We start from the raw sequence: 288,358 nt of genomic DNA on the forward strand, positions 1-288,358 counted from the left end.
TGCAGGTCAAAGGAAATTTACATTGTATACATTTTGAAGTTCATAAACAGATCTAAAAATACTAGAGAAGCTCGGTTTATATACTATATGGTTATTAAATACTTAAATTTATTCAGAAATCTTAAGGATATCAGTTGTCAGAATGTCTGGGCCAGGCTATGGGCTTTCAGTTTTTGTTCCCTGTAATAGCTTAGAAAAGAAGATACGAACTATAAGAATTGTTAAAGCAACAAAAAAGTCTCTCTGTGTTTTCTTTTGAGGGGAAAGGTAATTTGTTAAGAAACCTCCTTGACAGGATGATGGAACATACTTCCTTTGTTTTTTTCCCACTGCGAAGAGCCATGAGAATCAAACGAAAGCTAGGCTTACTGTAACACCTTGACTGACAATTAGATTTTAAAACCCCAGGAAATAGGATCTCATAATGGTACCTAATGGGATTCTGAAATAAAGTCTACTGCTCTCAGGTATCATCAGGTAGTGAAATTAAAAGAAAAGCACAGAAACTCAATTATTGCTAGAATTGGCTCGTTAAGTCAGTTGCTGTCACCACTAGAAGAGTCTTTAATTCCATGGCAATATTGTATATTTCCAGTTTCTTGTACCATTAGAGATTATTATGCCTCATAAAATTAATAAATTTGAATCAAGTTTTGGCATTCTTTACACATGAAAATCTTTGGAGGTTTATTTTCTATACACCCTTCTCACAAAGCAGGGTAATTTTATTAAAATAGAAGACAATGGAATTTGATACAGTAGTAAATATCTTGAATGTGATAACTTAATAATTAAAGTACTATTGTTAAAACTTCACAATTTTAAGTATTTTTACAATGCTTCATTTATTGAATCATAACAAGGTGCATCATATGAGACAATAATCAGATATTGATGAAACAATACTGAAAGCAATCACTGTAGGTGACACTTAGACATTCAATAAAAATCTAAATGCAAATAATAAAAAGTGGTTTATTTTATCATAAAAACTGAATGCTGTGATAGCAAACGATATTGTTTAACATTTGTTGTTTGACTAAAATTTTTCCATTGCATTTCATTTCAGAATTTTCCCATTGTTCATGATTAACAATGGTCCAAAATTAATTAGAAGAATAAAAACTTTATTTGGAATAGGAATCAGTCACTATAGATTAATAATATTAGGAGTTCATTATTCTAGTCTTCAAATTCTTTTTTAAATAAAAGTAACTTTATGAATTACAATATCTGAATAATTTACACTGTTTTTCTTTTGAAACTAACAAAATATAAGGCTGAAAGAAAAGGTAATTCTTCTGATAAAGAAAGTAAACTGGCCATTGATAAGTACAAAGAAATGTGTGCCTTGAGATTCTAGACTTTCATCCCTTATAACTGTCTGTGCTTGGTTTGTTTCTCAGTATGAGCTGAATTTCCTTCAGTAGCAGAAAGAGCTACTTGGGGCAAATGCCTTCAAAAGATGTCCTCATTCTCTTTCATAGAAGCAAGTGGATGTAAATAGAGAGGAAGAAGAAAAACTCAGTGGATTTAGGAAAATCAAGTTGCACCCATGACACATGCCCTAACTTTAAAATATAGATCATTTGAGCCTATTTAATTTCAAGTTATTATTAATTCTTTATTCAAGAGACCAAAAAATTAATGAGCTTTTGCTGAATTCTGGGAGGCAGAGATTTCAAAAAGATCTGTTTTTTCCAGACATGAGAATAGAAAATCTAAAGAATTAATTGACAATTTGGTTTTATTTTATAAAGTCAGAGATGCTGACAGAGAATAGCGTTGGTAAAATTCACCATAAAATTAAGAATATTAGAATTTATATGACAAAGAATTTTGTAATTTTCAAAATGCTAGATGGTTATAGCACAATGAATGAAAGTACAAAAAATATTAAGCTTGCTAAATTTCCAGCAGAATAAACATAAAAAAAAAAAAACAGCATAAAACAAAGTAATTAAAACTAAAACTCTGATGTTTGGTTTCTACCATCATCATATTGAAAACAAAAAGGAGACCTACTTGATGAGTTTTAATCAAAGAGAAACTTGCAACTGGGAGAAAAAGGGATAAAATAAATTAATGAAAAAGTGATAGCCTGGCTATTGCAGCTCTTCCATTTGGGTTGAAAGATGAAGACACTATCAGCAGTAGGTGTGACAGTCAGTTATGAGCTACATCTGTGGGGCCAGCAGACCTGCGTTTGAGCCATCTATGCTTCTTATAGTCTAAGTGGTCCTTCTAAAGTTCTTTTTCTTCATTTTTACAATGTTTCAAACAGTTGTTTTGAGGATGAAATTTAATAGTGTATATAAAATGTTTAGCATAATGTCTGGTACATACTATACATTAATAATAATATAACGATGATTATTAAGTCGCAGGCATACATAAGTAAAAGAATCCATGACTGCTGCCTGGTATTATCAAAGTTCTATGATCTTTCTTAAGATGTGCATTTGAGACAGAGCAAAGACTGGAATCACCAGGATCTGCTCACATAGCTATCACAGCCCAAGTGTTAGAGTGGGGTTGTGTCACAGCACAAAAACACCTTTGGCTCCCTAAGCAGGTCATATGCCCAGAGAGATAGTATTGTTCTAATTGATACAAAAGATTCATACTGTCTCAATTCTGATCATCAGATATTCTTCCAACTGTACTGTTGATTGCAATACTTGCTTAGCCTTATAAACAGATGTGCTAAGACAGAGGCATCATCCTATTTCTGACTTGTGAATTAGTATGGGTCCATGCATGTACTACTGTTTTTGTTTGGGTTTTTTGCTTGTTTGTTTGTTTGTTTGTCTCTTTTGTGTATGTGTGTGGGGGTGGGGGGAATATTAGAGATTGAAATCAGAGCCTTACATAAACTAGATTGCCCTTCTCCAATGAGTCACATCACAGGCCCACCACATACAGTTTTTATTTTACCAGAGTCACACAGCTGAGATTTTCATTTTCCCTAAATTATTTATTTTTATAGTTCTTAATCCAGCATTTATTTTATCATTTTGCTCTCTAATAGAAACAACTGACTGTAATTGCTTTTTAATACTTCTATTTTTTCATTCTTTATGATTAAAATCAAATCTGGATTAATCACAGAACAGCAACAGCATGATCAGAATTAGGTGGTTTCAGGCAGTTTGGAAATTCTTATACAAAAAATCCAAGTTGACACTCTGGAAAGCAGTATGGAGAGTCCTTAGAAAACTTGGGATGGAACCATCATGTGACTCTGTTATCCCACTCCTCAGTTTATATCCAAAAGACTTAAAATCAGTATACTACAGGGATGCAGCCACTTTAATGTTTATAGAAGCTCAATTCACAATGGTCAAGCTATGGAAAAAAAATCTAGATGCCCTACAACAGATGAGTAGATAAAAAAAAATGTATATATACACAATGGAATATCACTCAGAAGAATGAAATTAAGGATTTTGCTAGTAAATGGATGGAACTGGAGACTATCATGCTAAATGAAATAAGCCAGTCCCCCAAAATCAAAGGCTGAATGTTCTCTTTGATATATGGATGCTAACCCACAAGGGAAGGGAAGATTAGAAGTTCACTAGGAGTAGACAAAGGGGAATGAAAGGAAGGGAGTGGGGCGGTAATAGGAAAGAGAATAGAATGAATCAGACATATCTTCCCTATCCTCATATATTAATATATGACCAATGTAATTCTACATTATGTACAACCACAATAATGGGATCCTATGTAGAACAACTTGTACTTATTCTATGTATGCATACTACTTCAAAATATACTCTACCATCATAAAAAAATAAAATGGTAAAAATAAATAAATAAAAATGAAATAAATTGTGAATAATTTTTTAAAATTCAGTCTGAATTTTAAGCTAAAATGATATTACTTTTGTTAAGAATCAAAGGACATATTTACCATGCCTACAAGTTATAAAGTTAAGCTGTTATAGATATATGGATGCTGACCAAAACACAAAAATTCTGCATCAGAGATAAAAGATGTTTTGTTGTTCACCATAATATGTTTAAAAAGAATTGTTTTTTTTTTTAAACATTTTTGTTAGTTTCCAGTTCCCCAGTTCTCATGGAAAATTGGAAAAAGTGTCCATATATTATTGCAAAAAAAAAAAAGTATTAAAGAAAAATGACCTCAAGATGAAAAGTGAAAATCCTGAAATTCTAAGCAAGATCAACTTTCTTCTCGTCCTCCTTTTATCCTCTCTTTCTTTCTAACAAAAGAGGTGAAAGACCTCTATATTGAAAACTACAGAATACTGAAGAAAGACATTGAAGGAAACCTTAGAAGATGGAAAGATCATCCATGATCTTGGATAGGTAGAATTAATATTGTCAAAATGGCCATGCTACCAAAGGTGCTATACAGATTCAATGAAATTCCAATTAAAATCCCAAAAACATTCATCATAGAAATAGAGGAAGCAATCATTGACTGCATCTGGAAGAATAAGAGACTTCGAATAAGTAAAGCAATCCTGAGCAGAAAGAGTGAAGCAGGAAGTATCACAATACCAGACCTTAAACTGTACTACAGAGCAATATAAACAAAAATGGCGTGGTATTGGCACTGAAATAGACAAGCAGACCAATGGTACAGAATAGAAGACACAGAGACAAACCCATAAAAATACAGTTACCTCATACTAGACAAAGAAGCCACAAACATACAATGGAGAAAAGATAGCCTGTTCAACAAATGGTGCTGGCAAAACTAGAAATTCATATGCAGTAAAATGAAACGAAACCTCTATCTCTCACTCTGCACAAAACTCAACACAGAATGGATCAAGGATTTAGGAATTAGACGAGAGACCCTGCACCAAATAGAAGACAAAGTAGTTCCCAATCTTCATCATGTCGGTCGGGTTAAGACCAGACTTCCTTTCCAAGACTCCCAAAGCACAAGAACTCAAAGAAAGAATCAATAAATCGAATGGATTCAAACTATAAAGCTTTTTCTCAGCAAAGGATACAATCAATAATGTGAAAAGAGAGCCTACAGAGTGGGAGAAAATCTTTTCTGCACGCATTTCACATACAGCTCTAATCTCCAAAATTTATAAAGGACTTACAAAACTTTACACCAAAAATACAAAGAACCCAATCAATAAATAGGCCAAGGAACTGGACAGACACTTTACAGAAGAAGATATACAGGTGATTAATAAATATATGAAAAAGTTTTGAACATCTCTAGTAATTAGAGAATTGCAAATAAAAACAACTCTAAGATTTCATCTAACTCCAATTAGAATGGCTATTATCAAGAGCACAAACCATAATAGATGTTGGCATGGATGTGGGGGAAAAGGCACATTTTTACGTTGCTGGTAGAGTTGCAAATTGGTGCAGCCATGCTGGAAAGCAGTATGGAGATTCCTCAGAAAACTCAGAATGGAACCACCTTGTGACCCAGTTATCCCATTCCTCAGTGTATACCCAAAGGACTTAAAATCAGCATACTACAGTAATGCAGCCACATCAATGTTTATAGCAGCTCAATTCATAATAACTAGATTGTGGAACCAACCTAGATGTCCTTCAATAGATGAATGGATAAAGAAACTGTGGTATATATACACAATGGAATATTATTCATCCATAAAGAAGAATAATATTAGGGTATTCACAGATAAATGGATGAAATTGTAGAATATCATGCCAAGTGAAATAAGTCATCTCAAAAACCAAAGGCCGGATGTTGTTCCTAATAAGTGGATGATGATACATAATGGGGGTGAGAGAAGAATGGAAGAACTTTAGATTATGTAGAGGGAAATGAGAGGGAGGAGGGGGCAGGGGTATGAATGATGGTGGAATGATACAGACATTATTACCCTAAGTACATGCATGATTACATGAATGTTATGAATCTACATCATGCACAACCATAGAAATGAAAAGTTGTGCCCATTTGTGTAAAATGAATCAAAATGCAGTCTGTAAAAATAATAAAAATAAAAAATACACATAAAAAAGAATAATAAGAAAATATTTTAGATGAAACTTTTGTCACAGACATAAAACTATTTTAGATGAAACTTTTGTCACAGATTTATTTCTCTTTGGTTATTCATCTTTGAAAGAAACACTTTCAAAGTGATTTTAACATAGCCATCAAGATTGCTTTTAAGAACTCAGTAAGAAGATTATGTTTTTTAATGAAGAAAAAGCAAAATTATTTTTCAGTTAATCTTCAGAGTGAAAACATAAAAAACTAAGATAAATGATTAATTAAAACTAAAGAAGTCAATTAAAAATTAAACTTTTTCACAAATATAGAGCATAAAAGGCAAATGACAAAGAGAAAAATTGATCCTTAATAATAAGCAAAGGTATAAATTAATGATGCTATAATATACTTGACATTGGATTTTTTTTTCTCTTATCAGACTTCAGTAGAAAAAAATGAAGAAGATAAACAATTAGGAGATAAGAAAGAACAAAAAAATTCTATCTTTTTTTCCCAACTGATATGGTATGGGAAAATCATTTATAAATAAGCAAACTTACAGTACTTGAATCCAGGAGTGCTAAGAAATGATAAGCATATTTAATTGATCATGAGAAAGTTAACAGGCATCAATTATTAGGAGGGATGAGTATATACAGAAGAAAATGGCAATGGATAATTGACAGGTTAAGTAGAACTTTTCTTTGGTTTGTAAATGACCAAAAGTTAAATGTGATGGTTTCATACCCACCATAAAGAACTGCTTTATGACAAAGAAATAACCTAGAGAAAGTGACCACTTAACTTAGAGTTTGAAATAGACAAAATTAAAAATAAATTGTATTTTAATAAAACAAATTAAATGGGAAGAATCTAGCTTAAATTGCAGGTTGAGTTTTATTTTAATTATTTATTTATTTTTCATTTTTTACAGGCTGCATTTTGATTCATTGTACACAAATGGGATACATCATTTAGTTTCCATGCTTGTACATGATGTAGATTCATACCATTCGTGTAATCATGCATGTACATAGGGTAATGATGTCTGTCTCATTCCACCATTTTTCATACACCCCTCCTTCTCATTTCCTTCTACATAATCTAAAGTTCCTCCATTCTTCTCTCTTAGAATGGCTTTTATCAAGAACACACACAATAATAGATGCTGGTGTGGATGTGGGGAAGAAGGCACACTTTTACATTGCTGGCAGATTGATTTTTTTTAATTTATAAAATGATTAAGCATGATCCCATAACTATCAATTTTAAAAGGAGAAAAGAATATGATATGCTATTAAAAATTGGATTTAATTATACATTCATAAACAAACCTGTGGAAAAAATAAAGATGAATTAGTTTGAAGAATCAAACTCATATGGGTGAAAAGTATATATACAAAAGACTGAAGAAAAGGCACATAGTGAAAGATGAATTTTAAAAAATGATACAACACAACATAATACTGATAGTATAAAGAGATTTGCATTCACCAAGAAAAAGACAGACACAAAATCTCACATATTTAGGTCAATAAACTTGACTGAACATCTGTTAGTGAAGCATTGTAGCTGGCCTACACTGCCTGAGAAGGGCCACTTTTTAAATATCAGATTAATTTTCAAGTTAAATGTGTTGGTTTCATACCCACCATAGAGAGAACATTTACAACATGTAAAATAGCAAATGATGCAAATTGGAATATTTCTCTTTCTAATCAACCACCATAGCACTACTACACAATTGCTCACATTATTACTTTGGGTAGATTCTGCAATTTTAAAAATTGACAAAGTTAAGTTTAAATTTATTGAATTCTTTTGCTTGAACTTCTCCATTAAAAATGTTTTAAAATTGGAAAAGATAAACTATAGTTTGTCAAGCACGGAATTATAGTCTAAGATAATAAAGCCTAAATCAATTAAAATTTTAAAATGGTATTGTTTTCTTGAAAATATAAACATTGCCTTCCCATCATAGTAAATGTGAAACATAAAAAAAGTTTAAAATTTAAGAACATCTATAGTCAAGGGATAAACATTGTCAATATTGTGATGCCTTATATGCTAGTCTTGAAAAATAAGCATGTGCCAGGGAAAGACAGAGACAGGTCTCAGAATATATATATGTATATATACATACATATGTGTGTATTTAAATATATATAGTATATATTTGGTTTAGGATCTGATTTTTATAAACACTAAATTTTAGCTCCATAGTATTATGTTGTATTTTAATCATTCTTTTATTCTTCACTATTTGTAATTATTTGTAATATTTCTCATATTCAGCTATAATTATAAGCAAAATCTCAATGAGCACCTTTGAATATTCATCATTGCATTCTTGCTTATTTCTATAAGATAGATTTCCAGAGGAGGAATACTGAGACTAAAAGGATGAGGTTTACTATTAAGACTATTCCATAGGTATCATATAGTGTTTTCAGAAACTTAGTTTAAATTTTTCTTTCCTTCCTCAGTGCATGGTGATCACCACCCCGCATGTGCCTAGCATGGATCATTATCATTTTTAGGAAATGGGGGTCAAAGAGTCAGAGACTGTAAGTTTCCTGAGTCTGAGGCCAGGGATACTCTATCATTGAAAGTTGTTTGTCCCTGGGAGTAACATATCATGTATCCAGGTCCCCAACTGTCTGAAGTCAAGTAGGAGATTACAAATTTGAAATTTCCCCTAATGCTCCACATGAGGAAATGTTATTTCTCTTCAATGGCATTTATACTTTCAGTCCAATTTGCCTCTAGATGAGGTAGGTTGTCCAGCCACAGCATTGCAGTTAATCTCAATCTCAGCCTATATTGAATAAATCTTTGGCAGTAGGTATAGCAGTGTTATCCATCTTTCAGGTAATTAACGAGGTTATGTTTACTGATCAGCAAAAGCATTTGTCACATCTTACCTTATACCCTAATGTGCAAGTTGAAATCTGGCCAGAATCTAGTGCTTGCTTAACTCTTCCAACTGACAAAATTCATACTTTGTTTTCATTTGAATTATTATTACTAGAAGTAAGGTTAGACATAGTAAGACAGTTTAAGTAATAGTCATTTGTATTTACTATTCTGGGAACTGCCCATTCAGTTTTTTTCCTGCTTTTCTTCTGGGGGGACTATACATTAATTTTCACTTGATGTATAGTCACCAAATCTGTAGATGTTGCTGTTATTACTTTCAGATTTGTCTCCTCTTTCTCTTCTCACTTGCCCCATCATCCCTCTCAGACAGCACACTTTATTTCCTGCTTGCATGTTTACTGCACTGCTTCAAAAGGAATTGTTCTAAAATTGATCTGGCTTATATTTCCCCCTAGTACCACCCATGCATTTTATGTTAAAAAGTTGCTCAATTCTGTTCATTTCTGCAATGGCCCAGGATTCCTCCCCAATACCAGGCTCTGGCTCCTTTCTTTTTGAAGTCCAAAGGACCAAATAAAATAGTACAGTGAAATTTAATTGAAAAAAAAAAAAAAAACAAATTGAAATACTTATCTCCTTCTAATTTCTTTTGTTTCTTTTGATAATTCCTATAGACTCATATAGATTTATATCACTCTTATTATAAGCTAAAACACAGTTTTACAGAATTTGCTATATTTCTTTCATCATATAATTTTATAATTGGCTTTAGGTTTCCTATGCAAGGTATTTGATGTATTCCTCTAGGGTCCTTTTGCAGGATATTTGATTTCATCTTATAAAACACAGGAAAAAGCAAAAAGGACTTGGTACTATATAAAATAATCCTCCTAAAACCCATAGTGTGCTATATTCTTCAAAGAAAATAGAAAAAGGAATATAATCTCTGAAACAATGCTGATCCATGAACCATGTATTACTAGGCCACAATAAGACAAATACTGATAAAGAGCAATTGCTTAAGTTATCAAGAATACGAATAAAAATGAATTCTGCAATGGATGTGGGGAAAAAGGTAAACTTATATTGCTGGACAAACTGCAAATTAGTACAACCACTCTGAAAAGCTGTGTGGAGATTCCTCAAAAAAATTAATGGAACCACTACATAAACCAGCTATCCCACCCCTCTGTATTTTTTATTGCAGAGAACTAAAATCAGCATGCTTTAGAGATACATCAATGTTTATCGCAACACAACTCAATAACCAAGAATGAAAATAGTCAGGTGCCAGTTAATAGATGAATGGATTTAGAAAATGTGGCATATATACACAATCGAGCTTTACTCAGTCATAAAATTATGTCATGAAATTATGGCATTTGTCAGTAAATGGATGGAACTGGAGAGCATCATGCCAAGCAAAATAAGCCAGACTCAGAAAAATCAAGGGTTGAATGTTTCTTTCAAATCCAGAAGCTAGAGAAAAGTAAAGGGAAGGGGGTGTTGAATATCAGGATAGAGAGAAGATCAGTGGAGTAGAAGAAGATGGAGGGGAAGGGAGAAGAGATGGGAAAGGGGAAGAAATATGAAATTACAAAGAAATTACACTATGATCATGTGAATTCAGTGTCATGCATATTTATAAAAGACCAATTAAAATAAATAAGTAGAAGAAACACCCATTTGGTAGAGGAAGGGGAATAGAAGGAAGGAGGAGAGGGAAAGAGGAGAGGAGGGACTGAGGACTGAAATGGAGCAAAATTAAATTTCAAGCATGTTTGATTATGTCCATTATGTATAATTGTAATGCACTAAAAAATGAATTTTTTAAAAGAACAGATGCTTAGAAACTTTTCCAATAATTTGTCAATCATAGGCATATTTCAATAAATAATTTTATTAATCAATATAGCAAAAAGTTGGCACTTTTAAACACATACAATCTTCTCTGATTTGGTTTTCCATCTAGGCTATGATATCCTTTTGTTCTGTTACCACTTTGATGGGATTGCTTTGAATATTGGTTAACTTGATAAATGAAAAACAGTGCCCCAGGAAGTCAAAATAAATCACTAGAAATCTGAACTAACATTCATTATCAGCACCTACACTATTTTCTGTAGCTAGTTACCATGTCTAAGCTTGTGTGTGAGGCGTTAAAGAAAGCTTAGAGGTGAAATGATTGAATTATGAATCTTAACCTAATCGTTGTCTTATCCTCTGGTAGGGATTAACTGAGTGGTAACTATAGGCCTGCAGGGTATGGCTGGAGGAGGTGTGTCTTTGGGGGCTTGTCTTTGGGGTCTATGTTTTGTCCATGGTGAGTACAGTCTCTGTCTCTGTGTCTCTGTCTCTGTCTCTCTCTCTGTCTCTCTCTCTCTTTCCTAGTGTGCCATATTCTGAGCTATTTTCCTCCAGTACGTCCTTACAACATGATGTCCTGCCTCACTTCAGGGACCCAAGAAATACAATCAGCAATCTATGGACTGAGACTTCTGAAACCACAAAATCCTAAAGTAACCTTTCCTTATATAATTGTTCTTTTCAGGTCACTTGGTGAAAATGCTGACTAAAATAACTAGGAATATATAGCAAACCCAAATTTGCTGTTTGATTAAACAGATGTGTTTATCATTATTAAAAAGAATATATTTTTATTTCTGCTGGACTCCAGGGGATTATGACCCTAATATGTTTCTGGACTCTCTATTGGCAAGATCTTACTGTGGAACCTGTGCTACCGACAGTCCTGGTAGCTATCCTGTGTATACTATGTCCATTTTTTCAAGAAGTGAGGAACATTCATTTTTAGTATCTTTAATAAAGAGGGAGAAAGATAAAGCAACCCGTTTGAACATTGATAGAAAAGAGGATGTGATGCAAAAGAAAACTCAAAATTGGACTTAGTTTTCAAGTGAAATAATGGTTATCAGTGGTTGAAAAGGGACGAAAATCAATTGGAATTTGATTTTCCAAAAATTATTAAAGGTTAACGTATTGCATTGGCTTCAAAACACCAAAAGGTTTATTTAATAATTTAGTAGTCTACTTTAAGTAAATTAGTAAGGCTTCTTCTGGAATTTGGAAGCACTAACATCTTTAGCTTCAATGGTTGAAACAATATGAGACTTGATAGACCTTAAAGAAACTCAGTATTTATATCTACAAGTTTGTGTCCCACCTAATGCCTGCAATTGGCATTATGGATAAAACAGAGAGCATAACAATTACAGTAGAAGTTCCTAAAATATATATTGGAGAGTTATAGTGTAATATATTAATTATGGAAGCTATTTTGCTAAAAAAATCAAATGTTTAGAGTGCTTTATTACCTTAAAATATTGTGTTTATCAAAATTTGACCCTGGGTAATCTATTAAACTGGAAAACTGACTAGCTCTAGCCTTTTTATAATATTAATAATATCTAGAATTATTATTCCAATATGCAAGAAAAATTGGTTTAATTTATAAAAAGAAATTAAGTGTTATGATGCTATGAATACACTCAGAACTAGTATTAAGGAAGCATACCATAATCCAAGAATATTATGTTTTTAGAGATGGCTGCTTAATTTTTTTAAATGTTTTAATAAAGGATATGATTTATTAAAAAATGGTATACCAGAAAATATCTATAAGATGATGCATAAACATTTAGAGGATGATTGACACCTTTATCAGAATTGTTTGTTATGCTTGCATTTTACTATTTTGCATTACAATATTTGAAATTATTTTCAGTTGTTTTCTCAAGAAATCTTGACTGACAATTACCCTCATCACTGCTCCTTCCCCATTAATCATTCTTTATCCCTGTTTACATCATAGATGCCAGGTTGACCTTTCTAAATTGCAAGTTTGATCATCTTGCTCCTTTCCTTGAAAGCTCCCATAACCACCCATTGCCACCCACAGTCAAGTCTAATTTCAAAGCATTACAGCATTCATTGGCTGTTACCCTTTTTATGTCTTGAACAAGGACTACTTCTCCCTCATGCAATATATTCAATAGAGACAAGATGCACTACTCTGGAGTCTTCATTGTGCTTGATACTTATGTATCCACATGCTCTCCTCCATGCTCTTGCTATCTCTGCTCTAAATGCCCTTTTCCAATCCAACCCTGTAAAAAGTTGAATTTCTTCTTCAAAGCACAAGAGATAACTTTAAAAATGAAACTTCCCTTGATTTCTCCCATTTTAAATTAGAATAATAACTTACTCCTCATCACTATGAGCTACCACCACAAATCTATCTCTATAATTTGTCTATTACTTGATTGAGATCAATTATATGTACAATTTACACAATGAGAGCAATATAGGAATTATGTCTTCCCGGGCCCTCAAATTATTCAAAATAATTCATTTATTTTACTGTATACCTTCTGCCTCGGTCTGTTTTGTGCTACTATGTCAGAATGACTGAGACTAGCTCATTTATCAAGAATAGAAATCTTCTGTTCCCCAAGGTTGAGAAATTCAAGTTCAAGAACTGGCAGGTTTGGTTTTCTCCTGAGGGCTGCTCTTGACTTCCAAGCTTGCACCGTGAAGATGCATCCTCCACTGGGACAAGTGCTAAGTCCTGATGTGGTGGAAGACGGAAGGGTTGAAGGGACAAGCTCCCTCTCTCAAGTCCTTTTATAAAGGTAGCTAATTCCTTTTGTGATCTAATCATCTCAAGGCCTCCCTCTTAATTCTGTCACATTGGCAACACCTGGATCTCTGAGATGACACATTGAAACCATAGCCCTAATCTCTTTGAGAAATGCTCTCACAGACACACCCTAAAATAATTTTACCAGTTATCTTGGTAACTTTTAGCTCAATCAAGTTGCTACATAAAATTAACCAAAAATTCAATCACAAATCCAATCTTAATAACCAAACTTTACCTCGTGTCTGTGGGTGGCCTGGGATACTAGGGTGTTTCCTGCTCCTCTTTTAGTAGAAGCAAGCATGCACTGTGTATCAATAATACGTCCTGTGTCCAAGTGGGATTCTGGTCCCATCCCTTACACAAATGTCTTTTATGTCCACCTCTCCCTCAGCAGCCCAGTCCCTTCACCTGGGACCAGTGGCAGGTGGGTTTCCGACTCACTCACAGTAGTTGAGTATGATTGATGTTGTTGGTGCAACAATTGAGGCAAGAACAGGGGAGTTTTGCTCCTAGTCAGAAGCAAATAGTTTTGCCTCATATGAGGAAGGGTCTGGGGAAATAAATGAGTAGGCTTTTGCATCTGTATGCCACTGGGTTTTCTCACCTTTCAAGTTCTTTCCCCCATCTTTTCCAAGATTACTGGACTAAGGCCCATAGAAAAGAGTCTCTGAATCACAGAAAACTTTTCTCATACCTGAGGCTCCCAGGAAATTCTAAGTTTTTATGGTAGAGTTCATCAGTTTTAATTATTTTTTTAACATTTTAGCCATCTTTTTATTATGCATTTTTATTATGGCCACTTATTGCTCCCATATTCTGCTGAAGAGAAAATAATTCATGTGCTGTTTCCTCGGAGGGGTTGGAAATTCAGATTGCCTGATTATCTTGTGAATGCAAAATTCTGATGTTCTCAATGAAACGTAAGATTTTATAGAATATGTGGCTTTTGTATACTTAAGGTAGGAGTAATGTATTCCTGAGGTTTTTATACCCTAAGTGAAAGTGGTGGAAGCAGAAGTCTATAACCTACATGGAATATTGCCACTAATTTTTTGTTTACTCTATAAAATATTGTGAAAATATTTCAGGTATTATAACTAGGTTTATTACATTTTTCAATGATTGCATAGTAGTCCATAAATCACAGATAGGCTAATATTTATATACTAGCATACTCATCTTATAAAAAATAAATTAGAGAAATTATCACAATATCAAAGATACTATAGAAAAGTTTATGTGACTAGAAGAGGTAGAAAGTAAGGTCGACTCATTTTTAAAAAGCAAATCCAGTTATCAAAGGAAAAGCTATTAGAATTATATTGACATTACAGAACCAAGTTCCCCAAGGCAAAGGATCCTCATTATAGCTGTTAATTAAGAGGAACTGATAATGGGAATATTCGTGTTTCTTTCACTTGCTTCAATAGAATTGAGAATCATAGAATATTACAAATAAAACATGTTTGGAAAACAATGTCAAATTTAATGAGTACATATTTTATACTACACTCTTTGCTAAGATTTAGGAGCATAATTTTTAAAAAATATCTTTATTTCTGCATCTCGAGTAATGCAGAATGATATACATTGGAAACTGGATCAAGCCAGGGTTTATTGAGGTAAAGAATTTGAGTTTAGTTTTAAAAAATGAGTAGACATTTTTCCTACAGAGAAGAAGAAATCACATGCTGAATAGTAGAGTCTGTATAAAAGCGTGCAAGTATGAAAAAATTTCCTGATTTGAAGAAAGCATCTTGTAGCTGCAGCATCTATTTTCTGGTGGTTTTGTTTCTATTTTTGCCATTAATATAAAATCTGGAAGTCCACAATTTCCAATGTTAGTGGATAAACAACCATCCAAAGAATCACAAAATCACAGCTTTTAACAGATTTAAAGGGACCTACATAAAATAATCTGCACACATAAAAGCAGCGATATCTGACATACTTATATTTTACACTACTTACCATCTATTTCTGACTTCTACTATTAAGAAAACTAGCAAAGGATTTGTATTGCACTAACATAGCTGATAGTTGCTAAACTATGCAGGTAAAGTAAACAAAATGAAAATCTCAGTAATTATAAGGATATTGTTATGGATGACATGGCCCACCTATTTAGCTCTTATCCAAATGGTAGGCAAGATGCAGGGTGATCTACCAGCTAGGAGCTTTCACTTCCACTGCAGAAGATGAAGGATCTGGAACTTGGAAAAAGCGCACCCATACATAGTCTTGAGTTGGAACTGACACCTCTTTTCTGTCCAGTTGCCATGGATGAGAACCAGAAACATGGTCCCTACCTGATGCATGGGAACTGGGCAATGTCATTTCATTCTGTGTCCAAAAATGAAACAGTTGGATAAACACAGTGTATTTCTTTCCTACAGCCACCAATTCTAAATGAGTCTTTATAAATGGAATTTATACATACATGAACCATACAAAATAGTAAATATATAAGTAAATAAATTAGGATCATGAATGAAAGAAATTATTAATATTTCAATGTGTGTAATTCTTGATGCAGAAATAAAGATTAAAAATATGCTCTCAAATCTTAGCAGAGTCTAGCATAAAATATGTACTCATTATTAACATTTCAATTAAAATGAACATTTAAATATTTTTGCTAAATATATATTTTTATATTAAAATCACATTGTCTGAAAAGTGTTGGGCAGTTTTTTTTTTTTTTAATTTAACATTGTGGCATGCATTCCCCATCATTCAATATATTATTGAGAGTACTACATACAAATAATTTAATAGTTTTGTATTGTCATAGCATATGTCTATATCATAATTAACTGTTCTTATCATTGAGTATTTGTCACCAATGTTTATTTATTTAACAGTGAATTTCTCCATAGAAATATTTATTGATTTTCAAATTTTTTTTCCTTGGGATCAGTTAAGAAAAGTGAAATTACTCTGTCAAAGTATATGGGCAATTTTAAGGCAGTATAGAACTATTTCAATATTGCCTTCCAAACAATTTCCAATTTATAATCCCACCAGTAGTGTAGGAGAAAGTGCATCTTTCAAACATCCAGTTAGTTCTGATTCAGCAACTTGATATTTAAAACTAAAAACATCCCAGCCCGTACCACAGAGCACATAAAAATCCAAGCCAGAGGAAAATGAAAATATGAACCCCTTTGCCTGTGTAATGAACATGAATTTGATTTTCCTAATATAGATGTTCTCCTATGATCTGATTGCTCTTCACCAGACTTCCTGAGTGATTGGATTTGTGAACCATCACTTCCAATAATGTAATACAACTATAAAACATTCTGAGATTTACAGTTAAGACCAAAGTTATGTGTCATCATTACATTCTCTCCCTCCCACTCTGTATATATGTACATAATTTGTAGGGGTTGGAAAGAGAAAATAACAATTCTGACTCCTCCATCAAATATCCAGCTTTACAGATTCCTCTGGTTTGAATCACTTGGTTATGGTAAACATTTTGCCTTGCAAAGCTTTCTTCATAAATATTGCTAGACATGTCGGGAGCTACTATTTCACTCAATATAGACATCTTAAAGATCTGCCCATGTTTTCAAGTAATCATAATGTTTGTATGTTTTCCTGATGGAGGTATAGTTTTTCTGCCCTTGATGATGATTGCAAGTTAGTCAACAATTAATAATGTATGTGCATCTGTTTTAGTGAGCTCAGAGTTAGAGTAGGTTTAGGCACATACTAAATGAATTCAGCTGTGGTGCATAGACGTCTTTTCTGAGTTTCAAGGAAAACATCCAGAAAGATGGCATTTATCAAACAACTGTTAACGATTCATGAGATACAAGTTTCGTTAAGAGAAATCTATACCCATAAAAATTATTTCACCAACTTTTTGATTTTTTTCTTTCAAAAAACCCAATTTCATGCCCCGAAGTCATCATTACTTAGTTCTTCTATGTGCCATTGATGATTAACATATGAAACAGAACAAATTGGCTCCAGGACATACATAGAAATATTCATTTGACTATACATTTTTCTAGAAAGTCCAGGCATTAATAAGCAGCTGTTTTGGGAAGTGCTTTTACAGTCTTATATCTGCAGCTTGTGCTGGATTTCTTTGTCAAGCATGTGCTTCCAAACAGGCAGTAGCATACAAGGCTGCATTGTTATGTGTTTGGAGGGCAAAGTGGAGGAAAATCCCCGGTGTGACGCTGCTGGGGTATGCTCACAAATGGTTCAAGTCGGCCAAAAGGAAAGGTTGTAAATCATGATCCGAAGGAGATTGATGATGTTTGTGGAATATTCTCTCAGGGTGCCTAAGAGGTGTTGTTCCTCAGGCTTAAGAATTATTTTTGTGGAAGGTTTTTATCATTAAGGTTGATGATGTGCCTACAATGAAGAGAGAGACCGAGAGAGAGAGGGAGATGCTTAAAACAGCACAGTGATTTGTATTCTTTGCATGACAAAAATTTTCCTCATCTATCATAGGGACAGTTATGATTTGTTAAACTTTCCTTCAGGGTGTTTGTTATAGACCTGGAATTTATTGTTTTGTGATTTACATCTCTATTTTCAAGGTGTGTGCAATCTGTAGCTTTAAGAGGTTTATAAAAACCTCTAAGCATTAGACCTATTTTACATACAATAGGAGGCCTTTTTCAGCATAGATCCTTGTGAACAACTAATTAGTCATTATGTAAGAGATTGGATTTTCTTTTAGTAAGGTGCTAAATAAGGATGACCTCATCAAGTTAGTAACATTGACTACATTGGATTATAGTAAATATAGTACTAAAACTGAGGGTTTCATTTTGCAGTGTATCACTCGTGTTCATGGACTATATGTGGGATAAGAGAGAAAAAGAATTTTGGAAGAACATATGAAATGTTTAAATTTATGACTCTAAGTTCTTATAAAAATCTCTTATTGAAAGAAAAAGATGATAAAACTTTAAGTTATAATGAATCCATCAGGATTTTATATTTATTTTCTTACTGATTTGTTGGAAGAATTCCCATTAAGAAATTTGTTGCATAAAATTGAAACTTATATTTAACATGTTCTACTTTAACTCCATTTTCAATGATTTCCTCAAGCCCTGAATGGTAAAACATTAAAACAGGCTGTGGAATTAGATCTCATAGAATTTAGGAGTTCTATTGTGCTTTTTTAACTATTAAGCATATACATGTTCCACAAAGGGTAAGCCATATATATATAACTACTCACTTTTAGAGTGTTTAAAACAGGATCTTTATCAAAGGTTGTTTTGAGGATTCAAATCTTGTTTAGGTGGCAATTTGAGCAAGAAGTAGATAATTTACACAAAAAGAAAAAGTATGGACTGCTTGGGGATTATCAACAAAAGTGCTCCTAGTTTTTGAAGCTCTTGTTCCACACTGTATAATAGAAAGTCACCTACATCTAACCTTTGTTGGAGTATTTTATGATCAAGGAAGCTTTTTTCAAACTAGCAAAATGTGGTGAAATAAAAGGAACTTGACGATTTTATTCACTGTTCTTCGTGGGTTTCCCAAATAATAAATGTTGAATTTATATAAACTGCTATGTAAGAAGGATAAATCCACAGGGGATTTTCAACTTAACCCAAAGATATAAGACAAGGGTCATAGAGAAAAGGGCTTGACTCTGAAGTAGAAGACTGTAGTTCCTCATTTTAACTCTGTATGTCTTAGAGTATAATTTAATATCTTTCTGTGTCATATTTTCCTTATAAGAAAAGGGATTCAACTACATGAATATGCAGAACTAAAAGTCTATAAGGAGTATTTAAAATCTTTATATATACATAAATATATATATATATGTATATATATGTCACCATAATATGAGAGCCACTTATATAGATAATTATAGTCCAATAGATTTAAAAAAAAAAGATTTTACTTCACGGTAAAGCTACCTGCTTAGGCATCGGTGCTGACTAATACTTAAATAAAATGGCTTAAGTAAAAACACAGTTGGGATATTCATAAATAATACTTTTAAATGCAAAACTTCTAGAGGATAACAAAATATGAGTGGTATGAATTTATTCAAGCTACAATAATATTTAAAGTCCACTTGAGGTAATTGATGCATCTTCACAAATTTTAAGAAAACTTTCACACAGTTTTTATTTTTGTGTACTTTTATTGCAAATTCTATTTTAATTGCAACACTACATTATTAAAATGATACATACATTATACATATGTTTGACAAACCTTGTTTGTTCTAAAATATTATGTATTTGGGCTCTATTTGGTATTTTTACAACTGTTCACCTAAAAAAGGTTGAGTATTAATGTATACCAAAGCTGTATTATAAATCAATTAGAATATTTTTTAGATATAAACTTATGATATAAAATTATGAACACATTTTTCCCAAGAGTTATATGTCTGAAGAACAATTTATCTAAATTTGGGAGCCTTATCATTTAGTTTAAAAAAATGGTGTTGAAGCCACCAAAACTAAGTCCAATAAATGTGAGCATATGTAAAAATTCTGAGAAAGGAAAAAGCAGCCAATGGCATTTGGGAGCCAGCCCCACCCTAGAAGCCAGTCCGTACTGCTGCTGGGAGTTGGCTTACTCAGTACTCAGAGTTTGGTCATGGTTTTCTGTTGAACATAAGCAATCTCACAGGTGACCAACATGAGAAGAGGTCACTCTATGACCATAATGAAGTAAGATAGAAACAAAGTCCCTCAGGAATCATATTTGAGCACAAAATAACAACAAAATCATTATGCAATTCCTACATACATAAATTACCAAATATCTCCATCCTCTACCAACACAAATGATGGCTGCGGCTTTTTCAATTACAAGTGAGCTCCACTTCTTTCTTCACACCCTCTAGAATAGTCACAGAATTGTCTCTGCTCCCTACAGTACCCTAAGCAGAGTGTAGTAATTTTTTGAATGCTCCCCTAAAATTACCTAACACAATTCAAACTCTTCTAAAACCCCCTTACTGAGACATCCATGGTTCCACATGGCGTCTAGTCCTGTCTATCTCATTACAATGCACCAAAAATCCAATTCTATCTGACTCCAGGTGTGCTCCTTGTAATCTCTGGGCAGGAGGCAATGTTGAAAAAATAGCCTTGCATTGTCTAAAGATATATTCTATGAGTGAAAAATAGAAATCACCTAAATCTGTATGAATAAATTCAGGAACAAAAGCATACTTAGGTAAGAATATAGGTTCACAAAGTTTCCCACCAAAATTAATCTGTATAATGTCCTTTTTCTAAACACAAAATCAGGACTCAAATAAATGGATTTCAATTTGCATATTATCTTCTTCATTCAGATGCAAGCTATGTTAGTATTAATTTAATCTTTTATCTGTCAAGGAGTATCCTAAGTACTTTCATGTAAATGCTCTGTTGAACCAAAGTAGCCCATAAGTAGATATGTTTTCCTTGTTTAATTGCTACAAAACCTAGAGAAGTTGGAGTTTTTAGTCTCATGTTATCTGTAAAGTGACATTAAGTATCTTGCCTTAGAGTTTCTGAAGACAACAACCAGAACCTGCATTCCTACTCATCATAATAAAAAATAAAGTTACAATTTATTAATTGATTAACTCACTTTAAAATATCTGTCTTTTCTATTTTAGGTCAGAATAGAGATGAAAACTTCCTGTCATAGATTTTACATTCTAATGAGTCATGACAAACAATAAGTAAAACAAATAATTAAAATATATAAATGACAATTATTCCTATAGAGGAAGATAATAAATTAAGAAAGGGTGATAGAGACGTGGGGATGAAGGTTCCAGAAGATGTTTAAGGAAACTCTCCTGAAGGAAGACCCAAAGGAAATGAGGGAAAAAGTCATGACAGTATCTGAGAGATGACTTTTCCAGACAGAGGGAGCAGCAAATGGGAAGAACTTGAGACTGAGGCACACCACATGCATTCAAGGGCAGCACAGAGGCAGTTAGTGTGTAGAGAAACAAGAGTGGGGGCAGGGCAGGGGGAGTATACATAAAGGGGTCCAAGGCAGAGGCGGTGAGGATAGGGGAACTGAACACATATGAAACCCTAAACACTAGAAGTCTGAGGGTTTGAACACAAAAGTATCACCATCAGATTTAAGGACATCTCTGGGACTGATACTTGTGGGAATTGCCTGAAAGGAGCAAGGTTCTAAGCAGGAAAACAAAGTTATTTCAATAATCTAGATTAAGAGGTGATGGCAATATGGACAGGATTGGAGTTATGGAGGTAGGTAGAAGTGATTGGATCCCAGGTGTAGTACTCTAAACACAGGAAGGTAATGAGGAGGTTAAGGCATTTTCAAAAATTAAGGGTCCCAGGATTTGAACTCAGACAATTTGATGTAGAGTTTAGTCTACTTTAGAACTGCATTGTTCTACATCACCACGTACCATTATGAGTTATTTTCAAATAAAACTTGCTTTTCAGTGTACTTCCTCTGATATATGGCCATTTTATGAACTTAACATGATTTTTCCAAATAATTATGAGTCAAAAAAAAAAGGTTAAAAATTGATCTCATTTATTAGGAGCTATGAAATTTTACCTCCAAGAAAAGTAAGCACTATCAATTTTGTGCTCTACCTTCATTAACTGCCAATTCAATTAACTATTTTCCTTAGCAAACAGACATTTTCATGAAACAATTATGGTTTTACAGAAGTCAGAATATTTACCCGTTTGTACACTGTGCATCATTCTGGAATAATTTTTTATAGATCTTTTTTTTCCAATTTGGTATAAATTGAAAGTTTTCTCCATTAGGACACAGTTTTAATTTATATATGTAAAAAGTCACTGGGCAATTCTTGATTTTTTTTGCCTGCTTTAAAGATAATTATTATTACCAATCAGTTTCCTGGGAAGAAACATTCTCTCTGTCAATTCATCTTCTCCATCTGCTTTCACATACTGCAAAATTATAATCATCCATAATTTGTGATAGATTCTTGCCAAACGTTGCTAAAACAATTTGGAAAGTGCCAGACAAGGATTCTTGCCAACTTACACACATTGCAGATGCTTTTGTTCTTTATACTTTTCTCCAGAAAAAGTTGAATGTGAAAGTTATTTTTGATAGACTTTTTTAATTTTAATTCCAAAGTAACTGTGACAGTGAGTTCATTTTTATCTATCTAGTACCACTGACATTTTTCCCTAAAAGAGGTAACACAATTGGTAAGGCACTAAATTTTACAACCCAAAACAAAAATTTAGAATTTATTGAGGAATAAATAATGAGCTTAATGTGAGCTTAATGATCAGGCTACTTTTTATTTCATAGTTTTCAAATCACAGTGGAGTTCTTGGTATACAGTAGGCACTCTGTGCTTGACTAGAGGTTTTCTAATGTCTTCGAGTGAAGAAAGGATAGACTCATCTGAGTAGACCACTGCTTTCTCAAAGCTTTTAATGTCAACAAGTCTAGGGAATAAAACATAAAGAAAATTATGTTTACCTACTCGTATGGGCTACCTGGACCAATCCTGAGAGTAAACACTAGGACACTATGAAGATCTGCTGCACCACATCTTAATTTTCAGTATTTCCTAACTGTTTCCACTGAGCTGCTCCCCAAGGCTTTGACTGTGGTCACTACAGGTCTGTGTCATATGCAGCCAATCTACCTCAACCTCTCCCACTTGACATGGCTTATCATCTGTTCCTTCTCCAAATATTTTCTTTTATAGATTTAGTCCTTCACATTCCTAGTTTACCCCTTATTTCTCTAGTCTCTGCCTCAAATCTTTCTTTGGTAGTTCTTCCTTTCTCCTAGATTACTGAAGTCTGGATGCCTGAGGCCTTCATTTTTAACTTTCTTTTCCTGTCTAGCACCACCTTCTCACTAAGTGATGGTATGTCCTACCATGACTTTATGCATGTTCCATGTGCCTACTGCTCCTCCATGTCCCTCTGTAGATTTGCCTCTTCCTATTTAAGTTCCTTCTTGATATAGGTAGTGTGGAATCTATAGGTATTTCAAATTGAATGTGGCACAAATACAAACATTTATTTTATCTTGGCTGGATATCTGTTTTTCTTATTTCTAAACCTTCCACATCTTAGCAAACAGCAGCCAAATCATCTCTGTTCCTCAGTGAAAACAAACAAACAAAATCTAACATATGCTTGCCTCCTCTATTTAACATACCCTGTCTCATCCTCAGGAAGGTTTGTATCCTAAATATGACTGCCTCTTTTTTTTTTTTTTTTTTTTTTCTTTTGTACTGGGTATTGAACCAGGGGCACTTAACCACTGAGCCACATCCCCAGCCCCTTTTTATGTGTTTTTATTTTGTTGTTGTATTGTTTTGCTTTTTGGAGGGGGAACAGAGTCTTGCTAAGTTGCTCAGGGCCCAGCTAAGTTGCTAAGGCTGGTTTCCAACTTGTGATCCTCCTGCCTCAGCCTCCCAAGTTGCTGGACTGACTGCCTCTTAACAACTACAACTTTACTCAAATTCATCGAAAATATGCCCCAATTTACATTGACCTCCAGAATCTTTTCACCCCTTTGCTTCTCATTCTTGCTTTCCTACCACCCGCCCCAAACCAGAATTTGGTGGCTTTTATTTCTTAGATTTTAAATGCAATCAAATTACTGCCAATAGGTTCCCACTTCATGAAAATAAAGTCCAACTTCTGAGAAAGGCCCTAAGATCTTAGGTTTTCTGCTGTCTGCACAATTTCGTCTCTTCCACTTTCTTCCTGCTTATCCATCCAAGTCATATTGCCTTTTGATCTCTTGAACACACCTGTATATGCCTTTCTCAAAGCATTTGCACCCATGGTTTTTCTTGAAATACCTTTCACAAATAATTTCAAAAAGCTGCAAAACCAAGGAAACTTCCTGATGCCTACTGTAAAGAATCCTTCCACAGACTTCCATGTACTTCTCAAGTACATGATACCATTTCACTGTCTTTATGTTCTTCATTAGTATCTGGCATCATTTATTTGACTCAGATATCTCAATGTGTGGATGCATGGTCTATCAATCCACTCCAAGGACACTAGTGCTCTGGGGGCAGCAACGTGACTTTTTACAACCCCAAAACTTAGAATAGTGCTTGAAATACATTTGGCATTCTGAAAACAACTGTTGGCCATCTTAAAAGCAATGATGGAACAAAGAGGACATGAATTCAATGTCTTGAACATAATATCTGATAAGTAAATACTTTTGGTATTTTATCTTGGTTACTTTCTTTGCAAGCCCACCTTCAGAAACTAGCCATGATATTTTTAATATTTAAAAAATATGCATATTCCTATTTATGTTTGTGAGCAAAGAGGGGAATATGTCTTACTTATCTATTTGCTTTTATTAATCACAAAAAAGTAAAGTTTTCTGACTTAGGACACACTGTGTGTATCACATGGTTAAAACTGAGGTTATATTCAGGCTGCAGAGACGTTTTTAATTTTTATTTAAGAAGTTCCTGACAGATTATAACCCTTTTATTATTTAATAAATATTGACTGAGAGTAGATTGAAACAAAATTTATTTTTGTACTTAGAGGTGTTATTGTCTTTTAGTTAAAGCTAACTATTTCTTTATTTGAGAAGTGGAAAAAGAAACACTACTGTAATTGCAAAATTTCTAATATCTCTTTGGACATTAATTATAGTTGAACTCGGGCTACAGCTTTAAAATGAGCTAGAATTAATCTCTATGGCAGCAAAGAAAAATTAGAAATGACATGAGAAAGAATCTGGTTTGCATGTCCACAGTAATTGCTACTCAGGGTTCATGTTCATTAAATTAGTTAGAAAATGAAGATTAAAGTATTTAGTACACATAGATTTCCTAACCTTTTTTTCCCCTTCTGACAATCACACTCATCAAATTTTTATTCTAATTAGATATATAGATATTCACACAATTCTATTTTGTACCATAAGAATATTTCAAATACAAATAAAATAGCATCCTAATTCATGAGCTTAATCATTATAGTCACATTCAGGCACTAGTTGCCTTTTGATTGTAAGTTTATATTTATGAGATAATATTTTCGAAATAAAGGGTCATATAGAATATATATGCAAGAATAAAAGATGTTTATGTAAGATCTTCCTGGTAGATTATTCATTAGCAAGACTTACTAAGATTATTTATATCAGCTATATATATAGCAATGGTTGAGTTTCTGAGCAATAAAAATAATTGATATGGGTTGGTAGTCAGTGGGTTTACAATGCAATGGGAAAACAAAATAGCCACAAACACCTTCATTAGTGAAATATATAAGTATACATAATTCACCTTGTATAATGAAAAACAATAGTATTTCACTCATAGTGCTTACACTGTGAACACTGTTCTTATTGCTTTATACATATCAAGCAATCCAATCTCTCTCCTCCTTAAAACAGGCATTCCTATCATTTCAATGCCCTTCATACAGATAAAATAACTAAGTTCAGAAATATTATGTAATTTGTACAAGGTAACAGCTCATAGTTTGTGAATATTTTCTTGGATCTTATGATATTGAGTCTAGATTTGCTGTTCCCCACAGCAATACACTAATTATCGGGATCAATCTCATTGTATAAATATGTATACTGAGAAGAAAATGAGAAAAGGTTCACAGGAGACATAATAGCAAGAAACCCTATAAATGAACGAATCCCAAAATAACTTACTGGATTTGTTACGAAGAGCAAGTGTATACACGTTGCATAGAAAACGCTTATTGTTAATCTGGGTTTACTTTGCACAACACACGGTTTCAACTATTTGCACATATTAACTGACTTAATTCTTACCAAAACTCTTAACTATATAGTAGTGGTGCCAAAAATCAGTGTATAAACGATATTTAAAACAAACGATAGAAATAATAACACCCAAGACCTCAAGAAAGAGTGTATACAAGGAAACAACTGTACTGAGTACTAAACTGATTCACTTCCAAAGTTGAGGAGTTTGATAGATGAAATAGAAGCAAAACTACTGTGAGGTAGTGAGTGGTGGTGAAAAGGAGAAAACCAGGGGAATTTGCTTGCCAAGGAAGTCAAAGGAAAAAAGCGATTCCAAGAAGACCAAGCAAAGTAAATTATGTCAAATGTTTCTGAGAATTTATAGTAAGAAAAAGAATGTAAACAGATTTTAAGCTGGTAGTTGTTATTCTAGGGATCAGAACTGGTTAGAGAGCTATAACAACAAAAATGGAAGTGAAGTAGTAAACAAAGTGTATAAGGACAATACTTTCTAAAGTTTTGCAGAAGCAGAGAAATAGTTTGTCAGCATAAAAGATACATGAGGTCAAGGTGGGGCTTTGGGAAGATAGTAAACATTAAAATATGTTTGTCTATGGAAAAGGTCAAAGGGGAATACATAATAGACCCTGGAAGAGATAAGGGGAAATATCGGGAGTAAATTCTATACTCATACAAGAAAACAATGTGATGGTTAATTTTATGTCAACTTGACTGCACTAAAGATGCCCAAATATTTATTCAAATATTATTCTGGATGTTTCCATGACAGTGTTTTAGTGTACTATTCCACTTAAATCATTGGACTGACTGAATAATGTAGATTGCCCTTCTCAAAGTAACAGGAACTCATCCAACACAAAGGCCAAACCTACCCTGAGTGAAAGAGAATTTTTCCCACCTGATGGTCTTCATACTTGAACTGAAATATCAACTATTCTGTCCTGAGTTCCAAACCTGCCAACATTCAGACAGGAGCTACACAACCCTTTCTAGTTCTCAAACCTTCACAATTGGACTTGAACTACACCATCACCTCTTTTGGGTCTACAGTTTGTCCACTCACCCAACAGATCTTAGGATCTTGAGATTCCTCTGCCTCCTAGTCATGTAAGGCAATTATTATAAATATAAACATATTCATATATAAATATATATCTACCTATGTATGTATATGTGCACATCCAATTGACTCTGTTTCTCTAATAAAATCTGTATCCTGAACACTGTTTTCCAATTTTACCTAAGCTAGGAGTAGAATTTTGGGTCCTTGGGTTCAATTGATCATCAAAAACTTCCAGGAATAAAGACTCAGATTCTGGAATTTGATCTCACTTGCATCTTTTCCGAACTAGAAGACAAAGTATCCAAAGAACATACTGAAGACCAAGGGAGTGAACATGGCCCTCAGTGCCTCCCTTGGTCCCTCAATTAACTGATGGTCTGAGCAGGTAAGGGGAGTGAAGAGCAAGGGTGAAATCAGAACCCAGGGGTCCCCCAAAGACCCCTAGGCAAGCTCCTGCTGGTCAGCAATGCATGCTCCATGTTCCTTATGTTCCTTCCACTGTTCTACTGACTCTGCCACAGGTCTCAGGGCAATAAGGTGGAAAATGGCTAATGCTTATTATTTTTTTTTTTAAATTTCCTTCTTGCTTTGCATTCCTTTTTCTCTTTCTAGATTTTTCTAAAATGTTTGTAGTAGATATTAATTATTTCTGGACTATGAACAAATATACAGCCATTTAAAAGTAACTGAAATACTAATTTTATACCATCATTCTTTTGCCTATAATACTTGTTTTTTTCAAAAAAAAGGTCCAAACTCTTTTAATATTAAATATCATGGCTGTCAATAAGGTAGAAATAAATATTTTTCATCTTTAGTTATTCAAATAGCTTACTTTTCTTCTGAACAAATTATCCTCATAATGTTATTATTTTAAATGTTAGGCAACAATAGAACATTTATTTGTTCTTTGTTTAGGGTTTTCTTCAGTGAATGGCTCATCATCAGAGTTGTTTTACGAGTATGTTTTTGGTTTTGGTTTTGTTTCAATTAGTGGAAGAAGAGAGATTGACCAAGGGCAGCTACCACGGGGTGATGAATAGGTCTCTAGGGAGGTGGATGAATGAAAGCAGACATTTTAGGACTTTTTCGGTGTATGTTGCATTTTAATTAAACTTTATAAAAGTTTGTTCATTTGTCTTTAATCTCCATGAATCATATTATTTATCTAATTTTGCATTTTTCATGTTCAGCTAAAAACTAAGTTTTCAACCATGATAGCTGTTGCCATTTTATATGTAATTATCTGCTACCAAGAATAGCAGAATATTCAAATGAAAATATCCTATAGATAGGGTGACATTTAGAACTGGAAAAAGAAATTACATTATAAGATTTATTATTTATACTGTTGAATAATTTCCTCTATTTATATTTTAAAAGTGAATGTAGGAACCAGGACTATATAGGAATACCTATAATCAGCAAAATGAGATAGAATAGTTAGCTCTAGAAACTATTTGATTTAATAATGTTCACTTAAGTTTAAAAATAAGATTAATTGACCTACATTAATAATATTTAAACAAGTTCAGTTACCTCTTTTAAAAGATGAATCATCTTGAACCATTTCTATAAAAAGTGTAAATATGCTGCCATGGATAGTTTTCTCCATGCACTATGAAATATTGCCAAAAGTTTTAACCTCCTACTAACCATAAATAATACTAAAATGATGCTGTAATCTTTGCAATCTGGGGCTATTCACAGATGAATTATTCAGCTAAAAATGATATCTCTACTACAGTAGTCTTGCCTCATTATCTCATTCCAAGATGAATGAAGGGGAGGAGAATTGTTAAGCTGATTCATATTGTTGCCATAGTTAAACTATTCTCTAATCAATCGTAATATTGTTTGGTAAACTAAAAGTGAGACATTTATAACAATCCCAAATTTGTTTTAAATGTATATATTTCTCATAAATAATAGGATAAAGTTTTCATTTGAAAGATGTTCTATTGCATTGTTAAATAATCTTCTAGAAGAAACCGTATTGCTATATTCAATAATTAAAATTAAAGTGAAAGCATATTTTCCATTACATATGCTTTCTGAAGAAAGATAAAAGATGTGGGCTTTTAAAAAAGTATATCAACACATGCACATTCTAGATTTCTAATGTTAGAAAGATAAAAGGAATACATAATTTAATTTCGAATGCATTGAAAGATAATTCTTACTGCAAAAGTTCGTAAGTCACAGTGATATGTTAATAACAGCTCCTTCCTTAGGGCTGTTATCTTCTCCTTGGGAGTCCATCCTTGAGATCATTTGGCACCACCTGGACCATTATAAAAACATAGAACTTTGTGATCCATTTCACAATTGATATACCTGGCTATATATTTCACAAATACCTGAACTTCCTATCTAGATCTTTCCAGGAAACTGCAATTGGTACTAAACAGGTATATTTTACCTTATTTTAGAAACTTATACTGAGAATATGAAGGAAAGATACTATTCCAGGGACCATATCACAAGGAACCCTAATACAAGTTATCATCATCTTTCTTTACTACTAAAATAGTCTTTACTACTGAAATATGTCCTCCAACATACATTCTTTGTCACCTCTAGTTCATTCCCAAATAGCAGCTAGAGCAGTCTTTTCAAAAACTGGAATCTGATCATCTCTGTCTTAAAATCTTTTACTTGCTCCCTGCTGTCCTTTGAATAGACTAAAGAACACATCACTCTTACTAAGGCCTTACATGCTCTGGCACCTTATCTGCTTCACCAGTCTCTTTACCTTCTCTTCTCCTCCAGGATAATGGCACCCCTATCCCTTGGGTCTTCTTTCTACTCTTACAAAGTACAGTGCTTCTAATCTCCCCAAATTCAACCTGATTTTCATCATTCTGGTCTCGGTCTGAAAGTGGCAGTCTCTAGGAAGTCTTCTATAATGTTCCACACTATTTTAAATGTCCTTGTCATACACACTCACAACACCCTCTATATCACCACTAGAATTACTGGGAACTTTTAAAATATCCACCTCCCTAGCTTCTGAAAACCACATACGCTTTAAGAGCAGCTGCACACCTGCCATTTCTTCTAATATCCTGGAATGGGATCTGATACATAATAAGCACTGAAATGAATATTTTTGTACAACTGAGACAATTTTAAATAGGCATTAATTAGTAACTTTTACTTACATAATTTTTCTCCTTTAAATGCCTTATTTATGCATTTGTTTGTATTTTTCAGTCTGTATTGAATAATCTTAGAGACCTCCTCAATTATATTTGCTTTACGATTTATTTCCTGGATTCTCCCTACAGGATGTGACTGAAGCTCCAACTTGTTTAGCATGATACTTTCAACCTGGTATCCTACATGCCAAAGCTTTAGGTTCTCTGGGAGCAGGAACTATGTCCTATTTATTTTTATATTCTCCTGCCATAGCTCACATAACAGGCAAACAGGAATCACAGATTAAATTAGGGAATGCTGTGATAGGAAAGTAAAACATATTCTAAGTTAATAAGTTTGTAAAACTTTTATGGAATCCAGATATTTATACCAAACAATCCATTGTTTAAGAAGTGTAAGTGGCTCACCAAAAAGTTGACCTGCTGTTTAGTACAGTCTGCTTATGAGGCTCTGACTCATTTTAGCTCTATGAATATTCTGGAAAGGAATATGAGGAAAAAATATCCTGTCAGGGACTATGGGATATTGATTTTGAATGTCTCCAAACAAAATATAAAAAATTTACAAGAGTCCCCTGGCCCTTTGAGTGTTCAACATTGACACCAACAAGCTATATGCTAAACATATGTTTAACACAGCATAAGATATTATTTAGATTTTATATGCTAATTGCTCCCAGAAAATTGTCTTGTACTTTTAAAAGTACATTTTCTACATTTAATAAAATATATTGTATGAAACAATGTATTAATCTTACAAACATAACAATACTATACAGCTAAAACATATGAATTAATGACAATGTTCCAAAAAGCCATTTTCATGTAAGGAAGTCAATGTAAAACATTTCCGAAATTTATATGGTTGATGAATGTGTGTGTGTGTGTGTGTGTGTGTGTGTGTGTGTGTGTGTCTAATATCCTACTGAGAAATCCACATATAGTTTTTGAAACCTTTTGTCATTATGTCCTTCTAAGGGAAATGTTCACTGTAAAGCCCTTAATTCTACTCCTAAATGGAATCAGCAAAAAAAAAAAAAAAAAAAGGCTACCTGTTTTTCCTCCCCTTTCAGCAGCAGCAGAGAAGTTCATTGTTTGTTTGTTTATGTATTTTAAAAAAACATTTTTACATTTAATTTCAAGTTTTTAAATAGGAAAAGGAATGGTTGCCCCTTTATTCACTGACAGGCCAATTCTTCTTTAAATGAAGCAGATTATTAAAAAAAAAAAAAAAACTGATAAAAGGTGAGAGGAACAAAAAAGATCTTATTTTTTCCAACTATCATATAGTTGAAAAAATAGTCAAACTCATTACAAATCAGGCAGTTCAACCTTGCCCTTCCCCAGCAATTCTTTTTTATTATTCATTATGAAGCAGAGATAGAGCTGTAAGAAATGCATGCCTCTGGTTAGCCCTTAAAGACAAATATGTCTATCTAATAAATATGAGGACCAGCTTTGGATCAATGAACTAGGAGCCAGGATTCCTACAATTAATTCATGAATCTTCGACTGATTTTTCCATAGATCTGGGAAGAGCCACTTAAGCTTTTATATCTTCACTTTGCGATGTGAATAACAACACAGCATATGCATTACTGAACCCTGTACAGTTTAATTCTTGCAAAAGCACTTTAAGATACTTTGATGAGAAGTACTATATTAAAGCAAATTTTTACTGTTATTCATTTAGCTGCTTGTAAAACACTGTGAACAAAGGAAAGTATGAGCTCATTTCATGCTAGATAAGGGATGTTAGAAATCATTAATTTAGTAAGATTTTTCAGTAAACAATTTCAGCTCCACAAGTAGTTGTCCTGATGGAGGCATGACGTTAGATGATGTGTTTGCATACTCATCACTATGTTGAATCGAACAGGAAATTTGGCTTTCTAGGTGAAATAGAATTTTTAAAAATATATTTGTTTTTGTTTCTTTTTCTTTTGGGTACCAGGGACTGAACCCAGAGGTGCTTAACCATTGAGTCACAACCTCAGTCCTTTTTATTTTTTATTTTGAGACAGGGTCTTGTCAAGTTGCTGAGGGCCTTGCTAAGTTGCTAATGATATTTTTCAAATATAACTTTAAGTCTCACTTCCTCTCTCCTTGTGATTAACTTAAATATGGGCATTTTTATACTCTGCAAATGAGGTCCTTATGCAAAATCAAGCTAACTTTCTCATGTCTTATTGAGAACATGTATCCCCATTTCCAAAGGCTACAAGCCATCAAGGATGTGTTGGCATTTTTTTTCTCTTAAAGGAAACCAGAAACCTCTTGCCTTCGCCAAGCACACTCATTGATCAGAAGGTTCTCTTAAATTGACTTGTCATCAGAGAAAACCTCATTTTCTTTCTTCCTTCCTCCCTCTCTCCTCAATGAAGAGGTCACTGATGGGAACAAGAATATATCACAAAAATGAGTTTAGAATTTCTCCTTGGCCTTTTCAAAAAGCTACATCGAAAGCAAGTTCAAAAAACTTCACATTTCACAAAGTTCCAGTGCCTTAAAATAGAAAAACCAAGAAACTGCAGAGCTCACGTCTTATACTTTTTTCAAAAAAAATCATTGTCTTCAAATGTGAGAAAATTATAAGAATTTATGATTCGTGAATAATTGCAAGTTATAAAACCACTATTCAGTAGTTTTATTTTCCTTCCAGAATGACCATTTGTTCTGATCTACAGGGTTTGGGTCAGGTATTATGGATGTGATCTGATTACAGTGGGTAGAATAAATAAATGCACATATTTATAAATGTAAAAAGAAAGAGAGAAGAAAGAAAGAAAAGAAAGAAAGAAAGAAAGAAAGAAAGAAAGAAAGAAAGAAAGAAAGAAAGAAAGAAAGAAAGAAAGAAAGAAGGAAGGAAGGAAAAGAAAAAAGAAAGACAAGAAAAGAAAAGAGAAAAAAAATAAAGTAACTGCCTAAATATGGCCTATACAGTGGTTGGGGATTTTCATGCAGAATTAATGTTGAAAGTTGTCTTCTAATTTTTATTTTTCTTTAGGTTATGTCCTTTGTTAATATTTTTCTGGAGGAAATAGTAACTCAATTTCCATATTAAGGATGCAGAACAATTAAGATGAGAAGAATTGATTACAGAAGAAAGGATTTAAGGATTAAGGATCCATTTTATTTTATGGACCCAAGAAGTAAGAAATGATTCAACCAGTATATCTTGAGAGAACTTCCCCATATCTTATGTGCTTCAGACATTAGTGTAGCTCTTTCTTCAAAAGGGTCAAGATTTTCATACGTTTTGTTCACTGGTGTGTCACCAGCACCTAGAACAATTCCTGGCAAAGGCCTACTAAAATATTGCCAGGTGAGTGAATAAGTCAGTCGATCCTGCTGCTCTTCAATTTCTTAGGCAGTAAAATGTCTCTTTAACCTAATCAAAGTTTCTTACTACTCCAATGCACCTTGCATTTGAGTAACAATACACATTGTTTTTTATTTCTTTTATGACTATTCATGTAACTATTTATTCCTAATGAGTTTTGTCCATTACACTATAAATTACTGTTTTGAAATCCTACATCAAGAACTTTCCGCCGTCTAACTTTTCTATCTCTCTTTTTTTTTTTTTCTTTTTAACCTTCACTTTTGTCTGGAAAACTGTTTACTATATAGATCTTCAAATCATCCTGGGCATTTTATTTTCATATGGAATCTCATTCTTGTACATATTTTATGATATTACTATTTCATATAACTACTGAAATCCACATACTTACCAGAAGACTAATTTTTAAATGTTTTTTTCTAAGTCTACATTTTCTAGCACAAGAAATCTCTAAATTGAATATACACATTTAATTACATGTTCATCTATTTAATCAATGAAAGCTTATAGATAGGAAGAAATGAAAACATCACAGTACAGAGAATGAATTGAAAAAAATGACAATGTATGAAACAGATGTTATAGTTTTATAATGTAAAAGACTTCTGAAGTTTCAATAGAAACTTTTTTCTTATGTGTCTCATCAACCTAACAGCTCAGAATAAATTTCCCACTTACTTAAAAAGACAGAAGGAATATAAAGATGACATCTAACACTTCCTTACCAACCAAAATAAGTAGCATAGCAAAAGTATCTAGCATTGTTCTTTTTAAAAAAAGTTGTTGTTGAAACCCTAGATTACAGATGAGTGATGAGAACTTTCTGAGCCCAGTTTTCTCATCCTTAAATTAGGAATAATATCATCATACAATCATAACACAGAAGACTGGCGTACATGAGTCCTTGAATTTTATCCTTCTATTTACTATTTTATAAGCATAAGAGACACTTGCTGGAAGACGTAACATTGTTTTATTTGGACTTTATTTTTAATTCCTATTTGGATTCATGGGAAGACTGCCTTTTTCATTTAAATTAAATACTAGGTTAGAAATTTCATTTAAAATAGAGTTAGCATAGACACCAAGAGTACAGCTTGGGAAGCAAAGTTTCAAGGACGGACTTCCAGGATCTGAGACTCTTCAGCTAGTTATCCTCAAACCCATGGAGAACCTATTTACTAGAAACTATATTCTAATAAAATAAGGATATATTTCACTGGAATGTTGAAAGATTAAATGCAATAAGCATTATAAAGTAATTATCAAAGTAATGAAATGCACTAAATGCACAATAAATGGGAAGTTAGTATATTAATTGACTAATGCCTTCCTTGATCTTTTCGCTAAGAACACAGGAGAAAATTCAGTGAAGTGAATAAACAAGAACACAGTAGCCCCCTCTTATTCATGAGGGATACAGTTCATGACTCCCACCAGATGCCTGGAACCATTGAGGTGGTAACAAACCTGTATAATACTCTGTCTTTTCCCTATGCATACATACCTATGATAAAGTCTAACATGTAAATTCAGCATAGTAGGAGATTAACAACCATAACTAATAATAAAATAAAACAATTATAACAATGTACTTGGTAAAAGTTATGTGAATGTAATATTTCTTAAAATATCTTACTGTACATTTGCTCTTATTGTGAAGGTTTGAAATGACTTCATGTCTGTGTGATAAGACCAAGTGAAGTGAATGATGTAAGCATTATAACATAGTGTTAGGCCACTATTTAAGGGTTTCTGGAACACAGCACTCTGATACTGAGACACTGGATCTGAAAACTGAGATGACTATTAAGCAAATACTGAGTGGGTAGCATATATAGCATAGATACAGTAGACAAAGGGACAATTCACATCCTAGGTGGGATTGGTCAGTTTGGCACACATTTCATCATACTACTTTGGACAACCAAATATTTAAAACTTATATTTATTTCTAGAATTTTCCATTTAATCTTTTCGGACTTTCGGTAAGAGCAAGTAACTGAAATCTTGGAAAGCGAAACCATGGCTAAAGAAGGATGGCTGTGTTTCATGTGAAAGTGATTTCCAAGTAGATTTAGTCAATCCAGTTTTATACGTATTTCTTTACTGAAAACCTCCACCTAACTAAAGATTAGCCTGGTGGTGTGTCAATGAAGTCTTCACCTTTCATTCCATCTTAAAGGTAGAGTAGGATGAACATACACATACGGTCTGCATTTGGCTATTTTATTTTTACATCTTGAGAACTAGTTTATTTTTATCGGTGCTCTATGTTCTTGACATAGATGTAAATATTTTGGGGGTTTATTATTATTTCTTTTCTCATTCCCTTCTACTTTTTCTAATATATTGCAAAGAAACAAGCAGGTCTAACACAAAGATTGAGCATCCACCTAAATCTGGAAAAACTACATACAATTTGGGTCAAATTTATCTATCACTGTCAAGCTGAAATTAAATCACTCCTAGTTTTCAACAGGCTAATCAGCAAACATATGGAAGTGAGTTCCGTGTGCTGAAAAAAAAAATATGCAGAACACCTACCCTCCACAATTTCTTCAGCTACTATCAATGTAATAACTTCCAGAAGACACACGTGTGGTAACTACTGTGAAAAAAACATTAAGGTTGATCACCCTGGCAAGAAGTAGAGTGTAAGGGAAACAGCATTAGATTTGGGGCCACACAGTCCTGGGTTTGAATTCTGTCTTCTTATTACTGTGTAATCTTAAGCAAGTTACTCAGACTCTAAGACACTGTTTTTCCCTGTTATAAATAGTAGAAATGTCCTCCCCAAATGATTGGTATGGGTGATGTTCAATGTTATTCCTTTTATTTTAATTTTATTTTGTTTTTACTTTCTACCTTCATCTTAAACTATGATCATTACTATTTAGGACTACCTATTCAAATTCTTTCAAAGACAAGGCACCAAATTTAACAATTTAAGGACCTTAGGAATAAAAATTCTGCAATCCTGCAATAGCCAAGTGACCTACACTGTTTGGAATCAAACTGACCTTTGTGAATTCAGAACAGGAATTAATTTTCCTAAAGTTAGATTTCCCAAATATAGTCACGTAGCTTCTTCTGAGTGGTGTTAAAAGAAGAAAACAGACTACAACATAAGTTATCTTTTATATTCAGTCTTGTTCTACCTCTTGTTAATTTTGGCAAGAAAAAACAATTTCCATAAAAAATCTGGTAACAAAACACAGTCTCTGCATAAGGCTCACTAAGGATGGATTCTGCCAAGACCTTGTAATCACCATTTTCATCTATGTTCTCAAGCTTTCTGAGGCCCATTCAATGCTGTGTTTGATGTTCCAGGGCTAGATATTGACTCCATTGATACTTGAGCCAACCTAGACTTTTTTATTTCAGCATTTCATCTCTAAATGTTTTTTAGTAAATATTTGTTACATGTCTGATGGGTATAATAAAGTTTAAAATTATATGTAATCAAACATCAGTTGAATGGACAGAAAATAAGAATTATCTTTGCAATCAGTATTTAATGAAAACAAACCAATAATTTCCTTTGATTTGAAATAAATATCTCTAATGTTATTAGTTACCTTGAGAATTTGTGGGATCATTATTAGAAATATGAATAGTTCTTGAACTCTTTTGAATACTCATAAAGAAATATATATTTGTACTATCAAGGATTGGCAAGCATATTTATATTAGGTTTATGAAATACATCAAACCATGTTGAAAGTATTTCCAATTCATAAAACCTGAAGCAGTGTTGGCCAAGAGTTTCATTGCTTAATTCCTTTCTTGTGTTTACATAAATTTGATGCATATGGGTTTGATTAATTTATACTTAAACTATTCAAATGTTGCTTTTAAAGTATTTATTTTGTTCTTAGGTAATATGTTTCTTTTGAGGAGCTCAAAGCACTATAAATGTTAATGGACACTTTCACAACACCCCTATGAGGTAGATGGCAAACAGTTCTATGAATTTCACTGATGTCATTTTTCAAGGGACCAGGAGAATATTAACATATAAAAGTTCAAAGTCTTAGTAGGGCTATGTCATAAGAGGTGTGTGTAATATAATGAAGTAAGCAAATTTAACTGGCTTTATTTTTGCTTATAATTGAACTTATTTTCTAAAATAATGCAAAGTTCATTAGAGAAGTTTTCATGTGTTTACATGGGAGTAAGCCAATATATTTTCTCTCTTTGCTTTCTTGTTGTTAGTAACAACTACTAATTTTTCTCCTCTCCCAACTTTCCAGAGATTAAGAAATACCTCATAATATCTTTCTGTTAAAAGTATCTCCAGAAGGGTGCTCTTCCTTTTATAATTCATAAGTAAATATTAAACTGAGTAGACAAGTTAGTGACAAAATCACTGAAAGTAATTTAAAATCCACATTAGTGAAGATGACAAGAATAACCAAATGTTTTATATGTTTGATACATACAATATACTAGGAATATTAAAAAAGTATTTATGAATTATACAGCATTCAGTAGGTCATACAACACTCCAGATTCTCAAACATACCTTTAACTAAAGTAATTTGACTTGATAGTTAACGTTTCTTGTACTTAACAGAATTCAAAATTTTAATTTCATTCTGAATGTTTAAATATAAATTAACATAGTTCACAATGATGTTCACTTTCAAAGAAATTAAGATTAGTTCCTAAGTGAAACATTGGCTTTTGTGGAAAGGATAGAATATATAGGATTTCTATTTCATAAATTTGACTGAAGGAAAATGCATTCTTGAGATTAAAAGGAAAGTGAATCACATGAGTTACAGATGTGATGTGATTGTCAAGTGAAAAAGAGGATGAGCAATCATTAGACTAGTGCCCAGAAATGTTTCACACTTCACAGGAGAGAAGTGTGACTCAAACGGCCATTCCTAAAACCTAGGATGCTGTTACATTGTGAAGTAATCATCGCACATGAAATAATGCTCTGGAATTAATGGCAATATATGACACAAAACTAAATTTTCTGGGTATCACCAATTAGATTATCAACAAATTGGCTGAGGAATATTGGATGACAGTGAATCATCTCCATACTCTGCTGTGATTTTCAACTGTCTCAAATCATCCTTTGTTACAATGTTGAAATGTATCCTACAATGATGATTTATTATTATTTTTTTGTACCCCTGTTGTGTAGCTCATGATCCTTAGTTGCTTCAAAAGTACTTTGACCAGATTTCTTCTGGATTGTTTTTATCAATAATTTTTCTTTTAGGAGATCTACATGATGTACATTTTTATATGTAAAATAGGAAAGAACAGAAAAATCACTAGTTGAACATTAAGGTCACTTAATTTTCACTAAATTTCCTGTAACACCAATTTTTTTAATAATAACTTTTTTAAATAAAGGAGGAAAATGAGGCTTAGTACACTGACTTGACTACACTCACAGATCTCGAAATTTATGAATTTGGATTCAGATCCGAACTAATCATACTATATTAGAATGTATGACATTAAGTGCATATAAATGAAACCCAATTTATCATTGCTGAAATTTAAGTTTAATGAATGGGTAAGAGAGAAAAATTTACTTTTATTTTCACTATACAAGTCAATATAAATAAATAATAAACTTTTTACTAAGTTTAAACAAATTATGTCAGAAAAAAAGAGAAGATGAATTATAACATTAAACTAAGAAAGATTGGAGACTTTTTTCCAATGAAAATTTTCCTTTAAAAAATTATTTTTTTCTGTTCTAAAAAGTATAATTGGGCACACATCAAATATCACCAAAGTTATTAGAAGCCACTGTTATGATGAAATAAGATAAAAACTAATTTTGCTAAATGGAATCAACAAGGTCTTTAAATGCAATTATATTTAAGCCATAATAGGAGCACCGAGCTGTTTTATGAGGCAATAATCTGGTTCCCGGGTGGATAAACTATAAGGCTGAAGGCTGGTTAGAGTTTTGCAATAAGAGAACTGGATTATTGCCTCGTAAAATCATTTGGCACTTTTCTCATTGTGATTATTCTAAAAGTCTTTGAGAATTCACTTTTAAATAAATGTCACTACACAAGTAAGTACTTCTATGGCAAGAAAACTATAACAAAGAAAGAAAGTGATGGAGGTAGATTGTGCCTTTTCTAATAATAACGACTCATCTTTAGCCCTAAAGAAAGAGGTTTTTAACGATGAAATAATGTAATGATTCTCAATCTTTAAGTTCTCTTAGATTTAAAAAAAAGAATCTTTACACTTTTCAGCTATTTTTTTGATCATCAGTCTCCAAAATGAGTTAACAAAGTGGCCTTCTTCATTGTTTATCTTGGGATCATCTTCAGAGAGAGGACCCAACATTCTTAAAATTCCCATTAGAAAAGACTACACTCTCCCACTTCTATTTTCTGTTCATATTATTGCTCTTCTAGGAACCATACTGGTTAATCCCTTTTTGTTATTTTATTCTATTACTGTTCATCATTTAATAATCATCTTCAATTAACATGTCTGAAAATTAAATCATCCCAGAGAGATGAGGCCTAAAGCAGAAACGAATATACATTATTCGTGTTAGCTCAATTGCTTTTTCTATATTTCACTGTCAAACAAATTTTCTATGTCTATAGAGAGAAAAGTAGCATAAAACTATGGATCTCTTCCATGGAGTATACATTTAACTAAAACTATTTCAAATATTTAAAAGATTTCCTCTTATATATTTATAATATGAATTTGTAATATCCTTTTTTATTTTCATCTTCCCAACATTAAAAACAACAGAATATAATAGTATTTATTGAAATCTAGTTGTGTCAAGAAATTTGTGTGTCTTTGTGTGTGCATGTGTGTGTGTTTATTTAATCTTCAAGGCAACCCTTTGAAGAGTTAGTAATCTTCCCTGTTTTAAACAATGAAAATGTGTCACAAAGGTGAAGTAATCTTTCCACCTCAGAACTAGAGGAAAATAGGGGTGTGTTCAGATATCAAATGAGAAAGTTGAGCACACACAGAGAAATCTTGCTGAAGAAACAAATTTAGATTCCATTAATACACAAATGTATACATATATATGGCAAAACAAATCAAATAAACTAATGTTTCATAATTAAATTTAATGGAATATATTTTAGGGAGAGGAGGATATAATTTCTGGTTTACACTAATTTACACTAATTAAGACCAATGGAGCTAATTCCAGAAGTGCCAGAGTTTGTTTAATAGGAATTAAAGAAAGAAATAATATAAAAATTAGAGGAAATGATTAATCCTCAATTCATATGGAACATTTTTTAATTAAAAAAGGCATGAAGTTTAAGATTTAAATTGTCAAGTGCTATGAGGTAAAATCAAAAGATTTTTAAAGATACTTTGTCAGACACATTATGACAAAGTTTCTGTACTCTTAAGAGTATAAGAAAAATCCTCAAACTTCATAAAGAAAATAAACCTATCTGGTTGTTATCACATATATAACTGGAAAAATTAGATTTTAGAAAACAATAATTGCATCTCCAAAGTTTGGGGTAAAATAATTTTAAACTTAGAAGTCTTTATTGGGTCCATTACAGCCTAAATAGGGGTGTGTTCAGATATCACATGATAGAAAGTTGAGCACACACAGAGAAGTCTTGCTGAAGAAACAAATTTAGATTCCATTAATACACAAACGTATACATATATATGGCAAAACAAATCAAATAAACTAATGTTTCATAATTAAATTTAATGGAATATATTTTAGGGAGAGGAGGATATAATTTCTGGTTTACACTAATTTACACTACTTTTTATATTAATTTATACTAATTTTTGCTATAAAAATAAGTCAACTTTTAGTATACCTAAAGGAACTATAATATAGGATTATAACCTAAAACACAAAAATCAAGCAGCAAAAAAAACCAAAAGTCTCTAATTACAGCAAAAGTACATTCTATAAAAATATTAAATAAAATTCCATATATAAGACCAAGACAAAGTTGAATGACAGATCATAGGTTCTGTTAAATAGATTTAATTCTCAGAAAATTCTAAGAATACCGAGAATCACAAAGTGGACTTTAAAATACAATACTCTTATCTCAATTACCCAGGGTTGGGGCATAGCTCAGTGGTAGAGTAATTGCCTAAAATGTGTAAAACTCTGACTCTGGGTTCACTCCCAACTATGGAAAAAAAAATAGAAAGTAAATGGCAAAGAGTATGAATTCATATATTTAAACTAAGGATGGTGTCAAAAAATGGGATCAAGAATCCACCCTACCATAGTTTACCTTCTTTGTCACAATTATTCAATTCTCACAAAACGCACCCTCTTCTCCCTGAGACTCCCTAAATCAGTCTGCACAATCGTGATAACTGGCTTAAAATCCAAAACATCATGATCTAAATCAGGTCTAAATCTGTCTTAATTAATCCAGAGAACCAGGAACTGCAATAGACAAGTAACCTGCTCTTTCTCTCTCTCTCTATTCAACATGCAGTGCTGGAAAAAAAAACAGGTTAACAAATTTAAAAAGGAAAAACTTAAAAAAGAAGGAAGAATGGAAAATATATAAAAGTAGCTGCTGCAAAACACTTTCAATATCTTTCTGGGAAATATTGCCAACTCCTCCCACTATGGCCTAGGCCCACTTCTGCTTTCTGGGTTTAAGTGCCTACTCTGAAGTTCTCTTTGCAACATCCTTTATCATTCCCCTTAGCTGGCTTGAAAGGGATAAGGGAGAATATATTCTCCCTGGCAACAGAAGAGGTTTTTTTTTTAGTCTGTTTTCTGCCTGGCCAAAGTTGAGGGCCGGTTGTCTTTTTCAGTCTTCACCAGTCACAGTCTCTTTTTAATCCAGAATGGTAATAGAGTTCTGTCAAAATTTTATTTTAGTTTTTGGGAAAAAAAAAATTGACTCCAATCAACTTCATATGTCAAAATCATATCCACAGTTCTTTTTAAGACACTTCTCCAAATGCAGCTCCTAACAGCTAGCTCATGCTATCAATATTCTGCCATGAAACCTTTGTCTAAGACTACAAATTCTTAAGGTTCATTTTCTGACTTCCAGCTTATCAGAGATGATAGATTTACCAGATCTTTTACCGTCTCACAACAAAACTCACCATTTCTCTATTCTTCCATTACTGACTCACTGCTCTCACATTTGCTCAGTTAATACCATGTGATTTTAGTTTTTACTATCTAAGAACCCAATTCTGCAACTAGCTTCTGATTTAAGCATATCTGCTGCAATAATGCCAAGTGAAAAAAGATTCCTGCAAATAACAGGATCTTTCAGTTATCTTTTGTGTTTCTTCAAAAGGAATTCAATTGTCAAACAGAGCAGGTACACTAAATATCAAACCAAACCATACCAATCCTTTTACTTCTTCTATTTGTGCCCATCATCAAATTTAAGTGCATAGGAAAAGCAAGACACATGACCAGGGGTGTGTATGCCATATAATTGACTAAGCGCAAAGCCCCATGGCAGGACTGTAAATGCATAAAACTTTTCAAAGACATAGTCAAAATCAGAATAAAAATACAAATTTTAGAAAGAACTGACAAACCCATAACCATGCTGGAAGACTCTAAAAACATCTGGGCAGAATAAAATATTATGTTGAAAGTTGGAAGAGCACTAAGAATTTTTAAAATATAGTGAACTTGGCTTTTGTCACGTAGCTAAGGGAGTAAACAGATTTTTTTCCAAACACAAATTATAACACTAAATTTAACCATATTGCAGGGAGAGAAAAATCCTCAGTAAGTTTTAAAATATTTAAATCGTGGAGGCTACATTTTTGGGGTAACACGACTATAATAGATGTTGGCAAAAAGAGAAATCAAGTAAATAGACAATTTATTTAGTATATTTGGAAACCAAAAATTAATGACCTAAATAACTCTCGGATCAAAGCAAAATGAAATGTAAAGCCAGGTGCGTTGGAGCACACCTGTAATTCCAGTGGCTGAGGCAGAAAGAGCTCGGTTAAAAGCCAGACTCAGAAAAAGGGAGACGCTAAGCAACTTATTTAGACCCTGTCTCTAAATAAAATAATAAGGCTGGGGATGTGGCTCAATGGTCCAGTGTCCCTGAGTTTAATCCCTAGTACCAAAAAAAAAAATTGTATATATATATATATATATATATATGCATATATAGAGAGAGTATAATTAGAGTATTAATATAAATGTATATATAATTTATATATAAAATTATATATATTACATGTAAATTTTATATATACTATATAAAATTATATAATATATAAAATTATATAATATATAATATTTTATATTATAAATTATATATAAGTACATATATAAATTTTATATATATAAGTATATATAAATATATAAAGTGTATATATAAATATAAAGTATATACATAAATATAAAGTTTCTAAATTTAGAAATACCAACAGTGAGAAGATATATTAAAACCCATCATGGCAACCAGAACATTTCTCAGAGGCATCTGGGTAATGATGAATACATTGTTTGGAAAACAAGACTGAAAAAATCAAAATAAGCTTCTTACTCAAGAAGCTATACTAGCAATAACTAAATTATCCCAAACAAAATAGGAGGAAGGAATTAATGAAGACATAAGGTAGATTTTAATAAAGTAGGAAAAAGGTGAAATTGATTAAAAATTTGAAGCTACATTATATACTATATTATATACTATTTAATACATACAAATTTGAAAAATTCAAATTAAATGAAAATAAATAGGAAAGTAAAAATTTTACAATGTTATCAACACTGATAATGAATTTAAAATTTATTAAACACAAACACAAAAAAGTACAAATCAACCTCACATATGATTTTATATGATTTTATTTATGAAAATTTCAATTAATAGAAAACTAATACCATGGACATATACGTAAGGAACAATAGACCATGATCAAGTAAAATCTACCTCAGAACCGACAAGGAAGATTCAACGTTCAAAGCTGTAATTCAAAGTTTAAGTGTGTGACATGTATGAATATTTAAATAAATGTCAAAAAACTATTAATTAAAAGTCACAAATCTTGCCTTTTCCATTTACTGAGAAGCATGTGATGTGTGTGTGTGAGCGCATGCACACACATACACACAGGGATAATGAGAAACGTTTATGGAGTATTACATAAGATCAGTTATTAAGAATGAAATATTAGAAGTATTCTCACAAATTAGTGAATGAGATAGATGTTTCTTGTGATATATAGTAAACTCATAAAACATGATAGTTTTTGAAAATAAAAAATCTATAAAATACCTAGAACTTAACCTAATAAAAATGTAAAAGACTAAATAAAGAAATCTATAAAATCTTGATAGAGAAACATTTTTGGAAGCAAAACCACACTTTTTAAAAATAAGATTATTGAAATTATATAATAATTCAGTGCAATCCTGACCAAAACTCTAAAAGAATAGCACCTACATTTGACAAGCTGATGATAAAACTATCTGGGATACAAAATGATGATAAAACCAAGAGATTTTGGAAGAATAATCATGAAGACAATTTTAGAAGAATAATTAAGAATGTCTCATTATGTCTTTTAAAAAACAACATAAAATCATGTTAATCTTAATAAGCAGAATAGATCAGATTCAGATTTTCAAACAGACTACAATATGGTCTATCTGAATAGTTGATATAAGTCTATTTGAATTTATAAAACAATAAAGTTGGCAATTCAAAAATCATTTCTTTCTGGGAAATCATCTTTTTCTGTGAAAATGACTATCCATTTGTGAAATACATACAAATTATATACAAAAATTTCCTCAGATGTATTTGAGCTAAACATATAAGATTAAGCTCTTAATAATTAATAGAAAATTCCTATTTTTTAGTATTGAAGTTCTTAAAAGGGTTATAATATGAAAAGATGCAAAAATATAAAGGAAAATATTCATAGGTGAATATTTAGTACTGTCATATCACCAAGACATACTTTTTAAAAATTAAAAAAAAATAAGTAGGAGAATATAAGCAATATTTTCAATATATGTGAATCAAAACATTAAGGAGACAAATTCAAACAGTTTCTTTTTCAGACATGCAAACTTATAAAATTTTGATAATATCCAGTGTTGGCAAAGGTATGAGAAATAAGTTAGAGCCATGCAGTTGTGGTTAAAATGGTTTTTCCCCTGAGGATCATTTGGTTACAATGGATAAATCCACAATTTGTCTTCTAGTTTCTATTGCAGAAAAAATATTTTATTTTATGCAATGAGACACTTAGAAAAATGTTCATTGTAACATCAATAGTCTTGACAAAAAATGCAAAACAAGACTAATGCTTATCATTTGGGGACTGGTTAAATAAATAAAGGTACATCAATAAATAAATAGCATGTAGTCATTAAAATTAATGAGAAAGATATAAATACTGTCCTTGAAATATGTCTGATATACTACAAACTTGTAAAAACCACATTGTAGATAAATATGTATAGAATGACCTAGTTCTTAAAGATGAAATACATGGAGATACATACATATTATGTGTGTATGTTTCTGAGGCTATGTATATCCTTTCTACAGTGACAACAGAGTAGTAGAGGAAGATTTATTTCTCATTTCATATTTCTTATTAAAGCTTATTTTCATTTTTGGTATTTCTTAATTGTAAAATAAGGGATTAGTTAAAAGCCTGAATCTATATCAGATCTAGTTTATAATGCAAATTGGAGAGATTAGTTTTTGAACAAGCACAAAGTTTATTATGTACAGTATGCACTTAACTATTATTAAAAATAAATTTATATCTGAAGTTCTAAACCAAATTTCAATGCTTTAGGTATTGTTAAATTTTATTCCCTTTCAGAATATACTTTTTACTGTGGTAAAAGAAGGAGGTTAAAGTTTCTTTCCAATGTATTTGGAGTACTTCAAATTCATTATAATAAAATTATAGCATTTTGTTGATATCAAATAAACATAGTTAGCAAAGCTGAGTCTCATGATAGCCAATGAGACAGACACTAATTAAGTAAATATGCTCATTTAGACTCCTCTTAAGAAATGGTCATGGCAGTGTATTTACTAGGTCATTCAATTAATAGGAAAATATGTGAAATTATTTTAGGGATTTTTTCCTATAATATTCCTAGTATCAAAGCCAGAACCTCAAAATTTAGCTATTAAAACATTTATCCTTATGTATTTTTTTAATTTTAAAAATTACTTTTCTATATATAGCTTTCTGTTTTGTTTCTTAAGATATTATTCCTTGAAGTAGATTCTTGTTTCTACAAATAAAAAGGCCTTGGAATGTTTTGGTGTAAATTCAGTGTTCCTTCTCACATCAAAAATCATCCTTAGAACCTGAAAGGTCTTTGAAAAAGGAGATCTATAAACTATATTTAAAACCACTGCATATTTCAATAATAAAGTGTATAGTAAGCTTAGAAGAATAAATGAAATTTGACTCAATAGTTTTACCAAAATTCTATTATCCCATGCAGAACTAATAGAATTGAGGAGTCCAGTTTGAGGTTTTCTCAGAGTCACTCTGTTTAGCACTTTTTGTGGAGGGAACCTGACAATTTGCCGTACACAGAACCAAACACAACGTGTAAGTGGGCTGTGTGATCCTCGCTTTGGCCACTGCCCTCAGCCTGGAATTCAGCTCCTGTCCCCATGACAGGTATCTATCTTTTGGAAATCACAATTTTCTTTCCTTCTGAGCCTGAATTCCAATCTCAGAAATCTTACCACATCTCAGGGAGTTGTCACTGACTGTTTGCAGTAACATATAAAGGTAAACGTCTGTCGAATTTTTATGTAGCATTTGTATTTTACTATTTTTCTGCTTCCTTTTCCCTAAACAAAATGGTACATATTCCTACTAATATGTTTTGGCTCTCCCTTTTTACCTTCAATATATTCTGTTTCAACATGACTCCATTCAAATTCTTGATGTCTTTCAAGATCAAATTCCTTTCTCTCCTCCTCCACTAACCCTCTCAGACAATGGCACTATGATCTCCTTCTCTGCTGAAGGTTTCTTTTAGCACTTCTCACATATATTGGGAGTTGACATCATCCATAATTTAGTTAATTCCCTGACTTCGTATTATGTTTTAGTATGGGATATCCCTCAATAGCTCCTGTATCAAAACAGGAAGTGAAATGATTAGGTTGTGAGAGTTCTGACCTACTCATCGGATGCATGCATTTAATGGATTAATAACATGAAAGAACTACTGCCCTGGGTGGTACTCGCAGGTGAGTGGGATATGGCTGGAAGAAATGGGTCACTGGGGACTTACCCGTAGGAATTATTTCTTGTCCCCATTGGCTGTTCCTTCTCTCTCTCTCTCTTCTTTCTGGATGCCATGAGCTAAACTGTTTTCTCTCTACACCTTGTCCTACAATGTTCCAACCTCATCTCAGGCTCAGAGCATGCATAACTTCTGAAACTGTGAGACAAAATAAACCTTTTTTTTCTCTAAGTTATTCTTGTAAAGTATTTTGGAGATAGCAACAAAAACTTGATAAGAGAGAAATTGGAACTGAGAGGTGAGGTTTTTACTGTGATATACCTGATTATTTGGTTCAAAAGTCTTTGAAAGTGTTTTGCAGGAAGAGTTTGGAAAAGATTGGAGAGGCAGACTGGAGAAGTCTTAGGATATTGTAAGCAGAGTGTAATGGATGATTTTGGTTGAAGCTCAAAAGACAAAAACGCCAGTAGTAATATGAACAGTAAAGATCATGCTTAGAGGTTTCAGAAGGAAATTAGAATTTAATTAGCAATTGGACTAGAGGTCATTCATGTTACTCTGGCAAAGAACTTGTTTACATTTTGCCCACAACCTGATACTTAGTGTGAGATTGAATTAAAAAGTGATGGACTAGCTTCTCTGATAGAGAAAATTTCAAGGCAGCACAGTATTTAGGTAGTAGCATGGGTACTGCTGGCAGCTTTGATCTAGGTTTGCTATAGTAATCAGGAGCAGAAAGCAGAAAGAAAACATATGAAAATTTTGCAGATTGTTCAGAAAAGCACATATAAAACTGGGACCAAGGAAGATGTGGTTATTGATGAGATTATTACCCCCAAAGAGAACCTAAGTACTTTGTACAGAGACGAAAACGAAATATGCCTTGAAGGCATTGCAGGTTCAAAGGTATAAAAGTGAAATCTCATTTGAAAGATCTTGGAGTCACCCTGCTTGCATGGAGGGGTGGCAGGAACTTGTTTCCTCATAATTGGTTTCTCCATGATCAGCTACCCTAGTACTCAGAGACCAGTACAATCATGATCCAATGGGGACCAGCTACTACTGGAGTAACTAGCCAATTTTTGAATTGTCCACATAGTGGTAATTATTCAGGAATACAGGATGCTGAACTAAGGGGATCATGGAGGATTCCACTAATATTTCAAAAGAAGGCCTGAGAGAGCAGGAAAAGTATAGCAATGTCAGAATCCCCGGGGTAACTCCCAGAGGATGATACAAGAAGTAGTGAGAAGGAAGCTGAAGCTACAGTGGAGAGTCCCTGGATTAAGAGATACAAGTTACAGGGAATGCATACCAAGGAACATTCCTGGTTGCAGACTGAGCCAGCCTAAGTACTCGCATTGCTGCAACTGGCAAGGCCATAACAATATGACTGCTCAAGCCTAATGCTTACATCCCAGCAAAGAATTTGTTTACGTTTTGCCCATGGCCTAATACTTTCTGTGACACCTAATGTTTTCCCAGCTGAATATCAGTCTTGCTGTGGTCCCATTCCTTCTTTCTATACCTCTATTTCTCTCTTATGGAATGGGAATATTTACTCTGATCCACTGGATATTGGATATATGAAGTCAACTTTTCATGTGTATAGAGGTTCACAGCTAAGAGGTTGCCTTCATTCAGAGAGAAGACTTTGGACTTGTTTTTCTGGGCAATGCTGAAACTGTTAAGAATATGGGGACTCTTGGAGATAGGTCAAATGCATTTTTCATTGTGAGATGCACATGGTGTTGGGGGGCCAGGGGCAAATGTTATGGTTGGATTATTAGGTGTCTTCTAAATGCCCCTGTGTTAATGTAATAGGTGTAATAAGTTGAGTAGGAAAGCTGTAACCTAATAAATGGCTTAATTCATTTGATGGATTAATGAGTTGAAAGAATTGCTGTGTTGGATGGTAACTATACGCAGGTGGGACATTACTGAAGAAGGTAATTGGTGGAATGCCCTTGGAGATTATTTCTTGTCCCTTGGCTTCTCATTCTCTTTTTCTACTTCCTAGCTACCATGAGCTAAATAGCTTTTCTCCACCATGTTCTTCTTTCATGATGGTCCATCTCCTCTTGGGTCCAGAGAAGTGAAGTCATCCAACCATGATCTGGACTCCTGAAATCATGAACCAAATTAAAATTTTCCTCTTCTAAATTGTTCTTGTCAGGTATTTTGGTCAGAGCAAAAGAAAAAAGAATTGACTAACACACTTGTGAATTCTCTTTCACAAAATTTGCTCCATACAACAAAGAGAAGAGTCACCAGTTTTTAGGTTTGGTTTAAATTCCACAATGCAAGACATTTTTTGCAGTTTTTATTTATTCTTATAGTCAGGTTAAAGATGTTACTGAAGTTGATTATCTTTTGTAGCTAAGAATAAGGGCCTTTTAATTTTTGTGACAGGAAGAATACACAGGAACTGGATTTTAAAAACTATTCCTCAGAATTATAAAGTGTAGATGACATTTTAGAACTTCGTCTTTAAAAAATATCACTTATAGAAAAGCAAGATACATGCTATGTATTCCAATGTGATTTAACATTCAAATCAAAGTATAAAATGTTACTTTATAAATTTTATAACAAAATTACTTCAGCTGCTTGCCAGTGAGCAATATCTTCTTAATTCTCCTGATCTGGAAAATGAAGGCTAAAACTAGTATCAACTGGTGAAGATCTGTTCAGTCTAAACAGTCCTCCCTAGAAAATTAATTATTATGCATATTGTAGGGGCACCATTTTGTCATCTAGTCCAATAGAGAAGAGAAGTAAACTTTATTTCAAGAAATCTGTCAAAATTTGGAAGGGAAGGGGAACTTAAATGTTAAGAATGTGCATAGGTCACATACTTTGAAATGTTATTAATGTTTAAGTGACATTTAATAAAATATTAGTAATTTATTATTTTAAAATAAAGCATTGATATTGTAATGTATTAAATTTTGTGTTATGAGGTTTAAAAATACCAGAGTCAAGCACTATGGAGAAAAGAAGTGTTCTTTTATTTATGTATTTTTTCCACAAAGAACATTGTCAATGTGAAAGCACAATTTTCACATAGTTTAAAAAACATGACTGTCATACAACTAGAAATAAACACATGCCAAAGATATTCAACTCATTGATGAAGAAATGTAAAACAGCAAAGCCATTTCTCTTTTTTCATTTGAAAAAAGAGATTACACAGTGTTCAGTCTCACCTTGGGACCAGAGGAATGGAGTCAGCCATCTATAAACTGAGACCTTTGAAACTGTGAGTTAAATTAAATGTTTGTTCCTCTAAGTTGTTCTTATTAGGTATTTTGTTCAAAGTCATGAAAAAGATGATTAAAGAGAAATTGGTACCAGGATTGAAGTCATTGTTGTGTCAAATCTGACCATGTTATTCAGAAGCCTTTGGAGGTGGTTTGGTAGGGGAGAATTTTTGAAAAGTTTAGAGATTAAAAACTAGAATGTTTTAGATTGCTGTAAGTAGAGCTTAATGGGTAATTCAAGTGTGAACTCAGAAGTCCAGAATGCATGCAAGATTGCACACTATAAAGTCTGGCTCATGAGGGTTCAGAGAAGAAAGAGGTCTATATTAGAAAATGGACTAGAGGCCATTTGTGTGACATTCTGGTAAATAAGTTGTATAATTTTGCCCATGTCCTTGGACTTTGTATGTGGCTGAATTTAAAGGTGATGGATTAATTTATCTGATGGAGTAAATTTCAATGCAGCATAGAATTTTGGGTATGGCATGAATATTTCTGGCATCTGTTAACCAACTTTACTCTGATAATCAAGAGCAGAAAGCAGAGTAGAAATATTTGAAAAAATTTGAAGATTGGCAAGAAAAGTGCAAGTAAACCAAGAAAATTGTGGTTATTAAAAATATTACAGCCACCAAAGAGGTGCTAAGAACTTTGTACAGAGACAATAAGAAAGAAGGCTTGAGGGTATATCAGGAATTAGCAAAAACACACCCATCTCAGACTCAAGGATATAAAAGAAAAAATTTCTTTGAGAAGAAATCATGGGTGCACTCTGCTTGAACCCAGGGTCCTTGGAAGTTTTTTCATAATGCTCAGCTGCTCAGGTATTCAGAGGCTGCTGCAGTCATGGTCATAGGAGGCTTGGCTACTGCTCAATATGATGGCAGAACTTGGTGCTGGTTCTGCAGGAATGCAGGATGTTGAAATTAGGAGATTGTGGAGACTTCCACCAACATTTCAAAGGAAGGCCTGGGAGAACAGAGACAGTGAAGCAGGGCCAAAGTCACCGTAGGCAGCCCATGACTGCCTATAGGCTGTGGAAAGAAACTGAAGCTTCAGCAGGGATCCCCAAGATTAAGCGATGCCAGTAATGAATATCTGCTGAGAAAAGCTGCATGACTTGAGTAGAAACTAGCCAACAGAGAGGCTCTGTGGGCTACTACCACAAAGCTATAGCAGCAGAACTATATGAGCCTCTTTGGAGAGAACATGATGACATGTGCCCTGGAAACTGGATGTGGAGCTACAGTCCCTCTTTGCCCAGCTTGATTTTGGTCTTGTTTTGTTTCCTTCCTTTATTTTTATGACCCTATTTCTCCACCATGGAATGGAAAAGTTTACTCTGTGTCTTTATATATTGGATATATGTAGCTCGTTTTTAATTGATACAGGGGCTCATGCTGAAGCCCACAACTCTTGCCTTGTGTGTCAAGACACTTTGTAATTGAACTTTTGAGCAATGGTGTAATGTTGAGACTGTGGGGACATTTAAAAATTGACTAAAAGTATTTTTTTTATGAGATGGGACATGAGTTTTGGGAGGCATAGGCAAAATGTTATGGTTAAAATAGGAGGAGTCCCCAAAGTGTTTATGTAATTCAATAAATGAACTATCAAAGGTGAAATCATTTGATTATGAGATATATAAACTAGTAAGTGGATTAATCTATTATATGATCAGTGCAATAACTATAGACAGGTAGGCTATGGCTAGAGGAATTAGGTTACTGAGGGTAGTCTTTGGGTTATATATTTTGTCTTTGGTGAATGGAACTCCCTCTCTGCTTCCTGGCCATCATGTCCTGAGCTGCTTCCCTCCACCACAACTTTCTTCTGTGATGTTCTCCCTGACCTCCACAATGGAGCTCAGCTGTTTATGGACTGAGACCTCTGAAACCATGAGGCAAAATAAGCTCTTCTTCCTCTATGTTGTTCTTGTCAGGTCTTTTGGTTCTAACAAAGAAAAAGCTGACTAAACACATACATTGTTTTAAAAAAAAAAAAAAAAAAAAAAAAAAAAGGTGCCAAGCACCAAGGTGTACACCTGTAATCCCAGTGGCTCAGAGGCTGAGGCAGGATGATCACAAGTTCAGAGTCATCCTCAACAACTTAGTCAGGCCCTAAGCAATTTAGCAAGACCTTGTCTCGAAATAAATAATTAAAAAAATAAGAAGGGTTGGGGATATGACTCAGTATTTCAGTGCCCCTGGTTCAACCCCTTGTACAAAAAGAAAAAAAAAATAGTGATGCTGAAATAAATAACTGTCTAAGTTAAAGACAAAATTGGCTAATAACCTATAGAATAATATTGTATTCAAAATTAGCATGGTTTCTATAGAAGACAGAAATGACTTGTATTTCTATTGGACAAAATTTATAAGTTAGCATAAAATTTCACAAAATTTGGCTCCTAATCAATAGAATATCAAGTTAGGGTATAGCCTTCTAAGGAATACATTGTCCTGTAGCATGACATGGAATGATATGCAATAATGCTTATGTCTTCTTTCCAGAATCGAGTCTCTTTCCCAACACTAAGAAGCATCACTTTTATAGATTTCTTAACTTTTTCACTTCTTGTATACTTATATCACTTTCCTCTTCATTTTGTGTTTTATTTTCAATGATCTCAAATTCTCTTTCATACACACATGCACACACACACACACTCACACACACAAATACACACACACTCATTCACTGATGCTCTCAATTATAGTTCATTTGTGTTCATAATCTTATGGGAATTATTCCAAAGGTGAAACAGTGATATTCAAAAAAAATAATAATAATAAGTGAACATGAGGATGTTTGACTGGTCTTGGCTCCTATCACTAGTTATGAAGTGTCTCAGTGAGATTTCAATTTATTACATCGTTTGAATTGTTAGGATCACTTGTAAATTGACAAACAATAGGTTTCTTATAAACTAAAGGTTTAGTGATACTGTTTTGTGAGGAATCTGGTTCTTTTCTTTCTCATCTTTAAAATAATTTTGAGTTTTAGTGAAGATGTTCTAATGAAGATACTATGGTAGAAAATGAAGACAAGTTTCCTTCCAGGATACGTACCTAAAGTTGCATGCCTTCATAATTAGTATATCCATCTAAATAAATCAGTCAAACTGTTCAATTCTCCATTGATCTGGCACTTCTAATCCCCATGGCTTCTACTATGAATGAATAAATTTGACTATGAGAAATTTACCACTGGCTTTAGTTTTCCACATTTTTTTTTTCTTCAGGAAGGTAACATTTCAAAAATGAGTAGCATCAAGTAAGGAATATAGGTGGAGGCTTCCACAAGGCTGTCAGCCAGGAGTAGGAGGGAATGTTAAAATCCAGTCCAAACTCTCCTCTGTGCATAGGACTCACAGGGACTTCATGCCCATGCAGTAGAAACTCTATTAAAAATTCACAAAAATCAACTTTTGAGTGAACTGTAGCTGTATTTAATCTGTGATCCACCTTACCAAAGCAAACGAAGCCTCATTCTACCTCTCAACCAGAAGGCAAATTCTGACTGGAGGTTTCATGATTTCTTATGTGCATTTATATCCATACATACAGCACACAGATGTAAGTAGAAAAGATAAATTAAGTAACTATGTTGGGACAAGGGAAAAGAGGGGAACTCAAGCTAGAAATTCACAATATTCAAGCATAATGAAATTAATTGTTAATGTTTGTTAAGAGCATACCATGTGTCAGAAGCTAAAATGTTTTTATATGAGTCATCTCAATATTTTGTTGAATACTAGACACCACAAATACCATAACTGCCTTTTGCTTTGCATGACTGAATTTATTGATCAGAAATATAAAAAATCATACCATATAATAATGTGGAAAGAAACAGCAGAACCTAGGCTAAATTTTCATTCCTCATGACATATTACAAAAGGGTTTTATTTTTAATTTCAACTGAAGAATCTCTGTATGGAACTTGTTAAGATTATATCCCAGCTGTTGCTCTTTCTTTTCAGTGTGACCCCAAACAAGGAATGTTTCACATGGTTTTAGGTTTCTGAGTGGAAGTTTAGCACAGCTGTGATATGAAATGAGGTACCACCTGGCCTAATCACCGTAACAATATGTCCTCTGTCCTGCAAGGCTAACAGATGGATTGGGTATCAGCCTGATGTCATAATCTGTTAAGTTTGTAATATCCAGCATTGCCTGCCCATTTAGGATTCACCTCATCTCCTCTGATGGCATGCTGTACCCTAAATGGAGAGATGACACTATCATTATATGCCACTATCACTAGTCATATGGGATCTTAGTTTGCATTACTTAAGGATAATTATAGGGTGCTCTAATTCATTTGATGAACTGTCACTCTACTACTGAAATACGTGGAATTTTAGCAAACACTATGACATTCATAAAGCAGATTATTATTCTAAACATTTACTTCATTTCTTTTTTAAAAATTCATATTCTAAATATCAACATTCTTAAATGTGTGCTGTAGAGCTTTCTCTTGGGAGCATTAAACTGTGTTGTAATAATTGTATAGTTGAAATATTTTATACTTGCATCTAGTCTCTCATACTATGTATAAAAGTTACCAGTCACATATGTTCCTGTAATGTCCATAATCAATATTTAATAGGATTACATTAGTTATAATTAACTCATCAAGCATTTATTAAGTGTCTCTTCAATGTAAAGCACAGTGATGAACAATAGGAATGCAGAGATAGATGCTAAGAAAAATGCTACTCCTCTGTCTGTCTCCAATGCCTCTAGGGTCAACCAGTGAGAGGTTACAGAAATCTTGGAGAAGTTATGGTTGAAGAGTGCTAGCAAGATTTGGGAAGGATGTGACTGCTTGATAAATGGAGAAACAAATTCATTACTACCCTTGTATCTCCTTTTCTATTCTTAATAGCACCTGGGAATATGATAATATTGTTGAGCTTCTCTATACCCCTGATGTGCCTTCCACATGACTTCTTACTGAGTAAAATAAACATTTATTTTTTTTAATTCATTGTGATCTAACTTCAAAATTAATCAGAAAGTAGAAGTGTGGAATCTGGTAGAGTTCTGTTATGTTTAACCTTTATAGTCTTTATGGTGAAGACCACGGGAAACAGATGGGAATGGCAGTTGCCTAAGCCAACCTATGTTGCCCACACAGCTACTAAAATATCAAAAGTTGGCAAGTGACAGTGTAGAAATAGTAGGGAAATTTTTTTTCTAAATGGAGTAGTATGGAATAAAGAATCATTCTAATGGTATTCATAGGAATGAGAAAAAATGAAAGAAAGCAAGACATGTGGACTAACATGCTCAGAATTAGGATCAATATGATTCTTTTGCTAACAGACACCTAGGCTTTACCTATGTAACTTCATGTGTTTCATTAGTTTGCATGTGCACCCTCATTTGCATACAACTGAACTGAAACAGGTATTCTTATTCCCCATTTAGAGATTTAGAAACTGATGTTGACAGCAAATAATTGATTTATTTAAAAATCCCATTAGATGGTGATTTTCAGAACAGGGGCTAAATTTGAGTCTTCTGATGATTAAGTTAATCACACTTGCTCCCTAAAATGTGGAAATGTATTAAAGTTTTAACAAATAATTTTTTGTTCTCTAATTTCTAGACACTAGAATTAGTCAGTAAATGTATATATGATTATACAAACTTTGTAAATCTCATACATTTCCATGAATATAAATAGGTGCTTACAGATAACAGTTATAAGTAGGAAGAGAGAGAGAGAGAGAGAGAGAGAGAAGGAACAAGAGAAAAGAAAGAGTAAAATAAATGGGATGATTTTAACAATTCAACTATTATTATACTTTATCACATTGATTTCATAACCAGTATCCTAATATTTATGTTTCATTTATTCATTTGTTAATAAATATTAACCTTCTAATATACGCCAGGAAATATTATAGATAATGGGTTTAAAAATTAGTATCCAACTTCTTAGTATATATCTAAGGTATTCTAAATCAGCTTCATTGATGTTTATAGCAGCACAATTCACAATTACCAAATTGTGTACCAGTGCAGGTATCATTTAATAGATGAATGGAAGGAAAATGTGGTATATATACAATGGACTATTACTCAGCCATAAAGACAAATGACATTATGGCATTTGCTGAGAAATGGGTAGAACTGGAGACTCTCTTGCTAACTGAAATAAATCAGTTCCCCAAACACCAAAGTTCTCTCTGACATGCAGAAGCTAATCCAAAATAAGGAGGGGTGGGTATTTTTAAGAGAGAAAAAGAGTAGAAGAAAGATCAGTGGAGTAGTCAAAGAGGAATGAAGGGAAGGGAGAAGAGATGGGATAGGGAAAGACAGTGGAATGAAACTGACCTAACTTTCCTATGGACATATACGTATATACTACAGTGAACCTTATCATCATGAGATCACATACTTTCATGTACATACAAAAGACACTCATTTTTTTAAAAATCTGTAAGTAAATAGCAGACAGATTAAGAGGACAGAAGAAAGGGAACAGGGGGAGGGAGAATGGGAGGGGAAAAGGAACATATCAAGGACTGAATTAGAACATATTATACTGCATGCTTTTATAATTATGTTCAAATGAATCCTATTGTCATCTATAATGAAAAGAATCAATACCAAAAAAGACAGAAAAATTACTATGACACAACTCTAGAAAATGACAATTCAGTTGTACAAAAGCCCTATTTGGGCTTATTTTTTTAATTCCATAATATTCCCTGAAATAATTGTAATTTCTAAAATGAGATGAGATGTTCTGGGGGGAAACGAGGAACCAAAAATTTATTTTTAAGCACATGAATTATATAGTTCATTAATGAAGAAGAAAATGATACTATGTATTTAAGATTGAATTACCAGAACATTTGCTGAAAATCTCCTTTCCAAAGAGGGTACATTAGAGCTTCTATTGTTTTGTTTTTCCTGAGATTGGACATTATGGGAAAGGAAAAAATAAATCTGCCACATCCACTGAGATATGTACAGTCAAATTTGAGAAACAATATGTTCTTAATAGTCAATGAATCCACATCTAGGCAAAAATAATTGTAGCAAATAAGGTCAAACCATTTTTAAATATATTGCTTTACGTGTAGGGAGCAACGGAAAGGATAATTAAAGGTAAAATGATTGCTAAATTTACCATTTGCTCTAACATAGTATGAATGTGCTAACATATACTTGAATTCCCCCATAGAAGAAAGTCATAGAGCATAGAAAGTTGTTGAGAAGAAGGGAGAGAATAACAATGAGATGCATGATGCTTAGCAAGGGGGATGCAAGCAGATCAAGGATTCCAGTGAAATTATTGGATTTTAGTTTTAAAAAGGAATACATTAAATCTTTGTAAATATCTATACACATTATATTTGATTATAAAGCTTTATCAGTGTTTACTTTTTCATTTGACATTTGCTTTTTCTGACTCAACAGGGAGAAATACAAATATCTTATTTATCAACTCAATAAAAATCTAAAAATATTTTAATATTTTCCTCAACAAATTTGAGGACATATGTAATGGATTCATAAGTATCTCCTTCTCTATGGTCAGACCTTTTAATACTGTTGAGATCTGCTTTGCTCTATTTTCAGGCATTTCAGTTTCAGCTTATTATATTACTGTCTCTATAAAGCAATTTCTACAGAATTTATTTTATAGAAATATTAAATATCAATGACTCAAAAATTATTTATTGGCTAAGGAGATTTGCTATTTACCTAACATTTAAATTTTAACCATCTCTCATTATGTTACTAACTGTAGAGGAAGTGGATCTTTTAAAATGAATTTTGATTCATATACAGAGCAAATACTTTTAAATTAACTTTTCGAGAGCTTAACACTTGATAGAATTTTAACAAGCTAATAAGATCTTATTTCTCAGGTGTAATTCTGGAATGATTTATTTTAGTATTGAATTCAGCTTTTTGTTGGTGAGAAAAAGGACAGAATATTATCTTGTAAAAATATTTTATGATGCCCCACTGGAAAACAGTAAAGATCTACAAAACTGTAATCATATATATTTTAACACTGATATCAATTATTGGAAAATAAACTAGAAACATTTTATAGACAAAAAGGTCATAAGTTGTAATTTCAAAGTAGTTTAACTTAAAAGAAACATCCTACAACACAGACATTATACTGCATCTTTTCAGATAGTTTCAGTATATATTGTATACTTACTATTTCATAGTTAGCTAATATCAAGAAATTAACTAAAACTGAACATTTTTGAATTTTTATGGCATTTGTAATTTGCATGCTTTTTTCCCAACAAAGATAAAAACAAATTTCTTCATTCCCATAGTTTCTTTCCATCTATACTGTGTCTCGTCCTCACGCAAGTAATTACTATTTCTTGAACATTTCCTGAACACATAGTGCTTATCTTTTGCAAGCTTTTTCCTCTTTCTTGGATATTTTTCCTCATTTTACCCTCTTTTCATAGGGAACTCTTGTTTTTCAACTCTGTTTAAGCATAATTTTTTTTTTATAAAAAGCCTTCTGTTTCTCATTTATCCTAAAAAAATTAGCTCTTCATTCTCTATTCATTTTTATATCATGAAGCTAAAATATGAAGTACTTCCATAAAACAGTATCTAGAGGTATCTTCACTGGTTCAAGACTTCTTTTTTATGTACTCAGCAAAGTATCAAATATTTTATCATACAGTTTTTATATTTCTGAATAGGTAAATCCTAGGCTTATGGTAATTGCTATTTCTATGGAAAGCATTTTTTTTTATTATTAGGTCTACTTAATAATAATTGTCTCTATTTGGAATAATTATTGATTTTTCACATTTGACTTTAAACTAGATAACTATTGAATTATCTTTACATGACATACTTTCATTTGATTCACATGTGATTTCTCAGGAAAGTAATCCTATTATCTGTTAAGAATAAATAGCAAATATGTTGCCACCATTGTTTCTTTTTTTTTTTTTTTTTTTGATTTCTAATAAGGGTAATTTTTTTAAAATTTTAATTAAAAATCATAAATTTACATAGGGCAATGTTTTTTGATTCATTGTGTTATTTTTTTCCCTTCCCCCCTCCCCTCCCACCCCTCTTTTCCCTCTATACAGTCCTTTCTTCCTCATTCTTACCACCCTCCTTATCCCTAACCCTAAACCTAACCCTAACAATAACACTAACCCCTCTTACCCCCCCCCCCCCCCCAGTATGTCCTCATCCGCTTATCAGCGAGATCATTCGTCCTTTAGTTTTTTGAGATTGGCTTACCTCACTTAGCATGATATCCTCCAATTTCATCCATTTGCCTGCAAATGCCATAATTTTGTCATTCCTCATGGCGGAGTAATATTCCATTGTATATATATGCCACAGTTTCTTTATCCATTCATCAACTGAAGGGCATCTGGGTTGGTTCCACAATCTGGCTATAGTGAATTGAGCAGCTATGAACATTGATGTGGCTGTATCTCTGTAGTATGCTGATTTTAAGTCCTTTGGGTATAGGCCAAGGAGTGGGATAGCTGGGTCAAATGGTGGTTCCATTCCAAGTTTTCTGAGGAATCTCCATACTGCTTTCCAGAGTGGCTGCACTAGTTTGCAACCCCACCAGCAATATATGAGTGTACCTTTTTCCCCACATCCTCGCCAACACCTATTGTTGCTTATGTTCTTGATAATCGCCATTCTAATTGGGGTGAGATGAAATCTTAGGGTAGTTTTGATTTCCATTTCTCTTATTACTAGAGATGTTGAACATTTTTTCGTATATCTGCTGATTGCTTGTACATCTTCTTCTGTGAAGTGTCTGTTCATTTCCTTAGCCCATTTGTTGATTGGATTATTTGTATTCTTGGTGTAGAGTTTTTTGAGTTCTTTATAGATTCGGGATATTAGCGCTCTATCTGAAGTATGATTGGCAAAGATATTCTCCCACTCTGTAGGCTCTCTCTTCACATTACTGATAGTTTCCTTTGCTGAGAGAAAGCTTTTTAGTTTGAATCTATCCCAGTTGTTGATTCTTGCTTTTATTTCTTGGGCTATGGGAGTCCTGTTAAGGAAGTCTGCTACTAAGCCAACAAGTTGAAGGTTTGGGCCTACTTTTTCTTCTATAAGATGCAGGGTCTCTGGTCTGATTCCGAGGTCCTTGATCCATTGTGAGTTGAGTTTTGTGCAGGGTGAGAGATAGGGGTTTAATTTCATTCTGTTGCATATGGTTTTCCAGTTTTCCGAGCACCATTTGTTGAAGAGGCTATCTTTTCTCCATTGCATATTTTTGGCCCCTTTGTCTAGTATGAGAAAGTTGTATTTATTTGGGTTTGTGTCCGTGTCCTCTATTCTGTACCATTGATCTACCTGTCTATTTTGGTATCAATACCATGCCGTTTTTGTTACTATTGCTTTGTAATAGAGTTGAAGATCTGGTATTGCGATACCCCCTGCTTCACTCTTTCTACTGAGGATTGCTTTAGCTATTCTGGGTTTCTTATTCTTCCAGATGAATTTCATAATTGCTTGCTCTATTTCTGTAAGGTACATCATTGGGATTTTAATTGGAATTGCATTGAATCTGTATAGCACTTTAGGTAGTATGGCCATTTTGACAATATTAATTCTTCCTATCCAAGAACACTGAAGATCTTTCCATCTTCTAAGGTGTTCTTTAATTTCTTTCTTTAGTGTTCTGTAGTTCTCATTGTAGAGGTCTTTCACCTCTTTTGTGAGATTGATTCCCAAGTATTTTATTTTTTTCGATGCTATTGTGAATGGGGTAGTTTTCCTAATTTCTCTTTCTGAAGATTCATCACTTATGTATAAAAATGCATTGGATTTATGAACATTGATCTTGTAACCTGCTACTTTACTGAATTCACTTATGAGTTCTAAGAGTTTTCTGGTGGAATTTCCAGGTTCCTCTAAATATCTAATCATGTCATCAGTGAACAGGGATAGTTTGAGTTCCTCTTTTCCAATTCGTATCCCTTTAATTTCTTTGGTTTGTCTAATTGCTCTGGCTAGAGTCTCAAGAACAATGTTGAATAGAAGTGGTGAAAGAGGGCATCCCTGCCTTGTTCCAGTTTTTAGGGGGAATGCTTTCAGTTTTTCACCATTTAGAATGATATTGGCCATGGGCTTAGCATAGATGGCCTTCACAATATTAAGGAATGATTCCACTACCCCATTTTTTTCTAGTGTTTTGAGCATGAAGGGATGCTGTATTTTATTGAATGCTTTTTCTGCATCTATTGAAATAATCATGTGATTCTTAACTTTTAGTATGTTGGTATGGTGAATGACATTTATTGATTTCCGGATGTTGAACCAACCTTGCATCCCTGGGATAAAACCCACTTGATCGTGGTGCACTATCTTTTTAATATATTTTTGTAAGCGATTTGCTAAAATTTTGTTGAAAATTTTTGCGTCAATGTTCATTAAGGATATTGGTCTGAATTTTTCTTTCCTCGTTGTATCTCTGTCTGGTTTAGGTATCAGGGTGATATTGGCTTCATAGAATGAGTTTGGGAGGGTTCCCTCCTCTTCTATTTTATGGAATACCTTGAGAAGTATTGGAATGAGCTCTTCTTTAAAGGTTTTGTAGAACTCGGCTGAGAACCCATCTGGCCCTGGACTTTTCTTTGTTGGTAGGCTTTTGATGACCTCTTCTATTTCATTGCTTGAAATTGATTTATTTAAGTTGTGTATGTCTTCCTAGTTCAGTTTAGGTAATTCATATGTCTCTAGAAACTTGTTGATGTCTTGGAGGTTTTCTGTTTTGTTGGAGTATAGATTTTCAAAATAGCTTCAAATTATGTTTTGTATTTCACTCGTGTCTGTTGTGATATTTCCTTGTTCATTCAGAATTTTAGTAATTTGAGTTTTCTCCCTTTTTCTCTTTGTTAGCGTGGCTAAGGGTTTATCAATTTTGTTTATTTTTTCAAAGAACCAACTATTTATTTTGTTAATTTTTCCAATTGTTTCTTTTGTTTCAATTTCGTTGATTTCGGCTCTAATTTTAACTATTTCCTGTCTTCTACTACTTTTGGTGTTGGTCTGCTCTTCTTTTTCTAGGGCTTTGAGCTGTAGTGTTAAGTCGTTTATTTGTTGATTTCTACTTCTTTTGTTGAATGCGCCCCATGAAATAAATCTTCCTCTCAGTACTGCTTTCATAGTGTCCCAGAGATTTTGATATGATGTGTCTTTGTTCTCATTTACTTCTAAGAATTTTTAAATTTCCCTCCTGATGTCTTCTGTTATCCATTCATCATATAATAGTGTATTATTTAATCTCCAAGTATTGGAGAAGTTTCTGTTTTTTATTCTGTCATTTATTTCTAATTTCAGTCCATTATGATCTGATAGAGTACAAGGTAGTATCTCTATCTTCTTGTATTTGCTAACTGTAGCTTTGTGGCATAAAACATGGTCTATTTTAGAGAAGGATCCATGTGCTGCTGAGAAGAAAGTGTATTCATTCTTTGTTGGATGGTATATTCTATATAAGTCGGTTAAGTCTAAATTGTTGATTGTGTTGTTGAGATCTATGGTTTCTTTATTCAATTTTTGTTTGGACAATCTATTCAGCAGTGAGAGAGGTGTGTTAAAATTACCTAGTATTATTGTGTTGTGGTCTATTTGATTTCTGAAATTGAGAAGGATTTGTTTGACGTACATGGATGAGCCAATGTTCGGGGCATAGATATTTATGATTGTTATGTCTTGCTGATTTATGCTTCCCTTAAGCAGTATGTAATGTCCTTCTTTATCCCTTCTGACTAGTTTTGGCTTAAAGTCCACATTATCTGAAATGAGGATGGATACTCCAGCTTTTTTGCTCTGTCCGTGTGCATGGTATGTTTTTTCCCGTCCTTTCACCTTTAGTCTATGGGTATTTCTTTCTATGAGATGGGTCTCTTGCAGGCAGCATATTGTTGGATTTTTCTTTTTAATCCAATCTGCCAGTCTATGTCTTTTGATTGATGAGTTCAGGCCATTAACATTCACAGTTATTATTGTGATATGATTTGTATTCCTAGTCATTGGACTCATTTTTGTTTTTTGACCTGATTTGGTTTCTCCTTTATTTGGCTATTCCTTTAGGCTAGTTCCTCCCGTTGCTGATTTACATCATTGTTTTTCATCTCCTCCTCATGGAATATTTTGCTGAGAATGTTCTGTAATGCCGGCTTTCTTTTAGTAAATCCCTTTAGCTTTTGTTTATCGTGGAAGGATTTTATCTCATCGTCAAATCTGAAAGTAAGTTTTGCTGGGTATAAAATTCTTGGTTGGCATCCATTTTCTTTCAGGGCTTGGTAAATGTTGTTCCAGGCCCTTCTAGCTTTTAGGGTCTGGACTGAAAAATCTGCTGATATTCTTATTGGTTTCCCCCTGAATGTAATCTGATTCTTTTCTCTTGCGGCCTTTAAAATTCTGTCTTTATTTTGAATGTTAGGTATTTTCATAATAATGTGCCTTGTTGTAATTTTGCATATTTGGAGTCCTATAAGCCTCTTGTACTTGGTTTTCCATTTCATTCTTGAGATTTGGGAAATTTTCTGATATTATTTCATTGAATAGATTGTTCATTCCTTTGGTTTGTTTCTCTAAGCCTTCCTCAATCCCAATTATTCTTAAATTTGGCCTCTTCATGATATCCCATAATTCTTGTAGATTCTGTTCATGATTTCTTACCATCTTCTCTGTTTGGTCAACCTTGTTCTCAAGATTAAATATTTTGTCTTCAATATCAGAGGTTCTGTCTTCCAGGTGATCTATCCTATTGTTTATGCTTTCTATGGCGTTTTTAACTTGGTTTATTGTTTCCTTCATTTCAAGGATTTCTGTTTGTTTTTTTTTTTTCAGTATCTCTAACTCTTTATTGAAATGCTCTTTTGCTTCTGTTATTTGCTCTTTTAACTGTTGATTAGTGCGTTCATTTGATGCCTGCATTTGTTCTTTCATCTCCTCGTTTGCTTCCCTGATTGTTTTAATTATGTACATTCTGAACTCCCTTTCGGACATTTCTTCTGCTGTGCTGTCATTGGGTTTTATTGATATAGTATCTAGGTTTGTTTCGGACATTATCTTCCCTTGTTTTCTCATATTGGTCGGATGTCAATGGGACTCTGTGATATTGTAGATTTCCTCTATTGGCTTATAGTGACCCTGTAGATTTCCAGTGTATCACCTACCAGCCTTCAGTAGCCAGAAGTCTTGGATTAATTTGATAATGCAGTGCTTCCGAAGAACGCTGCCCCTAGCCCACTACTGGTTCCAGGGAGAGAGACCTGGAGAGGTCTCTTGTTGCACAGCCCTGGTTCCAGAGGCTGGTTGTAGGTCGGAGGTCTCCACTGGCTTGGGGACTTGTGGCTGGCTCTGTGTAGACAGGCTCTCACTGGGCGATTTGCCCCGAGAAGCTAGCCTAGAGAGGCGCTTCCTGCCGAAGGGGGGCTGGGCTGCTTGGGGAAGTCCCTGACGCCCTGTGCTGGTCACTGAAGCAACCTGCGGGCGGGCTGGAGCTGGCAGCGGGGCGGGCCGGAGCTGGCCGGGGCGGGCCGGAGCTGGCCGCGCTGCTTCTGTGCAGAAGGGCTCTCACAGGGGGGCCTGTTCCAAGAGGCTGGAGGATCTGTCCCTGTGGGCGGAGCCCACCGCCAGAGTGCACAGAGCTGCCTGGGGGAGATGCTATCTGCCCTGTCCCACTCTAATTAGCCACTCGAATCCTGGCCTGCCGCCCAGCTGAGCTTCGCTGGGTGGGGGAGACTCACCCCGTGGTTCCATTTTAGTCTGAGACTCTCAATGCCTCCTCTTCTTGAATCCTGGGTTCTGGGGCAACTGGAGATGCAGTCACCCTGTAGTCCACCATCTTGGATCTCACCATTGTTTCAATATTTTATCTCCTTCATAAATTTTCTTTTTGAATAGCATTGGTGAGCACTTTTTTTTAGCATATTTAAAGTTATTTTTATGGTAGTTTTTTATAATTCTTATTTTAATGGCATTATTATTACTTTACTAGTAGACTTACTATTGATTAAAATACGTAGTATTATATGTTGAACACTTGCATAATCTATCTAATAGATCATGGGGCTTTCTACTTAGACCACTTATTAAAGAACATATTGTGTTATCTTTTTTATTTATAGTGGTGATGTTAAAATGATTTTGGAGAAATTACTTTATTTACATCCTTGTGAAAATTTTGAATAGTATAATAAAATCAATATTTTAAAATCATTGGGAACATTATTTTTTCCTCCAGAGAACTTCTTATGTAGCTCTTATTAATCCACTAAGTTTAATTGCCCAAGAGAAGGACAGTTTCAAAGTGAAAGAAAGAAAAGTTTCCAACATAAAGGAAAAGGAACAAGTAACCTTTCAATTTCAGGGGGAGTACTAAAGGTAAGGGAGGGAGAAGAGAAAAAAGGCAGGCACAGGACACCTATCAGGTAGGATGCTGTAGTCTCCTCATCTCCACTCTTCCCCTTGAAAAAGAGAAAGATGAGATAGTTCATATCGGGATATATTTACAATAAATTCTCAGTGTTCTTTGCTTCTCTATGTACACCCTAGAAAATCTGTGTAGTCAACATGGTGTCCCAAAGAGGTAGTTAAAAAATGAATGAATTAACTCTTGTGGAGTAAAATAAATGACAGTCTGATAGTCTTATTTTCCTTCTTGATTTTAATAACACAACTAAAAGGTTATAAAATTGCTGAGTAAATCTGTGGACCTGAGAACCCTGGGGCTGGGCCTAGAGTGTAGAGACTTTGTGACCAAAATCTATGCCAGTAATAGGGGTTATTAGAGTCTTCAAAAAGGTAATAAACATTAGCAATATTTTCTAAGTATCATGTGCCAAACATCCAAGGACAGGTACTGTTCTACCAATTGTAAAATTAAAACCACATTTACGATATGTATGTATGTGTAGACACACATGCACAGAACAAGTTATAGAAGATGAGTTATCTTTTAAAAAATTTAAACTCCATTTTCTAACTAGTCTACATCTTGCAGATTTTCTTTGGATTTATGTAAAATATTATTATTATCAGTTCTTTTTTTTCTTTTGATAGTTTCAAAATTTGTATTTGATTTCCTAATTTTTCTGACAACATTTATTAGGTTATCATGAGCGTGTGACTTTTATTCAGTTTCCACACAATAGGGCGGTGAGTCAGATAAGAAATATTAAAAGTATGGGAAATTTACAAAACAAAACAAGTCACAGAACTAAGTGAAAAGCAGGGGAATGGTGGGGTGATCCAGCTTTGATAGAGACTGGATCTAACAACAAAATGGAGCCCCTGTGCTTTGTTTAAATGGGTAAGAACACCAATGGGTTTCAGAGCAAAGAACTTGAGGAAAACAGGAAGATGGCAAAGACAACTTGGTTGGGGCTTAGCAGGTTATACCCAACTCCTCTACTTCCAGGCCGCCTGCTGTGTTTGAACCTAGGGTTGTCTGAGCCAATGGGCAGGGTGTGAGCATAATCTAAGCAGTCTCAAATAGAATTTTACCCAGAGTTCTCAGAAAAGCAACCCTCTGCCTTGAGATGGCTCAAACAAACCCATAATTCATTCAAAGTCCTCAACATTAAGTAACAAATCTAAATATTCTTGGATCCATCACTCAAAGACATTTATTTAAAGTACATCCTTCTTTAAGATAACTGACCTTTCTCTGCAAAGTTTTATCACAGAATAAAAAATTGTAGAGTATAAAATCCCTGAGTCCTTACATCTCTTACAATGTCTTTATGTTGCCTTTTTACATAAAGTATAGTTGGATCCAGAGAAGAAAATTTTTATAATCATGATTTTCCCCTAAATTGAAGGCACGTTTCTTTGTTATTTTGCACTTGATTGTGTAAAATAAGTCTGTTGCCACTACACATTTCACATTTGTAAGCTGTCTGTTTTTAAAAATACCTTGTTTGTATATTTTTTTCTGTGATGAATGCTTATTGGATTTTGTAATTTAAATTTAAAGTATTAAAATTTCATCAGAATATCTTTTTACTTATTTTTCATGGTTCTTGTAAAAATCACACACTATAAGAAAGATATTTGTTACTATATTGATTAGTATTTTTTGTCATACATTGGACTATAATGGACTATTGTCTCCTAGAAACTTAATTATGTGTTCTTGGGATTCCTGAATTGAATTTTCATGTATTCAATTTTATTTTGTCATCAAGGTCATTTTTTATTTGTCATTTTTCTTGAGTTCAGAAAAAGTATTGAGCTAATCTAATTCATTGAGTTGTCTGAAGTGTTCAGTTTGGTTCATTGCTTCTATTAAATTATTATTATTTTTTCTAATTTTATTATTATTATTTAATAATAATTATTATTTAATTGTCACATAATAATTATGTATATTTATAGTATAATATGAACATTCAAAATATATATATATTATGTAATCATCAATCCAGGCTAATTAGCATATCCATTGCTCTTTTTATTTATTATTTTCCTGTGGTGAAAGAAAGAACAAAACCTCTCATCTGGCTATTTTGGAATATGCAATCTATTCTTGTTTACTATTGTCACCTTACTGTGAAATAGAACACTAGCCCAAATTTCTCTTATCTACTTGAAACTATAGCTGCTGACCCATCTTTCCCATCACCACTATCTCCGTTCCCTCCCCAGTCTCCAGTAACTGCTATTCTACTCTACCTTATATGGTCAGGGCTTTTCAGATTACATGTGTAAGTGAGATGATATGACATATGTCTTTCTGTGTCTGCTTATTTCTCTTTGCATGATGTCTTCTAGGTTGATCTTTGTTGTATCAACCATTAATAACTGTCCCAGGTCCTACCCTACTTCACCGTGGGTTTTAAAGTGATTTCCTGATCTATGTAAATCACAATCCTTTCATCTGTAAAATGGACATAAGAATACCTATCATTTACTTGCATTAAATTCTGTACTATCCAGAATGACAGAGATGAACTGGTCAGTATAAAAATACTTATAAACTTTCTATACTGAATTTATATAAGAATGAAGAAAAAACAAAGGAAAACTCACAGTACTTGGGTGTTAATAATATTTGATTACAACCACACAACACATAACATGTTACTTTCTTAAAAAACACAATGGTTTTCCTTGACTGTTTCAAAGCAAAGTCAGTCTGGACAGTCACAAAGCAACTGACTCATTTCTGTCTTTTCCTCTATGGGTCTGAAGACAGAGAGCCTGGAAAAGCCTGGAAGTTAAGCCCCAAGTTCACACACTGGAGAGAAGATAATACTTTTTAACATCTTATTAGGAGAATATATTAGAAGTTTTCTCTGTTCTTGGAAATCTTCTTTCTAAAAGTTTATGGGAGATGAACAATGAAAAAGCACATATACAATTTCCCGAAAATCTCTTCTTTTATTCCAGATTATTCTTTCTCTCTGCCTTATTTGAAAATAGCACATTGATTGACTGTGAAATTCTAACACATTAGATTATGTGTAAACCCATCCTTTTCTTTTGCAAATAAAAATTGTTGTTGGTAATTCCTTCAGTCCATTTCCATCTATCTCTCTAGCCTACATAGATTTCTCAAATTATCTGGTTAGTTCATTATGCCTTCTACCATTTTTCATCAGTGTTGTGAAATTTTTCCTTGTTTATATGTTCTTTCGGTTGTTCTAGAATGTCTATTAGGTTCAGAAAGAGATGAAATTAAAATATACAATCTGGCCAGGCACTGTGGTACACACCCATAATTCCAGTGACTCAGGAGGCTGAAGTAGGAAGATTGCAAATTTAAAACCAGCCTCAGCATTTTAGCAAGGCCCTAAGCAAATTAGTGAGAAACTGTCTCAAAAAAGGGGTGGAGAAGTAGCTCTGTGGTAAAACCCCAGTACCAAAAAAATAAAACATACTATCTGAAGCTAAATCATCAGATTTTGAGGGAGGGTATCATGGATTGAATTCAAAGGTGTTTAACCACTGAGCCCCAGCCTTAACCCTTTTTGTTTTTAAATTTGAGACAGGGTCTTGCTAAGTTGCTTAGGGCCTTGCTAAAATGCTGAGGCTGGCCTTAAACTTGTGATCCTCCTGCCTCAGTCTCCCAAATTGCTGGGATTACAAGCATGCTTCACCACCCCTGGTTTAATAATCAACTTAAAAACAATAGTTCTTTATACATTTTGAGAACACTTGTTATAAATGGTTGAACAGAGCTCAGTGATGTTCAGGAACATGTCCAAACCTACTCAGCTAATTTAATTTTCTTAAAACCCTTTTACATGTTCCACATTATACTCTGCTATAACAAAATGTCACAAACTGGATAATTTGCAAAGGGTAGAAGTTTATTTTCCCATAGTTCTAGAGACTAAAAAGTCTAAGAACAAAGCATTGCGGCAGTTTCATTGTAAGGTGCAGGCCTGATCTCTGCTTTCAAAATGATACCCTGAACATATCATTGTTCTCCAGAGGGAAAGAATCTCTGTGTCCTCAAATAGTAGAAATGAAAGGGCAAAAGGAATGAACTCTTTTTGTGAACGCTTTTATAAGATTACTCATCCACCAGGGAAGGAGCCTCTTGAACTAATCGCCTCTTAAAACCAATACATTTGGTCTTTTAGTTTCAAAACCTGAAGTTTGGAAGGGATACATTGGAACCATTGAATTCCAAGAGAAAAAAAAATTTTTTAATGAGATGTTCATTTTTGAATGCTGTTCTCAATTCCTCATTCCCCACCTTAGAAAGCCTCAATATCAACACTATGAAAACCTTTTGACCGTATGTTAAATCAAAACTTTAATAAAATTATGATTATTATTTAACTTATTTTTAATTTTTATTAGTTCATTATAATTATACATAATATTAGGGCATAAATACACATGCGTATAATGTAATTGACTCCAATTCATTCCCTAGTACTTCCACATTTCCTCCCCTCCTACCTCTCTCTATTCCCTCTCCCTACTCCACCAATCTTCTTTCTACTTATTTATAGGTTTTTTTTACTAGTGCATTATGAATGTACATAAAGGTGAAATCCACTATGGTTTGTTTATATGTGTACATAGGAAAGTGGTCAGATTAATTCAATCTTTCCTCCCTTTTCTGGTCCCTCTGCTCTTCCCTTTATCCCCTTCCTCTACTCAACTGATCTCCCTTTATTTTCATGGGATTCCCCATTCCTTTTCTTTTCCTTCTTTCTTTCTTTCTTTTTTTCCCCCTTAATTTGGTCTAACTTCTGTATATGAGAGAAAACATTTGACTCCCTGACTTTCTGGGTCTATCTTATTTAACTTGACATGTTCTCCAGTTCCATCCATTTACCAGCAACTGTCATAATCTCATTTTTCTTTATGGCAAAGTAAAACTACATTGTGTATATATACCACATTTTCTTCATCATTTATCTGTTGACAGGTACCTTTCTCTGAGTCCTTTGGTCAACTGGGCTTCAAACACTTTCTAAAAGAACTACAGCTCTCAGCATTAATGGTTGTATCTACTCCCCACACTAAGGAACTGAAACAAACACAGTATAAATGTAATCAGTTCAAGTTCATTGCCCTAGTATGATCCCAGCACCTCTCAAAATATTGCCTAAGACAGATCCATATTGTCAAAAAATTTACTGTTTGTTTCAGCCAAAACTTGACAATAGATTCCTTAACCCCATCTTAGAACAGGTTCTATAGGAAGTTGCAATTATAAATCTTTTTCTATCCTTTGGAATACACTTTCTACCATCCAGAACTGTCTTCTCAAGGACCTGGAGCCATTTCCTGGACGTGAAAACGTCTAAGAAAATGACTCCCAACCCTCTTAGTCCCTATGAGAGGGAAAGGTCCATCTTTCTTGTTTGCCTTACTTTAATATACATAACTTTCTTCTACCATGAAGATAAGCTTCTCTGGGTAAGCACCAATTAACAAATGCAGATGGCCTAATCATATTGACCAAATCCCTTACCACTTTTACAATTTTTCACTTGCATCCTTATCTCTCTTCTCCCTCTTCAACACCTAGTCATCTCTTCGTGAATTGGAGTTGAATTCAAGTGACACCAGTGTTGGTTTTCTCTTATTGTAGCCACAGGGAATAAAATCTGTCTTTCTACCATAGCAAGTACTCTACCACCATCAATCAAATATTCTCACATTTTAGTGTGCAGAAGTATTATCTCAGAGATGATTAAATACAGAGTCCTTGTTCTGACTCACCAGAGATTCTGATTAGAAATTTAAGTTTGAGACCCAGAGTTTTGCATTTCTAACAATTCCCCAGCTAGTACTGATGCTGTCCAGAGGCCACACTTTGAATAGCACTGGTCTTGACCAGTCATTCCACCTTAGTCTATGAAAAGAAGAAAAATAATTCTGAGACTAAAGGAAAGAAAGATAATATACAACAACAAATATTATGTGCACATACACACCCAACTCTTAAATATGTGTGTCTTCTTATTTAGGAACTTTGAAGTGTGTCCTCTATGATAGACAAGCATTTGATCTAGTTCTAATTTATTGAGGAGGAAAGAGAGAGATGTAGGGAGATCTTGGAAGACATAATTCTCTGTTATGGTTAAAATTGTTTTACTCATAAAAACGTTATATGGTTAGGAAAAACTTTTCTGATAATAGTGAAATTAGGTGGAGTCTGAGCAAATCACTAACATGAAATCATTTATTCTTTTTGTGAATAGGATGAGAATGAAGTGTATTCCATGCAGTAGAGAAGAGCATCTCCATGGATCCTAACAGGAAGATGCATACAGAAAATGCAAAGCAGAGAGAAGAATAGTATTACAAGAAAGCAGAAAACAAGTGGTAAGTGGAACCTTAGGCAAAGGATGAGTCAGAGCCATGTTAACCTTTTGGAAGAAGAAAGAGAAATGGACCAGAAGGTAAGCGGTATCAGATATTTACTTCTACTTCAATCATGTCATAGATAAATGTTCTTGAATGAGTCACTTTAAAATTATTGAGACCTCAGTTTCTACACCTAGAAAATGAAGAGGATTATTAGACCCAGGGTTCTTAGCCACAATTAGGCATGGAGAAAAATTCAGAAATACACATGGCCAGGATTTCCCTGAAAGACTGGACCAGGAGCTCTGGATAATGATCTGTATGTTAGAAAACTCTCAGTTCTCACCTACCCTCTGGTTTGAGAAACAGTGCACTCAAATGATCATTAAGTCTCTCAAAAATAATACTATATGCATTCATAGATGAAATTATGGCAGTTACTATTCACATGTGGGCCAAAAATATTCTTAAATACTAGTATCATTTATTCATTTATTTTTCTTTTATGAAAATTGTTCTTCTCAATAGTAATTCAGTAAATATGTATGATTACATTAAATTTAATATTTTAAATCCTGACTCCCCTGATGCTCATAACTTAGACTAGGTTACTATCACAGTTATACAAAATAAATTTCTCAAAAGCAAAAATTCCTATTATTGACTATTTTATAAATTAGTGTACTTTTACAGGACATCTGTTGCTTTTACCTTCACAGAAGATATACCATCTTAGGATGAAAGGGAACCCCACTCTTCCCCTGTTGTAACCACCTATGTAAGTCTTGGTACTCTGAAAAGGAGATGCTGAAACAACATTAAATGTGCAAAGATCTTATTAGGAAAAATGCCCATATGAAAAGAAATATGAAGGGTGCTGAGCCATTCAACAGTTTGCTATGAAGTCTGATCACAGAGAAAAGAAAAGATGGAGAGAACAATAGGTGAAGTGTCATATTTGGCCTTGTAGTAAGCGATTCAACAAAGCTGTTGGGGAATCCGGGAGTCATTATGGGTCAATACAGGAACCACAACTCTCTTGGAAATGGGTTTGTCTTGGTACCTCCACCACATTCAGTCAGGAGTTGGAAACAGACCAGGAGAGTTACTTTATAGTCTTGATGCAAATTCAACAATGGGCTCAAAGCCTGCCACTTAAGGTTTTGGATTATTCTACATTTCCTATAGCAAAATGCATTCTTGTTACCAATAGAACACCTCCATTCATTTTTAGCACTGGGTTTAAGCTTTTCAACCAATTATATGAGTCAGTCAGTACTTGGTACCTGGCTTCAGGTCATCCCTGTGAGTTGGCTAAAGGAAACTGTTGAAATTATTATTGTGGAAAAGAACTTTTTTTCTCTTTCATTGGGATTGTTCACTATAAAATATACTATAAGCACAGAGCTCATTGTGCATATTCCTTTGCTACCTCATGGAGTAAGAATTAGAATTAAGACATAAAAAAATAGATAAAAATGAGATTAAGGACAGATTCTTCATTATATTGATTGAACACTGATTCTACCACCTGAATCATTTTACTTTCTTACATTTTCTAGTTTTTTGAAATTATAAAATTTATTTAATTTTTAATTCAGCTTGGGTAGGCTTTCTGTTCACTGCAATAAGAATTTTGGATAATGAGTATTTTTTTGTAAATTAAGTTACAGAAAATTAAAAATCTGTAATTAAAATCTTTACAAAAAACTTTAGTGATAGACATAGCTGTCTTCATTTTACAGATGGAATTGAGACCCAGAAAGACAGTGATTTCACTCAAGTTATTTAAGTCAGTAAGAGAGTGAACTAGGACTCGAAAACCATACTTTCTTAATTAAAACTCCACAGCCATTCCATTATTTATATAGGTTTTTTTTTTTTCTTTTTAGTTTTTCCTTTTTAGTTTTTCTTTTTAGTTTTTCCTGGTGAATGTCTAATTATTGTTTTCTTTTTTAATGTAAAGTATAAGACATAACCTCTTTATGTTTATAGACATAATACATATGTTTGCATCTATTTGGACCCTATGCTTATGGACATGGACCTAGGACAAAGATTTCAGAATTTAAGAACAAATAAAATTACCTAAATGCAGTACTGTTTTATTATATTATTTATTTCCCCTTCATAAAATTATGTAATGGGTCATATATAGTTATACTATTTATACCACTTAATAAGTACATTTTTTCATCTTCATTTTGTTGTCATTTGACATATGCTTCTAATTTATATAGGCCTCATGTGCCTATGTCTGCTAATATTTAAAGTCAAGAATGGAAAAAAAATTATACTTAAAATTAAGTGCTTCCAATTACTTTGTAAAATGTTCTAAATCAATGCTGAAGAATGGACAGGCCAATGTGTACTGAAAGGCTGTTCTGTAGCACAGGTTCAATTATGAAAATCGTGTTTTTTACTAGGTTATGTTCATTTTATATATGATTACATGTAATATTTTTGATATAATGTTGACTTTTATACTTGGTAAGACCAGAAAATCTTGAACCTCTTCTAGTATTTAGGGTGATGGTGGCACCACTAAATTTCATTGCTCAGGAAATGCTTTGAGAACTTTTAAAACAGGAGTTAGCCTTAATAACTATCAAGTGTAATCTCATTATTTTAGGATGGAGGATATGTGTTCTGTGATCTCTTGAGAACACCTTAACTTTGCACAGATTGTCTTTAGCAAAGCTATGACTTGATCTACCCCTCTTTACTCCCTATTCATTCCATTGAACCTGTTCTACACAGGATCATCTAAATGATGTTTCCTAATACTTTTCATGGGTGTATTTTTTTGGTTTTTAATATTCTAACTTTTGCATTTTTTTAATTCTTGAAAATTTTAAAGGTATCATTGAAAATAAAATTAGATTCAGATTCTAAATTGTAAGTCCCCTTCCCAAATGTCTACCACAACACACACATTCACTACTTTCAGATCTATTAAGACAGTAAGGATACAGATAAGTTCATAGGTATTGCCAGATGATGGTGGATATGGGTGTAGAAAACTGAAGAGATTCAAGTTTTCATATGAAGACAATTTAAATGTAAAACTCAGTGGAATAAATTATTTAATTTTATCATCCTAAAGCTTTGCTTAAATGCTTTGTCTTCTCTCACTCCCTAATATTCCATGTATCTGTTATATGTATGCAGTTATCTCCAAAATTAATCACTTTTGCAGTTCCACCACCACTTCTTGAGACCCAGTCCCAATCATTTTTTGTCAAAGCCACTAGAAATATTCAGAAATCAAACTTTTCTGAAATCTTTTCACTCTTCAATCTGTCCTACTCAGCAATGGTGATCTTTATAAAAGTCAGACCTGATCAAGTCACTTTGATAAATCCCCAGAGACATTAAGTTTAAAGTCCTTAGCATGAAAGGCTTTCTAAGTTCTCCTCTGTCTTATCTCTTATCCACTCACTCCCTCCTGCTCCATCATTGACTTTCAGTTCCCCAAACATGCTACTTTGTTCATACCTATAAACCTACTTGCAGGATCATTGCACAGTCTAAAATTTATTTACTTATTTTATGAACTGTAATATACTTACTTCAAGATAAAGTTCAGTTATTACTGCCATTTCTTTACTAATCTCACAATCTAGGTCAAGTTTTCATTCTCTGCTCAAATAGCACCAGACTAGCACTTCAACAGTATTTACCATATCATAGAATAATCATCCATTTATGTCTTTGCCTTTCTCACTAAACTATACATAATTGGAGGGATATCTAATTCATTTCTTTATTCTCAACCTTTAGCATATTCTGAGTCCTATGCATATTAAAAAATGTTGACTATTTTAACGGTGCTCTTTCTCTAGTGATATCCCACTCTTAAGATCTTCGATTTCTACTCAGATTCTGCAAGTACATACACCAGATTCTGAAAATTCACAGATACCACAAATTATTCTTAAGAGGTTTCATGAATGCTTTAAACAAGAAAAGATCTAGCTTCTGCCCAAATGAAACTACAGTACTGTTGCAGGTTTGGCCTCTCATGTGAAAGTGGAGACAGTCATTGAACTTGAGCTATTGGCAGAACTGCTCCAAGGGGCTCAGTCTCTCTGTTCTACCTTCAGCACCAGGTTGTATTCTTTGGGCTACCCAGTAAGATAGGGTTAAAATAATTTACTATAATGTTTCTAAGTCTTGGAGTTTTTGTGAATAAAATGACCAAGGTGATTTGGTGAAATCACTTACCAAAGCACTTAATTTCCTTTTTCAAATTATATTTCAGTAGGTTAGGCAGTCAAATTTTCCTAATCATTTTTAAATTTGTCAAATATTTAAAATATATTATTAGATGGCACTGGAGACTGACTAGAAGTGTTTAGAATCTGGAAGGAATTCTGCTATTGTTAAGCTAACCAGGAAATGGTAAGATATGAGAGTTTGCTGTCTTTCTCTGAGACCACCCTTAATCTTAATTTCGCTCCAGGGCAGATTCCCACAGCCCTGGTGATGTAAAGTATCTGCTGAGAGTTTGGGATTCATCTAGAAAGTTATGGGAAGTCCAGGAAGGAAAGGAACTGTAGAAGAAAGTTTTAAATCTGCGCATAAACCTCCATGGGCAAGCAAACTATTCATTCATGACAAAGACTTTAGGGAAAAAATTAAAAAAAAAAAAAAAAAAAGAAAAAGACAGCAGTAGAAAACTGCAATAATGAACATGAGCATTACAGGGAGCCTGCAGCTGTCAGTCATCAGGGAAAAAGGAACATGGAGTTCAAATCCAGTAAAGTTAACTACAAGTCACTCTTCAAAGAAATATAACAGAATCAAGAGATTCTAAGATCATTTACTCAGGATATTCAGAGTACAATGAAAACATCATACATGCAAATTTAAAAAAGGAAAATGTTTTACAAATCTCCTTGGAAAAGGAGTCAATGAAATGTCTTCTGGAAAAATCCAAATATTCAATTAGCAAAGATTTTAAGGCAGCTACAATAAATATGTTCACAAACTCAAATGTTAATTACAAATAAGAAATGCTGAAGATTTGCAGCAGAAAAAAGAGAAATAAACAAAAAATTTAAAATAGAAATTCTACAACTAAAATGTACAATACATAAAAATTCTAAAAATTAACTGTATGAGCTTAATAGATTAAAAATGGAAGTAAGAAGAGTTAGTGAATTTGAAAATATGTTACAATTATACAATCTGAAAAATAGAGATTAAAAAGATTATTGAAGAATGAGCATAATATGATTAATGATTGTCCACTGAGGTCATTTTGCAAAATAATTGACAAAAGCACTTAATATTACTTCCTTCTTCAAGTTTTGTTTAACTTGTGGGACAGTAACTAGTCAAGTAACATCAGTGTAAATAGAGTATTAGAAAAAGGGGAAAATTGGAATAAAAACAAAAAAGAAAAAGATCTTCCCAAGTATGATAAAGTATAAGCTACGATATTTGAATGCACAACAAGATCGATGCAGGATAAATGAAAAGCAAATCATAGTAAATAGGAGTCCATCAGCTAAATTTCAAAGTTCACAATTCTTAAAGCAGCATTAGTAAAACTGTACATTGAATATAGGGAAATAATGCTACAAAAGCAAATACTTCTCAAAAGAAGCAATCAGTTCAGAAAGTGCAGTAGTAGGAAAGATGTATTTTTAGACTGAAAGTAAATGACAATAGTATGATATTTGTAGTAAAATGGAATGAAAGAAAAGAACTATTAATGTTGCAAGTTTTCTATATTTTACATGAAAAAGTACAATACCAGCTCTGGGTTGACTGTGATAAAAATATTTGCATATTTTAATTCCTCAAAAAGTATTTTGAAATAGTACAAAAATATAAAGGTGATTAAAAATAAAAAGTCAATAAAAATTGGATTAACCTTAAAAAAGTAAGTATGACAAGAATCCATAACATTAAAGAAAAAATAACAAAATTTCAGCTCTAAATGTAATCATACTGATCATATTGTATTAAATATAAATAATTTATTATAAAACAATTTAATTAAAAACACAAATTTTTAATCTTGATAAGAAAGCAAGATTTTCAGAGTGGATAAAAATATAAGATCCACTTATTTGTTTCTAAAAGTAAAGAACTGTAAAGATGAAGACACAAATAAGTTAAAATATTAAAAGAAAAGAAAAAGTTAAACCTAAAAGAAGGAAGTATAATAGCAAAATGTATAGTACAATGTTATGAGGACAATCTTCAAGTAAAGGAATATTATCAGAAAAAAAAAAGGACAACTATTAAGGTAAATCTTACTATAGCAGGAAGACATGATCTTTATATATGTGTATATATATAAAAGTGCTTTGATGTAAACAATAAATTAATATAAATAAAAGAAGAATTGACAAAGTAACATTCAGAATTGAATATTTTCATACTCCCTCATTAGGAATTCATTTTAAAAATGAAATAAATAAGCCAATAGATCAATCAAATAATAAAGAGAGGAAATAAATCACCAATATCAACAATGAAAATATCATTAGAGATCCTACAGATAGAAACAAGATCAAAAGGAAGTGGGATGAACAACCTATGCCAATAAATTTGGTATTTAATTGAAGTGGATAAATTCCTTGAAAAACACAGCTTATAGAAAATGACACAAGTTTAAATTAGGCTCTGAAAACCCTATGTCAACCAAAGAAAAAGTAGAGCTAGAGGTAGAGAGAATATTTGAAAAGGTAATGGTTGAAACTTCCCAAATTTAACGAAATATATATAGGCACCCAAGAAGCTCAGTGACCTCCAAATAATATGAACTCAAGATATCCATATTGAAATACATTATAATTGAACTTTCAAAATCCAAAAAGAGTTAATCTTAAAAGTGCCAAGAAGAAAGGGACTTGGTACATATGAGGGATCCTTATTAAGATTATCAGAAGATTTCTCATTAGCAACTTTGAAGGTCAGAAAGCAGTGGAACTGTTTTAGTCAGCTTTTTCACTGCTGTAACTAGGGGACCCAAACAGAACAACTGTAGCAGAGGAAAAGTTTAAGGGCTCACAGTTTCAGAGGTCTCAATCATACACAGCAGACACCAGGTGAGGCAGAACATCATGGTGGAAGAGCTTAGCCCAAGGAAGAGAGAGAGACAGACTCCACTCACCAGATACAAATATATACCCCAAAGCCATCTCCCAATGCCCCACCTCCTCCAACTGCCTTCAGTTACCACTCAAGTAATCAGGTGATTAATTTACTGATTGGGTTCAGGCTCTCACAATTCAATCATTTGCCCTCTGAACCCTCTTGCATTGTCTCACACATAAGCTTTTGGGGTACACCTCACATCCAAAGCATACCATTCTGCCCCTCGTCCCCCAAAAGCTCACACTGATCTGGAACAATATATTAACAGTGCTAAAAGATTGAAAAAAAGAGACTCAACCAAGAATATTGTATGGAACAAAACAGTCCCTCAAAAGTAAGAGAGAAATTAAGATGTACTTAAAAAAACAAAAGTTAAGGGAATTTGTTTTCACTGGGCCTACCCTACAAAAAAGTATTTAGGGAGTCCTATCAGGTAAAATGAAAGTACAGTGTACAGTAATGTGAAGACATGAAAATAATAAATTTAATTAAACTATGAGAACAAATGCAGAAGTTATTATTATTACAATACTGATTTGTAACTCCACTTTTGGTTTTCTACATAATTTAAGAAAAGACTACATTTAAAATAATTATTGGTTTATGTTTTGGCACAGAATATATACATGTAACTTTTTAACATGAACAACTGAAACAGATGGGGATGGAATTGTTAAAATTAGAATGTTATAATTAAGATATTAATTATAATCTCCATGGTAAGCATAAAGAGGATAGCTATATTTTCTTCATAATAGAATATACATAAAAGGAAATGATAAAATAATTTCATCATATCACCACATACAAAAAAATTCAACTGAACACAAAATAAGAGAGTAATGTAAATTTAAGGCAAAAAGCTATACAACATATAGAAAACAAATAGATAAATTTCATAAATTATTGCTTCTATCTCAGTAGTTACTTTAAATGTAAGTTGATTAAATTTTCCAATCAAAAGTTAGAGATTGGTAGAATGGATTTTTGAAAATCCAAAGTTATACTGTCTATAAGATACTTACTGTAGTTCCAAAGATACAAATAAATTGAATGTGAAAAGATTGAAAAAGATATTACATACCAATAGTAACCAAAACAAAATAGGGGTGACTCTACTAATAACAGAGAAAATAGACAAAAACAGTTTCAAGTTTCAATAGAGATGAAAGATACAATGATTAAATTCTTACACAGTAAAAAAATGAATAAAACTTGAGATCATTATGCCAAGTGAAACAAATAAGTCCCACACATATAAAGAGGAGGAGCAAGAGGAGGAGGAGGGGGAAGGAGGAGAAGAAGAAAAGAAAAAGATAAAACCCTACCATGTGATTACACATATATGACACATTCAGAGTAATCAAAATCATGAAAAAGAAAACAGAATTTCAGTTTTACAAAATGAAAAGGGTTGTGCGAGCAGATGGTGGATATGATTGAACATTATGAATCTACTTAAAACCACTGGATTAAACACTTAAAAATTGCAAAGATAGTAATGTTTTTGTTGTGTATTTTTCCACAATAGAAAAATTTAAAAATAGGCAAAGAATTAAAAAAAAAAAAAAAAAAAAAAACACTCCACAATAAAAGACACTGTCATGTATTGCATAATGACATTTTGGTCAATGATAGACTACAAATATGATGGTGTTCCCGTAGAATTCTTTCACCTAAGCTGTAGCCATCTTAGTTTGTGTCTGTATGTATGCTTTATGATTTTCTCACATTGGTTTTTTCCCCATCATCTAACAATGCAATTCTCAGAACATATTTTCATTAAGTGATATGTTACTATAATAAATGACCAATTTCTACCAAAAATAGTTCTAAAGACTAGCCACCAGGTTATTCAGAACAAGTTAGATACCATACAATGCTCTTCACGATGTCTAAAATTGAAATGCCTGAAAGCATAAAATTATGGCAAGATATAGAACAAGCATTAACTCTCATACCTTCCTCCTGGAAACATAAAACTCTACACCCACTTTGAAAACTGGTTTAGCAGTAGTTTCTTATTGTTACATATTCATTTATGCTATAACTGAACATTTTACTCTGAGATTCTTAATTAAGAAAAAAGTCATATGTCCTCAAAATAACCTGTGCATGAACATTCAAATAAGAATGGGAAAACTAGGAAAGAGAGAAAAACAACACTGTGGTTACCAAGTTGACAGAGTGGTAAGTAAGGAGTGGGATTGATTAGGAATAGAAAGGAAGCTCTGGGAAATATTCTGTCTTATAATAAAAGTGTGGCTCATGTGTTTATTCACTGATCAAAATTGTACAGCTAAGATTTGTGTATTTCAATGCATATAAATTTTAGCTAAATCACTATTATCATCATTGTCTTCAATGATTTGAGGAAAATGATGGGAGGTAAACAAAAAACAAAATGGAAGATTGTTAGAAAGTATTGAGGCTATGTGACGGAAACAGGGTTTCATTATGTTGCCTCATTTACTTTGTAAATGTATGAAATTTTCACAATAAAAAACTGAAAATGTTGTGTCCAGGATAGAAAATATCCTTTTGTATAACTTTTCATATCACAACCTTTTTTGTAGAAGATAAAAATTTAAAATCTTTAAGTATCTACATAATGTTAGAAAATGGGCCAATCTGAAACATCCTTCAAAGGTCCATGTTTGAAATCATGAGCCAAAATAAACTTTTCCTCTTCTTAAAAAAAAAAAAAAAAATAAGTGGTTTCTAGCTTGGTGCTGTTGGAGACTTTAAGGAATGGAGTCTAGTTGACTCCTTTCCCTTCCCCTTTCCCTGCCCCTCCCTCTCCTTTTCCTTCCCTTCCCTCTCCTCTCTCTCTCTCTCTCTTTCTCATCCAATCCATGAGTTGAGCAGCTTTTTCTCCCACGTACTCCTTGCCATGGTCTGTTCTTCCACCACAGGCCCCAAAACAAGGAGATTAACAACCATGGACTGAGAGCTCCAAAACCGTGGGCCAAAATGATGTTTTCTCTTTCTCTTCATAAGTTGATTTACCTCCTCTATTTGCTACAGTAATGGAAAGCCACCCAACACAGAACATTTGTGCTAAGAAGTGAAGTCACTGCTGTAATCTTATTTGAGATAATATGAAAGAAGTCTTAGAATTGGTTTACAGAAGGTGTTTAGGAAACTTTGGAGAAGCAAGCTAGAGAAAACCCATAATATTGTTGGTGGAATTTAGCAGAAAATTATGATGGGGACTCAGAAAACCAGAATGCTGACAGGAATACAGGTTACAAAGACCAAACTGACCAGGCATGGTGGTGCATGCTTGTAATCCCATTGATTTGAGAGGCTGAAGCAAAAGAATCCTCAGTTCTAGGCCAGCCTCAGCAAACTAGTGAGGCCCTAAACCACTTAGTAAGACCCTGTCTCAAAATAAAAAATGAAAAGGGCTGAGGATGTGGCTCGGAGATTAAGCTCCCCTGGGTTCAATCCCTGGTATAAATGAATAAATAAATAAACAAACAAACAAACAAACAAACAAATAAGTAAATAAATGAAGTTGAGGATTCTATTAGAAATTAGACTAGAGGCCAACCTTATTATGCCAGGGCAAAGAATTTGGATGCCTTTTGTCTATGTTCTAAGATATTTGGAGAGAAGGAACCTAAAGGCAAAAAACTACTTTCTCTTAAGATGTAATTTCAAAGTAGCACAGCATTCAGGCCACACATGTGTATATTACTGGCTCTTTCTAGCCAGAGTTAGAGTGCGAATCAGAAACAAAAAGGAGGAGAGTGGAAAGATTTGGAACATTTGCAGTTTGACTAGAAAAGGAATGCTGATAAAGATGCTGCCAAGGAAGATGTAGTTGCTAAAAAGTTAGTGGTACACCACTAAAAAGAAGCTAAGCCCTTTGCACCAGAAAAAAAATGGGAAGGATGCCTTGATGGCATCTCAGAAATAAGCAAGATCCCACATTTGCAGACTCAAGGTATAAAAATGTAAATCTGTTTCAAAGACTTTTCATGGCAGAAACTTTTGTGAAAAGAAACCCAGGGCATCCTGCTCATCCAGAACTACCTACATCAGTAAGCACTAAGAGGCCACTACAGCTGTGGTTCAAGACAACCCAGATACAAATCACACAGGTGGCAGATCTTGGCATTGTTTACATGCTAATTTTGCTGGCCTGCAGAAAGCAAAAGTTAAAGGGTCATGGAGACTTTCACCAAGATTTCAAAAGAAAGACAGGAGGCCAGGCATTGTGTTGTGGCTTCAGAATTTCTGCAAGCAAACCCTGATAGAATCATGCGGAATGATACCGTGAGAGTAAAGTCGAAGCTGCAATGGAGACTTCTCCAGGAAGAAAGAGATGCCAGCAATGAGGAATGCCTGGTGAGGGAAGCTACAGGCAGTGTGCAACAATCCTGCAGAGAGAGAGAGAGAGAGAGAGGGACAGCACTCACGTGGGCAATGTGGGCAGCAACCAGCAAAGCCACAGGTGCAGGATGCCCAAGTCCATGGGAGCCTACACCTTGTGACAGTGTGACCAGGATGCTGGATATGGAGTTTAAGATTTATTTGTCTCGCTGAATATCAGTCTGCTTTGATCTGATAACTAGTTATTATTTTCTTATTCTTCTATTTTGGAATAGGAATGTTTATGCTGTGCCTGTTCCATCATTGTATCTTGGAAGTATGTAACTTTTTAAAAAATATATTACTAGGGCCTTCAGCTAACAGCTTACCTTTAGTCTCAAAGGACTTTGAACTTGGAACTTTGAGCAATGCTGGAACAGTTAAGACTTTGAAGATCCATGGCGATGGACTACATGCAATTTGCATGGTAGATGGATATAAACTTCTGTAGGCCAGGACAGAATGCTATAGTCTGGATCTGGAACAGCCTCCAAAGGTTCACATGTTAAACACTTGTTCCCCAGCTTGGCAATATTAGAAGGTTGTGGAAACTTTAAAGGCTGGGTTTAATGAGAGGTCTTCAGGTCATTGGAGGCATGCCCTGAGCGGATTGTGGGTTCCAAGTCTCTTCCTCTCTTTTTTCTTTTTTGTATCCTACCCATGAATTTAGCCGATTTACTCTACAATGTACCCCTTGCCATGGTGTGCTATTTCACTATAGGTTCAAAAACAAAGTGTCCAAAGAATCATGTACTGAAACATTGAGCTACAATAAACCTTTACTCTTTATAAAATTATTTATCTCAGATATATTTGTTATAGTGATAGAAAGTAGACTAACACTTGTTACATTTTCTTAACAGTCCTAAAAATTCTGTAAATCCAGCATTATCATTCCCTTTTGGCATATGAAGTAGAACACACACAAAGAGATTAAGTAATTTTATGAAGTTTGCAAATAATAAAATTATAATTTAACTCCAATCTACTCAACTTCAAAATCTTTGCCCTTTTTTGCTGTGTATCAACAAACTTTTCTAGGTTATAACAAATCTTAATTTTGAAAAGTGAGAAATCGAGAATCAAGACTGGCTTAGGATGTGGTACTAGGTTGTTATTTTATAAATATTTGTATGTAGGAAGCTATTTAGGTATGGAGTAGTGGTAAAAACATTTAAAATCAAAGTTGGATGTTAATACATTCACCTTTTGAGAGAGGTGACATAATTCCAGTCACGGAGGACAGAGGAATAAGCTCCCTATAGAGGTTGGCAAGGCACGAAGAGATAGATGGTATATTAAAGTCTTTTTCAGTTAATCTAGGTCACTAAACTATTTGGGTACTGGAGTTAATGGTCAATTGGAAAAAGGAAATTAATAATGAGGTTTTGGATTTGCAAAAGTAGACAAAGAGCAAGGTAAAAATTAGAAAGCTATTTTATACTGAGTGAAAAATAAATAAAACTGTGTCATGGAGAAAGAGTTGCTCAAAAAAGAGTGTATTGGTCATGGTTCCAGAGAACTGAAAAAAATAAGATATACATATATACATAGAGATTTATTTTAAGAATTGGGTACATGTGATTGTGGGCACAAACATTATCTGTAGGCAGGCTGGAAGCCTGGAAACTGAGGCAGGATTTCTAGTTATACTCTTGAGACAGAATTCATTCTACCTCCAGAATGCCTGAATTTTTCTCTTAAGACCTTCAATTAATTGGATTAGATTGACTCACAGTATCCAGGGCAATATATTTTACTTAAACCAACTAATTATAAATATTAATCTCATTTAAAAGATAGTTTCACAATAACATCTATACTATGTTTTGACCAATCAACTGGGCACCATAACCTTGTCAATGGACACAAAAAGTTAACCACCACAGATGAATTGTGAGAAAAAGAGAAACAGAGATAAACAGAGGCTCACTGGCAACAAGTCTAAAGGAGCTTTTGTCAGGAAGAACATTTAATTTTCATTGTTGATTATTGTGCTAAATGATACTATGCCGTAAATACTATCACCTCAAACTTTTATGTACATAATACACACTTTTTTTCTGCATATTTGTGGGAGAAATTAAGTGACTACACTCATTTTTTAGCCCTATAAATGAAACAAGTGACATAAAACATAATCAATGACTGGTTGAGCTATAGTGGCAATATTTAGCATACAGAGGAAATCAGAGCCAGAGGACACCTGGGAAGAATATTAGTCAATCCCTCACCAAAATGCCCAGAGGCATTAGGAATGATACAAGATTCCCACACACATAGAATGAGTTTCAAGCTATTTTATTTTTTTTTTTTTTTAAATTTCAAAAATCAGTGTACAGAAACTGATATAATGTCTGAAAAAGGTCAAGCTGCATATTATGGGCCTGAAGCTAAGAGTTAAAGATATTTTTGTGAGCTTTCTGGAGAGTCAACAGGATCCTTCAAAACATCCAGAAATTTTGAACACTGAAAGAAGGAATCAGATTCTTTTCTGCTGAAGAAAGACTTTATTACCTAGAAATTTATCATTTCCCATCACAGTGTGAATAGAGTACTTAGAAAAGTTTTATGCCCAGGCTTCTGTTTTGTATACATCCCAGGGATGGATAAAATCTGTCCCATCATGAGAGGGTTTAATAGATCCCCTGCTGAAGGTGAGGTCTAAAATAACTTCAGTGAGGGATTAAACCCAGTTATAGAAACTCTTGACTGTAACTCACAGTTCCATTTGGGAGTAAAACTCAGCAGAGTGTCAGGAAAAATTTTCTTGCACTGATTTTAGCAAAGTAGTAATTTGACATTTCTCTGTAAAGTTTCTTAGGGTCAGGCCAAAGTAAATCTTACTCTTTCCTCCAAATTTACTAAGATGTGTCTTCTGTGGTTCTTGTAAATCTATAATCCAACAGAGTGTTTTTGAGTAGAGCTATGGGTAAACATTTGAAGATATGTTGCTGACTATTCATTTCTATTTAGAACTGAAATATTAAATGAGTAAATAAAATTACCCTGAAAATGCTATTGCAGTAAGTGATTACTAGAAGGGCTTTGAGCACGCAGGCCCAGCTGCCTGGTAGGCTTCTGGACAAAACAGAAGAAAGAGTGAGGGTAATGGAGAATAGCTCACGTGTATGAAGCCTAGATATATTTCAGATAAAATTTCAAAATTAATGTAATGCTGCTGCTTTTCTCCTTACTTTCTCTGTCCACAGTTTTAAATCACTTTATTTCAACATACTAGGAATGGGGGTATAGTTCAGTGGTATAACACTTGCCTAACATGTGTGAGTCCCTGTGTTCAATTCCTAATACCACACACACACACAGACACATACACACACACACACACACACACACACACACACACACACACACACAAATAGGTTTTGGGGTGAGACTTACATAAGGTAATGTAAATAAGTATTTAGCACATCTTTTTGGAAGGTGTGTTGGTGACTTCAATCTAAACTATTAGGGAGGTTGAGGCATGAGGATCTCAAATTTGAGGTCTACCTGGCAACCTAATGAGAACACACCTCTCTAAATGAAAATTTTGAAAAGGGGGTAGGGATGTAACTGAGTAGTAGAGCTGCCCTTGGGTTCAAACTCCAATACTCCCCTGAAAAAAAAAAAAAGAATCTTCAACATACTAGTTCTCTCAGCCTCAACATACCTTGATAAAATTGGGATATATCTATTCCACAAATATTCGCTAAGCATGTATTGTGAATCAGGGACTGCCCTAGATGTGGGGGTATAAAAGTAAATCAGATATGATATCTGTCTTTCAGAAAATGGAATAACTGTAAACATTATAGGGTAATAGAAAAATACTATCAACATTATTTTTCAGTTAAAGAGATAGAAAATAGAGAAAGGGTTGAGTTTTAGCAGGGAAGTAATCTGCTCTATTTGAGAAGGGTTGAAGATAAGTAGAATATGGAATTTATAGGAAGAAATGTCCACAAGTAGTCAGAAATATTTGTGCAGCTCAATAGAGATTTAAGTAAAGATTGTTGAGGATCAAATACAATTACAAATTTGAGAGTATTTTGAGAAGTATAAATCAGCCCCATGCAAATGTGAGTTCTATGTATGTGCTGCCAGACAAGCAATACAAATGTGAATCATTATTATGTATATGTGGTTGGCACTAAATTAACTTGCAATTGTTTTATGTTGATCTTAAAATGTTCACTCTTTTATGTAAGGAGAATATTTTGACTTATCAAGTCAAATATAAGCTTCTCTAGACAAAACATTAAGCACTTTCTGTGAGTATACTTTGAACATAACATAGATGCTCCTTAAATGTTGTTAACTCATTAACAAATGGGAAACAGTTTTACACAGTGATGGAAGAAAAAAACTAAATCTAAAGTTATTGCCAAATGCTGTCAAATATTTACTCTTGAGATCACTAGGTTTATTTTATAAGTCACACTATACAAAAATGGAATTCATAAGACTTTACAAACTCTAATCATCACATCATTATCATAATCTTAAAAGTGAATGTTTATTGAGCATTTATTATAGAAGAGTCTTTTCCTGGTGGAGTTACTGGTGATAACCTAATTGATTCATTCTGAAACTCCTTGAGATTAATGCACCGAGATAGTAGATTAAGAGTGGTTAAAACAGGAGCTCTGGACTCAAGGCTAGATGAGAAACTGTACTACACCACTTACTGGTTTGGCTGATTTAAGCAATTTTTATTTCTGCAGCACAACATCCTCATCATTATCAAGTATAATATCTTCCTCCACATATGTTCTAAGGGTGAAATTCATTCATTTATTTGAAAAGCTTAAACCAGTGTTGGAATGTTGTTTTTATAAATATTAGCTGTTGTCAACTAGTAAGCTACCTTATTTTTCCATTAATTGTTGCCATAAATGAAATTTGTATATCACTATCATATGTGTACAAGTTGAGAGAATTAGCTTGTAGAGTGAAGGAGTTTTCTTTTTGATTTTGTTTTTATTTTCATCCTCTTGGTGATACTATTTTCCTTCTCTTTGAATCACTTTTATATAGACAGTGATTATTAAAAATGAATATATTCAGTTTTTAAACTGGGCAACATTTAGAGTAAGCATGATTTGAAATAAGTAGTTTTCTGTAGCCACAGGAATGGCAAATCAATGAATCGGATGCTTCCTTGAGTTTTTATTCCAAAAGAAATAGAGAAGTGCCAACTATCTGGCCCTTAAGACAAGCAGGATACTAGATTAACCTGTCCCTTGTGGCAATTCCTTGCTCTGAGATTTAAATAGTTCAGAATTAACACAACATTCCCATACCTAGATCTGTGGGTTTGTATAAATGCAGCACATATTTACATGAAAAAGTATGACTTTTTCTATTTTACACCTACATCTGATCACATATTTAATCAACCTTTGTTGGGGTTTGGTTAAATTTCTTACCTCCCATTTAAAGTTACTTCTTTTTACCATATATTGTCATCTGGCAATGACTCAAGTCACTGCTGCAGATGTAGTTGAAATATTATGCTCCTCCTAAATTAGCTACTTTAAATGGAATTTTTAAAAGTCAAAACACTGGGCAAAAATCCTAGTTGTATAGGTATTGCTATTTGCAAATTTGTTGTACTACATACAAAAATGTAGTACAAGCTTCTCTCTGAAATGACCTACGGCACACCACATAAAGTATTCAAAACCTCTGTTCTTATTTTTATAGCCTATCAGTGAAGTTTGCACGCCACTAATGACTTTACATGTTAAAATTAAGCCATATTCAAATTCCCCCAAATCTGCTTTAGTTCTTATCACCTTTGGCAGCCAGTCCCAAATCCTCACTCCTACACTCCCAGAATCCTCTTGTGTATTGTCTGTTTGACAGATGAGATGAGTTTATGGTGATCCCTTTCTCTTGGGCTCAAAATATTAAGTTTAAATCTAAACATGGTTTGCAAATAACCAGGGGGCCTTTTCCAAACATTATTTAATACACAGTGCTACAGTTTGAAGAGTTGCATATCCACTCAGGAAGCAGATTGGTTTGCTCATATAAACCACAGCAATGTATTTGTTTTATAGTCTCCTGAATTTCTAACCCAAAAGTTAGCCTAAAGACAAATTTTTATTTTATTTAAAACACATATCACTTTACTTTTCTCTTCAGGATTAAAAAAAAAATTCTATAATAAATCTGAGAAAGAATATAATTTATAAGTTATAAATGTGTGTGGTTTTGTAAAGGAGAGTGCAGACTAATGCTTTTGGGAGGAAGGTAAGGATAAATTTCAAAATAACCCTCATAACTTCTTGTTAAATTTAAAATAAAATAGCTCTCCCAATCATATAATTAAAATAGCTAACCTGGTCTTCCTTTTAGGCCATTCTGTTTCTTTCATACCACCTCTCTATTCTCCCCCTTACTCTCTGCTTCATTCAAAACATAAAATATGCTGAGGCACTTAGTAAATTTTCACTTGTACAACTTGTGTCAAGGAATGATGGTACCTCCATAATCCAATATTAAAAAGAATGTGACTAAATTAAAAATATATTTAATATCATTTTTCTAGGAATCTGATTATAAGAAATATACATATAATGTGTATTATATTAATATAATAGCCTTTCCCTGTTTTTATGATTCAGTTGACATTTCAGGCAATTTTTGTTCTGTTTTGTTTTGTTTTATTCCCATCATAAACTTCATTCTCAGCCAAGGGAATTGATCCACATATATCTGCTAAAAGTTTGATTTCCTACATAAATCTCTGACATAAATTTATTTAATTATCCTTTTCTTAATCTTTCTCATACAAGCAGGGGAAAGGATATGTAAGATAAAGATGATCACATTGCTTTTGCAATTATTTGGAACTCTAGAACCAACAAAGGAAAATTAGCAACCCATACATAAAATCCTACTTTTTGTTGTTAACATTTACTCCAAGACCTTCATTAACATATTCCTATTTATGTGTGCAGTGGGAGCACTCTATGTAACTTACTAATTCATGTAAATATTGAAGCATTAGTCAATACTTTAAAAGCTCTTTATAAGGCCATGCTAATGTGTAGTATAATGAGTTCTTTAAAGCCTCCTATTGATTCACTTGAGAAAAGAATAATTTATTATGATACGGTGTGGATTGTGAATACAATTAAATTTATGGGAATTATTTTAAAACAAAGCAATGTCGCTTCCTTTCAATGTTTCTATTTGAACATTGAAACATCATCGTATGTCATGAACTGCTTTCCCACAAGGTGCGAAGTTTTGTCCTTAGATATTGGTCCTTAATTGAAGTTGAATTTCTCCGTCAATCAACTTGTATGTATTGTGTGTCTAATATGTGTCAGACATTCTTCATCTATCTGGGATGTAATTGGTCATGTCCGACAAAATTCCTGACCGTAAGCTCATCATTCTGGACAAGAATCTGAAGCTACTGTAAATGATTAAGTCTCTTCTGTCTTGCCTTTCCCACTGTGATCAGTGTTGGATTCTGGCACTCAGTATCCTGCTTCTCCTACGAATTCTACGACTCCTCTCAGCATGGCTTGTGTTCATACCATAACTTTGCAATTTTAGTGTTTTACCCCTTCCTTGAGTGCCACTTTCAAACTTGCACCAGATGAATAAATGACTCTCATCTAATTTACACTTCACTATTTCTGTAAACTCCACTGTGACTTCTCTTACGATATGTAACATTCTTTGTGCCTACCAAAGATGTATATTTCCCAGTTGTAATTTCTATTACATTGCATTTTAAATAGCTATCACTAGTCCTTGGACCACAAGCTTCTTGAAAGTAGACTGTATTTCATTCACTTTAATGTTCTCAAAAATTACCTCAATTCCTGGCATATAGAAGACACTCAAAAAATATTTCCCATAAGTGAATTAATGAATTAATTAATTATTTAATTGGATTTTCTGTTTAAGAACTGCTATTAAAATTCGCAGAAAAAAGTATAGAAAAGCAATCCTAATGTTTATCCTTTCCAATGATATTAATTGTAGAATAGAATTTGATTCTCTTCCCCTGAAGGATGGGATAAATGAGTTGAGACCTCTAAACACAGTCATACTGTTTTCCTCTTAGTGAAGGACCTTGGTGATAATTCTCATCATAAATAGCTTTGTGATAACTACCATCAGTCACACTAACTTGCCCTCTGCTACCGTGAAGAGGTAACTGTCCCCACTGGCCTCTGGCAGTCAATTATTGCACTATACATTTGTCCATATAAACTAGAAATCTGAAACACAAACACACACACACAAACACACAAATTGCTATAGGAATTAAATAACTCGATTTTTTTTTCTTTTGACTTCAGTATAACAAATAGCTCTTTGCCAAACATAATGAAGAAATAAATTACTAAAGCTAAAAAACAGTAAGTAAAGGACCAAACATAGAGCATTTTGAAAAATGCAGAATTTTGCAAAGTTGTTGGAGCTAATGGCTTTAGATAAAATAAGTATTCTTTCAAAAGTGACCCATGAACAAACAGTCCAAACAATGTGAAAACAATTTATTAGTTAATTAAAGAGAAAAACTTCTGATGGGAAGAGCTAGAATCCAACCTGTTAAGTAAATTTGTTTTTCAATATTTTAAAGAACAAGTAATAATCCCATGCAATTCAAAGCATTTCTTACCATAAAAAGAACAGTTTAACTTTGAAATACATATCTATATTTATGAATCCAGATATAATTATATAATTTATTATCTTATTTATCACAGGAAAAAGTGATGACAAAAAGAGGGGTTAAAAAATTATAGCATTAAGATGAAGGCCATGCAAACACTAAAACTTATGTTGCAAAATATTTAATAACATGAAAATACATTTACAAGGTATTCAAAATTTGAAAAGTTCAAAACAACATGGAAAGATGATACCAATTGTGTTAAAATAAAATTTGAATGTACTTATGTATGTGTATAAATTTATGTGCACTGCAAACAAACTGTGAAGACTTATTTCAAAATGTTAACAGCTTTATCTCTTGGGAATAGCAGTATCAGTTTAAAGACATCCCTAAGAAATACAAACACCACTTTTAAGGTATGAAGCTCTCATAATACCTCACACAAAATGAACTAAGTTCAAATTTATTTTTATTATAAACAATAAAATACTATTATTGTGCAATTTATTTTCCTGTTTATACTTTCCTCCCTTCTAAATTGACTAGAATGAACATATTTCTTTGGTTGCCAGAATAATATATAAAATGTTATTTCAATAATTACGAAATAATTATACAAAGTATTTAACCAAAAACTTTACACATATGACAAAGGAAATATAAGAAGTAATTGTTTTATAGTCTACTATATCACCTTCCTCTGAAAAACCCTCTCTAAATCCTCTATTTTTCTTTTCTCCTTTTAGGATACGTATGAAGGAAAACAGACCATGTAAAGAGAAATAGTCCCACTAAGAAAAATTAAAACATTTCTTTACACCAAGGAAATTTTACTGGACATTCTAAATATTGGATTGGGTAATTTGAAGTTAGTCATCAGTATGAGGAAAATAAGAGCAAAGGTTGAACCTATGCTTTTTTCTTGTTCCTAGAACTCTAAGGTAGTCCTGGAGGTACTCTTTATGATGGGAATTTCTTCAAATAATGTATATCCTCTGCCTACTGTGATGGATGCTCTTTTATAAATACCTGTCATTCCAATGCAACAACAATCTAATATTAGTTAGGTGCAAAACTGAGTAAATTTCAAGGAGTGTCCACTCATTAAGCCCATATATATTTGTAAATGTGAACACCTGCCTCTTTTCAGTAACTAAACATAGTTGTACTAACCTGGAAGGCAAAAGAATCTGTCTCTCCTCCTAGAAAACACTTTTGAAATTACGTAGTTCCCCAAATGGCACTCTTTGGAAATATATATAACTGAAGGGGAAAAAAAAGTCTACCGAACATTATTTTTCTATTTTATTTTGCTTTTCCATTTTGTTTCCAAATTGAGTTTCAGTGCTAAGATATTTCTTTCTGGTGTAACATGAAGATGGAAAGAGTAGACATTTTCTTGTAAATCAATTGTGAATGTTGTGGATATTTTTCAACCTAATTATTTTATGGAATTGCAACAATTCATGTATTTCTGTCATGAAACACAACATTAAGTATCAGTTGGAAGCACCGTAGAAAAGTAGTTTTAGGAGTACCATTATGAGGGAAATTATAATTTTTCATCATAGTTGTTTTTCTGAAAAAGAAAAGGATAATTATCTTGGACTTAGTAGAATTTAGATACTTTCTCAGTAAACTGTGAAAACTGAAATACTTCTTGTTAGAAGGGAAATCAGAGTATATATGTGATATAATTGGAAAATCAGGATTCATTTTCAATATGTTGCAACCAGTCTGTAAATTTCCATTAACAGGATGTGGAAAGAGAGATCTAAATAGAAAGATTTGGTAAACTAAGGAATGAGGCTCAAGTAAATCATAGACCAACACTTACTACAAAAGAGTACATTGAGCTTTTAAAATCATGATATCTGCAGATCTTAACTGCTCTCAGACAAATGCTCATTAAACCAGAGTCTGTTTTTTTTAACCTCCACTGCCTTTTGCCACCATTTTCTCCTTCTAGAAACTTGAGAAAACAAAAATATATGATAGTTTCTTTTTTACTTGAGAATTGTAAAAGTATTTTTAATTTACAAATATCTGAGCAATGTGGGTGTTATGGTTTAGATGTGAGGTATCCCCCAAAAGCTTAAGTATGAGACAATGCAAGGAATATTAGAGGTAAAATGATTGGGTTTAAGAGTTTTAACCTAATCTGCATCAATCCCTGATAGGGGTTAACTGGGTGGTAACTGAAGGAAGGTAGAGTGTCGCTAGAGGAGGTAGGCCCCAGGGGGCTTGCCTTTAGGACAGTTTTTTTGTTCTTGTTGAGTGGTGTGATCTCTCTCTCTCCTTTCTGCTGTAATGTCCTAAATCCCTTTCCTTCACCATACTACTCCCTCATGATGTTCTGTCCAAAGCAATGAAATTATGGAATTGGCTGTCTATGAACTGAAACCCCTGAAAACATGAACCCCAAATAAACTTTTTCTCCTCTAAAATTGTTTTTGTCAGGTCTTTGGGTCACAGTGGTGAAAAAACTGACAAAAACAGTGGGCATGTTAGCGATGTTTAGGCACCTGTGGTCCTGGGTGGTCTCCCAATGGAAACAGTCTACTAAAGGGCCATTCCACAAGGGGCTGCCCACCATCTCCAGTCTTTTCTTGGGTTTTAGTTTAGTGGAACTGAGTAGGCTCACAGATGCATGCTGTAGCTCTCAAAATGCAGAAGGATCTCTGGTGGCAATGCAGTGACCACCAGTCAGTGGTAGAAGATAAACAGCAAAGAGATTATGACATGCTCAGCAGGCCAAATTCAGAAAGGAGCTCAGTGCTCCCTTGCTTCATCAGTCAACCTTCTTTCATCCAAGGGAATGAACATGTTCGTTTGTTACTAACTAGAATTTCTCAACACCTTAGTTATTTTTCTTTTTATTCAATATTTTAAAATGTCACAATTTTTCAATTTTTTTGAAACAACTGACAAAAATCTTATATATTCAACTCTATGGCACTATCTTTGATGTACATATACTTGTGAAATGATTACTACAATCAAGTTACTTAACACATCTCCTCACATATGTATTATGTGTTGGTGTGTGTGTGTGTGTGAGGAAAGCACTTAAGGACAACTCTCTCAGAAAAATCTTAAGTATACATTATCATGGATTGTAGTCACCATGTTCTAGGTCTCCAGAACACTTCATGGTATAACTGAAAGTTTTTACATTTGGACAACTTTTCTCCATTTCCCCACCTGCCAGTCATGAGCAACAACCACTCTACTCTTAGTTTGATGTATTTAGAGTTCACACATAAGTGAGATCCGTCAATACTTGTCTTTCTGTCTGTCTTATTTCATTCTTGTGGTCAGAACTGGAAGGGGTTTTTTTTTTTTTTTTTTTTTAAGATTGAATGATATTCCATTGTGTGTACATATGTGTGCATAAATGTATATATTATATAAATAATGTCTGTATGCAAATATCTAAAATCATCAGTTGATTGCCTTTGCTTCAATATTAATGGTTTTCTTCAGTTTATTGGTGTATAATAGAGAAATGAAATAGTACAAATTTAAGGCATACAATTGTGATGATTTAGTATATGGATACATCATAAATGTTTAAAATCAAGTGAGTTAACACTTTTGTCACCTGACTAGTCTCCATTGTTTTATGTTTTCTTTTGTTTTGTAGTGGAATAAATGTCTCCTTTTTAACTTTTTTTTTCTTCCAGTAACTAACACTTCACTTAAATAGTATCTGAGAACTGGGAATCAAATGGGAGCTCCATCCCATAACTGTTGCCTTCATCCGTCCCCCCATGTTAATTTTGGAGCAATGTGGTATCTTTATCACATGTGCAAAAACACTTGTCCTTTTACATTCAGATCATGGAGAAAAGTAAGGAAAAAATTGGTGAGAGAAAATTGTGACTGGCAATATCATTCTCTCTGTAGCACTCAGGCTCATTTGAAACATTTGAAAAATTATAATTCATGGTGACATTATCATATGACCCCAACAAAACCAAGTAGCATTAGGTGCTTTAGATATCGAAGAATTTTATGACTAATGCCTATTTCTGTATGTTTACATACCAAATATGGAACCCATATATTTCTTTCTAACCAAATTCTCTCTGCTCAAAGTTTGCACCTGTCTCTACCATATTTCAATGATTTAATTTCAATACACTATATTTCCCAGTATTTTTATAAGAGTACAATTCTTTAAACACATCTGGCCTTATTTTTAATTTACCAATTATAATAAATTATGAGGTGAAAACTCTTCTATTTTCTTGTTTCTTAATTTAATGTTCAGACGCTATTGCTTAGATTTAGACTCAGGTGAAAGAGAGATTTTTCACTTGCAGAAAGAAACAGTTTTGTTGGGACTGGGAGACAGGGAGTATATAAGATGATTTCAAGAGCTAGAAAATTTCTAAATGTTGAGATTTTTAGTCTTTAACAGGCTAAGATGTTCAGCCAAAACTCTGTTCATCTGCCTTCTGCAGAGAAAAGCAAAAATTGGGCTAGAAAGATCTTGTAGTATTTTTTCATGGCAAATCTGTTTTATAGGAGCACAACACATATGTCTCAATGCTTCCATTGCCATTGTTTCCTCTGTTTTTCCCCTTTTCCAACTGGGCACACAATATGCACCCAACATACCTATAAAAGGTCGACTGAAAAATCACATTTTATAGTCTGCCAAAGGAATGTTTGTATTAAATTGCTTCAGACGGAGAAAGTTTCATTGTGATCAGAACCCAGGAGATATAAAAGGATCATAAAGTTTGGGTCATAATGTGAGTTTATAAGCCTGGTTTCTACTTAATTTAAATTATAGTGGCAGTGCAAGAAATTGTGGTTTACCAATAGCACTCGGCCTCAGGCCAAATACTTTCTTTCCACTAGCTGCCTTGATAACCTGCCTCTGATGCAAAGAGTTAACTGCCTTGCACAGATATTTCTTTTAACTTGTCTTTTGAGAAAAATAAAACTTACTAATCACATAGAGGCACACACATTACTCTGTTTTATAATTATGGAGCAGAAAGTGTAGAGCATTTTAGACTCCACTTCATGAACTTTTTCTTCTTGTTTTGTTTGTCTTACTTTGCTTTTTTGTTTCTGGATTAGTGCCAACACTCAAATATATGCCCAGAGCTGAGCTCCTGAGAGAGGATGAATTTAACATCTCTATTTAAAATTAAAATTTACCTTATAATTTGGTCCAATTTGACTGAATATATCTGTGATTTATAGTTTATCATATTGTATACTATACAACAAAATTACATTTACACTAAGATGAATCATATTCTCATTTGTTACTGTAACTATTTGACTTTTAAAACCTAAAACTCTGTCAAAAGAAACTGGGACATAACACATAAACTCAGATGCTTAATCTTTGACCATGTCTGCTTGGCAAGATTTTTAAAAGGTAGAAATGATGAAAGAACTTTGATCAAATCCAGTCAGCTTTAATATTTATACCATAGTCTAATATCACAGCACACTGGCAAAGCATCAAGGAAAAGAAATGAAGTGGTAAAAAGCATTTATTTTGTTATTATTTTCACAATTAATCATGACATTATATTTTTGACTTCTTGAATATGAATATAAAGGCATTTTAAGGTGGAAAATGATGTTGCAACCACAAATAAAGAGAAATGATAGCTCTGATGTCTGGAAAGGAAACAAGGTTAAATGTCTCCATGTCAAGTACATTCAGGCTTCAATTATTCTATGTATTGAGGAATTTTATTGTGAGTGTGGGCTAGTGAAATGTTTTCCAAATTACTTTTACATAGCTAAATACATGATAGACAATGAGTGATAGTCTATAGATGCCTCAAAAAATAAAATAAAATATTCCAGTAGTATATTTAGGTAACAAATCTTGCAATGTGGCAAAGATATTGCTTTATTAGCAGTGTATTCATCATTCACATGGTGTCTAATTTCCCAGGCTTAATTTGATTATTTAAATACATTGCAACTTGGAAGGAAACTAACAGATTCTCTAGTTCACCTGTCATTCAGTAGAGGAATCTTTTACAATGATAACTTGAATTTCCGGTATCTTATACACTTTCAGGGCAAGAGAATTCACTGCCTGGAAAACAATTCAGTCTGCTTTCAAGCACTCCAATTTACTTGTTTCTTCTATTGGATCAAAAGTGTCCTCTCTATGTCTTCCTTTCAAAAGTCATGCATCTACCTGAATTATAGATTTTATCCTGTCTTCCATATATGACAATTTAAAAAGCTAAGGCAGCTATCATATACCCCCAATATCTTTCTTTCTTTCCCACTTTCTTCAAATGCATATTGATGGGATTTTAATATAATGTAATAGATGTAAAATGACTAGTGTACTCAATCTTATGGTTCTCTTATCCCCTGGGATAACTCCCTCTCTCATTTGAGGATCTTGCTTCTACTAATGTAGCCTATTACTTGATTGTATTTTCTGGGATAACAACTCACTATTGAAAAATATTAAACTCACTAAGTGAAACCCACTTAGTAAAACGACAGTATGGAACATGGCTCTTCTATGCTACACTTATACAATAAATATTTTGAACCAAGTCACCATACTTTACAATTTTTCCTATGAGATTATGGCCAATTGGTTTCAATCATTCTTTCATCCTGTTAAGATCTATTCCAGTCCTGGCTCTCAAGTTCAATCCTTGGCAGCTTCTCATCAATGTCTGAAAGCAGTGGCCTTAGTATGCCACTAATGTCCTAACAATTAAGATCTGCTTGTTATTAACCCCTTGAGAGCACTGTTTTAGCAGTTATTAATTCAACCTTTTGTCTTATCAACAAGCTCTTTTCTAATTGATCAATCTGATAAACCTATCAAAATAAACACCTTTAAAAAACAGTTTGATGGGGGATGCTTTGTAATTCCGTTATTAAATCAATCAGAAATGTTTCCATTATTCTAGAGGCATAATAATGTTATATGAAATTCTATTTTCAATTCTAATTATATATATATTTCTTTTCATTTTGTACCTGTGTGATTGATTATGAGGTATTTTTGAAAATGTGAAAATAACCCACTATGTCTTGAGTATTTCAAGATCCACATTATGTATATTATGAAGTTATTAAAACTGATAGAGTGTGAAATTTGGACTTATAAAAAGTATCACCTAGTGTCTGGAAATTGTGCAACAATCAATGTATTCTTATAGTTGGGTTAGTATCTATGTGCGTTTGTGGTTTTAAAAAACATGAATTCACTTGGAGAGAATAAAGAAAAACATTGTGATTATTTAAAACAAACACCGCACACACTCACATGCAAGATGTAAACTCTGTATTCTGATTTATTTCCACTTCAGTAAACTATCTGCCACTAACTAATTTTCCTTCAAGGCATGTTTGAAATAGCAGTTTTAATTTCTTCTTTGATCTTACATGAAATTTCTAGGTTCTGTATTTTGTGTTCAATCCATAACATTGTGTTCATGCTTTCTCTATGTCTATTTTATTTATGCCACATTAGGGATGTGGTACTGGTGCAACTTTTCTGTTACTGTTATAGATCAAAGAATAGACATGAGTCCAAGTCAATCTTATATTGGCAAATCAAGTTGAATAGACTGTGAAAGAGATAAAATTCACAAAGTATCCTCGGTTAATATTTATTTATTACTAAAAGCAAGAATCAACAACTGGGATAGATTCAAACTAAAAAGCTATCTCTCAGCAAAGGAAACTATCAGTAATGTGAAGAGAGAGCCTACAGAGTGGGAGAATATCTTTGCCACTCATACTTCAGATAGAGCGCTAATATCCCGAATCTATAAAGAACTCAAAAAATTCTACACCAAGAATACAAATAATCCAATCAACAAAGGCTAAGGAAATGAACAGACACTTCACAGAAGAAGATGTACAAGCAATCAACAAACATATGGAAAAATGTTCAACATCTCTAGTAATAAGAGAAATGCAAATCAAAACTACCCTAAGATTCCATCTCACCCCAATTAGAATGGCGATTATCAAGAATACAAGCAACAAAGGTGTTGGTGAGGATGTGGGGAGAAAGGTCCACTCATACATTGCTGGTGGGGTTGCAAATTAGTGCAGCCACTCTGGAAAGCAGTATGGAGATTCCTCAGAAAGCTTGGAATGGAACCACCATTTGACCCAGCTATCCCACTCCTTGGTCTATACCCAAAGGACTTAAAATCAGCATACTACAGAGATACAGCCACATCAATGTTCATAGCTGCTCAATTCACTATAGCCAGATTGTGGAACCAACCCAGATGCCCTTCAGTTGATGAATGGATAAAGAAACTGTGGCATATATTTACAATGGAATATTACACCTCCATGAGGAATGACAAAATTATGGCATTCGCAGGCAAATGGATGAAATTGGAGGATATCATGCTAAGTGAGATAAGCCAATCTCAAAAAACTAAAGGACGAATGATCTCGCTAATAAGCGGATGAGGACATATGGGGGGGGTAGGAGGGGTTAGTGTTAGGGTTAGGGTTAGGTTTAGGGTTAGGGATAAGGAGGGTGGTAAGAATGGAGGAAGAAAGGAATTTATAGAGGGAAAAGAGGGGTGGGAGGGGGGAAGAGAAAAAATAACAGAATGAATCAAACAACAAAAAATATATATATATTTATTTATTTCTATATATTTACAATATTTATGTAAACACAATAAGGGAATTGCTAACAGATGGATCAATCCAGACTATAAACCCCGATCATCTTTCAAAACCAGATTTATTTGTAAGTACAAGAAGACAATGTCCTGTCTGATATAGCTTGGGAAAATATAAATTGTTTTATACCCAAAATCTCCCTCCTGCCATTACACTAGTCACAGTAGTCACATGAAAAGTGATGAGAGTGAATAACCAGATTTCCTAATGCCAGTTTTCTAGTGTGAGCTTTGTGCCCATGTTTTCAAGAGGAAGAGAAACAGCATCCTGATCTCTAAACTATGACCCATTTTCTCCTTACTTCTCCTTCTGGCGTGTCTTCCTCTTGATCACACAAGCATGCCTAAGCTTTTGTACAATGTATCATAGTGGTTAAAAGCACTGAAGTGAGCCAGATCTGAACCTGATAATCAGGTCTGCTCCCTCTGGCTGAATCTCATCATGAAAATCTGAATGCTATACACCCGTATCCAGATCCATTTACATAATTTAGAGAACACAGAAAAAAATGAAAATGTGTGTCCCTGGTTCAAAAATCAGGAAATTATGGCCTCTAAATGTATTAAAATAGAAGAAGTCTGTTACTTTTTTCCCACCATCTCTAGACTTGTCATGATGCTTAGTATATGTTATTTTTAAAAATACAAAGATATTTAAATTATGAACATGAATTTTTTTGGGGGGGAGGTACTAAGAAATGAACCCAGGGCAAGTACTCTACCAATGAGCTATATCCCAAGACTATGAGTATGAATTTTACCATCTTTTTGTGTTTTTAAATGTAACTTTCAAGTAAAGATATAGGAACATGTAATTTATATGCAGAATCACTAGAATTACACATTTCATATTTCATGGCAAATACATGCAAATGTATTTTGTTCTTAAGAGAATGGTGGAAACACTACCCAATACTATCCCAAGTGTTTTTATAACACTTTAAAAATTTTATTTCTATTGGTACATTATACTTGTGCAGAAATGTGGGTTTTTTAAACAATTTTTGACAAATACCACTTATTTTCTCTACTTCCATCTAATCAATAAGTAAGAAAAGAAAGACAGACACGAGAAGAAACTATGGGTGGTCCCATCTTTCCTGTTACTTCTATGTCCCCACATTCAAGTGTTTATGTAGTACAGGGAAGTAACATGAAAAGAGAATTTTATAGGGTTCCTACCCCAATGGTTTTTTGGAAGTATTATTGCCTTCTATGATTGAACAAAAACTGTGACTTTACAGGATCCTCATTGCCCTTATTTATTTATTTATTTATTTATTTATCATAGATATAGCAGTTACCTTTGACTCTCTTTTTGTCTTATTGAATTTTCATGTTTAATGAACCAACTGGAATTCTGTACTCCTGGGGCATCCCAAATGCTGTATGCCAAAGGGGAGCCAAGGAACCATAGCAGACATTCATATTGTGCATACCTCCTATATTCACATGCATTGTCACTCCTTACAATGCGTTTCACATACAAAGCACAAATTGAAAGATAAAAATATCAAGAACTTCTAGACAGTAACATCAGAGCATTAGACCAAGTATGGACTCTTTGGAGCACCGTGCCTTCTGCTCACACCCAGGCTGCACAACGAGGAAGCTGACTCTGTCTCTGTCATGAAATTTAATGATCAACTTCCTTTTCTATTCCTTCCTCACCCTTTAAACTAAAAATTTTGCTCAGAATTATCATCCCAATGCCTACACAATGCCTAACTTAGTAAGCACTCATAAATGAAAGAAAATTAAACCATTGTCAAATAGGATTTTAAAAAAGTTAATAGGAAGTTAAAATTATTGAATATGGGGAAAATTCCAGACTACGAAGCATGCTCAATATAGTATAGCATATATAATATCAGTTGATGGATATGATATATGCAATTAGTACAGTGTAAAATGCTGCTGACTTCCTTGGGTCTGAATACAGATGTCACATGATATATACTGAGAGATATAGTTTGATAACTATTTCAGTAGAAAGCAAGTTCCATGAGAATAGGGATTTTCAGCATTTTGTTCTTTATTACCAGTACTTTTTGCTAAATAGCAATTGACAAATATGTGTTGAATAAAATACAATATTTTATTCAGTCTTTTTTCTGCTGTGACCAAAAGGCCTAAGGAGAACAATCAGAGGAGGAAAAATTTACTTGGTGGTTCATAATTTCAGAAGTCTCAGTCCATAGATGGCCAACTCCATTCCTTGGGGTCTGAGATGACTCAGAGCATCAGGCAGAGGAAAGAAACTGGGAACATGACACCAGTAAGTACAAAGAGACTAAGCTCAGATCACCAAATACATACCCCAAAGGCACACCTCCAATGACCCACCTCCTTCAGCCATACCCTACAAGCCAGGCTGATGGTCTACACTCAGTTAATCCTTATCAGAGAATTAACATACTGATGGTTTTGTCTTTCATAATCCAGTCATTTCATCTATAAACTTTGCATTGTCTCACATGTGAACTTTTGTGGAATATCTAATATCTAAAATATGACACATATATGTAAGTGAAACGTTCTAACAGGGTCATCATGCAAAATTGATATCACTGAATTCATATCATCCAGACATTCTAAGGAAGTCTTCTGATGTACATGTTCAGTCAATTAGGAAATGTAATGAAGAAAATGAGAATTGTTCAGCACTAAGTAGCTCCGTCTTTTCTGTGCCTAAATCACAATTCCACATTTGCAAGTCTCTTGCTTTTCTGATTTTCCAGAAAATCTTCTCAGAAAATCTACCTCTGGAAAAGAGATGGTAAAAGAGGACTAAAAGGGAAGAGTAAAATAACCCCTTGAAACTCTGAATGCAAAATATAAAGTTATTTCTTTTTCAGTAGGCATCAATTATTCTGAAGAGAATGATGCTGTTAATATTTACTTATGTCATTACAAATAAAGTAATCGACTGCCCATGACCCGTTGCCCTGCTTATGTTTTTAGAGGAAAGCTTTGTCCAGATAGTGATAGATTCCTTCCCTGTGACTCATACATTACCCAGAGCTTTCTGGCTTCCTGGAATTTCTGCTCAAAATTTCAAATCTCTTGGCAATAATCCAATTCTTTATAAAAGCTTTAAATCTAAAGACAAACAAATATTATAATAAATTAATAAGTAATGTATTTCTAGTGTGTGGCATCATAAATATTGTTCATGGAAAAATATTAACTATCAGCTTTTTATATGTAAGAGTAAGCATTAATTTTGCTAGGTGGAACTTCTGTACCAAATGTCTCTCTTGAACTCTGTTGTCAGTCACTTCTGCCTTCCTTACCAGAATTCATACTCTAAGCTATATTTTGTTGTACTCTGTATATTTTTATATTAATTTTAACAATATACAGTCACTTAGAAATACAAAGATTACACAAACTCTCAATCTTACCATTCTTATGTAGTAGACAGAATGGGAGTCTGGTAGGTATCACTCCAAACTTTGTTTATCCCAAAGGTCATAACCTTCTATGTCCAGAACACTGCAACTTGCTCTTTTCACTTAATAATATATCATAGACATTTCTTCAGGTCAATACATATAGATCCAATTCATTCTTTTAATAATAAGTAATATTTCTTCTTGGACATGCACAGTAAAATTTTAACTCTTATACTACCAATAGACCCCCAGGAGTTTCTAGTATAGGGACCTCTAGAAACTATGAATTGAATGTCTTTTTTCATATAATCTTTCATATCAATGATTCTCTTTTAGCAAGCTCTAAAATTAGGAACACCATTTCATAGATATATCCATATTTGAATCTTAAAAGATGCTAAGAAATTACTTTTCAAAATGATTGCAAGAGTCTACATTTCTTCTATCTGTAAGCATTTTATATGCTACGTTTTAACACCATTGAACATTCATCACTACTGCTCACCTCTGCCTCTCTGATGAAGTTTTTCTTTTTGTTTTTATAAAATGGTATGCTAATATTTTGGTTGATCCTTCCAAAACTATGAAGGTTAGTAATTTTTAATATGTTTAGCCAGCCATTGTGGTCTCTGGTGGTAACTGCTGGAAACTTTTACAGAAGATTGGCAGAATTCCTACCCTCTTTTTCCTTGACAAAGAACAATTCTAGACCTCCTTTTTCCATTTTTTCTTACACCACATGTAATAAGTTGTTTCATGTAGTTAACCTATGAAAAAGCATTTTATAATCATTTATCTTTGTTAAAATTTACTATGATTCTTTAATGTAGCATACCATTTACAGATATATCAGCAATGATAGAGAGAGTGGTCCGCTCAGATGAAATGTTCGGGAAAGCATTGCTTTTTGGGGAAGCCCCAGTAAGGGGAATATAAACCCTCCTTAAGAGAAATAAGGGGGCTGGGGAGATAGCTCAATTGGTAGAATGGTAAAGAAGAAATATAAGTGATAAGTAAGTTAAGAAACATACAAATAAGAGAGAAGGTTTAACCGTGAGGAATTCAACTTCTATTTGCCTTCAATATGCCTGTGAAAGTTAGAAGATAACAGATCATTTGATATGATGATTATGGTTCCTCTCTAGGGATAGTAATTCATGCTACTTTTAAAGTAAGACCTTTCTTTTATTAGTGGAACAAATGAGATAATTGATAATTTAGAGGACCATAAATAAATGGAAAGATGGATGAATGGACAGTCGACAGATGGAAGACTAGGAACAGAGTTCTACCTGTTTTGAGAATGGTAATTTGATAGGAAAAAGTTATTCTCAAGTAGGAATTATTCCTCACTAACATGCCACTAAATTTTCTTATCTTCTAAATCTTATGAAATCGAATAAAACTTTATCTCTGTGCAGTCTGATTTTTCTCTCACTGTGACAAGCTAATAAAGTCCTAATTTGACTCTTGACTCAAATGATTCCCATCTATACTTTATATTTTATTAAGTTCTTACATTTAAAAGAACAACTTGGGTGTTTATTTATTTATTTTTTTTTAAATTAGATCTTAGGCTATGTCACATGTATAAAAAAGGTCATGATTCCCTGAAGAGATGTCCACAATATTGCATTCTTAAGAAATTTCTAGGTAATCTTCAAGTAAAATAAATTTTGAAAGAGAACAGTCTAGAATTTGCTAGGCTATATTAAATGACTTGCTGTTCCCTATACTTGCTATTCATTGTCTTACTGCCTTTCAAAATGCATTTTCATTGCGGAAAATATTTTTTCTGCTTTCTATTCATGAAACTACCATTATTTTCTACCCAATTTGTAAGTTCCTAACTCTATTGACTAGAATTGTAGAACTTTCTCTACATAGATATGTAAGTATAGTCTGTCATGTGTTCAATTTTGCTTTGATTATCTTTAATGAAATAATATCTTTAATTACTGTAGGGAAACTTACATTTTATTTATCTTTGTTGCAATATTACACTTCCATATTTAACCAGTTAGCATCACTATTACTTTGAAGACATCTATTACATATTGAGTATTTAAGTTTTGCATTCCAATTTATATGTGCAATACATTTTTAATTCCCAATAGGCATTTTATTTCACTGTGTGTACAAGAAAAATGCAACTCAAAGGTAAAATAACATTTTCAATTTTACACAAATAGAAAATATCAGAGCCAGGATTCAAACCTAGTCCAATCTGGCTCTAAAATCTATGGATTTTCCATAGTGTTTCAGTAGGTTCAATACATGTTGGTTAAAAGATGGATAGCATTATATGTTAGCTAGTTCTCTAAGATTTGGCAATTAAACAACCATCAGTCATTTTTGTAAACCAAAAGGATCTATAAAAATCAATGTTTTTTTTCTTTCCTCAGCACATAATCTTAGCAATGTTTCCCACAGAGATTAGTAAAAGAATAAAGTAGTTACTGTATATTTTAAAGAGCTATATAATCTTATCCTGGCTTTAAGAGGGTCTAGAAGTTCACTTGAAAATTGCCTCCTCCTCATAATCAGGGAAGGAGGATTGGATTGTTACCAGGTTTATTCAATGAAGAAAAAACTTAAAAATAAACTATTTTTTAAAAAATAGGAAATCAGTAATAGGTAAATTGTAATTACCATTTTGAGCATCTACTTGATGTTTTACTTCCCCACATATAATTCTTATCCTGAAAGCAACCCTGGAAATTAAATATTTGACACTAGGGAACAGACTTTCAAAAGAACAAGTTGCCCTGATTCACATAGCTGGAGATTGTTGCAGCCCAGTTTTGAACCCAGTTCTTCCTGACCTCTTCTGCTTTACATTTTTTTCCTGAAAATTGAAAGTAATTTACTCTGCTACACTGTCAGTGAGAAATCTCCTATACCACCTAGCTCTACTAAAGACCAAGCATACAGCTCACACATTAATATCATACGTAGATGAAAAAGACAACCAAGATCATTTGAATCATCTTTAGGGATATCTGAAATCAATATTCTGCTACATGATTATTAAATGTGTGTTGAACAGGGCATGTAAATGACTGTAGTCAAGTTTATTTTATCTAGTCAATTGAAGGATTCTTGGACTTATCTGAAAGAAAAACAGGAAAAGTTGAACAGAACAGACAGGCTTTCAAATTTCAAGGATGACACAGATGCCTGTCCTCTTTGGTGAGCAGGAGCCATAGTCAAAGCTTTCTTCCTGGTTGAGATTATCAAATGCTCCTTTCTTCTCCCCACATGGAGGAAGTGAGCTGAGTTCTCAGCTCCATGAAAGTAGAATTCTCCAAACTCCAAATAAATCTCCTAACCCAAAGATGTAAATTAATTTAAATAGACTTTCTTCAGATTTGGCTTTTGGAAGTAAGTAAGCAAAGACCTGGTTACTTGAGGATTTTGGTTACTTGGGGATTTTCTTTTTAACGCTAATCAATTTTAAATTATCAGAATTCCAGTACTGTGGGGGAGATAAACATAGATTGGGGGAAGATAAATACAGTTAATTTGGCCTCAGGAAGAAGAAATTATAGAACTGGGGGCCAACAGTTTCCCTATTGTAAGTCTCATTCTGCCAAAGAGACCAATTTCTACTGCATACATCTGTTCTTGCCTCCAACATTTAATTGCCCCTGTGCTGCCATCTGGCTATATAAACCAGACTCTACCCTTTCTCCACAGACACACTTCACTTTCTCTGAAATGTGCCTATTTCCAGCACATCTTTGTTTTCAACTCTTTGCAAATTGAAAAATCTTCTGTACTTACTATAGATTATATCTGGGTACCCATGAAGGCTAATAGAGCTTAGGGAAGAAGAATATTATAAGCAGGGTTCTATAATATTTAAAGAAGAAGAGGAAAAAAAGTTTAGACAAGACAAATTCAAATGAAATGTTGGTTTTCCCAAGAAGTTAAAATGTAATGTCAACAGCAGAAATCGTGGTCACTAGTTAAGAAGCAAGGACAATTCACACAGTGGGATAAGATATTCATAAAACATAAACTAGATTATACTGTATATTAAAACTACAGTAAATCAATAAAAAAAAAAAAAAAAAGCTAGAATAGACAAAGATATGGCAGTCATTTCACCGAGAATGGGACTCAAATGGCAAGTAAATGTATGGGAAAATATTCAACTCCTTTAGTAATCAGAAAAATCCAAACCAAGAATTTAACAAGATGTCACTTAACACCTCCTAGACTTGCAAAGTGTTTGAAATGCCAAGTGTGGAAGACGATGCACATCAACACAGACTCTTAGATATTTGTTGTGGGAGTATAAATTGGAAAAATCCTTGTGGAAAGCAGGCTGGCAACATTCATAGAGAGGTACATTCTCATACCCTGTGACTCAGCAGTACCACTTCTAGATTCTGCCCTACACACTAAAAAACATATCTGGTACATATTTCCTGAAACAAGAAACTTGTACACAAATATTCATAGCAACATTTGCCATTATTATAAAAAAGTGAAAAGAACATAATTATCTAGTAATGGGGAAAATGGTTAATAAATAATGGTATATTCACAGGATAGTATATTGTAGAGACATAAACATGAATGATCTTCAGCTACACGCCAAAACAAAAATTACTTATAAGAACACAATATTGAGTTTCCTTATTTGTGAACTCTTTAAAAATGGTATGCTGTATGTCATTTTCTAATATTTGCTTGGGAATGGGAGCTTTGTTTGGGCCGAATGAATTTCACTTAAAGGAAGTTGGTGATTCAACTTATCTCATCCATGTGTTTGAATGGCTTTTGCTCAATGTTCCTAGCTGGTTTTGATTATATGTTCACACATCCAATATGTGTGTGTGTGTGTGTGTGTGCGTTCATAAATTTTTAAAAGACAAAGTAATGACAAACATTAAATTTAAGATAATGATTATCTCTAGAACGAGGGAGGGTTTCAGGAAGAGGGACAATCACAGAAGGACCTTCAATTATCTTGACAATGTCCTAATTATTAAGATCAACAATGTGGTATTTGGGAATTTATTTAATGATTACATTTTACATATATACATAATTTTAATTTCTCAAATATTACTTTAAAATAGACAGTCAAGGAAATAATAAAAGGAGGAGGAGGAAGAGATAAAAAAAAAGAGAAGGAGAAAAAGGAGGAGGAAGGAGAAAAGGAGGAAGCAGAGAAAGAACAAGAGAGGAAATGAGAGGCAGGAGGCAAGAAGAAAATTTCAGATTCTGAGTCTAAAGATTAATGAATGATTAAAGTTAGACAAGTTCCTGATCCCCAGAACTCTCAAGTATAAAATAAAATTTTTGCTTCAGGGTTTGAGATAAGAAATAAAGGAAATTGATTTATATAACTACACCCTCCTGTTTTTCCCTGACATCATCGTTCTCTATTTAGAAGGGATGCAAAACTGGGGGTGGTACAAGGGAAGGGGAAGGAGAGCTGGTGATAAAGATAGAGTCACTTTATCTTCTTGTCTGTCCTCTCTTTAGGCAGAACACTACCCATCTGAGAACTGTGGACCAGGTGATGCCTACCTCAGGGGCCTTCCAGATCCCAACTCCTCAAATATCCAATGGCTCTAGATTGTAGAAAACAACCCTCCTATCTTTTTTCTTCATGATGTGAATAAAAACCCAGAGTTTTGAAATACATTTTCTCAGCCAGGCCTACTTAGGAAACTCACAAAATTAGATGCAAATATGGCTGAGTCTTCCTTTGGAGAAAAATTGGTTAACTCCATTGGATCCTTGTTTGAGAAATTTGAGTTGAAATATTTGTGAGCAGAGTTGCACACCCAACTCCCCACTCATCCAACCTAGTCTGCCACTGGGGAGAAAATCAAAACCAAAAAGAATGGCAGTTTCCAGGAACCACACCTCACCCTGACAAGCCAAGCTTTAAATGCTCAATAAATATATATCCATTAATCCTGAAATCTCCAATATTAATGGTGGGGGACTTGTGTTGAGGCATACTGCCTCAGTACCATTTGAGTTGGGCTTAGTGGTTTTCAGATGGGGGTAATTTTGCCCCAGGGGACTTTGGGTAATTCTGAAGTCATTTGTAGTCTCCCAAATGAAGAGTAGGGAGGCAGTAATTGCTGGCACCTAGTGGATAGAGAGGACAAGCGTGCTTGCTGTTAACATCCTACAATGCACAGAACAGACTCAACAGCAAAGAATTATATGGCCTTAAAATGTCAACAGATCTCCTAATGAAAATTCTTGATTTGCTTTACATGAGTCACATGGAGCTGGCTTTCATCTCACCTGGGAGTCCCAAGCTAGCTGTGTACAGTAAAGGAATTTTATGTCATGGGACTCATAATACCTTACTGCAGGGGTTATTAAGCCAAAGATCCATAAATTGGGTTGACAGTTCATAAAGTCCATGAAATCATATGCAAATTTTGTTCATATGTGCAGTTTTTAAACATGAGTCTAAAGCTGAACACTTTTAGAAAGGTCGAAGACTCACATCTCTTTTTAATATGTTCCCTATAAGTCTGTTGAAGTATCGAAAAATTTCAACAAATCAATGAATTCATTTTAAAAAGAAATTTCACTTTGGATAAAGAATTAAGAAGATTATGATTTTTCTCAGAACTGAGTTTAAAATGCAGTCAAATAACCTTTAATTCTCAGTTTCCAAATTTATAAAAGAAATAAATATTTAAATTTAATTACTAGTATTTAGATCACCTAGCCACAACAGACACTCAGTCCCTTTGATTGGTTGTTGTTTTATAAATAATTTTTATAAAGCTGTAATATATAAAAATGTAGATGGCAGAAAACATAGCTATTATATATTTTAGGGCATAATTATTTTTCAAGTGAATTGAGAGAAGGGGAAAGTAGATTTAGATATAAATTTATAGTGTTTTGATATCAAATCCTTCAAAAAATATGAAGTAGATGGTGGGGGGATTCATATGAGAAAAGGGAAGCATGGGCAGAGAAGGAACTGACCACAAAATCAGGGACTCAAGTCTGCATGCTCAGATTCTAGAGTCTGAGGTTTGTCCACTATGCCCATTTAGAAAGAGCAGACCCTCCAATTTTCTCACAGACACAGACACAGACACAGAAGGGACATTCTAAAGCAGGGAACAGCAACCCGGATGACAGATTGCTTTTTAAAGAGGCAATCTTTGGACCTGAAGGTTTAAAGAGAGAGTCCTTCAGAAAAAATTTAAAAATGTTAACAATTTTTAAAGTCTCATGAAGGGGCTGGGGTTGTGGCTCAATGGTAATATACTCACCTTGCACCTGTGAGATACTGGTTCAAGCCTCAGTAGCACATAAAAATAAATAAAATAAAATTGTGTCCATCTACAATTAAAAAGAATATCATGCTAAGTGAAATAAACCAATCCCAAAAAACCAAAGACCAAATGTTTTCCCTGATAAGCTGAGAATGATATATAATGGGGGTTGGGGGGTGGGGAGTGAGAGAAGAATGGGGGAACTTTGGATTATGTAGAAGGAAATGAGAAGGAGGGGGGTATGAAAAATGTGGAATGAGACAGACATCATTACCCTATGTACATGCATGATTACACGAATGGTATGAATCTACATCGTGTACAACCATAGAAACGAAATGATGTACCCCATTTGTGTACAATGAATCAAAATGCAGTCTGTAAAAAATTTTAAAAAAAAATAAATAATTTTTTAAAAAAAGGAAAAAGAAAGAAAGTCTCATGAAGAGTAGACTGTTTTTGAAACTGGGCAAATTTAAAGGTCCACTACAACCAATCCCAACTTCTTCCAGGTCAAGTTCAGCTCTTCAACCTAAAAAGTCACCTTACTTTCCATTCTGTTCTAGCCCTGAGGCTCATCTCCTAATTGTCACTGCCATCTCCTTGTGTTTTTCCTTTTTTCTGCTCACTCAGAAGTCCCAAAGTAACTGACACAAAGCCAGGTCACAGTGAGTATGACATGCTCGTGAATTTGGAGGAGCAAGATCTGATGTCTCTTGATCCCATTTTTGGACTGATCAAACTACTTCAATATGTATAGGAGGTGTACTGAATTTTCAAGAAAATCAGTTTAAACATGCCTTGTCACAAACTAGAAGGTCAAGGAAAAGGTAAGAGAGGTTTTTAGTCATACATTCATGTGTAGTCATCTTTTTTATTGAACAAGTATTTGTTGAAGGCCTCCATCAGGGCCAGGAACTCTGCTAAGAATCAACACAAGAAACAAAATTGAGACCCTTCCAGCCCACTTAGAATTGGCCACATTCAGGAGATGAACATTAAGAAAAATAAGGAAAAACTTCTGTTTAATCATTACACATGCTTAATGATTAATTATAATAATATACAGTTAAAATGAATTCTAATTGTAATAGAATCTATGTATTTAAAATACTTGGGTTCTATGAGAGCCTATAAAAGGGACACAGTCATGTGTTGATAGGTTTTCTGGAGAAATTTAGCAAAAGAAGGATTGAAAGAATGTTTCTGGTAGAGAAAACTATCTTCAAAGAGGAAGTGAGGAAAAAAAGGAGGGATAAAGAAAGAAAACTTGTTATTCAGTTACACTATGTGGAAACATTTGGGCTAACCCAGATGTTTTAAAGACTTCAAAGAGTTTCTTAGCTTTTCCCTTTAATAGAATGCAAAATAATAAATGAGCCTTGCACTCTCCATTATCAATGATTTTTTGATTATATAAACCAATGGCAGAGTGAAAAGGAAAACCACAAGTTAAAAAAAAAAAAAAAAAAATGTCCGAGGAGGAAATAAAAACCTTCACTGGTGAATTAAACATATGAGTTGATTTAAAAATATGTTTCTGTTTGTACTAATGGGTCATTTTCACCTGCTTCTGGGAGCCCACCTGGCCTCAGCTGGGCTGCTGCAGCCTCTGAACATTGAATGAGCTATCATTGCAGCTTGATCCCCAGGATGCAGAGGTGACCAAAGGGTCAAAGGAACAGAAGCTGAGCCATTACAGAAATGGGTAATCCTCAAAGAGGAAAATCCACTCCCAGATCATTTGGAGCCAAATGGAGACCTGCTAGGCTCAGGGAAGCACCAGCTGGGTTTCTATTTGAAATGTGTAATCATCAGATTCACTCAAAGCCAAACCCTGCACGGAAACCTTGCGGTTAGCCATATGTTTGGGACACCTTTGGTGTTTACTAATGCCCCAGGACTGTGAAGCAGAAGATCCACAAGAGAAAACCAGAGCGCTCTGAACAGAGGACTGGAGGAGATTGGAAGAGAGCCCCTTTTGTTTGTGTATTCATGATCAAAGCTGGAAGCCTTTCAACAGGGAGCCACTGTGCTGAACACGGAAAAACTAAACCCTTTCAAGTAACCCCGTTCAGGTTTCAAGCATATCTTTAGGAGTCAGTCTGTTCTTAAGAAATCTGTGGCATTGTTTCATATTTTACTTTTCCTAGCTAGCTTCGTTTAAAAAAAAAAAAAAATTGAAAAGACCTTTATGTAATCATGACAAAAACTGACACAATCACTTTGGATTTCAGAGGATTGATTACAAACACTTCTGAAAACAGAGATATTCCCTCTTTTTTTCTCCCTAAAAAGACACTGAAGGAAACCGAAGACTAAATATGTTTCCTGGACATAAGAAAAGTCTGATGAAAGCCATTTTTCATTTTATTTCCATACTGTGAATGCATATTCAGGCTACTCAAACTGTGGCAGTCTGGTTTCTCAAGTTAAACCACCAACCACCAGTCCATAGGGGTGAAAAAAAAACTATTTTTATGCACTGTGACATTTTTAACTTGTAAAACATTGCAAATGTAGGTGGTAGTTCTCAGAGTCTGGGGTATTTTTGGAGTTTCATAATCCTGCTAGTCAGAGTTCAAGGGCTGCTTTTTTTCAACATTTTGGCATGTCATGGCCTTTTCTCTGTAACTGTACATGTTTAAAAAATAAATCTTTTTTCTCACTGCTCTTCCAGTCACCCTGTTGAAAGGCATTGGAATGGGAAATAGAACACACACGTATTCACACTTGATCCTGCCCTGTACTCTTCCCTCACCCCCCACCTTTTTTTTTTTTTTTACTTTCTTGCATTTCATTATCTCATACTTTTTCTCTCTTTTCATCTTCACATGTTTCTAAAAATAAACTTGATCTTCAATATTCTGAAATAATATTTCCAGTAAGATTTTTTGCTCTTCCCTTTTATTTGTAAGAGGCACTGGTAAATCACAGCATATCTCATCTACATTTGGTTGTTCATTATATTTTCAAAATATGTAAGAAATGACTTAAACTTTGGAAATTTGTGATTATATAAATGATGATAATTTAACTGTGTAAAATGTGAGAATCTGTTTTTTCCCTTTATGTTGAGTAATATGTGAATTGATCAAATCCACTATTGGTTGAAGGGGTAAACAAAGCTATAATTATAGGATTTAATCTCCACTAACTAGAGAGGGTGCATGGTCCAGAGAGATCTAATAGAACAATCAGAACACACACAATCAATGTTTGCTTGAAATGTCCCAGCTGCCTCCGAAAGTAATGTTTTTCTGTTGTTGAGGATAGCTAGTTGCAGAAAGTTCTTTCTTATATTACTTCCTGTCACTAACTTGTATTGGTTCCATTCAGTCTTTTACAGCATTATAAGATAACATAGGGCCAACATGAACTCTGTCCTTTCCCTGAGTACACACACATCTAATTCTTACTATCAGAGCTGGTGTGTTTTACTTCAATATTCCCTTATTGATCTTGATTTAAAAACCCTCTACTATTGGGTAGCCCACTTTTGAAAGCAAATAGTTTATCAATATTCTACTTGTGTTGATGTGATGGTCACCACCAGTACAGGTTGCTCCAGGCACACGTGTGATTTGGCATCTGATTGATTTTTTTTTTTCCCTTAAAGTATTGGTCAACATTTAATGTTGATCAAATAATGTGATTTGTGTATCTCTTTCTTAATAATTGGAATACATGATGTCAATTATCCTTTTGTTTTCTTCTTTGGGATCTCCCTAAAATAACCTTTGTTCACCGAAGTGGAGTGTGGAATTTTCCAAAGTCGTGTTTGTTACAATGAAAGAATGAAGATTGAATGTACCACTGCATTTCCTTTCCAAAATCCCAATTAGAAAAGTCTTCTCTCTTCTTTGCTGACACCAGTTCTCCTCTCTTTGTCCACATTATTCAGCTTTCTTAGCTATTGCCTGTTCTTTTCCAATCCTCTGATTTGTCATTCCCATCCCCTACCCCCTAAGTCCCTCTCCCTTTTTTAATCAAAGCAATGGAGTTCTGTCTTGCTTCAATCTCCAAGAGCCTATACCTCCACCCACTACTGTTTTCAAGCATGCCAGAGACCATTAGGATAAAGATGACAATTTTCTGTGTGAATGGCCAGCAGACAAAAGACCCTGTAGTTAGTACAACTCACCAGCCCTAGAAAGCAATGGAAGGTTATAAATAACGTTTTCTTTTTTCTGTCACATGTTCAGATTGAAAATAAGAGATTTCTTACATGCTCTGGAGCTGGATCATTTTCCCTTTTGACAGTTATGTTAGCAGTTGCTGGTGTAAACCCAGAGTTAACTAGAACCACATTTCCAACTACTTCCACAGAGTGGATTTTTAACACCTCTCATAGACTGGCTGTCCAGGAAGTTGCCAGTCTGGTGTATCTTGGTGTCAGCAATATCAACATAAAAGGTGATGTAATCTGATCAGTGAAGAAAACAGTGGAATTTTTATATTCTACAATTGACCTTGGTATTCCAATAAGTAAATAATTGCCAGATTAGTTTTATCACTTTTTAGCTCACTCAATATTTTATGTTCATTGATAACCAACACTATACACTCCAAAACTGGATTTTTAAAACTCAATTACATGATTATTTACATCTATACTTATCCAGTTTCCTCTTGATTTGGACCTTAAAATCTAAGCTAGAGAAATTACATTTAATCTCAGTTTAGAAACATTAAATGCAATTATCCTCTTCCCTAGATATGAGTCATTGCAACTATAACAAGCCAATTTCAATGGCCTCATATGAGAGACTGATATGACTTTAAAGCTCACCAGGACAGAACAGTCTCATTGACCACAACAGTTAGGGTCAGTGTCCAGTGGCCTTAGAGAATCAAGCTTTGCAAAAGTGTTGAAAACAATACTTGTAGATATCAGTAGATGTAAAACTTTCCTTTTATGATTCATAAAATCTGAAAATAGATCATTATTTCTTGATACATTTCCAGAGATTTATATAGTGCAATAGAATTTTGCATTAGGAGAGGAGCTACTTTATAACTCAAAATCCTCAAGAAAAGGAAGAAAACAATAAACAAAACAAAAGCTGATGTGTCAAGTATAGTTCTTACTCTGTTTCAAAGACCTTCGGAAGAAGTCGAATATAAAGATGACAATCTTGAAAATGACACAGGTGCCTTTGCATCTGAATTTTCACAGATACATCATGATGCCAAAGATGAGTGAGACAAACTGGAAATATTTTCTTTGAAACCAAACCTATACTTCTCCATCATCCCTGTTCAAAACCAGAAAATGTTTTCAAAACGATTTTTCAATGATATCAAATAAGATACAGGGTTATTTGAAGATGAAGAAGTCAGAAGAAACTACTGAGTTAGTTCATAAATATCTCTTTACATTCCTTCTGGTATAGACACAAAGTTTATTGGCAGCATGAAAAATTGTGCACAAAAATACACTTGGAATGCCATAATAACACCACTGATGGACTTTGACTACTAAAAGTTCTTTTGCAAATAAAGATTTTTTTTAATGGCTAATTAAATTTTGTCTCTTTTTTTGAGGTGTGTCATTTGTTTTTAATAATATTTTATTTCTATTACTTTGATTTCCAAAAATGCTTTCAAAGGATATTTCATTTAATATCTTTAGCTTTACCTTATATGTAATGCACACTTTTTATATTGAAAATATTTAAATGTTTTTCAAGATTTTAAAATAAATATTAAACACCTTTTTGATATTGTGTAAGATAAATACTAACAACATTATTACTAATTTGTTCCGCTCTTGTAATCATTAGGATACAGATATTTTAATTTTATCTGACGGCTACCTATTCACTGAAATATGCTATTTAATGATATACTTTTATCATTAAATTCAACATAAATGCTGAAAAAAAGTGTTGAATGCTTAAAAAATTTGTTCACATTTTCTCGATCTTGAACATTAGTTATCTTACCACAAAAGTTTACTGAACATTCATTGGGTTCTAGTGGTCATTATGTTTTCTTCATTCTTGTAAACTGTAATTATTCATTTTATATGAAAAATGATACTCAACCTCACTAGAGACCAAAAAAAGGAAACACCATTTTTAAGATGTTAGATCATCAAATATTCAATACTTGTGTAATACCCAATGTTGACCACCATAGATGAGAATGTCACTATCTCTTCTGATGCTATTTTGCATTATCTGTTAAAATTTAAATGTGTATAGTCTTTGACCTAACAAGATTATCTCTAGGTATCATACAGAAATATTAAAACATTTTCTAGGATATATGTATAGGCCAGTTTCTTGCAGGGTCATTGGGAATAATTTATGAAACCATGTCAATCCATTCTATGAAAATGGAATGACTTTTAGTCATTCACAGGAAAAAGTGTGATGCACATGCTCATCTTGAAGAGTAGTAAGAACAATAAAACACACTGTACTCTTTTTGAAAGCAAGGCTACTTAGTAGAATATTGTATATTTTTCTCCACATATACCTTGGAGAGTAGAAAATCTAAGTACAGCATCTTTGGTTGGTCCATCATGTAAGTTCTCCTTAGAGATTAGAAATCTATGGTGGGATTATTATTATTGCCCTTTAGTGGTCAAGGACAGAAATTATACCTGATTTAATTATTATACATCTTGTTTCATTTGCATTTTTTCCATGGCATAAGCACATTAGATCTCCAATAATATACAAATAAGTGTTTTGTAAGGAAGTTTAAGTGAGTCAGCCACGGCAGTGCATGCCTATAATCCCAGCAGCTCAGAGGCTGAGACAGGAGGATCACAATTCAAAGCCAGACTCATCAACTTATCAACCAGCTTATCAAGCAACTTATCAACTTATCAAGATCAGACTCATCAACTTATCAAGCAACCTAGTGAGATCCTGTCTCAAAATAAATAATTAATAATAATAATAATAATAATAATGATAATGATAATAAAAAGGCTGGGATTGTGGCTCAGAGATAAAATGTCCCTGGGTTCAATTCCTAGTACTAAAAATAAAGACTAAAAATTTAAAAATTAAAAAAAAAAGTTTAAATGATATTGAAAAATTGAACATTTTCAGCAAAAGAGGGTAAATTAAGCATTATTCTTATTTCAACCAATATATTTCTTCTGTACAACCAAAGAAGCTAGTCTCTACTATTCAGGACTTCTAGAAGTTTCAAAGTGAATACTTAGCAGGTTTTTGGATGGTATGCCATGTATACCTACAATTTACTTCTAACCTTCTCCTTGTTTAGTTTTACGAACCATTCTTTGTAATGTAGTGGTGCCAAAACAAGGGCCAGTAGGAATTATCTGGACCACAGAGATGTTCTCTTGTTTGCTTGGTATTCTCCTACAGCAAACATCTACAGAGATGAATATGTTGAAGATTAATCTTGATTAAACTATAAAGTTAAAAAGCAAACCAAGAAATAAATTGACAACCTTTAAAAATTATAAATTCCTTATTAAATCTGGATTTCCAGTTTCTCTTACAAAGGTGTAAGATAGAGCAACATGGACCACATACTTAAGTGGTCCTAATAATCTGGATTGTTTCTGTTATTTGAAGCATTTGTTCTAGAGTTTTCTGCTATATCCAAATATGCCTTATTTTTTAGCAAAACTACGTGTTTAGTATTTTGATCATCCATTGCTTTCCATTTTGTAATTAGGTACTTATACTTCTATCAATATCTCAATCAAAAGAAGTGGAGGAATATAACACTTATGGTCCTATGACCCAAGAGACAAAACTGGAAGAAAGGATCTTTCAAACAACTGGGTGGGTTCATTTGTACTATATGTCACCCATCTTCTCCATTGTCCTGCATGGGCAATTTAGTTCATAAAGTTGCTTCACTTATGATGTTGGCTTCTCTTCACTTTTTCTCAATCTTATCCAAAGAAATAATCAAATTATGTTGTCAATCACTCCTTTCCAGTATCCTGCAAATTTAACAGCCTCAGGAAAATGTTCCTCTTCTGAATTGTATTATATGATGTCCAATTTGAGGGCTATTCTTATTCCAGAAAAGGATGAAAGCAAAACAAAAACTCTGTTTCTGACTAATGATAACATCATGTCTGCCATAACAAGTCAACTCTTTTTTTTCCTCGTGGTACTGTATGTAGATTTTCTAAGACCTCCTTTTTTTTTTTTTATCTTTGGCATTTCCTGTGAGCATACTTTAATACAGAAATGCATCATTTTGATCATATTTATTATAAGATATCTTGCAGACATCATCATCCATCTATCCGATCACACTCCCAATTCTGAATCTTCTCTAGCTATTTCAAAAATAATGAAGTAAGCATGTCCTTTGTTTTTCAAGTCTGAACCCTTTTACTTGGCATGAGTGGAAGAGGAAAAAAAAACCCTTTGTGCATCTTTGATATACTAATAATTCCCCAAGATTGAGATGAAAAGAATTTGCATTTATTTTTATAAGCTTGTTCTTTTTAAAGTATTTAATGGACCACTGAAATAAGGAGCATGGAGTCTGGGGGACTTGTCTTCTAGCTGACATGTTCTGACAATGTGGAGAGTTCTGGAATGCCTTAGGGAAATAAATACTTTCAAAACAACCTCTCTTTAATATCTGTTTCAAGGGAAAGAGGGACATTGGTGATGCTGAGACGAGGAGATTTTTATTTCCATAATTTAGTTTGAGTGTCTCAAAGCACAGTTAGTTTGATTTGTCTTCGTACGTTCTGGACCACAGGTGTTTCCCATTAAGACAACCAAGCTGACTTTAACGGAATCCAGCAGAGCAGTGGGCACAGAATGCCTTCTGTGAACTGCCAATAATTATTTGTCCTGGCTTTGTTTCTGGAGATTCTACTTAAATTGGTTCAAAAGCTGATAATCTGTTTCATCCCCAAAGATTAACCCCTTAAAAAAATGAGTGTGCTTTCACATAATTGGACTGAATGAAAGAGCTCTCTTAATATCGTTGTTAAATTAGAGAATGATTTTTAAAGTGTGATAAAAGGAGGCTTTGGAAGAGCACTCAATATGTAGCACTGCTAATAAAATAGCTTCATCAATTCTCTCAGTCTTTTCAGCAGACAATGGGATAAGTAATAAATCTAAACTGGCTAGTACCTAAACGCTTATATTATAAAACGTGCTGACTGCTGAGTCTGCTCTGGAATATGAATTTAAACTTAAGACATCATTTACAAACTTATTCTAATTTGAAGTTATCTGAAACAAGATGCACTTTTTAAAATCTGCTTCTCAGCAATCCAGTGATCCTATAGTGATGATCGTTGCTTCACAACGAAGGAATAGACGACACATTTCAATACCCATACCCAGCATTGGCACTTTTGACCAATGCCAGCTGTATTACAATAAAAGTATTTTACTGTAGTCCATATACCTATCCTTTTAAATTTAAATTCCATTGTTTTGAGTCTTCTACAGTATGCTTGGGTGAATCCACCCTCTTTAAATATAACTTATCTTGAAAGAAAATCTGTGCTTATTTACAGTCTCAGAAAAGAAAGCAGATCACACACAGACAACCTGGCTGGGTTAGTTTGTTAGAGTAGTTTTTGCAATATGGTCATTTTGAAGTTTAGTTCTTTTAAGGATCTCAAGAAGAGTTAGCAAAACCAAATAATTTTAATGATAAAATTAAAATTACTGATTTTATTATATTATATTCATATTAATTTTTATTTATATTTTACTAATAAATTTATACTCACATTTATGAGAAGTATGAATTAAAGACAATAGCATTCAAGGGTACAAATTTAGCTTGAATGCAAAGAAAATCAATATTTTTTAATATTTTTTAATAAGAACAAAAAAGGTAAAAGGTAATTTAGCTTCCAAATTAAAAAGAAGACATTCGATGTTTAAAGCAGTTGCTATCATTTATAGTCATTAACATGCCAAGGGAGTCATAGATCCCAGGATGTGGAAGAAAGGAAGAAAAAAATAATGATTTTAAATTGTCTTATTTTTTAAACTCAAGAAAACATCTAATGAGACTGGGAATTATCAAAGGTTGTCACCAATTCACAACAGAGAATTCTTGCCTAACCATAGACAATGGGAACAATATTTTAAAACAATGTATAAAGGCAAAAAAAAAAATATTTAAGGCAAAACATCAACCACTGGGTTATAGAAGCCAGTGGATAAAGACTCATAGAAGGTCCTGAGATATATTTGCACAGTTTTTTCACACAATTCCACAAACTTGAGGAATGATTCATCCAGAGGATAGCCAGTTTGATAATAGATTCTTATACTGCTTTCTCTCTTTCTCTGCCTCATGGCCTAATTTTCCACAGAAAACTGTTCTTGTCCTCACTTTTCTTCCTTTTGTCTTCTGATTTGATCATTTGAATTGTACTCTCCATCTGAATCTTTGCTCTCTGCCTGTGAATGTGTCCAAATTCCTCTCACCCCAAAGGGAAAAAAATAGTTATGTTTTGATGACATATGCCTATCTCCTTATTGTTCCCCTCCTTTCTTATAAAAATAAATAATACATTCAAGTTCTCATGATTTAATCTCCTAATGCTTCGCAGTGGACAGAAACCTCACTCTCACCCCTGTGCATACCTTTTAACAGTATCAAGTACGTCTAATCGCTACATAAAAGACACTTTTAAATTATCTAACTTGACTTTCTGCTTCTTTGACAATATTGATCTATGTTCATCAGACTCTCTTTGCTTTAGTTTTCTCTGACACGATGTGCTCTTGTTGTTTTTGATGTTTTCAATGTCCATGACAATTCCTTTGCAGATTCTGGATTGTATTCCCACTCTATTTGCCTTTGTGATACTCTTGTCCTTAAAATTGTAGTTTTTCTTCTTCTCCAGTGGCAACATCACCCACATTTCTAGTTTAAGAAACTATCTGATTAATATTAACTGAGGGTTTACCCTGGTATCATGGAATAATTTAGCTTCATTCATCTTTTTGGATGACCTACAGGTAACTTACATATAATGTGATTTCCGTGTAAATTTACCCGTGATTTCCCTCCTGCTTATTCATAGTATTAGTCTCAAATTATCATTTCCCATCTCAATTGTTTGCCTATTATCAAATAAGTCAATTCCTTTGGAATCATTGGACACTTCATTGACTGTTTTTCCTACTCAGCATCATACTGAAGATCTACAAATTGTCTTCTAAATAGTTCTTGAACACATCTCCATTGCTATTTCCTTGATATTTCTTTACTCTCTTACTCTGAGTACAGTATTACGCTGCATAGGGTATAATTTAATTACCTCTAACATCTTCATCTCTTTTTTATTATTTATTTTTTTTATTGTAAACAAATGGAGTACATCTTGTTTCTCAGTTTATACATGAAGTAGAGGCATATCATTTGTGTAATCATACATTTACATAGGGTAATGGTGTTTGATTTATTCTGTTATTTTTTCCTTCCCCCCCACCCCTCCCACCCCACTTTTCCCTCTATAACGAGAATTATTCTTGTAAAGGATGTATCTATGTAGTGATGTAGATGATTGTTTCTTCTTGCTCTGATTGGTGTTGGTGATATTATATAATCTTTGGGGAGGGGGAACCACAAGGGGGTCTTACATGGGAAATAGTGTTAGAACTTGGTCATCCACAAAAGTGCAGAAAACATACATTGGAAAAAAGACAGACCTTTAAACAAATGGTTCTGGGAAAACTAGTTATCCATATGTGGAAGAATGAGACTAGTCCCTTATCTCTCGCCTTGCACAAAAATCTACTCAAAATGACTCAAAGATATAGGAATGGGACCAGAAACTATGCAACTCCTGGAAGAAAATGTAGGTTCAACCCTCAAGGATATAGGCACAGGCAATAACTTTCTCAGTAGGACCCCTAAAGCTCTAGAAATAATGCCAAGAATTAATCAATGGGATGGCATCAAATTTAAAAATTTCTGCACAGTAAAAGAAACAATTAAACCCATATCTCTCACCCTGCACAAAACTCAACTCAAAATGGATTAAGAACCTTGGAATCAGACCAGAGACTCTGCAGATTGTAGAAGAAAAAGTAGGTCCCGATCTTCAACATGTCGGCCTACGACCAGACTTCCTCAACAGGACTCCCATAGCACAAGAAATAAAGGCAAGAATCAATAACTGGGATAGATTCAAACTAAAAAGTTTTCTCTCAGCAAAGGAAACTATCAGTAATGTGAAAAAAGAGCCTACAGAGTGGGAGAATATCTTTGCCAATCATACTTCAGATAGAGCACTAATCTCCAGAATCTATAAAGAACTCAAAAAACTCTACACCAAGAATACAAATAATCCAATCGACAAATGGGCTAAGGAAATGAACAGACACTTCACAGAAGAAGATGTACAAGCAATCAACAAACATATGAAAAAATGTTCAACATCTCTAGTAATAAGAGAAATGCAAATCAAAACCACCCTAAGATTCCATCTCACCCCAATTAGAATGGCGATTATCAAAAATACAAGCAACAGGTGTTGGCGAGGATGTGGGGAGAAAGGTACACTCATACATTGCTGGTGGGGCTGCAAATTAGTGCAGCCACTCTGGAAAGCAGTGTGGAGATTCCTTAGAAAACTCGGAATGGAACCACCATTTGACCCAGCTATCCCACTCCTTGGTCTATACCCAAAGGACTTAAAATCAGCATACTACAGAGATACAGCCACATCAATGTTCATAGCTGCTCAATTCACAATAGCCAGATTGTGGAACCAACCTAGATGTCCTTCAATTGATGAGTGAATAAAGAAACTGTGGTATATATATATACAATGGAATATTACTCTGCCATAAAGAACGATAAAATTATGGCATTTGCAGGCAAATGGATGAAATTGGAGACCATCATGCTAAGTGAGATAAGCCAATCTCAAAAAACTAAAGGACGAATGATCTTGCTGATAAGTGGATGATGACACATAACGGGGAGGGTGGGGGACGTTAGTGTTAGGGTTAGGGTTAGGGTTAGAGTTAGGGAGGGGGACAAGAATGGAGGAAGAAAGGACTGTTTAGAGGGAAAAGAAGGGTGGGAGGGGTGGGGGGAAGGGAAAAATAATAGAATGAATCAAAAAACATTACCATATGTAAATTTATGATTATACAAATGGTATGCCTTTAACCCATGTACAAACAGACAAACAACATGTATCCCATTTGTTTACAATAAAAAAAGAAAGAAAAAGAAAAAAAAAAGAATGAGAAGAAACAACCTATGGAATGGGAGAAAATGTTTGCTAGTTACTCTTCTGACAGAGGATTAAAATATAAAAAGAATGCAAAAAACTTAACACCAAAATAACCCCAAATAACCCAATTAATAAATGGGCAAAATAACTAAAAAAGAAGAAATGTAAGTGGTCAACAAACATATGAAAAAATGTTCAACATCATTAGCAATTAGGGAGGTTCAAATCAAAGTACACTGAAATGTCATCTCACTCCAGTAGAAATGGCAGCAATCATATTAGAACCACTTCTACATAACAATGCTGCATATTAAAAATCAGTTCTTACATTCCAAAAAAGCCTTTTATCTCTTCAGTCTTTTATTTCTGTTTTCAATCCATGCCAAAGATTATTATGATGACCAGTTTGTATAACATGTTACATGAAAATATTCTTAGATTCTAGTATCATACTAAAATATGATCTAACTTTTTGAAATATATGAAATGTATTTTAAAGGATACTTTATACTGTACATGATATGAACAGCTGGATTGATGCATGAGTAGGTATATACAATGCGCAGACACATTACTGGTCACATATGCTGATTTCCATTATAGGTGTTATTTAAGTAAAACACTGATTTATACTTATAATGTAAATGTGTTTATATGAGGATACCAAAATTGCATTTATATGAAATGCTGGAGAGGTCATGGAGAAGAAGAAACACTTTTACACTGCTGGTGGGATTGTAAGATAGGACAGCTACTAAGGAAATCAATGTGGAGGTTCCTCAAAAGACTAGGCATGGAACCACTATATCAGCCAGCTATACCACTCCTCACTATTTATTTTAAAGAATTAAAGTTATCATACTATAGTGATATATGCATACCAATTTTTATAACCCCACAATTTACAAGAGTCACACTATGGATTCACTCTAAAAGTTCATTAGTGGATGAATGGATAAAGAAAATGTAGTAGAGCTACACAGTGCAGTTTTATTCAGTCAGAAAAAAAAAAAACTGAAATTATGTCATTTACGGGAAAATGGATGGAACTTGAGAACATTATGTTAAGCGACATAAGCCAAATTCAAGAAAAGGGTTTTATGTTTTCTCTCTTATGTGAAAGCTGGAGAGGAAAAAGGAAAAGAAACTGCAGGGAGTTCTTATGAAAATCAAAGGGAAATCAGCAGAGTTGAAGAAATGAACCATGGAGAAGGAAAAGGGGAGGGAAAGGGAAAGTACTGGGGAGTGATATTGGGCAAATTATATTGCTATTTAGTGTGCATGCACAAAAATATTAACAACAAATCTCACCATTATATACAATTAAAGTGCACCAATAAAAATATGGGGAAAAAACTGGTTCATTGTAAATGAACTGGAGAATAAGAAGAGAATCAATACCCAATACAAGAGCAGAAAGAACAAGATTATCAACACACAAAAAGCCTAAGCAGATATAAAGGGCCATTATAACTAAAGTTGTAAGTAGGCCAACAAAATGGAGAAAGAATAAGGCAGTGAATAAAGAGAGTAGAAAGTGATTTAAAAAAAACAAAAAACAAAAAAGAAAAACAAAAACCTCTGAAGGTGAAGGCAAGGGTAGACATACTGAGCTATCTGAGCTATCTATTCAACAAGACATTGCAGAAAAGTCAAGTTACATCATTAGTGAAGCATTTCAGTGAACCCCTGGGAACTCTTGTCTCTCAGGTCTACCACAGTATCTATTACATTCCTATTCTTACGTGTGTACTAAAGTGATAAGCCCCCATTACTTAAACTGGACTTGATTCTGACAAGGAAATAAGTCTAACCAGAGCACATTCCTGTCTTGTCTAGTCTCCCTCTCAATATCTAGCATCAATACTCTTGTAGTAAGTGCTACAAATAAAACACTGTAAGTTGTTCCCCTTCCCCTCCCATGTCACATCAATCACAAGACAAAATCTAACTTCCTGAACAAGGCCTCTGAAGTCTTCTGAAGTCTGATTTGTGTTTGCTGTTAAAAGTCTTGTCATCCCTTACCTTTACCTTCATAATTCAGACTCAATTAGGAAACTACTTGCACCAGGATATGCTTAAATTCCTATTGTTCACTATTACTGCATTGCTCAATTCTTTTTCTCCCAAATTATGCTGCTTATCTTTCAAAAAAAAGTTCATTTGTAACTGAATTTGGCTCTTTCCTAGAATTTCTTATATAAATTTTGTAATGGACAGCAGATTGTATTTGAATTCCCCTAGCTTCCCTAGCTCTCTGTCCCATTAGTAGAGGCAGTGATCCATAATTTTTAGGTTCAGAGAAATGAACAATAAATATATGAAAAAATTAGCAAATCTTCCTCACCCAAAACTACCAGCAGTCATGTATTTACAGACATCAATGAAGTAGCTTCTTTGGTGTCAACTTGAAGGATATTTCCAGTCAACTGCCACCAGAATTGGATATCCTTTCCTGAGTTTGTTTCACATTTTAATCATTTAGTAGATATCAAGGTAGAATATCTACCTTAATTCTTCTGGGCCCTGACTTCCAGGAAATAGCTCAGAACACTCCTGTAGGTAGATTGCCGATTTTTATACTAAGTGAAAATAATTTTTTCTTATTTCATCATTCACCACCTTCTTTTATATTCAAACATTTTTCTAGCGCTTGAATATACACTGTGCTTCTTTGGGTTTTATATTATTCTTTGTCTTGAAAGTCCTTTTCTTCATTCTTTTTTTAATCAAAATCATGTTGATTATAAAAATACTTATTAATAAAATTGCTGGTGTAATAGTTATATATAATCCTGTAGTTGGATCACAATTGCTTTAAATGTGCATACACTATTTCATAACGAAACCATTGCTGACAAGCTATTTCACTCTCTAGGTCTTATTTTTTCATATTTGTAAAATGGAAATAATAACACCTCTTTTATAATTTCTGATGAGGATTACATGAGGTAATACATTTTAAAGGATTCGGAAAATTTTCCCTTTTCTTGGCTCTTGATTTTCACTGTCCCCATAACACTTCCTATAGATGGCAAGTCCATCTGTGATGAGAGTGCTATGAACATTACTTAAGTACCCTATTAGTTAACTGGGGCATGAAATGGGAAAGAAAGTATTATGGTGTGGATATGAGGGGTTCCTCAAAAGCTCCTGTGTTACTGCAGGGATATTGGGAGTTGAAATGATCAGACTATAAGAGCTGTAACCCATTCTGCCCATCCTGTAGGCAACTGGGAAATGACTAGAGGAGGTGGGTCACTGGGGGGCTGTATTAGTCAGCCTCCACTGCTGTGACCAAAAGACATAGCAAAAGCAATTAGAGGAGTAATAGTTTATTTGGGGGCTTATGGTTTCAGAGGTCCCAGTTCATAGAAGGCAGAATTGGTTGTCTGGGTCTGAGGTGAGACAGAACATCATGACAGAAGAGTATGGCAGAAGAATATAGCTCAGGACATGGAACCAAGAAGCAGAGAGACCTCTGCTCATCAAGAACAAAATATATACCCCATGGGCAACCCTCCAATGACCAACCTCCTCTAGCCACACCCTACCAGCCTACAGTTATCACCCAGTTAATCCTTATTAGGGGAATGATGCACTGATAGGTTAAGGCTTTCATAACCCAATTTTACCTATAAAATTTCTTGCATTGTTTCACACACGAGCTTTTAGGGGATATCTCTAATCTAAATTTTAATGGGTGTGCACTCTGGAAGGATTTATCTTCTCTGTGTCTCCTCCTCTCTGTCTCTGCTTCCTTGATGCCATGAACTGACCAGCCTTCCTCCTTCAACCCTTCAGCCATGATGTTTTGCCCCATCTTGGGACCAGAACAATGGAGTTAACGTCTATGGTCTCAGACCTCTGAAACCATGAGCTCCAAATAAACTTTTCCATATCTAAGTTTTTCTGGTCAGGTGTATTGGTCACAGCTATGAAAAGTGACTAAAACAGGGAAACATAGTCTATCAGTCTTTATTTCCTTATAGTGTTTCACACAGCACATTTAGCTATACAAAATAAAAATGTGTGGTTATAGACTAAAGAGGAATGTCTATCAAATTTATGAATAATATGAAGTTGAAAGTAAGGGCTGTAAGTTACATGACACAATCAAGATTCAAAATATCTCAATGGGTTGAAAGGAGAGTACAGAATTTCTCTGCATATTAATTCTCAATTTATCAGTATTGTCAGCAAATTAGAGGAGAAATACCTGAAGTGTTTTATATATATTTACCTTAGAATTGACCAACTGTGCATTAAATTGATAGGATAACTAACATGAGATAACTTAAACTCATTAAATTTTATACGTATATAATGAATAATAAAGGCTCAGTAAACTTGATCTTATTCATGTTTTGCTTGGAGTAGCTTGCTCTGTTTTGGAAGCCTCTAAATAAAATTGGACAGTTTCCAAGGAAGGGCAGCCAGAATCACAAAGGCTCTACAAAGTATATCTTCAATAATTTGGCTAAGTTAACTGAACTTCTTTAGATTCAAGAACCAAAAATAGAGAACCTGACATCTGACTCCATGTATTTGAATGATTGTCATTTGAAAGGTATCTTTGTTTCTGAGGTTCTCTGTGACAGAATTGTACCAATGGAGAGAAGATGGAGAGATAAAGACATTGATCTAATATGAAAAAGAACTTTAAAACTTTTGGAGATGACAATAAGTATAACAGACTCCCCAGAAAAGGAGCAAGTTACCATGAACCAGGAGGCTGAAATTAGTTAAACCTCTAATAAGAATGCTATAAAGAAGATTCTTATTTGGTTGAAAAATTCTATTATAGCTGCTCCTTGATGTGCAATGCGGTTAAGTCCTGGTAAACACCATTAGTTGGAAGTATCATATGTCTAAAATATATGTAATATACCTAACCTTCTGAACACCATGGTTAAGCAACATAGTACATTACAGAATATCATTTGGTTAGCTGGTGATCATATGACTAACTGGAAGGTGCAACTCTCAGCTACTATTCAACATTGTGAGAGATAATCACCGCATATATTGCTAGCTTGGAAAAATTCTAAATTCAACATTCAAAGTTCAGTCTACTGAAGGTATATCACTTTCTGCTGGCATAAAGTTTCAAAATAAGTCAAGCCATTGTAAATGGGACCATCAGTAGTAGAAATATTGGATATCAACCCCATAATTCTTTGAACACTACATTTTCATCTAGAAAACAAGATTCAAGAACATAAAAACTTATTACATACTCTCAATTAAAATTTCAAAAATAAATATATTATAAAAATATTTTAAAATGTCCCTTGATGCAACCGAGGTTAACAAACTAATGTGAAGACACAAGAAAAAAAGAGAAAAAACTAATTTGTATTAACGCTAGGAAATGTTTTTTAAATTATTTTTAACTTTGAAAAAAACAAAAACAGCCACATTAATGAAACCTTAAAATAACTGGTTCAGTATCAGTTATAGTGCTTATATGTCCATTAACCTAATTAACTCCAAAATCTAGTAATTAACTGACCCATGAAGTCACAGATCAATGAATATGTGAACTTTTCAAGATTAAAAAAAAAAAAAGTCATTGATTTATGCTCAGCAATTCCATCTGTAGGAAGTGCATTCATACCTTGAATTTTGCATGAAGTTATGTGAATTATACAATTAGGGAATGTGCATTTAGCTACAGTCAACAGAGTTCTGATTTGACTGCCAATTAGGGCTACATGTTGACTACCACTTAAGTGAAATATGATGTGGAGGGTAAAAGATTACCTCATCAAATCTGCATCTGTCTTTTTTCTAATAGATTCAAACCTACATTCAGTGTGCAATTAAATCACAAAATACTAGACACAGTGTGACCCCATGGCAAGCATCAGTGTATATATTCACTTCCTAGTTGACAAGCAGTATAGTTATTTTACAGAACTTCAGGAGCATGCCGTTCCAAGAATCCTACATAATTATGCAGGATAAAAACTCCAACTAGCTCTGGATTCAATGCTCAATAAAGAAAAAAAAAAAAAGGAAAACAGACAAAGAGGCAAAGAAAGAAGGAAGAAATGAACAAAGGAAGAAAGGAAGAAAGAAGAAGAAAAATGGCTGACAAAGCAAGGAAGGAAGGAAGAAAAGAGAGAGAGGAAGGGAAGGAAATGGAAAGAAAGAAATCATGAAAGAAAGAAAATATGGAGCTTGAAATTTTTGATTGAGGAACAGGTGAGGTTTAAAAAGAATGAAGAGTTACTGAACTCATTTTGACATGTTTTAAATAATGACCGGAGAATACAAGGGCACGTGCAGTGTAGTTAAATCTTTGCCACTCATTAATAGAGGGGATACAAAGGTCACTGCTGTGCAAAGAGAATTGACTAATCCCTCTGATGCATGGTGTATCCAGTACCTCTTTTATTTAATTTTGTGTAGGAAAGCTGGTCTGAATTAGGCCTTTAGTAATTATTGCAGGGACCTGACACAAACTTTAACAAGACTCATAATGGTCTATCTATATATTCAAGCCAATTATTACATACTGACTCACGCAGTTGGGCAGCATGCATTGTGCTGTTCCCCAGAACCTCTTTTGAATTATTTCACATTTCATACAATGCAAAGAAAACATTCATGTAAATTAGAGAAATAAGCAGAATACCACCCATGGGAGAGAAAGCTGATTCTTAATGCTATGTCTAAGTAAAATGTGGAGTAAGTTCAGCTTTGAAACCTGAAATAATACTTAAAGTTTCAATTATCCTCTTCCTGGCATGATAAGCAATCATAGAAAAAAGATACAATATGTGTCTTTTAAAAGCACAAGGACAGGAATCGAGTTCCAAGTGAGATCCACAACTCCTCTTCCAACAATGACAGAAAAGTTTTAAAGGAGTATACACCATTTCTTTGGAAAAGTATGCAAAGTAAGATGAGAAGAAATGGGTGGTGATCAGTACAATTTCAATTCCTGTCACACTATTTTCAAAAATATTTTCAAGGACAGGACAACCTGACACTTAACTCTTTCTCCCCATTTATGCTGAGAGCTTTTAAATAAAAGATGTGTATTGGTACTAATGTACTGCTCTGGTTGTAATGCCAAACCCAGGACATCTTGTTACAAGGCCACTACTATCAAATATTTCTTTCACATCAGTAGCTAGGACACAAATATTTCTGCTTTCTGATTTGGAGAAAACATTCTTTTTTTCTTCTGTTTGCTTATTCATCACTAGAAGGTTAATGTTAAAGTGACACTCAGTTTTGCTCCTTTAGATCAAATTCTTTCCACAGCTGTTACTTGAATTTCCTATACAGATTTTATTAAAATATATGAAAATGGAATCTGTGTTAAACATAACCTGTATGTGACCTTGAGCATAATGGAAATCAAAACCATTTCCTTCCCTTTTTGTTACCAGTTTTTTATCCCCAGCTTAACTAGTTATTTCAAAATGTGCTTTTCCCTCCTTGCAGAACACTTCTTTATGTCAAAAACGATGAGAATAGTGTAATGCTAAAAGAATACAGAAGCTCACTAGCAGTATTTATTTATTGCTCAACACATGTTTCTCTTGCTTTTGTTTTGTAAATCTTATAGATTTAAAATAAACTACTAGATGGGGATGAGAGGTTACAGTTCTACATCTATAAATAATGCAGCTTACTAAATACAAATTTTTTTTTTGTAATCCAGTGTTTCAAGGAGCAAATTTTGAAGTCCTTTTGGGAGAAAGTGGCTTTGTACATTTCCTTTTTACTTTTTTTATCTCCATGATTTAAATTTTAAAGAAAAATATTTATAAATTGAGCCCCATATGTCTAATTTGCAAAAGAAATACACTAAATACTATGTTTTTAGAGAAGAGCATTAAAAACAGGGTAAAGATGTGCTTGTAATTTACTTTCAGCTTTCAAATATTAAAAAAAAAATATTTAGCCTCTGGGACTAACTCAATCACTTTCATGATATTTCTACCCTAAAAAATAGTTTCTAAATTTAATGTATTCAATCCAATCAAAACCATGCATCCACTTAGAGCCTTTAAAAAATATGTTTTTTGGATACTGTCTATAGAAAAATTTACTAAGAGCTTAACTACATTAGAGAAAACCTCATCTGAATAGAAAGCAACCCTGAATAATTTCCCTTGAATTTCCAAAACACCAATGCACCATAGAGATTTAGTCTCAACAACCTGTCTGTTAATTTCTATATAAGTACTTTTTCTTTTGTTTATTTTTGAAACCACAAAAAAAAAATCATCATCCTGCTGCTGTTGAAAGGCATCTTGCAACAAATTCAGTAAGGAGAAGCACTAAGGTTACTAGAAGCAAGTCCAAGACAAACTTTAATAGTAAATAAGGAAATTGAAACACAAATGCAATTTTACTGAGAGACATAACTCTGAAACAAAAAAATGAGACCTCTGATATTTGTTTCTGTGAGAAAATAAACTAAAAACTTGAAGAACTTGGAAACCAGTCAAAATTGTCACAATAGGTGGTTGGGAGAAAAAAGGAGGGAGGGAGGGAGAGAAGAGGAGAATGGAAAGGAAGGTGGGAGGAAGGAAGGAAGGAAGGAAGGAAGTGAGGGAGGGAGGGAGGGAGGGAAGAGAGAGAAATATCAACCAGGAAGGCTCTGCCTTCAAGAGTGAATGAATGTCATTATGATAGGAGTAGGTTTGTAAGAAAAGCAAGTTGGGCCCTCTCCTGCTCTGTCTTGCCATGTGATATCTTCTGTCATATTATGATGCAGCAAGAAGTTCCCTACCAGATGATCCTGGGTTTCCTAACCCCAGAACCTTGAGCTAAATAGACTTCTGTTCATTATAAATGACCCATTCTGTGGAATTCCATTATAGCAGCAGAAAATGAACATCATACACATCATCACAGGCAGCAATAGATGTGCAAAACCACTCTTGGTTTATATTATTATTAGTGATTAGTTTTTGCAAAGGAAGAAGGGAAAAGATTTTTTATAGAGATATACATCTCTGTAGTAGAATAAGGACTACTAAAAATAAAAATTAAAGAAAACTGGAATTTTATTTTAGCAAATTGAAAGAATTCTGAAATTCCTAGGTTCAATGCATGTAATTCATGGTATCATTCACATGCATGGGGGATCTACTACCACTAGCTGCTCAGATACTCTCATCACAAGGACAGCCTCCAACTGTCGGCAACTTCAGGGTGTGCTGCAGGAAGTCATCTTGCCAGAGGTCTTGCCCTGCTCTCCAGGGTGACCCATATCTAGAATCTGAGTAAGGAGAGGTATAAAGACCCAGCTAGTTCTACCAGAAGGGGGACACTATGCTTCACGATACTCACTGTCAAGACCCCTGCAGGTGACAAAGAGTATTGACTGACACTATAGTAACCCTATTCCTGGGCCCCAACCTGTTTCTTCCTGTTTCCTTTCACAGATGATAATCTAATAAATGTCTTGCCCCCTAAATTCCCTTTTTTACTTTTTCCAGTGAACTCAACACATAACAGTCATTTTACTAAACTGTAGAAACATTGATTAGAGGAGAGTCACAATTTTTAATACTCATTGAGAACTTACTCTCAATGAGTTTCAGGGACTAAACAAAGTACAGTTTAGTGCTTTACATTTTCATTTTCAAGGAAGTCATTTACTCTCTACCACCTAATTAAGTCCAATTTTTGTATATTTTACAGATGAATAAACCTTGGCAGAGTGAAGAACATGAAGTCCATAAGGAAAAAAGTTCAAAATCAGATCCTGATAGTCTAAGAACCCATTATTAATTCTTCCGCAGACTATAATTCAAAAATAGCGGGAAAAAAAAACAACCATATATATGTATATGCTCCAAAACAGTCAGATAAAAATGTGGGTAATCTGCAACTTAAGATTTCTGTGTCTCATCCTATAGAGGTGGGATATTTGGATAAGTGACAAAACTTCAACTTTCATAGAAATTATTTACATTTAAAAAGTCATTTTTATTATTTTTTATAAAATAGTCACTGTTCTAGGTGTTTGGGATACAGATATGGCAAAAAATTATTATAACCTTTAAGAAGCACAATCCTTCCATTAAAAGAAGAATGTAAATGAACCATTTTTGCTCAGTGTACTATGTGCTTAAACTTCTGAAGTTTCGGGATGCAGCAGATACATAGAAGAAGGAAGTGGTAGCTCTTTCTGGAGAAGTGAGAAAAGATTTTTTTTTTTTTTTTTTTTTTTTTTTTTTTAATGCAGGAAACAAAGATTGAGTGAGGGCTTAGAAGTAGGGGTTTACTGCTGACAAAGACAACAGGCCATCATAGATGCAAAGGCCTAAAGGAGTATGGTGTGAGGAAGACAAGTAAGCCCGGGACATAGGATGCTCTCTGACAGCTGGCTCCTTTTCATTGGAGGTTTCCTTGATGGCCCAACCACCAGAACTATAACTATTTCTGTACCTATCTTCTTTTATTTCTGGTTCTAGTAGAGCTTGGGCAATACTGGTTTCATCTTAAGTGAGTTTTCTCTCTCTTTTACCTGTCCATTTAAGAAATAACAAAATGAGAATGCTACCTCTTCATGTACTGCACTCAAGTGTTTCACGTGAACTGTCAAAACAAAACAGCTCTGTCCACATTGCCCATTCCATACTCACAAGCTCCCAGACCGCACAAAGCTTCTTGCTCCTGCAACCTTACAAACTTCACCCATAGGAGCACTGACCAACCTTCAATGCTTTTGCTGATCTCTTCTTCCCTGTTAAAGTGTAAAATCCATATGGCAACAAGTGTCCCCAGCTTGCTCACCATTGATGGAATTGTCAGTGTTTGGCCCTGAAGAATCACTTAACGAATGTATGTTAAATGAATGAACGAATAGAAGAAGACACAGTCTAGAATTATTTATTTCAAAACCAGGAATTATTTATGGAGTAATTACTAGGTTCCAGGCATAGTACTAGATCCTAGGAATAGAAAGTCAACGAAGCAGTCAATGCTTTAAGAAGTAAAGAATCCAGCATACTAGTTAAATCTTGGTGTACAACAATTACTGTTTAAACACCTGCCAGTCAGCGTAAAGTTCTCTGGAAGGTCTATGGCTAGAGGTGAGAAGACTAGATAAAAAAAGTCCTGGAATAAGTATTCTGATTAGATGAAATGGTTCATATAATGAAGGAATCTTTCCAATATATCCAATTTAAACTGTTTGGAATAAAGTAATATGCAGAAACTTCCACGGGTCATAATGGAAAAGAAATGGACTTTGGAGTAGGTTAAACGGTATTTAAAATTCTAATCCTATCACTTTTTAAATCTATGCTATTGGGAAGTTTTGTATAAATGTATTAGAATTGATTTGTTTTATTAATCAGTATAATAATGACTACCCTCAGAGTTCCTTGTTGGATTGCCTGAGTTATATATAAAGCACATCGCCTATTTCTTGGGACACAGTAGTCATCCAACTAATGCCTAATTTCTTCACTAATTTGAAGGCTAGCCTAGCTCTAGACCCATCAGACACAACTTCCTTAACCCAGACTCTCTTTTCTCCTGTCAGGAAAAATGGAAAATCTATTCCTGACGATACTCAAAATATTAGGAGACCTTGTGAATATAGGCGAGTTCTGTAAAATCTTTTCTATTACCCTAGCCATATGCATGGTTATTTACATGTTGTTATAAACACCTAATAATTTTACTTATTTTCTCAATAGACAGTATTTATCCCATTATTATTATTTTGCTAATTATTAAAAGACCAAATGGAGCTATCTTCCTCTCAAAAAATGAATTAAAATTTACAAATGGGAATATATCTTCTTGTATTTAGTCTGTAAAGAGCTCACACATTTCATGGAGCATGCTTGTTCCCCAATTCACTAATGATCCAATGTGAGTATTTGAACCAAAATATAAAAACATTTTAAAAACCCTCCAAGCAACGAGGTTAGTAGCATCCCTCCCAGCAGTGAATGCAAAATTGTGCTGAAATGTGTAAATTGAGAGATGTGTGGTTAAAGCCATTTTGATGTCATCCCTTTATTCCTTTTAATATTTATTCCTTGGGTATTGTTCTTCTCTTACCCACAGATCAAATTTAGGGTAAGTCCCATGATTTTTAGTTTATTCTCAGGATGTGAAAACAATCTAAGTTGCAAAATCAATTTTACCTGTAGATGTAATAATACTCTACGTTTTACTCAGGTAGAAGTCTTCCTCCCCCTATCCATTGTGACCCTGACATCCTAAGCACCTGCACAGAGGGAACAGAGCATCCTTAGCTTTTCCTCCATCCATTCTCTCTCTCTCTCTCTCTCACACACACACACACACACACACACACACACACACACACACTTGCTTTTTTACACCTCTTCCTACATTTTGCTCCTTATGATTTTTTTAACTTCTTTGGGGAGGGGGAAAAAGAAGAAAGTTCTTTCTGGTTAAATCTGCCATGATCCATCACTGGGTCATGCACTCTGGGTCAGTCTGATGTTCAAACTAACCTTCTTATCTGATGGGGAATAATCACAGATTAGCTGGCATACTCCTATCAGTCACAAAATCTTACCCAGATGGCTTCATGAGGGCACATGTGTCACTCCCTGTTTCTTACATTGGTTCTGTCTTCAGCCCAGGGTGGGTAGTCAAAGGCAGCCCCTGGACAGGACCCAGAATGGCCCTGGGTTGGTGGTGTTCCCATCTGTGCTGGTGCATTCTCATACCGCTGGCATCTGACCCACAGGAAGCCTTTAACCTCATTTACTTCCTGGGGAAGGCATCTCTGTTCCACTTTTCTTTTGATGCTTCAGGCATTCATAGTTGGCAGAACATTATGTTTCCCAGGCTCCAGGGCACATATTTCAAACTCAAAGTGGTTCAGTTGAACATTTGTCCCTCCAGGTTTTGGGGGTGTGGGACAGACACCCTCAACCCCCAAAACTTCTCACTTGAGGAAGTGGAAAGTAATCTATCTTTTCCACTTTTTCTAAAAAGCCCCTTATTATTTTACTTTTAGCACTTCCATGTTTGTAAAGTGGTTGATAATGTTCAGATTCATAAAATTGATTTCCATAATTTCTTTTACAAATCCTTCATGGTGGTCTCAAAACTCAGCTAATAATGTGGCATCCATTGTCTTGAGTTCTCATATGAAAGTGACACTGAAATATTTCCATTTTATTATTCTGTCACATGAGTTTTTCATGAAGTTAAATATATTTAATAAAAAAGACTTCTCTTTAAGATAATGTCTTTCTTCCCTTTTTGTGGTGCAAAAGAATATCTTTTTTGTGTGTGAAATCTTATCGATAGTATATTGTGGTTTCTATAATGTGCTTCCTTTAAAATAAAGATTTGACCACTATGTTGGTCCTTTATTTGATATTTAATTCCCAGCTTGACTTCCAAGTGGCTAGAAAATATTACTCTGATTTAGCACCTTCCTTTTTAAAAAAAAAAAAAAAATAAGGAAATTAAAAACCTGAAGTGGTGAACTAAAATTTCCAGGAAACCTCACAATGACAGGTTCAGGACTAGAACAGGGATGCAGTTATTCTGACTCCTAGTTCAATGTTCTTTCCACTGCTGACATACAGTCAGCTAAAAGAAAAACAAGAGGAAGGAAGGAAGAAAAGTCTAAAAGAGAAAGGTTGATTTCAAAAGAAAAAGAACATTTTTGATAATGCTACAGATGAAAATTAACACTGATCGTGCTTACACTGTGGCAGGCACAAAGTACATGCCTCGGATGGAGTCTCTGATTTTCATGGAGACCCTGAGATCAGTACTACTGTTACCCTACAGTGAAGCAGAGAGAGGTTGTAGAATTTGCCTGTGACCACAAAGCTAGCGATGCTCTTAACTCTTGTAATTCACAATGAACTTCTGAATAAGAGCTGACTGTACCTAATCTTGAAGTCATTTCCATTTATTCAAATAAAACTACATAAAGTAAACATCATTAGATAATAAATGGAATCTAAAAACCAAGAAAAAAAGTAGTACCTAATGGCAACTTCAAGATACTCAAGAAATATCATTCGTTATAGGAAAACAAGTATAAAGAAATCAGAAAAATATTAAAGGGCTATAAATGAAAATAGTGTACTAGTAAAAATTTTATTGTCCTAATTTTATATTTCCATAGTCTTTTCCTATAATCCCCAGATATTTTTAAAGCATACCATGTGTTAACCTTAACAAACTTATGATGTAAGATTTTAGTCAGATGATATTTCCATTAAGGACCTCATATTTCAGGAGTTCATTACAATTTACTTACAATTTGTATTGCACTTCAAGTTCTAAAAACATGTTTCTAAAAATATTTTAAGTCAGTTGGCTAAATAGGAGACCATCACATAATAATATTCACGATTTCTGCTATGCTGCATGGTTTTCTCTTCTTCTGCTGTTTTTTCTTTCTCCCTGGTTTTTTTTTTTTTTTTTTTTTTTAATAGTATAACATCTCAATCTTAAACACTGACAATGTGCAGGCTTTGTTGGACTGTTCTTTTCCAGTTTAAACAAAACATAAAACAGACGAGATATTTATCTTTGAAGAGTGGTTCTCGCCATTGGGATAATGCCTTATTCTGTTTTCTTTCCAGGAATTCTAAATGTAGGCAAAAATGTATAGTAGGGCTTGAACAGCATATTTCAGTGAAAAGAATTAATTACCCAGGGAGTCAAAGACTGCTTAGAGCAGAAGGAGAGACTTTGGGAAGCCTTCCTGTAGCGTTACAGTGCTGAAAACATACTTCATGGTGAAAACAGGTCCCTATCGCACTTTAGCTAAAACTTGACTGAAGCTATACCCATGTGCTGCTGCCGCCTTTTTCTTCCTGCAGTGTTCTGGAATCATGGTGCTGTCCTTCCCTCTCATCCCCTTTTACTTGCCCCCAATGAAATATCAACTCTTTTGGTTCATAAGAAAAAGAAAAATGCCCCTACTAAAAGCACATCCATGACTTTTCCATGACAGAAGAGAGAATGATTCTTTAAGTGATTTATATTAGATTTCATCAGAATAAGAAATGCTTCTTGAAACAAACTGACAGTGGTCAATGTAATGCCTTTCAAAACACTGTTCTGGCTTATAACTGGCATTCTTTAAGCTTCATGGCTACAACCTCAGGGCTAAAGAGTTAAACTAGTATTACAACTGTTCAACATAATATTCAAATAATGTTTGCTATTGATCTAGAAGTTTCAAACTGCTCAGATTTTGTTCTCTTTCATTTATATTTTTAACATCAAAGTCACAGAGTGTTAGGGTACTACAGTAAGGCAGTTACGAAATTAATTCTACTCAGAGTAGAATCCTGTGTTTTTATTTTTTTTTTTTTTCATCACTATGGCTTGACATTATTTGTGTGTTCACCATCCACCAGTAAACAGAGGATGCTCTTTGTAAACCTGAAAGAACAATGGATTATAAAATTATTCTGACAGTTTGTTCATATGGAGAAGACCTTGTACAAAACCCAGATGCAGTGCACTCCCTGTTGACTGAGGGCCTCTTTTGTAAAGGGCTTAACCTTGTGTTACTTAATAAAATTCAACCCTGATATGGGTCAGTATATTCTGCAGTGAAGCCTGAAGGGACTGTTTCTGAAGGCAGTGTGGTTTAGAAGAGAAAACGCAGGAGTTAAGAATAAAAGGATCTAAATCAGCAGTTGACATAGTGTATGACCTTGGGCAAGTTGCTTGACCTCCTTGGGCTTCAGTTGCTACATCCGAGAGAGCAAATAACACTTGAAGCATAAAAACATCCTACTTCTCTCTATTTCACAAAATTGGAGTAGGGATTAATGAAAGAATACATGTAAAGGAAGTTGATCTCCAGAGGAAAAGGCATTAAAATATATAATATCAAACATTATTACTAATAATTATTCCAGTTGACCTCTGTGTAAAGGGTAGAGAGTGGTTTGACTCTTTTGGTAGCACAATTACATAGGGAACAAGATTACTTATTTATTTTTTTTCCCACTGTCTCTAAAGAGCCAGAAGTTAATTGTGTTTTGAACCTATAAAAGACTTGGACTAAGACATGGTAAACAGTTTACTTGAGAAGCTATTGAATAGATAGTAATAATGCAGTATATCCTGTTACTTGGGGTAGAATATTGGGAATTTAGAAAAATACAGAAAACATTTAAACAATGAATCATTATCTTCTAATCATTACAGAGAGGTTAAGAGACATATATTCCCCTCCAGGGAAGAGTATTTAATAAACACTTTCCCCCACCCCCTATCATGAGGCTATTTGATAATCTTGATTATTGTGTATGAAGTCCATGATTCCTAAATAAGAATTTACCTATAATGTGAATACAACTTTTCTAGTCTTCCATCAACACAGGATCTTGATGGAACAAAAAGTATAAGGAGGGACTCAATAGGTGAATTCCCTCACTGACTTTCTTTCCTGAAGAGTAAGCAAGCACTTGAACTTCAGTCAAATACATTTATTCTTCATTTACTAATGAAATATTTAAAGATATATCTACTGTTTTTATAGTAATTATGCAAAATTTTAGAGATATAGGAGGAGATGCATACTTTCATAGTTGTGGGTCTGGGGCTGTAGCTCAGTGGTAGAGTACTTGCCCAGCATGTGTGAGGCACAGGGTTGCATCCTCAGCACCAAATAAATAAATAAATAAAGGTATTGTGCCCATCTACAACTAAAAAATATTTTTAAATTTTTTCAGAATTGTAGGAGAGAGAAATTAGGAATGACTTCACAGAGGCAGTAATAGATGAATAGAAGTAACTGAAGTTCATTTGAGGTGTAAACTCAGGAAAGATCAAACAGCCAGGTATGGATAAACATAAGGCTCTTGAAGGAGAATGGCAATATAGGAAGCCAAAATGACAGTATGCACCAGGTGGCATCAGTCAGGATAGCTCTGCAGAGTGATTTCAATGCCAAACTGGCAAATCAATGGATCAATGATTCTCAAGAGAGGATGTATACATGCATCACAGCTGGAGAGCATGCTATACCCTCTTCCCCACCATACAGGCCCTCACTCTAGTCAAACACAAATATTGATTTGTAATATCTTTAAATATATTAAGAGAATGCAAAAAGACAATAGATACCATGTAAAGATTTAAAGCAGCAAATCACTTGTCATAGCTGTGTTTTAATTTGTATAATCCTTTAATTACACATATAAGAAGAACACTGTTTTTAATTATTTCCCTGCAATATTACAGGATACCTCTGAAGAAGTATGTTCTTTAGATCAGTCTCCAGTGCTTCTCAACATCTTTGTATGCTCTCCTCTTTTATATCCCATATACAAGTGAGTCAAGAATAATTTGAGTACCACTTGGAAATAAAATTTTACTTAATGTATATTACTAAATGATACGAATTCCACCTCCAGAAATTCTAGTACTTAAAAGAAATTTCCAACTCACATCTCTGCTTGGTGTGTCACAATCAAAGGCATTAATAGCTACTAGTTCCTTGATACATTTTTCTCCTTCATGTTATTTTTTAGTTTGGGGAATATGGAGGAAAAAACATAAGAGATAAAAATCTGAAGATGATATTTCCATTCCAGCAAGTCACTATCATCGTGACACTGGGACTGTTACTTGGAACAATAGTACTTCTGCAGGTTTTGTTGGTACCAATAAAACAATAAATATGGAAATCCTTTGATAATATGTAAGAGTAGAAAGAAGGATTTACCGGGCAATGAGTTGTAAAGGACCTACCTGGGTCCTTATTTTGACTGGGGAGGAGTTATAAACAATGTCAAATGTATGGAAACTGTGACGGGAAGTCCGGCTTAAGAAAAGGCAACTGAATTCTGGGTGTGCAAAGTGAATTGCCTATTTTACAGTGTCTTTCAAAAGCTCAGCCAGAAATTACTCTTTAGAAGAACAATGTCCCTGAGTTTCATGATTTTTTTCAGAAACAAATTCATACCAAACAAAGAGTATACAATTGGAATTCTAAAAATATATTTCATAAATAGGACTATTAGGGGTGATAACAGGATTAGTAATAGAAATCAAATATTTTCCAGTGCTATTTATGCTGAATAAGTTGTGGGGCTTCTGTTATTTTCCTTTATATTCTTAAAATAGAAAAGTATAATAGTAGGTATATAATTGATTTAAATAAGTTAATACTTAACACAACTTTATAACACATGCACAAAGTACTATAAATACAAAGTAAACTAAATAAAATTATCAAGTTTTCTGATATTATTTCTATATACAGTAACACCAACAGCAAAAAAAAAAAAAAAAGTGCTATAAGGTCTTTTGAGAACTTTATATAAATGTGAAATGATCTTAATTTTATTTAAGGTGCTTCTTTAAAGTGGCAATAAAATGGAGGTAATAGTGAATGAATTAGTTAATCACTCACCCATTTTTTAAAGATATTTCATCCTTGGAGACTTGTTCAACTTCTGGCATCACTCCAAAAGTAGCAAAAGGCTATTGCCTGTGTATGATGTAAGATTAAAAAGAGTTGAAGACATCTAAATTCAACCTTCCAAAGAATATCTGAAAAAAAAAAATAGTCCAATAATCACCTATCCTATGGGCTAGGAAATATCTCAGTGAAAAACAAAACAATTATTTCATAAAGAGCCTTGTCAGCAGATTAAAAGGCAACCCACAGAAAACAGAATGCAATAATTTCACAAATAGTTTGAGTCGGGTGCAGTGGTACATACCTGTAATCCCAGCAGCTCAGGAGGCTGAGGCAGTAGGATTGCAAGTCCAAAGACAGCTTCAGCAACTTAGCGAGACCCTGTCTTAAAACAAAACATAAAAAGGGATTGGTGATGTGACACAGTGATTAAACACTCCTGCGTCCAATCCCTGGTACTAAAAAAATAAAGAAAAACAGTTTGAACCTGAACATATTTTTAAAACAAACCTGAGGAGGGATTTTAAAAGTCTGAAAAATTAGTATTAAGTGGAAAAATATATTAAGTGCCTATTACATATAAAATTTTGTGCCTGCTCCTGCTAGAGACATGAAGCAGAAAACCAAACAGCTTTTTCCCTTAAATTATTGGTTTTCATAGAGGTAAATGAATGATTTTATATAGATACAAACAAGTAAATTATTAACATATGTTAACAAACAACTATAATGTAAGGCAGAAATGCATTAAGTAATTTAGGCATAAAATGCTGTAGGACAACAGTGTGGTAAAAAAAATTAACTTCTCAGTCCAACTTCTTTATTTTGAATTAATTCATTTTTCAGTCCTAAGTCTTCACTTTACACTCTATTCCTAAACAATCTTATCAATTCCTCTAGTTTAAGTAACATTTATAGTCCAACAATTCCGAAATTTCTCTTTCTAGCCAAGACTTATCCTCTGAGCTTCAGGGTTGTATAGCTAACTCTCCTTTTAATGTCTTCCCTTGAATGTCCCACAGGCATATCAAATTAAATATAGTCATCAGTCATGGTTCTTAGTTGCAAGCAACAGAAACTGACTCTAAGAAAAAGCAGTTGTAAAAATGATTTTGAGAAGTTCAAAGAATTGTTGTGAGGGCTAGAATACCAGGTTCAAGTTTACATTTATAGAAAAAAAATCAAAACATTTTTGTTGAACAAGATTAACAATTTTGTTAATTAAGTGGAAAAGGAAATCACTATAGGCATGGCTATTAATCAATTCTAGAAGCTATCATTTTCATGACCGCCACAAACTTAAGTTTTCCACCCCCACCCCCACCCAGTACTGATGTCCTAACCTGGGAAGATGACCTCCCACCCCCCGATAGCTGGAGTCGATTGCTGGGGATTGGATCTGCATGGAGCCTCCTCTCCTATTCCTCAAGAGCCAGCACATCTAGCATGGTTCTTTGTGATTCATGGACATAATGCAAACTGCACAAAAGGCAGGGAAGGATATATTTTGGCATCTCCCCCCAAGGTAGCATACTTTATAAAGCAGAATACTATACTAAACATAGCAAGTGTATGAAGAGATACTGAAACAGGACATATCATGCTACAGTATTCAAAATAGAACTCTCAACATCCCCCCCATAAACACACACACCTATGTGCGTACACACACACACACCCCTAAATCATATTTTCAGTGTTTACATATTTTGGGTAATGGCATTTCCATTGATTTACTTGTTCACGTCAGAAACTTAAACATTTTTCCTTTAAATTTCCCTCTTTTTGCATCCATATTACCAAATTCTGTCCAAACACATATATCTCAACACAATCTACTTTACATTTCACTATTACTATTTGGCTAAATCAGGGGTCAGCAAGTTTTTGCAAAAGTCTAGATAGCAAATATTTAAGTTTGTGGGTATGTATAGTTTCACAGGTACTTTTTAAAAAATTTTTTACAACCTACAAAAATGTAAAACCCATTCTTAGCTCATGGGTTATATAGAGCAGATCCCTGCAGGGTTTAGACCCATAGGTCATCATTTGCAAACTCCTAGTTTAGCTCATGTTATCATCATCAACTGATTTCTGGATATGCATTAAAAACTTGGTGTTAATTGGTCTCTGCTTTTCTATTCATTTTCAAACCATTCACAAAGAAAAATGAGTGATATTTTGAAAACTTAAATGTGATAGTGTTGCTTTTCGACTCAAAACCTTCATGGGTTGGTCACTATAATTTAGAATAGGAACAAAACTGCTTAGTAGTCTTTAAGACCCAATCATCTGGGTCCCACTGACCTCTTCACATTTACTGCACTTGTATTTATTTTGGATCTCTTGGACTTCCTTCATTTCCCTGAATATCACCCCTGTCCAAACTTAGAAACTTTGCACAGGCTAGTCTCTGTTAAAATCATTGTCTCACGTTGCCTTCATATTTGAGGGCAAAGAGTCACTTCCTTTAGGTATTTTCTGGCCACCCGAAACAAAATTGTTACTATTCTTTTTCTCTCTAAGAGCACCCTGAATTTTCCTGCATAGCACATCTCTCTATAATTGATTATTTTTTATTCTTGCCTCCTCCTTTAGAATGTAAGTTTCAAGAGAATGAGGACCAAATCTGATTTCTTCCTTGCTATAAATTCCATTCCTAGCATCTTATCTTTTTCTCAAATAATAACTTGTTGAGTGAAGGTGTAAATGAATACAAATGTATATATAGCTGGAAATGTTGAAGAAATAGTTCATGTAGCTAGTGAATTTGAATTATGCCTCAAATAATATGAAGAATTTAGAAAAACAAATTATTAAGCCTGTAGAAATCTAGGATACCTAGAAAAGGTTGAACCATTTACAAAGTACTATGTTATATGGTATACAAAGGATATATAATGATATATCATCCCAGAAAGGTAGGTTGGAAGCAAATTGTGGGAAGTCTTAGACACTGAGAAAAGAAACATATGTTTTCTTTGTCTAATAGGATATTCCCATATGTTGTTCTCAGCTTTTAATATGTTTAAATCATTATAATTCCCTTAGGGAAGGTTGTCATAGAATCTATATTGACCCTTGTGATCCCTCCATCCAGATATTCAAACCCTTGTATAGTTCCTGTCTCTGGAATGCAGATAGGACATGCAACTTTCTCCTGATTAACGAAATATGATATAGGAGAAGGGATGTTACGTCCATGGTTATACAAAACTGTTACATTGGGCTTGCTAGGGGAGATTGCTAAGCAAGTTGATCATGTTAGGGATGCCCAACTTACCCAGGAATTGAAAGTGGCCCATGGCACACAGCAAGAAATTAAGGTCCTCAGTCCAACAGGCCATAGGGACTGGATTCTCCCAAATACTCTGAGAGCTTAGATGTAGATCCTGTCCCAGGGAAACTGAATGAGCATGATCTGAGAGGTACCTTGGTCAAACTCTTGCAGAAGACCCAGCTTAACTATTCACAGATTCCTGATCTAGAGAAACTGGGTGATAACAAATATGTGTTGTCGTGAGCTGCTAATTTTGTGGAAATATTGTTATACAGCAACAGATACTTACATGAGGGTTATATGGGCTGAATTTTGATCTTTCCCAAATCCATATGTTGTTCTTACCCCTAGCATCTCAAAATGTAACCTTATTTAGAGATAGGATCTTCAACAGGAAATTAAGTTATAATGAGGTCATTAAGGGGAGTCCTGATCAACATGACAGGAGTCATTATAGACACTACAGAGGGAAGAGGAAGTGAAAATAGAGAGGAGATGCCACCTACAAGCCAAAGAAAGTCCTGAAACAGATAATTATCCTGTGGCCCTTAGAAGAAACCAGCCCTGCCAAACACTGATCTCAGACTTCTAGCTGCCAGAATTGTGAAAAAATAGATTTCTGTTGCTTTAGCACCCAGTCTATTGTACTTTGTTATGGCAGGCTTAAAAAACTAATACACTGGAGTTATATTATCTAGCATTTCCTTTAAGGAACATTTATTAATACCTAAAAGACTACAACTAATTTGAGAAACCTAGTTTAAAAAATACTGCTGTAGGCAATGGAGGTAGTAATTTGTTGGACAATTACATGGCATAATTGATACTAATTAAGGAAGTTGCTTTATAATCTGTTTTTTTCATCAATAAGAGTATAATACATTCTTCACTCTACTTTTTTGCATTAGGTCTTTAATCTGTTTCTTTCAAAGTATTTACCATTATCCATTTCTCAAACCTGCATGCAACATGTCAAGGCATACTAACATCATTTTTCTTATTCATTGTATTTCTTAAAGGATACTTCTTTAAAAAGAAACACCTATTAAAAAATACTTTAAATATTCCTAACTTGAAAAAATATTTCTAACTTGGAATGCCATCATCAGCAGTTAGAAGCATTGGTATCTTTTCAGTAAAACGTATGTGTATGTGTGTGTGTGTGTGTGTGTGTGTGTGTGTGTGTGTAAATCAGTACAGAGATATTTTAAAATACAATGAACTATTACTCAAGAGATTATTTATTGGACTTGGCAATATCCCTCAGTAGTCTGATGTTTGGAGAAACTTGATTGAAATTATTGCAAATAGCTTTTTGTTTTCTCTTCATTTCGGTTCACATCAGGGTTGTGTATTCTCTTATGTATAATAAATGTCAAACTACTCGTGGGTGGTTTTCAGACAATGAATGTGGTTTTCAGCTACTAATTGCCAAGTTTAGGTTGCAAAATCAGGCTTCTGAGAAGGGGTTCTTAGAAGCTTTGATCACATATTTTTAGCTAGATATGTTTGGAATGAGTTGAAAAGTAGACATCATTTGCTGGGGATTCCTCTCCAACACACTGACAGCCATTCCTTCCTCTGATGATTTAGTTCTTCCTGTTAGACTCCTACCTCAAGCTCATTGTGTCCTTTTGTTGACCTTTCATTGGTCCCCAATCTTGATTATCTACTGGTACCAAATTATCTGTGGTGTCCTGATTTAAGCTATTATATAACAGAGGAGAGACACATTCTACTTTCTTGGCTTTTTCATCCATGTATCTCCTGGAGAAAACTTGTTCTCCATGTCAGAATCCTCACCTTGTTTTAAGTCTTTTAACTTCTCAAATATGGTGTCCATGTTCCTCACTTTCCTGAAAAAATGTTCACCAGAACCCTATTGTTCTCCTAATTCCCCTATCCAGCAGGTGTCTTTCAATACTCATGGAATTTAGTGACATCATGAGCTTCTCTTCCTTTGGATTAATGGTACTGTTTCTTCAGTTTTCCTCCTATCTCTCTAAACTTTCTCCTGAGAAAATTTCTCCATGGTAAACTCTTCTTTCTCAGGCTATTATTTAGCTATCAGTGTGCCTTAGATTCTCTCTTAAAAACCTGTTTTCTTCTCCATGTGCTCCTAAGTGATCTCATTTAATCGAATTACACTCAAGAAATCTATATGATGATTACACAATGACTCCAAAATTTTTATTTCCAGTCCAAACTTTGTTGGTAGACCAGCATAGACAACTGCCTGCACAAGAAATGAATAAATTCATGTGTCATATGAATGTCCTTCAAAAGCTCAGATTCTATATCTTTAAAGCAGAGTTTATCAACTCAGTTTCCCAACCCCTTCTGCAATCAAACTTGATTTCAACTGTAATTTTTTGTCTTATTGTCTCAATAATTGTACCCATCTTGAAGCCTAGGCAGCCATCCCATTTTACATAGCTGCATCTAATCATTTTAAGCTTCCTCCATGCAGTTTGTCACTCTATGTCCACTGCCACTTACTCCCTACAGTCCTGTCATTCCTTACGCACACCACTTCAGTAGCTGTTTTCCTATTTCTTCTTCTTTGTACCATCTTTCTTTATTTTCATAATTAATCTTTCTAAAAGGTAACACTTATATTATTATATTTTCTACACATCACCTCATGAAGTATTTAAGATATCAAAAACATCAATTCGTGATTTGGCTCCTGCCTTTTGCCCTGGCCTTAATCTCCAGCCCCTGTTTATTCTGACATGTGCTACCCTCCCCCCGAGGAATTTTTTTGTTTGTTTGTTTCTTTAATATAGCATCTTTTGCCCATACTTAGCGTGCTAGAATGCCTTTATCCCCAATGTGTCCACTTTTCTGTGTCATTGCCTAAAATGTGTAGCTACTCATTTTTGATGACTCAGTTTGAGCAGTTTCTCTTCTTTGACTATTTTTCAGAAAGCACTATTTTAAACTGATCACTTCTTTTTAGGCTCCACTGAATATTTATTTTACCATATGTCAATCACTCTATTAAAGAGCTACTGAATGTATAGTCCATGAGCAAGCATGACGTGGAAGGTTAAAATCCAATTCAACTTTCTGCTCCAACCCTGATATACTGAATGAGAATCCCTTGGGACTTGGTGCATTAACACTAAGATCTACAGATCATTTTTGTATTCATTAAAGTTTTATGCTCACAGCTCTGTAAATTTGTCTGTTGTCAGATTTATGAAATAAGGGATTATAATATGGTGGTTGGAACTATGATAAAACAATAATCTGAAAGACAAGAGATGCCTTTGGAGGGCCTGGTAGGGACAAAACTCTCTAGCCAAGAAACAAAAATGTTATATAAAGGAGGAAATAGCATGGCTGATGTACATAATGTGAGTAAGTTCTTTTCTTCCCTGACAAAATAACAGTACAATTCTGCTATGTGTACATGTTGGGTGGAGAGCATGCCAAGCAGGTTGCTGTGAGACCTCTGCTCATCTGGAAAAGAGAAAATAAAACAATTTCATCCTGATCTGCTGGAGGTGGGACAATTGCCAACAGAGAAGCAAGAGAGTGATTAGACCAAGGCAGAGTTGAAAGTGACTGCTAGTCCTTCTCAAAGTTTTGCCCAGGTATATCCAGGGGAATATAAGACACCCTTTTCTTAAATAGAATATTTTTCCCTAAAATGTTTATTATGACTTTGTATAGAAATACTTATCAGGATCTTCCCAATGATGTGACAGAAAATAGTAAGATTTAAGAAGCGTCAGATGAGTAAGAGAATTAAGAGGCAGAGTAGTTTTTTATGAAACTAAATACCTAGGGGAATTCATGAAAAATAACATTAATTACATAATACGTTTTTGTATCTTTTTCACTTAAAAAATGTAAAACCTTTAACAGTAAGAATGATATCTTACTTTTTGCCTCCACTGAGGAGCATTATTTCAGACACCTAGTAAGCACTCAATAAAAGCTTATTGAATGAATGGTGAGAAGACTTTTAAATCAGCATGAATCATTGAATTATTACATTTAACTGCAAAAATGTTTCTGTACAGAGATAATCTGTTAGCTAATTCAAATATTGCATTTGAAAATCCACACATCTTATTATGTTCTATTAAATTATTTCATTACTCTTTTAAATATTCCCATTCAACATCACTCCTGGCAATGCTCTGTATTTTTAAACACCATGTGGATAAAATGGAAACACTGTTGACTTCAAGTTTCTGCAGAGAGAGACTGGTTTGCATGCTGAGTGGCCACCTACACCTAGAGCTTTCCCTTTACCTACTATTGTGTTCAATTATCTGAAATGTATCTGTTCAGGCATAAAACCACCCATGTAAAATAATTGTTTAATGAGCATATAATAATGCTGAAATGTGAAGTTTTAAAAATGTGCACAATTCAGAAATTAGTTAATGTTCACATTGCATTTCTACAAATTCAAAGTGATGGCCAAATAAGCTAATAATATAAACATAATTTTTATTCCTTCCACAAGACCCATCCATGGGCATCTAAATTTGATCTAATTATCAAAATCAAGATAAAATACTGCCATAAATTAGTAAAAGTAAATTTTTTTCAAGAAATTCTCTGTTGAAAAAAGATTTCCTTGATAGATATAAATACATAGAGGGTCAAATTTTCTCTGCTCCTTTTGTTGATACTCCATTAATATCAACATTTCATGTGCATCTTCCTTTTCTTTTATCATGCATCCCTTAGTTCCCTAGTTCACAAAGGTTCAGAAGTGTTTTAGGTTTTGTTTGGATTAGTGATGTAATAAAAAAAAAAATATCCTGGACTAGTAACATCAGCATGGTGAAAAACAGAATGCCTAAACCTCTAACCAACTCCCCTCAAAATAATGACGATAATCTTCAATGAAAAAGATTCTTTTGGGGGGACTTTAGGATGTGGGTAGGAGATTGTGATATGCAATAAATCCATAAATGTAGGAAAGCAGCTTTGAGCATGTAGACACATCTTCTAGGACAAGGACCACCACTGAGAACCTGGTTATAAACCTGGCTGCAATTCCCTCCTCCTGTGGACATCTTCATCCCCACTTGTCATCAATTCTGGAGGCATTTCTGTCTGCCCCAAAATTAGCCAGTAGCCACACATCCACACCTCCAATTCAATGCCTGTTAACTTGGGAACTGACTATGGGTTCGATCCCAGACCTTTGACCCAACTTTTGCCTCATTCAATTCTCATTCTAGAGGCAGAATTCATGCTCAGGTGTATCTCCAATAACATGAAGGGAATGGAAATATGGAAGCAGCTCTGTGACCTGACTCTAAAACCTTGTTCAACCATTGACCTGGAGGAAATCTTCACTGTTCAAGAACCCAGCAGGAAGAAGTTATTTACCTGCCAAAAACAGACTATAAAGATTGGAAAAAATATCTGCTTTCTCAAATTTACAGACACTCACAGGAGTCCACAAGAATCATGAAGAATAAGGCAAATGTGAAACCATTAAAGGTAATGAGCAAAAACCAAAAACGACCACCCCACCAAATATTCATGAACTCAAAAAAGGAACTTAAAATAATTATCTTAAAGAAGTTCAATGAGCTACAAAAGAACATAGATAATATCTAATCCAAATGAGGAAAACACTACATGAACAAATCATAAGGAAGAAAAGAAAAGAAAAAAATAAAGTCTGGAGCCAAAGAATCCAGTGACTAAAATTAAAAAGAAAAACATCAACAGAGCATGTCAACCACAGACTTGATCAAGACAAAGAAAGCATTAGTGAACTTGAGTAAAGGTATTTGAAGTTACCTAGCTAGAGGACAAGGAATGAAAAAGAATGAAGAAAACATACATAATTTATGAGAGAACATCTTGTGAAATGATATGCCATTGTGCAAATTTTAGAGGAATAAAGAGGGGAAAAAATGACACAAAGTATATTTAAAGAAGTAATGGGAAAAACTTCCCAAATCCAGGGAGGAAAATTGTCATCCAGATTGTGAAATTCAAAGATCCTCAATAGATTGAATTTTTAAAACTCTATAACAAGCACATTATAATTACATTCTAAAAAGTGAAAAATGAAGAGAGAATTTAGAAAGCAACAGAGAATATACAAAAGACACTCCATAAGATTATCAGTGAATTTCAGGCAAATGGGGAATGAGATGATATATTTAAAGCACAGAATTTTGACAATATTAATTCTGCCAATCCAAAAACATGGGAGATCTTTCCATCTTCTAAGGTTTTCTTTAATTTCTTTCTTTAGTGTTCTGTAGTTCTCATTGTAGAGGTCTTTCACCTCTTTTGTGAGATTGATTCCCAAGTATTTTATTTTTTTCGAGGCTATTGTGAATAGGGTAGTTTTCCTAACTTCTCTTTCTGAAGATTTATCACTTATGTATAAAAAAGCATCGGATTTATGAGCATTGATCTTGTAACCTGCTACTTTACTGAATTCACTTATGAGTTCTAAGAGTTTTCTGGTGGAATTTCCAGGTTCCTCTAAATATAAAATCATGTCATCAGCAAACAGGGATACTTTGAGTTCTTCTTTTCCTATTTGTATCCCTTTAATTTCTTTGGTTTGTCTAATTGCTCTGGCTAGAGTTTCAAGGACAATGTTCAATAGAAGCGGTGAAAGAGGGCATCCCTGCCTTGTTCCAGTTTTCAGGGGGCATGCTTTCAGTTTTTCACCATTTAGAATGATATTGGCCATGGGCTTAGCGTATATGGCCTTTACAATGTTAAGGAATGTTCCCACTCTCCCTATTTTTTCTAGCATTTTGAGCATGAAGGGATGCTGTATTTTATCAAATGCTTTTTCTGCATCTATCGAAATAATCATTGTCAAAATGGCCATACTACCAAAAGTGCTATACAGATTCAAGGCAATTCCAATTAAAATCCCAATGACATATCTTGCAGAAATAGAGCAAGCAATTATGAAATTCATCTGGAAGAATAAAAAACCCAGAATAGCTAAAGCAATCCTTAGCAGAAAAAGCGAAGCAGGGGATATCACAATACCAGATCTTCAACTCTACTACAAAGCAATAGTAACAAAAACAGCATGGTATTGGTACCAAAATAGACAGGTAGATCAATGGTACAGAATAGAGGACATGGACACAAACCCAAATAAATACAATTTTGTCATATTAGACAAAGGGGCCAAAAATATGCAATGGAGAAAAGATAGCCTCTTCAACAAATGGTGCTGGGAAAACTGGAAATCCATATGCAACAGAATGAAATTAAGCCCCTATCTCTCACCCTGCACAAAACTCAACTCAAAATGGATCAAGGACCTTGGAATCAGACCAGAGACCCTGCATCTTATAGAAGAAAAAGTAGATCCAAATCTTCAACTTGTTGGCTTAAGATCAGACTTCCTTAACAGGATTCCCATAGCACAAGAAATAAAAGCAAGAATCAACAACTGGGATAGATTCAAACTAAAAAGCTTTCTCTCAGCAAAGGAAACTATCAGTAATGTGAAGAGAGAGCCTACAGAGTGGGAGAAAATCTTTGCCACTCATACTTCAGATAGAGCGCTAATTTCCAGAATCTATAAAGAACTCAAAAAACTCTATGCCAAGATACAAATAATCCAATCAACAAATGGGCTAAGGAAATGAACAGACACTTCACAGAAGAAGAGGTACAAGCAATCAACAGATATATGAAAAAATGTTCAACATCTCTAGTAATAAGAGAAATGCAAATCAAAACCACCCTAAGATTCCATTTCACCCCAATTAGAATGGCAATTATCAAGAACACAAGCAACAATAGGTGTTGGAGAGGATGTGGGGAAAAAGATACACTCATACATTGCTGGTGGGGCTGCAAATTAGTGCAGCCACTCTGGAAAACAGTATGGAGATTCCTCAGAAAGCTTGGAATGGAACCACCATTTGACCCAGCTATCCTACTCCTTGGCCTATACCCAAAGGACTTAAAATCAGCATACTACAGAGATACAGCCACATCAGTGTTCAGAGCTGCTCAATTCACAATAGCCAGATTGTGGAACCAACCTAGATGTCCTTCAGTTGATGAATGGATAAAGAAACTGTGGCATATGAATACAATGGAATATTACTCCACCATAAAGAATGATAAAATTATGGCATTTGGAGGCAAATGGATGAAATTGGAGAATATCATGCTAAGTGACATAAGCCAATCTCAAAAAAACAAAGGACGAATGATCTCGCTGATAAGCAGATGATGACACATAATGGGGGGGTGGGAGGGATTAGTGTTAGGGTTAGGGTTAGGTTTAGGGTTAGGGTTAGGGAGGGGGGGCAAGAATGGAGGAAGGAAGGACTGTATAGAGGGAAAAGAGGGCTGGGAGGGGTGGGGGGAGGGAAAAAATAACAGAATGAATCAAACATTACCCTATGTAAATTTATGATTACACAAATGGTATGCCTTTATTCCATGTACAAACAAACAACATGTATCCCATTTGTTTACAATTTAAAAAATGTAAAAAAAAAGCCCAGAATTTAAAAAGAATCTTTCTAACAAAGAATAATTTAAAAATAAAAAAGTTTCCCTATGAGTATGAGAGAGGTAAAGATTTTCCCAGACCAACCAGAAACTGAGGGAATTTACCACCTTGTAACCACTACTTTACAAGAAGTTCAAATAAAAATAAAAAGATAATACAAAAATATATAAAAATAAAAATCTCACAAAATCATTGTGAAAAATGTATACAGATCGGTTATTTGTTTGAATCTGTTTAAAACCAAAATATGTATTCAGATCATTGAAAATATTAATTCAAAGGTAATTTATGAAAATAGTAATTTAATATGTTGTGAACACAAATCTAAACCAAATAAAATATTGTGTTAGGAGAGTCAATAGTAGAAAAATTTACTCAAATTAGTAATTACTTCATTTTACAGTTCATTGTATAAATTGTATTATTAATAAACAAAAAAGGAGGAAATAAATAATCCCTAAGAGAATGGTGGCCTATGACAAAGGGATCCATTGACTATGACCCTTGTGTCACTGAAATGACTGAGTTCACACCAGAAATGTCATATAGAAATTACGTACATTTCTTTTTAAAATTCAGATTAATCTCAGAAATTTCATAGAGAGGTTATGCACATTTCTTTAGAACATTCAGATTAATTATGCAAAACCCTGGAGTATAAACCCATTATTCTGTCAGCCCCAAAAGAGGATCAGTCACCAGCATTTATGGGTAATATTTCTTGATTCCAACCTTGTAATTTGATTTAGAATTGCCATGCAATAACAAACAATAACACTGCCCAGTTGATTAGTCTAGAGGTAGGTACTATATCCAAATTGGACCTATCATAATATTACACATTCCTGACAATAGTAAGTTTATTTACAGGTAGAGACCTGCTCAAGTGGTTTTCTAAGACTTTTATTTGTATTTTCTTTTAACTTTCAGTTAGAGATGGCAGAGCACAATCTAGGGTACTCCTGCTGAATAGTATTATTATTCCTATATTGATTATGAGGACACTAAAACAGAGAGAGGCAAAATAATGGGGTCTATAAGTCACATAACTAATACATGCTAAAATTGGAATTTAAAAATTTTGTTTGGCTCTAGAGTCTAACATTGAACTACCATGCTCTGCTGGTCTGTGGCATATTGTGATCCTACTGTACATGTGGTATATCTTGGTCCTACCGTACATGTAATCTAAACCAGAGGATAGTAAAGAATCTTTAATCTATCCTTTACCTCAGATTTGAATAGTAAAATAGTGTAAAGCTAAAAAGAATCTATAGAGAGGCCAAAATTTGTAAATGAATTCTCCACTTCCTAAGTTTTCCGCAAGCAAAGCTCTTAATTCTGGACTTAATTTCACAGCATCACAAGGTGTTTAGAGAAAGGCACTTACTGCACAGCACATCTTATCCTTCGTATGCAATATTGTTTTAACATCTAGAAATTCCTTTTTCTCAGCTTTTCTCATTTTCATTTTTCCTACTCTATTCTGCAATGTTGGCCTCAGTTGTCATCTCTTTGTTTTTTAATTTTCTTTATAACCCTGTATACCCATATTGAACCTTAAAGGGTCACATAAGAGTAAACAAGACTTTCCTCAAACTCCTACTCAGCTTGTCTAAGACAGAATTACACCTTTGCCTTCCTTACACAATGGAATCAGAGAAACACAACACAATTGATATGTGTCTTACTAAGGACTTTTTCCTGTGTTGAATTTTGCTGAAAGGTCTGTACATTTTTACTTTTCATGGGTTTTGACTAGCTTTCCTGAAATCACCATATGGCTGCACAATGCTGGTACAGAGTTTGAGAATTTATTAGGTACCAATCCTGACCTCAGTTTCAGGTAATCAGGAAACAGAATAGTTATATTTCAGTTATTATGAGGTAGGAAGAAGCAATGAAAAGGTGGTCAGCAATTTTCAGGAATGAATTCAGGGAAATGAAAGCAATACCGAGCACTAACCGTGACCTAAATTTCAGAGACTAGTTACATAAATACTATCACTGTCATCCCAAAAGAGTTAGTAACTATGCACACAATGCACCTGCCCCCATCCCACTCTTCCCCCTTAAAAGAACAAATGTGCTCATACTGTCTATATCATCAACAATGAGATGTTCAGGCATTGATTTTCTGTAAAAATAATGAGATAATAAGCAGTGAGCAGAAAATTTGGCAAGAACTGTGGTAATTGCAGTAATCATAACATAAGATGGTTTCTATTGCTCAGTGTTTAAATTAATATGTATCCAAAGTATCCTTATTTGTATTCCTGATGCATCACAGAAGTTCTGAGTCCTTTCAACAAATTTCTAAACTACTGAGTGCCACATAATATTTTTTATTTCTGAAACATGACTGGTCTTTTGCTTTAATATATTATAATTGCTTTAATATATTCATAATTGCTTATATATGTATTACATATTAACATCACAGATGATCTTTAATTTGCCATGAATATAAAGGATATTATCTTTAAAGGACATTAATTTTCATTATAACTAATTTTATGTTTTTAAATTAAATGGATGCCTTTATTTTTTTATTCATTGTATACAAAAGGGGTACTACTTTTCATTTCCCTGGTTATATAAAATGGATGTCTTTAAATGGGATACTATACTGAAATGACAGAGACAATAAAAAGTATGTGTAAGACTTTTAACAAAATAAATCACTTTAAAACAATATTTTACATGATTCCATTCAAATTGTTTAAGAACAAAGCTCAACAAAGAGTTAGAAAATGTGTTACCTTTGGGAAACACAGGGCAGAAACTTGTGCTGGGAAAAGCAGCAAGACTCCTGGGGGTTTACTGATGTTCTTCTTTTTGTGGGTACTGGATACTGGGTGTCTTCCCTTTGATTAGTGATCTGCACATGGTGACCATACTTCTAGGTATGTAGGCTCTGGTATAACACAAATTCAATAACTTGGGTCCAGAGGATTTTTGCTGTTGTTCTTGTTATTACTAAGGCCATTAGGCAAAGGAATTTGTCCAAGTCTGAAATTTCATGGTCTCCACTCATATTCATATGGTTTTCCCCATATTCTCTCAGCGATAATGGTCACTTTCCTAACTCTGAGCCTCAGTTTCTCCATTATTACAACAGGTTAGTCCTGCCTCCCTTCTCATACATTTCACAGAGAGAAAACCCTCTCAAATATCATCCCTCTGGCAGGCCCATTGATCTATGAACTTTGCAGAAGAGAGGCAATGATAAGAGGCACAGAAGAACAAGGTTTTTTCAAGATGAAGAGTAAGAGAGCATCAGAGATGACACTGATGTGCAAGAACGTACAAACGCCTTTCATTTGTGATCTTGTGCCTCTTACCATCTGTAAACATGTTAATCTCTTGCTGGTTAGTTGTCCCAGTCATGGCCTTGTCCACTTGGGAGGACAACATAAATAACATCCAGACGTCAAACACAAAGTTTTTCATGTTGCTATTCACCTGCACATCTGTTCGGATTCCTAGGATGAAGACACACTGGCTGAGGTTGGAGGTATAGTTGTTTTTTTCAGTATGACCACTGGATATTCCTTCACCTGCTTTATCAGGAGGATGTAAAACATGCCTGTGAGGTAGGCAGGGCAGACCACTCTCTATGTGCAGGCATCCTGCTGAGTGTGAGTGACCTCTGTCAAAAGTCATGTACTTGTACCTGAGCAGGACTGGAATTAGGCAGGTTGCTCTCATAGAGTTACTATGTACATTAAAAGTTCCTTGGTTTCATATACATACTTAGATTATAAGATCACACAAGAAATGCATGACTTTCATAGAAAACTGGAAAACAAATTGGACACTTGTTTGTGATACAAACTATCAGTCAAAAAATATTAAAATGGGAGTTTCCATAGATAGCAAGTTTATTCAAGTGTAGATTAGAAATGCAAATGGAATACTTTATATAGAAAATTACGATCACATTCAAGAAGGACTTTGCAAAACCAAAACCAGAAAGATAACCTAAGTTGCTTAGAAGTGATAATCCTTGATTATAAACATGAATAACAATGGTGGTATCTATCCAGGGTTTTGCAGGCAGATGATGGGCAATTTTTCCCCCCGGCAAGTAGTCTTTCATGTAATTGAAATGGCGTACCTGAAGACAAAATGTTCCCCAAACATTCATGTGCTAAAGACTTGGTACCCAATGTGGGAAGTAATGGAGACTTTAGAAGGTGCCAAATTGGAGGAGGTGGATCACTAGGAACATGAGCTGGAAGGATATAACTGAAGACTGGTTCATTCTTCTTTCTCCCTCTGCTTTCCAGCTGCCATGAGGTAGCCAACTGTGCTGAACTCTTCCACCATGGTATTCTGTCACCTTAGGTCCAAAGCAATGGAACCAACCAATAATGAACTGAAACTTCTAAAATTGTGAGCCAAAATAAATTGTTCCTCCTGTAAGATGATTTTTTTCATGTATTTTGTCAAAGGAATAAAAAAATCTAGTTATCATGCAAAGAGAACTGGAACATCTGATGTCTTTACCAGAGTTTTTATACTTGTCTTTTAACACTCAAAGACTGTTTTTCTGTAGTATTCTTCCTTTTTAGTCATTGGAAGTAATTTTGGGAATAGAGAATGATCTGCCACTTAAAAAAAAAATTCAAATGGTTTTTAATAAGTACGACTTCTTTTATGTTTATGAAGGGGGGTATAAAAACAGAAAGTATTTCCTATAGTTCAAGAATAGGGCTTTACTACAGTATGAGATATTTGATGTTTTCTAATGTGACAAAAGATTTACCAATTTTAAATTGTGGGTCTTCTCTCCAGTATGCATTCTTCATTGTTTAGGAATACTAAATGAACTATTGAAGGCTTTTACTACACTATTTTCATTCTAATGGCTTCTCTCCAGTATCAGTTTGTTCACATGTTTAATGCAACTGGAATAAGACTTTCCTGCATTGTTTATATCCATAGGGCTTCTCTCCAGTATGAGTTCCTTCATGTGTGTGAAGGTGTATGGAACTCAAAAATTTACCAGTGTTTACATTAATGAAGCTTCTCTCCAGTGAGTTTTTTCACATCTGTGAAGATGAGTGCTCCTACTGAAGGCTTTACTACAGTCATTACATTCATAGGGATTCTCTGCAGTATGAGTTCATTAACACATTTCAAGATAAGTGGAACAAATAAAGGTCTTACCACACTGCTTAGTCATACAGCTTCTGTCCACCCAGTCCATTGATGACTGCACCTCAAGAAGACAAAACCAAGCTGTTTATACGAATTGGTCCTCTCCCTAGTTTGAGTTCATTTATGTAGTTCAATGGAAGTGGACCAAGTAAATGTTTTAACACATTGTTTATATCCTTAGGGCTTCTCTCCATTATGTTCTCCTTCATGTTGCCTGAGGTCCACCTGCCGGTAGCCTGCAGACTGCCTGAAGACCGCCAGCAGATCGCCAGCTGCCTGCTGTTGCCTGGAAATCCACTGTCTCAGTACCATTTCCTGCCTTTTGGGGAGTCCAGAAATTCTTCCTGTGGTTCTCATAGCACCTGCAGCTCACAGGGAGACAACCTCAATGAGAGTCGCTTAGGCCTCACACAGCAGTCCTGGAGATGATGGATTCTGAGCTTGCTTCCTCTGGGGTGACCCGCTGTCCTCCTGAAGGACCTCTGCGGCTCGCGGGGCGCACAGGCTGCGCAGAGTCAGCGGAGACTCCCGAGCACAATATAACTAATTTTATTAGTTACTTTTGGGAGAATAAAATTACTCTAAACATGTATGTCTGTGTGTGTGTGTGTGTGTGTGTGTGTGTGTGTGTGTATATATATATCCTTATATGCGTATATATTTTTTTCTGACTGGTGGTTACTTAGTATATTCATGATATTTTATTTATTATTTCCTTTCCAATTTTCCATATGAACACTGCCATTTTCTAATATTGGAAATATATTCTGTATTTGATCACAATAAGAAATATATTCCATATAAATGTAACATATGTACATATATACAGTAACTAAAGCTGCCACTGTTTTTTTAATGTCATGTTCTTTAATCACTGTTCAAATAATCTCTGGGGAGAAGGGAAGCATTCCATATTAAGTTGGATTAGCTTTGCTAGAAAATGACCTCTAAGCACAGGAATCTAACATTTGTTAAATACTGGTTGTCAGCCAGTCCCTGAGAAAAATGCCTGATAGTCATTTAATCCTAACTGCAATCGTTGAAGGAAGAATAATTATTATCTGCATTTGACATTTGGAAAAACATAAAGATAGGGAAATTAAGTAACTTACTCAAGGTTACAATTCTATTACATGGTCAGGTTAGTGCAAAACCCACATAGTTTGAACCTCAAGCGTGGGCTCACAAAATAACTAGTTTCTTTCTCTTTACTCTACATCTTTGAACTTGAGACCTAATGAAATTAATGTTTGACTGATTTTTGAATCATATTATAAAAATGTTATAAAGAATGCTTGTATTTTATATTTAGGATACTACCATTTGCAATGCTACAGCATTATTGTCTTTCTTACCTCAAATCTATCTCTGGGTACAACTTTTTCAATTTCCAGACTTTATTATAAGGGCTCCTAAAACTGAATACTTCCTCCTAGTTTTCCTTACACCAAAAGGAAATCATGTGACTTTTTGGTTCAATGGCATATAATTAAGAGTTACTTTCATCTTCAAGAATCTTTTGATTTTTCTGATGAAAATGATACAGCTTCTAGGGTGGTAGAGTAAGAAGTTCAGCAAATACTCTCAAAAAAAGGAAACTGCACAAAATTGTGAGAAATAATAATTTCTGGGTTCTGGAAATTCACCAAAGATATATAAGAAATAGGAATGTTTAATGCAAGGAAAACTTAAATTTAAAAAATGGGTCTTGTAATGTTTTAGTCTAAGATTGTTGTTATGTTACCTTACCCTCAATGCCCATTTCTCAGTAGTTCAATATGAGTGGGGCAACATGTGACCACCCCTTTGCTGCCAGGAAGAATAGTTTGAGAAAATTTGAAGCAAAGTACCTCCCCTGGGGTGTTGTCAAAACCATAATCATGGTAGCAGTATTTCAAAAACACCAACATCAAAAATATTCTGAGGTTGTGAGACAGATTGTACAAAACAACAGACTAGCATGCAGGCCAGAAATGTAATAGAAATATACTGAGAATAAGACGTCTATGTTGCCATATCTTTGTGATCTAAAAGACTGTCTACACACACAAAGATGTGTTCAAGTTCAGGAGATGCCAGAGAAGGTCCTAGCTGTCTATCTATCTTTGGCTGAATATGAGACCTCTTGCAGAAAGAATATATGATATAATCTAGCAAAAAATGAAAGCTAGAGCACATTTGTAAGCTGCCTGAATATTAAATACATTTCCTAACCCATATATGAACATAGCAAGATTTCCACTAGCCAAGGTTGGAAGATTTATTAGCTCAACGTCTTTAAGTACAATTTTGACCAAATATTGTCTGATCATTGAGTAATGCTGATTTATCTCTAGGATAACTTAGGGCTGGGGGGAAACTGAGCAGAGACATTGGTGGCCACACAGTGAGAGACAGGCCCTATGGAATTATTCCAGGCAAGCCAATAAACAGATATCAAAACAAAAACTGAAAATGTAACAACAAATACCAGGGAAAAGGGGAATCAGAATCTAGATTTACTATAATACATTTTCCAACTTATCTAGTTTATACCCAAAATATGACAAATACAAAGAAAGAGCAAAGTGACACATACACAGGAAAACAATCCATTCAAACAAATTGTTTCTTAAGGGCGTGGATGTTGGACTTTGAAGCCAAAGACACAAAAGCAGCAATTATAATCTCATACTGAGAACTAAAGGAAACCATAACAACCATAAACCAAATAGAGAATGTCACAGGGAAACTGGAAGAATCTATTATTTGAAAAAATAATGTAAAAATGTTCTATGTTCAAATAAAAATACTAATTCATACATCCAAAAATATTATAAAAACTCCAAATTGGAAAAGTAAAAAGAGATGCCTGTCTTCCTGAATAAAATCAGTGTTCAGACTCAAAACAAAGAGAAAATTTTGAATGTAGTAAGAGGAACAGGGCTTATCACATAAAGGAAATTAATAGCAAACATCTCATTATATAAAAAAGGATATCCCAAAGCACTATGAGATACATCTAGTGAGAGAAAAGGAAAAAAAAAAAAAAAAGTCAGTTAAGAATTACATATTCAACAAAACTATTCTTTAACAATTAAAGTAGCCATGACAAATGTTTTAGTCAGCTTTTTTGCTGCTATAACTAAAAGACCGACCAGAATAACTGTAGAGGAGGATAGGTTTATTTAGGGCTCATGGTTTCAGAGATGTTAGTCCATAGAAGGCTGGTTCCATTCCTCCAGTCTCAAGGTGAAGCTAAACATCATGGTGGAAGAGTGCGGCAGAGGAAAGCAGCTCACATGGTGATCAGGAAGCAGAGAGAGAGACTCCAGTCTCCAGATACAAAATATATACCCCATAACCATGCTCCCAATGAACCACTTCCTCCAGTCATACCCCACCTGCCTCCAGTCACCACTCTGTTAATCCCATTAGAGATCAATTCACTGATTAAATTAAGGCTATAACATGATCATTTCTTCTCCAAACTTTCTTGCGTTGTCTCACACGTGAGCTTTTGAGAGACACCTCACATCCAAACCATAACACCGGATAAAGAAATGAGACTTTCTTGCTAACAAACTTCCCTTGAAAGAAACACTAAAGAAATTCCTTTGGACTGAAAAAGAATGACATCAGATAGTAGCATAAATTCACACAAAGTGATAAAGTAAACTGCTAAAGATAACTAGTTAATATGTAAGGCAGTAGATATTTATCATGTTTGTTTATATTCTCAGGCTATTTTAACTATGCAAAGCAATATATTAAAGTATTTAATGAATTTTTAAATTTTAAAATATTATTTTGAATATATATAAATATATCTGTGGGCGTATATTTATAAATATGTATGAAAATGCTATCATAGAGAATAGTAGAATATACACCTATGCTGAAGAAAACTTCATGCATTTTACTAACATTGAATTAGTATTAATTCAACGTAGAATGTGATAATTAATGAGCATATCACAATCCCTACAGAAATCACTAGGAAAATACTTAAATGTACATATTTAATAGTGCATATGGCAGTATAAATGGTACACTAAAATATCTACATTTAAGAATACATTAAAGGAGGAACAGAAGAATAAAAATGTAATTAGGAATTTAGAACTAAAATAGCAAAGAGCAGGTATAATTATATCAATAATTGAAGTAAATGTGAATGGATTAAATGATGCAACAAAAGGGATGAGATTGTCTAATTGCATACAGAATAAAAAGCAACTATACACAGATTAGAAGACTTACTCTTTGGATTTAATTATATAAATAAATCTAAAGAACAGAAGCAAAAAGAAGCATTACTCAAACAATAGTCATTAATAACTTAGAGTGCCTACACTAATATCAGAAATGAATTTTAAGACAAAAGTGTCCCTAGAGGCAAAGTGGGACATTTTATAATACTAAACAGGTTAATTAATCATAAATATAACAATTATAAATATGCACATCTAAAAATACAGCCCCATAATGCATGAAGCAAAACCTGATAGAAAGAAAAATAGATGATTTTGCAATAGTAAATACTTCAATCTTACTCTTAATAATTGATAGAACACTTAAAGACAAAATTATTAAATATATAGGTGAGTCAATCAACAATAAGCTGAACCTAAATAATATCTATTGAACACAAAAAATAAAATTCTCATATTTTTAAGCACATGTAAGCATATATCAGAGCAAATAATATGTTATAAAACATGTTTCAAATAAATGTAAAATAATTGAAATCATATCAAATATATACTTTAATTATAAAAATAAAATACATATAGTTGTAGATATCAGCACCAGAAATTTGGGAAATCCACAAATACTTAGAAATTAAACAACACTCTCATAAAAAGTTTATTGTAAAGAAAGTAAGGATCAAAGGAAAAAAATAACAGAAATTTGAAAAATTGTTAAACTGAATGAACATACAAAAGTAATATCTTAGTACATTTTGTGCTTGTATCACAGAATCCCCTGTATAGGTATGATTCTGAAGTCTGGGAATCATGGGGAGAATGGCATCTGGAGAAGGTCTTCTTGCATGTTATCATATGGTGGAGGCCAAAGAACAAGTGAGAGAAAGAGAGCAAGAGGAAGCTGAACTCATCCTTTGGTAAGAAACTGACTCCCCCCAAAAATGGCATTAATCCATTCATGAGGGTAGAGCCCTCATGATATAAACACCTCTTAGGACTGTTAAATTAAAGATTAAGTTTCTAACACATGTAGTGAAATTCAAACTACAGTATAATTTATTAATTATGAAATATAACTATAGCAGTGCTTAGCAGAATTCAATAACTTCAAATGTCTATAGTAGGAAAAAAGATTTTAAAAACCTACCACTGAAAATATTTGGTTAGTTAAACATCGAATTAGTATGTGATCCAGTAATTTCATTTCTGGACATATACCCAAGAGAATTCAAATTATACAGGTATACAATAACAAAACAGGAATGTTCATAACAACACTATTCATAATAGTCAAAGGTTGGGAACAACCTACAAGCCTATTAAATGATAAATACATAAATAAAATGTAGTATAGCTACATAATGGAATGTTATGAAGCCATAAAATACAATGAAGTACCGATATATTTTAAAACATGTTTACTACATCAGAAATATTAAGCTAATTTTAAAAAGCCTGACATATAAGGTCACACATCATGATTCCATTTCAATGAGATGTCCATATTGGGGAGATCCATAGGGTTAGAAAGTATATTAGTGCTTTTCCAGCAACTTTTGTGTAAGAGGAATTGATAGTGGCAACTGGTGGATTTGGGGTTTCATTTTACTGTGGTGAAATATTCTGAAATTAGATAGTGGTAATAGTTGCACAATATGGTAAATGTGCTTAAACTGAATTTTGTGTTATACAATAATAAATTTTCTTTTATGTGAACTTTATCTCGAGAAAAAAAAAGCAGTAACTGGATTACACCTAAAATAAATGAAATCAGCATATCAGGTATCTGCATTCCAATGTTAATTGCAGTACTATTCACAATAGCCAATAAATGGAAAAAAAATTAAGTATCCATCAACCAATGAATAGATGAAGAAAATGTGGTATATATACACAACAAAATATAATTTGACAATAAAAATAATGAAACCTTGCCAGTTGTGAAAACATGAATGGAACAGGAGATCATGATGTCAAGTAAAATCAGCCAACCACAGAAACACAGTATTGTGTAATGTTACTAATATGTGGAATTGAGAAAAACTGATCTCATCGAAGTTGAGAGTAGAATAGTGGTTTCCAGAGGTCAAGGTGATGTGGCAGAGTATGGCATAATAGGGAGAGGTTGATTAATGATTATTAAGATGCAATTAGGAAGAATAAGTTCTAGTGTTCTATTGGACAGTAGGTTTACTATAGTTAACAAGAAGTAACCACATCTTACATATTAAAATAAAAGAGAAAATTTGAATGTTCCTTCACAAAGATATTATAAATAATAGGATAAATATAATAATTACCCTGATACAATTGTCACACAATGTGTATATATATTAAAATAGATATGTGTAATTATTTTCAATTAAAAGTTAAAAATGAAAGGAAAAAAACCAATAGCCTAAGTTTCTACCTCAAAAAAAAAAAAAAAAAAAAAAAAAAAGATGAGGAAAAAAAACTTGGCCTAGAATAAATGGAAGTAAGTCAATGTTACAGATTAGTGTGAACATCAGTGAAATAGAAAATATTAAGATGATAGAGGAAATGGGTGAGAGTAGAATCTTTTTCTAAGTGATCAAAAATTATGACAAGCCTTTTTCTTGAAATACCAAGGGAAAGAAAAAAAAGAAGAAACAAATTATCAAATTTTGAAGTTAAAGAGGAAACATCACTTACACAACTTGGAGAAATTAGAATAATTGTAAGACAATGTTATGAACAACTTTATTTTCACAAACTAGACAACTTCAAATAACTATATTTCTTTCAAAAGACAATTTATGAAAACTAATTCAAGAAGAGGAAGACTGAGTAGGCTTGTAATAAATAATGAGATTGAATTATTAGTTACAAATTTGCTCACAAAGAAAAACCTCAGATCCAATAACTTGACCAGGAAAATGTTCTATCAAATATTTGAAGAAGAAATAATATTAATAGTTCATAAACTCTTCCAAAACCAAGAAATCAGCACTTCTCAACTCATACCATAAATCACTGTTAGCCTAAGATCTAAAACTGGCTACAGAATTCATAAGAAAACTAGAGATTAATATTCATAATGAATAGAGACAACAAAATACACTCGCAAAAAGTATTAGCCTCAAAACAATTCAGCAATATACGAAAGGACCCACACTCAGACACACACACACTACATTCAAAGAGGATTCAGCTCTAAAATGAAGATTGATCTAACATCTGAAAATCAATTAATTTTTCCCATCCTACTAATACAATAAAGGATAACAAGCATTCAAGCAAATCAACAGGTACAATAAAGCATTGGACAAAATTTAATATTCATCCATGGTTAAATTCTCAAATTAGAAGGAGAAATTTCTCAATCTGGGAGCAACAGAGAAAATCCTGTATCTAAAATACTTCATGGTGAATGATGGATGTTCTTGCCATGTCTGGTCAGTATTACAATAAGTATTCTAGTCAGTTCAGTCAGGTTAGAAAAAGAAATTAAATGCACTCAGATTGAAAAGAAAGTCTCTCTTAGCAAATAATATGATCTCATAAAAATCCAATAAAATCAATACAAAAATATAATATTAAAAAAACTGGTAGTTCTAATAAACATGTTCATGCTCAGTAAAGTTGCAGGATTCAGGATCAATACCAAAAAGAAATAAAAAGTGAACTGCATTTCCATGAACTAGCAATGAATAACCTAAAAATGAAATTGAAACTAAAATTCCATTCACAAGAACACTGGAAAAGAAATAATAAGGAATAAATTTACTAAAAAATTTAAAATTTGTGTATTAAAAATCACATATATTGCTGAAATTAAGACATTCCCTGTTTGTGTACTGGCAGACTCAATATTATGAAGATGAAAATTTCCCCAAACTGATCTGTAGATTCAATGCAATTGCCATTAAAAAAAAAAAAAAAAAAAAAAAAAAAACAAACTATTCAGATTTTGTTGTTTGCAGAAATTCTCATGCTAATGTTGTGCCCAGCGGCTCGAGACCCCACAAAGACCACCAGAGACCACGATCAATGCAAGCAACAAAGAGTCATTTATTGGCAAGCTCGAGCCTGGTCCTCTGCGCACACGGTAACCCAGTGATGCTAAGAGGCCCTGAGCCTTTGTTCAGCAGGCTTTTATAAGGAAAGGCAAACAGTTTTACAGTGTTCTTTTTAATTGGTTAACATTTGAACAGCTAAACATTAGTCCTCCTCTGGTTGGGTCCTGCCAATCTATTTGATTCTCATTGGGTCCCACCAGAACTGAACGGCCCTAGAGGAAGAAGGGAGGAGGGAAGGGGTGAACTGTGCAGGAGATGAGTTGCAGTTAGGCCCCCCTGTCCTTGATAGATAAGGTTTCTAGGCAGCTGCACATTTCTCAGGCAAATATTTCTTAACAACCTCGATAAGCATGGGGGCCCAGCAGTCCTGTTTGCGCTGTATTGGCTTTTGAGGGAGCAGTCGCAACTGCCTGCATCCTGGTAATTAAGACAGCTAGCTGCACAGATATCACCCTGTTCTCAACATTCCCCCCTTTCCAAGAACATTTAGAGAGCCAATCTTGGGTCTCTATAGTTACAGCTAGTAGCAACAATACTAGGGGTCTCACTATAGTGGACACCAGAGTAGTTAACCAAGGGGAAAAATTGAACCAGAATTTAAACCAGCTCTGACTAGCTTCCCGTTTTTTCTTTCTGTTTGCTAGTCATTCTCTGACTTTTGTCATATTATCCTTGATTATCCTACAGTGATCTATATAAAAACAACATTTTTCTCCTAGGGCTGCACATAGACCTCCTTGCTTACAGTCTTTAAAGGCAGGTAAATTTGGTAATCAATGAGCTTTGGAGACCCTTAACATTTTATTCTCCCAGGGGCAGTCTTCAACTTCCAGAGGCAGATGGGTTTCATGGCCTTCATTTCCTCGATTTGACCCGATCCCCTATTTCTACACTAACTACCTGTTCTTAATTCTGGCTTTATTTCTCCCTCTAATCTTAGGAACTCCATGCTGCTGGGGAAGAGGGTCGATGACCTTTCTGACTTCTTCGAGCTGGAAGTGGGTGGCGTGGGGCAAGCAGCTTGGAGTTCCTTTTATTATTATTATTATTTTTAAATCGGGTCAATCGAGGAGTCCAAGGTAAAAGTCTGGCTGTGGAAGAGCAGGTTGTAAAGTCATCTGGGGGTGGGTGCTTCTATGATAGAAGAACAAAAAGACATGAGTACTGAAATGAGATAAGTACAAAGTAAATGTTGAAGCATCTGAAACATGCCACTGAGTATCATGAAAATGACGGAAGTCAATTTTTCACCAGGAGGTGGAAGAACTGAGAAATTGTTCCCATAACTAGACCTAGCAAAGGCTGGAGAGGACAAGGCCTTCATTTGGGGACTTTAACATTGTCCAGGTTATCAGGAATGTAAACACAACATTTAACTCTTAATGTCATAGATGTTCCCAGAAAATATAGTTAAGCTACTTAATGTCATCTGATTTTTGTAAAATATCCTTTTATTGATATAACCTGTGTTTAGTAGAGATCTCTATACTTCTGTTACTTAGGGCTAGGTAATCATACTAGCAAACATAGATTAAGTCTACCTGTATAGCTTAGGAAGGTCTTAAACTGACTAAAAACTTCTGACTCTGGCAGTTTCTTTTGATAGTTATCAGGCACATTTGCTGAAGAATCTTTTTCTCATTTGTAGCTTCCAGTTTTTATTCTAGTGGGCTAATACAAGTGTACATCTTAAGTTACATTTAACTATTATTTCTTTTAAATGCCCAAAAATGACTGTATTTTGGGTTTTAACTGTTTTGCTGGGTGTCTAAGATGAAGCTGGTCAAATTGACCCGGTTCCTGTCTTGTTAAAGAGTCAGCTGAGTTCCCACAGGGGTCACTCGTAGAGAACTTAAGAGCACCTTCTTAGCTCCACCAGTGCCATTGGTTAGGTAGGGTCTTCTTGATGACGTGGCTTTCCTTGAAAGCATCAGGGATGTCTCCCTTTTTCCATGACTTTCCTCTGCAGCAGATGCACTGAGTGATTTTTCATCCTCTAGTCTCAACAATCTCCTTGATCAGGAGGTTGTGTGACCCAGAGTTGCAGCGCTCCTTAGAGAAGTCCCCTTATTCCCTGGGTTCAGGCTGACTTTGAGGGCAAGATACTGTTTTTTTCTTGGCCTCTGTATTTAATTCCAATTTCTAAGTTTGATCTTAATCATCCAGCAAGCCAGTCTCACCAGTCATTAAGTAAGAGTACTGGGCTTTAACTTTAATGTCCATAACTTTACAGTTATTTACCCTTTTATCTAACTGGAGTCTGTATTAGTACTGGAAGTTACCACTATCTGTTCTATAGGTGATGGCTTATTATCACAAGTTACCTAGGTTGTATATTCTGGAAGCAGCTACTTCTGCAAAACAGTAACAAGCAACAGTTTTACAAAATGAGATTAGCAAGAGTAAAAACATATTCAGCTTGTTTAATAGCTATCTTGAATTTGGACTGAGAACCACATTATATCCCCTATTTGAGATCATAGTAATTTTATAACAAAAACCAATCTTTTGACTATAACTTTAAATAAGCTGAAGTCTGGCTTATTTTGGAGTCACTCTAATATGCAGCAGGGTGTGGCAGAGCCTTATCTTAGGTAAGGCAGGGCTCTTCACAAATCTTAAGTAAAATGTTCTAATCCTGAAGCTAATTTTTTCCCCTTTTGCCATAACCAGCATGACCAAATTTTCAAGTTCAGTGAGGGGCAAAGGAATATTAGAAAATAAAGGTTTATAAATACAGATTTTGAAGATTAAGCTGAGATCAGATGGAGCTCTGTTCTCTGATGGAGATGCAGATCCAAAGAGTTATGTTAGCAATCTTTATACATGTCTTATTATTAGGTTGAAGACTATGTAAGCATTATTCTTTGTTTTCAGGAGAGTTACAGAGACTAGAACATCTACGTAACTTTTTCCACAACTGCAAAGTGCAATGTTAGGAACTCTGTGTAGCTCTCAAAGAAGTCCACTGTCCAAAGTTACTGTAAGGTGGGCAGGAACTAGAGAAGGGAGCTGATGAAACACTGATTATCTAGCAAAACAACTTTTTTTTCTCTGCCCAAGAGCTGTGTGCCTGAGATCAATGTAAGAGCTGAAAGGACTTCTGTATAGAGCCTCCCCAGGGAGGGCACTGCCACATCAGTTAGGCATTTTGTGCCCCTACACAGGAACACTTCCAGGCACCAGGCATGCTACAGTCATGTGGTCAGAGACCCCAATCTCAGTCATTGTTGTCTCATTTTTGCTATTGCGCATTATACTCTTTATTAAATGTCATTTTAAGAAGTTTACATATATTGATTCCTGAGTCTATATGAACATTAGTTAACACAGACTAACATTATATCCAAAACAGGAATCAATCAAAGAACGGCTGAGAGAGCTTTTAAGTTTTCTTTTATATAGCAAAATGCTTTCACCTTCTATGATATGAACCTTTAAACAAATCAGTCTGTCACTAACTCTTAGATATACATTTACATTTAAATGTTTATCTCAGTGAAATAAGTAACCAATTTTATTTATATCTTATTGATAATAGGTCCCATAATAAAATATTAAGTGATAAAAATAAATTCCCAATAAAATGTACTCCTTAAGTTTAAGATTACCATTACAGACAAGTTTATTCTGGAGAATAGCAACACTTGATAAATTCCCTGCTTTAAAAACTTGTATACCTGGAAAATATGAACACATTTAATATGCAACTAATGACTTTCACAATTACCTTGACACTTTTTTTTTTGTCTTACCAAATTTAGTTTTTAAAGAAAAATGTAGACTCTGTAACATAGTACAATACTCTTAACAGTTGTTTAACCATAATTGTGTATACCCCAATTTTTAAGACTAATTGTTCTAAAGAATAAAACTTAATAGACACAAAGTTAAGAGAAAATTAGTGTTTCAAATCCTTGTTATTTTACCATGTCATTTTACCATATAGATTAGACTTCAGTTTATATCAGAACATTAGTATTTTTCCTTAGGAAAAACCTTAAATAGCTTTAACCGATTGTCTCACATACTTGTAACCAACTTAGTTTCATGCAAACTTGTTGACATTTGTTCTTTACTCACACACAGACTTTCTTAGCACTTACTTAGACCTTCATGTATTTTATCACATAAACACTTTTTTTTACCCAGAAACATTTTTTTCCCTTTTACTAAATATATTTTCATACCCAGAGCCTTTTATTTTTTCTTTCCTTTCTGTCGACACTTTTTTTTTGTTCACATTCTGAAACAACTCTCATGAAATTTCTGAATTTAGATAAATTACTCCATTTTAACAAGATAAAATACCTTGTTGTTTATAGTACTCTAACTGAAACACAGTGAGAGGGGAGATGGTAACTCTAAATCCAAACCTAAGAGCTCCTTGGAGCTTTGCAGAACTGGAGGGGGAGCAGGGGGAAGTGGTAAGGAAGCAGATGGAACGCTCACCCTCCGGGTTGGGCTTTTACCTGTTAGGACATAACTCTTAATAACCTTGTTTTTAGTAATGACACAAAGCAATTTTAAACACTTTTTAGTTTACCAACCTATGAAAACACCAATAATGTTTAGGTATGATACCCCATGGAATTTAAGGACTTAAGAGTACTTAATGTTATTTAACAATTAGCATTTTAACTTTGCAAATTAATCAATTAATCAGATGTCTTTACAAACACATTTGAGTTGTCCTATACATGTTAAATTTAATTTACTTATTCTGCAAAAACCAAGATATCAGACAAGTGTCCTGAACAGTATTTGCTGTCTCTTTCCTGTTGAAGAAAAGTATTAGACATTGTTTAACATCAACATTGCATTAGTTTGACTACTTAGAGACTTGCGAATTATTTCTGAAGACATTTCACTTTTATTAGTTTACCCAACTTAAATTGAACCCTTTTAAATCACGTGAATAAAAGTATTTGGATCCATTTTTAAATTTTAATTTTAGGAGCGCTCAGTTTTGATACAGACAAAACATGACATCAGACACAAAAACAAATAACATAAAATCAAAGGCCTTGTAACTTTACTTACTGGAGAACAATCACAGATGTTTAAAAATAACTCTAGAGTTGGATAAAAATAGAACTGATAACAAAAAAAATCATTAACCTAGGTATGTAGGATCAAAATTATGAGCTCAGAAATACAGCATTAAAGAAAAACAAAACAAAACAAGAATCCTAGAGAATGAGTTAGATCTGTGTAGCAGCCCAGGAGTTTAAAACGCGCCTCTTTTTTTTTTTTTTTTTTTTTTTTTTTTCAGGTTACTCCCCCCTCTCCCACTGAAACTGCTACAGTTCACATTCCAATGCAGACTTCAGCAAGGCCAGGCAGGGGGAAGGGAGGGATTGCCCAGGACTTTTTAACCCCTTTTTTCCTGGTTGAGAAATTGGGTTAGGTTTGAATGCAGAAAATCACAAAACATTATTTCCCACTACTTTTGGAGAATAGAGCTGCTGAGCTCTCCGCCTAGGGGGATTGGAGTAAACAAATCTCTTAGGAACAAGGAGAAGGACTGTAAAGTACCCTGCAATGAGTATCCCTAAGCCTAAGAATAGGGGACCTGAGGGAGGACAAAGGGAGTCCATCCTCCGACAAACAAAGAGGTGCTTAGGACAGACTAGTGACGGGCAACTATGCAAACAAAGGGAGCCTGGGCATTTCCATACTAATTGTCCCAGGTCTTATTCCTACAGTTTGGATTCCTATATCTGACCAGCAAGGGAAGGGGAGCATCCAGGAGGGAGTGGATGTGCAGGAGTATTGTGTAGCCCATTTTACCCTCCAAAAATGAAGAGACAGAAACCAGCACCTCAAACAGATGTGGGGTGCATGGAGAGAGAAGCTTATTTATCTCACTCGAAGTAGATCTTGGTGAAGATTGGCTACTCCATGGAGCAGAGTGCAGCAAACTTACCCTCCTTTAGGTGTTCACACTGAAGTTCTTTCCTCTGGCACAGACCTCGAGAAGTGACTCAGGAGGAAAGTCTTAGGAGTCACCTGAGCCTGTTCCCTGTATAATTCCAAAAGGATAAAATGAATTTGACCATTGATTAGTATTTCTCCTGTCTATCAGGAGATTCATAGACCCGTTTTCCTCCAGATTGGAGATGAGAAATTAAGAATGAGAAACAGTGAGAATAGTAGCAAACTGACACAATGAAGAATTCAATAGGAGGCAAGAGTAAAGACCATACCATACAATACACAAACAGACAGACATATAGCGCGCTAGATCAAAGTTGGCTAGTTGGTATTTTGTCGACAAAAACAAAGGCCCAGATGCGACAGAGTCGCCCAGATGCAGCACAAAGGCTGCCCAGATTGCAGCCCAAAGGCTGCCCAGATGCGACAGAGTCGCCCAGATGCAGCACAAAGGCTGCCCAGATGGGTCGAGGGGACGTCTCCCGAGACCCTGCTGGGGTCCTATAGCGCGTCCGCCAGGACTTTGCCAGCCCAGAACCAGAACCTGCAGGCAATCCAGACAGAAATACGGCAATGCCTTACTCACCGGCCAATGATGTTACTTATGACTCTATGATCAGGTGTCTGGGTGGGCTTGGGGTATCCCGGACGAGCCCCCATATGTTGTGCCCAGCGGCTCGAGACCCCACAAAGACCACCAGAGACCACGATCAATGCAAGCAACAAAGAGTCATTTATTGGCAAGCTCGAGCCTGGTCCTCTGCGCACACGGTAACCCAGTGATGCTAAGAGGCCCTGAGCCTTTGTTCAGCAGGCTTTTATAAGGAAAGGCAAACAGTTTTACAGTGTTCTTTTTAATTGGTTAACATTTGAACAGCTAAACATTAGTCCTCCTCTGGTTGGGTCCTGCCAATCTATTTGATTCTCATTGGGTCCCACCAGAACTGAACGGCCCTAGAGGAAGAAGGGAGGAGGGAAGGGGTGAACTGTGCAGGAGATGAGTTGCAGTTAGGCCCCCCTGTCCTTGATAGATAAGGTTTCTAGGCAGCTGCACATTTCTCAGGCAAATATTTCTTAACAACCTCGATAAGCATGGGGGCCCAGCAGTCCTGTTTGCGCTGTATTGGCTTTTGAGGGAGCAGTCGCAACTGCCTGCATCCTGGTAATTAAGACAGCTAGCTGCACAGATATCACCCTGTTCTCAACACTAATGTTACAATTTATGTAGAAATGCAAAGTTTCTAGAATAGTCAGAATGACTTTTAGAAAAATTTTACGGTAGATAAATTTTACAATTCAAAATTTTATAAGCTACAATCATCAAACATATGGTGCTGGCATAGTGACAGACATATAGATAAATGGAATAGAATTCAGAATCCAGAAATAAAATCTTTGGTTTATGGTCAATTGATCTTGTGCAAATGTGCCAGTTCAAATCAATGGGGAAAGGACAGTCTTTGTAACCAATGGTGCTTGGCCAATTCAATATCCAAAACGTTAAATGAAGGACCTTACTTCAAACCACATACAAAAATTAACTCAAAGTAGATAATAGACCTAAATGTAAAAGCAAAAACTATGATTCGTACAAGAAATCATGAAAGATTGACTTTGTGACCTTGGGTTATCCAATGAGTTCTTAAATAATACATCAATAACATGATTGACAAAGGAAAAATATAGAACTCATTAAAATTTAAAACTGTCCATTCCAAAAGATGTCATCAAGAAAGTGAGAAATAAACCACGAATTGGGTGAGAACAGTTGCAAATAATTTGTGTAATAGAAGACTTGAAAGTACATAAAGTACACATAACAATAAGTGAAACTATTAAATTTACAAATGAACAAAAGATGTCAGTAAGCACATCACCAAAGAAGATAAGCAAATGGCTAGTAACACATGAAAAGATGCTTGGCAACATTCACTGTTAGGGGAATACAAATTAAAACAACAGTAAAATTAATATCTTTTTATGTTCACATCAGAAAGACAGACAATAACAAGGGTTGGTAAGGATTTGGAGAAGACTGAACCCTCATTAACTTCTGGTGGAAATGTTAAACAGTATAGCCACTTTGTGAAGCAAATTAACAGTTTCTTAAAAAGGTTAACATAAATTTACCAGGCAACTTAGTAATGCCATTCCTAGAAATCTGCTAAAGAGCAATGAAGCAAGCCCACACAAAGGCATGTGCAAATGTTCCCTGCAGCACTATTCACAATAGCCTAAAAATAGAAAACGTCAAAATGTCTATCAACTTGGATATAAACTAAGTAAGATATATCCATACATTAAAATTCTACTTAAAATAAAAACAAATGAATTACTGACACATGCTTCTACTGTATGAACCTCAAAAACATTATACTAAGTGAAAGAAATCAGATGCAAAGTCCTAGTCCTTTTACTTTTTTTGGTATTAGGAAACCTGGAGACCTTTGACCCTGAACATTTGTCCTTTTAAAAACATTTCTATGAACACATCACGAAGATATAAAATATGACATCATGCGAGAAAAAAGAGAAAGAAATCATTAGTGGCAAGCCTTTTAAGCTTCCTTTTTTCCTTAAATATGAATGGTTATCTGGACTTCAGAGCCTTCTTGCAGCTTTGAGATACCAGGAACAAAACTGAAGGCACAGCAACCCACAAGCAGAAGATGTTGGAGGCGAAAGATCAAAAGGACCTGTGTCATTGACAATAACAAATAGATCTCACCTGTAGTTTTGCTGTTTAAGAAAATAAAGCAATATTCTAAACCAAGCTTTAGTCATTGTTTCTAGTACTTTCAGCTGAAAATATCACACGATAACACAAGAACTGATGTGGATATAGATGATGGAAATAATGTTCTGTGATCATACTGGTCCTTGATTGAAAGTGCAGAGCCCAGTAAGTCTTATTCTCTGCAGCCTAGATTTCAGGGCTAACCAAAGACCTTGAGTCATTAAGTAAGGGAAACTTATTCCCAGCACTGGGTAGAATGAGCAATTGTTCTGCCCTGAGATTTGAACCAGAGCAAAGATTCAAATTCAGTCAACTAGGGATGTGTAAGAGGTCCTTAGAAAAACAGAACAATCAGAATGTATATCCAGTCATCCTTCAGCATCCATGGAGAATTGGATCCAGGAACCACATTGGTTGACAAAATCCAAGTCCCTTAAATTAAATGGCATGGTACTTGCATATAACTTAAACATATGCACTGATATATTTTAAATCATCTACAGTTTGCTTAAAATATCTGATAAAATGTAAATGATATCAAATATTTGCTATTTTGTATCATCTCTGCAATGACAGAAAAACATCTGTACATGTTCAGACACAGTTGATTTTTTTCAAATATTTTTGATCTGCTTTAGGTTGAATCCATGCACGCAGAACACACAGATACGTAGGGCCAACTGTATAGAGAGGCAGAGAGAGATTTTTATTTCTTAAAATTAGAGCATGAAATTGGGGAGACACAGCAAGTCCAACCTCTGCAGTGCATGCTGACTGGGTGGAGATTCAAGGAAGAGAGTTGCTGCTTGAGTTCAAAGGTGATAATGCTGGCTAAATTCCCTCTTCTTGGGAGTTCAGCATTTTTCTATCAAGGTTTCAGTTTTTGTGTGAGACCCACCCACATTATGGAGAATAATTTGCCTTATTCAAAGTCCAAAAATGCAAATGTTAATCTCATCCAAAAATAACTTTGCAAAACTATCTAATGTTTGATCAAATATCTGAGTAATGTGCTATAGCTAGGTTAACACAAAACTATCACACAGAACATAGAGTGAACCCAAAGGCATGTGCACTCAGCAAAGGATCATTAAGATATCCTTTGTGGACATAGATTCAGGATAAAAGTACAGCAAGGACTAAGTATACATAAATCAAGTAAAGAGGCAAACAACTCAGGATAAACACAGGTGCAAAACAGTAAATGCTGGGCAACCAGAAAAGAGTTAAAGAAACAAGATGGTTAAAAATCAGTAGATTGGAAATAGAGCATAGATAAGCAAGCAAAAGGCATTTTAAAAGAAAAATGATAAATTATACCAAAATCACGCAAGAAAGTTAAAATTAAATATTTTCCAGCAAAGGATTATTCCTTTCATGATAAATTTATCCTAATAGATCCTTTTCTGTGTGTCCCCAGTTTCTGATGTTAATGATATTTTGCAGAACTAATAATAAATTTTGTTTGCATGTAAAAATGATTCACTTATGCCAGAAACAGTGGCATGCACCTGAAATTCCAGTGAAGCAGAAGACTGAGGCAAGAGGATTGCGAGTTCAAGACCAGCTTCAGTAACCTAGTAAGGCCTTAAGCAACTTAGTGAGACTGTCTCAAAATAAAAAATAAAAAAGTGTGGGGATGTGACTCAGTGGTAAAATGCCCCGGGTTAAATCCCCAGTACCCCTGCTTCCCAAAAAGGATTCACTTGAACACCAGACAAGGCCCTATACTTTATTTTGGATTTTGTCTATTAATAAGGATACATATTTTATTGAATTTCCTAAAATCTCTTGCTATTTCCTTATTAAAACCAAGGAAAACATTGGCAAAATATTTGGCCAGCAATACCTATAAGGAGTATGGCTGTAAAACTAACAACAGTACTATTACTAAGTGTAGGAACTAAATCTATAAATTAAATTTATCAAACAACTTGACACCATTTACCTCTGAAGTGCGGAAGATTATGATTTTGAGTCAAGTTGCTTTTAATTCCTGTTCTTTAAAGAGAGCTATAAATAAATATACCTCAAATATAATCCCAAATTCTTAACCATATGACCAATTGAAAAATAGACTTTATTCTCCCTAAAATTATTTTTACATAAAGGTCCAAACAGTTTACACACTTAGTAGTATATGAAATATCAGAAACACATAGAAACTATCAAGGTGATATTGAAATTAAAAAATGATTTTTAAATAGACAAAGGAATATATTTTATTTTATGAAAATAAACTGCAAAATTTTCTGAACTGTAATTCAAGTTACAAGTCAGTCTGGTTTTTTGTCATGTGCATATGCACGAGTGTGTATGTGTAGTGCTGGGATTAAACCACAAGTCAATACTTTAAAAAAAACTAGTTTTTTTTTTTTTTTTTTACTGCAATGATATTTGCAATATGATGACTATAAATCAGCATTTATATTTATTTTACACAAAGGTGCATCACACTAATATTATTGCTTTATTATTTTCACTAAGAGATTCATTACAGTTACTAAGGGAAACAACTTGGAATTTTTTGACTTACATATTTAGAAAGTTTACCCTTAATGTTCTAGTAATATTTTTTTGTAATTAATTTCCATAGTAAAAAGTAAATAAATGAAAGTAAAAATAAAAAAAAAGCTCTGTAAAATGTTGAAATTTATAATTCACTCATAATGGTTTCCTCTGAATGTGTAATTTGAAAATTAGTGAACAAAATTTTAAATGCCTAATTATGTATTCTGTTATAAATTTATACTCATTATAATAAATACAGCTGTTAACACTTTCCCTTTTCTAGAATTTCTCACTTTAGATAAAAATAGTTTCCAAAATTTAAACGAATAAACTTTTAATATAAAACTCCTCAAGAAACTGTGTGAATCAATGGGAAATAGTGATGAGTCCTCATTAATGCATTCGGTTTTGAATGCCTCCCACTCATTTCTTAATTTTGCTGCAGGGACCTTCATCAAATCCTGGTTCTTCCCAGGAATTATTTTGATTTCAATAACAGGAAGCAGTATTTCCCTTTAATTTTTTAGAAATCTGTTCCATTTACCTCTTCATAGTTTATATTAGGTGTCTCCTAAAGTTCGGAATTCAAGTCTGATCCTATAATACCCAGCAAAGTGAATCGAGTACATGTTCAATAATATTTGTTTGAAACAAATAAATTTGTTATATTCTGTCATGAAATCTTGTGTTTGCAACAAATCTCACAAACTTTTATAACTTTTCCCTTCATTCTTGAGCTCCAAGAAGGATAGGACCCATATTCATTACAAATCCAGTACTTAGGACACTGCCCAGTTTATTTTCTAAAACACAATAAGCATACTTTAAATGTGGTAACTTTAGGTAGATTATATTTTTCCATTATTTTCCCCAGATGGAAGAAACAATGAATAATTCCCTTCACAAGACCAAAGTCAATCAAATCCCAATGAAAATTCAAACCATTATTTTTGTCCTTGTGAAAATTTCAAAGTATTTTTTTTAAGTACAAGGGAAAATGGTCAAAAAGGACAATATATTTTTGATGAACAAGGTAGGATGACTACTGTTCTGATTATTGAGACATTTGAAGTTCCAGAAATTAGGATATTGTGAAATAGGTAAAAAGACTGAATGAAGAAGAATTGAAGGATGAGAAGTTGGTCCATAGGCACTTTTATTTTTCTTTTATTTTTTGCAAAGTTGTATGATGAACAATGTTTGTAGTCACCAAAATTTGCAGGCTTTCTCTGCATAAGAATAACATGACATAGAATCGTTGAATTGCTGGCCATGTACTAGCTTAGTCAAAGAAAAATTTAAAGAAGTTAATATCATTTAGAACAAAAGGTTTAAGAGTCTGTACAAGCTTCCCTCCTCCTTCTGCCTTTTCCACTAAGATCAGCACTAAAACAGATAAAGCCTACCATTGACGGACAGGAAGTGTAAATGAGAAATGAACATGGCAAGGTTTTGAGGTGCTAATGTTTGAGAGTTATTTGCCACTATGACAAAAACTAGCCTTTTCTGAATGTGGGTTTGCACATTATAGTATCAGGCAAACTATCCACAGTCTTTTTTGGGAAATCACGCTGGGATAAAAATAGTTCTGTATGAAAAAGTGGAAACTATCTCATGACTTACATCACACACAAAGATTAATTCTTAATGAGTTGCAGTCTACAGATAATCAAAATTGCCTTTAGTAGATATTATAGGAGTACATATTTATGATGCTAGGGTAGTAACTTTCTAAAGAAAACATGACAATTATTAAAAATAAAGGACTAAAAAACTGGAGTAAGTAAAAATTAAAACTTCTCTTCATCAAATACTCCATTAAGTGCTCCAGAAAGGGAAAGAGTATTCACTACATTTACAATTGACAAGGAGTTCATATAGTAGTACAATACAACATTCTTTAATCAGTGAAATCCTCAAAAAACTACTTTACCAAGTTATCCACTTGACTGGTAAACACACGAAAAACAGCATAACCTCATTACTAGTTAGTGAAATGCAAATGAATCCCAAAATATGACACCTTTACAGACCTGTCAGGGCCACTAAAATGAAAATGAAAGAATCCCAAGTGTTGACATAAAAAGTAAAGCAATAAAAAGTCTTACACACACAACTGAGTAGGATGTACAAATGGTACAACCACTCTGGAAATGAGTTGGGCATTATGGGCCAATGTGAAAGGTACACATATCCTATCACCCAGAAAGTCCATTTCTGAGGCAAATACTCTGAAGTCTTAAGTGCCTTTGCAGCACTTGGAGATCTACCTTCCAAGATCTTTCAAGGAAGGACCTGCTGCCTGCTAAAGCAAGTGCAGTCAGCCAACAGCCTCCAACTACTGAGTCCTTCCATGTCAACATCAACTCTAAAGAGGTTGCCCAAGCCCCGCCTTCTTTAGGGTAGCAGATCATGCCTGGGTACTGAATGAGACAGGGCTCTAAAGGCCCGTCCTTTTTGGCCTCATTTACTTGCTCCAGACTGAGACTATTGAGCCTTTGACTTGGTGCAGCTTCTTTCTCTACACAATCCTGCTCCAGTTCCCTTTCCTTGGCAGGTGTCGTTTCCTGTGAACCACTGCAAACATCAGGTCTTAGCACCTACTTTTGGAGAAAAAATGGCAGCTTATGTAAGAATCAGTCTGAGAAAGTAGCCAACAAGTTAGAATTTGAGGCTAGATCATTCATTGTCCAGCTGGCAATAGAGACCCCATCAATAGCAGTGGGCAACATGTGGACAGTCCCTGTGCACAGGTGTTGATCATGTTGTAAAACTTTCATTGGCAGTAAATTGAGAGGGTATACTGATAAAAAGGACTGCACCTGTACCAGGCTTTGGAAAGTTTGGAGACAGTAGCTATTATGTGCTGAGCAACTGTTACTAAGCACTATTACTGAGTAGCTGTGGGCAAGGAACTGGTGATTCAAAGTCAGTTGTGAAAGTCCTAGGGCTTCTTGGGTTACTTACAAAAAAGTTTCATACTTTACTGAGAAGCTAGGAGAAAACTGAGAATAAGATGCAGGACTTGATAAAGTAGCCGAACATCAAAGAAAGTTACATTTCCAACTAAGGCCATTGTGAATGTTGATTGAGAAAATCTTTCTCAACTTACAACTAGATGAAGAATTCTGATGATCAGCTGAAAAAGGAAGGAAAACTTTGAACTTGGTTAATGGACAGTGTTATGGGCCACATTATGTTCCTGCCCAAACTAGAGTGCTAAACTCCAACATTAGAACTGTATTTGAAGGTAGGACCTTTAGAAAGATCGTGTAGAGAAAACAAAATAGTGGTATGACTAGTGTCCTTAAAAGAAAGAGATTAGGATACAGACACGTGAAGGGAAAGATGGCTACAAGCCAAAAGAGAGACTCACAGGAAACCAATCCTGCTGACATCTTGATCTGTGTTTTAGTGAGCTTTTTCATTTCCGTGACCAAAATACCTGACAAAAACAATCTAGAGTAGTAAAAATTCATTTTGGTTCAGGGATTCAGAGGTAGAGTTCATAGTCAGCAGACTCCATAGGTTTGGTCCCAAGATGAGGCAGAATATCATGGTAAAAGGGCATGGCAGAGGAAAGCAGCTCAGGAAGAGACAATCAAATATCAGAGAGAACTCCAATCACCAGGGACAAAATATATGCCCCAAAGTCATGCTACCAGTGACCCATCTTCTCTGACCACACCCTATCTGCCAATAATTATCATCCAATTAATCCAGTGACCTCATTTACTTGCTCCAGACTGAGACTTTAAAGGCTTTGCCTCAATAGTGGGCAGAATTAATCCACTGACTAGGTTACACCTTTCATAATCAGATCATTTTATGTCTGAAAATTCATGAATTCTCTTACACATGAACTTTTGGGAACACCTTACATTTAAAACATAACAATCTTGGACTTATAGTCTTCAGAATTGTGAGAAACTATTTTTTAACTACCCAGTTTGTCATAGATTGTTATAGCAACCCTGAAAAACAAATATAGATTTGGGTACCAAGAAGTGAGGTACCAGTTGAAAAAAATATCTAAGAATATAAAAGTGGTTTTGGAATTGGGTAAGGAGTAAAGGTGGGAGAATTTCAAGGAGCATGTTGTAAAAATTTCAGATTGCCTTGAAGAGATTATTGATAGAAAGACAGACATTAGCAGTAGTTTTGGTGAGGACTCAGAAGGAAAATTGGAGAGCTACAGAGAAAACTTCTATTGTCATATATTATGATTATACGTATGCATAGTTGTTATATATTTATGTATATATGCATACATATGTACTTCATGAACAGAATTATGGTGGAAATATGAATATCAAATATGCTTCTGGTGAAGTCTCAGATGGAAATGGGAAACATGTTGGAAACTGCAGAACCCTGACTAACACAATCTGTTGGCTCAGATATGGGTGCAAGACAAGCAAGAATGAAAGCTATGGAACAGACTCGCCGAGGATGAACTTGAAGGAGGTTAGTCACAGAAAGTCCCCCCACCCCACCATGGGCAGATATTGGAACAAAAATTTTGGTCATCTAGTTTGTGTGGAAAAACAAGTTGTCCAAGGTTATATATGTGGATTTGTGGTCAACTGAGAATGACTTGACTGGCTGCTCAGAATTGTGGAAAAGAAATATCCATTAATAACAAAATGAATAAAGTTGGTAAATCATTTGTGCATCATTCATGCTACAAAATGTAATTCAGCAATGAAAATAAACTAAACCTACATACAGTAATGGGAATGAAGCATGCAAAATTGTTGGGTGTAAGAAGTCAGACAGTAAAGGTACAACTTCATAAAGCTATATTAACATGCTGCTTCTGCTGCTGCCACTGTAATAAAAATGGAGTTAAGATCCAGAAAGGACAGAGAGGCTCTGGCTGATGGCGATGTTTTATATTTTTGATCTGGTGAGAGTTGAGTGTTTGTTTTATAATTCAATATATTATTTACATAGTCTGCACTTTTCTCAATGTGTATTTTATATTGGGGAATTTGTCCATTGTAGACAAGTGGAATTCCCCAAACTACACTTCCAAATGAGACTGATTTACCTACCTGGACAGAGGGAGTGCTGAACTATCTCATTGAGCAATGAGAAATACACAGGCAACCTTCAGGCATTTCATTCACAAGAGAAAGGAGAGAGCAAGGGGTTGATCAGGTGTCCTTTTCCTCTCCTATTCCCAGATGTCACTCTGTTCCCCCTGGGAGAGCTGAGAAAGAGGAAGGAGGGAGACCAGAGCATTATATTTATAAAGCTTCATCAACATTAAGTAAAATATCAGGAATAGAGAGTATTATGGCTTGAATGTGAGGTGTCTCCCAAAAGCTCACATGTGAGATAATGCAAGAAGATTCAAAGAAGAAATGATTGGGTTGTGAGAGTCTTAACCTAATCATGAACTAATCCCTGATGGGATTAACTGAGTGGTAACTGAAGTAGGTGGGGTGTGACTGGAAGGAGTGGTTCATTGGTGGGGTGGCTATGGAGTATATATTTTGTATCTGGAGAGTAGAGTCTCTTTCTCTGCTTCCTAAAGATTCAAGCTGCTTCCCTCTGCCACGCTGTTCCACCATGATGCCTAACCTCACTTTGAGCCTTGAGGAATGGAGCCAGCCTTCAATGGACTAGGACCTCTGAAACCATGAGCTCTCAAATAGACCTTTCTTCCTCTACAATTGTTCTGGTCAGGTCATTTAGTCACAGTAGTGAAGAAAGCTGACTAAAACAGAGAGTAAGCATTGTCAATGTATCCTAAAGTCATTCCTAAGGTATTTGTGATTTTCACTCATTGATCTTAACCACTGAACCTAAGGATTCCTGAGCCCTAAGACCCTTGCATTCCATTAGGAAAGCAGTTCCACAGTCCAACAAGACAATAATATTCCCACATTCTTGAGGCCATTCCCTCGATTCCCTTTGAGTGTCTTCTTATAACCACTATGGAAAGAGTCCAAATACATTTTAGAACTGAACTGATTTTGATCTGAAATTAACTACATAGTACATTAAACACATCAATTCCAATGGTCAATTTATACTCAAGACTGAAAATGTGCTCTTACTATTTCTCATGTCCAAATATGTTGTAATAAATAGGCAGTCCAAAGTTTCTGAAATATGATTAAATGAAAACATTAGAATACTGCAATAGTAAGATGTCAACATAGAGATATTCTAACAATAAAATGTCAAATTTGGATATAAGACCCTCTCTAATTATTACATTTCTAGGGAAAAATGTAAACCCAAAGATTAAATCCCCTTGAAGGGTAGTCACTCAAAAGGAAGGAAAGGGAAATTGATCTTGCCATACCAATATTTTTTTATTCAATTCTCTTAAACTCAAATATCACTTTCATAGTCAGAACTTAGTAATGTAGATTAACATAGCTGCAAAAGAAGCTGGAAAATATGTTTCTACTCTTGGTGGCAATTTATTAGAATCAAAATCAGGATTATTTTAGTAAGGCAGAACAATATTAATTTGGAAGGAGCTAGAAGTGTTTGTTTAATCAGGTATAGTTTGAGATTTCTTTCCTTCTCCTTTATATGCAAAATCTTTAAATTTGTATTTGCCCTCTGACTGCTCTGTTTCTAATACTTTGGCATCAAAATGAAAAAATACAATGACCATATATTTGAGTGGTTGGGGATTTTCAGATTTGTATTACAGTGGCTATTTGCACTGCCTCTTGCTATGATATTGATTCATTCTAAGGAAACTTACCAATTCACCATAAGAAATCGTGGTAGGTGGTGATAATTTTTCAGCCTGTAGGTAATTCACATGAAAATCAGAATTAAATTTTTTTCAGGACCCTGAAGCTTGCCCCCCTTAAAGTCTAGCAATCAGACCAATAATTAGAGTCAAATCCAAGCACAGCTTTGATGAGGGAGTTTTTGGGCCACTGTGGAAGAAAATGTATTAAACACCAAAAAGTTGAATTACCCAGATATCAGGTACTGGCACGAGTCAGGAGAATGTGCATTGGACTGAATGCTCAGGATTCCAAACCAAGGAAAGGAGTGGGAAGTGAAGCATCAAATTGAATAAGGGAAAGTTTATTGTCATAGGAGCTGTCTCCCATGGTAAAGAATCCTTGAAAAGGACCTATGAGATGTTGCTAGCATCTCTGATAATGTGTCCTGGATGCTTGGAAAAAAGAGCTGATCTACTTTAATTGATAGAGAAATGCAGAATGGCCGTAACATATGGTAAGGAAAGATGAGGTGAACTTATCAAAAGAAGCAAGTAAATTTGAAACATGAAAAGGGTGAGTTGTAGTGCATCTTCAGTGCTTTCTCCAAATTCCTTCTTCAGGGTCAAGTACCCATTCTCCACATGCTAGGAACATCAACTGTAGATGACTCAGAGCTCCTCAGTGAGAATTACTCCAGTCCTAGGGCTGGCAAACTATGGTCCAACCATAGTTTAATCTCTTTTAATATGCAAAATTTCTTTGGCCATAACCATGAAACTATCTGTTTACCATTGTATGTAGATGCTTTTCACTACTCCAGCAGAGTGAGTCATCATCGTGACAGACACAGTATGACCTGAAAATTCCCTGCTACAGGCCATAGAAGATCTCTTGTCCAAGATTACTCCTTCCAAAGACAGTCCACAGCTAAGACTGCTGATGCAGAAACATAAAGATCTGGTTTTCATATTTCCATAAAGAACAACTCTGGAGACTATAAAGATCCATATGTGTTGAGAAATAACTCAGTTGCAATTGCTCTGTGGATCTTTTCCTCTTGTCTTTTAATCTTGCCATTATTGTTTAGCTCTTTAATGTCCCCCTAAAAGCTCATGTGTTAGACAATGCAGGAATATTCAGAGGTGAGATAATTAGAATTGAGAGCGACAACTTCATCAGTGGATCAATCCATTTGATGGATTAATAATTTAAGTGGACTACTGTGTATTAGTTATAAGCAGGTGGGGTATAGCTGATGGAAGTAAGTCACTGAGAGCATGATTTTGCACTACATCTTGTCCAGTGATCCTCCCCCCGACTCTCTCTCTGTGCTTCGTCCTATCATGAGTCAAGAAGCTTTCCTCTGCCACACACTTCTGCCATGATGTTCTGCCTCACCTCAGGCCCAGAGCAATGGATTTGGCTGACCTCTGAAACCATGAGCCCAAAATAAACATTTCCTCCTCTGCGTTGTGTATGTATTTTGATCTCTGTGACAGAGAGCTGATGAACACTCCTGCCTTCTTCACACCTTGCAGATGTCTCTTCTGAGAGTACTTCCAAATAAACCCCTGCATGCAACTCTCAGTTTCAGTCAGTTTCCAGGGAACTAAAATTGACATATATATATAATAATACAGTGATCCCCATTCTTTAATTCAGGTATTTCATATTCCTACCTGTAACATATCCTGACTTCTCTTTTTTAGCTTGAAATGCCATTTTCCAGCTTAAAAAACAAATCCGGAGTCACTTTAAGATCAAGATCAAATGTATTCCACACGCACACACCAACAAAAAGAAAGCATGCATACATTTCAAGCATTAGAAAATCCAAACCCAGATTCGGAAAAAAATTAAATCAAGTAAAAAAGTGCTAAGCTAAATTTGAATTATATGTATTTCTTAAGATGATCATAACAAAGTATTACAAACAAGATGGAGAACAGGAAAAATTATTCTCAAATTCTGGAAACCAAAATTCTGCAAATGAGGTGTCCATGAGGTTGGTTCCCTCTGGAGGCTCTGAGAGAGAATGTGCTCCATTCCCTTCTAGCAGCTCCTGGTGGCTGGTGCCAGTGTTTATGTGAGAGTCATGAGTGAGAGGAACTCAAAAATTTTGAAATATTAAATATTTGATTTGCTCACTTACTTAATCAATAAATATATGAATGCAATGGCTAGGCTTCCATTTCTCATCATACTTTTCTTCTCAGTCTAGCAATGACTAAATTTTTGGTAAAACATAAAAATTTAAAAACCATAATATTAATAATTCCAGCACATTGAGCATTTTTAAGCCCCAGGTAAGTCTCTGAGTTATATGTGTATTCATTCATATAACCTTTCAGATACTACAAGAGCAAGGTCTTATTATTATCTGCATTTTACAAATGATGCACTGGGGCTCAAAGAGATTAGTAACTTGCTATGATCATCCAGCTTGTAGTGACAGAGACATGATTCAAATGTAACAACGTTTTTTCGGGGGGGAAGGTACTGAGGATTGAATTCAGGGCACTCTACCACTGAGCTACATCCCCAGCCCTATTTTATATTTTATTTAGAGACAGAGTTTCACTGAGTTTCTTACCACCTTGCTTTTGCTGAGGCTGCCTTTGAACTCAAAATCCTCCTACCTCAGCCTCCCGAACCACTGGGATTACAGGCATGCACTACCATGCCCAGCTTCAAATGTAATAATTTTTAACCCATCTTCTTAAGTTCTTAACAATTTACTGCCTAAAACAGACTTATATTTCTGTTTAATAATTTAGACTCATGCTTTAAGAAACAATCATTAGATGAAAAGTTTTATTTGACAATGAGATATTACTCTTTGACAAAAATTTAAATGCTTGGGTTCACTTTCTGTCATAATCATCAGATAGCAACATAGTTGTATGCTTCCAGAATGGAGTCTGGTTTCTGAAGGGAAAAAAGAGATAGATCAAGGGAACTCAGAACGATGACAGCAGAAGAAAGAATAGCTCTATGGTAAGTAATCTAGACACTCATCCCAATTTTTACTGTACTGCAGGCTGAAATAAAAAATATTTTTGCAACATCTTCTTGAGTCCATGTGTACATCTAATCAAGTAATAAAATGACATTGACTTCTTTCTGGTTATAGCTAAAACCTGCTTTCCTTTTTGGATACAATGGGTAGAACCTTGGAGTTACACACGAATATAAGTTTACCAATACTACACCTAACACAGTTTATTTGTACAGAGTAAACTTCTAATAAGTGTTGGCTTCCTTTAAATTATATCTCACATACTTGACTTTAATTTGATGGAATTGATAGGAAGAAGAGTCAGATGAGGGAGCTGTCTTTACAAACAGAAAGTTTATTGCAATGGACCTCATAATAAAAATAGAGGAGAATCTTTAGACAGTAAAGACAAAGTAGAAGAATTTTCACTTCCAATCACATGGCAGAGAATTTTAATTTTCATTGGGAGGCAATGGGGGCCAGTGAAACAATTCCTGGAGCAGTAACCTGAGATTACATTCCAGTACTTGATGTACTATGAAGAAGTTGTACAGTATCAGGCAAGTTATTTTGGCTCTCATTATTTCAGGGATATTTTGAGAATCCAAGAAGATAATCGGTGCCACAACTCCTCAAAAATGCTGTCATGTTGGAAAAATATAAATTATTTTATTGTTGATTATAATACTTTATATATTAGTTATTTTATAAATTTCTGCTGATCAAAATTAAGTTCTCCATTTTAACATTTCAATAACAAACATAAAAGTATAACAATGAAAAGCAATTGAATATCTTAATTATATGCAAATAATTCAATATTCTTTATAATATTATGAGGTCTCCATTCTTTTTCTTCCATTTGGGAACATGATGATTATGGAAGTTAGACAACTGGTTGCCAGTTTTATGACTGGTAGGTCATGCTAAAGAAAGAATTCTTCTGCTGGTCACAGGTCTTGATAACACTTGTGCTATGAAATATGTCTTCCTTTTGATATATGATTTTCTGTGAGTCCTTGAAGGAGTTACTCTCAGTGTAGAAAATATACCCACTATAACTTACAGGTGCAAAACAAGTCCCTAAACAATTCAAATCTGTTTGAAAGGCAAATATACACTCATGCATAAAGTATATATCCACATGATCTTAATGAATATTGTGAGAATAATTCATCTTAAATTCCTATGTTTGTAGAGCTCTTTCTTATTTTATAATTACTTTACATAATTCCTTCCTTTGCAAAAATAAATTTCATTTGGAGTTTTGGTTAGGAAGGTTTCTATTAATTTAAAGAATATTTTACTTGCAAAACCACTAAGAAAATCAGAAACCCAAAATCATAATATTGTAAGAAGCCACCTTCCCATCATAATGTGCCATTACCCAAGCCACAAAAAAGGGGAAAAAATCGAAACTTTGATTCAGCTAGCAATATTTAAAATAGAAATAGAAATATGTGCTGAACTCTTCATAAAAGTTCTGATTACCTGTGAACCCCAGAGGCAGACATCTATACATTAGCATAGATGATAATTGCCTGCTTTCTGATGATGTGTACGAATTTGACATTCTAGCTACCTGTTTCCATGAGCAAGTATAAAATATTTACCACTTCTGGCATCTGACCAACTAATTACCTTGAAAAATTCAACTAGAGTCTGCATAAAATATAAAATTAAAACTTCTAAAATAGTTCCCTTACAATCTTCAACTTTATATTCTCTTTTAATTCTAAGTAGTCCTTGGGGCTAACAGTTTCAGGGTGCTGAAAAAGTTATTCAGTGATCCTAGAAAAATAACTAAGGTCATGCCAGTGGTTTTTAAGCACACTTTATGTATTTAATTGAAAAATCACATCTCCTTTGCCTTCTTTCAGCATATATAGTACTTAACGCTCTGAACATTAGCCCTCAGAATAAAGAAATGAATAATATATGAGTTGCTCTTTATTATGATTTTGAAGTCTGATTTAAAATTAATTTTCAAGATTATTATGGAATACCAAATGTCGTATTCACTAGTACCTGTACACTGCTTCCCAATTGCAATGTGCTGTTTGCCACAGCCATCTGCTCATACTCTCTCTTCCAACTTGAAGGAATACTGATGGAACTTCTTTCTAAAGAGAAAGAACTAGGGATTTGGAGCTTTCCATATTTTTTCAAAAAGTTCACATAAAATTTGCACTCAAGATGGAAATTATACAAGAAATACGAGCATAGGAGCTAAAAAATTATTTGTGTTATGCTTGGGTGTGCCAAAAAAGTCCAGTATTGAATTTAAGTAATAGATCTCATTGCAAAAATGCTCATAAAGTATATAAGTCTTTAGGGACTACAGATATAAATGCAATAATTAACTATGGTATAAAATATTCTAAACAGTAATACTAGAAAAATGTTTTCACACAAATGGATGCTAAATGCCCAGGCTAAAATATTAGTCCATCTTATTTATATTCATCAAGCAAGAACTTTTTAATGTTTAAATAAGCATTTCTTGGCTGGTGGATGCATCACTAACTGTGAAAGTGAAGACCTTTATAAGCATTTTACAGTTTCAAATGTGTGAAGTTATGTCCATTCAGACAGAGTAAGTTTTATACAGTGAACCGCCTTTTGGAATTCACTCTATACTGTATTAATTTGAGGGAATGGAGAAGGAAGGAAAGGAGATACAAAGAAAATAATTAATACAGTATTTATCCTCCAATTTACTTTATATCTAATAAGAAGGATATGTAGGCTAACATTATCAGTAGAAAGAGAATAGAAAACAATAAAATCTGGAAACAAATCAAATAAACCTCACAAGCAGCCCTCATTCCTCAAATTTCAAAAAATTATGTTTTTGTAGATATTCTCCTTTTGAAAAAAATTAGATAATCTAAATAACCTAAGAATATGTCATTAAGGTATTGCGGTATTCCTAAAGCAGATTGAGGAGAGATAACTTTGGCAAAGATAACTATGTGAAGATGACTGGCCTGGGGTGCTTCCCCTCCCCTTGCTGACAAGTCTAAATGGTGCCAAGTTCCCTTCCTGGGTCAATTGCTCAATGCTTGGAAAACATTTCAGAAGTGAATGTGTCCTCCCTGTGACATCTCAGGTCCAAAGATCACCAGGGCTGGTGCAGCTGATCGGGCTGGCTTCATTGCCATCATTTTCTTCTTCATCATCACATTATGTCATACTACCATGGTAGTTAGTCTCCACAACAAGGAAAAGTATTCTTAAAGTAAGTCTCTATGGGGAGAGGAGATCTTTTGCTAGGAGCTCTGAAAAACCAACTGTATTTCTAGATTCACTACTTTTAAGTCAACTAATTTGAAAGTGTAGCTTGTATTTGTTATGCAGCTTATTAACTTTTGTCTCATCTAGAAAACCACTGGGTAAGATTGAATCATATCTCTGACAACCATGTCCGTGACTTTCCCAATTGGCAGGAGCTGTCCAAAATCAAATCAATGCTACCACAATCTGGAACAATCAATGACATGCTCAGATATATTCTGACTGGCTGAGTGGCAATTTAATTGATTCTGCTCTACATATTACACAACTTTAAACCTTTGTTTTACAAGGAGTCACAGAATGTCTTGATTTGCTAAGTCTCTGTAGAGATGCAACACTAGGGCAAAGCAACATTCGCAAAAGGCCAAGTTTCTGTCCATGTGGAGATGGAAATCAAACAGAAATGAAAAAATAATATAGGAATGATGGTTATCAGATATTGTTATAAATAAGAACAAACACTTCATTCCTCATGAGAAAATGCAGCACACTGTTTTATTAATTGGATATTCCCTGGAATAGTTATCAAAGATAAAAAGATGTGTCACACACACATATTTAAAGTTACTTGTCCATTATTGAAAAAGAGATTACTCTAAAAGGTACCCAGGAGAGAAAAAAAAAAAAAAAAAAAGGAGACAGAGATGTCCTTTTTCCTTTCTGAGACCATCAAGTAAGCCAAAATAAAGAGCTTGATATATCAGACAGGGTTTTAGCTGAATGTGTCAGCATGGAATACAAGCACTGCAGCAAAGGAGAATGGATTATATGTTTTCAAAACCCATGCACATTATGTAATCTACCCTGTGGTGACCACAGGGTGAGAAACATCAGGTGGGGATAATCAAACAGGTTTTACCAGTAAACACTTCCATGTAGATTTTTTTTTTTCAGTTGAAACCCCATTTCCAAGGATAGCTTTTATTCCACTCAATGAACTCCTGTTTTTAATAGCTCATTTAAACCTTTTTTTTTTCTTTTTTTTATAACAATTCATTTTAGACTGCAAAAGTCTCTGTGAAGCATTTTGAGATGGGTTTTGCACTAATGTGATAAGAGATATCTTTTGAAAAATAAAATAAAATAAAAGCCAGCAGAGCATATGGTGCTTACCACTCAGGCATCTCTGTTTTCTATACTAAAATTCACCAGAGAACACTGGAGCTTTAAAGAAACAAACAAATACTTCTGTACCTATAGGGATGCTCTTGTCTTCTTATATTGTAATTAACTTTACAAATGACACCATTACATCTTTTAGAAGCAGCCTTAAGAGTGGGTAGGAAGTAAACTATTGTTGGTGGTGAACCTAGTGGGTACTCTGCTGGGTATTTTGCATGGGATCTCCCTTTGGACTGCTACATCAACCTTTCAGATAGGTACAATCGTCCTCTTATATGAATGAAGATATTAGAGACTGTTGCTGTCTAGAGGAACTGGGTTCATTGTCTGCATTCAACAAAGAATTGAAGAACAGGACAAGTGATAGCAAGCAAGAAGTGGGTTTATTGAAAGAGACAGAGTAGGTTTATTGAAAAGAGATAGAGATACAGAGATAGACTCTTCTGAAGAGAAGGAAGCCCAGAGCGGTATCTATTTGGGGAGATTTGGCTTGTTCTTTTTATGATCTCTGGAATTTCCTCCTTTCCTTATCTTCTCCCCTGTCCACACACTACTTACTATTATTGATTGGTGCTTCCTCTGTCCACACATCTGTTTTAGTTTTTCTATTGAATCCCCCACTTAGAAGTATGAGGATGCAAGTGTCTGTATGATTGGTTTCCCCGCTTGTGTACATAAGCACTTTCGTCAACCAGGAAGTTGACCTCTTCAGAAGATCCTCTCCATGCTCCTTTAATCTGTCCCTGTCCCCAACCTGCTCACTCTTCACCTGGCTCTGGCTGCCTAAGCCCTTCTATAACTCCCTCAAGACTTCCTCAATATCTAAAAGTTTTGAAAAGTAACAGGAACCATGCCAGGATCCTTAATCCATACATTCTAACTTATACAGCAAGCAAAATGTAGCAGAGAAACCATGATCAACACAACCAACACGCCCTGCTTTCATGAAGTTAGAAGATTGATTACCACCACAAAGGAACTTTGAGGTTTCAGCTAAAACATTATTAGGGCCTCAAGGAAAGCCCCCAAAACTATCCTATTACATGAACTCTATTGAGTTGAAGAGTCTATACCTAGGGAAGGTTCCAGAAGAATTTCAAAACACAAGGCCAAGAGAGCATTTTTATTTTCTGGCTCCCTTTGAGGTTGGAGTACTTGAGGTTAGTTATATTTGTGTGGGTTAGAAGGGTTGGAAAAGGAGTAAAAAGAGTGAATTAGAGAGGAAAACAAAAAGCTTATTTTCTTACACCTTTCAAGTTAAAATATTTCTTCTAGAATTTTCCATTTGATAGAAAGAAAAAAAATAAACCAAAGAGGTTGGGGGAGAATGGTAGTAATGAAGGTAGACTATAGGAGGGATAGGAAGGAAGAAATGTGCCTAACTGAATTAGGTTCATGTTTTCCTTCAAAGGTGAGAATTGGTACTATGCAATAAACTTTCAAAAAGAGCAAAGAATAGAAAAAAATGCATAATAAAAAAGTCAAAGGGGAACTGTCAGTTTTATAGAATGTCTACCAATTACCACATGTATTTTGTGTAATTTTTATAGAATCATCATAATGACCCTGGAAATAAAGTAGAACATTCAGATTTTATGGGTGGGTGATCTAAAAGCCCAGAGTATAAATGTCTGGTCCAAAACAGTCTTCTGAATCCAGACAATCTGCCAAAGTCAAGGCTCTAGGCATTACCACTATTCTATTCTGACCTTACTAACTAGGAAGATTAGTGATGTGAATGTGGTGTGTGTGTGTGTGTGCGTGTGTGTGTGTGTGTGTGTGTGTGTGTGTGTGTGTGTTTGTGTTTCTATAATCCAAACCACAGAGATGCTTACAAATAATTGGGAATATTGGTTGACAAATCACATATCCACAGTACTTTGCCAGGTTCTCCTTAGGAATCATACCTCTACATTCCCTCGCCCATAGCTCCCTATTTTAGCAATGTTGCCACGCTGGCAATTAGAGCAGCTCAAGTGGGGCTAGAGAAGTCAGCTGGCCTGGGGAATTAATGATCTGGTCATCTCCCAGCAGCTCTCAACTAATAGCAGGTATGATTTAGTGCGTGAAAGACATATTTTGCTCACCCCTAGCTACAAAATTCTAAGGCACACTCTCTGTAGTCTCTCAGAAATCACCCATAAAGACTGAGACTTAGTTGCCCACGGAAGTCCTGCTTATTAGTGTACCTTGCCTCAGCTTCTTGCCCTTTCATTTCTCAAATCCCCACTTGTTTGCTATTTCCTGGGACCACTTCCCAAGTAAACTACTTGCTCTCAGTACTTTCCCTGGATTCAGCTACAGAGGAAACCCATCCTGACACAGCCTTCAGAGGGGAGACAGAATTCAAGTTGAATTTTGAGAAAAAAAAAAAAATGAGTGGAATTACGAAAAAGAGGAGGATAAAAGGAATAGAAGCCAGATACAGCACATAGATTGTTATGATTTAGATATGAGGTGTCTCCCAAAGGCACCTGTGTTAATGCAGGAATGTTCAGAAGATAGATGACTGCATTTGGATGCACTCAGTGGATGGTAATTGTAGGAAGGGAGAATGTGGCAAAGATGCAGGTCATTGGAGGCATCTCCTGGACGGGTGCATCTTCCCTGTGGCCCCTTCCGCATTTCTCTGCTTCTTTCCTGCCATGAGAAGAGCATCCATCCCTCATGATGTCATACCTTACCTTGGACCCAAAGAAATGGAGTTGCCTATCTACAGACTAGGACCTCTGATGCTATGAGTCAAAATAAACTTTTCCTCCTCCAAGTTGTTCTTGTTGGATATTTTGGTTACAGCGACACAAAAGCTGACCAAAACACAGATACAGAAAAACCTGTCTATTTGGAGATAGAGAATAAACCAGAATGGCTTGATATATCCTTAAGAATGCTACAAAATCACATGAATATTCTGCTCTTTTTCTTCTTCTAGGCAAAAGCTTAAAGAAAGCTATGCACTTTCATTGCCACTCTTTCTTACTCAAGAAGGTAAGCATATTTTTATTATTAACCATTTATTTATATCCTGTCTTATTCTAGAAATTATTTGAGAAGATGGGAAGGTTGACATGGGCTAATGGCTTACCAATTTGAAGTTCTTTCAGCAGTCCTGTTGGTAGAATTCTTCACAATGAAACTATTAAGAAGAAAAGGTAATAAGGAGAGAAGGCAGTGTTCATGCACTGACACAAGGTAGTTCCAAGTTCCCTGATCACTTTACTATTTAAAGGCAATTCTGTTAAATGAGGTTTTCATCTGCATTTGCTTTACTACCTTTCTGACATATATACTGGGAGATGTTTCTTTCTTTTTTTTTTTTTTCTTACTTAATATGCTTATAATATTATCATTTTTTTCTGAAGGAAAAAAGTTTGGATTCAACATAAACTTCTCAGAAAATGTTTTTCATGTGTTGGAAATGTAGAGGGCAAAGTGCTAATACTTCAGTGGAAATAAAGTACAAAATATCTTCATATTTCATTCTTAATCTTTAAGATAGAAAGATAATCTAGCTTTGGACCAAAAAACTAATAAAACTACTTTTTTTCTTTTGGTTACTCAACCACTGAGCCACATTCCCAGCCCTATTTTGTATTTTATTTAGAGACAGGGTCTCACTGAGTTGATTAACACCTTGCTTTTGCTGAGGCTGGCTTTGAACTTGTGATCCTCCTGCCTCAGCCTCCTGTGCCACTGGGATTACAGGCATATGCCACAGCTCTCGCTTTAAAACTATGTTTTTAAAGTAATACATGTTAAGGACTGGTGGTGCTCCTTTTCTGTTTTTTTCACCATTTTAAGAATTTTTTTAATGTCACTTACCCTTAACTTGTTTTTATATGCTTAGAGAAGCTCTCACTTGCAGATTTCACAGATTATAAGTATGTATGATTGTAATAAATATCATTAAAAACATAATTTCCTTTCAGTCTAGCAATTAGGATTTTGTAAAATCAGAAATTACTGAAGGGTGTCAATTCCCATGAAGAGTGCCATTAGGGTTTGAGGAAAGAACTGCTTTATCTTGGCCAAACTATACCCCATTTGGAATCAGGGGAAAGTATCACATATTCTTTTTTCTTTTTTGAGACAATTGCACATGAAACAAATGGTTTCAACAAGTGTACATAGTCTTTATCCAACTATTGCAGACTAATTGACTGAATGGTCATTGTACATCCTTGAAGCTTGTTGAATAATAGAAGTAGTACCCAGTTCATGCCATTTATCTCTGGTAATATTGAGGAAATTCCTAGAACTCCCAGAGTGTTTGAGTTACCATCTTACTATGCCATTATACAAGAGAAAGGGAAATGACTCATGGAAATTTCATTTGGAAAAATAAATGGTTTATTTGTATTTCAGTCCACAAGGTAGGATTGAGGATTAAAGAAATAAGAATATTTCTATTTTAAAAGACAAAGTATAGTTATCTTTTTTTTTTCTTTTTTTGCGGTGCTGGGACTTGAACCCGGGCCTTGTGCTTACAAGGCAAGCACTCTACCAACTGAGCTATCTCCCCAGCCCTAGTTATCTTAAATGATTAATGTTTGGCAATGAATTTTTGTACCTCAAAAGGTATAAGGGAAGTGGAATTTTTTGCCCTTAATTAACAGAAGCAAAAATTTTATGAACACAAATCTAGGGCATTACAAGATTTATTCTTAAATAAGCAGAATATAATCTGCGTACTTTCTTTTCTCACTTTAGAAATTAGTGATGAATAGCATAAAATTAATCAATATATGATCATAATTAAATAATATTTCTGATCTTAACTAGATAAGACCTCTAAAAATCAAATTTTCCAAATCTAATATTGTGATAGACAGAATAATACACACCAAAGGTATTCCCATCCTTATCTCCAGAGTTTGTGGTACATTATGTTTAATCACACAACAAGGAAGGATCAAGGTTACATGTGAAATTAAAGTTAGTAATTGGAAGACATTAAAACAAGTTTATTCAATATTATCTGGGTGACCGAAATGTAATCATGATGGTCTTCTAAAGTGGAGGAGAGAGGGACAAGAGGAGATCAGAGTTAGTTAGAGATTTAAAGATGCTATGCTACTGGTTTTGAAAATGATTGAGGGAGCCATGAGCCAAGAAATGCAGGTAGCCTCTAGAATTTGGAAAAGTCAGGATGAATTCTCCCCTAGAAAACACAATACCTCATTTTAGCCTGATGATACCCATTTTGAAATTCTCACCTTCAGAACTGTACAATAATAAATCTGTGCTGTTTACAGCCAGTAAATTTGTGATCATTTATTAAAGCAGCAATAGGAAACTAATATAAGTGTTAATCTACAGTGTTTAGTGGAAAATTAATCCTCTTTATCAACATGAAAGATAACCTAAGATATTTTGGAAGTGTATGGAAAATGTGTGCTTCAACAGAAAACTGCATTTTCTATTACACATCCTATGAGGGTTGTCTGAGTCTGATTCTATGAGAGCTATTTTACAACCCTAAATTTTAGATAACAAAAATGCAAAATAATTTATCATCTCTGCACACACAAATTCTGTTCTGTCCACTACAGTTTCAATTAATTTTCCTCTCTCATCATAGAAAAGGCTAGTTTTGCCTCAATTTACACATTCATTTCAATATTCCCAGCCTATAAATGTGTTTGTTCTTTGGATTCTCCTTCAAATTGGTTGTAACGCCTCAGCAACTTTCTCATTAATGACTTAAATAAAATCTCTCATCCATGTTCATTTTTTATATCTCTAAGCTAGTCATGATTTTACCTTTTCTCTTTTTTTTGAAAATTATCTTTTAATGTAAGTGACAGAAATCTATCTCCAATTAAAAAAAGAGAAAGAAAAAAGGAGAGAATGAGATGGAAGGGGAAGAGGAGAAGGAAGTAGAAATAGTTATCATCAGAGTTTCATTTATCTCAGTTTTCCCTGAATATTCCTGACTTTGGGTGAAGCTGGATGGCTGTGCTCTTGTAATTCCCTCAGAGTGGCATTTTCCATCAGCAGAATCTTTCTACATGGGACAGAGGTGCTTTCTGGCATCCTTCACTATTCAAGTGTCACCATGTGTGATCCCAAGAGCAGGCACAGTCCCAGTGTCTTGTCAATTCCATCATTATTCAAACAAATACCTACACATACATCTACAGTGTGACTGAGATTGTATCTAGAAACTTGAAATGTATCAGTGAATCCCACAAAAGCCTTCATCCTGTGGATTTTATATTCTGTTGGGGAAAATAGACTTCCAGTAAGCAAAATAAAAGTGGCAATCACATAGTATATTAGAGGATGACAAGTGATATGTTAAAAGAAAGGGGAAAGTGAAAAGATTAAGAATACTGGGTGGATCCCAGATGGCAAACTAGAGGGAGGCTCCATCCTTACCGCTCAGTGACTTGGGATTCAAGCAGAGGAAATATTGATTCTCTGCAAGACAGCCCTTACTGCCCACCTATCCCCTGCTGTTTGCCCCCCGCCCCCGTTTATCCACTGTGACCATCTACCATTGGCGAGCATAATGCCCTCCTTTTGCCCACAGATTGCTTGTTGAGCTCCCCACCACTACCCTGACTGTTTGCCTGTTGGCCTGTTTGCTGGATTTTCACCTACCCGCTGCCCAATGTCCACCCCCTTATCTCCTGTCATTTGCCTGCACGCTGCCTGCTGACTGCCCTCTGCCAGCTGCTGCCTGGAGTCCATTGTCAGGGTATCTGTAGGTTTAGTTACATGTGGCTGCTGCCATCAATTTCAAGCAATGAATTACCAACCAAGAAAATTACCAACCAAGAAAAGCCCAGGACCAGATGGATTCTCAACCAAGTTATACAAGACCTTCAAAGAAAAATTAACACCAATACTCCTCAAATTTTCCATGAAATAAAACCCTTCCAAAGGAGGGAACCCTTCCAAACTCATTTTGTGAGGCTAGTATCACCCTGATACCAAAACAAGACAAAGACACCTTCAAGGAAAGAAAACTTCAGAACAATATCCCTGATAAACACAGATGCAAAAATTCTCAATAAAATTCTGGCAAATCACATACAAAAACATTAAAAAAATAGTGCACCATAATCAAGTGGATTATGGATCCATTTCAGGAAGAATGAAGGAATTTTGGATGAAGGGAGGGGAGGAGGTGTGGAGATGGGAAGGACAGTGGAATGAGATGGACACCATTACCCTATATCCTATATACATGTGTGACTATATTACCAGTGTGACTCTGCATCATTTCAGCCAGAGGAAGGAGAAGTTGTGCTCCATTTGTGTACAATGTGACAAAATACATTCTATTGTCATACACAACTGATTAGAACAAAAATAAATAAATAACCACCCCTGCAAAAAAAAAAAAAAAAAAAAAGAATGCTAGAATGGTGGCCACATTGTAGCATTATCAAGGGTCAAATTGACCCCACCAAAAAGTGAGATCTGAACAAAAGTTCAAAGGACATAAGGGAATGAGAATTGGAAGAGAAAACCAAACTGAAGAAATTGCCATGGCATAGGTCCCTATGTGGGCTTAAGTACTGAAATTTTCAAGGAACAAGAAGGAGGTTAGTATAGCTAGAGAGAAGTGAGAAAGAGGGAGAGCAAAAGGATATATTTAAAGCAGAAAAGGGAAAGAGGTCAAATGATGAACACATTTGAAAAGTTGAGCAATCAGATATTCTGACATTTTACGTGTAGTTTGAGGAAAATTAAGAATTGAGTGCAATTCCATAATTTTTTACCTGAATAAGTGGAAGGAAATGGGAAAGCCCACCAGAATTGTTGAATATAGAAGGAAGATCAGGAAATATTTTCCCAGACATGCTGAATTGAGTTGGCTACCGGAAAAAACAGTGAAATCAAATTGTATAATATATGAGTCTGGAATGTAGGACAGAGGTCTGGGCTGGAGAAATAAATTTAGACATCATCGAGACCTAGATTTTACTGAAAGACTAGAAAATATCAGCAAAGGAGAGAAGATACCTTGCAGTACCAACCAGTGCAACGTAAGGGGTTTGGGAAAAGAAGAACCAGCCATGATGATAAAGTGAAATTAGGAGAAAATCCAAGAGACTGGTGTTCTGAAGGCTAGGTGAAGAAGGTATGTCATGGAGGAGATGACCAAGTGAATCAAATACCCTTGAGAGTTTGAGTTAGACTAAGAACTGGCTATTGTACTCACTGGCAAGGGGGCAATTATGGATATGCAGGAGAACAGTTTAGGTGGAAAAGTGGGATCCAATGCCTCATAGGATTGTATTTAATAAAGAATAAGAAAAGGGAACTAGATGGGAGTGATTTGAGATAATTCTTTACTGTTACTGCAAAAAGTGATGAAGGCAGAAGAGACCACAAGAAATGCTTTGAACTTTTTTAATGACAAAAATAATTTTTGCATGTATGTCTCTAGACAAAGACATAAAATTATGTGCAGCTATAACAGAACACTTTATACTGGGTAATTTATGATAACAGGGTTTTGTTTCTTAGTCTTCTGAAGACTAGGAAGTCACAATCAAGGGGCCTGAATCTGGCAAGGGCCTTCACAGGAAAGTGAGACAGCCAGACAGACATTGAACATGTAGCTCAAGCCCTATTATAATTTGCTTTAATCCATTTATAAGGTGCAGTCCCGGCAATCTAAATACTTCCAATTCAGGGGTGCACCTCCCAATGCTGTTGTCCTAGAAATTAAGCTTACAACAAATGGTTTTTTTTTTGGGTGACAGCATCCCAGATGCAATTTTAAGCAGGGTTGTAGAAAGTATGATGATATATCTCTGCAAAGGAGAATTACTAAAGCTATTTCCTCTAGTATGTTTGAGGGGATTAGATCTTGAATAGTTGGTCCTCCACATCCATTGGTTCAGCATCCATGGATTCAACCAACTGCAGAAAGAAAAATATTCATAAAATGAGTCTGTACTGAACAAGTACATATTTTTCTTGCCATTGTTACCTAAATAATATATTATAACAATTATGTGGTATTTACATTGTACTAGCTATTTATAAGTAATCTAGAAACGATTTAGATTATACAGAGTACTCACGTAGATTGCACACAAATCCTACACCATTTTATATAATGAACTTGAGCATCTACAAACTTCAATATCTGAGGGGCATCCTAGAACAAATGCCCTGTGGATACTGAGGGACCACTGCATATATCAATCTAGGGACCACTGTTTGTATGAATCTAACATATATAAAGAGGAATTAGCTTATATAATTATGATGCTTTTCATTTGTAAGACCATGTGGAAAAACAATGTGTAAGTGCAGAAATAGTACTGGAGGTTGACTTTTGTGGGTGGTAATTACTGTCTGAATACTAATATTCTCAATGAAAAAGCAAGCAGAACCTTTAAAGTATAGGTAAGGAGAAGGTACTAAGACTGGAAAGAAGAAATGAAAACTAGCCATCAGATGGGGAAAATGAGGAGACTTGGGATGGATGACCAGCTGGGTACCCTCTTGAGGTTCATAGCCAGGAATTTAAAATGAGACTAATTGTCTTCACAACGTTTATAGTTCCAAGTTTCAGGTAGTAGGTAGAGAGTTGGATTTATCTAGGGTTTTAGTTTTACCAAATGAGTTTAAAATTTGTAGAACACAGAAGATATGCTTAACTCATCTCAAGCACATATGTTAAAGGAATTTTATATCTCTTGGGTATCATGCAGGAAGGAAAAGTGTCTTATTCTCAAGAGTTTACTTACCCAGGGATCCTTAAGGCTGTCATATATCTGGCAAGAGTTCAGCAGCATGCATTAATTGTGATATTGGGCTTTAAAAGTTACATATTGGCCAAATAATTGAAAGTTGTTTTTTTTTTTTTTTACAAAGGGAGAAACTATATTGAGATAGAACAGTTTTTCTATGACAACTAATTCAACATTCTGTTGCTGTATTAGCATGAAATATAGTTACATATACAGCTGTCATTTTCATTTGTAGTTAGAAGTATCTATTTTTTTTCTTTTTTTACTGGAGAGACTGTTTATTTTAGGCAGATACTGAGTTTTATTCTTTTATTCCCTATTAAACTTAGCATATGACAAAACACATAGAAGAGACTCCAAAATAAAAAAAAAAGGAAAAAAATCTTTATTGATTAAAATTATCAATGTTACACATTTGGGTACTCTATTTTTGTCTCAAATTCCCCAATAGAGTTTACATAATATTACGCAAATATTCAAATTCGCATTGCAGATTTTAAATGACCTTTAAAGTACATTCTTCAGTTGGAGACATTTCTGAGTATTAGGTAAACAAAAGAGTTTAAATTCAAATTCTGGTACTATCTTGTTTCAATAAATACTTAGCTTACAAATAAGCTGTATTGTTATGCAATGGTCATGTCTACTGTGGTCTTAAAAATAAATAAATAAAAGACTAAAACAGAATTTAGGATTGAAATATAAATCTCTAAAAAATAGTGTTTATGATGGAGATGCTGACAGACCCATAACAACAGCAGTGCTAGCAGGCGCCACTGTAATACCCAACATCATCAGCCAATTTACCTCTTCATTCATGTCTGTTGCTAAGTGTCTAGTTACTGTAAATGCTTTAGATTTTGCATAATTTATGTAAATTATTAAACACCTGTTCTCTTCCCAGAAAACAAAGATATGGAACAGTCTCCTTAGTTTAATTGATTCCTGGCTTGAGTTCTGTCATTGTTTCCCCAGCAACTACAAGGGAGTTGTAGCTCCCTAATGGTCAGATACTGTTGGAAAAACACAGATGTTGAGAATTGATCTTTCAGACACATATATCTGTATAGCTTTATGTGTGGTTGAGTGGGCATGTAAATGAATAAATGAAAGTAACATTGCTTCTCCTGAATGTGTTTGGAACAAAATGTGCATGGTATCAATAATACTTATTATAATGCACTTCTGCTATTTATTTCTCTGCATTGACTTTTTATACTTTCAACATCAGGTTTAATTTAAATGGCTCATTTTTGCTTCATGAGGTAATCCATATGTCTTTCTAAATACCCAGTCCAAATTATTTTCTTCAAAGATTTCCAAACATTTAGTTTAAAGGGAACCATGCTTAAGGTGTAGATAAAACTCAATGTCATCACATGAATCCTGCTAAGGACACAGCACTTTCTTGTGAGAAATCATTAATTGTTATTATAAATCTTCTTGCTCAAATGCCAAAAGTTCCTGGGTCAAAATAATATTATAATTACCCATCTACCCTGGACAGTGAGTTGGAATGATTCTTCATGAGGCAAAACTTCAGCACAGTATATCCTAAAATTATTTAATTATATCGAATCAGTTATAGATATATCATTTGTATCTGTAAAAATTTTCCCATGGAGTTATTTTCCTTAAAATAGTTGAGTTTGGAAGTTGTTTTGCTCAGAAAGTCATGTCAAAGTTATTTATAAAGTACAAGACTAGAGGATCAGTTGTTCCATTGAAGAGCATTCATCTCCAGCCACCACACAATTCTGTTGACCATTGAAGAAAACCAGGGAATAAGAAGTGGGATATGGAGAAAGGATTACAGAAGAAGTGTTTGTTTAAGCTCCCTAGCATATCATCTTTATGTTCTTTGGCACTATCTATTAACCTTATCCCTAACCGTATAAAATGTTCAGTGTTTGAAATCAAATTGGGAAAATATTTATTAAGAATTCAGAATTAGAGTTGAATTCATATTCAGTTTTCAATACAGTAAACCTCAATTATTAATGTCGATAAAAATTTGAACTCACAATGTTTTTCAGACAACCTAAAAATAAGAAGGAAAAAAGAGACATAGTGACCATGTAAATAGCAATTCACTGAGTACAGATGAGTTTAATGTATTAAATTTTTATAAAAAATAAATTATAACATGGCAGATACATCACAAAAACATGAGCATTTAACCTGACTTAAGTTTAATAATTTGAAACGGGTGAATAAAATGAAATAATATACCTAGTACATGGCAAGTAGAATGTATATCAAGCATTTTATGCTGAATGATCAACGATATGAGCATTCAATAATACACATTTATTTCTTTCTCATATGTGCATAGCACAGCTGGGATTTGGCCCATCTTAGCTAGGCTCCTCTGGGCTTGATTCCAAGTTATGGGATGGGTCCAAATATTTCTACATGTCTTTCATCACCTTAAGCCATTGGGTTCCCCAAGTCAAAGCATCTCATAGTCAAAGGCAGAAACACAAGTGAGTGAGACCACCCATACAAATATATCTCAAGCTTCTACTCACATGTTGTCTGCTAAAATTCCACTGCAAAGCAGAACACATGGTCAAGGTCAATATCAATGGGAAAGGAGCATATGTTTCTCCCATGGAGATGAACAAAGACAGAGTGAATATTTGCTGAACAAGATTTGAAACAACTATTGGCAGCTATTATTACTATTTTTAATGCAATTATAAACCAAAGCTCCATACCTATTTCAAAGGAAACACCTCTAGTCAGGTAATAAAAGAAAAACACTGGCCAGTTTAATGTATTTGACCCCATCATTGCTGACCATTAGCACGTGTGTGTGTGTGTGTGTGTGTGTGTGTGTGTGTAAGAGAAAAATATAAAACATTTCTTTTATAAACAAGTTTCAGATTATATTGCCATCATTTAGGAGACTTCTTTGGTCCATAAATTCTGTGGTGTGTGTGTGTGTGTGTGTGTGTGTGTGTGTGTGTGTGTGTGTCTGTATTTCTCTCTCTTTTTGAGTGCTGCTTATCTCCTTCACCAAATTATCCCAGTACGATCCTATGAACTAACTGCCCAACTTCAACTTTCCCACCCATATTTGATTGATGAGGGAATAATATTTTCACCAAATTGAGCTGATCAAATGATCTCCTTTGGATATGCGTAATTCAGTATAAAAGGCATTGTTCAGTCTACATTGATCATGTAACAAAAAGACCTGGTACATACTGGACATAACAAGGCAGAGGAAGAGGTGCAGCAAACAATAAAGGAATTTTGATGAAAAAAGACTTCTCTTTGTTCCTAGACGTTTTGGTTCCTGGTCTATCTTTTATGAAGCCTGGTCCTTTTTTTAACTCTATGGAGTAACTTAATATCATTTCAATTAATTAATTTCATTTTGATACTAAGGTTATATTCTTATTTATTTATTTTATTTATTTATTTATTTATTTATTTATTTATTTTTGGTACTAGGGATTGAACTCAGGGGCACTCAACCACTGAGCCATATCCCCAGCCCTATTTTGTATTTTATTTAGAGACAGAGTCTCACTGAGTTGCTTAGTGCCTCACTTTTGCTGAGGCTGGCTTTGAACTCACAATCCTCCTATCTCGGCCTCCTGAGCTACTAGGATTACAATACTCTGCTTTTTTAACATAGAAATAAAACCTTCTTGGTTCAAATCAGAAAATTCTTGCATTTTAGAATGGAATTTGTTATATCAATGCCTACCAACAAAAAGCAATAAAATTTGCCTCTCAGTTATTTCCACTTCACTGCAATTTACATATCTTGTAACCTGTAGCATCTCATTTTATTTTCAAATAAAAACAAAGCAAAGCAAAGCAAAACTAAAATAAAATAAATTAGACTAAATTAAATTCAACTTATTGGAGTAGGTAGGGTAAGATTATCTACACTTAATACATAATTGATAATTAATGAATTCTATAAAATATATGAAAACTTTTAGTAAACTTACTCAGACATTTAATTTCTGAAAATGTTTCAAGATTATGTACTTTCCCTTCTTTACCAGGACACTTAAAGAAAACAAAAATTTAGGATGGGGGCGCTGTAGCACCTCATAGAGTGTGGGTTAATTACCAAAAATACTCTGTTGCACATCCATCTAATTGTATAATCAAGATGTTCAATAAATTTCCCTAAAAGACGAATGATCTCACTGATAAGCGTATGATGACACATAATGGGGGGTGGGAGGGGGGCAAGAACGGAGGAAGGAGGAACTGTGTAGAGGGAAAAGAGAGGTGGGAGGGTTGGGGGGGAAGGAAAAATAACGGAATGAATCAAACATAATTACTCTATGTAAATGTATGATTATGCAAATGGTATGCTGTTACTCCATGTACAAACAGAAACAACATGTATCCCATTTGTTTACAATAAAAATAAATTTAAAAAATAAATAAATTTCCCTTATTTATTTGATCTTTTAAAACACTGGCTAAAACAAATGTTCATTTGTTCCCTGTGCCTGTTTACCAACGTTACGACTGTGTTCCATACTTCCTAGCTCTGCAGTGAACTCTGCGTTGCTACCACCCATAACCAGCAGAAACTCACATCATGGCCTACATGATAGACTACTGTCTTCTGTCTTTACAGAAGGGTTAAGAAAATTTCAGAAGAAAATTTCCATACAAACTTGAAAATCTTAACATTCTAGTCAACTTGATTTTTCCATGAGTGTTAAATATGGTAGGAATCTAAATACTAGGGACTTCCATAAAAATGCAACCATCTGTGAATACTTCCTCCAATCTTCACTTTCTTCTCTTCTCACAGGTATGGAAACCTTCTCTGAGAACTTCCCAATTCAGATCAGTTCTTCCAAATCTCCCTCCCATCCCTCATAAAATCTCCAGTACTCTCCACAGGTTGGAATATCACTCTCTGGATTTAAATGTCTGCCTCACTTTTCTTCAGTTCTTTCTTAGAAAGTTATTATCAGTTCAAAATAAACTAACATGTCCAAAGGACCTAGTCCAATACCTGTATACAGTGAGCATTTAATGAATATCATTATCATCATCACAGGCATAACCTCATTGTGTTTTTATATAGAAGAGTGATAGGAGCATAGATTCAGGTTGCAAACTCAAACCACCAAGTGAGTACACTGACTTTGCCATCCTGTGACCAGGTGCAGCTTAATTAACCTATAACATATTTCTTTATCTGTGAAATGACTATAATAATAGTATCTATGTCTTTGAAAAATTGTAGAGATTAAAAAGATTGCTATATACAACTACTTGAAGAATATTTGTTGTGTAATAAGCACAAAGTATGCTTATTACTTTTATTATGATTTTTTTTATCCACATAAATTGCTCTATGCCAAAGTGTTGTAAACTCAGATACCTTCTTCAGATTTGCCCAAATGATAATAATATTCATCACTAATCAAGGGCAAAGTATGGCAAAGAACATATGCCCATGGATGAAGGAAGTAAAGCATACAATTGGCATTCCCGATCAACATTCTTAGCAGTGTGACTCTGATAGGATCCTTCCTTTAACAAATGGAACTATTAAAGTAAGCACATCTATCAAGGATGGATGTTAACATATCTTTCAGCTATGGCCTAAATCCATACTGAGAAAGGGAAAACATTTTTTTTTTTTTTTTCCAATTAGCAAGGAGCCTGTCTGCTCTTTGAGTCAATGGACCCCAATTAGTGTGTGGAGAAGCATTTGATTTCTTTCCTGCCCCACCCCAGTGGGCCTACCTGAGTCATAAAAGAGATATATTAGCTTTTAACGCATGCTGTCCTGCTCAATATTGAAGGGAACTTAGTTCTTTATACCCAGTTGCTCCCGCTGATAGAATGTGTATAGAGAGTTTACCATTTTCTCCCAGCATATCTAGAAAATACATGAAGAGTGAGAAATGCCAGATATTTGAAACTATCAACAATGCCTCTGTCCTTATTCCTGCAAGCCATGCATGTCCTATTCATTAATTTTGTACTTAAATGAAACTTACACTAGGAAGTTCTAGCCTCGCTTAAGCTAGAACCTAAATTTCCTAGATGTGGTCTTTTTATAATCACTAAGTTTTTTTATATCCATAAAGCTAAAAGCTTTAGTTCATTTCTAGGAAAACATAAATACATTATATTCTATCTGTCTAATTATGTAATACCAATTTTCATTTTCTGCTTAGAGTATACTTGTAAATTAAAACATAAACACACACAGAAAATGAAAGATCTTTCTGTATTGATAAATATAGGCCATTTGAGGACTTTATTTAATTCACTGTAACCCCTTCCAAAGAAATCATTCTATAAGATGCAGAGAGTTATACTAATATGTGTTGCTGATAAATCAAGTAAAAACTTCACAAGAATGAATATTAAATATGAATTGTAATCTTTCCTTAAATCTCTTTTCCACCTCCACTGTCATTAAAATGTTGAAGTTTAATTTAATTTTGCTTAAGTAAATTACAATAGACATGATTCAGTCACCTAAAGAATGTATATTTGGGGAATTAAAGCTCACAGTTATTTTGTTCTGAGATGTAAGAATGCCTTAGAGGAATACTTTATAGTCTACTCGATTTAGCCAGGTGTTCTAACTCAGATTTACCCTTGACTAGCAAGTCATTCAAGCACACTGCCAAACGAGGGCTCTTCTACTAGTGCCTCTCCACAGTGCATTGTAACACAATACAAGTGGTTGGATATAGAAAGGAAATAGACTTTATTCTTATAATTTTCATCTATGCTAATAGTAAAATATTTTTTCACACAGTATTTTTGATCATACCAGCACACAGCATGCAAAACTTGGGTTAAATTTCGGGAATAATTTTTCAATTATTTGCCAAATACAGTAAATTTATTGATTCTATATCTAACTCGACTCTTTTCTTTGCAGACCATAAATCCTTTTTAATCTGGTAATTCTAATGGATTTAAATATAAAAATTGATGGTCAAAAGTTACATAATTTAAAAATAATTGATTTGTTGTTAAGAACATCTATTTTCACACTGTATTTATTTGTGGTTCCAAGAGCTCAGTCTTACGTCTGCAGTACTTTTAGAAAATCTGGCTTCTTATACTAACTTTCCTTAGATAATGGACAACTCATGCAAGCCACTTAGTATCCTTTTCTCCCAGTTTTTTTATTCATATATCCTATGTGGGTAGACAGTCTTTAGGTATTAAACTCTGTGCTTGGTCATTGTGAGTCTTCTCTTTTTATTTGTCCATATCTTTTAGAATGAAGGATATGTTAGGTGTCACAAACTATATTTCACATGGTAAAATATATCACCATTGGTAAGTATCTATGCCCAAATTAGTCCAAATCAAAGACTATAAAATGATGGAGCACATTTCCATTAAACAGTCTGTTTTAGGGATAGAACTTCATTTGTGCACAATAAAATTTTTCCAAGTCTTTTTTCTTAATTTCCCTTCCCTTTTATTCTACCAGCAGTAAAAATAGTGCTAAAATTTTGTTATTGTCTAAATTCAGTTCTACATTTTTCCGAAGGTCTCTTGCATAGATGTATTTATTTACAAATGAAATAGGTTGCCGTTTCCTTATAGTGCTCTCAATGTAAAAAGATAAGTAATAAATCTTATTTTATGTGTTTTCATTAATTTAGCTATTTTTTTCAGGTGTTATATTTGCAGTTTGAAATTTTAATAGTTAATGCTCAAGTATCATTAAAAAAATAATACTGAAATTCTCACGACCTCATTGTTTTTCTGCCATTCTATAATAGGTAAATTATACTTCAGAAGTTTCAATATTTGGAGATTGATTATTTTAACAACACACAAACTTAAAACTGGCTTATAAATTATTAGTGCTAATCATTCAAGATTGTGGAGCCCCAGGCCTCGAGAAGAGAAAAAATCAAACAAAAGTTAGAAATGCTATGGTTTCCTCCTGTCCTGATACCTGTCTCTACAAAATACTTTAAGTGCTCCAAAAAGAGTTTAAAGCCTTTATTCAGTCAATGGGTATGAGACAGCACCTGACAGGTGACTCTCTAAGTTGAAGCATAACTTTTTAGTTTTATATTGTATAGAAAACAGAGCAGTGCAAGTCCTTGTGTCTTGGACCAGTCAGCAGCTTTTGGTCCCTAACTACTCTAACAATTGTGGTTCAAACGGCTTTGAGATTATTCTAGTTTTTACTGCCTTGGTGCGGTTCTATCCTGCTCATGGCCAGGAAACTACTTTTGAGAGCTGTTATTTGCGGGACTTCATGCTTGTTGTTGGTTGATCAAGGTTCATGAGGCAGGACATAGGCGGAAATAAAAGAGGGGTAGGGAAGCAAGGGGCAATGGAAGATGATAAGAATTAAACATTATGGAAACTGAGGACTTTGTCATGTCTGTTCTAATCCTTTTATATATCTTTCCATAACACTCTGAATTGTGTTGCCATCTAATATATGATCCCTTTGAGTCTAAGAAAACATGTTAAAAGTCAATAAAAGGATATGAAGATTATAGATTCTTTAAATCTTTCTGCAAGACTAAATTTTACATCCCCTTTCAATTGTCTCCATAACTCAGATATCAGTAATGCTATTTGTTCACACTTACCCTGTACTTAAGTAAAGTCTTGCCAATCCAACACTTATACAATACAGAAGCCATTTCTGGATATTTGATAAGAGGAGGGTACTACATGGTAAAGCTAGCAATTCAGTTCTGAAAAAAAAGTTTTATCAAAAAGCGTTAGAAAAACTATTCTTCCTCCTCTGCTTCTGGTAAATTTCATGAGTTTGAATAGATTTGAATTCACATATGGTGTCCATAAATCCAAATGATAAACTGAAATGGACTCGTTAATGACTTGGGAATGAACCTCTTGTGGTTTAATGTTAACTAGGGTCTAGGTGGTACACAGTCTTACTCTAAAGCTCTAAGGACAATTTTGTATACATTGTAACCCAGTGTTTTAATTTATAAACAATCTGCTTCTACAACTATCTATTTCTTGTTCCAGCTCCTTTTGAAAGAGTGAAAGGTCCTTTGCATCATTTCCTATTTCTCACCTATATGGCTAGTCAATTCTGACCCTATGGCTTCCAGAACAAACTCCCCCTTGTCTTCTCATAAAATGTTGCCTTAGAACTCATTATTGACACCTCCATTTCTCAGGACCAAACACATGGCAAAAACATTTGGAATCTATGTTAGTGTTTATTCAATGGAATATGTTTTTACTTGATTTCCTTTTTATAAAATGTGATTTTTTTCTATTACACTAATTGTTCTGGAATGTGTTAACTGGTTAGCTCTGGAAATGATTTCAACTCTGTTCTTGTTTAGAATAACTAGACTTTGAACCGGAACCTCTCTGGGGTTCTTGCTGTTTCAGAAAATGTATGAAAAAGATGGTAATTTAGCACCATGCGCCTTATAATTAACTTAATCGTTGTCAGCATGTAGCTATAAACCAAATACCAATTAGTCCTATTTGTATATCCATGGGCTTTTCTAGTTGTCTTTGAGTTAAAGTTTCTTATTTGTGCAACTTAGAGCCCCCCCAGTGTGCAAGGGAAAATGCTTTTTTATACATTTTTAAATGTGCAAATTAACTGCATATTTAGTTTCCCTATGCAAATGAGCTAAGCTGATAAGTTCTTATTAGCAAAAGACAGGTTTTGCAATGCTTAAAATTCAACAAATGTAGGAAAGCAATCTGTGAAATGTTTCAATAGTCCACAAATGGTGGTTAGGTATTATCAGAGATTCAGTTACTGTTTAACAATCATTTAATCCCTGTAGCTTCCTGTATTTAACAAAAGTCTATTTCCACATTGAAGACAGCATATATATCAAAATGCTGCATTCACATATTAAGATGGAGAAAACCAACAGTACACATATTTTAAAAGAAGTACACCATCCTGAAAAATATTCGAATATATATTGTGAAAGTCACCCAGGAACACAGCAAGTCACATATTTACATAAAAGACCCAGGAATATTAACAGAAACAAATATAATCAGAAAAAAAAAAAAACTAAAAACATATACAGGTCCAAATATATATTTGGAAGACCCACAAAAGTATACTGGATGTTCTCCCAAAGTTACCTCCTCCTCTTTTAGGAAGATAGACTATATTTACCAGCCTTCCTTGAAGATGTGTCCTTGGGACTGAGTTCTACACAATGGAGAGAAAGAGAAGTTGACAGATAACACTTTCCAATTTTACCTCGAAGACCTTCCTGTGTGTCTGCTAAATAGAAAAAGGTAAGGTCTATGGTGCCTTTGGAAGCTTCATGTTGAAGATGACAGTGCTGCTGTTAGCTTGGATCCCTGACAGACACAGGTCCCTCCCTTCTCTGCCATTTTGCCACCTGTTTTGAACTGTTAAGTGAAAAGACATGGATCTCTATATTTGAGTCATTACACATTTTGATCTATTACTTTGCCTTAATTTGACTTGAAATAGTAAAGTGAAAGAGACATAGCCCCAAAACATATCTTTCCAGTTTCTAGCCAAATCCTGTTTCCTGTAAAGTTATCAGAGCTTGCTGGGTTGAAGAGAATGCATCAATAGATTTGCCTTCGATTAAAAAGAAGTCTTTCCATTACAGGCCAAGTGACAGGGCTTCATGAAAGAAATAGAATAGGGCAATACAAATAGCCCTGGACAAGAAATTAATAGTGTTACCCACATGCATGACACTTCTCAGATGATGCATAAACAACTGACTTTTCCCAACTAGAAAGCCTTTTGTTTCTATCAGTATAAGATGTGAGCACTTATGACATTCACCAAATCCCTATCACGCCTAGCTATTGTTCTGTGATTCTATAACTGAAAAGACTTCAAAATATTAGAGGTTCTACTCTGAAAAACAGACAATAAAACTAAGGAAAGTGAAAAATTATGCCATATGCTTTTTTTTTTTCTCTTCTTCCTCCTCCTTTTCCTTCTTCTTCCCCTCGGAGTCATGAGATTTGAGTTCTGGGCCCAATCTAATCTTCAGCTAGTATCTATTAACTGTCTCTTTTATTACATTCTAAAATGATAGGTCAATATGGAAAATTTCTAAAATTATGTACAAATCTATGCACCACGGCAATAGGAGATAGAAATGCTAATCTCCCAGAACAATATGCTTATTGGAAGCTTTGTCAAACATACTCTGCTTCTGTGAACTACAGACTAATTTATAAAATTATCTAGGTCTTGAAATAGGATCTGTATGATAATGAGCAAGTTATTTAAACTCTAGAATCCTTGTTTTCCTAAGTATAAAAGTGGGTTAACAGTGCCTTTGCTGTTTTTACAACTCTGAAATGGTTTAGAAATGTGAAGTTTCCTTTTCTAGCCCTTACCAGGCAGTGACCTAGTAGCATGTATGCTTGCTTGGTCCCCAGTTCTCTGTAGGGTAGAATAGGTTGACTACATAGCTGGCCCAATACTACCCCAAACACTTTAGAGTCACAAAGTGTTTAGAATGATGAACTGGCTTAGATATGAGGTGAACATGCAAGTTGCAATGGAAAAGTCAAAGTATATTTTAAAATCTACAGTGATCATCAACAAATACTTTCTTGGAGTTAAATAATTTGAAATTTATGAATTAAATGAAAATAATTGCTTTCATTTTTTTAACAGCAAGCAACTATTTGCTTTCCACATAATAAAGGTAACAGACATTTTCTCATCACCTACTGAATGCCAGAGGAGTTCTTACTTGGTTACAGAATTTAATCTTCACAATGACATTTTCAAAGCAGGTACCTACTCACTACCATACAAGGACACCATTATTTAGGTAAGAAAATAGAAGGTCACAAAGCTCAAGTCCCCTGCTCTGGACTACCTATTGAACTCAAAGCAGAACAAAACCCACACGTACAGGTAAGCCCAAGTTGCCTGGTTCTAAAGGTCATATTCTTTTTATTGCCACATTGACTATCAATAATAAAGTCTAGAATACCTTCAAATCATTGTGCTTTAATTCACCAACTATTACTGTACTCATCATCCCTATAAAATGAGTTCATGTATTAAAACTCAGAAAAAATCTGGGGTAGAGATGTGGGATGTAAAGCACTACACATAAGTAGAGAAATCTTCTCTGAACGGTGCTGTGCAACATGAAGGACACCATTGTCTGAACATACTTAAATATACTAATTTATTGGTTGAAAATGAATAGGCATTGGGAACATGCTGGTGCGGTCAAGTCACAGAAAACCTGGTTAGCATAGTTAGAAAATAAGAGTAACTTTGTTGTGACAGTTCCTTTTTATGATGTCATTTAGTTTTTGTTCATAAAAATCTATAAAATGACATCTGTTTATCCATTTGTGAGCCAGACAAAACCAAATTTAGCACCAGGTCTCTGTGCACAGTCCCCTAAAGGAAGGCCCTTTGTAAGTGATGATGTGTCAAAAGTCACAAAAAACTGTTAAAATTCTACTTCTGCTGAGAAAATAGTGCACTTGATGGAGATGTGTGTGAGATGTATTAAATCCAGATGAGAATGGTATTTCTGCCTCCATTAGCAACAAACACCCAAGAGAATGAAATGTTTAAGTTAAAGAAAAAAATTGTTTGTGATCAGAATGGCAATTTCCTCCAGAGAGGCCAACATACAGACTATACCACATGATTATGCCTCCCAATTTTAGTTCCCACCATTCCTCCAGATCATTACATGTACACAAGTAGATGATTTCTGAGAAAGTTTTACTACTTGGTCTGGAAAGAATTTCCTAAATTTTTAGCAATATTCTTTCAAGAATTGTTATTCATAAACTTGCAAGAATTAGTGACAGCAAACCTACAAATTAACCTTCTTTTTTATTACAGGTAGTTTCTGAAATACTTATATATCTCTCAACACTCTTCCTGTATATGCACCATCTGTTTATCAGTAGGCTGTATTCTCACATCAGGAAAGGCTCCCATGTGCTGTCCATTATATGCCCTTATTAGAAGACTCAATTGTGGGACTCAACACATAAAATGGGTGGTCACATCCACATCAATTTCAAATCACAAGACCTTTTAATTTGTAAGTTGCTGAAACAAAGATATTAAAAAAAAATTGACACCATATGACAAATGCATACTAGCTTTTATTGTTATTTTCTGTGAAAGAAAATATTTAGAAACTGAATAGCTTAAGGCAACAATTTTATTTGCTTACAATTCCACAAATCTCAATTTGAATTGGGTTAAGCTGAAAAATTCTTCTGCTGCTCTCACCTGAGATCACTCATGTGGCTGCCATGGTTTTGTGATCAAATGGAGCTGAACGATCTAAGGTCAACTTACTCCATGTCTAGTAGTTGATGCTGGCTGTTGGCTGGAGCAGTGGCAATAGTTTCATGTGTTATCTCATCTTAAAGTAAACTAATCTAGACATCTCTGTGAGACAGTTTCAAAAACAAGACAAACTCCAAAGTTCAAGAGCTTGCAGACATCTGCTTTTTTGTCATTTGCTGATGTTCCATTGGCCGAAATATGTCTCAAGGCTAAGGCTTGTTTCCGGGACTGGAATGCTATAAGGTAAAGACACATTAGTGCAGATTCAGTTTTGTTCCTCTGGTCACAAATCATCTACCAGTCCCCTGCTTGTAAATTATTTCCACCCCCATTCAAAGAGTAACACCAAATTATTCTCCATCTTGAAACTCTTAATTTTCATTCAAGTTTTCTCATCTTTCTTTTGTATATTCTCATCCATCTAAATTTGATTTCCTTTATTAGACAGAATGTTTTATGCTCTTATCTTCTGGATATGGTTTTACCAGGGAAGGTTGTAGAGATCTGTTGGCAGTTGATGCAGGATAAGAATTAGCATATCATCCATTTAGATTTTTTTTTATATAATCTGATTTATTGGAAGAGAACAAAACAGACACACCTGATTTTTCTTCTAAAACTGTTTCTCTACTATCTCTTCACTCCTACCTATTGAATGATATCTTGAGCAGAATGCCTGGTTTTCACGTATTTGAAGAGCAGGGTTTTCAGGTAGTAAGAAGTTCAATCTGAATCGAATCAAAGTTTTATTTCCTGTTTAATTTAAGTTTTCTTCCCTGAACCAAGATCTGAATCTCAAATTCTATACATGACTATTGAATAAGGAGGGAGTAGTTGGTCATTTTTCCTCCAAGGATGGAAAGGAGGATGGGAAATTCAAATGTGAGAAAAATGGCAAAATCTTTCTTGATTGACGCTGCTGTGATTGGACTTTAATGACAGCTGTGTGACAAACACCAAATACCAGTTACTTCTCTGACATAGCACTATTGTGGCTCATTCTTCCACAATGATGCTTCAACGTAGCAATTCTCTCATGAAGGCAATGCCTCATCAACTGCCTTGTGCAGGCCAAGCCTGAACTCCTGCTCCTAGAACAGCCCTTTCTTCTAGGGTGAGTTACTGTCATAGCAATCGTGTAGCGTGTGATCCTTTCAAGAAGGCTAGGCTTGGCTGCTTCCTGTACTGACCACTCTGCCCCATACAACCTGGGCCCAGCAAACTCTGGGAGAACAGTCCATTCTCACTGACCTCTGAAACAACATCAAGCAGACTTTCTCCCTTCATCTGTTAAAGTAAACTTCAAGGACCAGTCCATATATACCCCAAGGCCAGTTCTTGCAAAATCTCTTCCACCTTACTTTGCGCTGGAAGCACCATGAGGTGGACCTGAAGTTTTTGAAGCATAATACACATCCCAGTGGAGTGGAATGTTGATCTTCCTTTCTGTGAGCATTTTACTGTCTTCCAAGTGGTTTTCTAGCTTCCTCTCCGGTTTGATTTGTGTAGGACACCTCCTTCCTCTCCCCCAAAGAAGGGAAGGGAAATGCCTTGGAGCTCTAAATGGGAAAAGTCTATTGAACAGCCTATTACTTAAATATTTATTGGTTCATCATTTGTCCCCTCTGCACACTTAAGTTCGATTTCAAATGTAGCAGGCTTTCTCAAGGAACTATTCCTGCTATTCTTTGTTTATCATTTGCCCACTCTCTGTGGATTTACATATTTCTATATACCTGATGATGCGTACCAGGAGACACTTTTTCAGACTAATCAGAATAACCCAAAATTCTTCTTTGTATTCTGTGGTACTTTTTGGTTGGCACTGTCAGATTCTGGGTGTTTTTTTGTTGTTGCTGATTGTTTTGTTTTTTTGCTTCATTAACCAATGTTCTGTGCTACCAGTACTTTTATGCTGATTCCTTTTGGCTTTTTCTCCAAGAACGTTTTCCTCCTGAAACCGTGGAGTCTGTGTAAGACCAGGCCTCAGAGAGCCCCTGGTGCTGTCATGAGCTCCACCTTCAGACAGGAACATAGATTAGGGATCTCAATTATCACATCATCTTTCAAGCCTTGCTGTACCATGACTACCAGAACTCTTAACACACCTGTAAAGCAGCACAGCCTGACAGTCCTCTTGACTATGATAGCTCTAAACCTTGGACTCAGTTTTCACATTTCTCCTGACTCTCGCCAGCTGTCATCTGACATATTCCAGAAATCCTTATGTATCCTGCTCTCAAGAATCCTGCAATTGTCACTTTAGAAAAAGCATTTCATTTTTATTTTTCCTTGCAAACTTTTTTCTTTCCCGGCAATTATAAGGTAAAGAATACAAAATTCATATTAAATATGCAAAATTTCTACTCTCATTCAGTCTCTAAAAACTGAAACATGTGTGAATGAGACCATTTTGCACTTTGGAACTATTCTGCAATATGTCTAAATGACACGAACATTCAGGATCATACACATGGATGAGAACAGTCCCTTGCTTGTCTATTGTTAAGTGTCAGGTGGCAAGAAGTATCAACTAATCTATCATGAATTCCACCACTTCATCCTTCTACATGCTTCTCATATGGACTGTATTGAAATTATTCAAATGTGTTCATGCAAGTGTTCAGAAAAGATCAAAGTTATGTAAAATGCTATCCCAAGGCATACTCAGCTGAAATTCTCATGTTCCCTACATTTTGAGGTAGTTGCCTTTTCCTGAGATAGAATGTACTGAAAAAACTTTAAAGAGAAACAGACTATTTTACACAAAAATTTAAATAAAATCTCAAAGTTTATCAAGTTCTGAAGTCTCCTGAACCTAGATTCTATGTAAGATTAGTTGCATCAATATTTTAAAAAATATGTAAATGGTTTTCTGAGCATGGGTCCCCTAAGGAGAGGAGAACTCCCTTTGTACTATAAATTCCCGGGCCCTGGCACAGGCTCTCACAATATATTCACATAAATACATATTTTTGTAAAGTTTGTGGAAGTGTGCTATTTAACCATGATTGAATGTAGCTGCTATTTCTTTATACTCCCACACCTCTCTGTTGCACCCCACCTCATGTCTAACGGGTTTGGGTAACTGAGGCATAACTAAAGAGAAGCTAGTTGTGAATCTGTGTAGTGTGACCTTATAGGTCCACAGTCACTTCTATACACAGTTCAGGAATTGATAGCCATCAGTCCAGATGCAGGAATGAATTCTTAACACTACTGCCACCCAGTACTGACCAAAGGGACTATACTGATACTGCAAGGTCAGAGGTAAGCTGTGTGTGTACCCTGGTATCTACGTTGGCAATGAATGGCTATAGGTTAGAGTTTGTCTCAGAGAATATTTAACATTAGTTACTAAGAAAGGACCCTTGAAATATTCTGATATCTTACAGCTCAAATATGAAAGACTCTAGAGAGACAGTTTTTCCAAATTTGACAATAATCCTAAAAATATATTTGATATTTCCAGTAATAAGATATGAAGCTGAAAAAAACTTTTTGAAAACTATGAAAAATAGATCATTTCAAAACACATTTAAAGATTGAATTATCTGAGAAAAAAATTGAATTACTCTTCTTTCCAAAGAAAATAATGGTATAAAATACACTTTTATGAAGGCGTGATCAAAGAGTGCATAGCCAAATGTTGAAGAAAATGTATATAACATGTATTATAGAAGGACCTCAGACAACGTATACATTTTTAAAACTCATTATTTCTCTGTATTTTGTGAAGTTTGTGATTGCTTTTAAAGATTAATATTTTTTCATGATTTTCTATTTCCAATTTACAACATTATTATATGTTCATTTAAAAAGGATCTCACAGATTGCATATACTTCAGGCTCCAAAAAATCTGAGCCTGCCCCTGCCCCTAGGTTAGACAGATATATAAAGAGATATATAAAGACAAATGACTGGATGGCTGGATGGAAAGAGAGCGAGAAAGAGCGAGAGAGAGCGAAAGAGAGAGAAGTTGAACAAATGTCACATTCAATTCATCTTCAAGGACACAGAATTAGTTAATGCAGGCAGCACCCAAACCATATAGGACTTTATGGATTAAAATCAATATTTCAGTTCAACCAACTTGCACTTAGAAGCTAACTAGGAGTCAGTGCAAAATACATAGCTGAATCACATAAATAAAGCAAACCTCTTAATGGAGTTACATGTAAAAATTAAGATGACGACAACAACATCCCTTTTAAGAAAATTGTACAAACGGGCCAATCCCCTTTGTAGAGATGGAACATTCTCAGCAAAACTCTGGGACACATTAACAGGATGGTTATCTACCTTGCTCCATAATTGACTCTGCTCTTAGTGAAGGAGAGATAGATTTAGGAGCCATTTGCATTTGAAGAAGATTTTGTCTGAAGATAGATTTATAAATTAGGTAACATTTTTTTTCAATCTGTATATTTTACTATCTTAACAGACAATAAAAAACTCATTTTAAAAAATTGAAATTTGGGGTGTGTGGGGTTTTTTTGGCATTTTATGATTTCTGAATTATCACTGGCTGTTTTGTTTAAATGAGGTACTTTCATTTTCCCTCAACTTCTCAGAAGTTTATAGCCTTTAGAAACAACATACTTTTGGATAAAACCCTATTTGCCAAGATGTACCTGAGGAACTTTTTTTTTTTTTAATATTCTTGAGCAGGACAATTTCTGTTGCTAATAAATTCTGGGCAGTATTTATATTTTTGAATAAAACATGAACTTTTTTCTTTTTTAATAAACAAATCCTTGAAATAGAACTTACTAAAATCATGACCACACAACACAAGATTTTAAAAACTCTGAGAGTTACCTGAATTTGTGCACCAGCATTACTCCTTCAGAGGACAGACCTCAGATAAATAGCTTAAGTCTCTGAGCTTATCATATTCATATCTAGGGTGTCATAATAGAACCTAAATTTTAGTCCTATGTTGAAGATTAAATCTGATCCTTAAGAAATATTTTAATGCAGGGTCTTTATAAAACTAGTTAAATGCCTTAAAGAACTCTTCACAGCTTTTTATTTTCAAAGCTAATCAAAACTAACTTGTTGCTAAAATACTGTCCAAAAATGTTAGGTTAAGAAAAAATTCTTAAAAGAACAAAGATGAGTGACTAACACAATATAGGAAAGGCAACAAATAGAAATAACATGTCCTATCTGCTCAGTTCCTTTTAATTTATTTTTATTCTTTCCAAAAAAGAAAGAAAGAAATAAAGAAAGAAGAGGATGAAGGGCAAACAAGAGTTCTTCCCTGGTATAGCCTCCCTTCCAGAGTCATGTCATCACATCTCTGAGGCAGGGATTCTTGAGATAAGCCAGCCTGATGGAAGCTCCTGTTTTACACATGGCTTACCGTGCACTGAGTAAATAAATGAGTGAATCATTCCATTACTGCTGTCTTTGGGGGATTTGCTATTCAGACATTTCAATTAAAAAAAAAATGTATATTTCTATAGAACATTACTATTTTTTCTTTCTTTCCATCCCCCCAAAACAGTTATGAACAAAAGATAAGGCTTAAAACTGTGTAAGAGGTAAAAGAAAAAACTTAATGTAAAGGGTTTTGTTTTGCTCTTTTTGATTATTATTAATAATTATATTTGCTTTTCTTTTCATCGAAGTCAACAATTCAAGTGAGGTTCCTATCCAAATGATTATTTGTATTTTAAAATTTAATGTGTGATTTCATGAATCTGAATCCTTTTAAGAAAAATCCTAAAAATTTTTAAATGATGATATTCTAGGAGTCCTGAATTTGTTCAAATTCTCTATAAATGTATAATAATAGCAACTGCAGAACAACAACAGAAACTATTGGCTATTCAAGTACTAGATTAAATATTTTATTATACTGTTTTCTCTATTCTGTAAAATAACCATACAAGGTATAGTACTTTAAGGTAGTGTAAAACTGGGGAAGAAAAAAAGAAGAAGAAAATTAAGATGAGGTAAATCCTTTGCCATAGGGAGCTATCCAGAAATTGGGTAATAATAACTTACATTTGAACTCAAAGATCTATTATATTATGATCACTTCAAGATTATCTAGAAAGAGCCATGTTCTAGGCCATTGTTCAGAATGATTATAATAATATTAACAGTTCACATTTTTGAAATATTACTATACTCATTCCCTTTCCTCTTCTGTGCTGTGTCATGATACAGCCAGGGTACACTTTCTAGGATGCCAGCACCGTGTTTTTTGGAACTTCCAGCCTCAAGCTCATGGGTTAAATAGACCTCTTTGCTTTGTAAGTTACCCAGAGTCATGTATTTTTGTTATAGCAACACAAAGTGGATTAAGATGACCAGACAGTTTCTTGAACTCTATTAAGTTTTGCACACAGTTTTTTAATTAGTAAAAAAAAACCCTGATTTTATTATTTCCATATCTTTATGAAAATTGGAAGAGATTAAAATGACTGCAAAGTCACACAGATTTGCTTACCAATCCTACATTATCTATCACTACACAAGTTGCCCTTCTTGTGAAGATGAGAAAGGCATCAAGAGGGTAAGGGGGAGGTTTCAAGATGGTGGTTGCTCCCTGGCATGAAACCAAGAAAGCAGACAGGCAGCTTATCAGCAAGGTGGGTAAACTAAAAAAATAAGGAGGGGCGTGCTTTATTAGCACTTAATACTGGACACTCAAAGCAGATCAGGGACTCAGGAGGTTGAATGTAATAAAATAATGAAAAAATATCAAGCGCCACAGGTTTGAGGCACCAGCCAAAACAGTCCCTCCAGAAGCACAGTGGAGGGATAAGGGAATTAAAGGAACCCTCATTTTTAGGAGGACTGAGAAAGGCATCAAAAGCACATAAGTTGGAAGGTGCCATAACTTGCCCCATAAATAGATCCACCTTTGGAAACTTTAGGCAAAGTTGCTGTTTAAAAGAAAATAATAGGAAGTTCTTACATTGTTATTTTTAACTAATTCATGACATAGTGGCACTCGAGAATTCAGACAAGGGACTAAGGAAGAAACTGAGAACTGCAGAACAAGGCCAATGAAATTGTTAGCTAAAGAAAACCTTACACTAAAGGTACAATTCAAGTGGAACAAAACAATCAAGCTCAGTTACCAGCTTTGTGATAAAATAAAGACCAAGTTTAATGTACTATAAAAAATTAAAACTAAAGTAATTCAAAAAACTTACACATGATTAACATGCAGAGAACAGGAACTTGGTTTTAGATATATTGATAAATATATTTAATCTCTTCATAAAGGTTAAAAACTCTAAAGAGGAAGATATCTTAAGACTTTCTGATGTTTACAATTTTTCAAATGATCATACATTCATTATCTACTTGGTCCTGCTGTTTCTTTCAGTCAGATTGAAAAGTTTGAAGTTAAAGCAAGTTTTCCCAAAATTGCATATAAATCACTTTGGGACAACTACATGTGAGATGTATAAACTTGGAGAGTTGATATTATCCTTATTAAGTGTAATAGAGATCTGTACATATATAAACTAGATGCACTCCAGAAATACAGTTTAAAGCAAAGATCATGTGTTAAACCTCTTAAGTTAGAAGATACCTTTGTCCTTCAGGAATGTTCAAAGGCAACATTGAACAAGAAAGATACAAAAGGAGTGGAAAGTTATCCACCATATTCATTAACATCAGCAGGGTTCATCTATACTGTGCTGGCATTTTAAAAATTCATAAAATATTTTTCAATGACAACAAACAATGTTTTCTTACATCAGGGAGAAGCAGTCTTAGCTTTTGGTCCTTCCATTCATTTTATTGGTTCTGAGAGAAACAAATGTAGTGTTCCCTCTCCTACTCCACGTCTGACACTTTCTCAGCATTCCCAAATAGGACAATTACGAAGCTCTTTGGGACCCTGTGTATTAAGGGAAGAAAGTAACATGCTGAAAAAATATTGTAGAGGCTTTAAGTTTTCAAATAAAACTCTTCATTCTTTCCTTTCTGTCTTCTGGTGCTTTCCTTCCTTTCAAACCCCTTATTAAGTTCCATTTCCTTGTCTTTCCCACTTGAACCAGTACAGGAAGATTTGACCAGAAATATTCTGAATATTTCTCTTGTCACATACTCAACCCACCATCTTGTCTCAAGGTTTCTCTTTAAACTCTCTCCTGACAAGGTGACTGCTTTTCCTCTCCAGTGCGTTTCCTGAGACTGGGTCCTTGGTTACCATTTGGGTCCTGAAGGATTACAAGTGAAAAAGTGGTTCCTAAAGGAGGGGCTGTGTTCAATCTCAGTAACTCCATAGGCAAAGAATCGTTTCTGATACGTAAGTATTTCTTTCCTTCCGAATGTCTATTCAACAAGTTTTTGTTATATGCAGTAACTGTCAGATTCCTCATTAGTTCCTAAGATTATGAAGATGAATTTGAAATGCACTCTGCTCTCAAGAATCCTGTCATTTAATACTAATGTGCCTGGACACATCTAGGTGCACCTTGGGTATGCTTCCCAAACTGGTCTCAATGATATCTCCCATTGCCTATGTTATTTTGTAATGAGATATAGCCAACATCCTATGAAGATGTGTAGAATCTGAACCCTATGTGCTATTTTGGCCAATGGTGTGTGGGAAAAGCAACATTGCATAATGTCCCAGGCCACCCTCAGGTTTCTGTTCAGAACACGTTTTCTTGGAAATCATTGCTATTCTGTGAAGAAGCTCAAATAGCAAAGTACAGAGGCCCAAGTTGAAAACAGCTAAGGCTTCCAGGTAATAGACCTAGTTGAGCTCCTACCCAGAAACTTACTCAGCTGTTGGCAATGTGAGCAAGGCAGTTTTGAACCTTCCAGCCAGCCCAGCATCCCAGAAGAACTGCTAGTGCAACCCACAGAATTAAAAAATTAATACATTATTGTAGTTTTAAGCTCTTTCCATTTGGCAAGAGATAATTGCTACAATGGGTACAAAGCTAAGATTTGTCTCTGAAACTGATCTCTCATACTTTAATACATTCAACGAATTTGTGCGTATGAATAAAACATTATATTTGTGTGAAAAACACACATTTTATTCCGTTTCTAAAAAAATAATAATATATAGCAATCAGTTCCACTGTACAGTAGAATGGGAAAGTATTTCAGTTCTTATACAATAAGAATTTGGGGGACACTTCTGTAAATCAGCTACAGTTCTTGGCATAGGGGAAGAAGATTGGGTCTCTCCCTCAATAATTCGCAGTCTAGTGAAAGAGATGGAAACTTGGACCTCAGAAGAAGAGGGTGTGGCACATTGAAGAAGGTAGACAACTCCCGTGATAACCCTCTTCACATCCCTCTAGGCCACTTCTGAATTCAGCTCCTCTACCACCAAAGTTTCCATGTGAGCTCAGACTTACATCAGCAAGGCAAGATCCACCTTCGGTTCTTCCCATCCGCCTTTCTGCTTCAGAGTGGAAGCTTCTGAACTGAATGAATGCTGGAGATATGCCACCAGGGACACATCTCCACCACCAAGGAAGGCAGGCCGTGAATAAGTGCTTCCACCTCCATGCCTCCAGGCAGACAATTCTGGGAACCATTCTGCTCAAAGTTTCATTGAATTAAACCCCTATTGCCTCCCTTGGCAACCTCAACAATAAGCACTTACGTAAACCTCTGTTTCTTCCATTTGCCAACCTCTTTGTCCCTTCTCTCCACAAATAAACTATGTGTGTTCAGTTTTCTGTCAGCCTCTGATTTTGGGTGAACTCCAAATGAAACAGAACAGGGAAGAGAGTCACCTGAGACAGGGCCAAGATAAGTAAGTTGACTGAATCAAGAGTGTGGTCAGCAGAACACACATTGATTGATTGACTGAATGATTGAAAAAGGAGTTCCTTTCTTTCTAATCTGAACAATAGGCATTTGATGACCTTAGATCTACAGCCCCCAAATTCAGATTGCCTTTGGCTATTTTAGATGGGAGAGAAAAGAAAATCAGAGGGTACCCTGATGGTTGAGAAGCAAATGAATAGATGCAGTTACCAGATGTTCCATTTAAATTTAAAATTAATGTGGTGAAAAAGCATATAGTTTGTCAAAAGAGTGGAATGGGATGGAAAAATATTAATAACAAGAAAGCTTTACAAATGATGTCCTTTCCAAACAGCTGAGTATACAAGATAAATTCAATTTCAAAGCCCTTGTGTCATTAACAAACTGTTCATGCTTTTCTCACTAGGTTTCTGGATTCTCCAGGACCTTCTGTGCCTTGCCTCACATGGTAAAGATTCATTAACTTCTCTTCCCTGTGTTGTTATTGTTTGCCCCCTGAGTTAATCTGATTCTATAGAATTTCCATCACTATTGTTTTTTTCCAGACCAAGTTACAAAAGAGTAAATTCAATTTGAGTGAAAAACGTTGCCCAACTTTTCACTACTTCCAGTATTGTATGGAGCTACTTACAGGCCTGAAAAGTAGCAAGGTACAAAGCTACCCTTTCTATCAGTGATTTTCATGCTTTAACAAGATGCTTCATAGAGAGTTGTTCTACCATGCAGGAGGAATGATCCAGAAGCTAATTATCAATTTCAAATTTAAATAAAGCTAAATTAAGTAAGCATGATTCAGTCCAAACACAGTAGTTCAAGGGCTAAATGAAAAAACAAACAAACAAAAAAAAAACTTATTTTTCTGAAAAAAGGGAGTTTCTTCCCCTCATGTCAGTTATAGCATATCTAAGGGAAAGGCATACAAGTTTATTTTCTCTTTTTGGTCTGAATCAGAGTTATTCTTTCAGCACAGTGTGAAGAATCAAGTTTGTGAATGTGTGAAGTGAATCAGAGACATACATGGGCTATGTGTATCTTCACATGCTGGGTTAAGTTGGCAGAATTTCCATTCCTAAGGAGTTTGATCTTACAGTGATATGCAACATAAGTAATATTTATACATAAATTTTTAAGAGTCATGCTAATTGTTATATTACACTAAAACCAAATTTATGAATAGGGCCATAATTGAAGTTTAATCTATGCATATATATGCATTTGAAAATACATTTTTATCTTAAATTATGTATCAGTCTATTGTATGATGCTCTATGAGAATTTTTTTAAGTTATTTACACTATATCTAACATTTTTAGTAACTTTTTTTCCCTTAGCATGTTCTGCCTGTTTTCTGCTTCAAGCAGAATATTAAAGGATTATTTTTTACATACTTGTATACATTTTTCCCTTTTCATATCTCAGTTCTATCATTAATTTTCTTTGATTCAGAAATGATGTATTCTGCAGCATAAAAAGCCTTTATTCTGTAAGTATGCTTCTCAGTGACTCAAGCTTGCTCCACAACTCCAGGGTGAATAACTGAAACCACTATAATGCAGAGAATTCCCAGAAAAGTGTCCATAATATTAGTTTCATCCGTGTTTTTACCCACTCTGAACTTCTGAATCTCTAGTCAGGGAGAGTCTGCCCCATTCAATAGCTTAAGAAAAATAAGCATCCCATTATTACAAACCCCTCAGATTTCAGTTCTGAACATTACAAAATAGGCAGGGATTTTATTCTGGTTGGTTCACTGTTGTATTGAGAGCACCCAGAGCTGTACCTGGCACAAAGCAGGAACTCCATAGAGACTTTATGAGCCAATACAATATCATTGATTATAGTCTAATACTAATAATAATTATCATTTTATTAGTTTGTGATGAGTACTCTGTGAAAATGATTGGGCCTTTCCATCTTGAGTTATCCAATTGGACTCAACTCTCTTGTAAAACAGTTTAAAACTTTGCAAATCCCAAAGCCAAACTGGCAGGTGGAGCTTGGTGGCACTCACCAGTCCAGCACTTGCCCTTCTGCTTCTCTGCTCATGGCCCTCAGTCTGGCCAGCATGATACTGGTGATGTTTGGGGCATTTTTGAAGAATGGTCAACACTTACTCATGTTACCCATGAATCTTCCTAGCCCCCCACCTCCACCTACTATATTTAAGAGCCTGAGCCTATTCATGTGTTCTGACATGGTGTGTCTCCCAAACCCTTCATTAGCCATGTGCACGACAAAAATGAATATTTGCACAGAAGAGCCTGTGTCCTGCTAAGAAAGAAAGCAGCATTCTCTGTATTTAACAGTGATATTGCACATGCATTTTAACTCTTTGATTGGGAATAATATCTAACAGTATAGACTAAATTGCAGTACCACATAATAATGATCTATAGCAACACTTCACATGGGCTCCTGACAGCCAATGACTGAGCATGTCAGGATGCTGAGACAGGCCTATTTCTCTTGGACACAATACTCTTCCTTCAAAGGACTTTGGTTTGAATGCCCCCCTTTAATTCTGCTGAACTTTGCAAAGACTGCACTTCATTCTAATCTTCTGCCTGCCCAGTCCTACTTCCTTCTTCTCGTTCATAGAAACTGTATCAGCACTATAGTTTGTACTATCATTCTCCTCTGGTTTCTTTTGCTTTATTCTCAAAGGTTTCTCCTGTATAAATCCCTTGCACATCTACTCACATCTTCATGCCTGCTTCTCAGAGAACCCTCATATAAAACTCCTGTAGTGTATCTAGTAGTCTCAGTCCTATGGCACTTGTTTTAGTCAGCTTTTTTTCGCCATTGTGACCAAAAGACCTGACAAGAACAATTAGAGAACAAAAAGTTTATTTGGAGGCTTGCAGTTTTGGAGGTCTTAGTCCATAGATCACCAACTCGATTCCTCAGGGCCTAACATGAAGCAGAACATCTTTGTGGAAGTGTGGACAGAAGAAAGCAAGTGGGAATGTTGCACCAGGAAACAGAGAGAGAAAAAGGGAGAGAGAAAAAGAGAGAGAGAGAGAGAGAGAGCTCTACTTAACAAGGACAAAATATAAATCCCAAAGGAACTCCCCCCAAAACTCACATCCTCCAGTCACACCTTACCTGCCTATAGTTACCACCAAGGATTAGGTTAAAACTCTTGTAATCCAACCATCTCAAAACTTTCTGGTATTGTCTCACACATGAGCTTTTGGGGGACACCACACATATAAATCATAACTGTGCTCTTCTGATCAACTTTTGTAGCCTTTTCTCTAAATAGGGAATAAGCTAAATCTTTCTTCCCCAAGGAGAATATCCAAAGTTCCACTGACTTAGTACCTCCAGCTAAAAATCCAGAGTATCTTAGTGATGTGTAGTCCTCTCCATCAGAGCCCACTGTGGCACCTCATTGTCCTATAACCTAAAATCTGAAAAGGTGAATTAGCTTGGCAGCCATTCAACATTCCACTGTTGAAGCAGGAGTGATATATCCACATTATAAAGACTATTTATTAATGGAAAGAAAATAAACATATCAGTTGCTGCAGGTTAAAAAAAACTAATAACAAGGGAATTCTTGGGGGAAACTGTTATTAAAACGCCTGACCTCATCCAAGAGAAACTCCTGACCAATTTTTGGACTTGCTTGGTCCATAGTTCACTCTGGCCTCCATCCTGCCCTAAAGGAGGTTCTCTGTTTTATCCTCCATGATCACATCTAAGATGGCTTTTGAGGAGTGGGCTGTCTTGAGGACCTCAGAGCTCTCCCATCTTACTTTTGGTGGAAAAGGCTTGAAGCCCAAGGATTGTTTTACAATGATTGGCTTCTTCAGGCACTCCTCACGATTTCTTTGAAAATTCAGTCTCCTCAATCACTTTGCCTATCTTTGTTGTATGTGCTTCTTGTCAGTTCCATGCACCAGTTGCTACTCTAAAAAGTCGTATTAATTTTTCTTCTTATTGCTTTTTATACATGATTTTTAAGTCTGATTTATTTCCTCTCTCACAACCCAATGAGAACTGAGGTGAAAATACTGAAATAAGAAAGCTTCAATAAGAATACCTTAATCTCATTTTAGTTTTTTAATGTTAATTTTTATTTATTTATTCATTCATTCATTCATTCATTCATTTTCAATACTAGGGATTGAAACAAGGGGCACTCAATCACTTAGCCATATCCCCTATCCTTTTTTTTTTTTTTTTTTTTTTTTTTAATTTTGAGACAGTCTCTCTCTAAATTGCTAAAGCCAGTCTTGAACTTGCAATACTCCAACCTAGACTCCCAAGTCCCTGGGATTACAGGTGTGTGCCATGCATCAGGCTTAATTTTATTTTTGTAGAGGGGGTTTCTTTGCTTAAGTGAGAAGTCTTAGTGGACTTCTCTTTAAAAAGTTTTTTGTTTTTATAAAAATAGTTTGGAGCCCAAAAAGTCACCATTTCTAATCTTGAAGAATCCCAAAGTTTTGGAGTCTCTTACTCCTATTTATCTCTTCTCTTAAACTGGCCAAGAACTCAAGTTCTTGCTTGAGCTCATCTATTTATAATATCTTGTCAAAGAACCAATGTGGCTTTTCCCAAATATCTTCCAACTAATAACCTTTCTCCCCACTGAAGGCCAGCTCTCAGCAAAAGACTGATGGGAGTTGCAAGACAAATATCCCATATTCCTTGCCCAAGATAACTCTACGGAATGTTTCTACAACCTCCCAAGATGCTTAGCAGATTTAAGCTCCACTTGCCCATAAGCATAACTTGGTTGATAATATGATATAATTGGCTTCCTTCCCTTCATGGTCTCATTTCCCTACTCTCTTGCAGAACACAGTTCCTGAGAGTGTGCTCTGTTCCCACAAAACTTCTAGCATTCCAATCTCTGTTTTTAAGGACTGATTCCAGAAAACCCAAGCTAAACATCACTCATTCTTTCTTTCTTCCTTCCTTCATTTCTGTTTTTTTTTTTTTTAAACTCGGATTAAACCATTCCCAGTCCCTTTAAAAAAAATTATTTTGAGACAGGGTTTTGCTGAGTTGCTCAGGGCCTTGCTAAGTTGCTGAGGCTGACTTTGAACTTGCAATCCTCCATCACTTATTCTTTATTATCTATCTAAAATAGTGCCTGGCAAACAGAACACAGACAACATTAGTGGAACAGATTGCTAAACTCGTCCTAAATGTGAAACTTCATCCTTAGCAAGTATTTCCTTTTTACTTTTTTGAGACTAGGACATTTGTTATTAGGCTATATACCTTCTCATTTCCCTATAACAGTGATTATCAACTTAACAAGCCCTAAATTAATAAACTACAAGCTGCTATCAAGAAAACATATAAACACATACATACTAATTTTATAAGGTGCAAATAATCCATAGACCCACTAGTCTCAAAAATCTCTACAGATCTAGATTATTAGCTCCAGTGCTGTGTTAAGGCAATTAAATACTGCAATTCCAGAAGACACATTCATTCATTTTTTTAGCATACCTTCTTCCTAATCTTTACCTGAAGAATTGTTTTTGAAAGTTTGTATAGATGAACTTTATATATAACTTGTTATATATAGAGAGAGTAAGCTGTAGTATTTAACAGTGTAGACTCTAGAGCTAAAAACTCTGGGTAATCTTGGACAGATTATTCAAATTCTCTTTGCCCTATTTCTCTATTTAATAGAGTAATTACTATGCATGTTGCACAGTTAATAGAAGAATTAAAACAATTAATCTATACAGAGCATTTAAAAGAGTGTGTGGCCTTATGGATCACTATATCAACAATCATCTGTTATTCTGACACTATAACTTTCTAAGGGATTTTAATTGAATGACATTGATGTTTGTTGATAAGATTTTATACCTCTTACCCAACTTCAACCAAAGAACTTCTAGTTTTATCCATTTATTTCCTGACTTCCAAGTAGATACAAACTTCTTTGTAGATATAGATCAAAGTTTCAAGGTTTGCGTCAGCTGCAAAGAGCTACCTGGAGCAAAGGCCTCTGGGTCCCAGTAGTATATTCAATGACTACTAAGGGCAGAAGTACAGAATCCCAGCCATTTCATCCCCCATAGACAATTTTTTAAGCCATGAGCTCCTGGTGGGTTTTGGATGAGGCTTTGTCTGGCCTGCATCACCACTGAGTGGCTTCTTCTCCCAAGTCTTAATTCCCCACTCTCCCCTTTACAGATGTTGTTAAACTCACATTAACAACCTGTATGCCAAACCCCTCTCAGTGGTCAGTGTCTGCTTCTGGAATACCCAACCTACAATAACTTCTACATAAAATTCTCTTTTTTGAATGTACAGCTAATTTACTTTTTATTAGGTTTTTATTTTTTTTATTTTTACAGACTCCCATTTTGATTCATTGTACACAAATGGAGTATATCTTTTCGATTCTATGGTTGTGCATGATGCAGATTCATACCATTTGTGTAATCATACATGTACATAGGGTAATGATGTCTTTCTCATTCCACCATCTTTCATACCCCTTCCCTCTCTTCCCTCTCATTTCCCTCTAAAGTTCCTCCATTATTCTCTCTCTCAACCCCCACCACCCATTATGTGTCATCATCCATTTATCAGGGAAAACATTTGGCTTTTGGTTTTTGGGAATTGGCTTATTTAACTTAGCATGATATTCTCCAATTCCATCCAGTTATCTGCAAATACCATAACAATATTCTTCTTTGTGACTGAATAATATTCCATTGTGTGTGTGTATGTATGTGTATATATATATATATATATATATATACACACCATGATTTCTTTATCCATTCACCTGTTGAAGGGCATCTAGGTTGGTTCCACAATCTAGCTATTGTGAATTGAGCTGCTATAAACATTGATGTGACTGCATTACTGTAGTATGCTAATTTTAAGTTCTTTGAGTACAAATGGAGGACTGGGATAACTGGGTCAAAAGGTGGGTTCATTCCAAGTTTTCTGAGGAATCTCCATACTGCTTTACAAAGTGGCTGCACCAATTTGCAACTCCATCAGCAATGTAAAAGTATGCCTTTTCCCCCACAACCATGCCAACAGCTACATAAGATTCTTAAAAACCAACCAGCAAATAAACAAAACCATGGTTTCTCTAGAGTCTGTCACATAATTACCTTAAGTCACTTTATGAATTTACAATTTTTATGCAAGAGACTATAAGCTTCTCAAAGGCAAGAACTTGATTATATAAATGGAGATATTTAATCCACACTTGACTCCTGGGCTCTTGGTTAATTGGTTAAGGAATAGTATCATGATTAATTGATATGATAAGCATATATATATACAACAAAATTAGTCCTTTTATTCCTTACTGCTTAGTATAGGTACCCAAACTTTGAAACTTCAAACACACATAAGTTATTCAAATAGGAAAAGGAAAGGGGGGCTGAGGTTGCAGCTCAGTGTTAGAGCACTTGCCTAGCATTGTGAGGCACTGGTTGTAATTCTCAGCATTGCATATAAAGAAATAAAATTAAAGGTCCATCAACAATTAAAACCAATTTTAAAAAAGAACGAAAAAGAGTTTCTAAGTTTAAAAGCTAAAGTGTCAGATATTTGTTAACCAAGGTTTTTATAAATTATTTACTAACTTGCCTAAATTCTTTGGCCTTCTCTGTTTCAGCTGGACAGATAATAATCTACTTAACACAGCTTCATATGTCAATGTTTGTCTCCACTTTCAAGCATTCAGGCCCAACCTGGCAATGCCCCCAGGAGTCTGTAGAGCCTGCTGCAACAAGATCTGCCTTCCAGAGACTCACTGATGATTCTAGCAGTTGAATCTTCTTAATAAGGAACAGAAATCTGTCTCAGTAAAACTTTCACCTGATTTCTTTCTTTTTTCCATTTGGAAAAAAATAATAAGTCTACACTATTGAAGGTTAAAAATCCTTCCAATATTTTGAGACAGATGTTAATGTCCCCTTAGGGTGCATTTGGTTCCAGGTTAAGAATCTGCTGTTCCTTTCAGAGATGAGACTTGCAGGTTATTTGTCATCTTACCTGTCTTCCCTTGAATACATTCTTGTTACTCAAAGTCTATCAGAACTGTGGCAGAAGAAACTTCATACTGTACAGCCCAGTTCACTGGGGGTGATTAGTGTCCTTGTTTTGGATGCTGAGTTTGTATTACTGCTGGCTACATTTGCATTAAATCTTTAGCATCCTTGTTATTACATGGTCTACCAGAGTGGTTTTCTGCCAGATCCTTATAATTTGACTTCTCTCCAGCTTAATTAAACATTTATGATCTAAAGAACCCCTTCTCAGCCAATCCCAGCAAGGATAGAATTTCTCCATTAATAACATGGAAAATTTTCCCATTTGGCCTTTTTAAAATCCATTATTGAGTCAGAATCTTACTCAGATGTTGAGTGACATTGTTCCACTGACTGAATACTGGCTCTGTGTGTGTGCTTTATAGGAACTCTGGGATCAGTGCATATAAAATATAATCTATGAAATAGAATTTTATTTTTATAAGGGTAAATTGATTTAAAGAAGGGAGAACTCCCCCTTCTGGAAATTCAAAGCAGAAATGCTATTGTTATTGTTTGTGGATTTCGTTGTTTAGTCTAGTTTTATGTTTTGTTTATGTTGGGCTGAGTCTATACACCTTTACAGTTTTTAGGATCCAAATTCTTCCATAATTACCTCAGAAATGTTGTCCTGTGGGAAACCTAGCAAAAGAAATTGTGCAAGCTTCTAGGAAAATTGGAATTTTACACAGCTTTATGGTCTGGTGTTGGGTAAAGCCAACAACTAATTTTTAAATTAGTAACACATATCTATCACAAACTGTAGTGGTTTATTGGCTGCACAGATTAGATTATTGTTTTCATTACTTTTGAAGAACTGATTTTCTCCAGAGGTCTAATGTACAATGTAAGAGTAACAGTTAGTGTTCACTCACAAGTAGTTACAGATTAACAGTAACACTAATGGAATTCTGTCTCTCATCACAGAAAAGTTTAAGTCCTCTTATTCCATGTGATAATCCTGGAAAGGAAAATGGATACCATTATAGATTATTTTCCAAAGCAAACTTTGCTTATTGTTTGGAAATATTTTAAATGGAAACTATGATTTGGAGTCTTCAATATTCCAAATCTCACCTCTAGAACACAGAACTCTAGATTCCTGGAAAGCAGTAATTATGTCACCCTCCTCTTGATAACCCCAGCACCTAGCCACCATCTTGATAATGAGTAGGATCTAAAGAGATGTTTGTGGATCAGGTTAATAATGAGTAAATGAATATTAATCAGTGCCAACTGGGAAAGTGAGCATCTCATGACAATCACAGGCATTAAATCAGAAAGACAGCAAGGCAGAGAGATGATCAGGGAACTACAGAGGATATGTAATTGGAACATTATGAGCCCAGAAGAGGAGAAGATGTAGCAGGAGGATGGAAAATCACCAAGGACCAGTCTATGACAGGAATGGGAGGCAATCAGCAACACAAGCAGTAAGAGAGCCAAGGTGCTGCCAGGAAGTCTGTACCAGGAAGGAGGAGTGCACTGTGCGTGGGAACAATGCAGACAGCTCGCAGTGCACAGGCACAGCATATGTAGCTTGTTAATTTGGGGAGTTAAAAATTATATTTGATATATAAAATTAATAAAGATAATGAAAAATTAAAACTAAGAACAAGGAAATGTACGCAAAGAAGTCTTTAACTACATGTGTTTAATGATCATAACAATTTATTATAAAATGCTTAGAGCTATAGTCATGCTCATGGGATGAATGATTTTCATGAAATAAAAACAGCTGTGGGGAAATCACAAACTGTAACAGTATCAATAAAACCAATAAAATTAAAGGAAGTACCTTGAATTATTATTCAAGTAGACAATACATACTCAGTCATCTTTTATGTCATATATGGCTCAACTAAAATGTAACTAAAAAAACAGGATAATTTTGTAAACAGTAGCAACCAACATAACCTACTACAGGAGTTATTTTTTAATGCACTGATATATCTTGATAAGTATGTACTTACAAAAGAATTTCATTGTATCTTCTGTGGTACAATTTACTAAAGAATAAGAAAAGAAAATGTCACATGGATGGGGTGAAGGATGGTAGATTTTATGAAAGTATCTGACTAATTGAAATGGATCAGTGTTTTGAGGAGTAAGAACCCATAGTGCTACAGGCCATAGATGCAAGGTAAATCTCATAGTAAAATTTGAAAAAACCAAGCTGCTTATTATATAATGTCACCAATATTGCTAGAGGTTCTTTTACCCAAGATGTGCAAGATGAAAACATTTTGTTTTTCTTTAAGAATATGTATACGTAATAACTCTAAATTACATATATTTTATTACATTTGAATGTATTTTAGGTTTTAGTTCTTGTCTAGTTATGATTTTTTTTAAACTTGAGTGCTTTATAATTTATGGAAAAGCACATTTCCATTCAATTATTATATAATACAATATGCAATGCAATTAATAATACATTTCCCATTTATATGGAATCTTTTTTAACTTAAATTTCTTCTCATAATTTATTTCCTCACAGCATTTCCACGAGATAAGCAGATTAGGTACAATAATCTCCATTTTAGAGATAAAGAAACTGAGACATACAGAAGTTAAATATCTTGATTAAGGTCTTACAATTACTTGATTTCCCGGGGCTCGATTCTATTTCTCTGAGATGTATTTTTTTGAAATCTCTCTCAGACCCTTCTCCCTCCCATTTATAGATGTCCCTGTCACAGAGAGCTGGTCAGGAGAAGTTTTAATGTTTCATATCTGGGTTGATGACAGCAGATGATCAGTCTAACACAGACAAATAACTCCTCTTGTTAAGCTCATGTCTTTAAGGTTCAAGTGGAAGATGTTTTTCATTTCCTAAGCTGATAAAGTATTGACCTATGGCCATAATGATCACATTTACTCCTTCAAAAATAATTGCTTTATAATAGAAATCTAGCAATTATTATTTTAAAAATAAACACAAATATTTTTATTATAAGAAATAAATAATATTTTCTTATAAGAAATAAGAAAAAATTTAAGTAATGGAATTGTAATCGAACAACTTCAGCTAAAGCAGTAGACTATAGTTTTTCTGATGAGTCTGTTTCTAATGCATTATATAGATTTTAGTAATACAAGAGGTGGCATGTCCACCAGGACAAAAGACCACATACCATTCCAGTAATCCTGATCATTTAGGACCATAAATACTCTCTGTTTCTGAAGGTTCCAGCTCATGAATTTTTCAATATCACTCTTTTTCATAATAGTTTTGATTTTTTTTCTTTGACTCTCCATTATGCCATTAATATAATCCCACAGAGGCCTTTTCAAGTAGAACGAGAGCAGCACTTAATTACTGGAATTAGAAATGACAAACATCACAGTTTTTATCTAGTTGATCTCCTCTAAGTGGTTCTCTGTGTAAATTTGAATAATCTTGAATCTGTGACATTTAACTTTTCACAAAGACTTGTGAAATTATTTTTTAAACCTACTCTTACTTTTAGCTTCTCTCAGAAAATAGCAATGTTTTTCTTTGTTAATATAGCCTATTGAGTAATGTGATAAAAATAGTAGCCACAGTGCTGACATTAGCTTTAGTCTCCACACAACAAATGAAATTGTTTTCCTATCTTAAACTCGTTTCCCATTCCCATTAATGTCAACGAGAATTCCAAATAAACAAGTTTATCATGACAGTTAGGATTCTTGCGTTGTAAGTTAGAGAAACTATGGCTTTTGGAAACAGGGAAGCTTGTTGGAAGAACAGGTAGTCCCAAAGGTGAATGGAAAGATAGAGCCATTGTGAGAAGAAGACAGGAACAAGGTCAACTCTGAATGGTTAAGTATCAGGAACCACTCACCTATCTCATCAGGGGGATTAATGCACATGTCATTTTCTCTATCCATCTGTTCAAGACTCAAGCAACCATGTGAAACTTTTGGACAAGATTGAGTTTCATAGTGTGATGGATGGCTTTTAGATATTGCTTTAACTACATTAAGGGATACCAAATACCTGACAAAACATTATTCCCAGGCATATTCATGAGGGTATTTCTAAAGATGGATATGTGGTGAACTGAGTGCAGATCTGCTCTCACTGTGGGAGGCAGCATCCAATCTGGTTGAGGGTTGGCAGATAAAACAAAAGGAAACAAAAGGAAATTTCACTCTCCCTCTTTCTTAGAATGGGGAAACCTACTTCTCTTGTCCTTGGATATCAGAACTCCAGATTCCTTGGATTCAGGATTTGCAATAGCACACCATTGGCCTCCCTGGTTCTGAGGCCTTTTGGCTTGGAGAGAGTCAGTACACTGGCCGCCCAGTTATACAGTTTGGCAGATAGTCTATGGTAGAGTTTTCAGCCTCCATAATCCTGTGAGTCAATTCTTCTAATAAATCCCCTTCTATCCATTTTTCTATCTATCTATCTATCTATCTATCTATCTATCTATCTATCTATCTATCTATCCATTCATCCTATTGATTTCATCTCTCTGGAAAAGCCTAAACCATATCTCAATTAGTAAGTCAGAATATCTTGACTTTCAGTCTAATTAAGACTGAAACACACACACACACACACACACACACACACACACACATATATATACACATATATGTTAGGAACAAGAAAATTTTCCTAAGTGAAAGCAGGATGCCGGTTAGCAAGAGCAGAGGAAACAGAAACTTGGCAGCAAAATAACAACAGCAAGAACAACACATGTCCAGTGCCATAAATCATAATCTTTATTCTTTAAAAAAAAAATATATCAGATGCTAATTAAAATGCTAAAGGAAGACAGTTTTCTTTCTTTCATGACCGTATTTCTGGAACTCAGATATTGTATTTGCTTTATTTACTTGCTAAACATCTGCTATTTTTGAATTTCCAGCAATCGGTCATCAGCACCCAAATCTTTACCCTAATCACTATCCTTAAGATATCTAATAATTTACTTTTAGTGAAGGTCAATGACCTTTTTCTTTCTCTTCAATAGAATCCTATTCTTTGCAGCATTTGGTTCTAATAACTGCAATATGTTATATTTTTAGTAATTTAAAAATTTGTGAAGGCTGAAGATATAGCTCAGTTGGTAGAATGCTTTCCTTGCAAGTGCAAAGCCCTGGGTTCAATCCTCAGCACTGAAAAAAAAAAAATTGTACTTATGTAGCTGTCACTTCATAGTTTGGGAAATTATCAAAGGATTGCTAGACCCTTGGGGATTTCACATTTAAATGAGACAAAGTAAAAATTATGCCATTATATGCCATGAGATCACAAAATAAATGGAGAAGCTCCCTGGCTAAAGAAGGATAGAGAATATTCCTGATAGAGAAAATGATGCATGCAGAAGAACTGAAGCATAGTATAATCAGTGGAAAGCACAGCATTACAGGAAACCATGTATGCTTCAAGTTCAGAGTGTCAGAGGCTAAATTTATATGGATACACAGAGGCTTGATTATAAAGGCATTTATATGACCTATGAAGAAATTTAAACATTAGGCTTTAGCAATGGAGGACATTGAAAAGTTTTAAGATAGACTAATAAGATTCGTATTGTAGGAGGGTTACTATGGTGCCTACACAGATTGAACTAAGGAAGAATGCTAAAATGTTTAGCACTTTTGCAATAGTCCAGGCTCCCCCAAAATATGCAGATTAAGGCAATTGTATTAATTTCTCATGGATTCTAAAATAAATTACCACACACTTGATGGCATAAAACTAAAGAAATATAGTCTCTTAGTTCTGGAGGTCATAGTCTGAAATCAAGGTATTCGCAGGACACTGGGACTCTGGAGGAGCCTGTTCCTTGCCTTGTCCGGCCTCTGGTAGCTACTGGTACTCCCTGGCTGTGGTCACAGCACTCTAATTTCTGTCATCATCTGCCCATGACCTTCTTCTCTTCTGTTTATCAAATTTCCCGGCGTGTCTTGTGTAAGAACACCAAGATCACTGAATTTAGGGCCAAACAGGATAATCCTGGATGATCTCTTTTTCTCAAGATCCTTAACTTAATTACATCTGCAAAGACCCTTTTTCTAAATATAATAACATCCACAGATACCAGGAATTAGAAAATAGCACAGCTTTAGGGGACTATCATTCAACCAACTATAGCATTGCAAAGAAGGAGCCCATGGAGAATGACAGGTTTGATGGGGATTGATAAAACCTGTTGAATCATAAATGTATAGAAGAACAGTCCGACAGGGGTGGTTTAAAGGAGATGGAAATTTTAAGAATGACTCTTGGATTTCCACATTAAGGCAAACAGGAGAAACTGCTTTTTGTCTATGAATGTACTTTTTCATCTTCTTAACCTGTAGAATTCTAATTTGGAAGAGATGATTTTGTATCCTGATATATTTCTTATTTCCTAAGACTCTTATAGCTAGGGTTATCCTTATGACCAGATTCTGTAAACAGGGCTCTCCTGGATGGGATTTAAGGATGTGCTTTTTAAAGAGATCCAACTTAACAGACATGCTCTCTTTGCACATTTGCCCTTCAGGTTCACCTTCTACCTTCCTCCTGGCAGAAACAGGATGCAATCAAGTCTTTAAATGAAATGCCATCTTGTGACCATAAGGCTCAGAGCCAAATGTTGAGGATTTCAAAAGGGGTCTTTACAGTAAGAGCAAGAAGATAGAAGGAGATGGAGTCCTTGCAGGTGACATTGTAGAAATGACACTCTAGACTTTTATTGTACGAGAAAAAAAGAAAGTAGATAGAACACCTTATTTTTAAAACTTGTTAAAATTTTTAATATTGTGTTTTTATATGGCGTTAGATTTTCTGTTGCTTACGTACAATTAAACAGAGGCCAGGACATAGAGAGGATCTTCTATTTTGTGATATCTTCTGTCAAGAGAAGAAAAATTACAGGAGAATGGACATTTGCAAGGAAAGATGATAGGTTTAGACTCTATCCTGTTCAAGTTAAAATCCTGTGTCTTACGGGCTTGAAAATATTGAATTAAGAGGAGAGTATCAAAAATAGACATAAATTTAGAGGCATCAGTATAGCAATGGTCTAGATAAAATCATGCAGATAAGCTGAGCTTAGAGAAAAAAGGAGGAAGAAAACAGGAAGGAAAAGGTACAAAAAAGGTGGGACTCACAAAGAGTGACAAGAAGGTAAATGAGGCAAACGAGAAACAAGGCAGCAGTGATATCATCAAAGCAAAACAGGAAATTTATTTCTAATTGTTTCTCTTCTCTTCAGAGCTCTTGATCTTGAACATCTTTCACTAATACTTACTGACTGCCTACCATGTGTATAAGTTTATTGCTCACAGGCTTCTATTTTCTATAAATTCCCATTCATCTCTCTGAGACCTCACTCACTATTATGAATCAAGTATACTTTGCTAATAATTCACAAAATTACATTATTATTCCTGACCTTTCCCTGTCCAATTACCAATAAATCTTTCTTTTCTTTTAATGCATATAGATTCTAAAACTTTCATAAACCTATTGGTCCTGAGAAGAAGTTATACCATACTTCATCTCTAATATTTGCTCTCAATTTATTTCTTTTCTATCCATATCTGAAAGATAGATATTATTAGAAACTTCAAATACAAGCTATAGAAATTTCCTTTTAAAGAATAGAAGAATCTTTTTTAATGGCAGTTCATGCTCAGATAGTAGAAAATACCCTTTCTTATGACAAGATTGCAACTACTTTGAATATTTAATATCCTCCTAAAATTTAACCATACATCCAAAAGAAAAATATCAATGGCAGATTTCTCTTCCCTGAAAACACAAGCTAAATTAAAAGTAAAGACTAAGTAGAGCCCCTGTGAGTTGTTTTTGTTTACTGAAAGATATATATTTAGGAAAAATTCATTCTACAACTTGTCCTTCTTGTAAAATGATTCTTAATAACTAAAATTTCTGTTGGTATTATTACAGAACAAATTACTCAAAAACAAGTAACTTAAGACAGGCATCTTAATGGACTCGTGGGATACTGATCATGAATTCAGAAAGGTATTAGCCAGACAGTTTTCATCAAGATCCCTCATGTGGTGGCTGTCAGTTTCTGGTTGGGGATGGACTCATTGGCACATCCAGATGGCTCACTTGCAGGGCTGGCAACCGATGCTGGTCAGAGTGCCCACATGTGACCCATCAGCAAGGTAGTCTCCAGAAAGTTAAACTTATAAGACAGCTGGCTTTCCCCAGAGTGAACATTCCAAGAAAAGCAGGCAGCAGTTGCATGACCTTACCTGATCTCACCTTGCAAGTCATCCAGCAAGATTTTTGTAGCATTCTTTGAGTTACAAACAAGTCACTAAGGCCAGTCCAGATTCCAGTAAAGGGACATTAATCTCCCATTTAGATTTTAAAATGCCCAAGAGTTTATCATTATAAAAGTGTATTTGTTTCAGCTTTTCTAATGAAAAATAATCAAATTTTCTACAACTGAGATATACTATGAGATATTTACTATCATCTCTTATAAGATGTTTATGGGGAGCACAATAACTTTCATTAGTATAATATATCCTTGTAATGATAAATTTCTTACAGCAAAAGAAATGATATAGCCTGTTGGGTTTTGCCTTTCCACCCTTCACCCTTGACCCATATTTTTGTGAATCATTAGGGTTAAAGCTTCAATTTATTAAAGAAGCTACCTCTAGGGAGGACAGACTTAAAAAGTAGTGAAGGTCTTGTTATTTCAAGCTGTGAACAGCAATTACTTTAAGTCTTGTCTCTGCAGGAAGAAAAAAACAAACGTGTCTTCCTAGAGTAAAGGGGAAGGAGTAAAGGGAAGCCTTATATTTGCATGGGGGAAAATTAAAAGAACTTTCCTCTAGTCTCAATTAATCTTTCCAGAATTTCCCTCTATAGTAGGTGGAAAAAATTTTTAAATAGGCAAAAATTGATTCATTGAACATTTGTCAAGGTTTCACTTAAAATCATTATAACTGTGGCTTCAGATTTTCAACTTAAAAATATTTTTCAAAAGTTTAAGGAAGAGAATACTAAGATTTAGAAAAAATTATTTATGCGAATTTTCTACTAATTTTATCATAATAATATAAGCAGTTCAGACCTAGCCATTGTTTCATTAATAAACCTGTACTAATAACTAATGTTAGCATCTTTTTATAAAATTTAAATCTTCCCTTGTCCACATAATTATAATCCACATTGTCTTCCATGCTTCCATGTTTTCAAAGATAACTAATATAAAAATATTTATCATAGACCTGTTCCCTTTAAGGACCCACGTTAACTCATGTTTGAAAAATTCAGATTCCTGTCTTGCTTTGCCACAACAACCATAAAGGAAATGCATTCAATTTATAAAACACTCCAGATGTGTGTCTGTCAAGGGTTACATCTATACTTCTGGAAGTTGCCAGTAGATGTAGGCACTGTTGTCTATTAATGTAGCTAGGAACAGTAAGTAGATTTTATTTCTAGCTGAGACAAATGGTTTCAGTTTTCTGCTTTTCAAAGTAGTGATCATACTTGAAAAAGCTTTTTAAGATAATGAATCAACCAGGTTAGGATGAAAAGCCAACATTCAAAAGGGTAAAGAAAAAGTAAGAGACAGACTTGGTCTTTGACATCTTTGAATAAACAACAACAACAACAACAAAAATCTGTCTACTTTTGAACTCCCCATATATGAGATAAATAAATACTTATTTAATATAGAGACTTAGATGGATGTTCTATTACATGAAGCAAAAAGTATCCAAATGATCGTGTTGTAGGCACACACCAGACAAAACAATTCTATTTACTTGTCTGAGAATAGACTTTTAGATATTGGATCTACTTATGTTATCTGTTTCTGAAGGATTACCCTGCTAGGGTCAACTACATTTCTGCATGGGCTGAGAATATTAGAAAAGGGTTATTGGGTTCAATTAATGTAGGAGAGGACTTGGAGGGTCAGAGCCATATTGAGGTAAAGAAAAAGTATAGGTCAAAAGAAGGTGGTCATTCCAATTGTCTTTGAAATTTTCTCTATTTCACAAAGGCCTGAGATTCAAGCACATATAATTGGCCAAAAAAAAAAAAAAATCATACTGTGTACATAGAATGATTCTCAAAACAAAAATATGAGGAAGCTGTTACTACTTTTCTCATGACCCCTGTAGGCATGACAATATTACACCTGAGAAACTGCCTTTTATTTTGCTTTTAGCTTGATAACACTCACTGCATGAATCTGAAAATATCCATGGGAAGTAACACACAATATCTTGCACATTTTTCTGTGTACAAAGTTGTGCTTCAAAAAAATGATTCCATTTATTCATTCTTTTAGGGCCTTGCTAAGTTGCTGAGGCTGACTTTAAACTTGCAATTCACCTGCCTCAGCCTCCCAAGTCACTGGGATTACAGGCATACACCACTCAATGCAACCCTTGATCACCCAATCTATGTCCAGCATTGAGCTGGCATATACTTTCACATGTACATAAATGAAATTCCTTGGTACAGAATCTATCCATAGAGTCAGGTATAAAAATTACAAAGAGAAGCAAAGATTCTTCCAAGATAGTTAGGAATGTTCCCCAGCAGACAACTGAACAGGGCTTCCAAAAGGAGGTAGAAAAGGACAGACATGATGCCTGAAAAAGGAGAAGTATATACAGCTAAGCTCTGAAACATGAGAACACTGAACATCACAGCAATACGGCAACCCAGCCTTGAACTGTAGGGAAGTTCTAGGAAGGCATATTGATGATTTTAAACTTTATATACTTTGCATTTAAGTTTTATTTTGAATTTGAATAAAGAGTTATAGGACAAAAATAAATACTGACATTAGATAATGAAATTTATATATTAGGAAAAACTAATCCTTGAGGAAATATGGGGTCTGGGTTAGAAGGAAATGTTTCTATATCCTCCTTAATCTCCTGAACAAGGAAAAACACCTCTAAACTACAATTTTTACAAGGTATTAAAAAATTGTCATTTCTAAATTGATAACAGGTCTTTACCAAGTCAGGTATTCCAACTAGCCATTTGGAAGCTACTATTTATTGCCATATACTTTTTCTTCCTGGTATTACCTTTGTTAATTAAAAAAAAATAGAAAAGAAGAAAGAAAGAGAAGACAAAGAAAGGAAGAAAGAGGAAAGAAGATTCCCTAAAAAATCCAAAGATTTATTTTCTTTTTCTTGTTCTTTTTTTTTTTTTTTTTTTTTTTTTTTTTTTTTTTTTTTAGTATTTTAAAGATTTTTAACAAATTGAACCTGGAAAAAAAAATAATAATAATAATAAAAATTATTGGATATACAAAAAGTGGGTTTTTTTCATTTTTTATTACATTTAAAGCCTCATTGAGTTCATGATAAGCTTGCATTTGCTAAATTACTTTAGATTATGAAAAGCCCTTGTTACCGGAATTGTATTACATGCAAATTTCCTTTTTCTCTGACCTGTTTAGGAACAAACCCTTTCTCCTCTTAGCACTGATACTGATGAAACTTATTGGATGCAGGCATGTCATCTCACATTTTCCCCATTTCATTTATTACAGCTACTCATCTCAGAAAGACTAGCTCATGTAGAAATGAGTACTACTTCCATTTCTGTTTCATTTTTCCTCATTTGGTCTTCCTTTAATCCTAAGATTTCTGGGTTTATGACAATAGGAATAGCATAAAGAGAACAAAAAGATTCCAAGGAGCAGGATAAATTTGCCATAAATGGGAAAATTTATATGAACGAAATCCTAGTGGGGATTCCTTCAGCTCTGTGTCATCTTCGTTTTTATGGGAATTAGCATAACTTAGTGGATTATGTTCTGGTTGACTGACAGTCATTGTGCCTGTGCCTGAATATCTCTGACAGATCATCATAGCAGAGCATAATATAATGGAAAGAACCCATCAACCGAGAGTCAGAAGTCCTTTGTTCCATCCTGAAGCTGACACAAACTTTCTAAGAAAACTTAAGGTATGACTTTACTTCCCTGTGCCCCAAGTATATCTCATGAAATAAGAGTCCACTAGATAGGTTCAAAGACCCAGTACCTTCATCCTCTAAAACCCACTTACTCTTTGAGTGTACTTCAGCATAGAGCTAAAATTATTTTTTACTCTGGTTTGTTTTTAATGTCATACTAACTTGTCATTTAAGTCAAAGTCCATCAATAAGCCAACTAGGTATAAGGAGGCTTCATCTGAAACTTGCAAAACCATACACCCCAATTTTTCTAGAATCCATATTCAATGTCTAGCCTTGCTTTGTGTAGATTATTACCACACCTTCAGGACAATATTATTCTCAGGAACTTCATTAAAAGATCAAGAGATGACAGAAAAGTAAAACAATAAGAAAACAACACATGTAAAGTAAGCAAAGTCCTGTGTGTTCACCTCAGATTGAGTTGGGTTTTTTTCCCCATGACTTCTCAATTTGCAAAAAGTGCTAGAGTTCCATACCTACAGATGATGAGACAGAAGTTACCATCTCCATTTCAGCAGGGCAGAGCCCTCTGTGTTCCATCCCTCTCTGCAGTGGTGAAGTAGAGTTAACTCTGAGGACATTAGAGTGCTTTCTGTACTTCCAAATTCTGATTAACTTCATGAGAGGGTGCTTTGTTTTTGTTCTTTACAGAAGACTGAAGCTAAATAAAATATAGTGGTTATGATAAACATGAAGTCAAAAGAAATACTACTTTTGATACTATTGATCAGGTTAGTCATCATGGACAGATATTAAATGGAGTTGGCAACTAATTTACCAATAATAATTATGGACAAAAATAGAGTTAACTTTTCTTTTTAAAATGATGAGAAACATTTTATTACCAAGAGTGTGTAATCACTGTAAATTTATTTTGAAATATAAAAGACAAGTCTTGCCATAATTGCTGTCATTATTTTACCAAAGTCCTTTCATTCTGTTTATCTTTGTTCCTTTATTTTTAGTCCTGTCTGTGTATATGGATTTGAATGTACACATTAAATAAAATTAATATGTGCTCCTTAATATATGCTTTCTTATTTAAGATTATGCCATAAACTTTTCCAATACAGCCATGTATCACATAACAGGGGCACAGTCTGAGAACGTGTCAGCAGGTGATTTTTGTCACCATAGGAACATCATAGAGTATTCTTACAAACAATGAGACCATTGTTATATACATGGGCAATCATTGACCAAAACACCATAATATTATGCATGACTGCATTTTAAAATATTTACTCTAAAAGTTTTAAACATCTAACACATAGTCTATCATAAAAATGTCATTGAATTTAAAGATCTTTTTGTTACTAGGATAAAAAATGACATAATTAAGTTTCACATTTTTTCTATGATTTATATAGAACATACATTCAAAATACATAAAATGCAAAAATGTTAAGAGATAAAGTTACCATATTTTTATAGAACCAAAGAAATACCCAATACATATAAATCATATGGATAACTTTTGAGAGTTACCGAAGTAAACTACCACAAAGTGTTTAGCTTAAACAATTAAAATATATTATCAGAGTTCTGGAGGCTAAAAGACCAAAACTCAGGTATTGGCAGGGCTATGCTCCCTCTGAAAACTGTAGAGGACAATCTTCCTTGCCCATTCTAGCTTCTGGTGCCTGCTGGCAATCTGTGGCATCCCTGTCTTATAGACAAGTCACTCCACTCTCTTCCTCAGTCACCTGGAAGTTTTCTCTTGGGTTTCTTTCTTTTTATCACAAGGACACCCTCATGATAAACTAAAGATCCACACCAGTATGACCTGATCTTAACTGATGACACTTACAATGACACCCATTCCAAATAAGATCAGTCTTTGGTACAAAGTTCAGGACTTCAACACACCTTTTTGAGTGGATGCCTTTTAACCAACAGCATCATGAAACCTAGAAAAATACCATTCCTCCTCTGCATGTGCCCAGGCTGTTTCCCCTGTCTTGTATAACACATATTTTTCAGTCACATATCTCATCTTACAATTTATAAGTTTTGCATTGGCAAAGACAGCATTTATTTTTACATCTATAATGGATATTAGAGTAAAATGTATGATGATTAAATAAATGCATTAATGAAGGAATACATGAATGAAAGAAGATTCCCATACATGACTACACCCGTAGATGTCCATGAGTTCTTGCCTTCTGAAGGGCTTAGTTTTACTAGGAACCCTTTCTGTATGATTTAATTACCTTTCATTCTTATTTATATTTAAAGATATTTTATTTGAACCCCTATTTAATTTCATGTCCACCTCATACACCCATCATTTTGTTCCCATGCACAATCAAGCAGTTCAAAATATTAGAGACAAATTATTTTGATTTTCATACTCCCCATTTATTCTTTAAAATGAAATTATTTTCTCTAATATTTAAGTCAACAAAAAAGTAATAGCTATAGAAGTTGAGACGACAAGCTGCAGGCCATCATCTGCTTTCTTTGACTTATTTTTCCCCATCGTATTATATATTTACATGTCTACTTGTTAATGCCTCAGAAATTTCAGGACATAGACTGTCTTTTTTATCATTGTATCAATAGAAGCAAGAGTGACACAACACATATTAATTGAATAAAAAAAGCATAAATATGAATAAATATTTCCCTCCTAGACTGTAAACTGTTTGAAGGAAGAGACTATATATTTATTCATCACCATATATCCAGTACCTGGGAAGTAGGAATACAGCAATAAACATTTATTGATTGAATGAACACATCTTTGAGAATATTTAGCATATAATATTGCCCAATTTAAAATTTTGATATAAATAGCAAATACTGTGAAAGATGAACTGAGTTAGTCTACCCTTTCAGAAGGAAATGCATATGAAGAAATATTTCCTTGAGGAATATAAAAGTCCCTCCTGAATTAAAAAATAAAAGAGAAAGAGTCTTTTTTAGAGTTAGTCAGAAGTGAGTAGGCTTTCTGTTTGTTTTTAAGATGTCTAAAAATTCTATTCTCCAAACAAGGAAGAAGAGGTTTATCTTCTCAAAGGGCTTTTAAACCATGGGACATTTTACTATTTCTGGATAAATAAAGACTTCAAGAATTAACAGAGTTAAAATTTGTGGTTGCTTTTAAAAACAAAGCTGCCTCCATGTCCAGAGACAGTATACAGACAAGCTCGTAGTGTAGGGTGTTAAACTTTATCACTGATGGTCAAATCTCATGTGCAATAAACTCACCTGTGTGTTTTCTGATTTCCTTATCTTTGTTTCTGCCCTTAGGCATTGGTTACGGCTAGGATGCTATACTTCAGGAATCCAATCTAGCATAATAAATGATAGGAAATAAGACGTGATAAACACCACAGAAAAATCAAGTCCACCAGCACTGTCATTATAAGAAAATAACTGCAGGCTTCCTAATTGCTTTACAACTTCAGGGACACCTGCCAATTATAATTAAAGAATCAGAGACTAAATATTCCATAAATCTTATTAAGGAACCATGGAAAACATAAGTCAGCAGGAAATATAAACTAGAGTCTTTCCCAGGAGTTCAATGAAATCTCTCTGTCCGGGCCACTTAATATTATGTACAAACCATAAATCCATAACAAGCATATTACCTAGTGTAAAAGGCAATATCTCTTTGTCAACATATATTTTAATTCATGGTGCCAGAGACACACTGTATTTTAGGATGAATTACTTTCAGATAAAAATACCTTCTTTCTAATTTCATATTACTATACCACCCAGACAGATTTCCTGTAAAACTTATTATTTTTTAAAAAAGTGTGTCACTGATAATATATATTCTAGGGAAGGAAAGAAAAGGGAGAAGGGATTTGGGCCAACGTATTGATATTTTGCATATTAATTTTCTTGTTATTTCTGTAAGATATGTTTCCTAATGATACCTCTGTTAATACCATCACCTTTATCCCTTTCCATGTGTTACAAACATGAGCAGCCACTGTGTGTCTTGAGTGGCTTCTGGTCATACCTCCATCCACAGAACTCACCTCATTTCCACTCTAGGATATTTGAATTGAAGGTGAGTTAAGGGGAGTTAATGGAGAGTCATGCAAGAAACCCAGGTTCAAGAAGCTGATAGAACTGAGTGCCATCTAGGCTCTGCAAAATCATGAGCAAATGAAGACCTCTTTTGGGTTGAGATTCTTCAAACCAAGGCCTTTCATTTGCTACTTCTCTGCCTCTAATCTCTTTTCCTGTCATCCTTCCTCATTCAGTATCTCCTTAAGTCTCTTCTTGAGAGGTCTCTCCTGTAACTTGTATACCCTCTGCTCACTCTTTTGTCCTCTTCACCATCACCAGTAGTTCTTTTTCCCATTGCCATGTGTCTTACATCTGAAACTGCATTATTTATTTGTCTACTAACTCTCTGCTTGTCCACCCCCAGTATAATGCAATCAGTGGTTCTGAATTGTGAGCACTTTGGTCTGGAAACTTTTTTTGACAGTCACCATTTGGTAGCAAGTGGACAGAAGACAGATGTTGTTTAACATCCTACAAATGGATAAGATACTTCACAACTAACAATTCTGTGGATTGAAATGTCAATAGTACCAAGGGTGGGAGACATTGACGGGAGACAATGATGCTCTTTTTAAGTTCCTATTGAATCTCCAAGGGCTCAAACAATGTCTGGCATAAAGTAGCCTCTTGAACATATCTGTTGATTGAACCTAATCACAGGTAACAGGAAGAGGCAATAGGATGGGAAGATAAAGCCCCCAGCATGGATGAGTAAGAGTGAGCTTCCTCCCTTTCACCCATTTCCCCTTTGGGCTTTTTGTGGGGGCTCCATCTCCTGTACTCATAGCTCAGATGTGCCTGTATTCCTCACCAATTTCCCACTTGAACCTCCAATAATGTTCCAACTCAGGTAATGATATAGTCAGATTTCTGATACAAAGTCCTACTTTTTGATCCCACTTGTGTGTTTACAACTGATAATAGTAAATACATTATGCTGCTCCCAGCATTGCATAAATCACAGATGATTTTCACCATTCTTGATATTTATAAGACCACCGCCTCACCATTCTCTGGCATCATTGTTTTTTAACACTTTCTAAGACAATGCAAAAACTACACCATGGCCCCAAAATTTTCAATATCAGATTCTGAACACATGTAAGATGATGTCTGAGTACATGGATCCTATTTCTGCAGTCTATCCTCCTTCAGTAAATAATCAGCTGTCAGTTAATTTAATCCAATTCCATGTTTATCTTTCCAGGCATTTATATTGGCCAAATATATTAATACTAGATGTGACTTTGGCATAATGAATCAGCAAATTATTTTCAATTTAAGCTATCATCTGCTGCCACTGGAAACTGCCTGGGAAAAATGCAGAACACCAGCAATTCATGATATATCCAATGTGACAGTTTAGATAGAAAGAGTCAACTGAGTTAAAATATACATGCCTTTACATTCTTACTATGTTATAATCAAATAACTTGTGTCATAAGTACAAATTTTAGATCCATGTTTAGCATTTTGAAAATGTCATATCTCTTGCAACACAATAGACGATATTAAGTTGAATCATTCTACCACGTAAAGCATGTTTGCCTTTCTTTTCCTAAAGACCTCTCAGTAAATAAAACACATTGTAAATATATTAATTGTTCATATTTTCAATATTCAATCATTTTATAACTTAAAGAAAATAGAAATGAAGTTTTATACTTACATGTTTAATCAAGTAAACTATATAGCAATGTTTAATGGAGGAATGATTATTCAAGATACCAATGTTAAAAAGTGGTTCTGAGTAATGTTAACAACTGTATTAGAACTGGAACTGAAAGTTTGATACACATCAAAGATCTTGTCTCACTAAGCTATAAGTTTCAGTGCAGTTGTCATTTTAACATCACTTATGATTGACCATCATAATCCTCAGTATATTTACACATACATCTTCAGTTGTTTTGTCTATGGATAAGATTTTAGAATTGTCTAAAATTTCCTGGGAATTAATGAATATTTGAATACTTTCAAAAGCAAGTTTGGATATTGCTTGAAAGACACTCAATATCCATTAAAGTTATTATAAGCAAAATAATTATGATAGAGTTTTTAAAAATAAGAAGAATTCCAAAGAGACTTAGAGAAAATAGGCACAAATGTTCACAATTATAAGGAATGAGTAAATAACACAAAGCAGAGGCAGTTCTAATTAAATATGGCCTGTGGGACTATTTTTTACCAATAGTCTAATAGATGGCAGAAAGTCATTTTCCAGTTTTCCTACCTGTAAATAATTCAGCTTCATAAAAAGTGATCTTAATGATACATATGAAGTATTTTAATCCTATAAATATGAATTCCCTAAGGATACACAACTATAGTTAATAAATGTATCACAAATGATGTAGACTATGCAGGTACTTCAAGTTTTATACTTTTTGGTGAAGAAATGTGTAGTAAAGGTGAACACTCTAAGTTAATCCACTAAATATATCAACCACAAAAACATTTGTACACCTGTTCATTATTTGTGTTATTTGTGTCAGAAAACCATATTGTCACCACGGAGAGCTTTGCTTATGAAAAAATTGTATAATTTGCTCTTGATTTACTCCGAGCTAACATTTTTGTTCTAGACACAGCATTGGTAGTATTTTATGCATGATGTTATTTTTAATTAAACAAAGACTGCTGTGACAAACTCTAAAAGAAAATCAATGTGGTTACATGGACAAGCAAACTGAGCAGCCAAAGATCATAGGTGTGTGCTAAAAGGCCAAGAATACTCTGGTGACCAGAGAGGGAAGAGGGTGGATTAGAGAGAAAAGGCAGTTGGAAGATACAGCAGCTTGAACATATTCAAAATACAAAAATCTGACAATATAAGGTTTTCTATTTTACTAAGCAACCAAGGAAATAAAAGAGAGAGTGAGAGAGAGGCAGAGAGAGAGAGAGGAGGGAAAAGAAAGAAAGAAAGAAAGAAAAGATATTCTTCGGTGATTCTTTGGTTCCATGTGGTCACCATACCCTCATGCCACATCCCATCCTAGATGAGCTAATGAGCCTGGGGCTCATGAGATTACACGGTAAATTGAGCGATAGCTGCTTAACTCAGTAGAAAAGAGCATTTTTATTACATGATATCACCAGGCTTTTATGGTGAGCTTTACGAGATCTCACATGGTGATTTACAATTACTCCGTGTCACCAGTGTGGCACTACTGTTGCATTGTTTTGGCTATTAAAGTAACTGCCTCCTGAGCCAATTTGCGAACAAGACAATTCACAAAGCGGCAGTGCTTTGTACTGTAAAAATAGATGCTAGAGATAATTGGGCAAGGTGGTGTCATGTCACTTGTGTGCAGTTCATTAATTAACTGCTTGAAACTGCTATAAAATAATAGCCATGTCATCAGGATGAAAGTACCAGAGTGCAAAGGAAATAAAACTTCATAAGAAGGCAGACAGAAGTAGCTGTTATAAAGAAAACTCAAATGTTTCCTTCCTTTTTAGTACCTATCTTATTTCCCTGTAGTTACAAACCTGCACTTCAACTTTTCTTATTATTGCTTGTTAGTGTTTATTAGGTGGTAGATGATGCATGCGATTTGTGTCCCCTCTGATCCGTGGATGCTGATGGATTGTTTACTAAAAGAGCTCAGGGACCGTTGCCACAGATAGAGCAATATCCTGAGATTCCCTCCCACAGTTCAGAACAAGGTCCATCTTAAATACATTCACAAGCGTCACTAATGGGATTTCTTATTTCAGCAACAACTAGATCTTTAGTAGATCCAGTATTAAGTCAGGAAATAAACCTATGTAGGGGGAATGATTTTGCCAATAGTAAACTCTATGCAAATATAATGTCATATTTTTGAAATTGTATTAGTACAGCTACTTTATAATCAAATTAGCTAATTGGCAGCTACATCCAAAATAAAAAAGAACAAAAGAAAAAGAAACGTAAGTGAAAACATAGTCAATAGTAAGTATTAGAATAGTAACTCTGTGCATACCACACCAATAACTATTTTTATCTGCTTTCCAGTTACCAGCTCCACAGTGACCTTAAACCTGAAGCTGTGAGAATACTTAACAAATGGAAAAGGAGATTTGGCTGAAGATGCCTCTGGCTAAAAGAATATGCAATACTATTACATACTCCAGATAGCCTAGAAAAATATAGAAGTGAGTACTTAAAGATATTAAGTTTATTTCTCTATGAGAACTCCCTCTCTATTGCAATAATGAAAAAACTAGGTCACCTCACAATGGTAATTTTCTCAGAATTATGGTGCACTCGAGTCAATTTGATCTCCTTTTAGCTGAACATTTAGCTAAGGAGGGCAGTGCTAAAAGAAGCAACCCATCATCCTTATCACTGTGGGTAGGGGCGAAGGTGCCTGCAGTGTGGCCTCCAAGGCCCTGTCGGAGATTGTTCAAGGCTTAGGCTGATGAAATATTTTCTGTCAGGGCTTATTCCACACCTGACATTTCTCATATTTGATCTGTTAATGGTTATTGCCCACTATGCTGGTTTCAAAGGTCAGATTCATAAAAAGGTTATATCTCTACCAATTGAGCCCTTCTTTAGGAACTTCCTTCAAATATGTGTTGTAAGCCATGGTGACAAGTGCCTGATCACCGGGAGCACACAGGTGTGAGGACCCCTCCCCCTAAGGATCATTTGTTTCCCCTACATTTTGAAGAAATCAGCATCCTTTCTAGAAGTGTTAATAGCTTTAAAGAATTAACTATAGATGATTTTCTTTCATATGCATTTCTTTATATTCATATTAAATAAATGCTGGGCTGATATTAGCAAGGAAGTATAATTACATTAGTAGTTATTTGCTGTAGATATTGTAATAATCCTTTTACCATGTGTTTGCTAATAATAAAACCAAAAGCAAACTAAGTTGGCAAAAGGAAAGATTTTTAGTCCAGAATACAGGACTAATAGAACAGTCAAATTGCAGAAAGGGCATAGATATAACTAGTCTCAAGGACCTGAATCCCAAAGGGACCTCTCACATTTCAGTCTCAAAGTATCTGCCTCATTCTTTCTTAACTCAGACCATCTTTCTCACTACTTGGAGACTGTCTTCCTCCAAGTAGTGTTTTGTTCATTGATGAAAGAGAAATAACTCTTTTCTAGTTTAAAAAAAACTGGAAGAACTGACTGGTGCAACATAAATCTGTTGTTAGTTTCTCCTTGACTGATGAGTTAGGGGACCAGGGTAATATACAAATGTGACTGACGTTCTGAGCCAAGCTGCTGGATTTTGGTGGAAGGTGATAGTTTCCAAAAGAAGCTGGATGGTGGGGAGAGGGAGAGGAGAAGGTGGCTGTTTTCAGAAGAAAAGAAGAAACTTCTGGTCAAATAATGGTGTAAAAAATTTCAATGAAATTATTACTTGAAAGTTAGGACACAATTCCAAAAGTTCAAATAGAATGTACACCTTCTCCTAAAAGCTCTTTCAGAAGAAAACAAACATGGGAGGCAGCACCAAAAAATAGTATGAAGAGCTACAGATTATTTTAATATGTTATCAGAACTAAATAGGTCTTTGACCTTGTAGAGTGCATTCTAAAGAAGATATTCAGACAATAAGTAAATAAATTAAAATTACATAAGATATCAAAAGTGTAGAGAAAAACAGCAGAGAAGGAGTGGGCAGGGAGGGATGAGAGAATTGGTTGTTGTTTTATGTGCTATGTCAGAGAAAGCATTTCTACATATCTGGGGAAAGAACCAAATATTCTTGGATACAAAATTTGCCCTAACAAAGTTGAATTGGAAGTAGATATTCTGGATAATGAAATGATCACTGACTGAAGCATCATTTACCTATAGGAAGTTGGGAAACCTTAGAAAGTAATTTACTTTGGGTCTCAGTTTTCTTGCCTGTAAAATAAATACATTGCTCTGTTTTCTCTACAAACCTTAAGATGCTCCATCTGTTAAAATTATTCACAGCTTTATCTGTGTTATTTTTGTGTGGCAGCCCTAGAACACTAACATTATTTTCTACAAACATTGTCTTGCTACGCTTGAACACACCGACATGTCATTGTCTTCAGGCCTCTGAACTGCTTGTTTCCTCCTCCTTTCCTATTTGGTCCTTGCTCCTTCATTTTCTTCAATTTTTACCCAATGGAGCCTTTCCTGACCACTTCACTAGATGTACACCTCCTTCTCCCCCCACACTCAATCCCATCTACATTGTTCCATTTTTCCCTAAAGTACTTTGTCACTAGTAATATGTAACTGGTTCATTTTAACGTCAATTGCTGATGGCAGCCTCTTTCCATTAGAAGATAAACTTCATGAGGGCAAGGATTGTCACTTGGGTGGCTTGCTGCCATACTTTTGTGGCCTAGAACCTTGCCTTGCCCATGATAAATGTTCAAGCAATATTTATTAAATAGATAAAATGGAAATGATAAAACAGACATTGCTTTAATGATTACTTAGTCTAATTCTTTTTGTTAAATCAAATTTATATTTAATTTCTGTTAGTGAGTAAATTATTTCCAGACAATGAGCATCAATCTTCCTGTAATAATATCACTTTTGTTTATTGAATATTAGTTTCTTAAATATGCTATTTATTTACTTGTGGTACTCTGTACCAATTTACTATGACTTTGCATTCAGTTTTTATTAAGGTGTGGAAATTATGATAGTAAACATCTTCTAATTTGCCTTAAATTAGTTGCTCACTCCATTGTGAACAGCAAATGCAGGTTGAAGATAGAGAGGGTGTTTGTTCCACATAATCATTCAGGGCCTTACTCTCTTCTTTCTCACTGATCTACCATTCACTAGTCCTAAATACAAGGAGAGACTAGTGCAGAGAATTGGAGAAGTTTTGGAGATCGGTAGTGGAAGTAACATATATCACTTTCAGCCATATTCTGTTGCCAAAAGTAGTCATTAGGTTCCATCTGTATGAAATGAAATCATACAAAGTGCCAAAGAAATAGATTTAGATATGATATTCATGCACACTAGTCACCCTAACATTCTCTTAACATGTAACCATCCTCTTACACAGGAGGTAGAGCTACCATTCTGGTGCTGCACACGAATAACAAAGAGGATCTTTGATTTTCATTATGGCTTGAGTTACTAGAGATTAAAAAAAAGGGGGGTGGGGAGGGAGAAGTCTATTCTATACTCTAAATTTTGTTGTTTTCATTCAGGTTTAGTTTTATATGTAAGTCACCAGAATATTAAATATATTTATTTATATGTATATCCAAAATGAACTACAAATGTGAATTATTTGATGTGTTTACCAGTAGTTTTACCTGAACTTTTTCCCATGAGTAGAGATAGTTGAGTTCGTTATATATCACCAAACTTTTAAGAGCACAAAAGAAAATTTGAAACAGCTATTTCCAAATTAATTATCTTTGGCAAAAATAACAGGAAGAAATCACAAACTAATATCTAATGTCCTCATCTTGAATAGATTTCTACTAGTAATAAATTAAAAAGTATAAAACCTATGCTTTATAAATTTTTAATGGAAAAACAGGAGCATTGGAGCCAAACCTAGTGTTGAGTACTGGTTCTAGCACTTCTTAACTGTGTGAGTTTTGGCAAATTGCTTAACTCTCTGAAACTTAGTTTCCTTATCTATAAAACCAAGAGCAACAATTCTTACCTTGGAGGGATATTATATATAGCATAAGAACAACTAACTCAATTCTTGCTTCATGGTAACCTGTAAATATACTTTATTATCATTATTATTTCTGAGGTAATAACTTTTAAGGGCCAAAATAAATCATAGAATATAACTACAATGAAAATTTTTAAATAAATGTAAACAATGGGAAAGGAAGTTCAAGGAAGTTCAAGCTTGAATTAAAGTTCGAATTTTTCATGGCCTTCGCATGGGAAAGGTGGCAGGAACACAGTGAAATTCAAATCTGTAGTGAACATGAGTTTTCCAAAGAAAGAGTGAAGCAACTTGATGGAAGAAACAGATGCTGAAATATTTGGGGCAAATATTCATGTATCTTACATCTTGCTTTTATAATCATTTGGAGGTGTGTATCAGGATTGTCAATGTTCAAATTTACAAAAAAGTGTCATTTAATAAAATTGTTTGGTAAGCATTTGCTAAGAAAAATATTTTATACAATTTTAAAAATTTCTGCAATGATAAAAACTAAAATTTGATAAGTCATTTAGGAAGTAATATGATTAGAGCACTTTAATGACTTTAATTTTCATATGTATTATGTTGACTTTTATAATTTTTACAATATTTAAAATTAAATATTTTAAATTTAAAAATGTATTTGTATATTTTAACTATGAAAAATAGTGGAATTCATTGTAACATATTTATAACTGGATATAACCTAATTTTATCAGTTCATAATTTAAAATTAAATAGGAGGTAGGATATGCCAGCTTCTTATTTAAAATGCAAGATATATCTCACATTTTAGGAACTTTTCACATTTTAATCGTGAGTAAACATGACTGGTTGTTTTACTGTGAATTCTTTTGTGTGTTTCTCTGTGTGTGTGTGTTTGTGTTGTACTGAGGATTGAACCTACAGCCACTTTACCACTATATCCCCAGCCCTTTTACTTTTTGTATTTATTCACTTAGTTTTGAGATAGGGTCTTGCTAAATTGTCTAGGCTGACCTCCAACTTGTGATTCTCCTGCCTTAGCCTCCAGAGAAACTGGGATTACAGGCATGCGCCACTGCACCTCAGGCTGGCTAATAGCATGATTCTTACACTTAAGATTCTTCTTTGAAACTAAAACAAATATAAGGCAAATCTGAAAACAGACAGATTGAATATAGTATAACTTCCCCTTTCGTGATTTTAAAGAGATGATATGTTTACGTAAAATAACATTTTGCTATCTATGAAATCTCACTTTAGAAAATATCATGGGGTGTAATTCAGTGGTAGAGTATATGCTTAGCATCTTCGAGGCCCTGGTTTGGTCCACAGCACCAAAAATACATAAATAAATAAATAAGAAAATAAGCTAATTAAAATAATCAAGAAAAAAATGAGTAAGCCTACAAAGTTGCTCAAGTATAGCCAGGTAACCATGGGTAGACAACACTAGAAAGCTATTTGGGTTGACAATAACAACAAAGCATTGTTAGCATCTATAGCAATGTATATGAAACAGTATTTCAAAATTATCCTTCACGGATCCAGCTAATTATTATACTCAACTGGAAGAGTAGGGTTTGATTCAGATAACATGGATATTCAACTCACCCATTAGCTCTTCTGGGCTACCACAGTGCCAATCAGAGACTTGAACTGAGACACCATGTCTATTACACACCCTTGGTATCTCATACATACACAAACAAACCCGCCTAAAATGCTACCTTTATTTTTTGTGTTTGTTTCCATTTTTTTCATTTCGCTACATGACTATATCATCACATATGGTATAACATGTGAGCCAAAATTTCAGTCTCTGCTTGATAATTTATAAATGTTTTAGGAAATCACTTTTAGCCAAATAATTACTACTGAGAAAACATAATAATTATATATGTTATATGTGACTTGATTAATATAAGATTGGATGTTTTATTTATAATCATATTTTCATATAATAATCAGTTGGTTGAAAGCAGTGAATAATTTACTCTAAACCCATATTTCATAAGCAACTTTATAACCACTAGTAGAAATAAAGTCTAAATAAAGCAAAAGAACATCAATAATAGGTATGCATAGTAAGGGTACTACAACAGTTGGCATACCAAAACTGAAGATTTGAATTAAAGTTAAATTTAACTTCTTCTTATTATTATTACCATTATTCATATTATTATTATTTGTTATGGTTTCTATATGAGGTGTTCCCCCAAAGCTCATGTGTGAGACAATGCAAGAATGTTCAGAGGTCAAATGATCAGATTATGAGAGCCATTACCTAATAAGTGGAATAATCCACCTATATGAATTAACTTGGTAGTAGCTGAAGCCATATAAGGTGTGGCTCGAAGAAGAGGGTGACTGTGTGTGCCTTTGGAGTTTATAATTTGTCCCTGGTTAGTGGTGCTCTTTCTGATTCCTGGTTTTCACACCCTGAGCTGCCTCCCTTTGGCATTCCCTTCGCCTCATCTCAGGCCCATGGCTACGGAGTCAGCCGACCAGCACTGAACCTCTGAAAGTATGGGACAAAATATACTTTTCCTCCCCTAAGAAGTTCTTGTCATACTTTTTGATCTCAGTGATAAAAAGCTACCTGAAACATTACTATTGCTTTATTATTGTTTTCAATTATTATTATGCATCAGACACATTATGTCTCAGTGAATATACTTTGCTAAGCATTGTTTACAGGTATTTAAATAAATCTTCAACTAGTCAGATCATCACTGCTTCACCTGCCTTAGAAAGTGATGCCATTTACACATTTAACAAAAAGGAAAAAAAGAACACTAAAAATCTTCAAATTTCTTGTTTGTGAAGGAAGGGGGAAAAGTAGACAGAGAAGGAAAATGACTGCGAAAAGGAAGGCAGGAAGAAAAGAAAGGAGGCAAAAAGAAGAGGTGAGAATAGCTAACCTAATCGGTTTGTATAGGAGGTTTATCACATTGTTCTCTGAAATAACATGCCTTATGAAGCAGAGGCATTAAGGTATCGATTCTTGACTTTTAAGAAATTCTTGAAGAAAAAAATGTTGAAGAATTTTTAACTCCTTTTTTTTTTTGTCAGAAATATGCCCAATCTTTACATGTTACTTGACAATTCTCTAAATTATTTCTTAATAGAAGAGCTGACATAAGACATTCTATTCAGTTATTGGATGGAGAAGAAGCAGTAGATCAACAGAGTAAGGCAGGAAGTTTCAACTTCTAACTCAAATAATGATAATTCAGTCCTTTTACATAAGTCTGGTGTGTTTTCTCTGAGATCAGTACCAGATTCTTCTCTCTTTCTCATGAAAATGGGAAAAGGTCTCCTGACCTTCTTCCTGATACATGTTCAACCTTTTCCCATTGAGCATCTCAAAATATTTCACCTCATCCCCACTTTGATTGTCTTACACCTTCCATTTCTGCCTAAATTCTTGCAGTAATATACCAACTGACCTCCTTATCTTTGATTCCAACATCCCCTACCCCATCTTTCCTTCTGCTTCCCAGGCCTTCAAACTCTTAAAATTACTCACGTAGCTAATTTGTCTATTTATCTTTTGTGCTTGGGATTGAATCCAGGATGTTGCACATGCTAAGCACACACTCTACCACCGAGTTATCCTGCTAGTTCATATATTAATTTCAAATGCCAATCACATCACTGTAAAATAATAGTAACATCTACTGATCCAATATTCAAGGACTACTATAAACCTGTTTCACTAAAGGCAAAAAAAAAAAAAAATGTTTTCTTTACACAAAAATTTTGTTAGTGTCTCTCATTTAAAAGATGAAAAGACAGTTACTACCTTCATAAATTTCAGAGTCAAATGAGGTGACATGAATGGAAATAATCAAAACTGATCAAGATCACTTCTTAAACATTTAGGAATGATGAAAAAGCAGGACTTAATATATCTTTGAGCAAGTCTCAGTCCAAATGCTTTTGCTCCTTCAAAGTGATCATTACATATTTATGCATTCATTCAATAAATATTTATTGAGTTCTTCCTATGTGCCAAGTACTGAGTTAAAGACTGAAAACTATATTTAATAAATGTTTGGTGAATGAATAAGCAAGGGAATTAATTATAGATTAACTTCTAACATTTTCACAATTTATTGATGAATCCTTAGGAAGTTTTGAGAAGACCACGATGCCACTGTGATGCAACACCAGATTCCCCATCACAAATTCTTCATGTGTGCTCCCCCCAACCGCCGCCTCCCCTGGTTGCCTATAGTGCTTGCAGGCAGACTCCCCTCAACTGTGAGTTTTTTGGAATCCTGTTGTCTAAAGACAATTACTTCATCTAAGGGAATGCCTTCTTTCCAAGGAAGTACAGATCCAATGACTAATCATTGTGACCAGGTAAAGGCTCTTTGCCATTGTCCCAGTAATTGTTCATCTTAACTTAAGATTTTACCATGAAGTCAGATAAGCCTCTATTGAGGCTGCACTACAGCCCAGCTTCTCTCTCCCCAGCTGTGCTTCCTTTCCTTGTCTACCCATATATGGACATACAAACCCATATATGTTGCTAAGAACATACCCTAACACACTTTTGCACAACAAGTTTTAACTCTGAATCTGCTTCCCAGGGAAACCTGCCTATGACCTAGGCACCTATATTTTTTAAACCTCCATGAGTTTCCCATTCAGCATGTATATTAAATAAGTCCATGAATTTATAAAAACCTCTGAATTGGCCCTAAAGATATAATTATATTATTATAATTATATTATACAATTATAATGAAGAGGTCATTATAAAAATTCAGAAACACTTTTTGAGGATTATCTTAGTACATCTTCTATCCCAAGCCCATATAAACAAGTACACTATAGCTAGTGTTTATTGTGGTATACAAAGTGGTCAATGAGATTTTATTAAGGCTATAAAGTCATAATTGTTTATGGCTTCCTTTGTAGTCAGATCATGCATTAGTAATTGGGTATTATTAAGTAAATATAAATCTCCACAAATATAACAAATGTAAAATTCTAATTGAATTTTAAAGTGGATGCAAACTTTTTGCTTATTCTAAACTGTGGAGGCCACTATAAATTCAAAAGGATTGAAATATTTTACATGAAAAAATTCAATACAGATATATTTGTGTTATGTTTGCTGATACACATGCTGAATCATATAAAATGGCTACAGTAATATTCACCTATTGTGAAATGTCTTGTCTTTTAGTAAACAATATTTAGCATTGAAAGTAGGTAATGAAACACTGAAAAGTTAAAATACATATCATTAAAACTGTAAATAAATTAAGGTATATTGATACTGCTTTTTTTCTAAAACATTATCTTTCCATATCTCTCTCTCTCTCTCTCTCTCATATATATATATATATATATATATATATATATGTGTGTGTGTGTGTGTGTGTGTGTGTGTGAATTTACATTAATAAAAATTGAGATTTACCTATAAGGACATTCACAAATTACATTTTTCTTGATACATTCTTATACAAATCCATATGTTGTGTTTATTTTGATACCAGAGGGAAAAAAGCAAATCTCTTTCTTCTTCCTGGCTATTTCTTTACCTTTGATAAAAGTATTACTGAATTTAAAAGTAATGTTTAAATTTCCTTCCTCTGAAATAGCTGAAACTTTTTTCTTAAGTTGCTCCAAAATACTCTAAAAATATAATTTTCATCATATTTTAAAAAAGGAAAAAATCACCTTGAAGAAGTCACCTATTACTATTCTGCCTTAACTAAGTGGATTATAGACTTTGAAACTAAACCTGAACACTTCTTTAAAAGGTGCCCAAGCTTAACTATCTTGTCCTATAAATATGGAAACCGCTTTGACAATAATTGGATCTCCCTAATACCCATATGGATTCAAATATTGCAGAAAGGAAATGGATTGTAAATTTTGGCAACTGAATTTAACTATACTTCCATATGCATGCTTTACCAACCACAGGATTTGGAATTCGAACTGTTGTTACAAACCATTTTTGCTAATTAGAAGCATCTTCATTTTTCACCTTCACAAGTAAAGTTGTGAGAAACCCAATGTTCGCCTTGCTTATCTCAAATTCCCATTTGGCAGGCACTGTAAAAAGTAACTCCCAAAGAGCTGTCATATGCCTAGAGTCTCCAATTTGGCACAGATACTAGCTTTGACCTCAGGGAATTTTCCTGTGTGAGTCTTCCTGTGGTTTACCTCTGAGAGTTCTCTCTAAATTTAAAGAGAGCAAGAGGAATGGGTAAAAACAATAGTTCAACAAGCCAGGTTTATTTTAAGTGCTTCACAAAACAATTCTCCTGTAGGACCAAACTGCTACAACATGGTCTCAGATAATTACTCTTTACAAAGTAATTCAGGAAGAGCAAGGCCAATTAGCTTAACAATTAAAAGGTATGCTAATAGCACAACACACATTCATCAGAATTAACACCCACAAATGTTCCTACAGACATCACATCAATCAAAGTGTAAGAAATATAGATCTTGGTGACCATGCCCTTGGTTATCATCACATTCCATCCACCGACATAGGACAGGTAATTTCCTGTTTATGTTACAGTCATCACAGGAATACTCTCTAACCCACATCTTTATAAACAGGTCAAGATGACTGGACTAAACATAAAGGAAATCTAAAATTCAAAATTTAACTAATAAAACAATTGGGTAGTTTCTAGATGCCAACCAGATCTCAATATTTGAACTACGTAGTATATTCTTTTCATGAATTTTTCTGTAATATTTTCAGTTACAGATGAATTTGCAATATTTTCTCTTTGCACAATGTGTGGTGGAGAGCTGAAATTGGGCAAAGAAAATTTCCAACCCAGCTATTTCTACCATCTATTAACTTTGGAAAATAGAGTTGACCATTTGTTGTGAACATTTGCCTGTTCTCAGACTATTTTTCTATGCTGCTCTTATTTATTCTGTGTTTGTTTGTTTGTGTGTTTGTTTTAATTGCAAAATGCTTTATTTTTCAGGCTCCTCTGGCTTCTAGGTAAGTGCAGCCAGTGGGAGGAACTGCTGAAGACTAAAGAACAGATTGAGAGGAAAAGCATGGTATTTCTCCGCTGATCTCTGTTTCTTGTGGAGTCTCTGGAAAATCGTGGGACTCAAAACTGTTCTTGATCATCTGCTCACTCTTTGGGAACTGACAGGGCAGACCTTCTGTGGTTCTACGTTCTGCAAGTGGCCCTAGAAGCAGACAAAAGGACTATTTCACTTGTACCCCTAGAGTTGGGAATGACTTTCAGCTCTCACACTATTTATGTAATCAGTTTTCTATAGAATTTCCCTAGTTTTGCAACACATCCAGAGATTATTTTTTTCCTGACTGAACACTCCATGTCCTCATCTATAAAATAGAGCTAATAACAATATCACTGAACCTACAGTGTAATTTTTGAGGATTGATTAATGTAGATGTTATCGAGTTTCATGGTGCATCAGAATCATTTGCAAAACTTGATACTGTGCAGATCTTAAGGCCTCACCCTGGGAGTTTCTGATACATTAGCTCTAACATGGGCCCAGGAACTTGCATTTCTATGTGTTCCCAGGAGGTTTGGATGCTGCTCATCCACAAATGACACTTGGACCAATCACTATAATGTAAAGTTCTTCACTTATTATGTATAATCTATAGATATAATTAAGAATTAATGTTTACCATCATCCTGGAATTTTCCTGTGTCTTTCCTAATTGTGACTGTAGATAGAATTTGAAGATAATTTCAATTTCAGAATAGGCAAATGTATTTAATCAGGGATTTTTGTGTATGTGTCTCTGACATTTCACATAGCATGTATCTCTATGGAGGTGGGCAGGTAAGGTAGCTGTGTGTGTGTGTGTGTGTGTGTGTGTGTGTGTGTGTGTGTGTGTATTATATTACACTCTGAATATGATGAGTAAAATTTTTATATTTTAATAGAGTCTTATGGGTGAATGCAAGGTAAGTGTTTTGGTTATATAAAGCAGTTATTTTTCTCTCTGAACAAAGAGTATAACTGAATATGAAGGAGGAGGAGGAGGAGGAATGATGAAGTGATTTTGATGTGACTACTCAATATCTAAATCAATATATCACTTTAAAAGACTTCTTAATATACTATTAGTTAACGAGTGCTGCAAAGCCTCAAAACTGTGCTGTGCAAATAACCTCAAAACGGTTATTCAGGCTCAGGAGGTTAAGTACATACTAGACCTAGAACTATAGTTTATAACTCAAAATATTTTCTTTACCTGTGTTCCTTTAAATATGGAAAGTGCTTTGACAAAGATTGGTTCTCCCTTATAGTCACATATCTAGCCAAATATAACTTTAAAAGATGTATTTCTTTGTATGTTTACAGATGTTTCTATCCAGTTTTACCTATATCTTTAGAGATACAGAAAGACACATGAAAGTTTTATGAGAGCCAATCTCATTACAAATTCCTTTTAGATTTGGGGGACTTTCTTCTATCCTAATTTTTATAGCTTACTCATCTGTCACTAATTTGATAAAATGTCTTTTAATATAAACCTTACCTCAAAGAAGTTTTTTTCTTTTTACCTAAAATCACATTTCCTAAAAATCAAAGTTTTGTCCAAAATAGTCTATAAGTCTTAATAGAAACAATAAGTTATCTAATTTATACTCTCATATTTCATTCATTTAGATAAATAAGTACAGAGAATGTAAAACAATTTGGGAGCAAACCTAAGTGACACTTGTCACTAGCATATATCTTGCTGCTAGTGCTCAGTAGCTGTATCAGTTTTCTGTTATTGTATAACAAAGTACCATAGTTTATTACATTAGAACTGCATATACTTATTATCTTACAAGTTTCATGGGTCAAAATTCTGACACAGGTTAGCTGGTCCTTTGTTCATTGTCTCACAAAGAAGAAATCAAGTCTTTGGCCAGTCGGGTTCTCATCTGGAATCTCCAGAAGGAAAAAATCTGGTTCCAAGCCCATTAAGTGTCGGCAGAATTTTCTTGTGGGTGTATGAGTGAGTTCACTGTTTTCTTGATAGCTCTTGGTCAGGCACAACTGTCAACTCAGTCCCTTGTCATCTGGCCATCTCCATCAGAAGTTCCCAAAATGATTCCTTTCTTCTTCAAAGTCAGCAGGAAAATCTTACCTGTTAGGAAGGCCCAGTCCTTTCAAGGGCTTTTCTGATTATTTCAGACTGATCCAGAATAATCTCCTTTTAGGATAAGTAAAAGTCAATTGATTGGGACCTCAATTCCACCTGCAAACCCACTTCACTTTTGTCACACATCCTGACAAGGGCACCAGAGTGAAATCCATACAGTCACAGTCCCACCCATACAAAAGGGAGGGGGATATCTATGACACGTATGGCAGGAGTTAGAATCTGGGGGTTCATCCCAGAATTCTGCCTACCTCATGTCTGTGAACATTACTTCATCTGCTTTACAGAACTTTTGGAGAGTGTTGATTAATCTAGCATGTGGAATAAGAGAGGTGGTTTAAGAGAACTTGCATTCCAGTTATATTTAGATGACACTGTTTTGACTTTGGGGGTGCTTTGATTACTATTAAATAACTACTAAATAATATTGAATAACAGTTAATAATGGTTAAATAATAGTTATCTTGAACCCAAAAAAACCTCCAATATATACCATATTTTATGTTAAATATTGTAAGAAAGCTAAAGTACTAAAGTCACTAATTAAAAGATAAAGATGCTAATGTCAGCAAATAAAAATTGACTAATGAATATAGACATTAAAAAGAGTATTTTGTCTCTGAGTATTTATTACCTACTTGTGTATTTCATGTATTTTCTATTATTTTTCCTTTTCATAGTCAAATTATAGAGTACTCTGAGCAAAGCTTTAAAACCTTTATGTTCCCATTCACATTGAGATCTCAGGAGTAATCGTGTGGATATCTCTAGGCAGATAATTAAATTTAAAGAAAAATCTTCAAAGGAAAACAAATGACATAATGTCTAATTCAGGTAACACACTTGAAAAACCAAAAGATTCCCTCCACCTTCTTCATCTTCTTCTCTTCGCTCCTTTCCCTGCTTTTCTCATTCCCAAGCCCCCATCTCTACCTCTCAGTCTCATCTCATGATTCTCAATAGGTAAGGGAATTTTTCCTAACGTAATTGTTCTAGCTAGGTCTCCTTCACCACCCCTAATCTACTATGACTTGTTTTTATGACCTTAGATTTTTGTTTTACATGAACTTCTGACTGTAACTTATGGAATGATCCTCCCAAATCCCTAGAGAAAAATGAACCAGAGCAGCTACCATTCTCAGACACAGTGAAAGCCTAGGAAGTGCATGAGGCAGAGGCTTGGCTTCCAATTATATCATCACTAATTTTATTGACCTTAAATACTTTCTTAATTTTTCTGAATTTAAAAGCAGAGATAATTAGACCTAAAGACCATGTCAAGAAAGTACTTATCACTTAAATAAAGTGTAAAATGTCTTACTATTTTTTCAATCAACTTTCTTTTTATTAATACTTATTCTCTCCTTGAAGTTCATCTTAGAGGAAACAGTCATTTATTTAGTTTTATTTATGTAGGTAAATTATATTTCTCACAGTGTGTTTCATGGACCTTTGATCCCCTGCAAATGCTTCCAGTGAAAAAAAGAAAAGCAAAAATCAATGCTGGGGAGACCACCCACTCAGCAGTGCTAGAAGTCACAATGCCCTTGAGCATAAGGGTCTGATAAGTCTTACAAGACAAAAATGTCCTTAATATCGCTCCAAATTTGCTAAAATTCCTCAGGACAAGTATAGGGAAATGTTTTAAATACCAATATGCAAAGCCCAATGGAGTTTTATTCATAATCTTTCACCAGAATTGAGAGACAAAAAGGATGAAAACAAAGAAGAAAACAAAGTATCACTGTAAGAGAGAAACGAAAGGGAGACACAGCTTGGATTTGCTTGCATTGTAGAAGATAATTGCTCTTACTGCCATTCGGCCCTGGAGGAGGAGGAGGAGGAAGAGGAAAAGGAGGAAGAGGAGGAGGAGGAGGAGGAGGAGGGGAAGGAAGGAAGGAAGGAGGAAGGAAGGAAGGAGGAAGGAAGGAAGGAAGGAAGGAAGGAAGGAAGGAAGGAAGGAAGGAAGGAAGGAAGGAAGGAAGGAAGGAAGGAAGGAAATCGTATTGAAACCTCCCAAAAAAGATCACAAAGAAAGTAATGTTTTGTAATTCAAATATTAATTAACACAATCTTCTTATAGGTTTTTCTGGGTTCTAAAGGGTTATAGAATAATAGTCCTGTTGTATCAGAATGTTTATTTTTGAATTGCAACCAGGTCACTAGTCTCAATCAGCTATAAATTACTTCTTAAATTTTTTTAATAATTTTTTTTTGTTATTTTCATTCGTTGTACACAAATGGGGTACAACTTTCATTTTTCTGGTTGTACATGAAGTAGAGTCACACCATTTGTGTAATAATACATGTACATAGGGTAATGATGTTTGTCTCATTCTATTATCTTCCCTTCCCCCTGCCCCTTCCTCATCCCTCATTTTCCTCTGTACAACACATCCTTCCTTCATTTCTGCCTCTCCCCATCCCCCATTATGTATCATCATCCATTTATCAGAGAAATCATCCAGACTTTAGTTTTCTGTGATTGATTGCCTTGTTTCGCTTAGCATGATATTCTCCAGCTCCATCCATTTACCTGCAAATACCAGAATTTTATTCTTCTTTATGACTGAATAATATTACATTATGTATATCTACCACAGTTTCTTTATCCATTCATCTATTGAAGGGCATCTAGGTTGGTTCCACAATCTAGTTATTATTAATAGATCTACTGTAAACATCGATGTGGCTGCATCACTGTAGTATGCTGATTCTAAGTCCTTTGGGTATAGGCCAAGGAGTGGGATAGCTGGTTCAAATGGTGGGACCATTCCAAGTTTTCTAAGGAATCTCCATACTGCTTTCCACAGTGGCTGCACCAATTTGCAACCCCACCAGCAGAGTATGAGTGTACCCTTTCCCCACATCCTCACCAACACCTATTGTTGCTTTTATTCTTAATAATAGACATTCTAATTGGAGTGAGATGAAATCTTAGGGTAGTTTTGATTTGCATTTCTCTTATTACTAGAGATGTTGAACACTTTTTTTTTATTGTAAACAAATGGGATACATGTTGTTTCTCTGTTTGTACATGGCGTAAAGGCATACCATTTGTGTAATCATAGATTTACATAGGGTAATGTTGTTGGATTCATTCTGTTATTTTTTCCCTTCCCCCCCACCCCTCCCACCCCTCTTTTCCCTCTATATAGTCCTTCCTTCCTCCATTCTTGCCCCCCTCCCTAACCCTAACTCTAACCCTAACATTAACCCCTCCCTCCCCCCATTATGTGTCCTCATCCACTTATTAGCAAAATCATTCGACTTTTGGTTTTTTTGAGATTGGCTTATCTCACTGAGCATGATATTCTCCAATTTCATCCATTTGCCTGCAAATGTCATAATTTTATCATTCTTTATGGCTGAATAATATTCCATTGTATATATACACCACAGTTTCTTTATCCATTCATCAATTGAAGGACGTCTAGGTTGGTTCCACAATCTGGCTATTGTGAATTGAGCAGCTATGAACATTGATGTGGCTGTATCTCTGTAGTATGCTGATTTTAGGTCCTTTGGGTATAGGCCAAGGAGTGAGATAGCTGGGTCTAATGGTGGTTCCATTCCAAGTTTTCTAAGGAATCTCCACACTGCTTTCCAGAGTGGCTGCACTAATTTGCAGCCCCACCAGCAATGTATGAGTGTACCTTTTCCCCACATCCTCGCCAACACGTGTTGTTGCTTGTATTCTTGATAATCGCCATTCTAATTGGGGTGAGATGGAATCTTAGGGTGGTTTTGATTTGCATTTCTCTTATTACTAGAGATGTTGAACATTTTTTCATATGTTTGTTGATTGCTTGTACATCTTCTTCTGTGAAGTGTCTATTCATTTCCTTAGCCCATTTGTCCATTGGATTATTTGCATTCTTGGTGTAGAGTTTTTTGAGTTCTTTATAGATTCTGGAGATTAGTGCTCTATCTGAAGTATGATTGGCAAAGATTTTCTCCCACTCTGTAGGCTCTTTCTTCGCATTGATGATAGTTTCCTTTGCTGAGAGAAAGCTTTTTAGTTTGAATCTATCCCAGTTATTGATTCTTGCTTTGATTTCTTGTGCTATGGGAGTCCTGTTGAGGAAGTCTGGTCCTAAGCCGACATGTTGAAGATCTGGACCTACTTTTTCTTCTATAATTTGCAGGGTCTCTGGTCTGTTTCCGAGGTCCTTAATCCATTTTGAGTTTAGTTTCGTGCATGGTGAGAGATATGGGTTTAGTTTCATTCTGTTGCATATGGATTTCCAATTCTCCCAGCACCATTTGTTGAAGAGGCTATCTTTTCTCTATTGCATATTTTTGGCCCCTTTGTCTAGTATGAGAAAATTGTATTTATTTGGGTTTGTGTCTGTGTCCTCTATTCTGTACCATTGATCTATCTTTCTATTTTGGTACCAATACCATGCCGTTTTTGTTACTATTGCTTTGTAGTAGAGTTGAAGATCTGGTATTGCGATACCCCCTGTTTCACTCTTCCTGCTAAGGATTGTTTTAGCTATTCTGGGTTTCTTATTCTTCCAGATGAATTTCATAATTGTTTGCTCTATTTCTGTAAGGTATGTCATTGAGATTTTAATTGGAATTGCATTGAATCTGTATAGCACTTTAGGTAGTATGGCCATTTTGACAATATTAATTCTTCCTATCCAAGAACACGAAGATCTTTCCATCTTCTAAGGTTTTCTTTAATTTCTTTCTTTAGTGTTCTGTAGTTCTCATTGTAGAGGTCTTTCACCTCTTTTGTGAGATTGATTCCCAAGTATTTTATTTTTTTCGAGGCTATTGTGAATGGGGTAGTTTTCCTGATTATTCTTTCCAAAGATTCATCACTTATGTATAAAAATGCATTAGATTTACGTGCATTGATCTTATATCCCGCTACTTTACTGAATTCACTTATGAGTTCTAAAAGTTTTCTGGTGGAATTTTCTGGTTCCTCTAAGTATATAATCATATCATCAGCAAATAGGGATAGTTTGAGTTCTTCTTTTCCTATTTGTATCCCTTTAATTTCTTTGGTCTGTCTAATTGCTCTGGCTAGAATTTCAAGGATGATATTGAATAGAAGTGGTGAAAGAGGGCATCCCTGCCTTGCTCCAGTTTTTAGGGGGAATGCTTTCAGTTTTTCACCATTTAGAATGATATTAGTCATGGGCTTAACATAAATGGCCTTTACAATGTTAAGGAATGTTCCCACTATCCCTATTTTTTCTAGTGTTTTGAGCATGAAGCGGTGCTGTAATTTATCAAATGCTTTTTCTGCATCTATTGAAATAAACATGTGATTCTTGACTTTAAGTCTATTGATATGGTGAATGACATTTATTGATTTCCGGATGTTGAACCAACCTTGCATCCCTGGGATGAAACCCACTTGATCATGGTGCACTATCTTTTTAATATGTTTTTGTATGTGATTTGCTAAAATTTTGTTGAGAATTTTTGCGTCGATGTTCATTAAGGATATTGGTCTGAAATTTTCTTCCTCGATGTGTCTCTGTCTGGTTTAGGTATCAGTGTGATATTGGCTTCATAGAATGAGTTTGGGAGGGTTCCCTCCTCTTCTATTTTATGGAATACTTTGAGAAGTATTGGAATGAGCTCTTCTTTAAAGGATTTGTAGAACTTGGCTGAGAACCCATCTGGTCCCAGACTTTTCTTTGTTGGTAGGCTTCTGATGAACTCTTCTATTTCATTACTTGAAATTGGTCTTTTTAAATTGTGTATGTCCTCCTCATTCAGTTTAGGCAATTCTTATGTTTCTAGAAACCTGTTGATGTCTTCAAAATTTTCTATTTGTTGGAGTTTTTTAATATATCTGTTGATTGCGTGTAGATCTTCTGTGAAGTGTCTGCTCATTTTGTTAGCACATTTATTGATTGAGTTATTTGTATTCTTGGTGTAAAGTTTTTTGAGATCTTTATAAATTCTGGAGATTAGTGCTCTATCTGAAGTGTGTGTGGCAAAGAAATTCTTCCGCTCTATAGACTCTCTCTTCACATCGTTGATTGTTTCCTTTGCTGAGAAATTTTTTTTTTAGTTTGAATCTATCCCATTTATTGATTCCTGCTTTTATTTCTTGTGCTTTGGGAGTCCTGTTAAGGAAGCCTGGTCTTAAGCCGACATGATGAAGATTTTGACCTACTTTTTCTTCTGTTACGTGCAGGGTCTCTGGTCTAATTCCTAGGTCCTTGATCCATTTTGAGTTGAGTTTTGTGCAGGGTGAGAGGGCTTTAGTTTCACTTTGCTGCATAGGATTTCCAGTTTTCCCAGCACTATTTGGTGAAGAGGCTATCTTTTCTCCATTGTATGTTTTCGGCTCCTTTGTCTAGTATGAGAAAACTGTATTTATTTGGGTTTGTCTCTGTGTCCTCTATTTTGTACCATTGATCTATCTGTCTATTTTGGTGCCAATACCATGCCGTTTTTGTTACTATTGTTCTGTAGTACATAGTTGAAGTTCTGATATTCTGATACCACCTGTTTCACTCTTCCTACTAGGGATTGCTTCAGATATCTGAGTCTCTTATTCTTCCAAATGAATTTCATGATTGCTTTCTCTATTTCTATGAGGTATGTCATTGAGTTTTAATTGGAATTGCACTGAATTTGTGTAGTGCTTTTGGTAGTATGGCCATTTTAACAATATTAATAATGCCTATCCAAGAACATGGGAGATATTTCCATCTTCTAAGGTTTTATTTAATGTCTTTCTTTAATGTTCTGAAGGTCTCATTTAGAGGTCTTTCACCTCTGTTGTTAGATTGATTCCCAAGTTGTTTTTTGTTTTTCGTTTTTTGTTTTTTGTTTTTTTGAGGCTATTGTGAATGGAGTGGTTTTCCTAATTTCTCTTTCAGAGGATTCATCACTTATGAATAAAAATGCATTAAATTTAAGAGTGTTTATTTTATATCCTGTTGCCTTGCTGAATTCATTTATGAGTTCTAGAAGTTTTCTGGTGGAATTTTTTGGCTCCTCTAAATATATAATCATGTCATCAGCAGATAGGGATAGTTTGAGTTCTTCTTTTCCTATTTGTATCCCTTTAATTTCTTTGGTCTGGGGCTGGGGAGATGGCTCAGTTGGTAGAGTGCTTGCCTTGCAAGCACAAGGCCCTGGGTTCAATACCCAGCACCGCAAAAAAAAAAAAAAAAAAAAAAAAAGATAATTTCTTTGGTCTGTCTAATTGCTCTGGCTAGAGTTTCAAGGATGATGTTGAATACAAGTGATGAAAGAGGGCATCCCTGCCTTGTTCCAGTTTTTAGAGGGAATGTTTTCAATTCTTCTCCATTTACAATGATGTTAGCCATGGGCTTAGCATAGATAGCCTTTACAATGTTGAGGTATGTTCCTACTATCCCTATTTTTTCTAGTGTTTTGAGCATGAAGCGGTGCTGTATTTTATCAAATGCTTTTTCTGCATCTATTGAAATAATCATTCTTAACTTTAAATCTATTGATGTGGTGAATTACATTTATTGATTTCTGGATGTTGAACCAATCTTGCAACCCTGGGATGAAACCCAGGGTTATAGATATAAATATATAAATATATGCATATATATTTTTATATATAAAGGGTTATAGAATAATAATCCTGATGTATTATAATGTTTATTTCTGAGCTTCAGCCAGGGCACTAGTCTCAATCAGCTAAAAATTATTTTTTAATAAATTTTTTAAAAATTTATATATCAAATAATAATCCAAACTAATGCTGCTAAAGACTAAAAACAACAAAAACATAGTAGAATCTGAAATTAAATTTATTGAACATGAAGAGCAAATTTTCTATTTCCCTTCATATATGTCTCCTTTATTTTAGGTCTGAATACTTTTTTTCAACACTCAGTAAATGTAACTCTTATTTTAGGTATAATAATAGCTCTAAAGCTGCCTTGCCAGGTTGTCTCAGAGCATGTGCATTAGAAGAACGTTCTCTCCAGTTGACTCCTAAACTAAGTACTGCAAAGGTGAAGCAGTCATTCAAATAGAAGGGCCCCCTTCCCTGCACCTCCTTGTCTCTACTGCAAGTTTAACATCCTCTGGAAATTCTGTTCCCTGTGTAAAGGAAGAGACCAGGTGGTTCACTAGGCAGTTCAAGGGCACAGAGCCTTCTCATAGCAGAGGAAATCTGTCAACATAACATGAAAATGGTAAGATTAAGAAAACATTTTCTTGTCAAGAAAGGAAATATTAAAAAAAAAAAAAAAAAAAAAAAAAAACACGCAAAGGTGTGGGGTTGACACCTATAATCCCAGTGACTGGGAAGGCTGAGGTGGGAGAATCTCAAGTTCAATGTGCCAGCGTGAACAACTTAGCACAGACCCTGTCTCAAAAGATTTTAAAAAGGGCATGGGATGTAGCTTGACTAGCATGTGAATGAGGCCCTGGGTTCAACTCACAGTATCATAAAAAAGTAAGAAATGAAGGCAGAAAGGAAAGAAAAAACATATTCTTAGAACACTGGGTATAAAAGTTTAAAAATTATAGAAAATACTACTTTATTTCTATTTCTATATTCTTGTTTATTCTTACTTCCTTCTACAAGAAAACTTTGACACAGAACAGCAAGTTTTTAAAAAAGCTTACAGAGCAGGGTTTTCTTTTAAGTATAAAAATACAATAATCCAACAACACAGCAAGACTCAAGAGCTATCAGTAGACATCAGTCCCTCCTCCTGGCTCCTGGGATCAGCCCACTAGACATCCCTAGCTTCTGCTCCAGACAAGCAGTCAAGTTCCACCCCATTCTCAAGTGGAATCTGGTACCTTAACCTATTAAAATGTTGTTTCATTTTACTAACATGACCTCTTACTTAATAATATGTCTCTCATGGTACAAATTATCATGAATTCCTTGCTTAGAACAAAAAGTTAACTTTAACAACTCTTTTCATTTCATTTCATCAAAATGCATCTTGATGGATCAAGACAGTCTGGGTGAAGTAATTTTCATTATCTGATCATAAGAATATGTATTTTTATTAAAAACAAGTTAATAGCATTTCATGTATGTTCAGAGCTCAGGTTCTGCACACATTCTGAGGCCAGGCACGTGACCCTGGCAGCTAGACCTGGACTGACGCTATATTCTATCAGCAAAGGCTGTCAGAGAGTTCTGATACTAAAATGTTAAAACAGGTCCTTGTGAAATACTCTGCCTCTGTGAATCTAGAGTCTCCTTGTACTGTGACTGCTAGAAAGTTTAAAATGTTAAGTAATTTCTCAAACTTGCCCTAGAAACTCAAGTTGGCTTCTTAAAGTTCTTTTTCCCACTGTTTGAAAAACTTCTTTGTTTCACTAACAGCAAATCTCCTGTGTTTTGTAACGTTGTTATTGAACAAGTTTAATGATTTGCTGAGGACCTCATCTGGAGGCATTACCAAGCAGCTCGAGATTAGAAACGTATGGTGGTGGAGGCTCTCCTAGAATAAATGAAAATATTTTATTCAGCTACTGAGAAGGGTCTCCAGAGATCAAATTAGAAGCTAGCTGTGAAGGGAGATGTTTAGGCATGCTCTGGAATTATTTATCAGCATTTTCTGCTTGTGCGAGAATAAGCAGACATTAAGTTTAAATTAAACAAAGGGGGAAAGAAAACAAGTTTTTTTCAGTAATTTGACTGCTAATGATATTTCTGAATTATTCTCAGCTTAATAGTTTAAGTAATTTGCAATGATAATAATTGTTCCTGCTGAAGCTACAATAGTGTTGATTTTTTTTTCTTTTTGCCAAGATTAACCCCCTTTAAAACCCTAATGGACATGTAATTGCAAATTTATTGTGGGCTTTGTTAATTTTTAAATTTGTTTTCTTCTTCTTGACATTTCTTTTAATTTAATTTAATTTTATTACATTCATCAACAATTTGAGAAACTGACTTAAAAGTCCATTAAAAAGGAATAAATGTTCTTTATGTTGCACTTGTTTATCTTTATTTATAATGAGACTGAGCTTGTAGATAGAATAAAGGCAGCTTAATTATTACTTTCAATATTAATGTGTTTTTCTCATGCATTCATTCAAAATAAGTGTGCTTTTAGGGTTTTTTGGAAGGAAGTAAACTGTTAATACAGGGTTGCAAATATCCCTTAAAAATTAAATAAAAGACCAAACCACATCTAAATTAACATAGAAGTCTGTATTTTAAATAACATTTAGGTGATGAAGTTGTGCTAAAAGCCGTTAAACTTTGTTCATAAGGGAATACAGCACGTTATCACAAATAATTGGAAATTTAAATATTTTTGTGTGAAATACAGCACATTGAGACACTAGAAACTAAAACCCTAAGTGTTACGGCTGCTTTTCATATTGAGGAAATGTAAATACATAACTCGACATTTTGTCAGCCAGTAAATCGTCTTTTTCATGTCCTGCACTAAGTCACTATATTAATCATGTACCTAGAAATGACCAAAACTACTAAAACTTCCCCTGACACTCACTATATCAAAAGTGCTATACTTGATGGAAATGATATTTTTCCTAGAAATTCATGTTGCATATTTGAATATTCTTGGTTCATATTAGCTATTTTTATAAGGATTTGGTTATCTGTTCTCAAATAATTTCCATTAACTTATTCCACTGTGATTTAGAACTAAATTGCACCTTAAATTTTTAAAAGGAGTGGAAAGGAAAGGAAAAAGAAAAAAAATGAGCTGAGGTGAACTGAGGATTCAGTAATAGCATAATACTTTCCTGGCCAGAGGGGGAAAAATATTAGAAACAATTTGAAAAAATTAAACATCACACAGGCACACACACACACCCTGTTTATGTGATTTGAGAAGAGTTAATTTGGTATAAAATATTTTTTCTTAATTTGAAATGCCACAATGTTAATGACTTTAAAACACTTGACAGTGACATTCTTGACCCTCTGTTAATATCTTTCAGTGCTTGGGAATCAAATAATTACAAGATGAGGCATTAAAAAAGTTAAGAAAGCAATACAATGCTGTGAGTTAAATGAGAAAAGAAGACTCGATTGCCAATAGAAAAGAGAGGAACGATTTAAGGAGACACATTAGTAGAAATTTAACAAATGCCTTAATATTAGTTTCTTTAAAATGTTGCCAGATATTACTTACATTTATATTTGCTCATGTTTTCAAATAAATTGCTTAATTTCCTGAAATGCCAAAAGTTGATTTTTCTTTAGTCTCATGGTGAAGAGAATCCCTCAGTTTCCCTCAAATGAAATATCTTTTTCACATCTATATACTTGGATTATTATCTCTTTCAAAAGTATAACCAGATATTTTACAAATTCTAACAGCTAGAGAAAACTACTTTCAATTATTTCCTACCTACTTCTTCCATAAACTATGGTGTGGGTTTTTTGTTGTTGTTGTTGTTGTTGTTGTTGTTGTTGTTGCTGTTGTTGTTGTTTTGTTTTGTTTTGGTTTGTTTTGTTTTGTTTTTAATGTATTTCCTTTTCATGACTCCTGAAATCCCAATCGGGGTACAGCAATTCCAACAAGAAAAAATCATGTAATTGATGAAAGAATTGAACTACTGTGTGTACCACCATTAATTTCCCTGCAACAATCTTGCTGTAACTGCTTATCTAAGTTTTAAGTAAATATTCAAGTTCTCCTTCACAGAAAGTAGTGGATCACCTACTAATAATTCTTCTGGACAATTATTTTTAGATAGCTCACATGGTACAATCCAAAAGAGGAAAAACAAAAAATTGAAGCTTGGTGTTAGCTTTCTGTCAGTATGACAAAATATCTGAAAAAAATCACCTCATAAGGAGTAAAGATTTATTTTGACCATAGCTTAGAGGTTTCATTCCAAGATTGCTTGTCCCTATTGTTTGGGGGCCTGTGGCAAGACAGAACATCATGGTGGAAGCACGTGGCAAAGGAATCTGTTCACCTCATAGCTGCTGGGAAGCAAAACAGGAGAGGATAATGGCACCAATGACCAAAAGTCCTTCTGCTAGACCCTACCTCCTAAAGGCTGCACCACCTTCCAATAGCTGCACTGGCTGGTGACCATGCTTTCAACACATGGCTCTTGGGGAACACTGGGGAACCAAATTATAAAAAACTTACAGCTCAACACCAAAAAATTCAAATATTAAAACCACATTAGGATATAATTATTAAAGGTGATGGTCAAAATATCAACAGTACCAAATTTCCACAAGAAAGTCCTTTTATCATGTCCCAGTCATTTTGAAAGAAGCGATCCTAATTTAAATTGAAGAGCAAAAGGGTAACTCTCTTTATTCTGTGATGCACTGTTAGTGTATCTACAGATGGTTGTGTATTGTGATAAATTGTTGAACTCTGCTAGAATAGGATCTCTTTTTTAAATTTTTTGATTCATTGTAACAAATAGGGTACAACTTTCATTTCTCTGGTTGTACATGAAGTAGAGTCACATTGTTTGTGTAATCATACATGTACATAGGATAATGATGTTTCTCATTCCATTATGTCTCCTTTCCCCCATCCCTTCTCCACCCCTCATTTCCCTCTACACAATCCATCCTTCCTCCATAGAATAGAATCTTGTATCAATGTTTTGGTCATCTCCCATCTCTATGCTTCTATTACACAATCAACACTCCACAAATCAAAGAAAATATAAATCAATTAATATTTATAAAAGTATCCACTTTGTAAGTAATATATATACATATACATATATATATGTAAAACAAATCACTTGAAAAATAAAACAAGTTTTATTGAAACAAAGCCACATACATTTATGCATTGTCTCTAACTGCTACTGTAGTCTACAGCAGAATGTGTACTTGACATAGAGATCAGATAACCCTCAAGGCCTAAAACATTTATTGTTTTGCCCAATGCAGAAAAAGTTTATCAATTCTTTGTATTTTTTGACACTTTAAGGACTAATACTTTACTTACTATAACTTGGTCTCCAGGCTAGGGTTAAGTTTCCTACCAGACCTTTTACATGTTTATGTTGTCCCGGTTACAATCTGTGACTTCTTTTGTTCTTAATCCACAAAGTCTCTTTGAAAGTTCCCATGTGTATGTATGGCATCTGTTTTAGTCAGCTTTTTTTGCTGCTGTGACTAAAAGGATGCAACCAGCACAACTGTAGGGAGGAAAAGTTTATTTGAGGGCTCACGGTTTCAGAGGTCTCAGTCCACAGAAGTCCAACACCTTTCCTCCAGGGAAGACTAAACATCATGGCAGAAGAGTGTGACAGAGGGAAACAGCTCATAAGATAATCAGGAAGCAGAGAGGGAGAGAGACTCCACTCTTCAGATACAATGTATACATCCCATAGCCACACCCCCATGAACCACTTCCTCCAGCCACACCCCACCTGCCTCCAGGCACCACTGAGTTAATCCCATCAAGGATTCATCCGCTTATATTGAGGCTATAATCCAATCATTTCTCCTCCAAACATTCTTGCATTGTCTCACACATGAACTTTTGGGGGACAGCACATCTAAACCATAAAATATCATGTATCAGCTGGTCTAAATGTTGGTAATTCCCAAATATATATATGTATATATATATACACACACATATATATATACACACACATATATATATACACACACACACACATATATATATACCCATCATAAATATCTCTTCTGAGCTTCTGCTAGTATCCTTCCACTTAGTTGTCTTCTAGACTTCTAAAAATTAACAAACCCCAAATTGAAAGGACCATCTCATTCCCCAAACTATTCTTCCTTTGTTGTCTGATTGGTCCTGCCCCATTACTGGAACCATAAACCAAGTTTTCAAAATGACTCCTTCTTGCTGTTCACTTCTAATTCATCAGAATATTTTTCTTGTTATCACTATTCTTCAAGTCACCACCATTTCTAACCCATCTAGCCAATTGTACAATCTTGTCAGTCTCAGATGTATTCATAACATACACCATCTTTTCTCCCACATCCCCTACCCTGCACACATACACATATTTCAGTTTGGTAACTCCTGCATCATAAAAGATTTTGCCACCTGTACAAATCCTTCTAGACTGTACTACTACTGTCTCTTTTTAGTGCTCCCAAACTTTCCAACACCCTTGCCATAGTATTTTTCAAATTCCATTCTTTTCATTTTACACTAGTTCATAACAGATAGAGGTATGCCTACTTTCTTCAACCTGGTTTATTCAGCAAATAGCACACTATTGACTCAAAGAAGGCCCACAAAAATCTTAATTGAATGAATTTTAAGGTTTTCAACAACTTGGAGAATCATTCAGACCTAATAATATTTCTGAAAAAACTAATAAACTTTAAAATAATTTAATATTATAAATAACATTTATTTCAATCCTTACCTTTAATTTGCAACGTACGTGAGCCTGTGCATCTTCTGGTGCCACTATCCAAATGGCCAGCTTTGGATATAAGCAATGTTGGTCTGTGCCTCTTACAAAATAAATTTTGGAAGGTTTATGTATAGGGTTATGGTGTACACAAAATAGTGATTAACTGTTTTGCAAGGTGCTGTTGAACAATATGATACTGTGACAAAAAAAAAAAATGTTAGCAACTATAAATTTGAAGGCAATTAATCTGCATTTTCCAAAAGCATGATGGCTATATATAATCATTTATGCTTTCTGTTTATAAATACCATTGTCATTAATTAATGTATGTTGGGTTCATGAAATATATCATTATATAAATTCTTCAGTCATAATCATCAACCATTAAACTACAGTACAAACTAAAGTCGTGGGAAACATTTAATAAAAACAATTTAGTAATCAAGCAGAATGGCTAGCAGTAATGGATTTTTCCCACATAAGGAAACTTTTATATAGTCCTATTATCACTTGTCTGCTGAATGTGTTTCCTTAAAGCAGAAAGAATTCTAAGCACCAGACCCTTTATTCTGCATTGAAAAAGAGCAGAACATTTCAAGCTAAAGAAGCACATGACAAACACATCTCTGTTTTTCTAATTTTTATGGTTTATCCAATTTTCATGACTGATTTTAAACCTGGAGAAAGGATATGTAATAAAAATTGAGGCAGACTCCTAACAGTAAGAAAGTGGATAGATCTCCTGCACAACTTCTTATTGATAATGAATTCTCCATTTACTAAGGAAGACAGAGTGAAGAATTTCTTGGCAAATTATATTCTCTTCTGTGCTGCTGCCAAATGAAATACTTGAACAAGTGCAATTCCACATCCTACACTTGATGCGATCTAATGTCACTATATTTGGAATGAAACATGCTTAGAAGTTGGTAACAAAAATGTTTTTGTTTTTAACGGGTCTCAACTGTTTCTCTTCTCCCTCACTTCTTGCAAATAGTAGGCATGAGGTTCTTATTGGATGAGTCTGAAGAAAACCACATGCCATTTCCACATCAAGTCTTCGTGAGCAACCAGGGTAGAGGTATCTAGTTTTTTAAACAAAAAGTCTCAACCCCTGGAACATATTTTATTATGATTTTGTTTTATGGAAAACATTTCAAGAAATGTTTTTGTATCCTAATGACAGAGAAAAGAATTGAAAATTCTTTTATTAATCTCACATTTCTGCCAGCAGAATAACAAATTGTTTGAGGAATCCAGACTGAAAATAATGATGTTCACTCATTTATGATAGCACTCAAACTCTTGCCAATCTGACTTTTCTCATACACTGATTCTGTCACACCAGTTCTCACATCAGGAAGCAATATCTCTTCTCATTCCTGTTTAATATACATATAATATGTATATATTATATATTCTTTAGTGTGGCTCTCAACATAGCCCTTTCTTCAGCTCTGTGAACCTCTTTAGTGTCCCAAGAAAATGTCACACATTCACCACAGCAGAAAGGGTAATGTGGAAGGCGGATAAAAAAAAAAAAAAAAAAAAAAAAGGTAAATGGGGTACTTAGCCATAATTGGAAAAGCATGCATTTAGGAAGCAGAGAAATTTGAGCTTAATCCCAGTTAAGTCATTCAGATTAACCCCTTCTAAAGAAGAAGTCATAATAACTTTGGAAATGACAATGCTTAACTGAGGCAGACATGATTTCTAACCAAGTATGCATTCACATCAATCCCCTTTCTTTTCTTCAGGATGCTAAAAATGATAAACATTCCATTTCCCAGATGCCCTTGCAGCAAGGAATGTCTATGCAACAGCTTCAGTGAATAAGATATAAATAGAAATCTGGCAGGTAACAGGAAAATATTTGTTTCCCTTATCAGTTGATACAGATACCACTGGCCTTCCCTGTTCTCCTTTAGCATTGCCTTAAACATGGAGGTAATACCTGGAGCAGAACCATAACTTGACCTTGTAATCATGATATAGCATGCCAAGTATAGGGGCAAAGCAGAAAGACAGAGACAGTGTCTGTCTTGCTGACTGCTGCAATAGCACTGACCTGCTTATCTTGGGCTCAAAGATATGTGAGGGAAAAAATCAAGCTCTCTTTGTTTAATTGCTATAATTCAGTCTGTTACTTATAGCCAAAGCATTCCTAACTGACATACTAACAAATGTTCCCAATTCAAAGTAACTTAGTATCTTAGTAACTTTTTCATAGCACCTCTAGCCCTAAAGAAATAGTTAACATGTTCTATTTACTAACTTGTGTGGTCCTAAAATGTAGCATATTTTTATACTGTAACAACTTAGTGTCTGCAAGGAACAGCACAACTTCTCAAACCTTAGAGTCAAACTGGACAATACCACCATCATTTCTTGTTCCACATGGGCTTTGTGTGGCATATTATTTTTATGATAGTAACTACTGAAAATTCAATGTCACAAAAATATGATTGAAAGATGTGATGTTATTGTAGCACTCCAACGTCAAAACAATGAACTATATTGAGATGCTGATAGTGCAGTAAGATGCCAGTTGTATAATTTATACAATTTGCAATGACACCCCTATGGCTTATTTTGCTTTGAGTCACCATTTAGGAGCAGTAGCCTTAGCTTTCAGAAATATAATGATGAAGGAAAGAGATAATAAGTGTAAACAATGAATGCCAGTAGCTGGCATGTAACAGATGAGCAATAAGTTGTAGATTTACTAGTTTTCATCAATTTTTGGGCATGCTTTCAAGAAAATCTCCCTTAAAAACACTTTAGTCTCACAGAGTAGGAAATAGACACTTATTTGTTCTTCTATATCATGAACAATATATAGCATCAACCTAAGCATACAGTATTTAGTGTACTTCACTGTACACCAAGTACATGTAAAGCACATCAATGCAAAAGCGAAAGCTAATGCTAGAATCAGAGGTCACATGTGGCAAATCGAAGTACAATAATACAATGACACTATCACCCTTTGCTAGCTTGCCACTAAGAATTTAATCATAATACCATATTCATGAGTGTTTCTATTTGCCCGCCACAGGTAAGTGGCTTGAGATACAGAAATGTACAAAGTACAAGTGTACAAATGGAAAACATTCCTTGCCTTCCATGAGCAGAAATTCACTAACTTGTGGTTAGATTTGTTATTCCATAATGATTCCCTCATATGCTATCTTTTCTGCCTGTCCTTGATTATTATTTCATTAGAGAAATAATATTATGGTGTTTAATTCCCACTTACCCTGTTTATGTCCCTCACAAATAAATTTAAGCATATTCCCAAGGATAGTCCTATCCATTCTCCTGTCAGTGTGAATGGTGTTTCCTTTGACTCAGTTTTTCCTTCTCAAGTTTGATGAGCAACTTCTTTCCCAGAAGAGTAGTCTTTTCCAACATCAGAAACTTGTTTGTGCAAGCTAAGTTTTTCCCTGCTTTCAACTGAGATAAGATGTCCCAGCTGCTCACAAGCCTCAAATATAATGACTTCAGGAAATAACAATCTATATCACCCAAAGAGCTCAAGATCACTGGGTACTTAATGTAAATCAAAGGTCAATTTTCTCTAGAGGCATGAGAAATGGAAAAAAATAAATCTCTACTTGCTAAGGTCTCTGCTTGGAAAAATTCAAGCATTTTCTAATGTGTAGGAGATAAATTAGACCATTCCCTCCCAAAACTCAGGAGCCACTACTTTGAACAGTAGTTAAACTTATCATGCCGGCCAAAAAATATGTGATTTCTGGGAAGCAACACTTTCAGAAAGTCTTATGAATGAGATATGTAGCAATCAGCAAAAGATTGATTCTATTCATGAGAAAATATTGGGTAAACTATGAAGTCCAAAACAGTGACCAAACATGAAGGGTGACTATAAGCTCTGAACCTGTTTTTAGCAATTACTTTTTATATTTGATTAACATGCATTAATTTGTACACACTAATGGGATTCATCTGATATTTCCACACATGCATACAGCATGCACTGATCAAATCCAACTTCCCTCTCTACCCACCCCCTACACATCCTCCCCAGCCTCTGGCTATTACTATACTACACTCAGGTTGACTTTTTCAGGTTTCACATCAGAAAGAGCATAGAGTATTTATATTTCTGAGTCTCTTTTATTTCACTTAGCATAATGTCTTCCAGTTCTACTTTTCAGCAAATGACAGAATTTCATCCTTCTTCATGGCTTGATAATAGTCAAGTGTATAATTCTACATTTTCCTTATCCACTTAACTGTTGATGGTCACTGAAGTTGATTTCACATCTTAGCAATTATGAAAAAGGGCCATAATAAATATGGGAATACAGGGATCTTTTTGGTATCAAATTTCATTACTTTTGCATAAATACCCGAAAGTGGAATTTTGCCAACTGTTCATCTGACAAAAGATCAATATCCAGTATATACAAGGAACTCAAAAAAACTTAGCAACAACAACAACAACAAAAAATCTCATGTGATGCAATGGGGAAATGAACTGAAAAGACACTTATCTGAAGAAGAAATACAAATAATCAATCTATGAAAAAATGTTCAATAACATTTACCATCAGGGAAGTGTGAATCAAAACAACAATGAAATATTATCTCAGCTCTATTAGAATGTCTATTATCAAAACAAGGACAAAAAATATATAACAAATGTTGGTGAGGATGAAAAGGAACTCTTCCACAATGTTGGAAAGGTGAAGAGTATAGCCACCATAGACCACAGTATGGAGGTTCCTCAAACCTGTTCTTACCTGGAAAGAAGACAGCCTATGCAGGAAGCACTATGAAAAACAGAAATGATCTCAGGCCTACAAAAAGCAGATCACAGCACTATCAAATGTAAATAATAATAATCCTATATTAACTGATTACTTTCACTTCTTAATTTCCTTAGGCAAATTACTCTCTCACCTGAAGTTAATGGGTTAAATGTGTATAGCAAGTAATTCAAATAGGCTAAAATAAGCATCATCAGATCTTTTATTTTGTAATTCTCTCCCTTCATTCCTTCTTTCTTTAATGTTATCTCTCCCACATAATTTAGGAATAAAAATGCTGAAAAATGGAAGGATCAAAATATGTTGCTGAATTTGTTTTGTGCCACCTGAAAATCCATTTCATAAGAAATGTCACACAACTCTTTACACACCAAAATCTCTCCAGATATTCATCTCTATGGTTTGCATACCATGGTCAAGTAACACACTGATTATATTTTTAATATTTTTTAATTAGAATGCAGTGTGATAACTTGATTAAAATTCACAAGCACAAGAAAGAAGTTATTAAACACCAATCAGTAACTAATCAGTAACTCAGAAACCCTAAAAGAGCACATAGTTTTAAATTTATCCTGCAATCAGACTGACCCTGCGCTTTCCTTATCTTTACCTGTGAATTGGCGAAATACATCCTCCACTTTCTCAGTTTAAAGCAAGAATTAACAAGACAAAATTTGTAGGCAGATCAAAGAATACTAAATAAGTACTGTAATTTTCAGGGAAAATATTATGGGTATTTGTATCATATACAGTAATGAAAATGGAAATTATTTACTCTGGGGACCCTGGCTGCATTATCGTTAAATTATTTGCATCCTGATAAATGATTTGCATGCTAATGAGACTGTATTCCCAGAACAGTCTTTCCAAAGGCTTCTCTATAGTTTTACTACCAGGTATATATGATACCATGTGATTCAAAGATATAAAACCTCAAAAGGTCTGTGAAGTAAATTACCCTTTTTTTCCTTTGCAACATACTATGGAGGGATTAGCTAATGTTTTACTTTAAATTTTCCAGCTTGTT

This window comes from Sciurus vulgaris, assembly GCF_902686455.1.
Source record: "Sciurus vulgaris genome assembly, chromosome: 1".
In the NCBI taxonomy this organism is placed as follows: domain Eukaryota; kingdom Metazoa; phylum Chordata; class Mammalia; order Rodentia; family Sciuridae; genus Sciurus; species Sciurus vulgaris.